The sequence below is a fragment of the Myxine glutinosa genome, chromosome 1 (genome assembly GCF_964187855.1).
Source record: "Myxine glutinosa chromosome 1, kmMyxGlut1.1, whole genome shotgun sequence".
Classification (NCBI taxonomy): domain Eukaryota; kingdom Metazoa; phylum Chordata; class Myxini; order Myxiniformes; family Myxinidae; genus Myxine; species Myxine glutinosa.
In genome coordinates this window covers 239,719,503-240,007,860 of record NC_136261.1, presented here as the reverse complement: position 1 = coordinate 240,007,860, position 288,358 = coordinate 239,719,503, and positions in this window count along the sequence as shown.

The window sequence follows — 288,358 nt, the reverse complement described above, 5'->3', positions numbered from 1 at the left end:
TTTGGCTAGATGGTCAGCCCAGGGGAGGTCATGCTTGAGACATTTTCAAAACATAAAGACACATTGAAAAAAAAAAAATTCCAGAAGCACAGCATCAGCTGGAAATGCATTGTTTTCCTAAAAGATAAAGAAACTCGAAATCAATTCAATTGGTTTGAACCATGTCGACAATTTTTCTCCGAGTTATAGTTTCGAACGACAATATTTTAATGAATTTGGTAAAAACATTTGTTTCTGGTATTCCAATGCAAATTGCCCTAAACTACCCTGGTCACCACCGCAGGGCGTATTAATCACGTGAGTGCCTAGCCAAAGGTGTATATTCTCTTGGGTAATAATATGTTGTAATTGCTACATGTTTGGCAAGTTAATTGATGACTGTGTGAAAAGTGCATAGTTGTTGGCAGGCAAAATGTATGAGGCTTCATCACAATGCTACACAAAAATAATCAAGGCCTAAACCCACCTCATGGGTTTAGGTTTCATCCCATGTACATGCGGCGTACTACGCAAGCGATCGATGCGATCAGTGCTTAGGTAAGGCCAGCTGAAGGTTATGATGTTTTCACAGGAAAAAAATTAATCACATGCTTATGTTTATCCCATGTCTCCAGGTCAGAGTAGCATGATGTCCATGAAACAGCCCCTTCAGAATAACGAGGGATTTATCCTTTTTGTCTTTATTACTTGCAAAATCGAAGATTTTTCAAGTATATTGGTCGGTTGCGTTTGTGGTTCTGTCTGTCTGTTTGTCTCTTTGTTTGTCACCGGCCTACAGGTCACAATTCTAAACCGATCGTCACGAAACTTCACCAAGTTGTATAGGTCGTCCCAATTGAGAAGCTATTGTTTTTGGGGACAAAAGGTCAACATAGGCCAAAGGTCACCAACTTTGCCATATTTCTAAAATCCTCAATTTTCATCTGATTGACTTGAAATTTTTAGAGGACATGCATATCTGGTCACTAAATTCAACCACCAAGCATATTTGAGGTCAGCATAGGCCAAAAGGTCAACTTCGGCCAAATTTCTAAAATCCTCAATTTTCATCCGATTGACGTGAAATTTGAAGAGAACTTGCATATCTGGTCACTGAATTCAACCACCAAGTATATTTGAGGTCAGCATTGGCCAAAAGGTCAACATAGGCCAAATTTCTAAAAATCCTCAATTTTCATCTGATTGATGTGAAATTTGAAGAGAACTTGCATATCTGGTCACTGAATTCAACCACCAAGTATTTTTGAGGTCAACATAGGCCAAGTTTTTATAATCCTAAATTTTCATCCGATTGACTTGAAAATTGAACAGCATTTGCACATTGAGTCACTAAATAGGGAAACTATCTATTTTTGAGGTCAAAAAGTCAAAGGTCAACTCAAGGTCAACCTTACAAAATCATCATTTTTCATCTGAAAAATCGTCACTTTTCTACCTGTTGACCCAAGCTTTGATCAAGGTTGTCAATTTTAATCTTGATGAAATGGACAATTTGCTGTATCAATGGAATTTTTTTTATTGGGGGTGGGGGGCGGATTTTGCAAGTATCGTGCTCCACATGACATCTTCTTGTTTTATTATTATTTTTATTCCCTCATTTTTCCATTGCCTTTTCACCTTTAATACTTGATGAATGGCCAGATGTTTTTATTTATTTACTCTTTTTATTGTTTTTGTATGCACGATCGAGGCTCGGGTAAGAGCTAATATTGATCACAAAAATACAAACTGACACATAAAACATATGATAAAGGGAGCGGGAGAACAAGATGGAGAGCAGGGACATCGACAGATCTGTGGGAGGGAGAGTGCTTGGGGGAAGGAGGCATGGGAAGGGGGTGGGGGGGGGGGGGGGGTGGGAGAGGTAAACACATGGACATTTTACATGTTGTGTGACATTGGCATCTGTTAGTTTGTCCTCAAGTCTGAAGGTGTTGATAAACCAAGAGGAATAAACAACATATCTTTGATCTGATTCCAAACTACAGGAGCTTTCTTGCATCCTGCACCCATTACCCCCCTTTTACCTCTTATCACACACACCGCACATGTAGTCTCCCATTCCATTGGTGCACCATACCTGCCCCATACCCTCTGTCTTCCACCCACCCACACATTTTCTAAGGTTATGTTTCGATACAATTAAAATTGTTGAAATGACGAGGCTTGTTCAAATTACGAGTTAATTAATTTTGATAGATGAGGATGTAAAATCCAACATTCCAGCTCCCATCTTAGTGTAGACAGGCCGGTTTAGTGGTGTATATTTCTTTTTCTTTTTATAAATAGCTCTGCGGATCTGACGTGACAGAGTGCCGCTCCGGCTCCGGGGACAGGAAGTGCTTGAACGGGTGGCAGTTGGACGGTTGATATCCACACTACAGAGATACTACGGTCATTATGCATAGTCTGACCCTCTCTGTCCATCCTGTGTGAATAACGTGCTGGCCGTGGCCACATCATGTAAGTTAGATGTTTATTGTTGTACCATAGCATGTAAAAGTGTTATGGGAGGTCATGAGATTGTTATTATAAATTGTTTCATTAATTATAATTACTCTCTTGAGATGATTATGATCTGTCATTGTGTATCTTTCAGATATCCTTGAAGTAAGCTGGTTAGCCATCGTTTTTCCCATTTGATTTACCTTGCCATTGGCAGAACTCCTCAATAAAGCGTTCATCTGGCCGATGAATGTTGTGCCTACTTGTCTAAGCGAGTCCTGAAAGACTTCATTAGCATGGAGATGGTGCCAGGTGTCTGATTAATGGCTGTGCATAAGTATCTATCTCCTTGTGCAGATTACTTGATGCTAATAGTGTAAGGGCATGGAAATTGCCCAATTTTCGACGAAGCAAGGGATTCAAATTTCGAAAGATGATCAACAAATTTTACCAAAACTCTTCTGATTTTTAATATACTGTTTTAGGAGTTACGGATGACGAGAAGACGAGGCCATTTCGTAGGTGTTCAAAGCTCCTTTATTCGAACAGAAAAACCTCAGCACTGTCATCGTGAACGGAACTCATACAGCTTTTATAAAGCCAAAACCCTCTTTGGAGGGCGTGGCTCCAACAACCGCGCGCACGTCACGCCCACACAATCAAAAGCCTGTGCCCGTGGATTATGTCCCAATAAGGTAACCGCCACATGCGACCCCCCAGAATGCACTCGCACGGGCCGAAACGACTGATGACCTGAGCAGGGGCTGCGAGCGGCCTGGCGGTGGGTGGGCCAACCGGGGACTTACCCGACGGGGGACGGCCCCGCCATGGGGTTGAGCCAACCGAGGGGCTGGTCAAGGCCTCGGGGGAGGCTGCTGAGGTTCCTCGCAGGCCTCCCGAGGTTGCAGAGTAGGAGTAGTAGTTGCGCAAGTTGCAGCTTTCTACACGTGAGCTGTAGCTGTAGTTGTAGAGTTTTCGCGAGTTGTAGTTGTAGTATGTAGTTGCGTGAAGGTGAGGAGCAGCCATGCTGCCCGGGTCAGTGCGCGCGAAGGTGACGAGCAGTGCTCATTGGAGAAGGCTCACCGCTCTGGTCGCAGAGGAGGTGCTTGGCCGTAGTGCGCGCGGAGGCTACGAGCTGCAGCACATGTTGGAGAAGGCTCACCACTCTGGTCGCAGAGGAGTTGCTTGGCCGTAGTGCGCACGAAGGCTACGAGCAGCAGTACTCGGCCTGTGTGCGCGAAGGGTACGAGCAGCAGTGCGTGCGAAGGTGACGAAGCAGCCGTGCCGCCAACGTCAGTGCGCGCGCAGGAGACAAGCAGCAGTGCCACCAACGTCTCGTACTTGCGTCCCTTCGGAGGATCCTGTAGAAGGCTCACCACTCTGGTCACAGAGGAGGAGCCCAGCGCAATGCACGCGAAGGGTACGAGCAGCAGTGTGTGCGGTGACGAAGCAGCCATGCCGCCGTCAGTGCATGCGCAGGAGATGAGCAGCAGTGCCACCAACGTCTCGTAACTGCGTTCCCTCAGAGGATCCTGGAGCAGGCTCGCCCCTCTGGTCGCGGAGGAGGAGCCGGGCGCAGTGCGCGTGAACCAAACGGCCACCCGTCATTCCCAAAACTCCGGCAGTTCGATCGAAACTGCATTTGCCACGTTCGTTTGAAGCCCCCGAATACGTTCAGGAGCAGCCGGGGTCACCAGTTTAGGTGTTGCCATGCTCGTTGGAAGCCCCCGAAAATGTTAGCAAAACTCCGGCAGGTCAATCAAAACTGCGCTTGCTATGTTCGTTTGAAGCCCCCGAATACGTTCGGGAGCAGCCGGGATCACCAGTTTAGGAGTTGCGGATGACGAGAAGACGAGGCCATTTCATAGGTGTTCAAAGCTCCTTTATTCGAACAGAAAGACCTCAGCACTGTCATCGCAAACAGAACTCATAGAGCTTTTATAAAGCCAAAACCCTCTTCGGAGGTGTGGCTTCAACAACAGCGCGCACGTCACGCCCACACAATCAAAAGCCCGTGCCCGTGGATTATGTCCCAATAAGGTAACGCATGGCTTCAACAACCGCGCGCACATCACGCCCACACAATCAAAAGCCCGTGCCCGTGGTTTATGTCCCAATAAGGTAACCGCCACATTGTATTTTTATGCCTCCGCCCCCGAAGGTGGCCAGAGGCATTATGTTTTCGGGTGGTCAGTCCGTCCGTCCGTACGGGCTAACCCTCGTTTTTCTCAGCAACCATAGTCCAATTGAGAAAAGACTTTCAGGGTAGGAGTGACACCCATGCAGAATGCTTTTATGATAATTGTGACGTCATAGGTCACGTGGTATTGCAGTCATCTTGGATTAAAAGCAAATAATTTAAAAAATATTTCTCGGAAACCACTGAATGGAAATATTTGAAACTTGGCACATTGTCAAGTACTCCCAATGGGGAGTAAAAGCATGATAATGATGACATCATAGGTGAAGTGGTATTTGTCAGCCTAAAATGTTTTAATCGAATTCCTTATCCTAAAAATCTGAAATTGCATGCACATGATCTATGACACATTTGTTTTGAAATATTAAATTTATGGCATCATAGGTCACATGGTTTGGCAGCCATATTGGATTTAACCTAAAACCTTAAAAAAGCATCTCCCAAACCACCAAATCGATTGACTCGAAACTTTACGTGTGTCATTGACGAGGCATGGCGATTAAAGGATGATCACGAAAACATCATTGGTCACATAGTGTGGAATGGATATTGGATTGAAGAAAAATATTAAATAATTATATCTCTGAAACTGCTTACCCTATTGATGCGAAATTTTACAAATATCATCTAACAGCACTGTTGCATATAGTTTGAGAATGATGATGTTGTAGGTCACGTGGTTTGGCAGCCATCTTGGATATAAAAACAAATCTTATCCAATCAACACTAAACTTCACAAACGTGATCCCCTACCCATACATATGCAGAGTGCACATTTTTTTAAGGTCATATGTCATGTGGTATGACAACCATATTAGCTTGAAAGCTGATATTTAAAAAAAATCCCTTCTCTGAAATTGCTTCACTGATCGATGTGAAACCTGTGATGGCTGGTGAAAATGTGATACTTGAAAACAGCTGAAGGGATTTAAATCAAACTTGTTTATTTTTAGGACAGTGATCGATGGCATCCAACCGTTGTGGGACTATGTGGAGGCATATTGGCGACAGTCGCATTGTTCTAGTTATTTTTTATGTTGACGGCTCCAGTCATGAACTATATAGTCTTCATCGAGGCCAGGCCTTAAATAAAAGAGCTGCATTGATAGAAAAGTGAAGAAAGAGAATAGTTTAAGAGTTTTTGAGAAAGGTAAAAATAATTAAATAAATAAATAAATAAAAGTATTGTGTTTTTTTTAATGCATATTGAGAAATGGTTCAAATGGAAAAAATGTTTCTGATCGAGTTATGTTGCTAGGAACTGCCCTTTTATATAGTTCTGGTATAATGGAAACAATAATCCATCAGTATCTGGGTTGGGTGATTAATCTGGAGGGCGATACTGGAAGACCGCACGTGTAGTCAGGTTCACTATGTCAATAAATTATATTTCGTTCAAAATCATGGTAGATTAGCAAACCTATACATTTTTGGAAAGGTTATAGCACAAGGAAACTAAAAATCAATGTTTACATTTGGAGAGATACCTGTATGGCGGCCATTTTGGATTTTCAAAATGGCCACTGTAAAATACATATTTTGTTCTATTTCTGCCTCTAATTACCCTAAAAACTTTAAAAAATATACTAAACCTATATTTTCAGGGACAAGGAATCCAATGAAAGTATCAAATTAGTGCTATGGGGAATGGTAAGACACCAATCAAAGGTTTTGAATTGCAAAATACTGTCTTTATATTCGTGATAAGTTGCATAATCAAATACATGTTATCATTTTGTACAGGCAGTTAATAACATCAAAATGTGTCACAATAATTCATATCACCAAACATACACAGGCAGTCAGCAAAATCATATATACACATGCAGTCAGTATAACTTCACATCTACACAGGCAGTCAATGACAAAATATACACAGGCAGTCAATGGCATCAAACATACACGATTACAGAATATGCCATTTATAGTTCGTCATCACTGTCCTGTGTGTCGTATCCGACAATATAGTCCGCATCGTTTTCACAGTCCGTTCCACACAAGCAAAGGTCGGTCAAATTGATTGGCAAATCGAATTGGTCGAATGGTCGATCGAATCGAATTCGATGAATCGAATCGAATCGAATCGATCGAATGGTCGAATGGTCGATCGAAGCGATTGGTCGAATGGGTCGAATTGGTCGAATGGAATTGGTCGATTGGTCGAATTGGTCGAATTGGTCGAATCGAATTGGTCGGAATTGGCAAATGTAAACATTTATTTTCAGATTTTCCATGTAATAACGTTTCCAAAAATGTATAGGTTTGCTAATCTACCATGATTTTGAACGAAAAAACATAGTGAACCTGACTAGTGTCCTGGCGTAGCTTGAGACGGTCGTATGGTTGAAAGCATAAAGATGGACCTAGACCGGAGAAGAGGCGGTGAGAAACGGAAAGTCCATCAACCTGTCTGCAATGTGAGAGCAACATGCCTGATGTTTCTGCCTCATCACAGAAGATGCCAATACTGTTGAGAACTTTAGATTCTACATTTTCCTGGAGACAGATAGCACCAGTCCATAGAGGAGAGCAGTACTCCATCACAGTAGAGACAAAGGCCTTGTAGCCTGTGAGTCGTGCTAGTTTATCAAGGAATGACTGAATGATGGGCAGTTCTCAGTATACAGATGACTTTGGAGGCAAGTTTTGCTGTGTCATCAGCCAGGAGAGGTCATCACTGATGTTGAGGCCAATGGATTTCAGGGGATGACATGAGAAAGAGATTCAAGTTTTGTTAAAAGTGATCACAATGAAAAATTATAAAGTAGTTTAATTCAGGATTTTACATGGAGAATATTTTGAATGTCTTGACATTCAAGTAGCCTTACATGGAAAAGGTTTATAAATAAAGATTTCTGGTCACTTGGACATCAATTGTCTGCAATATGAGGGTATGATGAAGTAAAGTAATGGCTCTGAGCGTGTGCCTTTGCAGATCACACTTTGGCATCAATTACTGGGTTTCTATTATTATTCTTCCATTACATCTCTTTGAACGGTTGGCAATCTCATCTTTAAAGCAGGGCAGGTTCAGGACCGACTCCAAATTGGCCACAGAATCAGTTAAACAATGCAAGTATGTCACAGACGTTTTCTGATTGGACTGGTTGTCGCTCACAGATAATAATGGTGTCTGATCATTGACAGAATTCGAATGCAGAATGCCAAGAACAGTTTTTAATCAGACATCAAAATGCTGGTCATCAGTCAGAATGTTAATTGAAGCACTTCATAAAATATTTGGGCTTGCACTTTATGGCTGTGTGAGAGAGAGGGAGAGAGAGAAAGAGAAACTGACTTTTGTACATTTATTACAAATAAAATAGTCCCAAGTGGGCTGATCGTGATCTCTTGAGGTTGTAGTTTAGACCTCTGCTGATTTGGGGGAACCCGCTTGGGAGCACCTTCATCCTCTGGGAGGCCGGCTGATCTGAAATTAAAAAATCGAAGACTGAGCGATCCTCCAGACCACCGAGTAGGAGCGCTGTATTGGGTTTCAGAGCAATCGTTTGGTAAATAAGGGACGAGTAGGGATCCGAAGTTTGGGGGTAACCATCCTCCCCCTAACCCCCTCCCCCTGCACTCCACTCCCTCCCCATGGGGGCCCCCATGATCCAAATTGAAAATATTTCAAATCGAAAAATCTAAGACTGAGCAATCCTATGGAATATCGAGTAGAAGGCCTGCATCGAGTTTCAGAACAATCAGTTGGTAAATAAGGGACGAGTAGGGATCCGAAGTTTCAGAGGGTAACCCCCTCCCCTCCCCCTCCTAGAAGCCCCCATGATCCTAAATCGGAAAATCAAAGCCTGACGTATTGTGCGGGACATTGAGTCGAAGGACGGTATTGGGTTTCAGAGCAATCGGTTGGTAAATAAGGGACAATCAGGGATCACAAATTTGGGGGTTAACCCCCCCCCCCACCCCCACTTCCACCTCCCCCAGCCTCATGCGAGCCCCATGATCCGAAATCAAGAAAATCTAAGCCTGAGGTTGTGCAGGCTAGTGTCTTGTATTCATGTGTTAAGTTTCAGAACATTCAGACAGGTGATAAGGGGGGGATAGCAAAAATAGCAAAAAGTTCATGGACGGACAGACATCCAGACATCCATCGAGTAAAAGGGCTGTAGAATGTACATCTTAACGACCCATTTTATAAGTTAATCTTTTCGAAAATCGAGATGAGGTGACCTAAAAACTGTACAAAAAAGAGTTAGCTTTTTTTTTTTTTTGTACACAAGCTCGAGGCTCGTGAAAGTGCTAACATTAATCACACAAAAAGTCAAACCGACACATGAAACACAAAATAAGGGGAGCGGTAGACAAGATGGGGAGAGAGGGGGGGAAGGACACAAACACAACATTTGAGAGCAGGGACATCGAGAGATCTGTGGGAGGGAGAGGGCTTGGGGGGAGGTGGGAGAGGTATAAAACATATGGACACTGCAAGGACTTCCAGGAAAGAAGTTGGAATTTCAAAAAAAGTGGATCTGGGGTGAATTACTGGGGGTAGAAAAGATCAAGGTTGTGGATGGGGGGGGGGGGGGGGAGATAAGAGATGGTGGTGAACAGCTGTTTTAAAGACCTGGAGGGAGGAGTGGGATTGACGGGAGTGGGTGAGTTTGTTCCAGAGGCGGGGGAAAAGAGGAATGAAAGAGTGAAGATGAGCAGAGAGCCTAGATTTTGGCAGTTTAACCATAAGAGGGTTGCTGGCAGATCTTGTGCGACCTATAGGAATATTTGGGGGACAGAGCACAGAGAGAGCTGGGGGAGCAAGGCCAGAGAGGAGTCGGCAGAAGACAGAAAGACCACCAACCTGCCTGCGGTGAGTGAGTGAAAGGCCCTCGGAGTTACAGTCACGTAAAAAAGTAAGTAGTTTTGTAAAGTTTTGTTTGTTTTCAACATGTAAAGTGTAAAGTTTTGACTTTTTCAACATATTTCATCTTTTTGATCTTCATTTCAACAATATTGACAGATAAAGGTGATATAATATAACAAATATCATGAAACATTTACATTTTGTAGTCCATTGTATAATTTAAATAAACATAAATGCAAATTTCGCATGTGGAAAAAGTAAGCAAGTCCCCTACATTTATCAATACTTCAAAAACCTAAAATTAGAATCAGGTGCACCAGCTCAGGTGCAAATGATTAGAACATCGTTAGAGAGGATCTTGGAGGAACCTGTCTTATTTAAACGTCAGACATTTCGTTTGGTTTGCTCTTTGTTGTTGAAGTGTGCGGCGTCACCATGCCTAGATCAAAAGAGCTATCTGAGGCCTTCAGAAAGAAGGTTATAGATGCCTACGAGTCTGTGAAGGGATTTAAAAAGATCTCCAAACAATTTGAAATCAATCATTCGACTGTCCGGAAGATCATCTACAAGTGGAGAAGATTCCAAACAACTGCCAACTTGTTCAGGCCAGGCCGCCCCAGCAAGTTCAGCCCGAGAACAGACCGCAAGATGCTGAAATGAGTCTCCAAGAACCCCAGAATGTCATCACGGGACCTACAGGTAGCTCTTGCCACTGTTGATGTCAAAGTGCACGAGTCTACCATGAGAAAGAGGCTGCACAAATTTGAAGTACATGGGAGGTGTGCCAGGAGGAAACCGCTGCTGTCCAGAAAGAACATCAGGGCAAGACTAAAGTTTGCCAATGAACACCGAGGCAAAGTCCAGCACTTCTGGAACAATGTGCTCTGGACAGATGAGTCAAAGGGAGAGCTATTTGGCACAGTACCAGAAGACATGTTTGGCGAAAACCAAAGACAGCATTTGACCACAAGAACCTGATACCAACTGGAAAGCATGGTGGTGGAAATATTATGGTTTGGGGCAGCTTTGCTGCATCAGGACTTGGGCAGCTCACCATCATAGAATCCACTATGAATTCTTCATTGGACAGAGGGTGCTTGAGGATAATGTGAGGCCATCTGTCGGAAAGTTGTAGCTCAACCGAAGGTGGACCTTGCAACATGACAATGACCCTAAACATACCAGTAAATCCACCAAGGAATGTCTGAAAAGAAAGAAATGGAGGGTTCTGGAATGGCCAAGTCAAAGCCCGGATCTAAATCCCATCAAGATGTTGTGGGGGGATTTGAAACGAGCTGTGCATGCAAGAAACCCCTCAAACATCGCACAGCTGAAATAATTCTGCATGGAGGAGTGGGCAAAAATTTCTCCCAGTCGATGTCAGAGACTGGTAGACAGTTAGAAGAAACGCCTACTTGAGGTTGTTTCTGCCAAAGGGGGCAATACCACCTACTAGAGCCAAGGGTGTACTTACTTTTTCCACATGCAAAATTTGTATTTATGTTTATTTAAATTATACAATGGATTACAAAATGTAAATGTTTCATGATATTTGTTATATTATATCACCTTTATCTATCAATATTGTTGAAAAGAGGATCAAATAGCTGTATGTTGAATTATGTTGAAAACGTCAAAACTTTACATGGGGTGTACTTACTTTTTCACGTGACTGTAGCTTCATCGCAGGAGATTCCAATGATTCTGAAAGCTTTGGTTTCAACAGCGTGAAGCCGAGCTAAGTGTGAGGCAGGAGCACCGGCCCAGAGGGGAGAACAGTATTCCATTGAGCTGTGGATGAAAGCCTTATATGTGGTGAGGAGCTCAGGTGTGCCAAGGAAGGACTTCGCATGATGGAGGATGCCCAGTCGGCGACTGGCTTTGGAGGCCAGCTTGGAAATGTGGTTTTCCCAGGAACGACCATGGCAGATAGTGAGACCCAAAAGCTTGAATGACAGAACTTCTTCAAGACGATTGTTGAGAAAGTAAATGCGATGGTTTTCCAGATTGTCTTTACGGAGACACAAAGTGAGAGTGTGAGATTTGTCAGGATTGTAAGACATGTTCCACTTGTTTGACCAGTTTGTGATATTGTCCAAGTCTGCAGAGAGTGAAGAGGCTACTGCCTGCCGATTTGAGGGTTGAGATATGGAGCGGCAGAGTGTGGAGTCATCAGCAAAGAGATATTGAGGATTTTTCACATATCGGTTCTGATATCGGTAGACTCAGCCTTCCTGGTTGCAGCCAATGTTTTCAGGACCAAAAAATCCAAGTAACGCAATTTTGTATTTCCATCCACCATTGTCGTGGATGGCTGCAAATCAAGGATCTTGTGCCACGAGATGGAGGTATCCAGGTTGTTCATTATCAATGTTCTTTTTTTTTCTTTTTTCTTTTTTTGTATACTGAATCGAGGCTCGTGAAAGAGCTAACATTTATTTCACAAACAAATCAACCAGACAAACAAAATATATAAAAAGAGGGAGCGTAAGACAAGATGGGGAGAGAAGGGGAAGCACACAAACACTTGAGAGCACACAACATTTGAGAGCAGGGAGATGAGTGGGAGGGGGAGGGCTTGGGGGGAGGAGGCGTGGGAGGGGGGGGGGGGGTGGGAGAAGTATAAAACACAAGGACACCAAGGACTTCAAGGACAGAAGTTGGTATTTCAAAAAAGTGGAATTGGGGTGAAATTAGCAGGGGTAGAAAAGATCAAGGTTTTGGATGGGGGAAGATAAGAGATGGTGGTGAACAGCTGTTTTAAAGACCTGGAGGGTGGAGTGGGATTGAAGAGAGTGAGGGAGTTTGTTCCAGAGGCGGGAGAAAAGAGGAATGAAGGAGTGAAGGTGAGCAGAGAGTCTTGATTTTGGCAGTTTAACCATAAGAGGGTTGCAGGCAGATCTTGTGCGGCCTGCAGCAATATTTACGGGACAGAGCCCAGAGAGAGCTGGGGGGGCAAGGCCAGAGAGGAGTCGGTAGAAGACGGAAAGACCACCAACCTGCCTGCAGTGAGTGAGTGGAGGCCCTTGGAGTTAGCTTCATCGCAGAATTCCAATGATTCTGAAGACATGTGAGAGATTTGTCAGGATTGAAAGACATGTTCCACTTGTTTGCCCAGTCTGTGAATTTGTCCAGGTCTGCAGAGAGTGAGGAGGCTGCAGACTGCCGATCTGAGGGATGAGGAATGGAGCGACAGAGAGTAGAGTCATCAGCAAAGAGATAGAGAGGATTTTCAAGAGAGCCGGAGAGATCATTGATGAAACCCAGATAAAGCACAGGGCCCAGAACACTGCCTTGGGGAACTCCAGCCTGAACAGGAAGAGGAGATAAGAAAAACCCATTCAGGGCCACACGTTGACTATGACTAGAGAGGAAGTCCGCCAGCCATGCGTGGAGATTTGCATGGATACCAAAGGAGGAGAGTTTGGTGAGCAGAGCGGGGTGCCAGACCATATCGAAGGCACGTGATATGTCAAGGGAGACAGCTCTAATTTCCTGTTTGGCATTGAGGACCTCCATCCATTGTTGAGAAAGCAGAAGCAGCATGTCCAGAGTAGAGTGACCAGGTCTGAAACCAAATTGATGATCAGAGATCAAGCCATTGGAGAAGAGGAAAGATTTCATATCTGAAGCAATGATGGATTCCATGACTTTGCTGAAAATTGGGAGAAGGCTGATTGGTCTGTCGTTGATAGGATCTGTTTTTGCACCTTTTTGTGCAAAGCGGTGATGTTGGCTGATTTCCAAGCAGATGGCAGATGACCTTGAGCAAAAGAGAGGGTGAAGAGAACAGAGAGAGGGAGTGAAAGAGCAGAAGAACGGGATTTTAGGACCCGTGGGCTGATGCCGTCAGGTCTAGTTGCAGAATCAGAGTCGAGGGTTGACAGAAACTTTTCCACCTTGTCAGGAGGAAAGGACACAGAGTCCAGGAGCAGCTGGGTACGACTGGGTACGGTGAGTACAGAGAGAGATGGGTTTGGAACAAAAGATTTAGAGGCAAACACAGAGTTGAGGCATTCAGCTTTTTCACGTGCGGAGTCAGCCATGTAGCCATTTGAGGTGAGGGTGGGGATGGAGGGGTGACAAACACCAAAAACAGATTTGACCAGACGCCTCCAGGATTTGGAAGAGGGAGACAGATAAGAGAGTTCGGTCTTGAGAACGGAGAGATATTGTTTCCTGGCTCTCCTGAGGGTGGACACACACTTGTTTCGGGCTTTGTGAAAGGAAATGAGATTTCCTTCCGTTGGATTTGCTTTCCAGGAGACGAAAGCAAGTTGTTTTTGGGCAACAGCCTCACCACAAGATTCCGTGTACCATGGACGGGAGGAAGGGTATGACAACTGAAGACGAGATGGGATAAATCTGTGCATGAGAGAGAGCAATTTACTTTGGAAGAATTCCCAGGATGAGTTGATGTCAGAGGCGGTAGAGATGGGAGACCAGTCCAGATGATTGATGGCTGCTTGAAGACCGTGCCAGTTGGCCTGAGTGAAATGCCAGACTCGTCGACGCTGAGGAGGCTCTCTGAGAATGGTCAGAGAGATGTCCACTTTGACAAGCACATGATCAGATGAGCCGATTGGAGCAGAAGAAGAGCAGCAGACATTTTCAGGGAAGTTAGTCATAACCAAGTCCAGAAGAGAAGATGCTCCGTTGACTGAGATCCGGGTCAGGAAATTGACAGATTGTGTCAGTCCCAGTGAGTCGCAGAAGTCCTTTGCTGAAGAGCCATGGCTGGTGAGAGAGGTACCCACACCCAGCCAACTGGCATGGTGACAATTTAAATCACAACAAATTGAAATCACCACAAATCACCACAATTGTAATTGAAATCAAATGTTCTGCCTCAATAAGACATTTTGCAGTGTAAGCCAGTTCAATATGTTCAGGCAAGCCTTTTCACTTGAGCCTCACAATATTACCATGGCCAAAGAAAACCCCCAAAGATTTAATCCCATCTTCCTCCAAGTAGTATTTGTGGGGAGAGAAGTGGGGCTTGATGAGCATGGAAGATAGGTCAAAGGTTCAAGCCACAGTCTTTTTGTTTTAGTCCAATTTATTTGAGCCAATGAAGCTTTACGGAAGAGGTCCAAATGATGTGTCATCCCAACAACATCACCTGAATGCTTGATGCAGAATTATATCAGCATAGTCTTTTAGGGTCAGATAGTCCTCTAACTCTAAAGCCAGACAAAGATTTATGAAAAGCATTCAGGAGGGCTTCAAGTGATAGGGTATATAAAGTACCTGAAGATGGACAGCCCTTCTTTAACCCTCGTTCAACACAAAAGGGGGGTACAAAGTACAAGTTCATTGTTGACCTTAAGGAAGCTGGAAATGTTAGAATAACATAAATGTATTCATGATAAAGAGGGGTCTAAACAAAAACTGCAAAACTTCACACATACATGTGTGAGAAACAATCAATAGGCTACTCCTGGTCGAAAAACACAAGGCCTACACTTTTATGGCAAATCTCACATGAATCTGTCAGATCACTAACAACAGAAATATTGTCATGATTGCTGTGATCAGGAATGCAATGGATTTGATCAATATGCAAAATGTCTTTTCATAGGGGTAAAAGAGACAAGGCAATGGCAGTGGAGAACATCTTGTAATTAGTACGCAGAAAAGAGACTGGACCACTACTATTAAATGAGCAAGAGATCACCTTTCTTGGGGAGCAAGGTAATTAAGTACTGCTCTCCCACAGCACAACGGGAGCTCGTCCTTCTCCAGGCTTTCTTGAAAGATAAAAAGCAATTCAGGTCCAATTATGTCCCAAAACAGTTCAAATAACTCTCTTGGCTGTCCGTCAAGGCCAGGTGTTTTTCCCTTAGTCAAGACTCTTAAGGGCAATGAAATGTTCTCTAAGCATTAATGGTTTCTCCAGGCACAAACTTTGCTCTGGAGTTGCGGTACAAATACCATCAAGCAAATAAGACAATTCACATAGACATCCGTTGCTTGATAACACGGAGTAGAAAGTCTGGCTTCCTGCTTGATTCCTTCAGGGCGAGTTATGACAGAGTTGTCGAGGGGTTTCCAAGCAGTAATTTGTGGATTGGGGCAACTTAAATAAGTAATCAGAGAACGATAAAACAGGTTGGCACATCCAAATGCTTGAGGTGCTGAAAACGCAATCTTATTAGCACTCTTTCGGTTTGATTTATTGACTATATCTCAAAGGAAGGCATTCTTCCCTTGTAGTTTGAGCTTTTGTTTGGAGTCAGAATGGGTTTTTTTTAGTTTCTTTGGATATGTTCTTGTGTATGTAGAAAACAATACTATTGACAGAAAGCCCAAATTTGGACCTTTGCGTTGTCCCACCAGAGCCACTAAACTGGGGTTTGCCATTTATGAAGCAGGATCATACACTTTAATAAGCTCCGCTAAAAGAGGGGTTATCTGAAACAGCGACATTAAGTTTCCAAAGCTATCAATGATTTGGAAACAAGTGTAAACTAGAGAGCATCTGAAAATTCAAAGCCTGTCCACGTCCATTTGCAATCAGACGTCTTCTCCTTCTTCTTCCTGATGCTCAAAATAATGAAAACAGTAACAAAAAATACAAAATGAAAGTTGATGATTTTATGCAGCCTTAACCTTTCAGCTTTAGATCGAAAAAAAAGAATCAGCTTCTAGATTTTGATTGGTGAACCAATTCTGTGACCCAATATGCAAATTCTTAATATTCCAGGTCTATTGGTTGAAAATTGATGATTTTGTGCAATCTTGACCTTTGCCCTTTTGATCTAAAAAAAACAATCAGCTTGTAGCTTTTAATTGGTGAACCAATTCTGTGACCCAATATGCAGTCTTTAAATTTCAGGTCAATCGGGTGAAAGTTGGTGATTTTACGCAACCGTGACCTTGGACCTTTTGACCAAATTATTAATTTGACTTCTCCATATTATCATAACAAAGCTTTGCTGAAAATTTGATGACAAAATTGAAATAGTAAATTAAAATTTCAGGTCAATTAGATGAAAATTGATGATTTTATGTGATGCTGACATTTGACATTTTGATCTTTTCACAAAATTATGAATTTGCCTTCTCCGTATCATAATAAAGCTTTGGTGAAAATTTGATGAAAATAGCTCAAATGGTAAAAAAAAGTTATGGCCTGGATAGATAGAGATAGACACACACACACACACGTCATTACAAAACCCCTCTCCTGTTTGGTGTATTTGGTGGGGGGCGGGGGGAAAATTGCCCCACCTGCCTTTTGCCACGGAGGTCAGAGGGCGGAGGGCAGAAAGTGCCTCATCACACAAACGCCCAAAAATGCAGTACACTACCATTCATTGATATGATTGATTTTTCTCAGTATTGTGATGAATTAAAATAATCTTATGGTCATTTTGGGTGTGGTCATTTGGGTGTGGTCATTTTGGGACCTCTGTGTGGTCATTTGGGTGTGGTCATTTTGAGAACTCTGTGTGCGTGAGCAACAGCAGCTGGAGCACTTTCGTTCTATGTTGAATTCATCATGATCTATGTTTAATTCATATGCTGTGTTTAGTTTCATTTTCGACCTTGATTTTTTTACCTTTGCCACCAAAGGTGGGTGGAAGTTATGTTTTGACCCCTGTCTGTCTGTGTCTGTCTGTGAACCCGATATATCAAAAAGTTATGGGCGGATTCAGACGAAATTTGGTGGACAGGCTGGGTATGTGAAATGGCCGAATTGTTTCGATTTTGGTGAAGATGTGAATACAGATCTGAATAAGAAAATAAAAAAATGTAAATTTAGCAATGTAAATTTAACATTTTCATCAAAATATTCCAGCGAGGCTGTGACCAGGAATAATGTTTTCAAAAGAAACTTGTGGCAAACAGGAATGAGGCCATAGCAGAAACGCAACTCCTGCAGTGTGAGAATTTTAAATTGCTAAAGTATTGTTGTCTTCATCCAGCAGTTCCATTCAGCCTGGGATGCTCGAGTAGCATGGGTTTCCTGCAAAAAACGACACCTATTTTTCTGCATTGCAAGGTTAACGACTTGAAGCTTCTATGACTGGCTTCTGTCACCATTAATGTTGAGACTACCAAAAATAACTATGATGGTGTAATTGAGGACTAGCAAAGGTAAATGCATCATCTCCTCCATTCCTCTTTTACATTAACAATATATTTTTACGAAGTCACCGGAGGCATTCTGTTTTTGTGTTGCCTGCAACAAATGCATGTTGTTGTTGTTGTTGTTGTTGTTGCCTGTCCGTCCATCCATCCATGATATGTTTTCATTACCGCGATAAATTTAGAATAGCTGAAGGGATCTAAGTCAAACTTGGTACAAGTATGTATGATGATGAAAAGATAAACTGATTCGATTATGCGGTCAAGAGGTCAAAGGTCAGTCCATTAGGTTAAAAATTCTGTTACTGGCTAACTTGTGAACCAGTGATGAGATTTTGACCAAACTTGGTATAAGTATGTATTATGATGCAAAGATGAACTGATTCGATTTCAGCATCAAGAGGTCAAAGGTCAGAGGTCATGTCAGGTAAAAATGTGATACTTGAGAATTGCTGAAGGGATTAAAATCAAACTTGGTACAAGCATGTATAATGATGTAAAGATGAACTGATTAGGTTTCTGGGAGAAAAGGTCAAAGGTCAGTGGTTATGTTAGCTAAAATCCTTTTACCACAATAACTTGTTAACCTGTGATGGGATTTTGACTAAACTTGATATGTGCATTTTATGATGTAAAGATGAACTGACTGGATTTTAGCATCAAAGTTCAAAGGTCAGAGGTCATGCCAGGTAAAAATGTTACCGGAATAGGGATTTGAACTAAACTAAGTACATGGACCATGATACATATGTACTGATTAGACATTGAAGTCAAATGGTCTTGAGGTTTTAGGTCAAAGATAAAGTAAGCTAAGACTTGATGTGGGTGAAGACATATAGGACGACGTCGCGATGTCAAATTATGTCTAGTTTTAGCCCATTTACTGTGGTTTAGTAAAGTGAAAGTCAACATGGATTTTATTTTTAAAATAACATTGAGAACGTTATCCACATTACATGCAGGAAGTACAATGTACGCGTGTTGCCAAAAAGTATATTACTGTGTGGAGTATATTGCTTACCCTGCTCGTCAAGACAGACCAGAGGCAACATTGTAACCTGAGAAGCCACAGTGCCAAACTGAGATAATTCAGTTATTAGCATCTCATTCTTAACAAATGGCAAGACATTGGAAAGTTATCTTCACGGCTGGTTGTCGAGCGATGAAGCCAAAACAAATTGACCTTTATTAGCAGGCAAACCAGCAGTGACAATTTCATGTAGCCTACTAATTACTCTTCAGCTAAGAAAATTGCTGCATGCTTCATCCATGAAGCTGCTTCATCTATCCCAATAATGTTGCCAAAGACAATTACGAGGTCTTCTACCCAAATCTCAACCAGAGGACCATAAACCATGTTGCGCTTCTGCGTAAGGGCCTCGAAGGCCACTTAACTAGAATGCGTCGGCATTCTAACATATAAGCTTTCCCCAGGCTATGCCTAGCTAGATGAAAACACAGAAAAGAAGAAAGCAAAGGACCAGACTTGGTGGTGCAATGGTTTGAACCGCTGAACTCCCAAACTCAGAGTGGCGCACTCTGAGTCTGGGAGGTCAGCAGTTTTTTGAGGTGACTTTTGACTTCTTTCCTGGAAGTCCTTGGTGTCCTTGCGTTTTTATACCTATCCTGCCTCCCCCCAGGCCCTCTCCCTCCAAAAACATCTTCCGATGTCCCTGCACTCAAATGTTGTGTTTGTGTGCTTCCTCCCCTTCTCTCCCCATCTTGTCGACGGCTCCCCTTTTTATATACTTTGTTTGCTTGTTTGTTTGATTTGTTTGTTTGTTTGATAAATGTTAGCTCTTTCACGAGCCTCGACTCTGTATACAAAAAAAAAAGGAAAAAAAAGTTCAAACCCTGCCCGGGTCCCACCATTAACCCGTAAAATGATATGTACTACTTCCTTGCTTGATGTTCCATATTTAAAAGGATGAGAGTACAGAACAATCCCCATAAGTTGGCACTTGATATTCATGGGGAGAAGGAAATTCCTTACTTTGAAATGCTCAGCTGATGGTGGCGTGAAAGCCATCACCATTTTTATTGCATCGCGCAGGTACCCATTTTGCTCTAGGAAGTGAACGCATTTTGCCCAAGCTCAGTGGCTGTTTGTCTCGTCTAACAGTCCTGTGTTGTGCAGTGTGCATGTATGTGTCAGTGTGTGTGAGCTCTACTATGAGCCTTATAGCCTGTTAAAATAGTACACATTTGGTGAAGCAATGAACAGACCACCCGGAGCACACCAGCATCGAAAACTAACAAATCAAAACACAGCTCGCAACAACGTGATAAAGAAAACACACGGTGACCTGTCAGTGAACTGGTGGAATGCTCACCATTCACCACACGCCATGGGCCCTCTATTAGGCTATGAGCCGAGGGGTCGACCATGCTCAATCAGAGGGAGGATGGCTAACAGTTATTTTTGGCAAGGCCAAGGTCCCTAGTGCTGAAAAAAATGTGATAGCAGTGTGAAACTCTTAGCCGTATCTGTGTTATCATCACATTTGTCAGATCACCCATTTATCGCTTTTCGGGTCATTTTTCCCACTTAAGATTTAGGGGGTGGGGTTAGTTTTTTGGCTCTCAAATAATATCACGTGTATCAGCTAGTGTGGTATATCAGGTAAAAGGTTATTGAATTACCTTTCAAATGATGTATAGAAAGTGCCTGTGTGATCTATAGTAACCTCTTTATAATGATTATTAAAACATAATTATTTCCAGCAACTCTCAAAACTTCATCACAAAATCCCCAATTTTAGGAACAAAAATAGGCAAAAATCAAAAGGTATGTAAAAGGTATGTTTCGATTTGAGACACACATACAGTATAATTAGAGTCAATATCCTCACACATATGATCATGATGTGCTATGAAATTCAATGCAATATGTGTAGACATGCTAATACGAATGTTGTCATCAATGTCAATATTTTCATTATATTTTAGGTGATTTGCAACCATGACAGCGGTGCACGACATCTAATGTATTTCTCTTTGTAGATTTGTTGGTGCAGAATACATTTTTAAGCAACTATAGCAACTGATGCTAATTTGTAGTAGTGGTGGTGGTGGTGGTCTCATTCGATATTATGTGTCTTTCCAGGTGAGACGGTGGTGGTGATATTGGTGGTGGTGAAACAGAGTGTACCGCAGATAGACAATTGAACAAATACTTGCAATGGAGATTGCGATCACTCAGAAAGTTCCCAAGGACGTTTGTATCATTCATAAGCTATCGTTAGATGTCAAACCAGAAGATCCGCTCATAAGCCCTCAAACATTCGATTCGTGGACTACATTGCTGGATGCGGCCAAAATACGGAACCATGCACCCATTCTCGACCTTGCTCAGTCGCTGCCAGAGAAGGAGATTCCCCGAGTATTCTACCACAGGCAGTGCAGGAGCGTGTTCACCATGAAGCGAGATTTGAGCCACTTCCGAAGATCGAGAAGCTCAAGCAAAGAACAGTCTGCATAACAGAAGAAACACTGCCTGTCTACATTGCAGGTGAACGTGTTGGGCCTCATCCACTACAAACATTATCAACAGCTGCAGCGGAAAACAAGATGGCTATGGAAGTTGCTCAAATCAAGAATCTTCTTTGGGTCATTGCCCGTCAGGTGGACCCAGTAACACAAAAAACACCAAGTTGGACAGGATTCAACATCACTGTCAGGGCATCTATCAGCGTCTCTCAGGATATTGTTAGATATATGCCTACAATAAATGCACCAGCTACAGAGATGTCCACAGTCGCAGAAATCTTGAAGCAGTCTGAAAGCGTCCGACAGATCCTACACTTGCAGGACATCGTCGTCGTCATGGATCAGGCCCTGTATGCTAAGGCTGCCGAGATCGTCTGGAAACACACAGACACATATGCTAACATCGTACTTCGCCTCGGCACGTTCCACACAATCTGCAATGTGATGTCGATTCTTGGTGCTCGTTTCCAAGATGCTGGTCTTAGAGACTTTTGCATCGAAACAGGAATCGTCGTAGAAGGCTCACTCAATCGGGTTATGGAGGGGAAGATGTACAACCGAGCAGTCCGTGTACATAAGAGCATCTACGATGCATTCATGAGGCTTGCGTGGATTGAATTTCTCCCTTGGTTGGAAAAGATGCGACCAGAGGCAACACAGACGGTCACTACGTTGTTAGCAGAAGTTGCTGAATTGGGACAAGATGAGAGCCAGTGGAACAACCTGTTGGAAGATCAATCGTGTGAAGAAGTTCAGGCTGTTTGGAAGCAATTCCTGCATCACCTTCGTCATGATAATGGTGAATTGTCGTCATTCTGGATGTCGTACGTGGATATCGTTGAAACGGTCTTGCTTGCTCTACTGCGCGCTTCCCGAGAAGGTAATTGGCCATTACATCTATCTGCTATCCAAGCCATGATTCCTTGGTGCTTCGCATACGACAAAATCAACTATGCACAGTATTTATCAGCATACTACGCACAAATGACAAACCTTCCAACGCAGCACCCTGGCATCTTCCAAGCGTTCTCGGATGGGTACTTCTCAGTTCAAATGTCAAAAAGCAATCCGTTTGGACGCATTCCAGTTGACCAAACTACTGAGGTCACTGTCAACAAAGACACACAGACACCAGGTGGCACTACCAGGTTCAACTTGAAATCTGGAGCAGTGAAGCGCTACTATGTCACATCCGAACACAGGAGTGCGTTTCTCCGCCAGATGAGGGAAATGGTGAATGTGAGCAACACACATGTACAACACGCGGATCTGCAGCAAACACGGATCAAGAAAGATGAGGACGCTGTATCATCACTGATAACTCTGATCCAGAGTTGGGTGAACCCATTCACTATGGCCAGCTCTCTCATCAGTATTTCCACCGCATGCGCAGCCCCTCCAAATATTGCCAAGGATCTGGAGAAAGCATGGGAAGTCGGACACAAGTGCTACACAAACTTCAAGATTGAGCGACTTGAGAGCAACCCACCAATCAAGAAATTCCACGACCCTTTGCAACTGAACAAGCTGAAGACTTTCAGCAACCTCACTAAGAAGAAGGAATGCAGAAGCAATGGCAGGGTAGTAATTCTTCAAGCAGACAGAGCTCTATTTGGTAGAATTATCGTGATGGCACAGGGCCGAGATCTTCACATGGCAGAGGTGCTATCTCATCCTCTAGGTCCCTTGCCATGGGCCCTGGCGACACCCGAAGGCCTTCTACGGAAAACCAACAAAGCTGCCCTAGCCACGGCCTTGCAAAGGACTGTGACCCCGGCTGAAAGGATACCCGACAATTCGGCAACAATTATTGACGGGATGCTCCTTATACAGAAGGTGGCAGGTGATCAAACTACATTTGCCGAAGTGGCCATGATTGTCCTATCCATGGCCCTGAAGGATGGATGCAGTAGCCAGAGGATCGATGTCGTCTTTGACACCTACAAGGAGACTTCCATCAAAAACAGCGAACGGTTAACCAGGGGGGAAGAACTTGGACTTGAGCTGAAAAACATCACGGCATCTCAAATTGTAAGGCAATGGCGCAAGTTTCTCAGCTATGTTGGGAACAAGTCAAGTCTTATCATGTTCCTGGTTGAAGAGTGGAAGAAACCAGAGTACATCAGACGCCTACAGGGAAAGGTTCTCTTTGTAACATGCGATGACAAGTGTTATCAGATCACATCTGATGCTAGCCAAGAAGTAGTGGCCCTGGAAAGCACACACGAGGAAGCAGATGGTCGTCTGTTCTTGCATGCTGCCCATGCTGCCGCACATGGATACCAGTCTGTGCTTATTAGCTCAGATGACACCGACGTACTTGTCATTGGCTTGGCATTTCATACCAAGATTCATGCCAAGTTGTTTCAGAAATGTGGCACCAAAGCAAGGGCTAAAATCCTAGACATAGGGAAAATAGGAAAGTCAGTCGGCACAAATGTATGTCAGGCCCTAATTGGAATGCATGCCTATACCGGATGCGACACAGTCAGCACGTTCGCTGGACGAGGAAAACTGACTGCACTAAAACTCATCAGAACCAACAAAGATGTGCAGGATGCATGTACACAGCTGGGAGAGGACTGGGACATCAGTGAGGAACTGATGGATAAATTGGAGAACTTCACTTGTCTCATGTACGCACCGAAGTCGGGGACAGTGAAGGTGAATGACTTCAGATATCACCTGTTCTGTGCCAAGAGGGGAGAGATCGACAGTCACCAGCTACCTTCGTGCAAAGACTGCTTAACCAAACATGCACAGCGAGCCAACTATCAAGCCGCTATTTGGAAGAGGAGTCTCAAGATGGATCCAGCAGTACCGAGTCCAATCGGGAAAGGATGGCATTGGGATACCCAGGATGGTCGCGTGCAGCTGGCAGTCGACTGGATGCAAGGACAGCCCGCACCACAGGCAGTTCTGGATTTACTGGCATGCACCTGTTCGAAAAGATGCACACTACCCATGTGTGTCTGCATGGCCAGTGGTTTGAAGTGCACAGACATGTGCAAACTCACCACATGTGACAACCAGAGAGTGTATGGTGAGAGTGATGACAGTTCGGCAGAAGACGATGAAGAAGACGACGACGATGACGAGGATAACTTCTGAATTGTAGAACTGTATGGAGAAAGATCATGTACATATGTGTAACAAATATGGTGTACGCTGAATTGATAACTCGTGTACTTTATGGTATGATGTCTATAAATATATGTTGCTTAAATAGAAAGTACATTGTTTTCCTTTGGTTTACTTTATGTATAGCTGGTAATATAAGAGAACCATACAACACTACAAGACTAAAAACGTTTGCATGAATATGATGTAAATTATCTCGCCAAGTTAGGGTACATCAGGATACATACATATACATGGAGTAGGTTAATCATCACATGCATCATACGTCTGTGGTATATTCAAGAACACCACATACAGTTTGGTCATAATGCCTTCATATTTTTAGAATTAGACATTTCTGACACCAATTTCAGTACTTTTTGGCCTATATATGGCTGACATCCCAATATTATATATACTATTTTTAGACCAATAATGGTATACAAACTATATACATGCTGTCGGTCAAAAATCGTAAAATGTAAATCAATATATCATAAGAGCGGAAAGATATACATTTATGGATTTTAGGTCATGGTTACAGCAACGACTGTATATTGGATTTTCTCATCTTTATCAAGGTGTATGAGATTTAAGGCCCAAATTTGACTTTAATCATACTGTGTGTTTCTCAAATTCAAAAATTCATTTAATATCCGCCAAACTGAATTTTTGCCTAATTTTGTTTTCATTGGGGATTTTGTGATAAATTTTTGAGGGTTGGCGGAAATAATTATGTTTTAATGATCATAAAGAGGTTACTATATATCACACAGGCACTTTCTATACATCATGTGAAAGATAATTCAATTACCTTTCACCTGGTATACAACACTAACTGATACATATAGGAGATATTATTTGAAAGCCCCAAAACGAACCCTACCCCCTAAATCTTAGGCGGAAAAATTACCGAAAGCGTTATTGGGGTGGTCTGACAAATGTGATGATAACACAGATACGGCTAAGAGTTTCACACTGCTATCACATTTTTTTCAGCACTAGGGTCCCTGGCCTTGCCAAAAATAACTGTTAGCCATCCTCCCTCTGATTGAGCATAATGTCGAAAATTTGAGGGTCTGGCTCATAGCCTATATTTCTCTCCCCCTCCCTCGGAACATTTTTTTCGTTATGGCAAAAAAGGACATACGTTAGGCACAGAAGAGTTAAACTTCTGGAGTAATGACTGTTGCCAGGGGCTCATGGGTTCGTCTCCAATTGAGATCTCCCGTGCGCCCAAGAGTTGAAAAACTACACAGGCTCTGTCTGTGTGTGTCTCTTTCTCTCATGACATAGGACAAAAAACTAAGTAGTACACCACACACCAAGCTTTAAAAACAAAGGAGACTAGTGAAGAGAGAAAGGGAGGGGAAGAGGAACAGAGACACCCCATGGGCCACAAGAGACCGTGAGCAACAGCACTCCACAAGTGCAAGCATGTGTGAAGCAGCTGGAGAGGGAGAGAAAGAAAGAGAGAGAGAGAATTTTGAATTTGCAACACCATTTATTTCTCAAAAATAAACCAGGTCAAGTCAAGTTTGATCGAGAAGGATCGAGAAAGAAAGAAGGAAAGAGAGAGAGAGAGAGAGAGAGAGAGAGAGAGAGAGAGAGAGAGAGAGAGAGAGAGAGAGAGAGAGAGAGAGAGAGAGAGAGAGAGAGAGAGAGAGAGAGAGAGAGAGAGAGAGAGAGAGACAGAGAGACAGAGGCAGAGAGACAGACAGACAGAGAATTTTGAATTTGCAACACCATTTATTTCACAAAAATAAACCAGGTCAACTCAAGTTTTACAGGAGAGAAAATAGAAGAAAAAAAACAGTTCTTAATGTAGTTATTAGAAAAGAAAGACCAAATTCAATTCATTGACAACACATAAGGCTTCATTAATGCACCATTTGCACTGAGAGTTTGACATTTTCATTTTTTTTTTTTTTTTTTTTTTTTTTTTTTGTATACAAGATCGAGGCTCGTGAAAGAGCGAAAATTATTTGCCACATAATAATCAAACTCTAACCTTATTCTTGCAGACACCAGCCCTTTAAACATAGGAACAACATCAAACCTATGCCCATTATCAATTTTAATTTTCCTTAATTTATATATTGCATATTTTGCTATAGCAACAAAGAAGTTTAGGAGAACACGAGAGTCCTTGCAGGAGGGTCTGAAAGGTACACCAAAAATAAAAGAATGTGAAGTGAAAGGAAAAGACAACTGAACAAAAAGGTGTGTGAGAATCAAGAAAAGAGGTATTAGTCTTTCGCATTTCACATAGGCATGAAAGAGATCCTCCTGTTCACAGAAGGGGCATGCTACCGGTACTGAGCTATCAAGGTGATTAACAAAGGTGTTCGCAGGGAGAGCCCAATGTGCTAATCTCCACTGGATATCCGCTGGGAACCAATAAATAGGTAGTTTGTACATATTAGGCCACAGTGGCGTGGCAGGAGACCCGAGCCTTTCTAACCAACAAGAACAAGAACCTTTCTAACCACAAGGCCACTCTTGTTACTCCGGGGAAGGGTGATGCTTGGTTTTCTCGAAGGAGCTTGTGAATACCCGCCTTTGTTGCCAAATGAAAAGGAGAGACAAGTTCACCATTTGACTGGAGAGCTGGGAGCACCTTAATTTCAGGGAAGGACAGCTGAAAATCCTCGACATTGTTGACACCTTCCCAGCCAATATTTAGCTCCTTAAACTTCCTCTTGACAATGCGTATAATTTGGCTGACAACACGCACAGATCTTAAACCAAGAATGGTCGCCACCCTGCCAGCAGACATCCATTTTGTCCCAGATGTATCCCTCAGGTCACAAACTTTGCCAACTCCTCCTTGAGTAAATTTCCTAATCAAAGTTGGACTGTGAGGAATGCATGGAAAAAACCTGTTATAGAAAATAGGTTCTTGGATAAACATCCGGCAATTATAAGCCTCAAGGCAACGAAGAACCCCAAAGCCTTTCGAAACTTTCAGCAAACCCTGATAAAAAAAATTGGGATTGAAACTAAGCTGACACGGTCAAGGTTCACAATGAACAGGTGCCGATCATAACACAGGCCTCCCGCTTGTTGCAGCAAAAAAAAACGCAAATGGGCACCAGGGCAGCTCTTCAGCATACAACAGACGTTGCACAGACTGTAGGCGAAAAGCCATAAGCCGGGCGGACACATCCACAATTCCATGTCCACCCTCCTTCCGACGATGGTACAGTATGTGAGGCCAAAGCCAGTGGTATCCATTCCAAATCAAAACCCACTGGATGGCCTGAATCAACTCCTTGGGTGGCTGCAAGGCAATTCGTTTATGCCATAATCTTGCTGCTATCAAGTTATTAATGACAAGAGTGCGGCCTTTATAAGAAAGAGATCGCAGCAGTCCTTCCCATCGTTTCAACCAGTGTGTAATTTTGTTCAATCACTCCTTCCCAGTTCTTCATTTCTACTTCCTGGTTACCGAGATAGACACCAAGATATTTGACCCCATCTGTTTTCCACTCTAAATTATGTGGGAGTGACGGTGGCAGTGTTAAAGAAAGATTATCTGAACCGCGCCATAAGGCTACACTCTTGCTCCAATTTACTTCACCGGAAGAGGCCGCAGAGTAATCTTTAAGGCAACGCTGCACTGCAGCAACACTACGTGGGCCTTTAATCAGAACGCAAACATCATCAGCATAAGCTGTGACCACAAATCTTGAACCAACTACGGCTCCCACATCCTGAGTTACTCGTTGCCTGATGGATGCTAAGAGTGGTTCAAGGGCAATTATATACAGAAATCCAGAAAGGGGACAACCTTGACGGATACCCCATCGGAAAGGAAAGGGGGAACATAAACTGTTGTTTACTTTCATCATGCAGAAGGTATTAGTGTATAACAGTTTGACATAGGAAATGAAGGTTTCGCCAAAACCCATCCGCTCCAGAACAGAAAACAAATATGTGTGATCAACTCGATCAAAAGCCTTTGTTTGGTCAAGAAACAACAACCCAAAACTGGCACGCAAGTACTTATTACAAGAAATAAAATCCCTTATGAAAAATATATTATCATAAATTGACCTTCCTGGTACACAGTAGGTCTTGTCAGGGTGCACAATAGAGCTGATCACAGTTCCCAAACGGTTTGCTAAAACCTTCGACAAAATCTTGTAATCCGCGCACAGCAATGAGACAGGCCGCCAGTTCTCGACTAGTTGAGTGTCCCCAGCCTCTGGCAACAGGCACATGACTGCTCTTCTGCAGGACAGGGGAAGCTCTCCAACATGAAGGCATTCATCAAATACCTCAAGCAGGTCAGGTCCCACAAGGTTCCAAAAAGTCTTGTAGAACTCTCCGGGCAAACCATCAATCCCAGAGGCTTTACCATCCTTCAAGCTCCGCATAGCAGTTTCAAGCTCAGCAGCCGAAACTGACATGTTCAGTGTGCGTTGCTGGTCGTCCTCAGGTCTCGGAAGCCCAGTAGTCAGCTCCTGCATGGTCTCATTATTAATGCTCTGGGGGAGGACAAGTTTGTATGGAGGAACGAGAGAGAATGAGAGTAAACGAGAGAGAACGAGAGAGAACGAGAGAGAGAGAAAGAGAGAGAAATAGAGAGAAAGAGAGAGAGAAAGAAAGAGCAAGAGAGAGAAAGAGAGAAAGAAAAGGCCTCTCTTTCTCTTTCTTTCTCTCTCTTTCTCTTTCTCTCTATTTCTCTCTCTCTCGTTCTCTCTCGTTCCTCCATACAAACTTGTCCTCCCCCAGAGCATTAATAATGAGACCCTCTGGGGGACAAGAAGGGACAAAAAACCCTTCAAAACAGACTTAATCTCCGATTGGGAGGTTACTATTGACCCATTAGCAGCACGTAGCTTGTGAATCTGTTGTGATTTCTTGACAGAGTTCTCCAAACTAAAAAAAGTCCTTATTTGGCATATCCAACGTTAAATAACTCATTCTCATGCGTACCAGGGTGCCCATTGCCCGCTGCCCGCTGCCATACCAATTCAGTCAAGATTGCCTTTTTAGTCCATAACAGCCGGTCACCTGTAGTGTCTTTCCCAGTCCTATTGATGTTTTCCTCCAAGGCTGCAATTTCAGCCTTTAAATTTAATGAATCAATTGAGAGATTTTGCAATTTAGTGGCATAAAGGCTATATTGTTGACAGAACAATTTGACCTGACCCTTTGTGAGGTCCCACCACAGTCAAAGGTTAGCATGCTCAAATTTGGAGGACCGAATTCTTTCCCACGTGGCTTGAAAAGCATCTTTGAATTTCATATCATTCAGCAGGTGGGTGTTAAGTGACCAATATGCACTACCACCTGAGGCCAGAGGCAAATTAAAACCCATTGAAACCAGGTAATGGTCTGTGAAACCAGTTGTAGGCCATGGGGCATAGGGCTAAAATGTGCTCAATTTGACAATTTCGTGCAACAACGCAGGGGATTACTTAAAATTGCTATAGATGGGTTGGGGATGTGCTCCTGAACAAGAAACACCATGTCCCCAGACACCAGGGGTGCTCATTAATTTTTAACGCGCGCTTGATGAAAATGCAAGTAAATATATATTCATCAACTATACGTTACTGCATTTTCTTTTATTTCTGGATAGTTTGAGGAGTAAAATGAAAAAAATTGATTGTGATATTGTTTCTAGACCTCCTTTTCACTAAAATACACCAATAAACATGATATTTTTGTATCTAGATAGTCATAGCGATAAGTTGAAAATGAATCCAATCTGAAAATATGGTCCGCCGCAGCTGAAACACATGTTGTGCCGCAAATAAATCATTTTTATTTTACTTTTTTTAAATTAACTTCTCACTTCTACCTTCTATGATCAGTTCATCTTCTTTGATTTGAAGAATGGCAATGAGTGGCAGTTGACGGCTGACTCCTTTTACTTTTTAGAAGATTCATTTTCAACTTATTTATTTAAAACAGTACAACATGTATACATTACGCATGTCATGGAAAGTGCTTGCATGATTAACAGTGTTTAAGAGTACTGTTACTTTTGCTTCGTTTCCATGTTCAATACATAATGTATACATGCCAGGATAAGGCAGACAGACATAAATAATTGAGACAATCAAATTTGTTTATGATATCCATTACATTATAATTTACATCATTGTTCAATTTACAGCTTTCAAGTTTGAGAAATTTGTACTATTAACTATATTCACAGGTATAAGGTCGAAATCATGAACACAGGACTTTCATTTAAAAAATGATTGTACTTAAGAATAAATTAATTTTATTCCTAGGAGGGGCCAGCTTCGCAAATTATGCAGAAGATATTTGTGCACTTGACCTAAAAGACACTTTAAAAATGAAGATTGATAAATTCATATGACCTCAAAAAAAGGAACTTCACCTCAATATTCTTCTTCATCAGAACCAGCTCCTTCCTCTGGCTCAGCAACTGGTTCATCGGATACAATTTCACCATTCTCGCATCCAGTGCATCTACAGAGTTCTGTACATTGCATACCAAGCTCACTGCAGCATGTTACGTCAGCCACTGACTGCACGTCATCTTTGAGTGCACGCTTACATTTTCCCTTCTTGCAGCTACAGTGTACTAGCTCCAGGATGTCATCAGGAGCAGGTGGAAGACTACACCAGTCCACTTCCAGAGAAGGTGTTCCATCAATCTCTTCAACTTTCCATCCTGATTCACTGGGAGCTGGAATTTCTGGCAGCTGTTCTAGGCAACGACGAAATATACCAGCTTGGTAATTAGCACGCATGATGTGTTTGATGAGAGAATCTCTGTTTGGTGGAAGGGATTCTCCAGCATGGACACCAAGTCGAAACTTATCATATCTGGCCTCGTTGACGGTTTCTGCTTTCTCCTGCCCATATACATGGCAAGCAAATCGCTCCAGTCTAGCAATTAGGTCATCTGATGGAGTGAATGACACCCCAAGCTCTTGAAAGGTTTCTTTGTACTTGTCATACTTAATCATTAGCTTGTAAGGTGTGACTTTCCCTTTTCCTCTGAAGGCGCTAACTGAGTCGCAACCAGTAAACGGGTGAAATCCCACAAGCGCAGATGTTACATCAGTTCCCAGCTGGCTCTGTAGAGATGTCATATCAAGAGTTCGTACCTTATCTTTGACACCGGTGTGAAACAGTAGAGGCACAGTAAACTGATGAGCACAACCTAAACTAATTATGAAGACATCAGTGTCCTGGCATTTGATGACAATTGCTGGTGAATGCGTTCTATGCGCTGTGTCAGTTTCTTGTAGCCTTTTCTGTGCATAATCGGCATGCAAGAGGATTCTGGTGTCCGCTTCCTCATGACTGCAACGAAGCTCTGGAATTACTTCTGAGACTACCATGCCATTCTCAATCCCGAGGGCATGACATAGCTCTCCATGTGCGATGTACACCTTCACATTTCTGTAAGAGTCAGGAGGGCACTGTTGCCAAACATGTAGAAGATACTCCACGAATGCTTCCTTGTTCTCACTGGCACTGAGGAACTTCTTCCATTGGATTGGTCGCTTCTGGTTGGTGTTGTCCACCTGGATCCGTATAATCTGAACTCCTGTAGCAGCACGCCGCTTTCTTTCTGCATTCTTGATGCTCATTCTTGGGTAAGTGTCAGTGACAAAATGAATCTCTTTGGAATTCTGACGTACTGCTAGCTTCACCACTTTATCAAACAAATCTTTTGCTAACAGATGAAAGGTAGCTGGTGCAGATGAACGCAATGCCTGTAGCATAGCCATACCATCTATGATCCAAACACTTTCTTGTGGAATGCTGTCCACAATCACTGTTGGCTCAGCAGATTTCTGCAGATGGTGCATGATTGAAGCCTTGTCTGTCTTCACTAAAGTTCCTAGTTCTGTATTTCCAATGTTCCAAAGTTCCAATGTATTTCATTGATATTCAGTTGTTGTTTTTTTACTCAGATCAGTGAGTAAATTTTCTTTTTTGCCTCAATACAATAGTAGGTGACGTTTTGTTTCTTCAAAAAACTTCCATGTCCCCCCCCCCCCCCCCCCCCCAAGAATCTATTGGTGCATCCCTTGTTATACATTTGTACACGCTTTGCTAGTAAAAATATTAATGACCATGACCACCGCGCAAAAAAACAACAAAACAAAAATACAAAATAAAAATAAACTCAACATGTGTTTATTGTTTATAATTATAGAGTTTAAAATTTTGCAAACATCTGTCTTTTTTAGTAACAAATATCAAATCATGGTTTTTTTAACAACTTCTCCGACAAGGTAAACATACTTTTTATTACCATCATTTACAGGACAGTAAGAAGTACCTACCGTACAATTTAGTAAAAATGTGTAGTCTACATGTACAAAATTATTTCTTAATTCTTTGTGGATCCTAAAAACTGTAATGAGGTGTGACATGAGCCTGATGACATAAACCACAATATCCCCACATATCATGATACTATTACTAAAGTAAAAGAGCATGCTTGCAATAGTACGATTTGTATTATAAATTGTAGTCTTGAAATAGATAAACAAAATCATAAAATGTACATTTCATCATGCATGACTTGCTGAGTCTGCTGTACATTTGTCAATTGAATTTGAAGATACTACTCTTCTAAGGCCAACTCCAAATCTTCCGGAACTTGTTACTAACTTGCTTGAATCAAGCATGATGATTTATTTGATCATGATATATGGCAATGTAATGTGAATTCTATCATCACGATCAGATTCTATCATCATGATCATGTCTATGTTTGCAGAACAATTGAAACTTTTGGCTAAACTTAAAGCTTACTAAAAAAATTACTACATAATCATATTAACTTACCATGAGATGTAGATGTTTCGGTCTTTTTCTCCTTCAGCCTGTTCACTTTACTGATGTCACAAAAGCGACGTGAACAATCATAATGGTAGCCAATGTTGGGATTTTCTGGTTTGGCTTCAATGCAGGATTGTGTATCGGCAAAATCAAGCCCCAGCTTTACCGCACAGTCGGCCAGTAAATCGCGTTCTTTACAGTCATAGAGCAACCATTTACTCGCAAATTCAACAAAGCGGGCCCAGTTTTTATCATTGAATTGAATGAAATTGCTTTTTAGTCTAGTAGGAAGACTAGGTCCCCCTGCACCCCCCGGAGATATACTTCTAATCAGTGTTTCTAGATTGGGAAAAATGTGTAGAAAATGACTAGCTATGGCCCCAAGCTGAAAAAATGTCCCACATACCATTTTTATGCAAATTACTGCTGCAAATTTTATGCAAAATTATGCAAATTTTATGCAAATTTTTGATGAGGAGTAGAGTTGAGGGGTCTTTGAGGGCTTCATCGAGGTGCTCTCGGTTGCAAGACTGGGTCATTCTGAGAAGCACAGCAGGGTCAGAGATCATGATGTTCTCCTCCTCAGTGAATCTCTCCATCAACAGCCTCTCCATTGCCTCACACACTGTTTTGAGGCAAAAGAGGGACTTTGCGTAGGCCTTTCCACTGAGAACACCTTTGAGAGATCCACTTGTTACTAGTTGTGCCTCAAAGAGAATCTCTGCATATCCAGAACCACGCATCTTGTGTCCAGTGAGCATCCCGATGTAGTTCATGGATGTGTGGAAGGGTCCAATCGTTACTACATGACTAGCAAATTCATTTGGCCAGCGCCAGATGATGGGAAGGGCTTTCATGCAGACACCCAGATCAAATGTATTCAGGACCCATCTCTGACCCACCTCAGCAGTTGCTGCCTCGGAACGCTTCAGTAGCTCACGAACAACTGCGTTGTCTGTGATCGGTCTGTGCCTGGTGCCTGCATGGCATGGCAATGGCCTGCAGCCTGTGCCTGGGCTAGGGGGTTTCACCTCTGCAACTGGTTCTCCCCCACCCAGCAAATCAACAGTCGACTACTGCACGCCTATCCACCAACCGATCACAGACAACGCAGTTGTTCGTGAGCTACTGAAGCGTTCCGAGGCAGCAACTGCTGAGGTGGGTCAGAGATGGGTCCTGAATACATTTGATCTGGGTGTCTGCATGAAAGCCCTTCCCATCATCTGGCGCTGGCCAAATGAATTTGCTAGTCATGTAGTAACGATTGGACCCTTCCACACATCCATGAACTACATCGGGATGCTCACTGGACACAAGATGCGTGGTTCTGGATATGCAGAGATTCTCTTTGAGGCACAACTAGTAACAAGTGGATCTCTCAAAGGTGTTCTCAGTGGAAAGGCCTACGCAAAGTCCCTCTTTTGCCTCAAAACAGTGTGTGAGGCAATGGAGAGGCTGTTGATGGAGAGATTCACTGAGGAGGAGAACATCATGATCTCTGACCCTGCTGTGCTTCTCAGAATGACCCAGTCTTGCAACCGAGAGCACCTCGATGAAGCCCTCAAAGACCCCTCAACTCTACTCCTCATCAAAAATTTGCATAAAATTTGCATAATTTTGCAGCAGTAATTTGCATAAAAATGGTATGTGGGACATTTTTTCAGCTTGGGGCCATAGCTAGTCATTTTCTACACATTTTTTCCAATCTAGAAACACTGATTAGAAGTATATCTCCGGGGGGTGCAGGGGGACCTAGTCTTCCTACTAGACTAATTGATATTCAGGGATGCGATACATATCTCTCGCATTGCCATTTACAAAGGTAACTCACCCTCCGCCTGCAATTCCTTATTCGCCTTTGTGACCGCTTTCCGAAGATGCTGAAATTGGGCCTCCGAGATTTCCATTGGGTCATTTCTTTGCAGGAGGGGTCTTGCAGCCCCGATGAAAGTTTTTACATCAGGAAAATGGTCTTTGATTACAACATAGCGTTGCCTGAACGTCTCGTTTAAGAAACTGATGACGTTTTCCTTTGTTACTTCCATTTGTTCTTCTTCCTGATGATCGCTCACAGAAACAAGGCTATGAGCTTCCTCATCCAGCTCCATAACCACATCAACGTTGAAACTCCTTTGTTGTGTCAGGTGCTGGCACACCATCTGTGTCATCAACACTGCAGCCTTCCTGTTGCATCTCCTGGGACACTTCTGTGCCACCACTGTTGCCTATTATAGGTCTGTTTAGACCATCATCCTTGGTCGTTACAACCGGATGTGAGCAACAACCATTGTCACTCAGCACCTAAGACTGCTCGTTGTCACAAGGTACAATGGTTCCGTCATCACAACCAATACTGGTGCTTTGGTTTTCTTCAACAAGAGCAAGGGGTGAAGTCCTACTCTCCTCTGTTTCATCACCACCTTGCCCATCTTGTCAAGAATCATCAGGATAGTCTGAGATACTGTTTGCTTGTACGAGTATCACTTTGCTACCTTTGTCTTCGATTTCGGTGCTCAAAAAGCTACGTTTTAAGCTCTTCTTAGCCTCGGTGCCTTTCATCAATACTTCCTGATAGACCATATTACCTTGAGGTTGTAGCCTCTTGTCCACATCGACTGGATGCTCCGCTGCTGCACTAACCTCAGCAACACCGCCACCATTTGCCTACTTTAAAAGTGTGGGAGGTGTTCAACTGTTTCGCTGCGTCTTTTAGTACAACAAAACAAAAACGTCTAAACGATCGTACATGCTTCAATCTGCCGTTTCTCGTACATAGAGGAACCCTAATGATTCTAGAGACGACAGTACCAAACTCACCGAGCTTATGTAGCATTTCCTAATTTCCTAGAAAAGGCGGAACATTGCTCAGAATGACTTTAACTGCCGGCGTGTCCATCGAGATCGACGACACAGGAACAAACAGATCGTCTCCCAAGGGCAAACCGTTCTGCACAACAATATCGGCCAGACTTACTTGCGAGACAAATACCACAATTTTGTGATTCATGCGGGACGCGGCACGAATGTTACTCACGTCGATCAAATCCCCAATCGCGAGCAAAATGTCATCCATTTTAACTCCCTCCGGCGGGACAAGGCACAGCCCGTGCTTACGCGATAAACCCTCATCGGTAACACGATCGGCAGGCCTTTGGCTACTCCTATTAGCCATATCGTCAAAGGAAAAACGAAGCGAACAGTAAATAGTTTTGTATAATCCTAAAGAAGAAGAAAAAAATGAATAGAAAAAAAATATTAAAAAAAACAATAACTAAAGCACGGTTTAAACCACGTTATAGTGGGGCGGCTTAGCCCAAATATTCAAAAGAATTGTGCATTTTGTGATACAAGCACCAAATTTGGCACAAATGTACATTAATATGTTGCGAACATTTTCAGATATTGGGCCACTTGAAATTCCGTAATTTTTGTTTTCAAATTTTTTCAAATTTCGTAATTTCAAATTTTTCGGGTGACACCGTCACAATTTCGGTCTTCGAGGCCGGCCGATAGGCAAAGTGTGACCGGAAGGGACGAGGTTCTCCTGACCACGTGGCCCTCGATCTGGGAAGCGAGAGGCGTTCCATTAGTGGACGCGCCCCTCACGCCCGACTTTTGGGCGGCCCCGGCAGGCCGTTTGTTTTGACGTTCCGTGACAGGCCCCGCACCCCCACCTCCGGGCCGACCGGAAGCTTGTGCTGAGTACATCATACCTGAACAACTCAGTGAGGCAGAACACAGCAGTGCACACCAGGGTGACCCCTTCAGTGCATAAACCAATTAACCTGTCCACTGCAGGGCATATAGAAATGAAGTTATTTTCTGCATATAATAATAATATAAGTTCAGTTCTATATAACAATTTCTGTTATCACCACTACCACTACAACTACCACTACTACAAGCTTTGTCTGGAATTTTGTGGACTAACAGACAAACAGACATACAGACAAGCTGGGATCAAAACATTACCTCCTTCCACCATTGAGTGTAGAGGTAAACATCATGGAAATTATATCATGCCCTAGATTTAATTCATGCTTACCCATGTATTTGCTTCCCTGGTTCACAAGGTCTTTTGCATACATGTAATTCAGACTCTCGTCTTCATTGCTGACCACACAATGTTCGCAACATATTAATGTACATTTGTGCCAAATTTGGTGCTTGTATCACAAAATGCACAATTCTTTTGAATATTTGGGCTAAGCCGCCCCACTATATCGGCCGGCCTCGAAGACCGAAATTGTGACGGTGTCACCCGAAAAATTTGAAATGACGAAATTTGAAAAAATTTGAAAAAAAAAATTACGGAATTTCAAGTGGCCCAATATCTGAAAATGTTCGCAACATATTAATGTACATTTGTGCCAAATTTGGTGCTTGTATCACAAAATGCACAACAGGTTTGCTATGCTGCTACACTATTAGGAAAAACGTGGTTTAAACAAACCCTCACCGTGCTGGCTCTCCCTCTCTCTGTCTCGAAAGAGGGGAAAGAGGGACAGGTGGCAACGAAGAAGGAGAGGTCAACAGACGACATAGGTACAATGGAAAAAAGGGAAAAGGGGAGGTAAAAAGGGAAAAGGGGAGGTAAAAAGGGAAAAGGGGAGGTAAAAAGGGTGGGGGAGAGGTAAAACGGGGGGGGGGAGGTAAAAAAAAAAAGGGGGGGGGGAGGATGAAACCAACACGAGCCAGGAGCTACAACACACGACCACGAGCACACGCCATCTTGCCACGCCCAACACAAACGGCCTGCAGGGGCGATAGATAGAGAGATAGATAGAGATAGAGAGATAGATAGATAGAGATAGATAGAGAGATAGATAGAGAGATAGATAGAGATAGATAGATAGAGAGATAGATAGAGATATATAGATAGAGAGATAGATATAGATAGATAGATAGATAGAGATAGATAGATAGAGATAGATAGATCGAGAGATAGATAGAGAGATAGATATAGATAGATAGATAGATAGAGAGATAGATAGAGATATATAGAGATAGATAGATATAGATAGATAGAGAGTGATAGATAGATAGATAGAGATAGATAGATAGATAGAGATAGATAGATATAGATAGATAGATAGATCGAGATAGATAGATAGAGAGATAGATAGAGATAGATAGATCGAGAGATAGATAGAGAGATATATATAGATAGATAGATAGATAGAGAGATAGATAGATATATAGATAGAGATAGATAGATAGATAGAGATAGATAGATAGATATATAGATAGACATAGATAGATAGATAGAGATAGATAGATATAGATAGATAGATAGAGAGATAGACAGGGAGATAGATGGATGGATAGAGATAGATAGATAGAGATAGATAGATATAGATATATAGATAGAGATAGATAGATAGAGATAGATACAGATAGATATAGATAGATATAGATAGATATAGATAGATAGATAGATAGAGATAGATACATAGAGAGATAGATAGATAGATAGAGAGATGGATAGATAGATAGAGATAGCGAGAGAGACTGACTGTTTCATATTTTATTATAAAAGTACACAACCACACCCAAAAACATCAGAAACACGTGAAAACAAATGACAGAGAAGAATCCGAGACAAGTACAGCTGAAAATTGACAATTTTTACCAATCAAACACTAAATTCCCTCCCATCAAGCAAACTACACAAATAATTCACCACCCACATTTGCTCAAATTCTGTTAACTTACCCTGGTGTTTATAGAAACTAAACTCGAGTTTAATCCTAGTAACCACAAGATTCTTTAAAAGTACCAACAAATTACAATCCCTCTCAGATGAGCCTTCAACTTTCACTTTCCGAGTCTTATAGATTGTCTGTAAAATCGTAATCTCATCTCTTAAATGTTTTTTTTCTGTTGTTTTTTAAAAGTAAAGTAAACTGGTTTGTAATTTATTGACCTATTTATTGAATAATTTCTTGTTATTTGCATGCTTGTGGTTGATTTTGAAATGTTATATATAGAGGATTCTTAATCATTACTGATCATTATGTTTGTTTTTATGTCTTTCAGACCGTGTTCATTGTTGAAGTTGCAATAAACCGCCAACTGGATTAACAAAGAGAACTGGTCTTATTTATGAACACGGTGCAAGTTGACCAAAGCCACGACGCCTGCTGTGGGATGCCCAATCGCCGGATGTGACGACACCACTGAAGACCTCGATCCTGCTATCGTGGCCGCACTCATCACTGCCCACAGTGCCATGCACACCCCTGGACATGCCGCCAAGGTTGAAAAAGTCAAAAGGCCCACAATTGTCGCCGCTGGCTCCAGTGAAAAGTGGGCTTACTTCGAGTCACGATGGTCTGAATACGTCGATGCAACCAAAATCATTGGCCGCGATAAAGTAGTGCAGTTACTAGAGTGCTGTGACGAACCTCTGCGCAAGGATCTAACAAGATCGACAGGTGGTAGCCTTTCAAACAAACCCATCGAGGTGGTAATGGCAGCCATTAAAAAACTTGCTGTTCGCGGAGAGAACACTATGGTTGCCAGAGTATCACGACATAATATTTGTCAAGACCGTGATGAGACATTGCGCAGCTTCGGGGCCCGCCTACGTGGTCAAGCGGGAATATGCAAATTCCTAATCAAATGCCCTACTTGTGATGCTGAAGTTAACTACACAGAAGCGATCGTGCGTGATGTTCTTACACGAGGAATTGTTGACCCTGAAATCCAGCTTGACCTCCTTGGTGACAAGAACCAGGACATGATCCTGGAGGACGTTTTCCAATTCATTGAGGCCAAAGAATCTGGCAAACGTTCAGCATCTACACTACTGGAGACACACTCAGTGGAAGCAGCTAGCAGCACATATCAAAAGGCCAAGCAAGTAACCATCAAGGACAGAAACGACCCATGCTCCTACTGTGGCAAAAAGGGACACGGAAGAGTGCCCCAGCCCACGTTCGCAAAACAGAATGTGCGGCATATGGTCACAGATGTGGGCATTGCAATCGCGATAATCACATGGAGAGTGTATGTCGCAGTAGGAACAAACCCAAACGCATGAGTGTCTCTTCTAATAACAGTGAAAATGCTGTGTTTGATACTTTATGTACTGTCCACGTATCAGAACAACAGTCAAATGAAACTCCGAACTTATCTGGGCATGAATGTAATGAGTGTGATAATGTTATTAATTCGGGTCGATCACGCAGTGAGCGTTCCATCACCCTTGACCACCATGTTTATGACAAACTCTCTAATACATGGATCAGGAAGGGTTCAAAACCTCAACCATTTGTTAGTGTGACTGTCAAAATCATGCGCGAAGACTACGCAGCCCTTGGCTTTGACCTTTCCACTCAGACCATGACTTGCCATTTCCCCGCGATGGCAGACACAGGGTGCCAGAGTTGCCTTGCTGGTAAAAGGTCATCCACCGCCTTGGTTTGCGCAAATCTGACCTCATCCCAGTAACCATGAGAATGCGCACTGCCAACAATGGAGGCATCAATATCCTTGGGGCCACTGTACTCCACTTGTCGGGCAAAGACAAACGGGGTCAGGCTGTTGAAACTAGGCAAATGACCTATGTCACAGAAAGCTCTGACAAGCTCTTCCTCAGCAGAGAAGCCTGTGTCGCACTTGACATCATCCCGGAGAGCTTCCCCAAGATTGGTGTAGACCTGACAGCACAGCAGCCGGACGCAACAGCAGTCTTACAGGAAGACCCCACTACAGCGTGCCGTTGCCCTCAGCGTTGTCGACCCCCACAACCCCCAACAAAGCTGCCGTTCCCCGCAACTGATGCTAATCGCATGAAGCTACAACAGTAGTGTATATATGTTGCTTCTGGGACACTCTCATTTTCCCATTGACTTACATGTTAATTTTTCCCCTCCCTCATTGCCCCTAAACACCTCTATTTCTCTCACCCTGTTCTTTATGAACCTTCTAACCTTTTGACATGTTATCCTTATTCATTAGACCACTTAAACAATGGTCCTTCTGTGTGAACCTGTGATCCTTCTGACCTTATGGACCTTTTAACCTTTTACTCTTAATATCATCTGGTGAATCATCTTTGGCCCACTCAAACAACGACCCTACAAATATTTGTTTATGTGTGGGAAATAATTTAATTCTCCTACAACTCTCCTCACCGTCTAATACATTAACAAAAAATATGTTTGAGTTTGGTTCTTTATTAAGATATTTTAACTGAGCTAAGATAAAATGGTAAACCTCCCTCAATGTTCTTGTTTGAGCGCCTCCAGTGCCACATACCATTTTTAAATTAAAGTATATATTTTCCTGACAACCATCAAAGTTTTCCGTCCACTCAAAAATATTTCCATCTTTTTTACCCAATTCACCGGTATTTAAATTAATTCTCTTATTTGTTTTGTAAATTGTTTTACCAGTTGTCTTTTCAATTATACCTATTTGATATTTTTCACATTCGTTATGTTTACCATTTATATACCAAGGTTGATTACACCTCCACTCTTTAGTCTGGTTGGTACTTGGTTCTATCATTTATATAATAGTAAAAAGGCGGCGGTAGCCCGTTAAAATCCCTAACCCCCTTTTTAACTTATCACTTATATACTTATATAACCATAAGGGAGACTATCAATTCCATTTTCTAAAATAAACCTCTTATCATCAAAAGCCCCCAATGCTTTCTTATTCATCTCTTCTGAATATAATTTATGTTTATAACTTCTTATTCCATTAATCTTTCTAAACTCTTCTTTCTTTGTTGTTAAACAGTTATAATAATCCTTAAAGTTTATTGTTTCTTTAATAACATTTTTCTTTACACCTTTTAACTTCTTATCAGTCTTTTCGACGTTATTCACAATGTATTTATAAGCATAAGCCTTAGACCTCAATCCCACAAATTCACTCATAACATTTCCTCCTAATTCATCCTTGAACTTTCCAATCACCTTTTTATTTTTAGAAGAGAACAACTCACTCTCTGGACTGTAATTACTCGTGTCATAGATATTAATGTCTCTTTTCATGTCTGAATAAACATCGTTGGTATTAATTTTCAAAATAAAACTATCTGTATCCATATAAAGTAGATTAACATCATTTTGATATTTCTTCCTCAAGTTATTATAAAAGTAATCATACATTAATGACTTTGATAAATCAAGAATTGTTGTTCCAATATAAATAGGTTTGTTCATTTCAATACTCTCTTTAATCAAATGGATCGCACAAAAGTTCTCAGTAAAGACCTCAGCTCGAGTAAAACTCGGTCTATTAATTAATTTTGATGCTTGTTCCCAAGATGTTGATAGTCTGATATTTTGTCTTTTCCTCACATTCTCCATAGTCTTACCAAAGACCGCATTATTCATCAATTTATAAAAGTCTTTCTCAAAATCTGTTTTTGACTCTGTTCTTCTTTGTGTATTAAAATCAATGTACCCCTTTAACCAATGACTTTGATTGAACTTTAGAACCCTATGGATCTTCTCTACTCTTAGACCTTTTGATAAATATTGTCGCAAATTTCTTTGGTGTAGAACATAATTTTTCTTGTTATATAATGTAGTAAGTAATTTTTCTGTTGATTCACCTATATCAAACGATCGTTGATAATCACTCAACCATTCTTTCTTTGGACTTTCTTTCTCACAAGCAAATGGGAGATCTTTGTGTAGGTTATGGAGTTCCTCTGGATATTTTAAATCAATTTCAAAATAATAACCAACTTTTTCTTCATCCAATTCTTTTTGTGTAGAGATACATACATCTTGTAAAACGTTTTTGTAGTCTTTTTCCTTTACCCATCTAAGTTTTCCATAAGGAAGAGCCTGAGACATTGCCCAGCCATACAGGTTGTTCGCGTCATAGTACATCAAGTAAGAACTCTCTTTCGTTGGATCATAATTTGGAAGATATTTGTTATTTGCTTTTGCGTATCTACTCGAGCAGACTTGTGAAATTCCACCTCTTTTTGCCTTTTCAATCATCAAAAGCATATCAACATCGGTTATCAAATCCAAATCTTGTTTTGTCATTTTCAACATCGCACTCCAGGCCAATCCAGGTGCTGTGTAGTAGTGAGCAGGATCCAATCCATATCCAGTGCGACAAACAGATCTAAAGGCTTCAAATACATCGGCCAACAAAAGCACATCAGTTTTGAGGTACAAATCGTGATACTCACCAAGATTCTTAATGTTATATTTTTTCCAAACATTTTGTGCGTGTACATAATCTTTATCAGATATATGACTATTATTTAATTTGTTATAGAAATTTTCTTTTAAAGGAAGTTGTGTTTCATTGAATCTCTCAAATGAGTCCATATAGTCATAGGGGTAAATTCCCTTTTGTGTTAGAAAATCTTTATCTAAAAAATACTCTGAAAGACATGGAAACTCTTTTAGATTTTGAACCAAGTTAGCCAATGGACTTGCCATGAATTTAAATGTATCAAGAAATCTGATATGAGTAATAGGAGATGTGTGAATTGTTTTTGTGAATGAAACGTATTTCTGATCCGTGTTTGGAATTGCTGAGATACTTCCAGAAGTCTTTGAGAGTTCCTTGATAAATAGATGTGTATCATAATGAGCGTTGTTATGAAGAAAGACAGGAATGAAAGAGGGGAGTTGATAATTAATATTACAACTTTGATGAGCCGGACCTCTATATTTACCAGTGAGATGACAATGGTCTCTAACCTTTAGACCTTTACCAATTTTCTCCTCACAAATATGACAGACATTGTTTTTTATAAATTCCCTTTTTTCTTTACTTGTTAAGGACATTGGTTTATTGGTTTCTCTCATTATCTTGGTTAATCGAACACAGTCTTTTTCTAGTCGTTTCACAAACTCCTCTGGGGTATTTGAGCCTCTATACATCTCTAACTTGTTATATTTATCACCAACGGATGATTTGATATAATAACAAAAACCACAAGGAGTATGTTTTTGATATTTATTTGTGTATGATTCTTTTGGATCTGGAGAAGCAGTATCAATTTTTTCTAAAATACTTTCAAAATCAGCATATATAACAAATGGATGTTTTATTGTTTTCTTTTCATCTTTGAATGTGATCTTTGAGTCTTTTTTAGGCATGTTGATTACCGTTGATTTATGTTCACCACAATAATTTGAATGTTTATCTAATCTTTCTTGTGTATGGAAGAAGTTAAGACAACGCATACAAATATATATTTTATTTGTTCTTTTACATACTTGTGGTTTTATTAATTTTGTAATATCTTTGATGTATGTATAATGTGAATTTTCGTCTGAATTAAAATATAGAAGATTAATATGAGTTTGTTTACAACTGTCAGAAAGCTTTAAAACCTGAATGTTGTTTGTTTCGGTTAGACCATAAACATTAACTGATAAATTATTCAACTTTTCAAATTTAGGAATATCATTTAAAGTCATCGGAAACTTTAGATCTTTCGTATTTAATGTATTCTCATATTTTTTATAATGAGATACTCTTTCATCATGAAAATGTGGAGGATGTAAGTGTGCTAGAATAGACCAGAGAAAACATTTATTGTCTTTATTTTTGATATTGATAACTGCTTTTCTATTTTTGATAACACTGGGTAAATCAATGTAAGAAGAAGCTTTTAGAGGATCTGATTTAAGAATATGAATGTCTATGTAAATAATTTTTCCTATATTGAATCCACTTCCTACGATTGAATTATCCACATCTTGCTCTTGTTTAATAAGTTCATCATAGACTCCTGATGTTTTAAAATCTTGATATGAAGATATAAAGTGTGGCTCAGTTCTCATGTATGGTGTATCTATAACTCCTTCGTCCTTTGTCATTTCTAATTTTACTCCCATATAAAATTTAAGTGGTTTCATTTCTTTTAGTGTTTTTTCAATCAACGTTTGAACAGCAGGTTTAACTATTTCTACAGCATCAACTATAGACTCTGGTTCAGGAGGTTTGAAGTTAAAGACTTATTTTAATATGTCCTTTGAATGCACCATCAGAGTTTTTAATAGTAAACAATTTTGACAAGTGTTTGTTAGTTTTAAGATGGGCTTTAAACCCCTTCTTGAGGATGGTTGTTTTACAGACCTTACAATGTTTTGTTTTAGGTGGAAGAGGGGAAAGTTTGTTAAGAATGTTGTATGTATGTTTTGCGGTGAGAATATGTTGTTTATAATATTTTACTTCCTTCTCGCAAGTATCACAATAAACCATATTTATAGCGTGAGAAAACGTGGTGTTTTATATATATCACTGTGCTTAAAATAAAACACTTTTGAGCTTTACAGCTCCGTTTTATATATATCACTGTGCTTAAACTAAAACACTTTTTCACTCAGAATCATCTAAGTCATAACTATCACATGAATACTCAGAATCATACTCAGAGTCATCAATAAAGCTACTCTCATAACTATCATTTGAGCGCAAACTATTAGTATCATAACTATCATCTGTGTTCAATGAAATACTATCATCACCATCATCCGAGTTCAATGAAATACTATCATCACTATCGTCCGAGTTCAATGAAATAGTAAAATCTTCACTGCTGTAATGACTCATATTTAATTAGCAGAAAAAACCTTTCCATCTATACCAATATACTTTCTTTCATTAACGGATTCAATCTCTACATTTTTAATATCAAAAGTTATCTTTAAATAATCTCTAACTATCATAGAACGAAATGACATTTCACCAGAAATATTAACATCATTCATTTTACTTAGATCTACACCCTTTGGATTATTAAAGTAAATACAAATTTCTCCACGAGTATTGTTGATGGTCTTATCATTCTTTTTCAAAGTATCGTGGTCAATCACTTTTTCAAGCTTTGAATAAATTGCCAGGAGTAGAGGAGAAACTTTTGTTAGATTTACTTTAATGGATGTCTTTCCAGGTATAGTTAGAGCTCTTCCTTTAAATGAAATAGAGGGGCTCATGTTATTTTCCATAACTGGTTTTACCCAAAAATTTCCATATTTATCTTTGTTCAATTTAACATCTTTGACATATTTTTCTATATCTTTCACTGAAGTAGAAATTGAGTGAAATTTGTCTTTTGTGCTTTGAAACATTGTATTTATTAATGAATAAACTTGCGTTTAGTTTAAGTAAAAATTTACCATATAAATATGATAAGTTCTGAAGGATATTTAGAATTTCCAGACTCTCCATATGATAAATTAGAGAATTGTCCGGCTTGTGATAGAATAGGGCTTAATAATGAGGGTTCATATAAACAATGTATTTTCTGTGATTTAATTTTAATTAATGATAATAAAAAATATAAAAAAATATATAACTCTTTTAAATTAGAACCAAAAATGAATTACTTTACAAGATTAATAAGAGAGATGAATGTTAAGTATTGTGATGATAATACACCATTTCTTTCAAGGGAAGAGACTATTTGTATTGAGGAAATGTATAAGGGTTTAATGATATTTATTATTCAAAATAATTTTAATGGAAATGTTAATACAAGATACTATATAAATAAAATAATGAATTATTTTGAAATTAAACCCGAACTCAGGATAAAATATAGAGTTTCTAAAATAGCTCAAAAAAAGTTAGATGACTTGTTTTCCAAATATATAAATGAATGATTTTTTACCCGTTTGGGAAAATAAGATAAAATTTAATAACCATAAAAACATTCCAAATTCATTGAGATGTCTAATAGTTGGTTCAAGCGGATGTGGAAAAACCTGTTTACTTTTAAAGATGCTCCTTGGTCCTAATTTTTTAGATTATGATAATTTAATAATTTTTACAAAGTCTAGTTTTCAACCCGAGTATCAACTACTCTCACAGGGTTTTAATGCAGGTCTTAAAAAGGAAGACATTATCGGTTTATTTAAACTTCAAAACAAACTAAATGATTATAATATTGAAGATATAATACAATTATTTTGTGATACACAGAAATCAAAATCGAAACCAAAACCCATAACTTGTATTCTCAGTGATAATACGGATGATATACCTTCACCTCAAGATTTAGATAAATCAAAAAAGAACCTCGTCATCTTTGATGATTGTGTTAATGAGAGAAACCAAACAGTAATGGACAGCTACTATACAAGAGGGAGACATTCTTCTTGTAATTGTATTTATCTTAGTCAGTCATATTTTCAACTCCCTCGACGCTCAATAAGAAACAATGCCAATACTTTTATTTTATTTAAGTTAAATTCAATAGATGTAAATAATTTTTGGAGAGATAATTGCTCTACGTTATGTAGTAAAAAAGAATTTGAAAATTATATGAAACACACGATTGGAAAATATAAATATATTGTTGTGAAACAAGATGAGATATTAAAGGATGTATTTTTATTTTAAACATAATTACATATATAAATGACAACAATTATTATTAACCTTGTGGGTAAATCTGCTTCTGGAAAGAACTTTCATAAATCTAAACTCTTGAATAGTAAAAATGAAAAGATTGTAAGTTTTTTTAAAAAACACCCTATGATTCGTTTTGTGAGTACTACAACCAGAGCAAAGCGACCAGGAGAAGTAGAAGGGAAAGATTATTACTACATTTCAATGGAGGAACATATGCGATTGAGGAACGAAGGTCAAATATTTGAGGAGGTCTCTCTTGGTTCTACAAAATATTCACATTGTAAGAGTGAGTTAAATAAAGTAAAATCTAATGGTCTTGGGATTTTAGAAACTAATCCTGAAGGAATGAGACAAATTATTAAACAATTGTGTGGTGATGGAGTTAAGATTTTATCATTCGGTTTTGATATCGATGAGGAGATTCAACGCAAACGTATGAAAAGCAGAGATACAAGTATTAGTGAAGAAGAAATAACAACTCGTATTAATACCAATAAAGAATTTGATGAAATATTTAAAGAAAAAGATTTATTTCAACACATTTACTATAATGATGAAGAAAAGGAAAATTTTCCCATTGACCTTTACAATTCATTAAATGATATTTTTCAATAAATAAATACAGAAAATGAATACCGAAGAAAGAGAAAGAAAGTTTAAGGAACATCAACAATTAGTTTCAAAAGTTGTTAAACAACAGGAAGAGATAAAGAAGAAACGGAGACAGAAACTAACTGGTGAAGAAGCCTTTGAAAGAAAACAAGAGAAATTCTTTAAACCACTTTTGAAAACTCAACAATCACCTACAGTTCCCACGGTAGAATTTACTCCGAAAAAACTTCAAATGCTCAAAGATTTTAGTCAGATAACAAAACAAGAACTTGGTGAATTAGAATATGATGACGAGGGATTATTTCGGAAACTTGAGCAGGTAAATCAACCCCCTAATTATGTTGTGGAAGCTCTTCAAAACAATGAATATTCGGCGGGTTCAAAAACCAGAGCAGGTCTCATTCCAACAGAAGAACCAGCAGTGTTTCATCTTGTGGAAGAAAAGGTATTGATATTTAATGATGAATTGATGTTCTTGAGTTCTACTCAACCAAATGTTAAATTAACTCCAAGATTAATGTTTCTTCTAACAAACCCCGGATTCAGCGGTTCAAAATATTTTGAGGAACCACTTGATATGGAAAGAGAGGAAGATAGGGTATATATTGAGTTGTTAAATGCACTTGATTATGGAGTTTCTGTTGCTGGTAAAAGTAAGAAGAATGAGAAGGAGAAACATATTATTGATGCTTTAAGTAAGCTTGGTTCGGGTGTTAGTTTTCTTCCAAATGACCCATCACAATTAGTTAATAGGCTATTATTGTTGTTAGGTAGTAAGAAGGCTGGAAACAACAATTGTTTTAATGAATCCTCAGCCATTTTAGATCAGTTGATGAATATGAAAATAATTAATAAATGTCAATACAAAGATATTTTATTAGATATTAAATAAGATGAGAAGCACAATTCTTAGTTTTAATTTCACAACGAGCGATTACACAGCTTCATTCCCTTACCCACTACAACTTGACCCCCTTACCTCATATGAGGCATCTTTATTGTCAATGGAAACTTATAATACCTTGTTTAATATCACAGAGAAAAACAACAAGTTTAGTTATAATCCAGGAAGTGGATATAAAACTATAACCGTTTCACCTGGAGCTTACGAGATTTCTCAAATATCTTCAGAAGTCTCTCGCCTTATGAAAGAAAAAGGTGATGAACCAAAAAATATTGTAATAGATATTCAAAAACACACTTCAAAATCAACTATTAAACTTAAAAATAATTATAAAGTTGATTTCACGATTGAAAATTCGTTTAGAGAGCTATTGGGTTTCTCTTCAAAAAAGATTGAAAATAACGGGACGTTTTACAGTGATAATGTTATCCAAATATCCTCCGGTATAAATTCAGTATTAATTCATTGTGATTTGATTGATGGTGCTTATAACGATGGAATAAGAACAAATACAATATTTTCATTCAGTGCATACTCAACCCCGATTGGTTATAAATTTAATATGGAACCAAAAAATCTTGTCTATTTACCTGTGTCAGGAAAAACCATATACAGAGTAAATTTTAGGATAACCGACCAAGATAATCGTATGATATCCTTTAATGATGAAATTATATCCATCAGAATTCACCTACGTGAAGTTTTTCAATAAATAAATAATGGTTATTGTGAGAAAACACGAGTTGGGAAAATATAAAATAATTACAGGGGAGGGCATGTTCCTTTCACCAGACTATACAAGGTATGTGGGTAGAGGATACTATAAACCTAAGAGACAACGAGGTGTAGGTCATCAATTTCGAAATAAAGGAGATGGGATAATTGATACTCTAATGGGTATTGGTTCAACCATCCTTAAACATAAAGACCTAATTGGTTCAACTGCTTCTGCCGTGGGCTCCGTTGCTGGTGCTATAAAGAGTATAAAAGATGCTCAAAAGGAGTCTCATAAATTACAAGCAATCAAAGAAATAGAAAAAGGTAAAACTCAACTATCTTCACAAGAACGACAAAAAATCATTAAAATACTTGGGTCAGGGTTTCAACAATTTTAATGCTATATAAATACAAGTATGGAAGCGATTGATAGTATCTATGATTTGGATGATACGATTATCATTTCAAACTCCACTAAAAAGGAAGACTATTTTAAGGTAAATGCTATAACAGGAACAGACTGGAATTCAAACGGAACAAAAAGTTTTGAAATAAATAATCAACAAACTTACTTGAATATAGCTGATAGTTTCTTGCTGTGTAAATTTAAATTCACTAAGGCTGCGAATAATACTAATGCTACACTCGTAAATGATTTCTTCTGGAAAATGTTTGACAGTGTCCGCCTGTATATTGGAACACAAGAGGTTGAAGCGGTTGATTATGTCTCTGCTACATCTGAAATGATGAAATTTACACTATATTCGTTTAGTGATAGAATGGGTAAGGGAGCTGTTGAAGGTTTTATTCCTGATATGTCAACGGGTACAAACGCAGACCCTGGTTATAGTCAAAGGAAGTCAATGTATAATGATGAAACAAAAGCAGTGAATAGTTTTACCGTAGCAGTACCTCTTAAAGGTATATTTGGATTTTGCGATTATGATAAAGTTTTGTATGGTCTTAAAATTAGATTTCAACTACAAAGGAATGATAATGTAAATAGGTTGCTTTTTGGGGATGAAAATGCTTTTGGAGACAACAATAAATTTGTTATTAATGATTTGTGTTGGTATATCAGTGAATATACTCCTAATCTTAAAACGGAAGAGATGTTAAATAGAAGACTTAACTCAAAGAAACCGCTAAATGTATCATACCTTAAAAGAAGATGTCAACACGTTAAACTGGAACACACTACCTACACTTGGAATTTGGGTGTTCTTCAAGGAAAGCCACGATACCTCTGGCTCATTTTAAAAAAACCAGATGGAGAGGACAGTACTAAAAAGAATAATGCGCTGAGTGATAATGCTAAGGTGAAACAACTTCGGGTTTCTCTTGATGGCACATTTTATCCACGAGATAGATTGGAAATTGATTGGGAAAAAAATGATTATGCGGAAGCCTACAAGTCCTACCAAAAGGTGTGTGAAAGTAATGGTAATAATGATCCTATTTTGGATATGGTTGCGTTTCAAAAACTTTATACAATCTACGCAATTGACCTGAGTTCTCAAAAGGAAACTATAAAGTCTAATCGAGTGGATACTTCTCTATACATTGAAAGAGGGGAGAGTGAAGAGGTTAATGCATATTGTTTGCTTTTGGAGGAAACAGAATTACAGATTAATACAGATAATGGTGTTATGATTAATATCACATAGGTTTTTTCTCATAAATAAATGGTTGGGGTATATGTTAATCAAATCAATCTTAATAAATTAACATCTTGTATTCAAAATCAAAAGCCTTGTATTATTAATGTTAATACAATTCAAAGAAAAGGAGCTGTAAGAATTGATGTTTTACTCAGACACACACAAGTAAAAACACTAAATGATGTTGGATCACTTAAAATTAAAATGACGAAACCTATGTTAAAGAAATATTCAATAGATGAGTCAAGAGGAGGATTTCTCCCGTTTCTAATTCCTTTATTTGCTGGTTTAAGTGCGGCGGGAGCATTGACTGGTGGTATTTCAGCAGCGGTAAAAACTGCTAACGAAAGGAAGGCACAACTAAAAGCTCAAAAAGAATTGGAAAGACATAACAAGGAGTTGGAGAAACAAATTAGTGGAAGTGGTGTAATTGTAGATTTTGCTCAAAAACTTGAAAGTCTACCTGATAAAGCTAGATTGTTGGTTGGAGATATGCTTTCCTCTATCGCTCAAGCGGGTGTTAAACTAACTAAACGGGGTAATGGATTGTATCTTTCTCATAAATAAATGGATAAATGGTTTAAACAATTTGGAAAGAATACAACGTCAAATATAGAACTAGCTAAGTATTGTAAAACACTAAAAATTGATAATGTGGTTATTTGTATGAGAGATGAATTAATACATATAAATAAGAATACAAAGAATATTATTATGAATTTAGACACACAGAATGGTTCTCATTGGGTTTGTATTCATAATAGTCAGGATAAATATTATTTTGATAGTTATGGTATGCCACCACCTGTTGAAGTAATACAATTCTTACAGAATGGTGTTTATCAAACATTCCAAGTTCAAGAAATTAATTCTAAATGTTGTGGCCAATTATGTTTATATGTATTATTTCAACTCAACAATAATGAAAATTTTTATGATATCATTTTTTATCTAATATAAATGACCTATGTTGGAAAAGATGGTTCTATCTTTGGAAAATCCTCTCAGGATATTGATTTATCAAATTATTATACAAAGGCACAGGCTGAACGACAAAAATATAGTGTAAGTAAAAATATTAATATGAAGAATACTTATAAATTAATCAATTATCCAAACCCTACAGATGCGAATGACTTGATTAGATTCAGTGATTTATCACAATATATATCTTTAAAGAAAACAGCACGTTTTGTGAAACAAGTAAAATTTACAACCACAACACCTGGTTATACTGACCATACACCTTTCCTCATTGAATTTAACTACCTGCTTACAATTAAATTTTATAAAGAAGGACATTTAGTTAATATGCGAATTAATAAATGGGGGTATGATATGCCTGATTTAGGGTATAATTGGTCTTTTTCAATAAACATAGAAGACCTACATGATTTAAATCAGTCTCGTAAAGAAGAATATTATCCACTTGGTGAAGATAAGGATTTATGTGGAAGTACAATTAGTAAACAACAAATACGTGATTTTAAGAAAATAAAAATATATGATAGTATAGCGATGGTTCGCATGACAAAGAAGGAAGGTAATGAGATAAGGATAGAAAGCCGAGGAATACAAACCGATTTGGTAGTGGGAAGATGGGGTGGTATTACCTGTCATAATATTAATCTCACATATATTTCTGATACATAAATGGCAGGAAGAAGACTACAAGAGAATTATAATTTTTGTATTCAAGGATACCTACAAGAAAAGGGTGCTCGGTATTACATACCTTATGATTTGGAGCATATACATGGGAATTTTGTCATAAAAAACTGGCCTTATACTGATATTGTTAAACCCACAAATAGGGACTTGTTTAAAATATTAAATAAAAATGAACTTCTCAAAGTTATGAAATATAAAACTCTTTTAGAAATCGTCAACAAATCTTATTGGTATCCTATTATGAGAAAAATAATTATAGATACAAGAATATCTCAAAATCCAGATGAGTATATGTATAATATTCTTTGGGGTTCAAACTCAAGGGTAGCAAGGGATGAGGAAGGAGTTGAAGAAGAGAAGGAGGAAAGAGAGAAAAAGGAGAAGGAGGAAAGGGAGAGGGAGGAGAAGGAGGAGAGGGAGAAAAAGGAGGAGGAGAGGGAGAAAAAGGAGAAGGAGGAAGGAGAGAAAAGGGAGAAGGAGGAAAGAGAGAAAAAGAAGAAGGAGGAGAGGGAGAAAAAGGAGAAGGAGGAGAGGGAGGAAAGGGAGCAAAGAGAGAGGGAGGAAAAATATAAAAAGATGGAAATCAGTGAGATTCGTAAAAGATTGAGTGTATTACAGCAAATAAATCAATCTCAACGCACCGAAGAGGAAATTAAAGAATTAACAACTCTTATGAAGATAATGGTTTCAAAAATAACAACGTCAATGTCTTCAATTTCAGGGAGGAGATTTAAACGAGAAAGTGGTGAAGAAGAAGAAGAAGAAGAAGGAAAAGATTATGTGATTGATGATGTTGGTGTCATTGACTTTAGTTAGTTTTTATTTGTAAATAAATGGAGGAGAGAGTGAAGGCATTCCTTAGGATTCTTTATGTTTTAAAAATAAAGATTGAAATGTATATGTTGAAAACCAAAAAGGTTTTGATACTCTGTCGGAATTTTTCTGATAAATAAATATGAGTTATTGTCTCAAATGTAAAAAGAAAACTAAATCTAAAAATATCTCTTATGTTAAAGCTAAAAATAATAGAGTTTATCAAAAAGGAATATGTCAAGTATGTGGCTCTAAAAAGTGCCAATTCATCTCTCCTAAAAGAGGAGGAGACATACAAAAGTTTCTGTCAGGAAGTAAATTTACAACAACTGGAATTCCAGGGGAATTACACCTTCCAGGGTATTCTTTCTGTGGTCCAGGAACAAACTTGGATAAAAGATTAGATGAGGCTGACAATCCTAAACCTTGGTCTAAACCTACAAATAGGGTTGATGAAGTGTGTATGAAGCATGATATTGCTTATGGGAAAACCACTACGTTGACTGAAAAACATAAAGCCGACAGCGAAATGTTGTATAATTTGTCTTTGATACAAAATCCAACGTTGAGAGAGAAAGTTGATAGGTTTATTGTGAGAAATTTGATAAATGCTAAATTGAAACTTGGTCTTGGTTATTCCTCAAAAAACTATTAGGCTCTAATGATGTCATCAAGACTGAGGAGCTTTTGGCTGAAGAATTACACAAACCTATAATCACAAAGTTTAAAAGAAGGAAGGTTTATTCTAAATACACCGACCACATATGGTCCGCTGATTTAATTGAATTGAATAATGACAGGGGATACAGGTATGCTTTAACCGTTATTGATTTGAGGAGTAGATTTGCCTGGGTTGTCCCTTTAAAAAATAAAAGGGGTGATACTTTAATGTTAGCCTTTAAGCTAATATTTGATTGGGATAAAAGGAAACCAAAGAAGTTATGGACTGATGAGGGAACAGAGTTCTATAACAAAATATTCATGAAATTTCTTAAGGGGAAGGGTATTAAATTATACAGCACCTTTAATGAAGGAAAGGCAGTTGTTATTGAGCGTTTTAATCGTACTTTAAAAGAGAAATTATATAAAAAATTCACACAACTCGGTTCTCAAAAATGGGTGTATTTAATTCAGGATATTGTAGATAATTACAATAATACAGTTCATTCATCAACAAAATCAAAACCATCAGAAACATTTACAAAATTAGAATATGAAAAGGAGATTAATTTGAGAAAGCCCAAGTTTAAAGTTGGTGATATTGTAAGAATATACAAATGGAAAAGTCATTTTGAGAAAGGTTATACACAAAAATGGACTCGTGAATTATTTAAAATCATTGATGTAATGGATACAGTCCCTTGGACCTACAAATTATATGATTTAAATGGAGAAGAAATCTTGGGTTCATTTTACTCGCAAGAATTACAAAAAACACAAGTAAGCAGATAATACCCTTGAAAATAATAAATAAATAAATAAAATGTAATGGGGATACGTTTTTAAATCTGTGAACCCCAAACACAGAATCACACAACTTTTTAGTTGGGGCTTAACTTTTGTGTGTGCATAATGGGGATACGTTTTTAAATCTGTGAACCCCAAACACAGAATCGCACAACTTTTCAGTTGGGGCTTAACTTTTGTGTGTGTATAATGGGGATACGTTTTTAAATCTGTGAACCCCAAACACAGAATCCCACAACTTTTTAGTTGGGGCTTAACTTTTGTGTGTGTATAATGGGGATACGTTTTTAAATCTGTGAACCCCAAACACAGAATCCCACAACTTTTTAGTTGGGGCTTAACTTTTGTGTGTGTATAATGGGGATACGTTTTTAAATCTGTGAACCCCAAACACAGAATCCCACAACTTTTCAGTTGGGGCTTAACTTTTGTGTGTGTATAATGGGGATACGTTTTTAAATCTGTGAACCCCAAACACAGAATCCCTCAACTTTCCCGTTGGGGCTTAACTTTTGTGTATGTGTGAGTGAGTCATAATAATATACAAACCCTAACCCAACCCCATCCCTAACCCAAACCCATCCCTAACCCAAACCCATCCCTAACCCAAACCCATCCCTAACCCAACCCCATCCCTAACCCAACCCATTCCTAACCCAACCCCATCCCTAACCCAACCCAATCCCTAACCCAACCCCATCCCTAACCCAACCCCATCCCTAACCCAACCCCATCCCTAACCCAACCCCATCCCTAACCCTCACATTCAAAATCCCAACCCTAACCCAACCCCATCCCTAACCCAACCCCAACCCATCCCTAACCCTCACATTCAAAATCCCAACCCTAACCCAATCCCATCCCTAACCCAACCCCAACCCTCACATTCAAAATCCCAACCCGAACCCAACCCCATCCCTAACCCAACCCCAACCCTAACCCTCACATTCAAAATCCCAACCCTAACCCAACCCCATCCCTAACCCAACCCCATCCCTAACCCTCACATTCAAAATCCCACCCAAACCCTAACATAATCTTTTTTTTCTTCTTTTTTAAAAATATGTATTTCATTTTTATTTTTTTTCCTCTTCTTCCAATTCTGTCTTTCAAGGCTTTCAAGTTTGAAGAAGTAGAAATGGGAAGAAAGAATTTTCCAGCATTTTCTTCCTCGAACTTTCTTGATATTGCTTAAATCAAGCGTCATTAAACAAAGAACATTGTTCATTGCTTTAGAATCCAAAGAGTCTCCAAGATGGACCCCACAGGTAGAGTCTCCAAAATAAAACCAACTTTCCAAGTTCCCAAGGTATAACCACATTCCTGTTGAGCCTCCAAGATAGGTATCACATTCCGAGTCATCAAAACAAAACCCCCATTCCGAGTCTCCAAAAATATAACCATCTTTCCAAGTCCCCAAGGTAGAACCACAATTTTCAGAAATATTTGGGGTTTCCGTGATAAGTCTCACATAGTATAACTGCGGACCATCAGGGAAAACTTCCCTTTCCCAATTTTTTAGGGTTTCTATGATGTGTCTCACATAGTATAACTGCGGACCATCAGGGAGAACTCTCCTTGCCCAATTTTTTAGGGTTTCTATGATGTGTCTCACATAGTATAACTGCGGACCATCAGGGAGAATTCCCATTTCACAATTTTTTAGGGTTTCTATGATGTGTCTCACATAGTATAACTGCGGACCATCAGGGAGAACTCTCCTTGCCCAATTTTTTAGGGTTTCTATGATGTGTCTCACATAGTATAACTGCGGACCATCAGGGAGAATTCCCATTTCACAATTTTTTAGGGTTTCTATGATGTGTCTCACATAGTATAACTGCGGACCATCAGGGAGAACTCTCCTTGCCCAATTTTTTAGGGTTTCTATGATGTGTCTCACATAGTATAACTGCAGACCATCAGGGAGAACTCCCCTTTCCCAATTTTCAGAAATTTGTGGGTCTCCAATGTATGACTTGTATTCTGGCTCATCAAGGTAGAACTTGTTCAGTGGGTTTTGTTTTGATAACTCACAACAAGTATCATCATGGTAAAACTCTTTTTCAGGATTTTGTGGATCTCCAAGGTATAACTCTTTGGCTGGGTCATCAAGGTAGAACTCGTTCTGGGGGTCTTGGTTGTTCAAAATGTCTTCAAACAAAAAAATAACTTCATCCCAAGTTGTGTTAAAAGCAGAATTTTCATTTCGTATCTCAGATACAATTTCCTGTGAAAGAAAATAACAATGTATTAATTTAATACAATATTTTTTATTTGTATAAATCAAGCTCTATGAATATTAAAATTAACTTTGTTAACTCTTACACGAGTCTCATCTAAAAAAAAATATTAAAATAAATAATTAAATAAATAATTAATTAAATAAATAAATAAATAAATAAACAAACTTACCTCCATTGATAAGAGGTTCGAGTCCAGTTCATCAATCTGAAGGTTGAGTTCTACACAGGTAGTAGGACTCCAAGGAATAGCAAAGTTATCCCATTCCATTTCGGCATAGGAGTCCATTCTCAAGTGAAGCAGAAAGCGTGTTTGAAAAAGCCTGTGTGGTCGGTGCCTTTTATAAGAAGGGCTGGGTGTGTGTCATTTCCTGTGGAAATTCCCTGGGCGTGTCTTAACTGGAAATGATGTGATGGAAATTCCCTGAAAATGATGTAATGTTTTACCTGGAAATGATACAATGCTGAAGAGTTTATAAAGTGGGTGGGACTTAGCAAAAGTGGGCGGAGCTTAGCAAAAGGGGGCGGGACATAGCAAAAAGTGGGCGTGGCTTAACAAAAAGTGGGCGGGGCTTAGTAAAAGGTGGGCGTGGCTTACCAAAAAGTGGGCGGGGTTTTTCCAAAAAGTGGACGGAGCTTAACAAAAGGTGGGCAGAGCCTACCAAAAAGTGTGTGGCACTGGAGGCGCTCAAATAAGAACATTGAGGGAGGTTTACCATTTTATCTTAGCTCAGTTAAAATATCTTAATAAAGAACCAAACTCAAACATATTTTTTGTTAATGTATTAGACGGTGAGGAGAGTTGTAGGAGAATTAAATTATTTCCCACACATAAACAAATATTTGTAGGGTCGTTGTTTGAGTGGGTTATATTCACCAGATGATATTAAGAGTAAAAGGTTAAAAGGTTCATAAGGTCAGAAGGATCACAGGTTCACACAGAAGGACCATTGTTTAAGTGGTCTAATGAATAAGGATAACATGTCAAAAGGTTAGAAGCTTCGTAAAGAACAGGGTGAGAGAAATAGAGGTGTTTAGGGGCAATGAGGGAGGGGAAAAATTAACATGTAAGTCAATGGGAAAATGAGAGTGTCCCAGAAGCAACATATATACACTACTTACAACAGTATCTCCGTGAATACTATAAGTCAAGCACATTTAACACTTGTGAGCATCAAACATTGCCTCTAATGGATGGCCCGCCCATGAAACTGATGGTGGATCCTAATGCTGAACCAGTGGCACACCACACACCGGTACCAGTCCCACTACACTGGCGGGATGTGGTCAAAGTTGGGATAGACCACGATGTACAGTTGGGTGTGCTTGAACCAGTCCTCATTGGTGAACCCGTCACCTGGTGCCATAGAATGGTTGTCTGTGCAAAGAAGGATGGCCAGCCACGCCGCACCGTTGATTTCCAGGCCCTCAACGCCCATGCCACACGGGAAACACATCACACGCCATCAGCCTTTCATCAGGCTAGATCGGTTCCGAACGGAAAGAAGAAGATGGTCTTTGATGCGTGGAACGGTTACCACAGCATGCCCATCTGCAAAGAAGACCGGCACCTGACCACCTTCATCACACCCTGGGGTATATACGGCTATAAAACAGCCCCTCAAGGGTATATTGCGTCTGGCGATGGATATACAAGACGTCATGACGAGATCGTGTCTGACATCCCCAATAAGACCAAATGCATTGATGATGGCTTGCTGTGGTCTGATTCGCTGGCAGACAGTTTCTTCCAGGCTGTTCAGTGGCTTGACACCTGTGGACAGAATAGAATCACCCTGAACCCTGACAAGTTTGTGTTTGGCGAAGATATAGTGGAATTTGCTGGGTTCGAAATAACTCCCAATAGTGTCCGTCCTTGCAGGAAATACCTACGCGCGATCCTCGATTTCCCAACACCCAAGGACATCACAGATGTACGTTCTTGGTTTGGACTTGTCAATCAAGTGTCATACGCTTTCAGTATGGCTGAGAAGATGTTGCCGTTCCGGCAACTACTTAAACCTAGTACACCGTTTAAGTGGGATGAGCACCTCCAAGATGCATTTGAAGAGTCGAAAGCTGTCATTGCCAGTGAGATTGAGGAGGATGTCTGGATATTCGACCCAAGCAAGCCCACGTGCCTCGCTACAGACTGGTCCAAGACTGGCATTGGCTTCTGGCTACTGCAGAAACACTGTACCTGTACCAACATAAAACCCTTCTGTTGTCACACAGGATGGAAAATCACACTCATTGGCAGCAGATTCACCCACCCTGCTGAATCACGTTATGCACCAGTTGAGGGTGAGGCCCTAGCAGTTGCTGATGCCCTAGACAAAGCCAGATAATTTGTTCTGGGATGTGAAGACCTCATAATCGCTGTTGACCACAAACCTCTGCTCAGGATCTTTAATGATCGAAGTCTAGAGGATATTTCTAACGCTCGACTTAGGAACTTGAAGGAGAAGACCCTGCGATACAGGTTCCATATGGTCCATGTGCCGGGGATTAGACATCACGCCACAGACTGCATCTCACGCCACCCTACTGGAGAACCTGTGAAACTGACCCTCACTGACGATATGGCGGCCATTGATTCCACACCCATCATCCTGACGCATTCCAAAACCCTCCTGAGTGGCTTACGTAGATCAGCACCAGAAACCCCCGACGAGTATGTTTCCACGTCTGCTATGTCCTCCCTCGCCTCACTCAGCCTCAAATCTGTAACATGGCACAGGGTTCGAACTGCAATAGCGAGTGACAATAACATGCAGAGCCTTGTTGACCTTATCGAGTCAGGTATCCCTGAATTCCGTCATGAGCTCCCTGGACCCCTCCGCGAATACTTCCAATTTCGAGATAGTCTACACGTAGTTGATGGTGTCATACTCCACGAGGATCGTGTCCTTATACAACCGTCTCTCAGGGATGAGGGTTAGCCACTCTGCACCACTCTGCACGCTGCCACTCTGCACGCTGCCCATCAAGGGGTCACCTCTTTGACTGCGAGAGCCGAGTCTTCCATCTTCTGGCCTGGCATCGCCCCTGTCATTGCGGCCCTTCGTGCTGTGTGCTACCATTGTAATTGGATTGCGCCCTCCAATCCAAGTGCACCACCCACTCCTCTGACACCTCCAGATTATCCATTCCAATGCATGTGTGCCGACTACCTTCACTACAAAGGATGCAACTACTTGGTAGTGGTCGACCGGTATTCTAACTGGCCGATAGTTGAGAGAGCCTCACATGGTGCAGGTAGACTCATCGCTTGCCTAAGACGTACCTTTGTCACATTTGGTATTCCAGAAGAATTAGCTTCCGATGGTGGTCCTGAATTCACAGCTGTCGCTACACGTCAATTCCTCAAGGACTGGGGTGTACATCATCGACTCTCCTCAGTAGCTTATCCACATAGCAACTGCTGTGCTGAAGTTGGTGTCAAGACTGTGAAGCGTCTTCTCATGGACAACACTAGCTCTAATGGAGGCCTTGATACCGATGCATTCCAACGTGCACTGCTCCAGTATAGAAATACTCCAGACAGAGACACAAAACTCTCTCCAGCGATGTGCATTTTTGGCCGCCCAATTTGAGACTTCATCCCAATACCACCTGGCAGATACAAACCTCATAACACCTGGCATGGGACTCTGGAGGCTCGGGAGGAAGCACTTCGCAACCGCCACATGAGAGACGCTGAGCGCTGGTCTGAACATACCAAGAGACTCTTGCCCCTTGTTGTCAGCGACTGTGTTCGCATCCAGAATCAGACTGGGCCACACCCCCTCAAATGGGACAAAACCGGCATCATCATCGAGGTTCGCCAGTTTGATCAATATGTGGTAAGAGTTGACGGTTCGGGAAGGGTTACTCTGCGCAATAGGAAATTCCTGCGAAAGTACATTCCTGTGCTAACGCCCCTACCAAGATTGACGATCGATGGTGATATTGGAGTGCAGAGACCAATGGTTCGGCAGAACATCCCACACCCATGCATTGTGCACACCACAACCCCTGCCAGTCACAAGGAGGCTTGTGGCCCATCCATTACTAGTCCAATGCCACCGCAACATCCCACCATCAACTCTGACAGCACTCCACCGCAGCCACCTGCTACGTTTCCTGTTGAATCACCCAGGGTCAACCGGCGCCCTCCTGGCCGCCATCATCTCTTTGATGATGCTACATCCCCATCTATGGCTAAGTCATCGCAGGTAACTCGGCATATGAGTGCAGCGCCTCCAATGTCACCTCCTCAAGTCATGGAACCCAAACCCAATGCGGTTACCACACGCCCTGCGCTTGACAAACCAGCTGCTGCACCCAGACGGTCCGGCCGAAGCACGAGCAAGCCTGCCTGGCACTCTGACTATGACATGTGATTCTGGCATTGACCATTACTGACATTGTGTTTGGTTTCTGGTTCACCAGTTCTTCAATTAGCTTCAAAGTTAGTTACATATGTTCTTCATATTCTCAATCTTTGTCATGCCAAAAGACACACATACTTGTTATACACTTATATTTTCCATGCCAAAGACTTGGGGGGAGATAGAGGATTCTTAATCATTACTGATCATTATGTTTGTTCTTATGTCTTTCAGACCGTGTTCATTGTTGAAGTTGCAATAAACCGCCAACTGGATTAACAAAGAGAACTGGTCTTATTTAATATACTAGGGCATGCCCGTACTATATATATATCTAAAATTATATCCCCCCCCTCTATTTACATGAAATGGTTTGGTCCAAAGCGAACGGCTTGCGAGTACGGTGACAATCCCCCCCCTCTATTTACATGAAATGGTTTGGTCCAAAGCGAACGGCTTGCGAGTACGGTGACAATCCCCCCCCCTCTATTTACATGAAATGGTTTGGTCCAAAGCGAACGGCTTGCGAGTACGGTGACAATCCCCCCCCTCTATTTACATGAAATGGTTTGGTCCAAAGCGAACGGCTTGCGGAGTTTGGTAAAGAAATCGCCATAGCTCGGTAACTACTTGTCCGATTAATATGAAACCTTGAAAAGGCACATCCTCAGGTCCCCAGCAATATACCTGGCAAGTTTAAAGTATATCGGACCCGTGGTTGTCGAGAAACAGCGGTCACAGACAAACATACAAACATACAAACATACATACATACAAACATACAAACATACACACAGAGATTACTGGAATTATAGATAGACTAGGGCATGCCCGTACTATATATAAGCTAGGACGTGCCCGTACGTGGGTGCCCGTTCCTTGCCAAAAAAAAAAAAAAAAAAAAATTTGTGTAGGGGTGTGTGTGTGTAAACATCCTAGGGCGTGCCCGTACGTGGGTGCAAAAAAACATGCGTGCAAACAACAACAACAAAAAAAAACTTTGAAACCACGTGGCAGTAACGACCACAGAACCCCCCCCCCCCTCTATTTACATGAATGGTTTGGTCCATTCGCAACGACCACAGAACCCCCCCCCCCTCTATTTACATGCAATGGTTTGGTCCATTCGCAACGCCAAAGCGAACGGCGAACGGCTAAATCGCCATAGCTCGGTAAGTACTTGTCCGATTAATATGAAACCTTGAAAAGGCACATCCTCGGGTCCCCAGCAATATACCTGGCAAGTTTAAAGTATATCGGACCCGTGGTTGTCGAGAAACAGCGGTCACAGACAAACATACAAACACACATACACACATACACACATACACACAGAGATTAATGGAATTATTATAGATAGATACTGTAGGTATTTATTTGCCTTTTCATTCATTGTAAATTGATTTTCTCATTTTCGCACACCGCCATTGGACATTTCGCTAATTTACTCCTGGCTCTGGGGGGTTGCTTGTGTACATCTCTCTTCTACGGCCAAACTTTTGATTTTCCTGTTCTATATGTTGAGACCCTTGGAAAAAATCTGGGTAACACTCCCAGATCAAGTACGTTTTTTCTGCACACCCCAATACGTGATTATGACTTGAGGCCAATTAGCCGAAATAGCAAAATTCAGTTTTCATGGAATAATTCAAGAGTAGGCAGCTTTAGATTCAAATGTAACATTTATTTATCATGTTTAGACATAACTAACACATTTTTAGCATGGTTCAATACTATAAACTGTCTTTTTTAGAAAAAAACCCCGTCATTTAGCTTTTTTTTCTCCAAAAATCACTTTCAGTTTGAAAGGCGCTCAAAATCCGATCACCTCTCATACACCCAATTATGTAGATAAAGCAACCAAAATTTGTCAGAAGCTTCCTTATGAAGCCCTTTAATAGGGATAAACATGGGTTTCTTTGTGGCTTATCAGTCTTTCACATTTTATATTTTCAGCATATGGTCCGACCTTGCCGATTTTTACAGCCGTACAAACGTAACTAATATCCTTTTTTTTTTTTCAGGCGTGGCCGCTGACGATGGAGTCTGTTACTCTCTCAGGACCGCCCGAAGACAGTTCGTTTGATGCGACTAACTGCTTCATCTGCCAGAAAAGCGCGGGTGATAAAACTGTGAGCACAACTAATGGTTGCAAAAGGATACGAGAAGCAAGTTACATCCACAATGATCAAGTTTCCAAACGGCTTAAGCTGGTTAAAGGAGATGGGTTTGTTTATCATGTGACCAATGACTGTTACAAAAAATACACCATGACTTCAGTTCTCAATAGGAAAAGGAGGAGTCTCGCTGTATGCCAAGACCTGTCCCATTCTGAGCAGGAAGAAGATAGAAGTACTCGTTCTAAGGCCGTCAGACATCCACCGAATACAGAGACGTCCACAACAGCCTTACGTCAAGTGAAGTGTATTATCTGTGACAGTAAATCACACAAACAACAGTACACGAAATATCGCATTAGTGAATCAGGCCGTGCTTCAGCCTTTCTGGCTGCGACAAACTTCTTTCAAGATGATGTGTTCACCCGAACGTGCGACCTTCAAGATGCGCATTCTGTGTTTGGAGCAGAACTGTACTACCACAGGGACTGCATGACTAAATACTTGTATAAGTATGACTCTCGTGATAAAGCTTCCATATCAAAAGTGTCTGAGAAACAGCTTGCTTGGAATCAGGTTGTTAAAGAGTTAGAGCAAGGCCTAAAAGAAGGGAGGGGTTATGAACTTAGTGCTATCAGAGACTCTTTGAACAATATTGATGACAAATGTAACTTTCGTAATAGAGATGTAAAAGTTTTCTTGTTGAACACTTTTGGTAATGAGATTGATTTTACATATCCCAGTTCGTTCAAAAAATCAATGATGGTATTCAGTGTTCCAAAGAAAGTGTTAGCTGAGCGCATTCGTTCCCTTGATCCTGTTCAGGTATGCGCTGGTGTGATTAGGAAGGCTCTAGATGAGTATGATTTTGGCCTTGATGATAGCTTTTGTGATGCGCATGATCTAAAGCATTCCTTGAGCGAGATGAATATCCCTGAACCTGTACTACGTTTTTTCAGTCATTTGTACAATTTCAATCCTGACACATATGCAAAAGCAGCCGAAGCTGTCATGACATAAAGTGATGAACCAGTTGATGAGGATGAAGAAGATGATGATGACTACGATACCGGTAGCAAGCCATCAGGTAACAGCCTCTCCACACAGCGTTGCAGAAAGATACAATCTGTCTTCCAAGTCATGTACTATATCCATCACTGCGGTAGAAAGAGAACTCCAATGCATATTATGAATGCGGAATCAGTTCATGGTCTTGGGCGTGGTGGCAAAATTGTAACTACAGTTCTAAACCACGGAGGACTAGCAATCAGCTACCCGGAGCTGCGTAGGTACCAACATGACCTTGCCACGTTTATAGCACAGCACAACAACGATCGCGTTTCACTGCCGTCACACTTTGATCCTGGGCAATTCACCTCCGGTGCAATTGACAACTGGGACCATGAGGGGGCAAATGTATCTGAACATGACACTGTGACTGTTCTCTACCAAGACAAACCCCCGTCGTCGACCAGTAAACCAAAGATTTCTGACACGCAGGTCACACATGGTCCACAGTCATTCAGTTTAATATTAAAATGCCAGGTACTGTCTGACTTTCACAAGCCTGCACGCCGTGCTGACATCCCAGCAACTTACAAAGTGGCCGAACTGCCTTACACTTCCTCCGAAGCCGATGCAGCAAAACTGAAGGATATTTCTTGGTCCCTCGCATGCTTGAACGTCATGCATGATGAAGTGTCCATCTACCCCGAGTCACAAACAATGCCATCTTGGAGTGCTAGCAACTCTGTTTGGACGGAGGAGGCCATCCCATTAAAGAATCTTGCATTTGTGCCTGTTCTGCCGCATCCAGTTACAGAGTACGCGACAGTTTATACGGCTATGAAGAACTTTATGGACATTGGTTCTCAGCTGACTCAAAATGAGATACCAATGTATTGTGATGAAGGTGTTTATTGCATCGTCCGTGATATACAACTGCTGAGACCAGAGGAATTCAGGACCCTGGTTCCATGCCTGGGAACGTTTCACTTAGTGAAAACTGTTTTGAAATGTATTGGCAAACTCCTGGATGGAAGTGGCGCGGACATCACATGGTTGCAGGCTGGTGTTTTTGGTCCAACTGTCATCGAGAATTCTGTTCTACATGGAGGTCACTACAGCCGCTGTCTTGAGGGTATGCAGCTCCTTGCTGAAGCCTTTGAACGCCTCCAGTACAAAGAATTCTTCTCCGAGAAAGGCATCGACCAATATACACATGAGCTTGCCATCCTGACGAACCTCCAGTCTAGTGTCAAGGAGAAATGCATCACAGATAGTCAGAAGTATATGGTTCAGTTTGCTGATGCATCAAAAACGTTGGTCGAAGATTTGAACAGATTCATCCAAACACGGTCTGATACCAATGAAAACTTCAAGTTCTGGACTCAGTTCTTGCAAATGATGGATATTGTCCGTGATCTGTTGAGAGCTGATCGTGAAGGGATTTGGGAACTGCATCTTGACGCTGTCCAGCGTGCATTGAACCTGTTTGCGGCATTCGATTCGACCAACTACTTGCGATGGTGTTCTCTCTATCTTGAAGACATGCGACGTCTACCTGAGACTGCACCATCAGTTCATGAACAATTTGCCAAAGGCAATTTTTCAATCAGAGAGATACCCGGCCGATTCACCGCTGTTGGAGGAGACCAGAAATTAGAGCAAAGCATTAACCTTTCATCTAAGTGCAGCGATGGAGTCATTGGACATGCAAAGCAAAAACAGTATGTCGCCCAGTGGGACCTAATATACCATGAAATGATGGCAGTGAAGAACCTACATCGGCAATACAGTGATGTGATTGACAGGACACATGAGACTTACAGCCACCACGAATCATCTCAAGCCACAACGAACTGCAAAGAAGGACATATTCAGGAGATGATGAGATTCATTGAAGAGAAGGGGTCCCCTCTGTCTCTAGACGCTTCCAAAACACTACAAAACTTTGTGACAAAAGAGGTTATGTCCGATGATATAAAAACTGACATGCTCAATGCCTTTTCAAAAGGAAAAGAGAAGTACCTGAAATTCAGAAAGGAAAGGTTTGTCACCAAGACTGAACGAATAAGCAGTACCATTCACCGCACAAACTTGAAGACGATGAAAACTCTTCGAAAGAAGCCACAGAAGACTACCAAGACGACAGTGAAGGAGATGAACATCGCTGAGAGAAACATAGAAATAGCTCGGGAGCGTGGCCTCACCACTGATGATCTCTTAAAGTACGATGTTGTTCCCTCCCCAGTGTTGTTTGATGATGCAGGAATGATGACCAAACCAGCAAAGAGCCAGCTACTGAAGGAGTTGGAGACGCACCTAAAACCGGAAGAATTTACATATAGTCATCGGAAAGACGCATCATTTGTAGTTGACATCATGGCCACAATCCGAAAGGTTAAAATTACGAAACTCTCCAAATTCAATGACCTTCTATCAAATTTCATGTCATTTTCGGCCATATATCATCGGTTTGGGCGGACTGACTATGTCTTTGACATGTATTCTGATGACCCATCAGTGAAGGACAGCGAGAGGAAAAGGCGAAGTGACACTCTACCCATCGAATATACTTCAATAGAGCCATCAACACCACTACCTAAGGATATGAACACATTCTGGCCTTCCAACAACAACAAACTTCTCCTTGAAAAACTGATCTACAGCCATGTTCGTTCAAATATTGCAAATACCGGTCAGTACCCAACTGTACTCGGACAGGTGACCAGAGAGAACGAGGATTGGAAATGTATGAAAATGCACAACGGAGATGAGAGCGCACTGGTACACCTTCAATCCACATTTGAAGAGGCGGATCTTCGCATGCTCCTTCATGTTTTGGACGCGCTCAAAGAAGGACACAAAATATGTGTTGTCATCTCCAATGATACTGATGTAGTTGTTGCCTTGCTCCACCACATGCCTGTCTTTCTCCAACATGACCTAGAGGAGCTGTGGGTACGAGCTGGAGTTGGAGATAGCACTCGGTATGTGCCCCTTCATACCTTGTTCGAGCGCATCGGATGTCAACTCTGTGCTGTTCTTCCTGCCGTACACAGTCTTACAGGATGTGATATCACTAGCAAAGTTGGGACCAAGAAAGCCGCCTTGAATGCCGAGCCAGAAAAGTTATTGAAGCACTTTGGAGGGTTGCCGACCCTTTCTCAGCCTTTGATCAAGAATGCAGAATCCTACTTGGTCAAAGTACTGAAACCAAAAAGCGATGCGAAGAAATTTTCGAACTTGCGTGCGGAGATCTTCCATCATGTCAAAGGGAGTTCTCATCACAACCTGTCACCAACCAGCCAAGGTCTCCTGCCACATATGAAGCGTAGCTTTTTCAATGCCTACAATATCATGCATGCTTTGGAGCTTCATCAAGATTCTGAAAATGTGATCGCACTTAAGCCAGAGGATTGTGGTTATACACATGACAAGGAACAGTTGATACCTGAGACAACGTGGAAAACTCTAGAATCACATTGGACAGTTGTCTGTTCATGCACTAAGTGTGCCAGGTCAACATGCCCCTGTAGGACCGCCATAGTCAAATGTGTAAATTTTTGTCATTGCAAAAAGGCTTCCCCTGATGCCTGCAAGAATCCTGTCGCTTGATAAAGAGTACATGTATTGAAGTTGCACGGGTGGTAAATGGTGGTAATTGACAGCACGCGCTTCCTTGTTATGACAGTTCTATTGGGTTTGTGGACATGTTATGATTTTAATTCATGAATCCTTAAGCTATGTAAGTGTAATAGTTTTGCTTAAGCTGAATTTTGAGCGAAATTTAGTCAACATCATTGCCAGGAGGTGTTTGGCGGCCATTTTGAAATTATGCAAATTAGGTATATTCAAAAGGGGTTGATTATGGTTCCAATGAATAGCTTGCTATCAAAAACCCATACATAGACAGCAAAATCAGCCGAATATCACACTTACTTCTAAAGTTAGACCAATTTAACCAATTTTGGTTTATACCGCTTTTTGGGGTAGGCGTAACCTTTGTTAACATTTGACCCCACTGTCACTATACAATATAATGAATCATAAATATGATGCATGGAATTATTAAAGGGCTTCATAAGGAAGCTTCTGACAAATTTTGGTTGCTTTATCTACATAATTGGGTGTATGAGAGGTGATCGGATTTTGAGCGCCTTTCAAACTGAAAGTGATTTTTGGAGAAAAAGAAGCTAAATGACGTGTTTTTTTTCCTAAAAAAGACAGTTTATAGTATTGAACCATGCTAAAAATGTGTTAGTTATGTCTAAACATGATAAATAAATGTTACATTTGAATCTAAAGCTGCCTACTCTTGAATTATTCCATGAAAACTGAATTTTGCTATTTCGGCTAATTGGCCTCAAGTCATAATCACGTATTGGGGTGTGCAGAAAAAACGTACTTGATCTGGGAGTGTTACCCAGATTTTTTCCAAGGGTCTCAACATATAGAACAGGAAAATCAAAAGTTTTGCCGTAGAAGAGAGATGTACACAAGCAACCCCCCAGAGCCTATACTAGTTCGTAAATGGAATAATCTTTACTTCAGTTCCTCTCAGGATCTTAGCTTTGTCGAGTGCCTTCAACTTCACCCGGGGAAAGCTGCTGTTGTCTGTGGATCTGGCAAAGGTGGTGCCGGAGAGGTGACTTCGATCCAACCCATTGAGTGAAAGGGAGTGTTTCCGTGAATAGAGACAATGTTTAAATCTATATTGTCTCCAACAAACTGAGTGACTGCATTGTTTGTTTCCCCAACCTCCATAAAGACCACCTGATCATTACTTGACAATTCACTTTCACTGGCTGGCACTTTGGCTGGCATCACTGATTGATCCTCAAGCGCAGCATCAACCGAAACCTCATCATTGATCTGTTCATCGGTTTCCTCCACAATGGTGTCAAGAGTGCCAGAAGTATCTGGAACATCATCTCCACTCCTACTATTAAGGAAGCAGTATTTGTAGTTTTGTGTCTCCGTGTAAGACTCAGTGTATCCAAGCCGGTGGAACTTGTTGAGCATCCATTTTGACCCAAATCTTTGATCAAGTTGTATGGAAAGCCCCATTTGGTGTGGCAATACTCCAGACCGTGGTCAACAGGCCTTAATAAAATTCTGCCCCCAAACGGCAACTCTTTCGTCTGTCTTGACAATCGGTCTCAAGAACATCTGAAGGCTTGCAGGAACAAGTGTCAGCTGACTATCGATGTCAGTCATACTGTGTGTGGTGGGGTATGACTTTGGACCTAAATCAATCAAGGCAATATCATTGGATATGAACTTGAGTGCCGTCTTTATGATCTGAGTCTTCTCATCTCCATGGTCAAGATTAGCATGATGCTCTCGCAGAATATTGTCGGTGCCATCTTTGAGACAGAGTACATCTGCCCTTCTTTCCTGTGTTGTGAAATACAAGGTGTCTTCGTATTTCTCTAGAAGTTTTATCTTTAGCCAATGCTTTGAATAAGAAAGGCTCTTCTCTGGTGACTGATCAAACTCCTGCAGCTTTTCATGGACTTGGTCCATGTTCATTACCCCATGCTCTAATTCTGAGTCTAACCATTCGCAGAATTCAATAAAAACTGCCTCTCGCTCCTCATCAATACTCCTCTGTCCTCTCTTCCTTTTTCCTTCCTCATCAGTCTTGGACAAACTGTCACCTCTCGCAAACATAAGTTTGCATCGCAAATGGTACAGTGTTTCTTCTGCTACCAAGTCGTTGATCCCTTCCAGGCGTCCAGTGACTTCAGTGCCCCAGTCATCCCCGCGACGCCGTGCTGTCTTCAGCAAGCTTGCCTTCAGTGTATCTGCAGTCAAATTATCTGGCACTCTGTATTTCTTTCTAGCTTGTGCTGGATTATTTTTGTAGAGCTGGGCTGGTTGGTTGCAAAGAATGCATACATCCTTATACAGGAGGACAACTGACTGTGATCTTCTAGAACTGCAGCCAGTTGATGAACTGAACTCACAAGTAGTGCGTCTTCTCTTCAACTTTGATGACTCTTTCTCTGCCTTTGATGCTTGAGCTGACTTCTTGGTGGTTGCAACAAAGTTGTTGTACAGATCATTTTTACACTTCTGGTGGTACCTCAGTTTTCCTTCCTTTTGAGCCTCCTTCATACGTTCCACAACAGTAACATTTTCGACAGTTTCTGCTTGTTTCAATAAAGTTGAGTATCCCTTTGGAGTTGCCTGTTTGAGCCTTTCAGCTGGTGTATCCGAGCGTGCACAGATGAAGCAATTGAGCACAGGTGGAGTAACGTCTTCATCCATATTGCTAGACTCCATGTCCTGCAAAGTGGAAAATGAGATATATTTAGAAATTATTTTTCCACAAAGGAGTGTCTGTGGTGAAATATAAATGTTAACAATCAACTCAGAATCATGAAAAACACTTATTTGACCCCTCATAAGTTACTTAAGGGCCGATTAAAAAAAATAAAAATTCTCGAAAATAATTTTTCGGTACCCGAATTCAACAGCTTTTTTTCTGGGTTTCCCACGGGAGTTGACCTTCAACATTTTAACACATGTTATTACACACCTTTACAAACATATTGGTGAAGAAATTTTTTGGTAACAATTTAGTTAACAGATTTTCATATGTTTCCCTTACTATTATAGGCCTTACGCTTCATGTCTTCATGTCTTCATCTCTTACCTTCAGGCCGTTTCAGACAAATTATCCCAGGTTTCTTAATATGGTAGTGTAGCGGTTACCGCTGGGTGTACACAATCGCCTTGCACCTGCCAGGACGCGGCCAGGGCGCAATCGCCATGCCGGGCTCGTCCGGACAGGCCCAGACGCGCCTCTCCCGGGCATGCCCGAACTCGCTGTTCCCGGGCTCGCCCGAACCTCCCGGGCACGCCCGGTCTCGTCTTTCCCGGGCATGCCCGCTCTCGCCTTTCCAGGGCTCGTCCAGGACGCCCGGGCATGCCCGCTCTCGACTTGCCAGGCCTCGTCCAGCACGCCCGGGCAGGTCCAGACTCGCCTTTCCAGGACTCGCCCTTGACACCCGGGCATGCCCGGTCTCGCCTTTCCCGGGCAAACGCTCTGGCATAAATGTGTATATATATTGCTGCCCGATAAACGGGCTTTTCAGAGTACCCGAGTTTGATACGTACAATAAAGCAACTCGGACGAATTTCCGTCTTTGGTCGCGTCAATTCTTTCGACTCGCGTTGGAGCACAGCTCCTTCATTGGTGACCCCGAACATGGATACGGCAGTGGCTCTTAAACTGCCTACCTTCTGGGAGGCTCACGCGGCTGTTTGGTTCACCCAGGCGGACTCCCAGTTCGCCCTGCGAGGCATCACCGCCGACGACACCCGCTTGCACCATGTCGTGGCAGCGCTTGGTTCCGCCACCGCGGCCCGCGCCCTGAGCCTCCTCGAGCGCCCGCCAGCTGCTGACAAGTATGACGTGATTAAGACGCTCCTCCTCGACACTTTCGCCCTCTCACCGGCGGCACGCGCACGGCGCCTGCTCGACCTGCCTGAGCTCGGTGACATGCGCCCGTCCGAGCGCATGGACTACATGCTCTCGTTGCTCGGTGAGCACTCTCTGGATTTTCTGTTCCGCGAGCTGTTCCTTCACCAGCTGCCTCACCCGGTACGCCTCGCCCTGGCTGGCACGTCGATCACAGATCCCCGCGCCCTCGCCAGGTAAGCCGACAAAATCTCCTCGGCGGGCCAGCACATCAGAGCGGCTACCTGGAGCCCGCCGCCGTCCGAGGCGACGCCCACGACGCCGAGCGCCCTGCGCAGTCGGAGGCCGAACTGCCGGTGCAACTGGCGGCCGCCACGCCGCGCCGACCGCTTCCAACACGATGGCCGGGGCCTCCACCTGACCAGGCGTGGTGTTATTACCACGCCAGGTTCGGACACAACGCTCGGACATGCCGACCCCCGTGCACTTTCGGCAAGTCGGGAAACGGCCGGGCCGGCGTTCATTACCAGCCATGAGCGCCGGCCACTCGGGCAACTTGCTTTTTATTAAGGACAAAGCGTCCGGGCGGTGTTTCCTTTGTGACACTGGCGCCCAACTGAGCGTCATACCCGCCTCCGAGCAGGACAGGCGGAACGCCGTTTGCGGCCACTCTTTGGTTGCTGCTAATGGATCGGCCATACGCACTTTCGGCCCGCGCGACGTCACCCTCTGCTTCGGCAGCCAGCGCTTTCAGTGGACCTTTGTGACCGCCTGCGTCCCCATGGCTTTGCTGGGCGCCGACTTCCTCTGCGCGCACGGGCTGCTGGTCGACGTCAAACGACGTCGCCTTGTCAACGCCGAGACCTTCAGCTCCCTGGCGTGTACGATGAGCAGCTCCGCGCCAACCGAACTGGCATGCGCCCTCCCGACGGTGAACGAGTTCGCTCGCCTGCTCACGGAATTCCCGGCCCTCACGCGGCCGACGTTTTCGGCCATCGCAGTGCGACATGGGATCGAGCACCACATACCCACTACGGGCCCGCCGGTCTACGCCAGGGCCTGCCGCCTCGACCCGGCCAAGCTTGCCATGGCAAAGGCCGAGTTCGACGCGTTGGAGCGCCTCGGCATCGTGCGGCGCTCCGATAGCGTGTGGGCCTCACCACTGCACATCGTGCCAAAGCCGGGGGCGGATGGCGCCCGTGTGGCGACTACCGCCGCCTCAACAACGCTACCACCCCCGACAGGTATCCGATCCCACATATCCAGGACTTTTCCGCCCGTTTGGCGGGACGGGTCATATTTTCAAAAATTGACCTGATACAGGGATACCACCAGGTACCTGTCTGGCCGGCCGACGTCCCGAAGATGGCCGTCATCACGCCGTTCGGCCTGTTCGAATTTTTGAGGATGCCGTTTGGCCTCAAGAACGTGGCCAAGGCGTTCCAACGCTTGATGGATGGCGTGCTGCGTGACCTGCCATTTCTTTTCGTCTATCTGGACGACATCCTCGTCGCCAGCACGTCCCGTGCCGAGCACCTCCTCCACCTCCGAACAATGTGCGGTCGCCTCAGCGAGCACGGCTTAATTGTCAACCCGGCCAAATGCCACTTCAGCACGACGACCGTTGACTTTTTGGGCCACCGCATCACCAAGACCGGGGCCGTGCCGCTGCCGACCAAGGTCGAGGCCATCACCACGTTCCCGCGTCCCCGCTCCATCAAGGCCCTACAAGAGTTCCTCGGCATGGTGAATTTTTATCACCGATTCGTGCCACGCGCTGCTCAGCTCATGCGGCCCCTTTACGAGGCCCTCCGGGGCAAGCCGGCCAAGCATGACATCGTCTGGTCTGCGGCCATGGACGCGGCATTCGCGAGCGCAAAACGGGCCCTCGCCGACGCAACGCTGCTGGCTCACCCGGTGCTCGACGCGCCCATCGCCCTCACTACGGACGCCTCCAACTACGCGGTGGGTGCCGTCCATGAACAATGGGTGGACGGGGTTTGGCAGCCCTCGCTTTTTTCAGCCGGCAACTCCGACCGAACGAGTTAAAATACAGCACGTTCGACCGCGAGCTCCTCGGTCTATTCCTGGCCGTTCGCCATTTCCGCCACCTCCTGGAGGGCCGCCCGTTCACGGCTTTCGTCGACCACAAGCCATTGGTTTACGCAATGGCCAAAGTCACGGAGCCGTGGTCGGCCTGCCAGCAGCGCCACCTCTCTGCCGTGTCGGAGTTTACCACGGACATCCGGCACGTCGCCGGCAAAGACAACGCCGTGGCCGACTGTCTTTCTCGGGCCAGCGCGAACGCGGTCCACCTCGGCGTGGACTTCGCGCTCATGGCAGCTGACCAGACCACCGACACCTCGGTGCAGGCCCTCCGGGCGGCGGACACGGGCCTCCGTCTGGCCGACATCCCCTTCGCGGACACTGTCCTGCTCTGCGACGTCTCCCAGGGCCGTCCCAGGGCCGCGACGTCTCCCAGGCCCCATCGTGCCCGTTACCTGGCAGCGCCGCATCTTCGCCTCCTTCCACGGCCTTTCTCACCCGGGCCGGAAAGCTTCTCAGAAGCTGGTGTCGGTGCGTTTCGTCTGGCACGGCCTTCGACGGGACGTCTGCGACTGGGCCAACGCCTGCACGGCCTGCCAGCGGGCCAAGGTCCACCGCCACACCCAGGCCCCGCTGGCACCTTTCACCGTGCCTGAACGGCGTTTCGACCACGGCCACGTGGACCTGGTGGGTCCCCTGCCCCCATCGCGGGGGTTCACCCACCTGCTCACCATGGTGGACAGGACCACCAGGTGGCCGGAGGCCGTGCCCCTCACCTCCACCACCACCGCCGACATGGCGCAGGCGTTCATCGCCACCTGGGTCACGCGTTTCGGCGCACCGGCGGACATCTCGTCCGACCGCGGCCCACAGTTCACGTCCGAACTTTGGGGCGCGGTCGCCCGCTCGTTGGGAGTCACTCTGCACCGCACCACGGCCTACCACCCCCAAGCCAACAGGTTGTGCGAGCGGTTTCACCGCTCCATGAAGGCCGCACTCATGGCCGGCCTTCAGGACGACGGTTGGGCCGACCGGCTGCCGTGGGTCCTTTTGGGCCTCCGCACGGCCCCCAAGGAGGACCTCCGGGCATCCGCCGCCGAGCTCGTCTATGGCCAGCCGCTCCGCGTCCCGGGCGAGTTCGTGCCCGACGCTACCAGTCCCTGGTCCGCCGCTCACCAGCGCTCGGACCTCCAGGAGGCCGCCCGGCGGTTTGCCCCCGTGCCAACATCCCGCCACGGTGGCCCCCAGTCCTACGTCCCCCCGGCGCTTCGCACAGCGGGCTACGTCTTTGTGCATCATGACGCGCACCGGGGGCCACTCCGGCCGCCGTACGACGGGCCCTTCCGGGTCCTGCGACGGGGCGACAAATAATTCGTCGTCAACTTCGTCGGCCGGTCGGACCGGATTTCTGTGGACCGCCTCAAACCGGCGCATGTGGACGTCGACCGACCACCACGGTTGGCCCTTCCTCTGCCGCGAGGCCGCCCCCCGTCCACAGTTCCCCCCGCTCGACCACCCACCACCACATCGGACCCCCCCACCCCCCCCCACGTCCCTCCAGGGGTCGCTTCGGCCGGGTCATCCGGACCCCCCTTAAATTGACCCTGCCGGTGCAGGTCGATTCTGGAGGGGCGTGTGTAGCGGTTACCGCTGGGTGTACACAATCGCCTTGCACCTGCCAGGAAGCGGCCAGGGCGCAATCGCCATGCCGGGCTCGTCCGGACGGGCCCAGACGCGCCTCTCCCGGGCATGCCCGCTCTCGCCTTTCCAAGGCTAGCCCAGAACGCCCGGGCATGCCCACTCTCGCCTTTCCAGTGCTTGCCCAGAGCGTCCGGGCATGCCCGCTCTCGCCTTTCCAGGGCTCGCCCAGAACGCCCGGGCATGCCCGCTCTCGCCTTTCGAGGGCTCGTCCAGGACGCCCGGGCATGCCCGCTCTCGACTTGCCAGGCCTCGTCCAGCACGCCCGGGCAGGTCCAGACTCGCCTTTCCAGGACTCGCCCTTGACACCTGGGCATGCCCGGTCTCGCTTTTCCCAGGCAAACGCTCCGGCATAAATGTGTATATATATTGCTGCCCGATAAACGGGATTTTCAGAGTACCCGAGTTTGATACGTACAATAAAGCAACTCGGACGAATTTCCGTCTTTGGTCGCGTCAATTCTTTCGACTCGCGTTGGAGCATAGCTCCTTCAGTAGTATTGTTTTCGTAATAATAATAACAGTGTTAATTCTTACTATAATTCACCAAATATCTGTCTGTCCGTCCGTTCCCAGGTACCGCAAAAATGGCTGAACCGATCGCAACGATATTTTGGGTGGGTAATCCTGGGACCCCCCTGGAGTAAAATAGGGTATATTGTTTTTCCATTTTTTTTCCAATTTTCTAATTTTCAAGTTTTTCCAAACACGATGGAATAATATTTACCGATATGAACAGTGATGTGGCTTTTATCTAAATTCTACAAATACTGTTTAGATTTTGATGATTTGCGTGTGATATGATTTAACGGATGTTTATATAAATCGTTTAAAAATAAAAATAAAAAGCCTTCAATTTCTGATATTTTGCCTTTTCATTTGGGCCTCCCAATTGAAGCCCCGCCCGTGGGGCGGGTACCGTTGCTAGTACTAATAATATAGTAAATATAATCGTAACACTGCAATCCCTTTGTCGTTATTGCAAAGATTCTCGATTGAAGTGGTGTATGGTTGGTTCATTGTTGACTCAAAACATAGAATAAACTAATACCGGGATTATCCAATATTGTGTGTGTGTCTCGTGGTGAAAAGAGTCCTTAAGTTTTGCAGTTTACTTTTTAGTTTATTTTAGTTCATATTTAAATTTAGCAAAGGAGGGAGTTCCAATGCTTCAATATGGATTAATAATGACTGTCCAGACACCTTGAGCTCCCAGTCCCTGTATCGCACGGTTCGGTGCTGGGGCTCTGCCTCTGAGGCCTATGTGGTTCTGCAGTGACCGACCCTCTGAGGGACTCGGTGCCCTACGAGGTTTATCCTCCCTCCCATGCCAGCATGGACTGCGTGCCCCTGTTCGTGGATGTGGCAGTTTTTGTGATGTTCGCGTGCATTACCTTTCGGGCCACTCTTGGAGAGGCCGGGAGGTTCTGGAGGTGGGTTTCCTCGGCGGGGTTTTGAGCAAGGATCGTGATGAAGAATGCCTGAAAACTTGCAAGTCGTGAGTGGTGCCACATTATTGACTGCATTTTGCCTTCGTGCCCGCGCTGTCCTTGGGCTGCTGGCTGGACGGGAACTGCCCTGGATTTCGATGGAATCGGCTCCTGGCTGCACACCTGGCTCTCTGTTGTGCACCTGGCTCTCCATTGCCCACCTGGCTTTCCATTGCCCACCTGGCTCTGTGTTGCACACCTGGCTCTCCATTGCGCACCTGGCTCTCCGTTGCACACCTGGCTCTCCGTTGCACACCTGGCACTCCGTTGCACACCTGGCACTCCGTTGCGCTCCTGGCTCTCTGTTACGCACCTGGCTCCCTTGTGCACCTGGCTCTCCATTGCCCACCTGGCTCTCCATTGCCCACATGGCTCTCGTTTATGCACCTTGCTCTGTGTTGCACACCTGGCTCTGTGTTGCACACCTGGATCTCCGTTGCGCACCTGGCTCTCCGTTGCGCACCTGGCTCTCCGTTGCACACCTGGCTCTCGGTTGCACACCTGGCTCTCCGTTGCGCTCCTGGATCTCCGTTGCGCTCCTGGCTCTCCGTTATGCACCTGGCTCTCCGTTGCACACCTGGATCTCCGTTGCGCTCCTGGCTCTCCGTTACGCACCTGACCCTCCATTGCATGCTTCTCCTTGGTTTTGTGGGCGACGTTTTGGATCTGCCTTGGCATCACAGAGGGGCACTCCCTTCCTGACACAGCTGCCCTCCCTCTGCTCATGACTTGATCTGCTCGCCGTCGGGCCCCCCACCGTGCTCGTTCCTGCACCCCTCTGCCATTCCGCCTGCTGCTTAGTCTGCGTGTGGACCTTGGTGTTCACTGCTGCGTGTGCATGGGACTTCTCCGTGTTTTTCTGCACAAACGCTGTGGGTATTGCCGGAGTTGTGGGATGGAGGTCGGGCAGACTGTCAATGTCGCAGCCTCCATGGCTTCTTCGGTCTGGTTAAACTTTATGGGGAGGCTTGGTACAGCTTTATTTATTTACTTTTTCTCACTACACTTCATGGTGTCGTTGTTGTGCACCACTCTGGGTCTACTCTACCACAACTGATTGTTTTGATTTACTTCGTTATTTTAAATTGCAATACTTTATATTTCATTTCATATTTTCCTTCTGGCCTTTTTGTGTTGAAATAACTTTGTATTGGTTTATGCATTTTATAACTTGCATCTTGTTGCATATTATATTATTATTGTAACTTATTATTGTAATCAAAATGCAGTATTTGTAAATTGACTGTAATTCAGCCTATGGCTGCGAAAGTCTTTTTGGAATAAACCGATTATTGTTATTATATTGTTACTAGCAGAAGTACCCGGCATTGCCGGGCGGGGGAGGGGAGGGGAGGGGGAAGAGGAGGGGAGGGGAACGGGGGGGGAGGGGAGGAGAGGGGGGGAGGGGACGGGGAAGAGGAGGGGAGGGGAACGGGGGGGGAGGGGAGGAGAGGGGGGAGGGGAGAAGAGGGGGGGGAAGTACCTGGCATTCCGTGTATAAACGTGAGGGAGAAGAGGGGGGAGGGGAGGGGGAGGGAGGGAGGGGAGGAGAGGGGGGGAGGGAGAGGAGAGAGGTGGGAGGGGGGAGGGGGAGGAGGAGGGGGAGGGGAGGGGGCAGGGGGGAGAGGGGGGAGGGGAGGGGGGAGGGGGAGGGGGAGGGAAGGGGAGGGCCAGTCAACAATGACGTTGCAGTTCTCATGGTCGGAGAGCAGCACAACAATCGCGACATCGTCCTGAATCTTCGCAACAGCACGAAGCGGCTTTTGGAGACTCACCGATCCTGTGACGCCCTCCAGTACCGGCGTTGCCGGGTGGGGGAAGGGAAACCCGTACATTCCCAACCCATACATTCGCCCTCTCGACTCAAGCTCACTCAGACAAAAGCCTCGCACAAATTACACCGTGAAGGCCCAATGGCCATGTCTATGCCACAAATCAAGTACGTGAGCGAGTCGGGCACACTGAATTGAAAATATATAGAATGCTCATACTCCGTGAAAAGTGAAGCCAACTGGCGGCGGGGATGGAATAACTCACATTATTTCAACCTGAGAGGTGTTTCACCTCGCTCCGGTGGATTTACCTGCCGATGCGCTTATTACTTGGATTTGTCCCAATGGAGCAAGGTGATTAAGAGGTCAAAGGATACCAGAGTCAACGACTCTGAAGTTCAGCTACATCTTAGCTCAGCCACAGCTAAATACAACACAAACTATACATGAATAGGCTAACAACGGCACGTTAACATTTTTTTTTTTTTTACTTTACTTTAAACACTTATCGCAGACTCATGCGGCACACTCAATTGATTGTGCTTATTCGGAACATCACGTGATCGCTCTGAGCGAATCAGCGCGCTGCTCTGCCACCGGTCAGAATCCGTGTATAATATTCCTCGCTGAAAAAAAATCTATGTGAAACATGCTACTATCTATGCTAAATCATGCTAAATCATGCTAAATGCTAATCATGCTAAAATAAAATCTATGCTACTTGCTGGCGGCAAGGAACATCACCTGATCGCGTCACGAGCATCATTCGTGATCACGTCATCACGTGATCGTGATCGTCATCAATGAGCGCGAATGAGCGAATCAGCGCGCTGCTCTGCCACCGATTTAGATTCGTTGAAAAAAAATATGGATGTAAAGATGAAAGAAAAGAAAACCTATGTGGTGTGAATGGCAATGTTCCTTGCTGAAATGTGAAAAAACGCAATCACTTTTCGCTCTGAAATATGTGCGAACGCATAACTGAGTTAATGGCGGCAAGGAACATCACGTGATCGCTCTGAGCGAATCAGTGCGCTGCTCTGCCACCGGTCAGATTCCGGGGCATAATATGCCTCGCTGAAATGCACTGAGGTAAAAATATGGTAAAAAAATATTATGAAATAAATTTTTAGGTCGGCCATGTTCTTCCCAGGCTCAATGGCCATGTCTGTGCCAAATATCAAGTACGTGAGCCTCTCCGTTTAGGAGTTTATTGGTAGCATTACACACACACACACACACAAACACACACACACACAAACTGTGTTTTATATGTATAGATTATTATTATTATTATTATTTTTTTTAAATACAGCAGTATTGTTCAATAATAATGATAATAATCTATCTATAATTCCAGTAATCTCTGTGTGTCTGTGTGTCTGTGTGTTTGTGTGTTTGTCTGTGACCGCTGTTTCTCGACAACCACGGGTCCGATATACTTGAAACTTGCCAGGTATATTGCTGGGGACCCGAGGATGTGCCTTTTCAAGGTTTCATATTAATCGGACAAGTAGTTACCGAGCTATGGCGATTTCTTTACCAAACTCCGCAAGCCGTTCGCTTTGGACCAAACCATTTCATGTAAATAGAGGGGGGGGATTGTCACCGTACTCGCAAGCCGTTCGCTTTGGACCAAACCATTTCATGTAAATAGAGGGGGGGGATTGTCACCGTACTCGCAAGCCGTTCGCTTTGGACCAAACCATTTCATGTAAATAGAGGGGGGGGATTGTCACCGTACTCGCAAGCCGTTCGCTTTGGCTTTGCGAATGGACCAAACCATTTCATGTAAATAGAGGGGGGGGATATAATTTTAGATATATATATAGTACGGGCATGCCCTAGTAATAATAATAGCGTTAATATTAATAATATATTAAATATAATCGTAACACTGCAATCCCTTTCTCATTATTGCAAAGTTTCTATGTTGAAGCGGTGTATGGTTGGTTCATTGTTGACTCAAAACATAGAATAAACCAATGTGTCAATGCAAAATTTTTTTAATACTTACATTATTTGCTAACTGGTATCCCCACCCAGGCCATACTTAGGGTTGCCACCTTCAATGTGGAAAAATAAGGGACACCCCACCGCCCCGGCCCCCCACTAGAACATTTTGAAATTGTTGCCATTTTAAGCCATTTTTCATGCTTTTATGGACATACATATCTCTCTACGTAAAGTGTGAGCAGATGAGTAGGACTAGTTGTACTGTGGATATGAAAGAAACTTCATAGGTTCAGATCCACTGCTTAGGCTGCAGATCAGAAAGATTGCATTTTACTGATGTATAAAACTCATACATTGGCTATGTAGCCCATGCTGTCCCACATTGTTGGCAGATCAATGAAAATAATCAATATCTCAATCAATCAATATCAATCGCAATATATCAATATCAATCGCAATATATCAATATCAATATCAATATCAATCTCAATTAATTGACTGACAAAACAACTTACTATTTTAATTTACAAATTTTTATTTCAATCAGTTGAACTAAACAAAAGTAGACACAGCACAAGTTTTGCCATTAGACCAACTACCCATTGGGTGTACAATTTAAAGAACTTTAATGAAGCCGATTGAACAGGCCTAAAATATTTACATATAAGTATTTAAATATTTACAGTATAGCACCTCAGTGCTCTGAACACCCCTGCCCCCACTCCATCTCCATCTCCATATCTATATATATCTCTATCTCTATCTCTCTCTCTCTCTCTCTCTCTCTCATGTACTTTTTGTCGCTCCTTGCAGCCTGAAACAATGGCTTGTCCTTCAAAATTACAGTCTGGAACTCAGCACAGGACAGGTCGAAGTTGAGTGAGACCAGTAGCTCACTCTTCATGAGCTCCACAGAGCATCTGTTCTGGACGTCCCTCCATTTGTTGGCCATTCTGGAGAATATTCTCTCCACAAACCCTGTTGAGGCTGGTATGCTCAGTAGGTAGGAAATGACTGACAGCATATTTGGGAGATCAGCTGCCTGAAATACAGCCATCCATGGCAGCCACGCCTGTGGTCTTCCATTGATCGCCCTCCTAGAGCTTCTCCACAAGGCTGCTTGCTGTAGTGCACTCATTGTACAGTTCATCCATGTTCAGGCTGGTAATGAGGTTGAGCTTTTCACAGACATTTTCAAGGTCACTGAAGGTAAGCTTGCCATCATGGAGAGATAGAGGCGTAAGACAGTGAAGCCAGTTGCTGTCGGAAAAGTGAAACCATTTTTCAATGTACCTTCGGGCAGTGTCAATGAATGCAGTGAATTCCGCCCTTGCCTTGCCTGCATCAACTGGAGAGAGATGCTGCAGCTTCACTTTTGTGAGGTATCCATAAAACTGGTCATCTCGCCTCTGTGTGAGTTTGGCTGTAAAGGAATGCATGATGGGATAGTGCTATAGACAGGTGGTAGCATTGGCCTCAAGCTTCTTAACAACATCTTCGAACAGGTAGAGAATGTTACCGCGTGTCTGAGTCTCCGTAACTAGGGCAACGGTGACGTCGACACTGAACCTGCCTGCCAATCTCTTCTGCAAATTTTGATTGGGAACATCTACGCTATGTCTTGCGAAACGGTTTTGGTTTTATTAACTATCATGTCATTCTAACCATTGTGAAGACCTAGTGTATAATGAAAGTGTTGGAACCCATCTGTGGATCGGTCCCATCGGCCGATGGGTCTGACCCGTTTGGCGACCCATCTGTGGATGCACGAGAAATGACAATGCAGACCCATCGGCCGATGGGTCTGTGCCATCTGCGGATGTGTTGTTCACCTTGAAGGAATGTGTTGACAGAATGGTGCTCTTCAATCAGGTACACAGTCATTGGAATTACATGTGGTAGGAATTTAACAGAGATGATTTTAAAATGTTTTATTATCTATTTATACCCATCTATTTATACATTTTGTCAATACATTTTGTAATTAACAGATACATGGCAGTTTTAGTAAAGCTTTACATAACATACTCAACATTCATACAAAACATTAGGTGTTCTTCTGATAATGGCGGAGGGGAATGGTGGCAGGGTAGAGAGTGGCAGGTGCTGATGATTAGGGTTAGGGTTAGGGTTAGGGTTGTTAGGGTTAGGGTTGTTAGGGTTAGGGTTAGGGTTGTTAGGGTTAGGGTTAGGTTAGGGTTAGGGTTAGGTTACCTCATCCACCATTGATGCATACACATTCCTTCAAGGTGAACAACACATCCGCAGATGGCGCAGACCCATCGGCCGATGGGTCTGAATTGTCATTTCTCGTGCATCCATAGATGGGTCGCCAAACGGGTCAGACCCATCAGCCGATGGGACCGATCCACAGATGGGTTCCAACAAAAGTATGGTGTGCATGAAAATACGGGACCAATCGCGTCCCGTATTGACTCGATACGGGACACTGCATTTTATTCTCCAATACGGGGCGATCCCGTATTATAAAGGACGGGTGGCAACCCGAGTCATACTATCCTCTTCAACTAAAGTATCAAACAAGGCCGGCTACACCGATGTTACTTTCGGTCTTTTTGATTAATGATAGTTACTGTATATACAAGTACACATTCGCATAAATAAATACAAAACAATTACCAGACATTTGAACACAAATAATAAAACAATTCCGGAAGCGGTCGAAGTTGGTGGTAAGGCTTCTTCTTCTTCCTGAACATCATCATACTTAACTCAGACCCGTGATGAACGGCACATTCACCAGCATACAGTATATTCAACGAAAAGGTAAAATGATGATTTGACATTTGTGAAGGATTCTGATTTGGATGTACATAATTGCTTTCCCATTGTATTTGCCCTCATTTCAAATATGTTAATGTTTCTTTTTCGCTTGAGCAATGCTGGGTACTCCAGATATAAACGCTTATATACTTTACCCAGGGTACAAATACAAATACAACTTTGTCTTGGGGGTAACTTTGGCCTCATGCAGGGTGCCGTGTACTCATGCTATTATATACGCGTTAAGGTTTCAATGGATGCACAGAAATGGAGGAGATTAGAGTTGGCAGCAGAGAAGCAGTTCAATAAAAGATTACAAGGTAAACTCCAGTAATTTAGTTTCCATTAGATATCTCAGAGAGAGAGAGAGAGAGACACAGATAGACATTTGACATTTTGTTTTACTCTTTATTTTAAGGAGGTTCAATATATACATAGTATATATTTTTATACATAGTATATATATATACATAGTATATATATATATACATAGTACCCTCCATAACCTGGCCCCATCCTACCTGGCTGACCTCCTCTCCAGACACACTCCCACCCGCAACCTCCGCTCTGCTGGTACCAACCTCCTGACCCCCCCCCATCCGGACCAAATTTAGATCCTGGGGGGACAGGGCCTTCTCCATCGCTGCTCCCACCCTCTGGAACTTGCTACCTCACACCATCAGAGACTCCTCCTCACTCACCACATTCAAAACATCACTCAAGACCCACCTGTTCAACACTGCATTCAACATTTAACCCACAGCATCTAACCCCTGACTATCTCCTCTCCTTCTCCATCCTTTGTGCTTTGAATATTTCCCTATTGATTCTTCTTTTTTTGCAATTGTTTTTATGTTTTGCTATGCATTATGTTTTGCACTCTGTCAAAGCGTCTTTGGGCTTCCTGAAAAGCGCTATATAAAATAAATGCATTATTATTATTATTATTATTATTATAGTAAAAGAGACATTGACACGAGTTTTGAAAAAAGAAAACCAACCATGAATTGCGAATGGGTAACATAGAAGCAATACATGATTACAATTTATAAATTGATTTTAAGAATTGCACCATCATCCTGGCTATATAGACATGGTTTAAGACAGCACTTCTGTTCGAACGAAGCACAATCATGAGTTTCAAACTCAAGATGGACATGAGATGTCACCATGAGGTTTTGAAAAAGATATTATCATCATCAGCCAAAACGCCAGTGTTTTGCAATTTATATTTTCTTGATAAATAAATTGCAAGTTTTGCCTCAGAGCACAAAAAGTTTGTTAAAAGACATTCATTTTACACTGGGGAGGAATATTAAAACCAAATATAAAATCACAATGTGTAAAAATCAAACGGAACCCCTGAATAACACGTCATAAAATTGTAAAAAGGGAGGTCAACCTCGAGCACTCAACAAAAGCATGAAAAATGGTTTCAGGAGCATCGCAAAGGGGCACAATTCCGTATTATCGCAACAAATGCAATGGGATAAAACATTACAAGGTAAGATGTAGTTTGCCAGCCGCCATTGCAAATCCCCAGAGCACTTGACAATGGGATCCTTCTACATAACATGCCATTTGATTATTGCAGAACGACTAGCTTGAAGAAGCGCTCCCCAATGAGCTTGTCGCTCCACGGGTTTGCCAGGAACGAGGGTTTTAACACTTGCACGATACACCGAGGATTTCTCCATCAAGTCAAAGGAGATAAAACCTCAAAACGAAATTAAAACATTGGAAAAGAGACATTGGGACAGAGGGAGGGAGGGCAGTTTCTATCTGTGGTTTCCATTTCAACTTGGTTTGAGAGAGAGAGAGAGAAAGAGAAAGGATTTTCATGCCATGTTTATACTCCTGGAATTACCCATAAGTAAGGGTACAAGCCAAAAACCATAAAACAACCAGAAGGCACTGTAGTTGCGCAGTTTGATGTGAAATGTCTCATGTCTCTTCTTTGCCTCACAAATCCTTTCTATGATTCTGAAGGAGCTCGGGCTCCCACGTCGATCGGAAGAATGGACGCGACAAAAAGCTGGAATTCGTCCGAGTTGCTTTATTCAAACAAAACACTCAGGTACTCTGAAAAGCCCGTTTATCGGGCAGCAATATATATACACACATTATCCCGGAGCGTTTGCCCAGGAAAGGCGAGAGGGGGCGTGGCCGAGCGTCCTGGCTGCGGCCTGGCAAGTTGAGGGCGGGCCTGCCCGGGCGTCCTGGACGAGCCCGGCATGGTGATCGCTCCGCGTCCTTGATAGGTGCAAGGCGATTGTGAAAACCCAGCGGTAGCCGCTACAATTCCATATTTACTCCAAATAGACATGACTTAATACCCAATAAAACGAGCAACACAGCAACTATTGTTTTGTAGATTCGTTTCTGCTTATTGTTCGTCCCCTACTGCTTTGCAATTAGAACAACAATTATAGTGTACTAAACTGCAAACCTAATTGAAAGGATCCTATTCCTTCAACCTGTCCCATAACTACAAACCTATTAATATTGGTTGAAATAAAACATTCACATTGCTTGCTTGTTTTTTATGGTGCAGTCGTCTTGATCTGGTACTTGGTGGTCAAATATATCCTGAGCCTTGCCTTGCTGGGCAGATACACTCTTTACCTACACCACCGAAGGTGGATGGACTTTAGGTTTTTACCTCTGTATGTTTGTCTGTTTGTTTGTCTGTGAACAGGATATCTCAATAAGTTGTGTACGGATTCGGCCGAAATTTGGTGGACAGGTTGTGTATGTGACATGGACAAAATGATTACATTTTGATGAAGAACCGGATCCGGATCTGGATGTGAAAATTTTAAAGTGATTTTTCACCATTTCACCATTTCACCATTTCACCATTTCACCATTTCACCATTTCACCATTTCTCCATTTCAAACTATATATACTATATAGTGTGATATCTCAAAAAGTTGTGGACTGATTCAGCCGAAGCTATTGATTCCATTTTGGTAAAGATCTGAATCTGGATACGGATACGACAGCTTTTAAAATTCTTAAGTAATTCTTCACCATCGAGTGATTGGGCCAAAAACGATACATAGCATGATATTTAAAAAAGTTGTGGACGACTTATGACAAAAACTTGATGAACGAGTTGGTAGGGTGACAAGAACAAGCCAATTAGATTTTGGTTCAGGTCCGGATCCAGATCCGACCGATCAGTGGGATACAAAACGTAAACTGTCAGCCTGGTGGATGCCTCTATGCCGAGCGCAGTTCTCATAGGTGATGCCTTCATTTTCTATTTAAAAAAATATATATATATACTCGTGTGTGTATATATATATATATATATATATATATATACATACAGTGCATTCAGAAAGTATTCAGACCCCTTCACTTTTTCACATTTTGTTATGTTGCAGCCTTATGCTGAAATCGTTTAAATTCATTTTTTCCCTCATAAATCTCCACTCAATACCCCATAATGACAAAGAGAAAACAGGATTTTAGAAAGTTTTGTAAATTTATTAAAAAGAAAAAACTGAAATATCACATTGACATAAGTATTCATACCCTTTGCTATGACACTTGAAATTTAGCTCAGATGCCTCCCATTTCTCTTGATCATCTTTGAGATGTTTCTACACCTTGATTGAAGTCCACCTGTGGTAAATTGAATTGATTGGACATGATCTGGAAAGGCACACACCTGTCTGTATAAGGTCTCACAGCTGACAATGCATATCAGAGCAAAAACCAAGCCATGAGGTCGAAGGAACTGCCTGCAGAGCTCAGAGACAGGATTGTGTCGAGGCACAGATCTGGGGAAGCCTACAAAAAAATCTCTGCTGCATTGAAGGTTCCCAAGAGCACAGTGGCCTCCATAATTCTTAAATGGAAGAAGTTTGGAACAACCAGGACTCTTCCTGGAGTTGGCCGCCCGGCCAAACTGACCAATCGGCGGAGAAGGGCCTTGTTAAGAGAGGTGACCAATAACCCGATGGTCACTCTGGCTGAGCTCTAGAGTACCTGTGTGGAGATGGGAGAAACTTCCAGAAGGACAACCATCACTGCAACACTCCACCGATCTGGGCTTTATGGCAAAGTGGCCAGACGGAAGCCTCTCCTCAGTGAAAGACACATGAAAGCCCGCTTAGAGTTTGCACAAAAGCACCTTAAGGACTTTCAGACTGTGAGAAACAAGATTCTGTGGTCTGATGAAACCAAAATTGAACTGTTTGGCTTTCGTCTGGCCACTCTGCCATATAGCCCAGATCGGTGTCCCTATATACTGAGGGACTGCCATATAGCCCAGATCATTATATACTGAGGCTCATCCTGTGAGTATAGCAGGTAAAACAACTTACATGCATACACACATATACATACACACACCAACACACACATACACACATGTGAAAGTGGATACATCGAGACCTGTGAGGGCTTCGTTCCACCTACTGAAACCCACATTTGGAGATAACAACCAGCGACACACACACACTGAATTCAGCTCGTGCTTGTAGTGATTGTGAACCCAAATCTAGAGAGATGTATAGTGTGATAAGATGTGGGGGGAACTTCGCGATTCTTCTTCCTTTTCCAACAAACTGTTTCCAATAAAGTCTGAAATCCTTTTTTATCAAGCGTGGGGTAAGGTGTTCTTTGAACTCTCCAATTTACTTTGGCAGGTTGTTTCACACACATTTATAAAAGCCAATAATTTACAATAATAAGCACGTATTAATGATATCATTGATATATTTATTAATTTACCCAAAACAAAAGTATCACTGGCAATAGAATAACTCAAACTTTTGCTCAGTAGTGTGTGCGTGTGGAAATGTATCTATATATTGTTGGCGTTTTTGAATCCCGGGGAGTTACATCCAACACATGAAGGAATTCTGGAGTTTGAAAATATCCATAGTATTTTGTTTAGTTAGATTACCTCTCCCCTCATATCAGAGGAAGGGAAAGATGCATTGTGAATGAAAGAGAGGCACAAACCACCCCTCCCTAGATATAAAGGATCGTTTCTCTGCATGCAGCTTTAACATGAGGACTGAAAATACGTTTCTCAGCTTCAACTGGACGAAATCGGCTGCAAATTTCAGAAGTAAATGCTTTGTACATGGAGGTAATATGTTCCAAATTTCAGCAACGTCTGTTTCCACGTTATTGAGTTTTATTTAGAAAACCCTCGAAATCATGTTGGTGTCTGTCCGCCCGTCTGTCCGTCCGTCTGCCCAAAATGTGTTGGTGCTCATATCTCATGGGCTATACATTGAAACAAGCTGAAACTTCGAATATACATCGGCCAATCGGTATAGTTAATGGCTTTCAAAACAAATTCCACCAAAGTGCCATCGTTTTTGCTTTAAAATCAAATATATATAAATATATAAACATAAATAAATATATAAAAATCTATAAAATATAAAATAAAGAAATATATCAATGACCTAATGGATAAGGCATCAGACTCCAAAGCTGGGGATTGTGGGTTTGAATCCCGTCTGGGTTGAATATTTTTCCCCTTATTTTTTCAAGTTTTATATCGTCTTGAATAAAGTCTTGTACGATGAACAAATGTATTTTGTTTGTATTTAAAAGGTATCTTGTGAAAAATGCCAGGGGCATAGAAAAGGCCCCTTTATATAAGGGTGTGTGCCCTGTGGCAAAGTAGAGAAAAGAAGGGATATTCTATAGCTTGTAGAAAATGTCGAACAATAGAAAAGAAGGGGCATTCAAAAAATATTGTGTGCTTGCTGGACTACCCTTGTGTTCTTAGGAGGAACCAAGTAATGCTCTAGAAAAGTTCATTTAAAGGGGCACCCTACATCTGGCAAGTAAAATACATTTACTTCTTCATGCAGCTGTATGAATCAAATTGGCGCCCCTTTAAATAAACTTTTCTAGAGCATTACTTGGTTCATTACCTCCGCTGCTTCCCCTCAAATCCCACCACCAAATGCAAGTCAAGAACCCTCTCCCTCCTCTCTCTTCCTCCCCTCCCCTCACTCTCCCTCCCCACCTCCTCACTCCGTCCTCTCTCTCTATCAATCCCCCCCTCTCTCCCACTCCTCACTCTCTTCCCCTCTTTCTCTCTCCCTCCCTCTCTTAGTATTACCATCAATGAAGTGATGGGTGGTATTTGCGAATGGTAAATAAATCAAGAAATATAGTAGCGATTTAAAAAACCAGCAATCTCCCACTTGACGAGATATCATTATGCACCATTGCCATTATAATCATCGTTATGTACCATTATCACTGTCATTATATACCATTCCCATTATCATTATCACTGCATTAAGGAGCATTGAACACTTTTGATCGTTTTCTCTGCTGAGAAATAAGCACTTTACATGGAGGGGCCTCCATCTAATCGGCTTTCCCCCTAGCAACCACATTCCCAGAACTCGTCTCCAAGGCAAAAAAAAACCTGTGGTCTCATACTTGCCGAGCTGTGGCTGGACTAATAATGGCTATTTATAGCTTCTCTGACTTTGCCTTTTCACATTGTTATTCAATTGTTAAATATTTTCTCCATTTTCTCATAATAAAGATTTGTTGAAAATTTGATGACAAAAGCTCAAAAGGGTCAAAAACAGTTATGGCCTGGACAGACACTCAGACAGATAGGTAGATCAATGACAAAACATCTGAATTTAATCCATTTTAAATTCTGGCTGTAACACAACAAAATGTGAAAATAGTAAAGGGGAGTGAATATTTTTGAGCGCACTGTATTATGTGCCGACACCGAATACAGTCACGTGAACAAGTAAGTACATTAGTACACCCCATGTAAAGTTTTGACTTTTTCAACATATTTCAACACACAGCTATTTGATCTTCATTTCAACAATATTGATAGATAAAGGTGATACAATATAACAAATATCATGAAACATTTACATTTTGTCGTCCATTGTATAATTTAAATAAACATAAATGCAAATTTCGCATGTGGAAAAAGTAAGTACACCCTTGGCTCTAATAGGTGGTATTGCCCCCTTTGGCAGAAACAACCTCAAGTGGGCGTTTCTTATAACTGTCTACCAGTCTCTGACATCGACTGGGAGAAATTTTTGCCCACTCCTCCATGCAGAATTCTTTCAGCTGTGCAATGTTTGAGGGGTTTCTTGCATGCACAGCTCGTTTCAAATCCCCCCACAACATCTCGATGGGATTTAGATCCAGGCTTTGACTTGGCCATTCCAGAACCCTCCATTTCTTTCTTTTCAGCCATTCCTTGGTGGATTTACTGGTATGTTTCGGGTCATTGTCATGTTGCAAGGTCCACCTTCAGTTGAGCTTCAACTTTCCGACAGATGGCCTCACATTATCCTCAACACCCTCTGGTACAATGAAGAATTCATAGTGGATTCTATGATGGTGAGCTGCCCCGGCCCTGATGCAGCAAAGCTGCCCCAAACAATAATATTTCCACCACCATGCTTTACAGTTGGTATCAGGTTCTTGTGGTCAAATGCTGTCTTTGGTTATCGCCAAACATGTCTTCTGGTACTGTGGCCAAATAGCTCTACCTTTGACTCATCTGTCCAGAGCACATTGTTCCAGAAGTGCTGGTCTTTGCCGAGGTGTTCATTGGCAAACTTTAGTGTTGCCCTGATTTTCTTTCTGGACAGCAAAGGTTTCCTCCTGGTAAACCTCCCACGTAGAAAAAATTTGTGCAGCCTCTTTCTAATGGTAGATTCGTGCACTTTGACATCAACAGTGGCAAGAGCTACCTGTAGGTCCTGTGATGACATTCTGGGGTTCTTAGAGACTTATTTCAGCATATTGCGGTCTGCTCTCGGGCTGAACTTGCTGGGCGGCCTAGCCTGAACAAGTTGGCAGTAGTTTGGAATCTTCTCCACTTGTAAATGATCTTCCAGACAGTCGAATGATTGATTTCAAATTGTTTGGAGATCTTTTTAAATCCCTTCCCAGATTCGTAGGCATCTATAACGTTCTTTCTGAAGGCCTCAGAGAGGTCTTTTGATCTAGGCATGGTGACGCCACACACTTCAACAACAAAGAGCAAACCAAACTAAATGTCTGAGGTTTAAATAAGACAGGTTCCTCCAAGATCCTCTCTAACGATGTTCTAAACATTTGCACCTGAGCTGGTGCACCTGATTCAAATTTTAGGTATTTGAAGTAGTGATAAATGTAGGGGTGTACTTACTTTTTCTACATGCGAAATTTGCATTTATGTTTATTTAAATTATACAATGGACTACAAAATGTAAATGTTTCATGATATTTGTTATATTATATCACCTTTATCTATCAATATTGTTGAAATGAAGATCAAATAGCTGTATGTTGAAATATGTTGAAAAAGTCAAAACTTTACATGGGGTGTACTTACCTTTTCACGTGACTGTATGAGTGTATGTGTTACGAGGTGGTAAATTTTTAAAATCTCACCTCAACATGTGTGTGTGTGTGTGTGTGTGTGTGTGTGTGTGTGTGTGTGTGTGTGTGTGTGTGTCAGCTTGATGCTGTGGAAGCCAAGGCCGTCAAGATTATTGGAATCTCCCATGATAAAGCTGAGTCTATAGGCCTACGCCATCGCAGACAGGTTAGTGGTCTCTCTGTCTTCTACCGCCTCCTTTCTGGTCTTACACTCTTTGCTTTTTCCATGAGTTGACCCCTTCCCCTCCTCCACCCTCCCCTACCCCAGGTTTTTGCAGGGCTCACACGGTCCAGCAGCAACCCCACTCCTAGTAAAACTACCTAAATCCAGGATCACTGCTCACCTCCACTCATTTGTTCCTTTCCACCCCCCCCCCCCCCACCTCTGGAATCAACCTCCACATCCTCTTCAATCTCATTCTTCCCTTCAGGTCCTCAAGGCAGCTGTTCCCCGCCATCTGAGATTGTCCCTAATCCCAAACCATGACCTTTTCCACTTACTCTCATTATCCCAACCAAAATCCCTCCTAATTGTCCTGTTTTTCCTCCTTGGAGTGTCCTTCTCCATGCATGCGTGTTTTGTGTCCTGCTTTTGTCTATTATGTCCTCATCCGTTCAGTGTGTGAAAACTGTAAAAACTCTTCAATGAGCCTCGACTATCTATACAAAAAGGGACTGTTGTGGGGAGTCACAAAAAGAACATTAGGTATTTTGCAATATTGAATGCCAAACATAAACATTTTTTCGACCACATTTCAGATGCATCAAGCCAATCACCAAAATCTCTTTTTTAACCTCGCAGTCCTTTCGTTCAGTATGAGTGACCATTTGAAAATTGAAATGACCCGATATATCACCAGCCAAAGAGCCTTCTGCTGATGATGTTCAGCAGGCTGGACATATAAACAGGACAGAGGAGGGTAAGTCGGAAATCCTGGGGTCAAGGTGATCTGCTTTATTGGATTGCCAGGTCTGCAGTTGAGCTACAGGGTCATTGGCCCTATTTTGGGGAAATAGATTGCTGTTTTGGCGATGGAATACAAATAAATCTAACAAGAAAGTGTTGCCTACTAAAGTTTCAAACAGGTTTACATTTCAGTTTGTACGTTTCAATTGTTCCATAATTTTCTGTTCCTGCAGATATTTTACCCTGGGGTGGCCCTCTTCTACTCTGGCACCGATAGTAATTTCTGACATTTTGATGCATGTAAAAGATGAATAAGCCTGAATTCAAGCCCCTGTCAAGCCGTTGAATTAACACCAGCTAGGTTGACTCAGCCTGTCATCCTTCCGAGGTCGGAAAAATGAGTATCAACTTACTGGGATGAATGAGCCACTCGAGGATCCTGTGTCGGAGTAGCGACCCGTCCAGGATTGTGCCCAATAGTCAAGAAACAGCTTCAGCAGCCCGATATGTATCTGAAGATGCAAAAACGAGTGGCCGGCATCATCAAAAGATAAAGACCAAAGTTCAATACCGGTAACTAAAGTGTAGAATTTGTAGCATTTTATAACCACGGTGATCATCCGACGGAAGTGCCCAAGCCAATTTAAAATTGGAAACATGATATGTAGTCGATGTATGAATAGATAATGATCTACAACCCAAAATTTTGAGTTTATCAGGTAGTCCAGCACAACTACCACTTTCTGTTACGAGCTATCGACAAGTCACAAGCACACTTTCCACAACCAGATATCACCGCAACATTGCAGAACACATTACTTTGTGCCAGAGTTAATACCTGTATTGTTTTGCATCCATGAACAAGGGGAAAATTATCAAAACGAATGAATAGTAAACATATTGAATTTGCAGTTTGACAGTTGTGGAGATCCATTTCAAGGCGATTATTTTTCGATTCCACTTATCTCTGCGATTAATTCCATCAAGATAATGCACAACTCCAAAATATATGTTTCGAGCTTCACCAGAACACAGAACGACTACCTTTTATCAATTTGTGGCACTTTGATTTAATTGGAATGGCCATGGCCATGGCATAGGTCCTCTCTCTATAACCACCTTTAGAGGCCATTTTTCCCCGCAAGCGGGGGTTGGCCTTTTTCGGGGACCGTGGTTGTTGTTGTTTTTTGGTCCCCTTTTTGAAGCAATGTTTTACGGCCGGATGCCCTTCCTGCCGCCAACCCTTTTTGTCGCCTTTTTACGACAAACAGGGAATTACCAGTGAACTGGTACTCAATTTGCCGACCTCGGAAGGATGACAGGCTGAGTCAACCCCCCTGGCGTTAATTCAGCGATCGACCGGGATTCGAACCCAGGATTCTAGGATCCTAAGCCGGCACCCTAGCCGCTAGCCCAACACCAGGGCCGCTAGCCAGGGCCGCTAGCCAGGGCCGCCTGGGCCAGGCCGCTAGCCGCTAGCCCAACATCTCTCTATGCGAAGAGATAATTGGATCAAAGAATAAAATTGAGTTTGTTTTTACGAGTTTCCATTTGGCGTTGTCCTGTCTCTCAGGTGATATTTGTTTGATATACTCGACTTCCTTTTGGCCAGATAAGATTGCAAGCCAAGACTGGTTAGGCTTCCATGTCTGTACCACTGACCTAAGCCCCCAATGCATTACCTTGAAGACAAGGTTGTAATCAATAGTCTTAGATAAAGCACACCACAAACATTGGTCATGGTGTCGAAAAGTAATTGCATTCACATAAATAAAACTAGTCAGGCACTGATGAAAGCATTTTCCGACATCAGAAGAAATTCAATAAAAGATAAACTTTAAGAGAGAAAGTATAGATTGTGTGATGACAATCACGCACAGACTTTCAATATGATGATCTAATCGAATGCAAACACGATTCAAGAAAACAACTCCACTTCAATACAGCAAAGCGCACTGTCTGCCTGCATTCTCCCTCCCATCCTCCTCATTTTATATCCTCATTTATAAGTAGAAAATAATGAAGCTGCTAGTCAGGAAATAGATTATTTGTTCAGAAAATTGTTCAGAATTGCAGGAAAGTGGAATTAGAGATGTAATAAACTGAACATAATTTTTTTATTCCTCACGAGTTTCATTTACCCAATTTTTAAACAATTAATTTAACCCCAAATTACCATCGTAGAGATCACAGCACTTCACGCTACAGGATGACATTGCATTCCACATTTTAGCTGTTTTGTTGAGTTCATTTTCAATCTAACTGCATGGAGGATGTGTGGCAGCACCCCTGAATTGTCAGAAACCCCTAGAGCTAGTGCCGGTATAGCACGGGGGCTCATGGTCATAAAATACAGTTAAGAGGTTGTGTGTGTGTCGATGGTTGTTATCTCCACATGCATGTTTCAGAAGGTGGAACAGAGCCCTCCCAGGTCTCAAGGTATCCACCTCCGTGTGTGTGTGTGTGTGTGTGTGTGTGTGTGTGTGTGTGAGAGTGTTGTTGAATAAGTGTGTATACTGCATGTATAAATAGTGTATAGTGTGTATACTGTATGTATGTATAAATGTGTATACTGTATGTATAAATATTAATGTATAAATACCTATAATTACATATCAATATGTATATTGTATATACCGTGTATATACATACGTACCATGTATGTGTATACTGTATACGTATGTGTATATATATAAATATATATATATATATACTAGCGTCGTCGTCAGTACGTCGATACTGAGGAACGGGCTTATTTTAGCTGAGAATAATGACTGTACCTGAGTTGCTGTGTTGTCTTGATTTTCACCAATCATAATACAAACAATTAGTTTGCACAAATGTATTTGTTGTGTTTGTGATATTACATTTTTATAGGCAATTTAGGTTGAAAATTTAGGTTGAATGTTTTTTTTTTCAAGAAATAACCCTTCAGCACATACTTAGGGTAGGGGTAGGTGCAGACTGGAAGTTTGGGACGATTACACCTCACCACCACGTAATTCAAAACACCTCACCACCACGTAATTCAAAACACCTCACCACCACGTAATTCAAAACACCTCACCACCACGTAATTCAAAACACCTCACCACCACGTAATTCAAAATACCTCACCACCAAGTAATTCAAAACACCTCACCACCAAGTAATTCAAAACACCTCACCACCAAGTAATTCAAAACACCTCACCACCAAGTAATTCAAAACACCGCACCACCAAGTAATTCAAAACACCGCACCACCAAGTAATTCAAAACAGCGCACCACCACGTAATTCAAAACACCTCACCACCACGTAATTCAAAATACCTCACCACCACGTAATTCAAAACACCTCACCACCACATAATTCAAAACACCTCACCACCACGTAATTCAAAACACCGCACCACCAAGTAATTCAAAACACCTCACCACCACGTAATTCAAAACACCTCACCACCACGTAATTCAAAACACCTCACCACCACGTAATTCAAAACACCTCACCACCAAGTAATTCAAAACACCTCACCACCAAGTAATTCAAAACACCTCACCACCAAGTAATTCAAAACACCGCACCACCAAGTAATTCAAAACAGCGCACCACCACGTAATTCAAAACACCTCACCACCACGTAATTCAAAATACCTCACCACCAAGTAATTCAAAACACCTCACCACCAAGTAATTCAAAACACCGCACCACCAAGTAATTCAAAACACCGCACCACCAAGTAATTCAAAATACCTCACCACCACGTAATTCAAAACACCTCACCACCACGTAATTAAAAATACCTCACCACTAAGTAATTCAAAACACCTCACCACCACGAAATTGAAAACACCTCACAGCCATCATGCACGAAATAAAAACACCTCACAGCCATAAAACACGTAATAAAAACACCTCACCACAACGAAATTAAAAACACCTCACAGCCATAAAACACGTAATAAAAACACCTCACCACCACAAAAGTAAAAACACCTCACAGCCATAAAACACGTAATAAAAACACCTCACAGCCATAAAACGCGTAATAAAAACACCTCACCACCCAAAAATTAAAAACACCTCAGCCATAAAACACGTAATAAAAACACCTCACCACCACAAAAGTAAAAACACCTCACAGCCATAAAACACGTAATAAAAACACCTCACAGCCATAAAACGCATAATAAAAACACCTCACCACCCAAAAATTAAAAACACCTCATAGCCATAAAACACGTAATAAAAACATCTCACAGCCATAAAACACGTAATAAAAACACCGCACAGCCATAAAACACGTAATAAAAACACCTCACCACCACGAAATTAAAAACACCTCACAGCCATAAAACACGTAATAAAAACACCTCACCACCGCGAAATTAAAAACACCTCACAGCCATAAAACACGAAATAAAAACACCTCACAGCCATAAAACACGTAATAAAAACACCTCACCACCACAAAATTAAAAACACCTCACAGCCATAAAACACATAATAAAAACACCTCACAGCCACGAAATTAAAAACACCTCACAGCCATAAAACACGTAATAAAAACACCGCACAGCCATAAAACACGTAATAAAAACACCTCACCACCACGAAATTAAAAACACCTCACAGCCATAAAACACGTAATAAAAACACCTCACCACCGCGAAATTAAAAACACCTCACAGCCATAAAACACGTAATAAAAACACCTCACAGCCATAAAACACGTAATAAAAACACCTCACCACCACAAAATTAAAAACACCTCACAGCCATAAAACACGTAATAAAAACACCTCACCACCACAAAATTAAAAACACCTCACAGCCATAAAACACGTAATAAAAACACCTCACAGCCACGAAATTAAAAACACCTCACCACCACGTCATTTAAAAACACCTCACCACCAAGTAATTCAAAACACCTCACCACCACGTAATTCAAAATACCTCACCACCAAGTAATTCAAAACACCTCACCACCAAGTAATTCAAAACACCGCACCACCAAGTAATTCAAAACACCTCACCACCACGAAATTGAAAACACCTCACAGCCATCATGCACGAAATAAAAACACCTCACAGCCATAAAACACGTAATAAAAACACCTCACCACAACGAAATTAAAAACACCTCACAGCCATAAAACACGTAATAAAAACACCTCACCACCACAAAAGTAAAAACACCTCACAGCCATAAAACACGTAATAAAAACACCTCCCAGCCATAAAACGCGTAATAAAAACACCTCACCACCCAAAAATTAAAAACACCTCAGCCATAAAACACGTAATAAAAACACCTCACCACCACAAAAGTAAAAACACCTCACAGCCATAAAACACATAATAAAAACACCTCACAGCCATAAAAAGCATAATAAAAACACCTCACCACCCAAAAATTAAAAACACCTCATAGCCATAAAACACGTAATAAAAACACCTCACAGCCATAAAACACGTAATAAAAACACCTCACCACCACGAAATTAAAAACACCTCACAGCCATAAAACACGTAATAAAAACACCGCACAGCCATAAAACACGTAATAAAAACACCTCACCACCACAAAATTAAAAACACCTCACAGCCATAAAACACGTAATAAAAACACCTCACCACCGCAAAATTAAAAACACCTCACAGCCATAAAACACGAAATAAAAACACCTCACAGCCATAAAACACGTAATAAAAACACCTCACCACCACAAAATTAAAAACACCTCACAGCCATAAAACACGTAATAAAAACACCTCACCACCACAAAATTAAAAACTCCTAACAGCCATAAAACACGTAATAAAAACACCTCACAGCCACGAAATTAAAAACACCTCACAGCCATAAAACACGTAATAAAAACACCGCACAGCCATAAAACACGTAATAAAAACACCCCACAGCCACGAAATTAAAAACACCTCACCACCACGTCATTTAAAAACACCTCACCACCAAGTAATTCAAAACACCTCACCACCACGTAATTCAAAACACCTCATCACCAACTAATTCAAAACACCTCACCACCACATAATTAAAAACACCTCACCACCAAGTAATTATAAATACCTCACCACCACGAAATTAAAAACACCTCACCACCACGTCATTTAAAAACACCTCACCACCAAGTAATTCAAAACACCTCACCACCACGTAATTCAAAACACCTCATCACCAACTAATTCAAAACACCTCACCACCACATAATTAAAAACACCTCACCACCAAGTAATTATAAATACCTCACCACCATGTAATTCAAAACACCTCACCACCATGTGATTTAAAAACACCTCACCACCATGTGATTTAAAAACACCTCACCACCATGTGATTTAAAAACACCTCACCACCACATAATTCAAAATACCTCACCATCCCGTGATTCAAAACCACCACATCGTTATTAAAAACACTTCACAACCACGGAAACAAAAGTTTGAGGGAGTCGTTAAGTGACAACACAGACACTGCCCAGATGTGTAGATATATACAGTAGATAAATGACTGTACCCGAGTGGCCGTTTTGTCATGATTTAAACCAATCATAATTCAAATAATTATTTTGCACAAATGTATTTGTAATATACGTGATATCACATTTTATAAACAATTGAAGTTGAAAAAAAATTCTTCCCCCCCCAAAAAAAAAAAATTGGAATTTTTTTCAAAAGAAATAGCCTTAAGACATACCGACGGGAGAGATATGTGCATACCAGAAGTTTGGTACGATTTCACAAAAGTTTGAGAAAGTAGTTCAGTGACAAGACAACACAAGACAACACAGGACAGGACAGACGCTGCACAGATATATATATAATTCCCAGGATATATATATATATGTACATATATATATATATATATATATATATATTTATATATATATATATACAGTATATATATATATATATGTATATATATATATATTAAAAAAAAATAAAAATAAAAATAAATAAATATATATATATATATGTATATATATATATGTATGTATATATATATATATATATATATATATATATATATATATATATATATATATCTATATATATATATATATATATAGATGTATATATATAGATAGATAGATATATATATATATATATAGATATATATAGATAGATAGATATATATATAGATATATATAGATATATATAGATAGATAGATATATATATATTGTTACAGATCGCGGTTAGATGTTGTAGACCGAGCGGTTGGTGACCGCGACCTAACAAACTTACCCGATTCCACCCGAACTTTGGCCGGATCGCACCACAGCTAGTCAATAGGGAAAAGACAAAGGCGACACGGATGTGAAGAAGAAGAAGCAGAAGCCAAAAGGTTGGAAATACCACTAAATTTATTCCTACTATTTACATGCTCAAAGTAACCAAGGAGAAGGAAAGATAATAAAATAATATACAGAAGGATTAGAGACACAGTGCAATTATTAACTTATACAGCTTAATTAACCCAGGACAGAACAAACAAAAGACACTGACTCACGCGGGGAATTGCAGGAATGGCAGGATGTGGATGGCTGGAGGGAGAGGGAGGTCCAAGGGGGTCCCGCAGCACAACCGGCGCATTTAGCAGCCGCCGTTCAGGCCAGGCCCCACGCTGCTGTTTTGGCTGCTGTTTTGGCTGCTGTTTTGGCTGCTGTTTTGGCTGCTGTTTTGGCTGCTGTTTTCGTTGCGTGCTTTGCCAGGCCTTGTCCCACTCGTCTGGTCCAAACCCTCAACTCTTTCTTGTTTCTCTCACTCCTCACCACCGACTCCTCACCGCAACCAACTGACCACCGACTCCTTACCAACGCAACCACTGACCCTCCTCAGGCAACCGACTCAGACCAACTCCTTGCCTTTCTGTCTTCTGCTCTCCTCTGTCAAAACGCATCCCTCTCTGGACACGCCCTGCCTTGGGTTATATAGGCCCCCGCCCCTCAACCTTTGCGAACCTCCCCGATCGCTCTTCCTCCGCCCTCTCTAGCCAAACCCCTGGCTCATGGTTGGTCGAGTGGGGCTGGCTCACTCCTCCCCTCTATGACGAGGTGGAGACACGCCTTTCTTCCCCAACCCTACCTCGTGGCCAATGGTGGTTGAAGAAAACCGCCCAAAATGCGGAAGGCAATTGGAAGGGAGGTTTTGGGAATGGGAATGGAAGTTTTGGGAGTGGGAATGAAGGGAATCTATCTCTTTCACTGGTGCAATGGAGTGTTTCTATTAATGGGAGACACAGCCTTATCCTAAAACACAGAATAAGATATAACTATCGAACATGGATATTCTATGATTGGCTGACGTGTATGCTTGTGGACTAATTATGGAACGCCCTTTTGATCTTTACACAGCTCCGGAGGCAGGAGGCACAGAATAACAATAACAACAATAATAATAATTCACACCAATTTACCACAATACAACACAATCAAAAAAATATATATACAGTCCTCATATCCGCAACACTGCACCCTCCTCCTCTTAGGCACGTCCCGGGCCTACAACTTTTACTTTTAGTGTGACACGTAGGTGTAGTTCCCTCTACTTTTAACCTGACCCTGAGTGCGACAGTTTTAAAATATAAATAAATGTGTCCCGCTGCTCCATTGCACCCTGCCTAACAGACTTACGCCCACAGTTAACCGAATTGCGGAATGGTCTTCAAACTATACACTGACGGTGGGAAGCATTATTTACAATGACGCTATTTTTATTTACAAAACTAACCCAGGACCTGTGATTGTTCTTTCTGGGGGGGAGACAGTCTGCTCTGCATTGACGCACCATGAACGCACCCAAAAACGCACCAATACACACCCAAGCACCAATCGGTGCAGTCACCATAGTTCATCAGTGTTCCATAAAAATAAAATCAACAACCCCTAACCCTGCAGGTGATCTCTTGCTCTTCGGCTCCCTCTGCTGGTTATTATTATTTGGTCTTCCAGATGTTGTCATTCTTTTGCTTTGCTTACTGGCGGCCTATTTTCAATAAAGTGTGCCCAATGTGTCCTTTTTATTTGCTTTATTTATGGCCCACAGGGCCGACTATGTGTGGTTCACCTGTGGGGCATCGGTGCCCTGTGGCCAAGGTCCGCCAGCAAGATTTCGGGCCCTCATGGCCGGTTCCAGCAGAGGGGCCATGCCCCAACCCATGGGGTCCATAAGTGGTGCTCGGCCACAGGCATGTGGTCCATAATATGGTGCATCGATGCAGACAGCTGGTTCTGGGAATTTCGGGCGCACAATGGCCGACCCACGCACGCTCCCCTCGGCACCCAATGGCGCACAGGTCATGTGGGAGACAAAATGGGAAAGACAATTGAGCGAGGGGTAAGGTCACAAGGGTACACATCAATAAGGCAATGCAAGGCGAAATGCGTACGGAGGGCGAAGTGAGAAAGCTCGTCCCTACCGTACGTCACCCCCCTGTCACCTACCCTACCCTTGCCCTTACCCCATATGTACAAAAATCTACACATTTACAAATTCGTCACTACTGTCACGTCTTCCCCATATTTCCCCTATACCAAATTCGTCTCCACAATCCCTCTATCCAAAATTTGCCATCACCAAATTCATCATCAATCCTCATAAGGAGGAAGAGATGGAACAACAAAACACAATGTCACACCCACGTCATGATGCGTCTCACCATCCAAACATTTGCACAGTAAAAATAACAAAACATGGCATGGTGTGGAGTACCTGTCACCTCAGGTGAGTGGATGCAGATGGTGCGAGGAGACTTCATCCTAACTACTTTCTAAATGACTTTAACACACTTTACACTACCCGGGGTCTCTCCCTGCCAATCCATTGGCCAACTTACACTATGGGTTCTAAAAACCAATTCCCATTGACCAAACTGTGGTGCTTCTCAATTTGGGGTCTCACTCCCCCGATTCATCTCCCGGTGCCCTCGCACAATTTCTGGGCTGCGACGTGTAACTCTCCCAGCAGGTCTACCCACCTGCACACCTCCACCACTGTAGTTGCCACCCGAGCTTACCTAGCTCCTCACCCTAACCTAACTAACTGGGGACAGCCCCTCCTGGCTCTGTCACCCCATGGTGCCCGCTGGCACTGGGCTACCCGGGTCCGTCCTCCGGATCCTCGGGCCCCATCCACAACAACTACTACCGGCTCCCAGAGCCCACCTGCGGCACCTGGCCGACATCCCCACAGTGGTGGAGTGCCCAACCAACTACACACACTAACAGGCTACACGCCCAGCCATTTCCACAACACTAATGCACCCATCCAAAGACCATTCTTTCACCCGCACCACAGATGCCAATATCCAACCACAATTTACCTGTACCCTCTACCTAACACTTACACTACCCGCCCCGGGTATCCGTGATGGGGGTCCACTCTTCCCCCATTCACACCTTCGCACCATCCACTCCACTCCACAATTTCCACCATACTCACTCCACGACCATCCATTCCAATACTCCATACCACATTTATTCCATACACCTGTCTTTCATTCACCTGTCGTTGCACACCTGTGCAATCCTACCTGGTGCCACCTGCACCCTCCTCCTCTTCCTGGACCATTTGGTCAACACAACACGCAATCACCACTACTCCCTCATACACTGCTCCACACACCTGTTCAGTTTCACACCTGTGCAATCACACCTGTTAAATTCTCAAACACACGGCATCATCTCAGCTAACTACTCCCCTCTGAAACTTGCGCTTCCCAGTCGTCCCTTTAAACTATTGCGTTCCCACATCATTATCATCCACACTAAACTACCTGCGTCCCCACTACAGGTATCAGTCACTAACTAATCTTAACGTTACCTAATGTCATCTTCGCTAGATCCCTATCAATATCCTAACCCACCCGGGCTAGTTTTCACTGCCATACACCCCATAAGCTAGTGCGCATTTGCCCCACTTGTGAGGGATGGTGGATTTGCCATCCCACCACATCGGGGGTCTCTCACTATAAATTTTGTTCGTCCAAATTCAATAAACCAAAAATTTGCCATTTACTGCCAATTCTACCCATACCATCATCAAATTTTGCTTTTTTTCTAATTTCGGGGCCAAAACACTATCCTCATCACCCGTCTACTTATTACATCCTCTCGGTGCGCCAATTCACGTCTACAGCCCGGCTTCGTACAGCCGAGCAATGAACGCGGATTCTTTTGTGCCGGCGGCTGGATGCGTCCCGCATTCGGGGCAGGGGCGGGGGCTTACCCGGGCCGAGATCCCACGCACCACCTCGGCGTGGAGCCATCCAATGTCCCGATCTCGACCTGCCGGCACGTCTCAATAGAAAGTGGTCGCCATGACGACCCTTCCTATCGGGCGGCCCGCTCCGCCTAGTGGAGCCCGGATGCGGCCGTTCCACGCGAGGCCCAGCGTGGATCGCGCACGGCGGTCCTTTCGAATCCGCCGTGGCTCGGATCCCCGCTGGTTCTCGCGGCACGCGAAGCCCGGCACGCACCGAGGGCCCGATTCAGCTATAAGTCGCTCTAACCGCTACTCCGTTTACCGTCGATGCCTTACCTGGATGCTTATACCCCGCAGCCCGTTCCTTGCTCACACATCCAGCCGTCTCCATGCTCCTCGTACCTTTCCTTACACACCTCGGTACACTCATTCCACTCCCAGCCTTGGTCACACACCTGACCACCGAACACTTTGGCACACATTCGTTGGTCGCACACCTCACCAACACACCTCTTCGCGCACCCTCCTCGGTCACTTCCTCTGTGACAATCACAGGTGTGCTCTCATTCGCACACCCAACCACGTGCCTCACTACCAACTCAAATGTGCCTTCCCACACACGCTCTACCATTCCAGGTGTGCATCCTTCCATTCCAGGTGTACATCCTCGCTCACCTGTCATAACCAACTCACGCTCCGTTTCACTCTCACTACTCTCACCTCCACTCTCGGTCGCGCACTCACCCTTACTCTTGACAGCACACTCTTTCCTCATGCACCCGTCCGTTACACACCTTTCTCACGCACACTCTTCCGCACATTGTCCCGTTACACCCTCTGTAACACTCACCACAGGCATGCATTCTCCCTTACTCTTGACAGCATGCGCTTTCCCCATGCACCCGTCCGTTACACACCTTTCTCGCGCACACTCTTCCGCACATTGTCCCGTTACACCCTCTGTAACACTCACCACAGGCATGCATTCTCCCTTACTCTTGACAGCATGCGCTTTCCCCATGCACCCGTCCGTTACACACCTTTCTCGCGCATCCTCTTGCGCACACTACTTTTCGTTACTTCCTCCGTAACACTCACCACACCGCGCTTCCCTGTGCTCCCTCGCACACGCGCTTCGACCAACTCGCTCCTGACGGCACACTCACTCCTCGGCGTGCACTTTTTCCTCACACACCCCATGGTCGGACATTCTCGCACACCTCTTTTTTCGCACCCCTGACCTGTCGCACACTTCACCAACGGCCTCTCACGAACACCCGGATCCAAACCAATCCCCAAGCCGACTGAAGCTTTCCTCACATCATATACATTGCCACTCACCTCCGTACATCGTCTCCGCACCTCCTTTGCCACCTGCAAACTCTTTATTCGGTTAGTGAGCATCACATCATGAGTTGAGCACCGACCTTGCACATATTCCATCACCTCCTCCTGGATTTCTCTTTTAGTTTCTGTTCGTCCCTTCTTAATTTCACTCACCTCTTCTTCCACTTCCTCTAATTTTTGTTTAACCTCTTTTATTTCTCGGTGCGTCTCCTCGAGTTCGTCCTCTAAGGCTACCGTGACCATCTCTATGTGCATCCTCACCTGCCGGTCCTTCGTCTCCATTATCTCTGTCACCTCGTCCACCCTCATTTGTCAGTTCCTCACGTACCATCTGACATTGCCTCTGCGTCGGTATTAATTCGTTTTTAATTTCTTTTTGTGTCGCCTTTAACCCTCCGAGTACCGCAGTGTTCTTTTGAACCTGCTCCACTAGTTCTTTTTGTCCCTCCGTCAGCTGTTCCACCTCCTCCGTCAGATCTTCTATTCCCCCTTGTAACCTAGCCGTATTATTCCTCACTTCTTTCTCCATACGCTTCTCACCTCGCTTTACCTCCTCGCGTAGCCCAGAGACCTCCTCACTTAGTTACACCTCGTCGTATCTCCTCCATCTGGTTCCCCATCTGTTCGATTTCCCGGGCGGATTGCTCCCCTATTTCCCGCAATTTGTCTTCCATCCTATTTTCTAACCCCATTAACCCATTTTTCACCCCCTCTAACCCATTGTCTAACCCCTCAAATTTAGCTTCTAGCCGTTCCCCCATTTCTCCCATTTTGCCCCCCAATCGCTCACTATCAGCCCTCGCTCCGTCCCTCATTACCCCCATTTGGCTTCCCATTACCCCCAATTGCTCACTCTGAGCATCCATCCGGTTCCCCATTACCCCCATTTGGCCCCCTATCCTGTTTTCCATCCCTTTGAAATTATCGTGTTTTTACCATAAAGGCCATCATCTGTTTCATAAACAGGTTCAAATCCATTGGCATCTCGGGTTCGACTACCGCGACCATGGGCGTGGCTAAATTTGGTGCCGCTGTAACCACGTGCGCGAGAGCGCCATTTTGAGCACCTGATACTCCCTCAACCGCCTCCTCATTGCTCCCCTCCATTTGATCCTGGGTTACTCCTAAACCCTCTATCTCTCCCACCGGCATCCCGTCGCCTTGACCAGCCATGGCGCGATTTCAAAGTTCAGGTTTTGTAAAACAAAACAGATTTCGGCCGCTCCAAATTTTTGACCAAATTTTTTCTAGATGTTTTTTTTTTTTTTTTTAATTTGGTTCGGGCTCCGAATCTCACTCCCAGACACCAATTGTTACAGATCGCGGTTAGATGTTGTAGACCGAGCGGTTGGTGACCGCGACCTAACAAACTTACCCGATTCCACCAGAACTTTGGCCGGATCGCACCACAGCTAGTCAATAGGGAAAAGACAAAGGCGACACGGATGTGAAGAAGAAGAAGCAGAAGACAAAAAGGTTGGAAATACCACTAAATTTATTCCTACTATTTACATGCTCAAAGTAACCAAGGAGAAGGAAAGATAATAAAATAATATACAGAAGGATTAGAGACACAGTGCAATTATTAACTTATACAGCTTAATTAACCCAGGACAGAACAAACAAAAGACACTGACTCACGCGGGGAATTGCAGGAATGGCAGGATGTGGATGGCTGGAGGGAGAGGGAGGTCCAAGGGGGTCCCGCAGCACAACCGGCGCGTTTAGCAGCCGCCGTTCAGGCCAGGCCCCACGCTGCTGTTTTGGCTGCTGTTTTGGCTGCTGTTTTGGCTGCTGTTTTCGTCGCGTGCTTTGCCAGGCCTTGTCCCACTCGTCTGGTCCAAACCCTCAACTCTTTCTTGTTTCTCTCACTCCTCACCACCGACTCCTCACCGCAACCAACTGACCACCGACTCCTTACCAACGCAACCACTGACCCTCCTCAGGCAACCGACTCAGACCAACTCAGACCAACTCCTTGCCTTTCTGTCTTCTGCTCTCCTCTGTCAAAACGCATCCCTCTCTGGACACGCCCTGCCTTGGGTTATATAGGCCCCCGCCCCTCAACCTTTGCGAACCTCTCCGATCGCTCTTCCTCCGCCCTCTCTAGCCAAACCCCTGGCTCATGGTTGGTCGAGTGGGGCTGGCTCACTCCTCCCCTCTATGACGAGGTGGAGACACGCCTTTCTTCCCCAACCCTACCTCGTGGCCAATGGTGGTTGAAGAAAACCGCCCAAAATGCGGAAGGCAATTGGAAGGGAGGTTTTGGGAATGGGAATGGAAGTTTTGGGAGTGGGAATGAAGGGAATCTATCTCTTTCACTGGTGCAATGGAGTGTTTCTATTAATGGGAGACACAGCCTTATCCTAAAACACAGAATAAGATATAACTATCGAACATGGATATTCTATGATTGGCTGACGTGTATGCTTGTGGACTAATTATGGAAAGCCCTTTTGATCTTTACACAGCTCCGGAGGCAGGAGGCACAGAATAACAATAACAACAATCTATCTATAATTCCAGTAATCTCTGTGTGTTTGTTTGTACGTTTGTACGTTTGTACGTTTGTACGTTTGTTTGTTTGTCTGTGACCGCTGTTTATCGACAACCACGGGTCCGATATACTTTAAACTTGCCAGGTATATTGCTGGGGACCCGAGGATGTGCCTTTTCAAGGTTTGAAATTAATCGGACAAGTACTTACCGAGCTATGGCGATTTAGCCGTTCGCCGTTCGCTTTGGCGTTGCGAATGGACCAAACCATTGCATGTAAATAGAGGGGGGGGGGGGGGTTCTGTGGTCGTTGCGAATGGACCAAACCATTCATGTAAATAGAGGGGGGGGGGTTCTGTGGTCGTTACTGCCACGTGGTTTCAAAGTTTTTTTTTGTTGTTGTTGTTTGCACGCATGTTTTTTTGCACCCACGTACGGGCACGCCCTAGGATGTTTACACACACACACCCCGACACAAATTTTTTTTTTTTTTTTTTTTGGGCAAGGAACGGGCACCCACGTACGGGCACGTCCTAGCTTATATATAGTACGGGCATGCCCTAGTAATAATAATTCACACCAATTTACCACAATACAACACAATCAAAAAAATATATATACAGTCCTCATATCCGCAACAATATATATATATATATATATAGATATATATAGATAGATAGATATATATATAGTGTTGCGGTTCTGAGAATGTACATATAACATCAATAAAGGTTAAAGGTTTGCCCCCATAGTTAGTCCAGAAAAGAAAGAAGTCGGGATTTCAAAAAAAAGTGCATCGAGGGTGAATTAACAGGGGTAGAAGAGATCAAGGTTTTGGATGGGGGAAGATGAGAGATGGTGGTGAACAGCTGTTTTAAAGACCTGGATGGAGGAGTGGGATTGAAGAGAGTGAGGGAGTTTGTTCCAGTGGTGGGAGAAAAGAGGAATGAAGGAGTGAAGGTGAGCAGAGAATCTTGATTTTGTCAATTTCACCAGAAGAGGGTTTCTGGCATATCTTGTGCGATCTGTAGGAATATTTGGGAGACAGAGCACAGATAGAGCTGGGGTAGCTAGGCCAGATAGGAGTCGGTAGAAGACAGAAAGACCACCTACCTGCCTGCAGTGAGTGAGTGAAAGGCCCTCGGAGTTAGCTTCATCGCGAGAGATTCCAATGATTCTGAAAGCTTTGGTTTCAACAGCGTGAAGACGAGCTAGGTGTGAGGCAGGAGCACCAGCCCAGAGGGGAGAGCAGTATTCCATTGAGCTGTGGATGAAAGCCTTCTATATGGTGAGGAGCTCAGGTGTGCCAAGGAAGGACTTTACACGATGGAGGATGCCCAGTCACTGACTGGCTTTGGAGGCCAGCTTGGAAATGTGGTTTTCCCAGGAAAGATCATGACAGATCGTGAGACCCAAAAGCTTGAGTGACAAAACTTATTGGAGAGGATTATTCAGAAAGTAGATGGGAGGGTTGGCCAGTTGCTCTTTTCGGAGAGACAAAGTGAGATTGTGAGATTTGTAAGGATTGAAAGACATGTTCCACTTGTTTAACCAGTCTGTCATTTTGTCCAGGTCTGCAGAGAGTGAAGAGGCTGCAGAATGCCAATCTGAGGGATGAGGTATGGAGTGGTAGAGAGTGTAGTCATCAGCAAAGAGATAGAGAGGATTTTCCAGAGAGTCGGAGAGATCATTGATGAAGACCAGAAAAAGCACAGGGCCCAGAACACTGCCTTGGGAAACTCCAGCCTGAACAGGAAGGGGAGATTAGAGAAATCCATTCAGGGCCACTCGTTGACTACGACCAGAGAGGAAGTCTGGAAGCCATGCGTGGAGATTTCCATGGATACCATTGGAGGATTGAGTTTGGTGAGCATAGCAGGTGTCAGACCATATCGAAGGCATGCGATATTCAAGGGGGACAGCTCTGATTACCTGTTTGGCATTGATGACCTCCACACATTGTTGAGACACCAGAAGCAGCATTTGTCCAGAGTAGAGTGACCAGGTCTGAAACCAATTTGATGATCAGAGATCAAGACATTGGAGAAGAGGAAGGATTTGATATCGGAAGCAATGATTGATTCCATGACTTTGCTGATAATTGGGAGCAGGCTGATCGGTCTGTAGTTGTAAGGATCTGTCTTTGCACCTTTTTTGTGTAAAGCAGTAATGTTGGTTGATTTCCAAGCTGATGGCAGATGACGTTGAGCAAAAGAGAGGGTGAAGAGAACAGAGAGAGGGTGAGATAGAGTGGAAGAGCAGGATTTTCGGACCCGTGGGCTGATGCTGTCTGGTTCAGTTGCAGAATCAGAGTCGAGGATTGACACAAACTTCTCCTCCTTGTCAGAAGAGAAGGACACAGAGTCCAGGAGCAGCTGGGTATGACTGGGTACTGCGAGTACAGAGAGAGACGGGTTTGGGACACAAGCGTTTGAGGCAAACACAGAGTTGAGGCATTCAGCCTTTTCACGATTGGAGTCAGCTGTGCAGCCGTTTGAGGTAAGGGAGGGGATGGATGGGGAACAAACTCCAGAAACACATTTGACTAGACGCCACCAGGATTTGGAATAAGGAGAGAGGTTTGAGAGTTCTTTCTTGAGAGTAGAGAGATAGTGCTTCCTGTCTTTCCTGAGGGTGGACACACACTTGTTCCGAGCTTGGTGGAAGGAAATGAGATTGCTTTCCATTGGATTTGCTTTCCAGGAGGCAAAGGCAAGTTGTTTCAGGGCAACTGCCTCACCACAAGATTTTGTGTACCATGGATGGGAGGAAGTGTATGACAACTGAAGATGAGATGGGATAAATCTGTGCATGACAGAGAGCAATTTACTTTGGAAGAATTCCCATGATGAGTTGATGTCAGAGGCAGTAGAGATGGGAGACCAGTCCAGGTGATTGATGGCTGCTTGCAGACCGTGCCAGTCAGCCTGAGTGAAATGACAGACTCGTTGGCGCTGAGGAGACTCTCTGAGAATGGCCAGAGAGATGTCCACAATAACAAGCACATGATCAGATGAGCCGATTGGAGCAGAAGAAGAGCAGCAGACATTTGCAGGGAAGTTTGTCATAACCACGTCTAGAAGAGAAGATGATCGGTTGACTGAGATCCGGATCAGAAAATTGACAGATTGCGTCACCCCAGTTGGTCACAGAAGTCCTTTGCTGAGGTACCATGGCTGGTGTGAGAGGTACCCACAGTCCCACACCCAGCCAGATGGCATGATGACAGTTGAAATCACCACATATGAGGAAGAGAGAGTTGGGATGAGTAGATTGAAGTTGGTCCATGTTATCAGACAGCAAGATGTAGATGGAGTCATCACTGTTGGGTGGGTGGTACAACACACATATGAACAAAAGGTGGGATCGAAGGGGAGTCCATAGTCAGATGTACTCCTGGGGGTGAGTTGGAGAGAGGGCAGTGCAGGGAGAGTAAGGAAGAGAGTTTTTGATAAAGATAGCAACCCCACCACCAGGACGAGGCTCAGGTCTATCATACTGGAGGAGTGAGTAACCAGGGAGATATATTAAGGAATCAGAGACATCTTGAATGAGGAAAGTTTCTGTGAAGCAGATTAAGTCTGGTTTGTCAGAAGCAACCTGCATGGAGAGATCAGTCAGGTTTGAGCGAAGACCCCAGATGTTTGAGGTCCATACCATTAAAAATGAGGAAGGGGGGGTCATCGGATACAGGACAGGGGAGGGGTACGGTTAGATGAGGAAGAGGAGGAGGAGATAGGGAGAACTGTTGATAGTGTGTCGGAGATTTCAGAAGAGCTAGGAGAAAGGGAAGGATGAGGAGGACAAAAGGTTTGATGGTGAGTGGATGAGGCACAGTGAGGTGTTGTTTGAGAGGGGGGAGAGCGAGGAAGAAGGTTGTCACTGGAGCTGGAGGTAAGAGTTGTAAGGGAGAGGAAGTCGGGAGGGTGCTTTGAAGAGGAGGGGTGAGAGGGAAGAATTGGAGATAAAAGGAGGGTGGGGAGATTTGAAGGGGAGGGGGAGGGTGGAGGGGGGAGTTTTGAAATGGAGGGGTGAGGAGGGAATTTAAGAGGGGAGGTCAAGGTGGGAGTTTAGGAGGGGAGGTGTGAGGGGGGGTTTAGGAGTGGAGGGGTGAGTTTGGATTTTAGAAAGTGTTGGATGATTAATGGAAAACGAACATTTATTGGAAAATGAGTTTCTTGTGATTTTGGAGTCAGAGATCCGTTTAAAACGTTGGAGGAGGGGTGGAATGCAGGTGAATTTAGGGAATGTAGAAAGAAAGAACTGTAAGAAATTGAATTTTTATTTGAATTGAAGAGATTGTTGAGCAAATCGAAAACAACCTTTTAAAGAAGAAGAAGAAAAGTTTGTTATAATATACAACAGAATACAACACTAGAGGGTAAAGTTTAAACATTTTAAAACTAAACCGTGAAAACGATCTGGGGAAATTCCCTAAATGAGGGAATGAAGGATTCCTAAGGGGGATTAAGGAATCCAGAACAGGTTCAGAAGCAGGAACAGAAGAATAGGAGATTGACAGCCAGGAGAGCAGAGAACGAAGGAACAGGGAGGTGTATAAGCAAATGTGTTAGTACGGGAGGAGGGGCCTACTTTTTAAATTCTTTGTTAATATATTTTTTTGAAGGTTAGGTGAAAGTGGATCAGAGGAAGAAGGGGAAAGTTGAAGGAGTATGGAGAAAACTAGGATTGGAAAGGTGTCACCTGGAGAGGATTAAGTTTTGAAGGAAGGAGAGAAAAAAAAAAACGGGTGGGCCAAACACGTGGTTGAAGAATGAACAACATGGGGAGAGAAGGAAATTAGATTTTTTTTTTTTGAGTTTTTTTTTTTTCATTAAGACTTTAAACAAAGGGTAAGATGTTCGTGGGAAGTATGTGGTGAAAAGAAGACAAAGAAAGCCAAAGTAAAAAGCAATACAGTGAGAGAACGAAAGTAAATGGACAACAAACAACCACCGAGAGGACAGGAAAGCCTCGAGGGACCAGGCCTGAAAAAGTCGGGAGGAACAACCAATGATTATACACAGGTATGCACGATTTACACTGAGATCTTACTAGAAACACTCAGTAGACACACACACTGTAAAATAAAAATACAGTTTTGACCAAAATACAAACGGGAAAAATACTTTACTTTGATAGCGTGGATAGCTTGGAAAAACACAACCTCGCCGGCAAAACCGGAGCAGAAGCCCAACATGGTGAGATGTTGAGACCGACCCAAAAATATTATTTGCCCCTAGCCCTGGCAAAGCTTAATCCGGTGTGCGTGTGTGTGTGTGTGTGTGTGTGTGTGTGTGTGTCTTTCTGTCTGTCTGTCTGTCTGTCTGTCTGTGGTCATTAAGCGTATCATATTATTCCCTTTGCTAATTCTTTCTCTCTTTTTCTTCCCTCCTTTGCTAGTCCTCTGCCCTCTCTCTTTTTTTTTATCTCCCTCTCCCACCCCCCACTCTCTGTCTCTCTCCCACCACTCTCTTTGACTCCCCCTCCCCTCTCTTTGATTCCCACCTCCCTTCTCGGTCTCCCCCATCCCTCTCTGTCTCTCCCTCCTCCCCTCTATCTCTCTCCCCCAACCTCTCTGTCCATTCCCACCCCTCTCTGTCCCTCCCCTCTCTGTCTCTCCCCTACACCTGTCCATCTCTACCCCTCCCATCTGTCTTTCCCCCTCCCCACTCTGCCCCCTCCACACCCCTTCTCTCCTTCCCCTCCCTCTCCCCTCCTATTCCCCTCACCTCTGCCTCTCTCCCCTCCCTCTCCTTTCTTTCCCTCCTCTCCCCTATCCCCTTCCCTCTCATTCCACTCCCCCCACTCCTTCCTCATCCTCCTCCCTCTCCCTCCCTCCCCTCCTTCCCCTCCCTCTTCTCCCCTCCCCTTCCCCTTACCACCCTTTGCCTCCCTCCCCCTCCTCCCCTTCCCCTTACCACCCCTTCCCTCCCTCCATCCTCCTCCCTCTCCCATCCCTTCACCTCCTCCTCCCCTCCCACTCCCCTCTCCTCCTCGCTCTCCCCTCTCTTAATATTCACAGCATGAAGCGACTCTGCATTGCTCAGCAACGCCGGGTACTTTTGCTTGTATTCAATATTTTGCATGTATACCACCGTTTAGAGGCCATTTTTCCCCGCAAAGCGGGGGTTGGCCTTTTCGGGGACCGTGGTTGATGTTGTTTTTTTGGTCCCCTTTTTGAAGCAATGTATTACGGCCGGATGCCCTTCCTGACGCATGAATATTTTGAATATTTTGCACCTGAATATTTTGCATGAATATTTTCTGTTGCACTCTATTCTGAAATTAGGCAAATTAAACTTTTTGTTGGCTATTTACATTGTCACATTGAAGTAAAATAGTTATTATTCCGACAAACCCAGTTTTCATGGAGAAAATTCCACAAAACGAGAAAAGTTGGCACAATTCCGTTATTTTTCTGCGCATCATTGTTTACAGATAAAAAACAAAACAATAAAGAAATGTATAAATCGCTCACAGTGTCACTGGATTATGTTTGTATCTGTAGTTTTATGCACAAAATATATTTTCAGAATGTAATACTATTTGAGAATGTTATTCTCATTTCACATACCCTGCCACTAAACTGTATTTCTCAAAAAGATTTCAACACGTTATTTGTTTCGCATTGCTTCATGAAAGAAAGTGATAAAATAGTTGACATGTATAACAAGATGGAAATTCTGTAACCCGGTAATATGGATATCAAAGACTGTTCAGGCTTCCCTTGCAAGGAATATCCGAAATGCCATTCAATCTTCATCAGTATCATCATCTGATTTAAAGTGGTCAAATGTCAGATCCTTATCTGAATCCTGCGAGTTTTCACACAGGTCTTGTGTGCACTTGCAGGCTCCAGCGCAGTTCAGATTATTGTGATGGCAAGAACATTTTCCACCATTACACTTTTGGCATTTGCAACTGGTGCACTCTAAAATAGCCATTGGACCAGGGTCAACGTCCATCAATTTTACGCTAATCTCATTACCATTGACTTCCCAGCCATTGCCATGGGAAGATGGTACATCTGGAGAACTATCCAAGCGTCTTATCCAAATGGCAGCTTGGCAGTTGATGTCCTGGCGATGCTTCTGAGCCATAAACACCCGCAGCACTTCTCCGATCACGTTCAACATCTTTGATCGACACTTCTGGGTATGTATCAACAACCCTGTCAATCCTGCCATCTGGTATGCCTCTGGTGATGCTGTTAAATATCTAAGATGCTAACGAGGAGTATGTGCTGTTGGCTGCCGGTTTTAGAGTATGGAGTATAGCCATGGCATCAAAGATTCAGGTGCAATGAGGAGGAACACTAGTCAACGGGTCCACGTTTCCTTCTAGTATTTTAAAGATTGCAGACTTCACTGTCTTCACAGGACTACCATTTATGTGCAGCATTTGACAGAGGGAGGGATCCCAAAGGATACCCGAGAAGCCTCTTCGGCAGATCGGCAGATCAAGGCTTTGACAACACCAGTTTTCAAAGAGAAAATTGCTCAAAACGAGAAAAATTGGAACAATTTTGTAGACATATCATCCCCGGTGTCTGCCAACATATGGTATTGTGCGCAAAACCTGTAACAGATACATATGCCAAGGTTAGAAGATTTACGACAACATAGACACAGTATTGTCGGTGCAATTTTACAATGTGCCAGAACCAGGCTTCCAAACATTTATCTTGTGGGCTTCAGTATATCTGTCTTAGCTGTGCCTAACCCATGTATTGTTTTATCTTCTCGGATGATGAGCACATCTTCAAGTTGTAGCTGAGGTATGGGTTCATAAAACTCTTTCTTTCCTCCAATTTCAAGCTGATTAGAGGCGAATTTTCTAAAGGAATTAATCCCCTTCTCATATGCAGACAGGATATCTGACTTAATCCTTTATGTTGCAATAAGATGGTGAACGTGAGAGTAAGATGGTGAACGTGTCTAAGTGACGTGGGGTTTTTTCTCATTCTGACAAATGATGCACTTCGACCGATCGCTGGTTGGTGTACTTCATTTAGTCAGTCTACTGCTTTCTGATGACAATCCAGTGTCTGTAGTGGTGGTTCTGTTTTGAGACTTCTCATATCTCTTGATTGTCTTTTCGACAGGATAAGATGCATAACTGTTGTGGTGACGTCTTTCGGCAGAGGTTTGTCACCACTGATGCAGTTCTTCATCTTGTCATATACATCGTCCTTCCAGCATTCAGCATCTCGGCAGAATGTCTCCCCATGACTTTGCGGTGATTTTCTCCAATTGACCAACAGTTGCCAAGGAACCGTGACATAGACAACCTTCCAGTCGATGGAAAGGTGCGGTCGCTTTCCCTCTGGATTATCTCCTGAAGTAGCCAAAGTAAATATAGCTTGTGCTTGGATGTTTTGGGATGATTTGTCAACAGTGTTATCATCCCTGGTGTCTGTCATGTTAATTGGATATTGGATTTTCAAGGCGTCTCGATAATCTTAAGATTACTACTTCACCAACATATTGTCCTGTCCGTGGCGATTAAAATCAGCCTTGGACGAGTAGCCGAGACAGTTTTTACTCCCGAGCCGATCAGCCGAAAATGGCGGTATTTCTACACGCGTAGGAATGACTAGTCAGGGCCCTTAGGGATATTTTGGTTCAAATTATTCCAAAAGCATCAAATTTGGTGCAGATGTTGCACATGCCATACTCTTTCGATTTTTGACGGGTGCCAAGGGTGGTATGATCCGGGTACCATACCGGTCCATCCCGCCATGTCACCTGACCTATGATGTCATAATTAGGATATGCATCCAATCACATGGCGTACTATAAGTGGTCAAAGTTCAAAATGAATCGATCGAAAAATGAAGGCAGGGATCCATTTTTAAGGTTTTCATAAACTCCAATATGGCCGCCAGGTCACATGACCTTTGACGTCATATTTATGACATGTATACAATCATGTATACATGAACCCGGATCATGATCGCACAAAAATTAAACACAAGGATATGGCATACAGTTCATAAAACATCAAAATCCGTACCTTTGTAATTAGACTGATGAACTGAATATGCCTGAAAATTAGGAAATAGACATGTAAATATTTCCTCTAATTGTCAAAAATAAGGTCAGAGTTCGATTACCCAACCCAGAAACATAAAATGGTGAACCTCGCATAAATCTTGACAAAAAACTCAAAAGCCGACATGTTTGACTCAAATGACCTTTAAGATGACCTTGAGGGTTGACCTTGACCTCGAATCATCAAAATAACATCATAATTGGATTCCTCGACCTCGAAAACCCCTGAAAAGTGGTATCATACATGATTCCAACCCTTTTGGTTATTTAACTGATTTTCCTCTAATCCGGGTGGCGGCCATTTAGTATTTCGCCAATATGGGGCCCCGGGGGGGGGGGGGCGCCCGTCTTGGCGCCCGTCAAAAATCGAAAGAGTATGGCATGGGCAACATCTGGGCCAAATTTGGTGCTTTTGGAAGATTTTGAACCAAACGGCCCCAAAAAATCCCTAAGGGCCCTGACTAGACGGGATGCGAGACGTTTACCTGGATGGAACACAGGGTTTATTCCAAAACCACAAAACACGCAAACACCACAGTAAACTCAACAATAATGATTTAATGAAAATAAATGCAGGACGAAAATAAATGTTGAAGTAAAATCTAAATTCACTACTTTGAGGATCCTCACACACAGTCACGAATACGAACACACAGGGGAAAGTAAAATGAAAACAAAATGTCCCTTTAATGTGCCGGCACTTAGCTCGTGTCCCAACTAGTCCTTTATAGCAAGTGGTGGCGATGGTGGTGAAGCTCAGAGTTCGATGTCACTCAGGTGGGAAGCTGCAAATACGGTGCCGACGTCGACCGCTATGCCGAACCCCCCCGGTATGATGGCGTTGGTGGCCCTCCTTCCTTTCTCTGCCGTTTGGGGAAAGATAGCCTGGCCTCCAGCCCCCGAAGAGCCCAGCAGTCAAAGCTCCCTCGCAATGCCACACACAATGCTCTCCACTGTAATTCAAGGGCTGGTGCTGCTACAAAATGTTAGGGATTGATCACAGGGGGAATCACACACTGGAGAAAATTAACCTTAATCCCCACACTAATTATCATGCCTTCACCCCCCCCCCCCCCTTTATCCCTCCCCATCTTCTGTGTGAAGAACATATGAACAAGCAACAACCTTAAGCTACAGTTTCCTACTTATTGTACATCGAGATTTCTCCTGTACGTCCACGGTCCATGCTACTCCCTATACAGTGCTACCTTTCCTTTGGTATGCTTTCACCTACCCCTCCCCCCCCCACCCCCATAAATGTAACAATATGGTATTCAGCGCCAAACATGTAACAGACACATATGCCAGGGTTAGAATATTTACGATAACATCCACACAGTATTTCAATTACTTAATTAATTTTCAAAAAGTTACATATTGGGATGAAGCAGTGGAGGTTTCGGTTTGCTATTAGCCAATTCATTAAGTAATTAATTATTTTACGATTATTATTTATTTATTATAATTACGCAATTAATCAATCAATTGTTGTGCACCGCTCCCTCCCGTTTCCGTATGCTGCACTGCAGCATCGCCGGGCGCCTAAGGTGCTGGAGGATATTATATATATTTATTTGGCATGGGGAGCGGTGCACCTTGAATGTATCTGTACATGTTGTACACCGCTCCTTTCCTATTCCATCTCCAGGCGCTGCAGGATGTCATCACCGGGCATGGGGGCCAGCGATGACGCGATGAAAGGGAGTACTCAGTTTTCACGCGGTTTGGTTGTTTGTCCGGGCGATATCTCAGCCATCCTTTGAGCTAGGAAGCTGAAATTTAGGCACAATCGTGATCACCTGATTTGGCAAAAACGGTATTTCTTATTTTTGGATTAATCAATTAAATGATTGATTATTTAATTATTACCGATTTCTTAAGTACTTATTTATTTCCTTTCTCATCTCAGGAATATCTCAGGTACTTTTTGAGCAAGGAAGCTGATATTTGGACATGACACTGACCAAGTGATTTGGCTGTAAAGGTATTTATGATTTATTGGTTAATCAATTAATTGATGAATTATTTAATTATTCGATTAATTACTTCATTAATTATTTTTTTAAGTTACAGATTTGGATGAAACGGTGGTGGTTTAGGTATGCTATTAGGCAGTTGATTAATAATTTAATTTTGTTACGATTATTATTCACTTAATTATTTTCATTTTTTATCATTTATTTATTTTCTTTCTCATCTGGGCAATATCTCAGGCACCTTTTGAGCTAGGAAGCTGATATTTAGACATGCCAGTCACAAGAGATTTGACTATAAATGGTATTTTTGATTTATTAATTAATCAAATAATACTTTTTTATTTAATGTTGTGATTAAATAATTTTCAAAAAGTTACAGATTCGGATAAAACAGTGGTGGTTTCAGTATGTTATTAGCCAATTGAGTGAGAATTTTTTTTAATGATTATTTATTGCTTATTTATTTTAATTACACAATTAATCAATCAATTATTTTACACTACTCCCTCCCAATTCCATCTCCATGTGCTGCAAGGCGACATCGCTAGGCGCCTTTGATGTCACGTGTTCGTGGATATGCAATTTATTTATTTGGCATGGGGCGGTGTACTTTGAATGTAGCTCTACTTGTTTAATAGCCTCATCGCCCACAAAAACTGTCTCCCTGGCCTCACTGTAACCTATCACCATTGCTGAACCATCACCACTGCCTGCATTTGATACCCTCTCACCACTGCCTACCCTCGCTACCCTCTCACCACTGCCTGCCCCACTCGAGGACAGCCCCGCCTGCCCGTACATGGCATGCCGCTTCCACCGGTCGTTATCTCCACACAGGGTCCCACTAAAGCTCAGTCCCGTATCTCCATATGCGGGTTAAGAAGGTGGAACGGAACGGAGCCCTCCGTGTGTATGTGCGTGTGTGTGCGTCTTTCTTTTTCTTTTTCTTTTTTTTTATGTTGAAGGCTCCAGTCACAGACTATATAATCCTCATCGAGGCCAGGCCTTAAATAAGAAGAAAAGCATATGATGTTTGTTTGCGAGAAAGATAGATTGAAGCTCGCCTGGTAGCTATAGTTTGAGTGAGACAGAAAGTAAGACCATCATTCCTGACACGGAGAGTGTAAGATGGTTCCGGGCACCACTTTATCGCTCCGAAATCAGAACGGTAGTACTACCCTGAGTGGTTGCTGTCTACAACCTACAAACTACTACCTAAAAACCGATCCAACCAGATGGGTATTTTTTTTAGGAGACACCACTTCCTTACAAGATGAACTTTTGTTCCTGAAGGGAGCTCATCCACCCTTCAACAGGTACGGTAATGTTTTTAGTCCTGCATTGTGTCACAGTCACTCCGCGCTGGCAAGCCAGTGAAGGTAGTCGGCTTTTAGTCGCCGACTACCCGACTATACGGCAGGTAGCACTGGGTCTGTGTATGCGTGCGTGAGTCTGTGTGTGTGTGTGTGTGTGTGTGTGTGTGTGTATAAGGGGGGGGGGTGTATATGTGTGTGTGTGTCTGTCTGTGTCTGTCTGTGTGTGTGTGTGTGTGTGTGTGTGTGTGTGTGTGTGTGTGTGTGTTTATGCATGCGTGAGTCTGTGTGTCTGTGTGTGTATATGTGTGTGTGTCTGTGTCTGTCTCTGCCTGTGAGTGTGTGTCTGTCTGTCTGTGTGTGTGTGTGTGTGTGTGTGTCTGTGTGTGTGTGTGTGTGTGTGTGTGTGTGTGTGTGTGTGTGTGTGTGTGTGTGTATGTGTGCGTGTCAAACATTAACTTGTCTGTGGTACACAAAATAGTTCTGGGAGCAGCCGGGATCAATTTAAATTAAAATATGCTCTTTTGGCTAAACAGATACATAAACCTTGCCTATTAGTGATGAGCTGAGCTACAGCACCCTATGATCTGTAGAACTGTAATGCATCCAATAACAGGAAGATAATATAATTACTACCGCCAGGGAGTAATGCATTCACTCGTGTCCGTGTGTGTGTGTGTGTGTGTGTTCGTGTTTGTGAACAAGATATCTGGAAAAGTTCTGAACGGATTTGGATGAAAGTTGGTGGGATGATTGCCCTTGGGATAAGGAAGAATTGCTTAGTTTTTGGTGAAGCTCAGGATATTATTCCCGATCCAGGAATTTTTTTTGGAAATTTTTTTGGGAAGGATTTTTTCTATTTTACTGCATTAAAGCTTTTATTCTTATTCTTAAATGATGTTTTTCTCCTCTAATTCCGAGATATATCAAAATAAATTCTCTGACAGATAGGGCTTACTTTCTTTTTCATTTAATGTTTTGGGGAGAGGGGATGTTAAACAAAACGTATTATTCCAACTAAACCCACGGCGGGAGTATACGCTCTACTGAGTGGCGTTCTAGTTCTCAATTTTACAGCAGCAAGCGTTTCCTATTGGTTAGAATCCATACAGCAATAGCTTGTGTGGCTCTTGCTTCCTGGTAAATTCCTAGAAGGTTCTAAATGGTAATTCTAATAGGTTATAAAGGGAAATTCTAATAGGATCTAAAGGGTAATTCTAAGGGGTTCCTAAGGGTACTTCTAAGGGGTTCTTAAGGGTACTTCTAAGGGGTTATAAAGGGTACTTCTAAGGGGTTATAAAGGGTACTTCTAAGGGGTTATAAACGGTAATTCTAAGGGGTTCTAAAGGGTTTTAAAGGGTAATTCTAAAGGGTTATAAAGTTGTTAGCATCTGGAAGTCCTGTAACTTGCATGGATTGCACACGGACTGCCAAACTGCACCATTTCCTTCGGTCACAGGTGCAATTATTTATTTATATAAAAAAGGCATCCTTCATAAGGAGGAGCAACGAGTCTGAAACACATGGGCATGTATGTTCCATCTCTGGGGTGAAATGGTCTATTAAAATGAGAATTTAATTCTCTTCTTGATATTGACAACTGGCAGGATGGTCGAGATGAACACTCGACTCTTATCTGTCTAGCCTGGGTTTGCATCCTGACGCAGCTATAAACTGTCATCATGGTGTTTCATAGGCAGGATGATTTATTAATGTGTGTGATGTCCCCCTCGGATGGACGATAAACTGGGCGTCCCGTCTGCCGGTATTAGTCGGTGGACATTAAAGAACTCACTGTATCCTTCGCGAAGAGTAGGCGAGTATTCGCCAGCACCCTGAACAAGTTCAAAATTGGAGGAGTGGGGAGAGGGAGGGGGGGGGGGGGGGGAAGGGGAGGTAAGAGCGGAAGGGGGGGGGGGGGTGAGGGGGGAAGATTATTATTATTATTATTTATTTAACTCCAAAAAAACGAACTCTTTTTTTTGCCTGAAACACTCCCAGGCACTCACTGATGAACCTCTGAAAGTTTGATGAAGATCCGTTCAGCCATCTCTGAATAAAACGTGGACACACACACACACACACACACACACACACACACACACACACACACACACACACACACACACAGACAACTCGCGTTTACATATATATGTATGTATGTATATATATATACATGTAGCTCTATGTGTTATACACCAATTGATGCTGTTTTAAACAATCTACCGAGAATTTTGTCCACAGCACTGCTACCATTTCACGCATTAACTGGGTGTGACACCACCTCCTATTTTGTAAATCACACCAAACGAACATCATGGAAAGTCTTCAAAGAGCATCATAAACTGCTGAATAACTTGGGCATTGGTGAACTCACAGAGGAGACAATCAAATCTGCAGAAGCATTCGTCTGCAGAATATATAATGTGCACAGAACAACCTCTGTTGATTCAGCACGACATATGTTGTTCTCCAAGACTGGAAAACCAGAAGCAATGTCACCGACAAGTGATGCTCTTCATTTCCATTTGATGCGAGTGCACTATCAAGCCATGGTATGGAGAAATGCTCATTGTGCCATACCTGACCTTCCTGCACCTGTGGAAATGGGATGGAAACGTGCTGATTCAGGACAAGAGCCTATTCTGATGTAACTGAGTCCAATCCCTCGATGAAAGTTGCCTCGAGATGATTTTGGGTGCATTTTGGGGTAAAAGTTGTAAAGTTAAAGTAAAAGAGCTGCATGTATGTTGTGCATGCCAGAACCAATGCAATACTCGACGCTGCAAATGTCGCTATTCAGAGTTGAGGTGCACATCAATGTGTGCTTGTCAGCAACAGAGTGATGATCAGACCCCTTGTATGAATTTGATGTAGTTTGGCAAAACAACATGTGTGACATTCCTGAATGTTTATGCTTCATGGCCATGTATACTTAATTTTAGAATAAATGGTTGTATAAAACATTGTCTTATTAAAACCATTTACCATTTTATTGTGTCCAATTGCAATATCAGTTTGAATGTCTCTTTCAATTTGTCGCCAACCATGATATAGACGAGACGGATTTATGAAAAAAGGCCATGTATAAGCTTCTAGGTGCATTTTGGGGTAAAAGTTGTAAAGTTAAAGTGAAAGAGCTGCATGTATATACATGATATATAAATGCTTGTTCAAATAAATTGTCCAAAAATGTCAATTTGGCCGCCATTTTGTTTATGGTAATTAGAAGGTCAACAAGTACAAAAAGTTTTAATTAAAACAAAAGCCGCGTCGATGTTACACAATGCCTAGATGCAGCTGTGCCTATAACGTCGATGTTATAGGCACAGGACATTCCTATTGATTCGATTACTTGATGTTATTTTTGTGCAAAGTGAAAATATATCTCGGCAATTTCCCGTGTGTGGCGACGAATTTTTAATATATCTCGGCATTTTCCCGTCTGTTATTTCAGGCGGTGTATGACTGATCATGCCGCGATTTAAAAAATATATATCTCGGCAATTTCCCATGTGTGGCGACACGTGAACGAAGCTATGCTCCTCTCTCCACATTATTGTGACGACGTATAAATTAAATATTTCATCGTGACGATTGTCATCAAATGGACGAATTTTTAATATATCTCGGCATTTTCCCGTCTGTTATTTCAGGCGGTGTATGACTGACCATGCCGCGATTTAAAAAAAATATATCTCGGCAATTTCCCATATGTGGCGACACGTGAACGAAGCTATGCTCCTCTCTCCACATTATTGTGACGACATATAAATTAAATATTTCATCGTGACGATTGTCATCAAATGGACGAATTTTTAATATATCTCGTCATTTTCCCGTCTGTTATTTTGGGCGGTGTATGACTGACCATGCCGTGATTTAAACAAAATATATATATCTCGGCATTTTCCCGTCTCTTATTTCGGGCGGTGTGACTGACCATGCCGCGATTTTAAAAATATATATCTCAATGGACTTGAAGTTACAGGCCTTTGAGAATTCATTTCGTTCTATAAAGGGCAACTTTCATCGGATTTTCTTCCCGTTTTTTTTCGACCGAGTCTAAAACTATGTTAGCGACTGTGAAAAATGAAATGATATATCGAATTTGATTTGAAATAAAACTGTGTGAGAGAGGAAGACACCACGGGCCTACAAAACAGGCCTCAAAGCTATGCGAGTTAATAAAATGGTGGATATTTGTTTATATGAAGGCTCTCCCAGAATGGGTGGAGCTATGGTTCCCAGAATGGGTGGAGCTTTGAGGTTTTGTCTTCTCTGCAAGAACAAGAAGAACAAGAAGAACAACAACAACAACAGCAGAGGGCACTCTATGAGCAGCGTCTGCGACGCGGCTAAAAACTCCAAATTCGGCTTGGGAACCGGGTTAATCGAATTCAGCATACCCTAATTATGTTAAAAAGTGAGGTTCCTAACTTTTACCCAAAAACGCACCTAACATTCACATTTCTCAGAAATCCGTCTCGTCTACACCTGCATTTACACATCATGCCATTGAACTTAATATGTCCAGCGAAAAATGGGCCACATAGCCGCTTAATCATACAAAGTAAGTAATAGTTTCGGGTCTTTCTAAAAACAGCTGATCGCAGTGAGTTGAGTATAACAGCTGATTTATTGAGGATAACTTTTTCTACCTGCCTATTATATGCGCCATCACCAATGGAATATTACACGGTTCTGAAGGCCTGTGCTGACGAGCATCCCACCCACGGGATTATTATGTACATGTGAACATGCAAGCCATGATTGCGATGGGGCTCGTTTTAGCAATGTTTTGAGCATTTTGTTAATAACACTCTATGCAGTCAATGTGGCAGCTGCTAATATCATTCAGCTGCTCTGGAGTTCTCTTAAACTACAGTAATTGTGACACATATTGCACAAGGAAGCAAGTCGAAAGGGGAGGGTTCACAACCAAAAATAAATCTTGCTCTCAAGATTGCCTCAAATTGTGCATCGGAGAGAAAATAACCTTCAGTGATTAGTGAATCGTCAAGGGCAAGGCAGGTATGGATTCCCAAATTCAGTTCAAATAAGAGGAATACCAATTGGCGATGAAGCAGGTGTATTTGCTGATATTGCTATCGGTTGTGTTCACTGGCATTTCAATGATGCTTTTAATGATTTTTACTCAATTGGGAAATTGTGTTGTGGCTTTTTCAGCCTAGAAAATCAAAGACACAATTACCGTACATGTATGTGTACATACTGTACTGTGTGTGAGTGTGGATCGACTATACAAGAGAGAAGTTGGTCTGTGTGTCCCCATTTTTCTCAGAGATGGCTGAACGGATCTTCGTCAAACTTTCAGAGGTTCATCAGTGAGTGCCTGGGAGTGTTTTAGGCAAAAAAGGAAAAATAAAAAGAAAAAATTTTTTTTGGAGTTAAAAAAAATAATCGCTCGATAGTGCCAAAGCCTTTTTATATTAATGACAGTTTAATATACAAGTACACATTCCCATAAATAAATACAAAACAATCACCAGACATTTGAATACAAATAAATCAAACAATTCCGGAAGTGTAAGAAATTGGTAGTATTGCTTCTTTTTATTCCTGATCCGCATCACACTTAACTCAGAAGCGTGATGACAAACCAGCATATATATGAACCCCCTTCCTCTCCTGCCTCCCCCCTCCCATCCTCCCCCCTGTCCCCTCTCCCCCATTCCCTCCCCCTTCCCCCTCTGCCCCGCCACCCCTTCCTCCTCCCCTCCCTTTCCCCCCTTTTTTCCTTTCCTTTTCGGGTACTTCTGCTAATATTATATATAATCAGACAGGAGACACACTGAACATGAAACAGAATCCATTATTGGGCCCGATGTTACAGGAGCAGTCTAGCTTCTGTCTACAGATGCAGTAATGAGGAAATGGATGACTTTATAAGTAAATTATGTTGTGCTTTGAATTTAACAGTGGAGACCTGTGAGGGGAGGGAACCAAAACCTGGCTCGGTGTATTGGATACCGGATTGGGTTGCAACCGCCCACTTCTGGCGGTCGTTGTTGGCCTGCGGTGCTTGCATAGAGCTTGGTAAGCCAGGTTGAGGTCAACATGTCTGTTTATCGACCGATCATCCAACCACCATGTCTCGATAACCTCCTGGCTGGCCTTGGAGCAGACTGTGGCTTCTTTCCATGTGAAGGTGCGGTGCAAGTTGCGGTTGTGTGGTGATGGTGGAGAATTGGGCATTCCATACTTCAGGTGTTCAGCCAACCTACTGGCCGACCATTTCACCGTTTGACCAGTATAATGGGCGGGGCAGTTATGACAGGGGATGTTAAATATGATTTGAGATTGGTCCTGTCTGCTCACCTTGCTTTTGGGTTTTTGCACTCATGTCTGAAGAAGTACGTTGGGTTTATGGGCAATGCGGACATCATTGGGCTGTAGCAGGTGATTGGCAAGTTCAGATACTGTTCTAATGTAGAGGACTATGACTGCATTAGTGGGCTTTGTTGTCAGGACTTGCCTTGACTTTGTCTTTTGATGGCATTTCTTGATGAACTGTCAGGGATCGTGGTTGACTCTCAGAAATTGATGGGCTCTTCGGATTTTGGTGTGCCGGAAAGCACAACTACCACAATGGTGGTGATCTGGGAGGTCACTGGTTCAAACCCTCTCGAAGTCATACCAAAGACTTTACAAATGGTACGTGTTGCTTCCTTACTTGACGTTCAGCGTTTAAAAGGTTGAGAGTATGGACAATCTCCATAGGTTGGCATCCATGTGGAGGTGGAAATACCTAGTTAGGGAATGACCTGCTGAGTGCAGTGAGAAAAGCAGCGCCCACTGGACTTTATTTCTGCCATTACAAAACACACCATTCAAGCTTACCTTGCAACATCCACTCACTATTTCCAGGGGTCACCACAGGGACAACCACAAACCACTTAACCATCTTCCTACACCTCCTACCCACAACAACCACGCCACTGGTCCAGCCTTCTGTAGAAGCCTCTGTTTGGCAGGTAGGGAGAACCACATGTTAAATCGGCAGCGCATGAACGTGGCGTGTCCCAGAGGCAAGTGAGACCATTTTACAAACTGGTCTCGGATGGAAGTGTGACGTCATGGAACGGAGCGGAATGCTGGTGGAGCACCAGAAAATGAGCGGCATGGTCACAGAGCAGAACGCCAGGAGAGAGGTCATTCAGAGAAGAATACCAGACCAACCACACTGCCAAGCAATAGCCAATTCTGCAAAGCGACACTCCTCAAATCTCAATACCCCTTTCTTTACCTTTCCCACAATGGGGATGAGAGCTGCCTCGCGAGTCCTCGCCAGGTGAGGCAAGAACTGTCTCTATCACTCGCCCTTGTCTAACGTTTCCTCGGATGCGAGACTGATTTTTCGCCATGTTTTGCTATCATAAGTAAGGTCATTTAGACAGGTAAGACCAGCACTGTGTCTCTTCTCTCCTGAACATTTTTAAACCACACGATTTCTCCCTTTGTTGATTTTGCCACACCACACAAATAAATGTATGTCTGCTGTACTTTGTAAATAAAAACCCTCTTGTCTTAATGTGCCACATACTTTTCCTCACCTTCCCTTTTGTAAATAATGAACCTCCAACACATGTTCTTCTGATATGCATGTGATGTCTAAAATCTAAAAAACAACAACAATCGACTCCTACCTTTCGATTGATACACGAATTCAGTGACGCGACAAACAAATCTCGATATGATTCACCAAATGTCTGTCCGTCTGTCTGTCCGTCCTTTCCCAGGTACCGCAAAAACGGCTGAACCGATCGCAACGAAATTTTGGGTGGGTAATCCTGGAACCCCCTGGAGTAAAATAGGCTATATTGTTTTACCAATTTTCCAATTTCCACATTTTCCAGTTTTTCCAAACACCATGGAATAATATTTACCGATATGAACAGTGATGTGGCTTTTATTGAAATTTTACAAATACTGTTTAGTTTTTGATGATTTGCGTGTGATATGATTTAACGGATGTTTATATGAATCGTTTAAAATAAAAAAAAGCCTTCAATTTCTGATATTTTACCTTTTAATTTGGTTCCCCCAATTGAAGCGCTGCCCGTAGGGCGGGTACAGTTGCTAGTTCATTTAATTTCAAGTCAATCGCGTGAAAATTGGCGATTTTATGTGAAGCTGACCTTTGACCTTTGATCAAAAAAACAATCAGGTTCTACATTTTGATTAGTGAACCAATTCAGTGATTCAATATGCAGATTCTTTAAATTTCAAGTCAATAGGATGAAAATTGACGATTTTATGTAATGCTGACCTTTGACCTTTTGACCAAATTGATAATTTGCCTTCTCCATATTCTCATAATAAAACTTTGGTGAAAATTTGATGACAAAACTCAAGTGGTAAAACAATTACGCCCCAGACGGACACGCACGTACACAGAAGTGATTGCAAAAACCCCCATCTCCTGCTGTGCAGGGAACAGGCTAAACAAATTGCCGCATGGGAGCTTTGTAGGCCCCATGTGGGTCCAGCATTTCCATGCAGATGAGGAAAATATTACTCTGCAGGGTTTTTTCAGACACGTTAGGCTCCTGTTTTAACTACCCCAATGGCAAGGAAAGAAAGCACTCCCACTACTGCATACATAAGAATTCATAAGATGAGAATAATATTTAAACATAGCAGAGTTAATACAACACAAAATAGTTTATGTTCCTCCTAAGGGTACAATTCCCCATGGGCTCAATCACAAAACATAAAACAACTATAACGGCACCCAGAAGAGAGCATACCTCCGCCTGGTTGGCCATATCACTCAATGGTGAAGAATCACTTTAAAAAATTCTACTAGCCGGATTCGGATCTTCACCAAAATTGAATCGATTCTTCCTTGTCAGACACCCAACCTGTCCAACAAGTTTCGTCCACATCCATCAATAACTTTTTGAGATATCCTGCTATGTATCGTTTTTGGCCCTACCTCCCAATGGTGACGAATCACTTAAAAAATTCTACTAGCCGGATCCGTATCTTCACCAAAATTGAATCGATTCTTCCTTGTCAGACGCCCAACCTGTTCAACAAGTTTCGTCCAAATCCATCCATAACTTTTAGAGATATCCTGCTATATATCGTTTTTGGCCCTACCTCCTAATGGTGAAGAATCACTTTAAAAATTAAATAATTCTCATATCCGAATCCATATTCAGATATTTACCAAAATTGAATCGATTCTTCCTCGTCTCACACACAACCTGTCCAACAAGTTTCGTCCAAATCCATCAATAACTTTTTGAGATATCCTGCTATGTATAGTTTTTGGCCCTACCTCCCAATGGTGACGAATCACTTTAAAAATTCTACTAGCCGGATCCGAATCTTCACCAAAATTGAATCGATTCTTCCTTGTCAGACGCCCAACCTGTCCAACAAGTTTCGTCCAAATCCATCCATAACTTTTAGAGATATCCTGCTATATATCGTTTTTGGCCCTATCTCCCAATGGTGAAGAATCACTTAAAAAATTAAATAATTCTCATATCCCAATCCATATTCAGATCTTTACCAAAATTGAATCGATTCTTTCTCGTCACACACACAACCTGTCCAACAAGTTTCGTCCAAATCCATCAATAACTTTTTGAGATATCCTGCTATGTATCGCTTTTGGCCCTATCTCCCAATGGTGAAGAATCACTCAAAAATTCTAGTAGCCGGATCCGAATCCGGATCTTCACCAAAATCGAATCATTTCGTCATTGTCGCATACGCTACATCTCGGCCAAATTTCGTCCGAATCCGTCTACAACTTTTTGAGATATTTTGTTCACAAACAAAAGACAAAATGGACAAACGGACAGACAGGGGTGAAAACAACCTCCTTTGTTGGAGATAAATATAAAAGCTTCGATTAATCCACTAATCCAAGCCTTATCTCTGCAGAGAAAGCGAGAAATGGAATATGGGAGCAAAGCAAAAAAGGAAATGGCAAAGGAGGGATAATGTAAGTAAGTGGGAGGGATGGAGGTGGATAAAAGTCAGGGGTGACAAGATGGCGAGGTGTGCCCTGCTTGCCGATTGGTGGATCATATGGTGTGCGCAGCTTTCCGGCAAGGCCAGTCGAATGTGAAGGTTTCGTGCCGGCAGGTAATCCCATGAACAGGGTGAAGATGAAAACAAACATCACACCAACTCCATATATTTTTCGACTGATATTCCAACCACAACTCTCAAACATCCCCTTGTGCTGATGAGTCTCTTGCACCCTCTACCCCGAACTGCAAATCCCACTGCAACTGCCTCTTACACCACATCACTCAAGCTGTAACTCAAACAGTCAACTCTCTAACTCCCGAGTTAATGATTCTGCTGCTGATGAGTGTGCCCTCCCCACTCTCCTTAGCTGCGACTTTGAGTGTAATTGCCTGAGCGTCCGAATGTGCAGCCTTTTATCACTGTGCGAATGGCCAGGAATCTGTATCCCTTTGCACAGCATGATTGTCTGAGCCAAAAATGTCGCCCGGGTCCTGATGGAACAGCTTTGCCCAGCATGAATCTCTGAGCCAAAATTCATTGTCTCCTGGGTCCGGATGAAACATGTTGGGCCAGGCCCATACAGCAAAGTAAGTATGGCAGGGGCTAAAGGTGGACATCAGCAAAGAGGAGCAATGTGTGTCTCCCAACTGCCATTGCTGAATACAGTTTTACCAGTCATTTCCAACTGAAAACCCGAAGGTCACATTCAAAATGTCCATCGCTTCCTTTTATGAATACAGCAGATATAGGGCCGCCCCCATTTTCAATGCATGTTATGATATCATTCACTAATAGGATCACTTTTGGGAATCCAGCCATCACAGCAGATAGCATTGCCTGTTTAGGGAATATTACCGGTCAATCTGGACTATTGCAGGTCAGTTTGGTATATTGCGAGTCAGTTTGGAATATTGCGAGTCAGTTTGGAATATTGCTAGTCAGTTTGGTATATTGCGAGACAGTTTGGAATATTGCCAGTCGCTTTGGAATATTGCGAGTCAGTTTGGGATATTGCTAGTCAGTTTGGTATATTGCGAGTTCAGGGAATATTACAGGTCAGTCTGGACTATTGCGGTCAGTTTGTAATATTCCTAGTCAGTTTGGGATATTGCTAGTCAGTTTGGAATATTGCTAGTCAGTTTGGTATATTGCGAGACAGTTTGGAATATTGCCAGTCGCTTTGGAATATTGCGAGTCAGTTTGGTATATTGCGAGTCAGTTTGGAATATTGCGAGTCAGTTTGGAATATTCCTAGTCAGTTTGGAATATTGCGAGTCAGTTTTGAATATTGCTAGTCAGTTTGGTATATTGCGAGACAGTTCGGAATATTGCCAGTCGCTTTGGAATATTGCGAGTCAGTTTGGTATTTTGCGAGTCAGTTTGGAATATTACTGGTTGGTTTGGAATATTGTGGGTCAGTTTGGACTATTACTGGTCGGTTTGGTATATTGCTGGTCGGTTTGGTATATTGCAAGTCAGTTGTGAATATTGCTAGTCGATTTGGAATATTGCTAGTCAGTTTGGAACATTGCCAGCCAGTTTGGGACATTGCTCGTCCGTTTGGAATATTGCCAGTCAGTTTGGAATATTGCTCGTCAGTTTGGAATATTGCGAGTCGGTTTGGAATATTGCTAGTCGGTTTGCTATATTGCGAGTCGGTTTGGTATATTGCTAGTCAGTTTGGAATATTGCTAGTCGGTTTGGTATATTGCTAGTCAGTTTGGAATATTGCTCGTCGGTTTGGAATATTGCTAGTCGGTTTGGTATTTGGCTAGTCGGTTTTGGTATATTGCAAGTCAGTTTAGAATATTGCTAGTCGGTTTGGGATATGGCTAGTCAGTTTGGAATATTGCTAGTCAGTTTGGTATATTGCGAGACAGTTTGGAATATTGCCAGTTGCTTTGGAATATTGCGAGTCAGTTTGGTATATTGCTAGTCAGTTTGGAATATTGCTCGTCAGTTTAGAATATCGCTAGTCCGTTTGGAATAATACTGGTTGGTTTGGAATATTGTGGGTCAGTTTGGAATATTGCGAGTCAGTTTGGAATATTGCTAGTCGGTTTGGAATATTGCTAGTCCGTTTGGAATATTGTGAGTCGGTTTGGTATATTGCGAGTCAGTTTGGACTATTACCGGTCAGATTGGAATATTGTGGGTTAGATTGGAATATTGCTGGTCAGTTTGGAATATTGCTAGTCAGTTTGGAATATTGCGAGTCAGTTTGGAATATTGCTAGTCGGTTTGGAATATTGCTAGTCAGTTTGGAATATTACTTGTCAGTTTGGAATATTGCGAGTCAGTTTGGAATATTGCGAGACGGTTTGGAATATTGCTAGTCGGTTTAGTATATTGCTAGTCAGTTTGGAATATTACCGGTCGGTTTGGAATATTGCGGGTTCGTTCGGAATATTGCTTGTCAGTTTGGATTATTGCTTGTCAGTTTGGAATATTGGTAGTTGGTTTGGAATATTGCCAGTCGGTTTGGTATATTGCGAGTCAGTTTGGAATATTGCGAGTCAGTTTGGAATAATGCGAGTCGGTTTGGAATGTTGCTAGTCGGTTTGGTATATCGCTAATCGGTTTGGTATATAGCTAGTCAGTTTGGCGTATTACCAGTCGGTTTGGAATATTGCGGGTCAGTTTGGAATATTGCGAGCGAGTTTGGAATATTGATAATCGGTTTGGATTATTGCTAGGCGGCTTGGAATATTGCTAGTCAGTTTGGAATATTGCTCGTCAGTTTGGTATATTGCTAGTCAATTTGGACTATTATCGGTCAGTTTGGAATATTGCTAGTCAGTTTGGAATATTGCTCGTCGGTTTGGAATATTGCTAGTCAGTTTGGAATATTGCTGGTCAGTTTGGATTATTGCAAGTCGGTTTGGGATAATGCAAGTCAGTTTGGAATATTGCTTGTCGGTTTGGTATATAGCTAGTCGGTTTGGCATATAGCTAGTCATTTTGGAGTATTACCAGTCAGTTTGGAATATTGCGAGTCGGTTTGGTATGTTGCGAGTCAGTTTGGAATATTGCTAGTTGGTTTGGACTATTGCTAGTTAGTTTGGAATATTGCTAGATGGTTTGGTATATTACGAGTCACTTTGGACTATTACCGGTCGGTTTGGAATATTTTGGGTAAGTTTCGAATATTGCTTGTCAGTTTGGAATATTTCGGGTCAGTTTCGAATATTGCTAGTCGGTTTGGAATATTGCCAGTCAGTATGGAATATTGCTAGTCAGTTTGGTATATTGCGAGACAGTTTGAATATTGCCAGTCGCAGTGGAATATTGTGAGTCAGTTTGGTATATTGCTAGTCAGTTTGGAATATTGCTAGTCAGTTTGGAATATTGCTCGTCAGTTTGGAATATTACTGGTTGGTTTGGAATATTGCGGGTCAGTTTGGACTATTGCTAGTCAGTTTGGAATATTGCTAGTCTGTTTGGTATATTGCTAGTCAGTTTGGAATATTGCTAGTCGATTTGGAATATTGCAAGTCAGTTTGGAATATTGCTAGTCAGTTTGGAACATTGCCAGTCAGGTTGGAACATTGCTAGTCCGTTTGGAATATTGCTAGTCAGTTTGGAATATTGCTAGTCGGTTTGGTATATTGCTCGTCAGTTTGGACTATTACCGGTCAGATTGGAATATTGTGGGATAGTTTGGAATATTGTGAGTCAGTTTGGAATATTGCTAGTCGGTTTGGAATATTGCTAGTCAGTTTGGAATATTGCCAGTCAGTTTGGAATATTGCGAGTCAGTTTGGAATATTACCGGTCGGTTTGGAATATTGTGGGTTCGTTCGGAATATTGCTAGTTAGTTTGGAATATTGCTGGTCAGTTTGGAATATTGCTAGTCGGTTTGGAATATTGCCAGTCGGTTTGGTATATTGCGAGACAGTTTGGAATATTGCGAGTCAGTTTGGAATATTGCAAGTCAGTTTGGAATATTGCTAGTCGGTTTGGTATATAGATAGTCGGTTTGGTATATTGCGAGTCAGTTTGGTATATTGCGAGTTCAGGGAATATTACAGGTCAGTCTGGGCTATTGCGGTCAGTTTGTAATATTCCTAGTCAGTTTGGGATATTGCTAGTCAGTTTGGAATATTGCTAGTCAGTTTGGTATATTGCGAGACAGTTTGGAATATTGCCAGTCGCTTTGGAATATTGCGAGTCAGTTTGGTATATTGCTCGTCAGTTTGGAATATTGCGAGTCAGTTTGGAATATTCCGAGTCAGTTTGGAATATTGCGAGTCAGTTTGAATATTGCTAATCAGTTTGGTATATTGCGAGACAGTTCGGAATATTGCCAGTCGCTTTGGAATATTGCGAGTCAGTTTGGTATATTGCTAGTCAGTTTGGAATATTACTGGTTGGTTTGGAATATTGTGGGTCAGTTTGGACTATTGCTGGTCGGTTTGGTATATTGCTGGTCGGTTTGGTATATTGCAAGTCAGTTGTAAATATTGCTAGTCGATTTGGAATATTGCTAGTCAGTTTGGAACATTGTCAGCCAGTTTGGGACATTGCTCGTCCGTTTGGAATATTGCCAGTCAGTTTGGAATATTGCTCGTCAGTTTGGAATATTGCGAGTCGGTTTGGAATATTGCTAGTCGGTTTGCTATATTGCTAGTCGGTTTGGTATATTGCTAGTCAGTTTGGAATATTGCTAGTCGGTTTGGTATATTGCTAGTCAGTTTGGAATATTGCTCGTCCGTTTGGAATATTGCTAGTCGGTTTGGTATTTGGCTAGTCGGTTTGGTATATTGCAAGTCAGTTTGGAATATTGCTAGTCGGTTTGGGATATGGCTAGTCAGTTTGGAATATTGCTAGTCAGTTTGGTATATTGCGAGACAGTTTGGAATATTGCCAGTTGCTTTGGAATATTGCGAGTCAGTTTGGTATATTGCTAGTCAGTTTGGAATATTGCTCGTCAGTTTGGAATATCGCTAGTCCGTTTGGAAAAATACTGGTTGGTTTGGAATATTGTGGGTCAGTTTGGACTATTGCTAGTCAGTTTGGAATATTGCGAGTCGGTTTGGTATATTGCTAGTCAGTTTGGAATATTGCTAGTCGGTTTGGTATATTGCGAGTCAGTTTGGACTATTACCGGTCAGATTGGAATATTGTGGGTTAGATTGGAATATTGCTTGTCAGTTTGGAATATTGCTAGTCAGTTTGGAATATTGCGAGTCAGTTTGGAATATTGCTAGTCGGTTTGGAATATTGCTAGTCAGTTTGGAATATTGCTTGTCAGTTTGGAATATTGTGAGTCAGTCTGGAATATTGCGAGACGGTTTGGAATATTGCTAGTCGGTTTAGTATATTGCTAGTCAGTTTGGAATATTACCGGTCGGTTTGGAATATTGCGGGTTCGTTCGGAATATTGCTTGTCAGTTTGGATTATTGCAAGTCAGTTTGGAATATTGGTAGTTGGTTTGGAATATTGCCAGTCGGTTTGGTATATTGCGAGTCCGTTTGGAATATTGCGAGTCAGTTTGGAATAATGCGAGTCGGTTTGTAATGTTGCTAGTCGGTTTGGTATATCGCTAATCGGTTTGGTATATAGCTAGTCAGTTTGACGTATTACCAGTCGGTTTGGAATATTGCGAGCGAGTTTGGAATATTGATAATCGGTTTGGATTATTGCTAGGCGGCTTGGAATATTGCTAGTCAGTTTGGAATATTGCTCGTCAGTTTGGTATATTGCTAGTCAATTTGGACTATTATCGGTCAGTTTGGAATATTGCTAGTCAGTTTGGAATATTGCTCGTCGGTTTGGAATATTGCTAGTCAGTTTGGAATATTGCTGGTCAGTTTGGATTATTGCAAGTCGGTTTGGGATAATGCAAGTCAGTTTGGAATATTGCAAGTCAGTTTGGAATATTACTTGCCGGTTTGGTATATAGCTAGTCGGTTTGGCATATAGCTAGTCAGTTTGGAGTCTTACCAGTCAGTTTTGAATATTGCTAGTCGGTTTGGTATATTGCTAGTCAGTTTGGAATATTGCTAGTCGGTTTGGACTATTGCTAGTTAGTTTGGAATATTGCTAGACGGTTTGGTATATTACGAGTCACTTTGGACTATTACCGGTCGGTTTGGAATATTTTGGGTAAGTTTCGAATATTGCTTGTCAGTTTGGAATATTTCGGGTCAGTTTCGAATATTGCTAGTTGGTTTGGAATATTGCCAGTCAGTATGGAATATTGCTAGTCAGTTTGGTATATTGCGAGACAGTTTGAATATTGCCAGTCGCAGTGGAATATTGTGAGTCAGTTTGGTATATTGCTAGTCAGTTTGGAATATTGCTAGTCAGTTTGGAATATTGCTCGTCAGTTTGGAATATTACTGGTTGGTTTGGAATATTGCGGGTCAGTTTGGACTATTGCTAGTCAGTTTGGAATATTGCTAGTCGGTTTGGTATATTGCTAGTCAGTTTGGAATATTGCTAGTCGATTTGGAATATTGCTAGTCAGTTTGGAATATTGCGAGTCAGTTTGGAACATTGCCAGTCAGGTTGGAACATTGCTAGTCCGTTTGGAATATTGCTAGTCAGTTTGGAATATTGCTAGTCGGTTTGGTATATTGCTCGTCAGTTTGGACTATTACCGGTCAGATTGGAATATTGTGGGATAGTTTGGAATATTGTGAGTCAGTTTGGAATATTGCTTGTCGGTTTGGAATATTGCTAGTCAGTTTGGAATATTGCCAGTCAGTTTGGAATATTGCTAGTCGGTTTGGAATATTGCTCGTCTGTTTGGTATATTGGTTGTCCGTTTGGAATATTGCTAGTCGGTTTGGTATATTGCGAGTCAGTTTGGAATATTACCGGTCGGTTTGGAATATTGTGGGTTCGTTCGGAATATTGCTAGTCAGTTTGGAATATTGCTGGTCAGTTTGGAATATTGTTAGTCGGTTTGGAATATTGCCAGGCGGTTTGGTATATTGCGAGACAGTTTGGAATATTGCGAGTCAGTTTGGAATATTGCAAGTCAGTTTGGAATATTGCGAGTCGGTTTGGTATATAGATAGTCGGTTTGGTATATAGCTAGTCGGTTTGGTATATAGCTAGTCAGTTTGGTATATTACCAGTCAGTTTGGAATATTGCGGGTCAGTTTGTAATATTGCTAGCGAGTTTGGAATATTGACAATCGGTTTTGATTATTGCTAGTCGGCTTGAATCTTCCTAGTCAGTTTGGAATATTGCTAGTCAGTTTGGTATATTGCGAGACAGTTTGGAATATTGCCAGTCGCAGTGGAATATTACGAGTCAGTTTGGTATGTTGCAAGTCAGTTTGGAATATTGTGAGTCAGTTTGGAATATTACTGGTTTTTTTGGAATATTGCAGGTCATTTGCACTATTTTTAGTCAGTTTGGAATATTGCTCGTCGGTTTGGTATATTGCCAGTCAGTTTGGAATATTGCTAGTCGATTTGGAATATTGCGAGTCAGTTTGGAATATTGCTAGTCAGTTTGGAACATTGCCAGTCAGTTTGGAACATTGCTAGTCCGTTTGTAATATTGCTAGTCAGTTTGGAATATTGCTAGTTGGTTTGGTACATTGCGAGTCAGTTTGGACTATTACTGGTCAGATTGGAATGTTGTGGGATAGTTTGGAATATTGCAAGTCAGTTTGGAATATTGCTAGTCAGTTTGGAATATTGCGAGTCGGTTTGGAATATTTCTTGTCAGTTTGGAATATTGCTAGTCAGTTTGGAATATTGCCAGTCAGTTTGGAATATTGCTCATCGGTTTGGAATATTGCTAGTCGGTTTGGAATATTGCTAGTCAGTTTGGAACATTACCAGTCGGTTTGGAATATTGTGGGTTCGTTCGGAATATGGCTTGTCAGTTTGGAATATTGCTGGTCAGTTTGGAATATTGCTCATCGGTTTGGAATATTGCTAGTCGGTTTGGTATATTGCTAGTCAGTTTGGAACATTAACAGTCGGTTTGGAATATTGTGGGTTCGTTCGGAATATTGCTTGTCAGTTTGGAATATTGCCAGTCGGTTTGGTATATTGCGAGACAGTTTAGAATATTGCGAGTCAGTTTGGAATATTGCAAGTCAGTTTGGAATATTGCAAGTCAGCTTGGAATATTGCTAGTCAATTTGGTATATAGCTAGTCGGTTTTGTATATAGCTAGTCGGTTTGGTATATAGCTCGTCAGTTTGGTATATAGCTCGTCAGTTTGGCATATTGCCAGTCGGTTTGGAATATTGCAAGTCAGTTTGGAATATTGCAAGTCAGTTTGGAATATTGATAGTCGGTTTGGTATATAGCGAGTCGGTTTGGTATATAGCTAGTCGGTTTGGTATATAGCTAGTCAGTTTGGCATATTACCAGTCGGTTTGGAATATTGCGGGTCAGTTTGGAATATTGTTAGCGAGTTTGGAATATTGATAATCGGTTTTGATTATTGCTAGTCGGCTTGGAATCTTGCTAGTCAGTTTGTAATATTTCTAGTCAGTTTGGTATATTTCGAGACAGTTTGGAATATTGCCAGTCACAGTGGAATATTGCGAGTCAGTTTGGTATATTGCTAGTCATTTTGGAATATTGCTAGTCAGTTTGGTATATTGCAAGTCAGTTTGGAATATTACTGGTTGGTTTGGAATATTGCGGGTCAATTTTGACTATTTTTAGTCAGTTTGGAATATTGCTAGTCGGTTTGGTATATTGCGAGTCAGTTTGGAATATTTCTAGTCGATTTGGAATATTGCTAGTCAGTTTGGAATATTGCTAGTCATTTTGGAACATTGCCAGTCAGTTTGGAACATTGCAAGTCCGTTTGGAATATTGCTTGTCGGTTTGGTATATAGCTAGTCGGTTTGGCATATAGCTAGTCAGTTTGGAGTATTACCAGTCAGTTTGGAATATTGCGAGTCAGTTTGGTATATTGCGAGTCAGTTTGGAATATTGCTAGTCGGTTTGGAATATTGCTAGTTAGTTTGGAATATTGCTAGACGGTTTGGTATATTACGAGTCACTTTGGACTATTACCAGTCGGTTTGGAATATTTCGGGTAAGTTTCGAATATTGCGAGTCGGTTTGGAATATTGCTAGTCAGTTTGGAATATTGCTAGTCGGTTTGGAATATTGCTCGTCGGTTTGGTATATTGCTAGTCGGTTTGGTATATTGCTCGTCAGTTTGGAATATTGCTAGTTGGTTTGGTATATTGCTAGTCAGTTTGGAATATTGCGAATCAGTTTGGAATATTGCGAGACGGTTTGGTATATTGCTAGTCACTTTGGAATATTGCTAGTCAGTTTGGAATATTGCGAATCAGTTTGGAATATTGCTATTCGGTTTGGTATATTGCAAGTCGGTTTGGTATATTGGTAGTCAGTTTGGAATATTGCTAGTCGGTTTGGTATATTGCGAGTCAGTTTGGAATATTACCGGTCGGTTTGGAATATTGCGGGTTCGTTCGGAATATTGCTTGTCAGTTTGGATTATTGCAAGTCAGTTTGGAATATTGCTAGTTGGTTTGGAATATTCCCAGTCGGTTTGGTATATTGCTAGTCAGTTTGGAATATTGGGAGTCAGTTTGGAATAATGCGAGTCGGTTTGGAATATTGCGAGTCGGTTTGGTATATAGCAAGTCGGTTTGGTATATAGCTAATCGGTTTGGTATTAGCTAGTCAGTTTGGCGTATTACCAGTCGGTTTGGAATATTGCGGGTCAGTTTGGAATATTTCGAGCGAGTTTGGAATATTGTCAGTCGGTTTGGTATATTGTTCGTCAGTTTGGACTATTACCAGTCGGTTTGGAATATTGGGGTTGGTTTGGAATATTGCTAGTCTGTTTGGAATATTGCGAGTCAGTTTGGAATATTGCTAGTCAGTTTGGAATATTGCTCATCAGTTTGGAATATTGCTAGTCAGTTTGGAATATTGCGAGTCAGTTTGGAATATTGTAAGTCGGTTTGGAATATGGCTTGTCAGATTGGAAAATTGCTAGTCAGTTTGGAATATTGCTCGTCAGTTTTGAATATTGCTCGTCAGTTTGGTATATTGCTAGTTAGTTTGGAATATTGGTAGTTAGTTTGGAATATTGCTAGTTAGTTTGGAATATTGAAAGACGGTTTGGTATATTGCGAGTCACTTTGGACTATTACCGGTCAGTTTCGAATATTGCGAGTCAGTTTGGAATGTTTTGGGTCAGTTTCGAATATTGCTAGTCGGTTTGGTATATTGCTAGTCATTTTGGAATATTGCTAGTCGGTTTGGAATATTGCTAGTCGGTTTGGTATTTGGCCAGTCGGTTTGGTATATTGCAAGTCAGTTTGGAATATTGCTAGTCGGTTTGGTATATGGCTAGTCAGTTTGGAATATTGCTAGTCAGTTTGGAATATTGCTAGTCCGTTTGGAATATTACTGGTTGGTTTGGAATATTGTGGGTCAGTTGGGACTATTGCTAGTCAGTTTGAAATATTGCTAGTCGGTTTCGTATATTGCTAGTCAGTTTGGAATATTGCAAGTCGATTTGGAACATGGCCAGTCAGTTTGGAACATTGCTAGTCCGTTTGGAATATTGCAAGTCGGTTTGGTATATTGATAGTCAGTTTGGACTATTACTGGTCAGATTGGAATATTGTGGGTTAGTTTGGAACATTGCTAGTCCGTTTGGAATATTGCAAGTCAGTTTGGAATATTGCCAGTCAGTTTGGAATATTGCGAGTCAGTTTGGAATATTGCTCGTTGGTTTGGAATATTGCGAGTTGGTTTGGTATATTGGTAGTCAGTTTGGAATATTGCGAGTCGGTTTGGTATATTGCGAGTCAGTTTGGAATATTACCGGTCGGTTTGGAATATTGCGGGTTCGTTCGGAATATTGCGAGTCAGTTTGGAATATTGCTGGTCAGTTTGGAATATTGCTGGTCGGTTTGGAATATTGCCAGTCAGTATGGAATATTGCTAGTCAGTTTGGTATATTGCTAGACAGTTTGAATATTGCCAGTCGCAGTGGAATATTGCGAGTCAGTTTGGTATATTGCAAGTCAGTTTGGAATATTGCTAGTCAGTTTGGAATATTGCTCGTCAGTTTGGAATATTACTTGTTGGTTTGGAATATTGCAGGTCAGTTTGGACTATTGCTCGTCAGTTTGGAATATTGCAAGTCAGTTTGGAATATTGCGAGTCGGTTTGGTATATAGATAGTCGGTTTGGTATATAGCTAGTCGGTTTGGTATATAGCTAGTCAGTTTGGTATATTACCAGTCGGTTTGGAATATTGCGGGTCAGTTTGTAATATTGCTAGCGAGTTTGGAATATTGACAATCGGTTTTGATTATTGCTAGTCGGCTTGAATCTTCCTAGTCAGTTTGGAATATTGCTAGTCAGTTTGGTATATTGCGAGACAGTTTGGAATATTGCCAGTCGCAGTGGAATATTACAAGTCAGTTTGGTATGTTGCAAGTCAGTTTGGAATATTGTGAGTCAGTTTGGAATATTACTGGTTTTTTTGGAATATTGCAGGTCATTTGCACTATTTTTAGTCAGTTTGGAATATTGCTCGTCGGTTTGGTATATTGCTAGGCAGTTTGGAATATTGCTAGTCGATTTGGAATATTGCAAGTCAGTTTGGAATATTGCTAGTCAGTTTGGAACATTGCCAGTCAGTTTGGAACATTGCTAGTCCGTTTGGAATATTGCTAGTCAGTTTGGAATATTGCTAGTTGGTTTGGTACATTGCGAGTCAGTTTGGACTATTACTGGTCAGATTGGAATGTTGTGGGATAGTTTGGAATATTGCAAGTCAGTTTGGAATATTGCTAGTCAGTTTGGAATATTGCGAGTCGGTTTGGAATATTTCTTGTCAGTTTGGAATATTGCTAGTCAGTTTGGAATATTGCCAGTCAGTTTGGAATATTGCTCATCGGTTTGGAATATTGCTAGTCGGTTTGGTATATTGCTAGTCAGTTTGGAACATTACCAGTCGGTTTGGAATATTGTGGGTTCGTTCGGAATATGGCTTGTCAGTTTGGAATATTGCTGGTCAGTTTGGAATATTGCTCATCGGTTTGGAATATTGCTAGTCGGTTTGGTATATTGCTAGTCAGTTTGGAACATTAACAGTCGGTTTGGAATATTGTGGGTTCGTTCGGAATATTGCTTGTCAGTTTGGAATATTGCCAGTCGGTTTGGTATATTGCGAGACAGTTTAGAATATTGCGAGTCAGTTTGGAATATTGCAAGTCAGTTTGGAATATTGCAAGTCAGCTTGGAATATTGCTAGTCAGTTTGGTATATAGCTAGTCGGTTTTGTATATAGCTAGTCGGTTTGGTATATAGCTCGTCAGTTTGGTATATAGCTCGTCAGTTTGGCATATTGCCAGTCGGTTTGGAATATTGCAAGTCAGTTTGGAATATTGCAAGTCAGTTTGGAATATTGATAGTCGGTTTGGTATATAGCGAGTCGGTTTGGTATATAGCTAGTCGGTTTGGTATATAGCTAGTCAGTTTGGCATATTACCAGTCGGTTTGGAATATTGCGGGTCAGTTTGGAATATTGTTAGCGAGTTTGGAATATTGATAATCGGTTTTGATTATTGCTAGTCGGCTTGGAATCTTGCTAGTCAGTTTGTAATATTTCTGGTCAGTTTGGTATATTTCGAGACAGTTTGGAATATTGCCAGTCACAGTGGAATATTGCGAGTCAGTTTGGTATATTGCTAGTCATTTTGGAATATTGCTAGTCAGTTTGGTATATTGCAAGTCAGTTTGGAATATTACTGGTTGGTTTGGAATATTGCGGGTCAATTTTGACTATTTTTAGTCAGTTTGGAATATTGCTAGTCGGTTTGGTATATTGCGAGTCAGTTTGGAATATTTCTAGTCGATTTGGAATATTGCTAGTCAGTTTGGAATATTGCTAGTCATTTTGGAACATTGCCAGTCAGTTTGGAACATTGCAAGTCCGTTTGGAATATTGCTTGTCGGTTTGGTATATAGCTAGTCGGTTTGGCATATAGCTAGTCAGTTTGGAGTATTACCAGTCAGTTTGGAATATTGCGAGTCAGTTTGGTATATTGCTAGTCAGTTTGGAATATTGCTAGTCGGTTTGGAATATTGCTAGTTAGTTTGGAATATTGCTAGACGGTTTGGTATATTACGAGTCACTTTGGACTATTACCAGTCGGTTTGGAATATTTCGGGTAAGTTTCGAATATTGCGAGTCGGTTTGGAATATTGCTAGTCAGTTTGGAATATTGCTAGTCGGTTTGGAATATTGCTAGTCAGTTTGGAATATTGCTGGTCAGTTTGGATTATTGCAAGTCGGTTTGGGATAATGCAAGTCAGTTTGGAATATTGCAAGTCAGTTTGGAATATTACTTGTCGGTTTGGTATATAGCTAGTCGGTTTGGCATATAGCTAGTCAGTTTGGAGTCTTACCAGTCAGTTTTGAATATTGCTAGTCGGTTTGGTATATTGCTATTCAGTTTGGAATATTGCTAGTCGGTTTGGACTATTGCTAGTTAGTTTGGAATATTTCTAGACGGTTTGGTATATTACGAGTCACTTTGGACTATTACCGGTCGGTTTGGAATATTTTGGGTAAGTTTCGAATATTGCTTGTCAGTTTGGAATATTTCGGGTCAGTTTCGAATATTGCTAGTTGGTTTGGAATATTGCCAGTCAGTATGGAATATTGCTAGTCAGTTTGGTATATTGCGAGACAGTTTGAATATTGCCAGTCGCAGTGGAATATTGTGAGTCAGTTTGGTATATTGCTAGTCAGTTTGGAATATTGCTAGTCAGTTTGGAATATTGCTCGTCAGTTTGGAATATTACTGGTTGGTTTGGAATATTGCGGGTCAGTTTGGACTAATGCTAGTCAGTTTGGAATATTGCTAGTCGGTTTGGTATATTGCTAGTCAGTTTGGAATATTGCTAGTCGATTTGGAATATTGCTAGTCAGTTTGGAATATTGCGAGTCAGTTTGGAACATTGCCAGTCAGGTTGGAACATTGCTAGTCCGTTTGGAATATTGCTAGTCAGTTTGGAATATTGCTAGTCGGTTTGGTATATTGCTCGTCAGTTTGGACTATTACCGGTCAGATTGGAATATTGTGGGATAGTTTGGAATATTGTGAGTCAGTTTGGAATATTGCTTGTCGGTTTGGAATATTGCTAGTCAGTTTGGAATATTGCCAGTCAGTTTGGAATATTGCTAGTCGGTTTGGAATATTGCTCGTCTGTTTGGTATATTGGTTGTCCGTTTGGAATATTGCTAGTCGGTTTGGTATATTGCGAGTCAGTTTGGAATATTACCGGTCGGTTTGGAATATTGTGGGTTCGTTCGGAATATTGCTAGTCAGTTTGGAATATTGCTGGTCAGTTTGGAATATTGCTAGTCGGTTTGGAATATTGCCAGGCGGTTTGGTATATTGCGAGACAGTTTGGAATATTGCGAGTCAGTTTGGAATATTGCAAGTCAGTTTGGAATATTGCGAGTCGGTTTGGTATATAGATAGTCGGTTTGGTATATAGCTAGTCGGTTTGGTATATAGCTAGTCAGTTTGGTATATTACCAGTCGGTTTGGAATATTGCGGGTCAGTTTGTAATATTGCTAGCGAGTTTGGAATATTGACAATCGGTTTTGATTATTGCTAGTCGGCTTGAATCTTCCTAGTCAGTTTGGAATATTGCTAGTCAGTTTGGTATATTGCGAGACAGTTTGGAATATTGCCAGTCGCAGTGGAATATTACGAATCAGTTTGGTATGTTGCAAGTCAGTTTGGAATATTGTGAGTCAGTTTGGAATATTACTGGTTTTTTTGGAATATTGCAGGTCATTTGCACTATTTTTAGTCAGTTTGGAATATTGCTCGTCGGTTTGGTATATTGCCAGTCAGTTTGGAATATTGCTAGTCGATTTGGAATATTGCGAGTCAGTTTGGAATATTGCTAGTCAGTTTGGAACATTGCCAGTCAGTTTGGAACATTGCTAGTCCGTTTGGAATATTGCTAGTCAGTTTGGAATATTGCTAGTTGGTTTGGTACATTGCGAGTCAGTTTGGACTATTACTGGTCAGATTGGAATGTTGTGGGATAGTTTGGAATATTGCAAGTCAGTTTGGAATATTGCTAGTCAGTTTGGAATATTGCGAGTCGGTTTGGAATATTTCTTGTCAGTTTGGAATATTGCTAGTCAGTTTGGAATATTGCCAGTCAGTTTGGAATATTGCTCATCGGTTTGGAATATTGCTAGTCGGTTTGGTATATTGCTAGTCAGTTTGGAACATTACCAGTCGGTTTGGAATATTGTGGGTTCGTTCGGAATATGGCTTGTCAGTTTGGAATATTGCTGGTCAGTTTGGAATATTGCTCATCGGTTTGGAATATTGCTAGTCGGTTTGGTATATTGCTAGTCAGTTTGGAACATTAACAGTCGGTTTGGAATATTGTGGGTTCGTTCGGAATATTGCTTGTCAGTTTGGAATATTGCCAGTCGGTTTGGTATATTGCGAGACAGTTTAGAATATTGCGAGTCAGTTTGGAATATTGCAAGTCAGTTTGGAATATTGCAAGTCAGCTTGGAATATTGCTAGTCAGTTTGGTATATAGCTAGTCGGTTTTGTATATAGCTAGTCGGTTTGGTATATAGCTCGTCAGTTTGGTATATAGCTCGTCAGTTTGGCATATTGCCAGTCGGTTTGGAATATTGCAAGTCAGTTTGGAATATTGCAAGTCAGTTTGGAATATTGATAGTCGGTTTGGTATATAGCGAGTCGGTTTGGTATATAGCTAGTCGGTTTGGTATATAGCTAGTCAGTTTGGCATATTACCAGTCGGTTTGGAATATTGCGGGTCAGTTTGGAATATTGTTAGCGAGTTTGGAATATTGATAATCGGTTTTGATTATTGCTAGTCGGCTTGGAATCTTGCTAGTCAGTTTGTAATATTTCTAGTCAGTTTGGTATATTTCGAGACAGTTTGGAATATTGCCAGTCACAGTGGAATATTGCGAGTCAGTTTGGTATATTGCTAGTCATTTTGGAATATTGCTAGTCAGTTTGGTATATTGCAAGTCAGTTTGGAATATTACTGGTTGGTTTGGAATATTGCGGGTCAATTTTGACTATTTTTAGTCAGTTTGGAATATTGCTAGTCGGTTTGGTATATTGCGAGTCAGTTTGGAATATTTCTAGTCGATTTGGAATATTGCTTGTCAGTTTGGAATATTGCTAGTCAGTTTGGAATATTGCCAGTCAGTTTGGAATATTTCTCATCAGTTTGGAATATTGCAAGTCGGTTTGGTATATTGGTAGTCAGTTTGGAATATTGCAAGTCGGTTTGATATATTGCTAGTCAGTTTGGAACATTACCAGTCGGTTTGGAATATTGTGGGTTCGTTCGGAATATTGCTTGTCAGTTTGGAATATTGCTGGTCAGTTTGGAATATTGCTAGTCGGTTTGGAATATTGCCAGTCGGTTTGGTATATTGCGAGACAGTTTGGAATATTGCGAGTCAGTTTGGAATATTGCAAGTCAGTTTGGAATATTGCAAGTCAGTTTGGAATATTGCTAGTCAGTTTGGAATATTGCTAGTCAGTTTGGTATATTGCAAGTCAGTTTGGAATATTACTGGTTGGTTTGGAATATTGCGGGTCAATTTTGACTATTTTTAGTCAGTTTGGAATATTGCTAGTCGGTTTGGTATATTGCGAGTCAGTTTGGAATATTTCTAGTCGATTTGGAATATTGCTAGTCAGTTTGGAATATTGCTAGTCATTTTGGAACATTGCCAGTCAGTTTGGAACATTGCAAGTCCGTTTGGAATATTGCTTGTCGGTTTGGTATATAGCTAGTCGGTTTGGCATATAGCTAGTCAGTTTGGAGTATTACCAGTCAGTTTGGAATATTGCGAGTCAGTTTGGTATATTGCGAGTCAGTTTGGAATATTGCTAGTCGGTTTGGAATATTGCTAGTTAGTTTGGAATATTGCTAGACGGTTTGGTATATTACGAGTCACTTTGGACTATTACCAGTCGGTTTGGAATATTTCGGGTAAGTTTCGAATATTGCGAGTCGGTTTGGAATATTGCTAGTCAGTTTGGAATATTGCTAGTCGGTTTGGAATATTGCTCGTCGGTTTGGTATATTGCTAGTCGGTTTGGTATATTGCTCGTCAGTTTGGAATATTGCTAGTTGGTTTGGTATATTGCTAGCCAGTTTGGAATATTGCGAATCAGTTTGGAATATTGCGAGACGGTTTGGTATATTGCTAGTCACTTTGGAATATTGCTAGTCAGTTTGGAATATTGCGAATCAGTTTGGAATATTGCTATTCGGTTTGGTATATTGCTCATCAGTTTGGAATATTGCGAATCAGTTTGGAATATTGCTAGACGTTTTGGAATATTGCTAGTCGGTTTGGTATATTGCTAGTCGGTTTGTTATATTGCAAGTCGGTTTGGTATATTGGTAGTCAGTTTGGAATATTGCTAGTCGGTTTGGTATATTGCGAGTCAGTTTGGAATATTACCGGTCGGTTTGGAATATTGCGGGTTCGTTCGGAATATTGCTTGTCAGTTTGGATTATTGCAAGTCAGTTTGGAATATTGCTAGTTGGTTTGGAATATTCCCAGTCGGTTTGGTATATTGCTAGTCAGTTTGGAATATTGGGAGTCAGTTTGGAATAATGCGAGTCGGTTTGGAATATTGCGAGTCGGTTTGGTATATAGCAAGTCGGTTTGGTATATAGCTAATCGGTTTGGTATTAGCTAGTCAGTTTGGCGTATTACCAGTCGGTTTGGAATATTGCGGGTCAGTTTGGAATATTTCGAGCGAGTTTGGAATATTGTCAGTCGGTTTGGTATATTGTTCGTCAGTTTGGACTATTACCAGTCGGTTTGGAATATTGGGGTTGGTTTGGAATATTGCTAGTCTGTTTGGAATATTGCGAGTCAGTTTGGAATATTGCTAGTCAGTTTGGAATATTGCTCATCAGTTTGGAATATTGCTAGTCAGTTTGGAATATTGCGAGTCAGTTTGGAATATTGTAAGTCGGTTTGGAATATGGCTTGTCAGATTGGAAAATTGCTAGTCAGTTTGGAATATTGCTCGTCAGTTTTGAATATTGCTCGTCAGTTTGGTATATTGCTAGTTAGTTTGGAATATTGGTAGTTAGTTTGGAATATTGCTAGTTAGTTTGGAATATTGAAAGACGGTTTGGTATATTGCGAGTCACTTTGGACTATTACCGGTCAGTTTCGAATATTGCGAGTCAGTTTGGAATGTTTTGGGTCAGTTTCGAATATTGCTAGTCGGTTTAGTATATTGCTAGTCATTTTGGAATATTGCTAGTCGGTTTGGAATATTGCTAGTCGGTTTGGTATTTGGCCAGTCGGTTTGGTATATTGCAAGTCAGTTTGGAATATTGCTAGTCGGTTTGGTATATGGCTAGTTAGTTTGGAATATTGCTAGTCAGTTTGGAATATTGCTAGTCCGTTTGGAATATTACTGGTTGGTTTGGAATATTGTGGGTCAGTTGGGACTATTGCTAGTCAGTTTGAAATATTGCTAGTCGGTTTCGTATATTGCTAGTCAGTTTGGAATATTGCAAGTCGATTTGGAACATGGCCAGTCAGTTTGGAACATTGCTAGTCCGTTTGGAATATTGCAAGTCGGTTTGGTATATTGATAGTCAGTTTGGACTATTACTGGTCAGATTGGAATATTGTGGGTTAGTTTGGAACATTGCTAGTCCGTTTGGAATATTGCAAGTCAGTTTGGAATATTGCCAGTCAGTTTGGAATATTGCGAGTCAGTTTGGAATATTGCTCGTTGGTTTGGAATATTGCGAGTTGGTTTGGTATATTGGTAGTCAGTTTGGAATATTGCGAGTCGGTTTGGTATATTGCGAGTCAGTTTGGAATATTACCGGTCGGTTTGGAATATTGCGGGTTCGTTCGGAATATTGCGAGTCAGTTTGGAATATTGCTGGTCAGTTTGGAATATTGCTGGTCGGTTTGGAATATTGCCAGTCAGTATGGAATATTGCTAGTCAGTTTGGTATATTGCTAGACAGTTTGAATATTGCCAGTCGCAGTGGAATATTGCGAGTCAGTTTGGTATATTGCAAGTCAGTTTGGAATATTGCTAGTCAGTTTGGAATATTGCTCGTCAGTTTGGAATATTACTTGTTGGTTTGGAATATTGCAGGTCAGTTTGGACTATTGCTCGTCAGTTTGGAATATTGCTAGTTCGTTTGGTATATTGCTAGTCAGTTTGGTCTATTACCGGTCAGATTGGAATATTGTGGGATAGTTTGGAATATTGCTAGTCAGTTTGGAATATTGCAAGTCAGTTTGGAATATTGCTAGTCGGTTTGGAATATTGCTAGTCAGTTTGGAATATTGCCAGTCAGTTTGGAATATTGCTAGTCGGTTTGGAATATTGCTCGTCTGTTTGGTATATTGTGAGTCAGTTTGGAATATTACCGGTCGGTTTGGAATATTGTGGGTTCGTTCGGAATATTGCAAGTCAGTTTGGAATATTGCTGGTCAGTTTGGAATATTGCTAGTCGGTTTGGAATATTGCCAGTCGGTTTGGTATATTGCGAGCCAGTTTGGAATATTGCGAGTTAGTTTGGAATATTGCAAGTCAGTTTGGAATATTGCGAGTCGGTTTTGTATATAGCTAGTCGGTTTGGTATATAGCTAGTCGGTTTGGTATATAGCTAGTCAGTTTGGTATATTACCAGTCGGTTTGGAATATTGCGGGTCAGTTTGTAATATTGCTAGCGAGTTTGCAATATTGATAATCGGTTTTGATCATTGCTAGTCGGCTTGGAATCTTTCTACTCAGTTTGGAATATTGCGAGTCAGTTTGGTATATTGCGAGACAGTTTGGAATATTGCCAGTCGCAGTGGAATATTGCGAGTCAGTTTGGTATGTTGCTAGTCAGTTTGGAATATTGCTATTCCGTTTGGAATATTGCGAGTCAGTTTGGAATATTACTGGTTGGTTTGGAATATTGCAGGTCATTTGCACTATTTTTAGTCAGTTTGGAATATTGCTAGGCGGTTTGGTATATTGCTAGTCAGTTTGGAATATTGCAAGTCGATTTGGAATATTGCTAGTCAGTTTGGAATATTGCTAGTCAGTTTGGAACATTGCCAGTCAGTTTCGAACATTGCCAGTCCGTTTGGAATATTGCTAGTCAGTTTGGAATATTGCTAGTTGGTTTTGTATATTGCAAGTCAGTTTGGACTATTACTGGTCAGATTGGAATGTTGTGGGATAGTTTGGAATATTGCAAGTCAGTTTCGAATATTGCGAGTCAGTTTGGAATATTACGAGTCGGTTTGGAATATTGCTTGTCAGTTTGGAATATTGCTAGTCAGTTTGGAATATTGCCAGTCAGTTTGGAATATTTCTCATCAGTTTGGAATATTGCAAGTCGGTTTGGTATATTGGTAGTCAGTTTGGAATATTGCAAGTCGGTTTGATATATTGCTAGTCAGTTTGGAACATTACCAGTCGGTTTGGAATATTGTGGGTTCGTTCGGAATATTGCTTGTCAGTTTGGAATATTGCTGGTCAGTTTGGAATATTGCTAGTCGGTTTGGAATATTGCCAGTCGGTTTGGTATATTGCGAGACAGTTTGGAATATTGCGAGTCAGTTTGGAATATTGCAAGTCAGTTTGGAATATTGCAAGTCAGTTTGGAATATTGCTAGTCAGTTTGGTGTATAGCTAGTCGGTTTTGTATATAGCTAGTCGGTTTTGTATATAGCTAGTCAGTTTGGTATATAGCTCGTCAGTTTGGCATATTACCAGTCGGTTTGGAATATTGCAAGTCAGTTTGGAATATTGCAAGTCAGTTTGGAATATTGCTAGTCGGTTTGGTATATAGCGAGTCGGTTTGGTATATAGCTAGTCGGTTTGGTATATAGCTAGTCAGTTTGGCATATTACCAGTCGGTTTGGAATATTGCGGGTCAGTTTGGAATATTGTTAGCGAGTTTGGAATATTGATAATCTGTTTTGATTATTGCTAGTCGGCTTGGAATCTTGCTAGTCAGTTTGAAATATTTCTAATCAGTTTGGTATATTTCGAAACAGTTTGGAATATTGCCAGTCGCAGTGGAATATTGCGAGTCAGTTTGGTATATTGCTAGTCAGTTTGGAATATTGCTAGTCAGTTTGGAATATTGCTCGTCAGTTTGGGATATTACTGGTTGGTTTGGAATATTGCGGCTCAGTTTGGACTATTGCTAGTCAGTTTGGAATATTGCTAGTCGGTTTGGTATATTGCTAGTCAGTTGGATTATTGCTAGTCGATTTGGAATATTGCTAGTCAGTTTGGAATATTGCTAATCGGTTTGGAATATTGCTAGTTAGTTTGGAATATTGCAAGACGGTTTGGTATATTGCGAGTCACTTTTTTTTTTTTCTTTTTTTTTTTTTGTATACAAGATCGAGGCTCGTGAAAGAGCGAACATTAATCACACAGAAAGACAAACAGACACATAAAACAAATAACATCGGGAGTGGTAGACAAGATGGGGAGAGAGGGGGAAGGACACAAACACAACATTTGAGAGCAGGGACCGAGAGACATGGAGACATCGAGAGATCTGTGGGAGGGAGAGGGCTTTGGGGGGAGGCATATGAAGGGGGGGAGGCATGTGAAGGGGGGGGGGGGGTGGGAGAGGTATAAACATATGGACACTGCCAGGATTTCCAGGAAAGAAGTTGGAATTTCAAACAAGGTGGATCTGGGGTGAATTAGTGGGGGTAGAAAAGATCAAGGTTATGGATGGGGGAAGATAAGAGATGGTGGTGAACAGCTGTTTTAAAGACCTGGAGGGAGGAGAGGGATTGAAGGGAGTGTGGGAGTTTGTTCCACAGGCGGGAGAAAAGAGGAATGAAAGAGTGAAGGTGAGCAGAGAGCCGAGATTTCGGCAGTTTAACCATCAGAGGGTTGCTGGCAGATCTTGTGCGACCTGTAGGAACATTTGGGGGACAGAGCACAGAGAGAGCTGGGGGAGCAAGGCCGGAGAGGAGTCGGTAGAAGACAGAAAGGCCACCTACCTGCCTGCGGTGAGTGAGTGAAAGGCCCTCAGAGATAGCTTCATCGCGGGAGATTCCAATGATTTTGAAAGCTTTGGATTCAACAGCGTGAAGCCGAGCCAGGTGTGAGGCAGGAGCACCAGCCCATAGGGGAGAACAGTATTCCATTGAGCTGCGGATGAAAGCCTTGTATGTGGTGAGGAGCTCAGGTGTGCCGAGGAAGGACTTCGCACGACGGAGGATGCCCAGTCGGCGACTGGCTTTGGAGGCCAGCTTGGAAATGTGGTTTTCCCAAGAAAGATCATGGCAGATAGTGAGACCCAAAAGCTTGAGTGACAGAACTTCTTGGAGAGGATTGTTGAGAAAGTAGATGGGAGGGTTGTCCAGTCGATCTTTTCGGAGAGACATAGTAAGAGAGTGAGATTTGTCAGGATTGAAAGACATGTTCCACTTGTTTGACCAGTCTGTGATTTTGTCCAGGTCTTCAGAGAGTGAGGAGGCTGCAGACTGCCGATCTGAGGGAAGAGGAATGGAGCGGCAGAGAGTGGAGTCATCAGCAAAGAGATAGAGAGGATTTTCCAGGGAGTCAGAGAGATCATTGATAAAGACCAGAAAAAGCACAGGGCCCAGCACACTTCCTTGGGGAACTCCAGCCTGAACAGGAAGGGGAGATGAGAGAAATCCATTCAGGGCCACACGTTGACTACGACCAGAGAGGAAGTCCGCAAGCCATGCATGGAGATTTCCATGGATACCATAGGAGGAGAGTTTGGTGAGCAGAGCTGGGTGCCAGACCGTATCAAAGGCCCTGGATATGTCAAGGGAGACAGCTCTGATTTCCTGTTTGGCATTGAGGACCTCCATCCATTGTTGAGACAGTAGAAGCAGCATGTCCAGAGTAGAGTGACCTGGTCTGAAACCAAATTGATGATCAGAGATCAAGCCATTGGAGAAGAGGAAAGATTTCATATCCGAAGCAATGATGGATTCCATGACTTTGCTGATAATTGGGAGCAGGCTGATTGGTCTGTAGTTGCAAGGATCTGTTTTTGCACCTTTTTTGTGTAAAGCGGTAATGTTAGCTGATTTCCAGGATGCTGGCAGATGACCTTGAGCAAAAGATAGGGTGAAAAGAACAGAGAGAGGGTGAGATAGAGTGGCAGAGCAGGATTTTAGGCCCGTGGGCTGATGCCCCGTGGGCTGATATTGCGAGTTTGGACTATTACCGGCCGGTTTGGAATATTTCGGGTCAGTTTCGAATATTGCTAGTCAGTTTGGAATGTTTCGGGTCAGTTTCGAATATTGCACGTCGATTTGGTATATTGCTAGGCAGTTTGGAATATTGCTAGTCGGTTTGGAATATTGCCAGTCAGTTTGGAATATTGCTCTTCGGTTTGGAATATTGCAAGTCAGTTTGGTATATTGGTAGTCAGTTTGGAATATTGCAAGTCGGTTTGATGTATTGCTAGTCAGTTTGGAACATTACCAGTCGGTTTGGAATATTGTGGGTTCGTTTGGAATATTGCTTGTCAGTTTGGAATATTGCTGGTCAGTTTGGAATATTGCTAGTCGGTTTGGAATATTGCCAGTCGGTTTGGTATATTGCGAGACAGTTTGGAATATTGCGAGTCAGTTTGGAATATTGCAATTCAGTTTGGAATATTGCAAGTCAGTTTGGAATATTGCAAGTCAGTTTGGTATATAGCTAGTCGGTTTTGTATATAGCTAGTCGGTTTGGTATATAGCTAGTCAGTTTGGTATATAGCTAGTCGGTTTGGAATATTGCGGGTCAGTTTGGAATATTGCAAGTCAGTTTGGAATATTGCAAGTCAGTTTGGAATATTGCTACTCGGTTTGGTATATAGCGAGTCGGTTTGGTATATACCTAGTCGGTTTGGTATATAGCTAGTCAGTTTGGCATATTACCAGTCGGTTTGGAATATTGCGGGTCAGTTTGGAATATTGTTAGCGAGTTTGGAATATTGATAATCTCTTTTGATTATTGCGAGTCGGCTTGGAATCTTGCTAGTCAGTTTGGTATATTTCGAGACAGTTTGGAATATTGCCAGTCGCAGTGGAATATTGCGAGTCAGTTTGGTATATTGCTAGTCAGTTTGGAATATTGCTCATCAGTTTGGAATATTACTGGTTGGTTTGGAATATTGCGGGTCAGTTTGGACTATTGCTAGTCAGTTTGGAATATTGCTAGTCGGTTTGGTAAATTGCTAGTCAGTTTGGAATATTGCAAGTCGATTTGGAATATTGCTAGTCAGATTGGAATATTGCCAGTCAGTTTGGAACATTGCCAGTCAGTTTGGAACATTGCTAGTCCGTTTGGAATATTGCTAGTCAGTTTGCTATATTGCTAGTCAGTTTGGACTATTACCGGTCAGATTGGAATATTGTGGGATAGTTTGGAATATTGCTAGTCAGTTTGGAATATTGCTAGTCAGTTTGGAATATTGCTAGTCGGTTTGGAATATTGCTAGTCAGTTTGGAATATTACCAGTCAGTTTGGAATATTGCTAGTCGGTTTGGAATATTGCTCGTCTCTTTGGTATATTGGTAGTCAGTGTGGAATATTGCTAGTCGGTTTGGTATATTGCGAGTCAGTTTGGAATATTACCGGTCGGTTTGGAATATTGTGGGTTCGTTCGGAATATTGCTAGTCAGTTTGGAATATTGCCTGTCAGTTTGGAATATTGCTAGTCGGTTTGGAATATTGCCAGTCGGTTTGGTATATTGCGAGACAGTTTGGAATATTGCGAGTCAGTTTGGAATATTGCAAGTCAGTTTGGAATATTTCCAGTCGGTTTGGTATATAGCTAGTCGGTTTGGTATTTAGCTAGTCGGTTTGGTATATAGCTAGTCAGTTTGGTATATTACCAGTCGGTTTGGAATATTGCGGGTCAGTTTGTAATATTGCTAGCGAGTTTGGAATATTGATAATCGGTTTTGATTATTGCTAGTTGGCTTGGAATCTTCCTAGTCAGTTTGGAATATTGCTAGTCAGTTTGGTATATTGCGAGACAGTTTGGAATATTGCTAGTCCGTTTGGAATATTACTGGTTGGTTTGGAATATTGTGGGTCAGTTGGGACTATTGCTAGTCAGTTTGGAATATTGCTTGTCGGTTTCGTATATTGCTAGTCAGTTGGAATATTGCTAGTCGATTTGGAACATGGCCAGTCAGTTTGGAACATTGCTAGTCCGTTTGGAATATTGCGAGTCGGTTTGGTATATTGATAGTCAGTTTGGACTATTACTGGCCAGATTGGAATATTGTGAGTTAGTTTGGAATATTGCTAGTCCGATTGGAATATTGCAAGTCAGTTTGGAATATTGCTAGTCAGTTTGGAATATTGCGAGTCAGTTTGGAATATTGCTCGTTGGTTTGGAATATTGCAAGTTGGTTTGATATATTGGTAGTCAGTTTGGAATATTGTGAGTCGGTTTGGTATATTGCGAGTCAGTTTGGAATATTACCGGTCGGTTTGGAATATTGCGGGTTCGTTCGGAATATTGCGAGTCAGTTTGGAATATTGCTAGTCAGTTTGGAATATTGCTAGTCGGTTTGGAATATTGCCAGTCAGTATGGAATATTGCTAGTCAGTTTGGAATATTGCTAGTCGGTTTAGTATATTGCTAGTCAGTTTGGAATATTGCGAGTCGATTTGGAATATTGTTAGTCAGTTTGGAATATTGCTAGTCAGTTTGGAACATTGCCAGTCAGTTTGGAACATTGCTAGTCCGTTTGGAATATTGCTAGTCGGTTTGGTATATTGCTAGTCAGTTTGGACTCTTACCGGTCAGATTGGAATATTGTGGGATAATTTGGAATATTGCAAGTCAGTTTGGAATATTGCTAGTCAGTTTGGAATATTGCTAGTCGGTTTGGAATATTGCTAGTCAGTTTGGAATATTGCCAGTCGGTTTGGTATATTGCGAGACAGTTTGGAATATTGCGAGTCAGTTTGGTATGTTGCCAGTCAGTTTGGAATATTGCTATTCAGTTTGGAATATTGCGAGTCAGTTTGGAATATTACTGGTTGGTTTGGAATATTGCAGGTCATTTGCACTATTTTTAGTCAGTTTGGAATATTGCTAGTCGGTTTGGTATATTGCTAGTCAGTTTGGAATATTGCGAGTCAGTTTGGAATATTGCAAGTCAGTTTGGAATATTGCAAGTCGGTTTGGTATATAGCTAGTCGGTTTGGTATATAGCTAGGCGGTTTGGTATATAGCTAGTCAGTTTGGTATATTACCAGTCGGTTTGGAATATTGCGGGTCAGTTTGTAATATTGCTAGCAAGTTTGGAATATTGTTAATCGGTTTTGATCATTGCTAGTCGGCTTGGAATCTTCCTAGTCAGTTTGGAATATTGCTAGTCAGTTTGGTATATTGCGAGACAGTTTGGAATATTGCCAGTCGCAGTGGAATATTGCGAGTCAGTTTGGTATGTTGCGAGTCAGTTTGGAATATTGCTATTCAGTTTGGAATATTGCGAGTCAGTTTGGAATATTACTGGTTGGTTTGGAATATTGCAGGTCATTTGCACTATTTTTAGTCAGTTTGGAATATTGCGAGTCAGTTTGGTATATTGCCGGTCAGTTTGGAATATTGCGAGTCGATTTGGAATATTGCTAGTCAGTTTGGAATATTGCTAGTCAGTTTCGAACATTGCCAGTCAGTTTTGAACATTGCCAGTCCGTTTGGAATATTGCTAGTCAGTTTGGAATATTGCTAGTTGGTTTGGTATATTGCTAGTCAATTTGGACTATTACCGGTCAGATTGGAATGTTGTGGGATAGTTTGAAATATTGCAAGTCAGTTTGGAATATTGCTAGTCAGTTTGGAATATTGCGAGTCGGTTTGGAATATTGCTTGTCAGTTTGGAATATTGCTAGTCAGTTTGGAATATTGCCAGTCAGTTTGGAATATTGCTCATCGGTTTGGAATATTGCTAGTCGGTTTGGTATATTGGTAGTCAGTTTGGAATATTGCAAGTCGGTTTGGTATATTGCAAGTCAGTTTGGAACATTACCAGTCGGTTTGGAATATTGTGGGTTCGTTCGGAATATTGCTTGTCAGTTTGGAATATTGCTGGTCAGTTTGGAATATTGCTAGTCGGTTTGGAATATTGCCAGTCGGTTTGGTATATTGCGAGACAGTTTGGAATATTGCGAGTCAGTTTGGAATATTGCAAGTCAGTTTGGAATATTGCAAGTCAGTTTGGAATATTGCGAGTCAGTTTGGTATATAGCTAGTCGGTTTTGTATATAGCGAGTCGGTTTGGTATATAGCTAGTCAGTTTGGTATATAGCTAGTCAGTTTGGCATATTACCAGTCGGTTTGGAATATTGCAAGTCAGTTTGGATTATTGCAAGTCAGTTTGGAATATTGCGAGTCGGTTTGGTATATAGCGAGTCGGTTTGGTATATAGCTAGTTGGTTTGGTATATAGCTAGTCAGTTTGGCATATTACCAGTCGGTTTGGAATATTGCGGGTCAGTTTGGAATATTGTTAGCGAGTTTGGAATATTTATAATCGGTTTTGATTATTGCTAGTCGGCTTGGAATCTTGCTAGTCAGTTTGTAATATTTCTAGTCAGTTTGGTATATTTCGAGACAGGTTGGAATATTGCCAGTCGCAGTGGAATATTGCGAGTCAGTTTGGTATATTGCGAGTCAGTTTTGAATATTGCAAGTCAGTTTGGAATATTGCTTGTCAGTTTGGAATATTACTGGTTGGTTTGGAATATTGCGGGTCAGTTTGGACTATTGCTAGTTAGTTTGGAATATTGCTAGTCGGTTTGGTATATTGCTAGTCAGTTTGGAATATTGCAAGTCGATTTGGAATATTGCTAGTCAGTTTGGAATATTGCTAGTCAGTTTGGAACATTGCCAGTCAGTTTGGAACATTGCTAGTCCGTTTGGAATATTGCTAGTCAGTTTGGAATATTGCTAGTCGATTTGGTATATTGCTAGTCAGTTTGGACTATTACCGGTCAGATTGGAATATTGTGGGATAGTTTGGAATATTGCTAGTCAGTTTGGTATATTGCTAGTCAGTTTGGAATATTGCTAGTCGGTTTGGAATATTGCTAGTCAGTTTGGAATATTGCCAGTCAGTTTGGAATATTGCTCGTCTGTTTGGTATATTGGTAGTCAGTTTGGAATATTGCTAGTCGGTTTGGTATATTGCGAGTCAGTTTGGAATATTACCAGTTGGTTTGGAATATTGTGGGTTCGTTCGGAATATTGCGAGTCAGTTTGGAATATTGCTGGTCAGTTTGGAATATTACTAGTCGGTTTGGAATATTGCCAGTCGGTTTGGTATATTGCGAGACAGTTTGGAATATTGTGAGTCAGTTTGGTATGTTGCTAGTCAGTTTGGAATATTGCTATTCAGTTTGGAATATTGCGAGTCAGTTTGGAATATTACTGGTTGGTTTGGAATATTGCAGGTCATTTGCACTATTTTTAGTCAGTTTGGAATATTGCTAGTCGGTTTGGTATATTGCTAGTCGGTTTGGAATATTGCTAGTCGATTTGGAATATTGCTAGTCAGTTTGGAATATTGCTAGACAGTTTGGAACATTGCCAGTCAGTTTGGAACATTGCTAGTCCGTTTGGAATATTACCGGTCAGATTGGAATGTTGTGGGATAGTTTGGAATATTGCAAGTCAGTTTGGAATATTGCTAGTCAGTTTGGAAAATTGCGAGTCGGTTTGGAATGTTGCTTGTCAGTTTGGAATTTTGCAAGTCAGTTTGGAATATTGCCAGTCAGTTTGGAATATTGCTCATCGGTTTGGAATATTGCTAGTCGGTTTGGTATATTGGTAGTCAGTTTGGAATATTGCAAGTCGGTTTGGTATATTGCGAGTCAGTTTGGAACATTACCAGTCGGTTTGGAATATTGGGGGTTCGTTCGGAATATTGCTTGTCAGTTTGGGATATTGCTGGTCAGTTTGGAATATTGCTAGTCGGTTTGGAATATTGCCAGTCGGTTTGGTATATTGCGAGACAGTTTGGAATATTGCGAGTCAGTTTCGAATATTGCTAGTCGGTTTGGAATATTGCCAGTCAGTATGGAATATTGCTAGTCAGTTTGGTATATTGCGAGACAGTTTGAATATTGCCAGTCGCAGTGGAATATTGCGAGTCAGTTTGGTATATTGCTAGTCAGTTTGGAATATTGCTAGTCAGTTTGGAATATTGCTCATCAGTTTGGAATATTACTGGTTGGTTTGGAATATTGCGGGTCAGTTTGGACTATTCCTCGTCAGTTTGGAATATTGCTAGTCGGTTTGGTATATTGCTAGTCAGTTTAGAATATTGCTAGTCGATTTGGAATATTGCTAGTCAGTTTGGAATATTGCTAGTCGGTTTGGAATATTGCTCGTCTGTTTGGTATATTGGTAGTCGGTTTGGAATATTGCTAGTCGGTTTGGTATATTGCGAGTCAGTTTGGAATATTACTGGTCGGTTTGGAATATTGTGGGTTCGTTCGGAATATTGCGAGTCAGTTTGGAATATTGCTGGTCAGTTTGGAATATTGATAGTCGGTTTGGAATATTGCCAGTCGGTTTGGTATATTGCGAGACAGTTTGGAATATTGCGAGTCAGTTTGGAATATTGCAAGTCAGTTTGGAATATTGCTAGTCGGTTTGGTATATAGCTAGTCGGTTTGGTATATAGCTAGTCGGTTTGGTATATAGCTAGTCAGTTTGGTATATTACCAGTCGGTTTGGAATATTGCAGGTCAGTTTGTAATATTGCTAGCAAGTTTGGAATATTGATAATCGGTTTTGATCATTGCTAGTCGGCTTGGAATCTTACTAGTCAGTTTGGAATATTTCTAGTCAGTTTGGTATATTGCGAGACAGTTTGGAATATTGCCAGTCGCAGTGGAATATTGCGAGTCAGTTTGGTATGTTGCTAGTCAGTTTGGAATATTGCGAGTCAGTTTGGAATATTGCCCGTCAGTTTGGAATATTACTGGTTGGTTTGGAATATTGCAGGTCATTTGCACTATTTTTAGTCAGTTTGGAATATTGCCAGTCGGTTTGGTATATTGCTAGTCGGTTTGGAATATTGCTAGTCGATTTGGAATATTGCGAGTCAGTTTGGAATATTGCTAGTCAGTTTGGAACATTGCCTGTCAGTTTGGAACATTGCTAGTCCGTTTGGAATATTACCGGTCAGATTGGAATGTTGTGGGATAGTTTGGAATATTGCAAGTCAGTTTGGAATATTGCAAGTCAGTTTGGAATATTGCGAGTCGGTTTGGAATGTTGCTTGTCAGTTTGGAATTTTGCAAGTCAGTTTGGAATATTGCCAGTCAGTTTGGAATATTGCTCATCGGTTTGGAATATTGCTAGTCGGTTTGGTATATTGCGAGTCAGTTTGGAACATTGCTAGTCCGTTTGGAATATTACCGGTCAGATTGGAATGTTGTGGGATAGTTTGGAATATTGCAAGTCAGTTTGGAATATTGCAAGTCAGTTTGGAATATTGCGAGTCGGTTTGGAATGTTGCTTGTCAGTTTGGAATTTTGCAAGTCAGTTTGGAATATTGCCAGTCAGTTTGGAATATTGCTCATCGGTTTGGAATATTGCTAGTCGGTTTGGTATATTGGTAGTCAGTTTGGAATATTGCAAGTCGGTTTGGTATATTGCGAGTCAGTTTGGAACATTACCAGTCGGTTTGGAATATTGTGGGTTCGTTCGGAATATTGCTTGTCAGTTTGGAATATTGCTGGTCAGTTTGGAATATTGCTAGTCGGTTTGGAATATTGCCAGTCGGTTTGGTATATTGCGAGACAGTTTGGAATATTGCGAGTCAGTTTCGAATATTGCTAGTCGGTTTGGAATATTGCCAGTCAGTATGGAATATTGCTAGTCAGTTTGGTATATTGCGAGACAGTTTGAATATTGCCAGTCGCAGTGGAATATTGCGAGTCAGTTTGGTATATTGCTAGTCAGTTTGGAATATTGCTAGTCAGTTTGGAATATTGCTCATCAGTTTGGACTATTACTGGTTGGTTTGGAATATTGCGGGTCAGTTTGGACTCTTGCTCGTCAGTTTGGAATATTGCTAGTCGGTTTGGTATATTGCTAGTCAGTTTGGAATATTGCGAGTCGATTTGGAATATTGCTAGTCAGTTTGGAATATTGCTAGTCAGTTTGGCACATTGCCAGTCAGTTTGGAACATTGCTAGTCCGTTTGGAATATTGCGAGTCAGTTTGGAATATTGCTAGTCGGTTTGGTATATTGCTAGTCAGTTTGGACTATTACCGGTCAGATTGGAATATTGTGGGATAGTTTGGAATATTGCTAGTCAGTTTGGAATATTGCTAGTCCGTTTGGAATATTGCTAGTCGGTTTGGAATATTGCTAGTCAGTTTGGAATATTGCCAGTCAGTTTGGAATATTGCTAGTCGGTTTGGAATATTGCTCGTCTGTTTGGTATATTGGTAGTCAGTTTGGAATATTGCGAGTCAGTTTGGAATATTGCAAGTCAGTTTGGAATATTGCAAGTCGGTTTGGTATATAGCTAGTCGGTTTGGTATATAGCTAGGCGGTTTGGTATATAGCTAGTCAGTTTGGTATATTACCAGTCGGTTTGGAATATTGCGGGTCAGTTTGTAATATTGCTAGCAAGTTTGGAATATTGTTAATCGGTTTTGATCATTGCTAGTCGGCTTGGAATCTTCCTAGTCAGTTTGGAATATTGCTAGTCAGTTTGGTATATTGCGAGACAGTTTGGAATATTGCCAGTCGCAGTGGAATATTGCGAGTCAGTTTGGTATGTTGCGAGTCAGTTTGGAATATTGCTATTCAGTTTGGAATATTGCGAGTCAGTTTGGAATATTACTGGTTGGTTTGGAATATTGCAGGTCATTTGCACTATTTTTAGTCAGTTTGGAATATTGCGAGTCAGTTTGGTATATTGCCGGTCAGTTTGGAATATTGCGAGTCGATTTGGAATATTGCTAGTCAGTTTGGAATATTGCTAGTCAGTTTCGAACATTGCCAGTCAGTTTTGAACATTGCCAGTCCGTTTGGAATATTGCTAGTCAGTTTGGAATATTGCTAGTTGGTTTGGTATATTGCTAGTCAATTTGGACTATTACCGGTCAGATTGGAATGTTGTGGGATAGTTTGAAATATTGCAAGTCAGTTTGGAATATTGCTAGTCAGTTTGGAATATTGCGAGTCGGTTTGGAATATTGCTTGTCAGTTTGGAATATTGCTAGTCAGTTTGGAATATTGCCAGTCAGTTTGGAATATTGCTCATCGGTTTGGAATATTGCTAGTCGGTTTGGTATATTGGTAGTCAGTTTGGAATATTGCAAGTCGGTTTGGTATATTGCAAGTCAGTTTGGAACATTACCAGTCGGTTTGGAATATTGTGGGTTCGTTCGGAATATTGCTTGTCAGTTTGGAATATTGCTGGTCAGTTTGGAATATTGCTAGTCGGTTTGGAATATTGCCAGTCGGTTTGGTATATTGCGAGACAGTTTGGAATATTGCGAGTCAGTTTGGAATATTGCAAGTCAGTTTGGAATATTGCAAGTCAGTTTGGAATATTGCGAGTCAGTTTGGTATATAGCTAGTCGGTTTTGTATATAGCGAGTCGGTTTGGTATATAGCTAGTCAGTTTGGTATATAGCTAGTCAGTTTGGCATATTACCAGTCGGTTTGGAATATTGCAAGTCAGTTTGGATTATTGCAAGTCAGTTTGGAATATTGCGAGTCGGTTTGGTATATAGCGAGTCGGTTTGGTATATAGCTAGTTGGTTTGGTATATAGCTAGTCAGTTTGGCATATTACCAGTCGGTTTGGAATATTGCGGGTCAGTTTGGAATATTGTTAGCGAGTTTGGAATATTTATAATCGGTTTTGATTATTGCTAGTCGGCTTGGAATCTTGCTAGTCAGTTTGTAATATTTCTAGTCAGTTTGGTATATTTCGAGACAGGTTGGAATATTGCCAGTCGCAGTGGAATATTGCGAGTCAGTTTGGTATATTGCGAGTCAGTTTTGAATATTGCAAGTCAGTTTGGAATATTGCTTGTCAGTTTGGAATATTACTGGTTGGTTTGGAATATTGCGGGTCAGTTTGGACTATTGCTAGTTAGTTTGGAATATTGCTAGTCGGTTTGGTATATTGCTAGTCAGTTTGGAATATTGCAAGTCGATTTGGAATATTGCTAGTCAGTTTGGAATATTGCTAGTCAGTTTGGAACATTGCCAGTCAGTTTGGAACATTGCTAGTCCGTTTGGAATATTGCTAGTCAGTTTGGAATATTGCTAGTCGATTTGGTATATTGCTAGTCAGTTTGGACTATTACCGGTCAGATTGGAATATTGTGGGATAGTTTGGAATATTGCTAGTCAGTTTGGTATATTGCTAGTCAGTTTGGAATATTGCTAGTCGGTTTGGAATATTGCTAGTCAGTTTGGAATATTGCCAGTCAGTTTGGAATATTGCTCGTCTGTTTGGTATATTGGTAGTCAGTTTGGAATATTGCTAGTCGGTTTGGTATATTGCGAGTCAGTTTGGAATATTACCAGTTGGTTTGGAATATTGTGGGTTCGTTCGGAATATTGCGAGTCAGTTTGGAATATTGCTGGTCAGTTTGGAATATTACTAGTCGGTTTGGAATATTGCCAGTCGGTTTGGTATATTGCGAGACAGTTTGGAATATTGTGAGTCAGTTTGGTATGTTGCTAGTCAGTTTGGAATATTGCTATTCAGTTTGGAATATTGCGAGTCAGTTTGGAATATTACTGGTTGGTTTGGAATATTGCAGGTCATTTGCACTATTTTTAGTCAGTTTGGAATATTGCTAGTCGGTTTGGTATATTGCTAGTCGGTTTGGAATATTGCTAGTCGATTTGGAATATTGCTAGTCAGTTTGGAATATTGCTAGACAGTTTGGAACATTGCCAGTCAGTTTGGAACATTGCTAGTCCGTTTGGAATATTACCGGTCAGATTGGAATGTTGTGGGATAGTTTGGAATATTGCAAGTCAGTTTGGAATATTGCTAGTCAGTTTGGAAAATTGCGAGTCGGTTTGGAATGTTGCTTGTCAGTTTGGAATTTTGCAAGTCAGTTTGGAATATTGCCAGTCAGTTTGGAATATTGCTCATCGGTTTGGAATATTGCTCATCGGTTTGGTATATTGGTAGTCAGTTTGGAATATTGCAAGTCGGTTTGGTATATTGCGAGTCAGTTTGGAACATTACCAGTCGGTTTGGAATATTGGGGGTTCGTTCGGAATATTGCTTGTCAGTTTGGGATATTGCTGGTCAGTTTGGAATATTGCTAGTCGGTTTGGAATATTGCCAGTCGGTTTGGTATATTGCGAGACAGTTTGGAATATTGCGAGTCAGTTTCGAATATTGCTAGTCGGTTTGGAATATTGCCAGTCAGTATGGAATATTGCTAGTCAGTTTGGTATATTGCGAGACAGTTTGAATATTGCCAGTCGCAGTGGAATATTGCGAGTCAGTTTGGTATATTGCTAGTCAGTTTGGAATATTGCTAGTCAGTTTGGAATATTGCTCATCAGTTTGGAATATTACTGGTTGGTTTGGAATATTGCGGGTCAGTTTGGACTATTGCTCGTCAGTTTGGAATATTGCTAGTCGGTTTGGTATATTGCTAGTCAGTTTAGAATATTGCTGGTCGATTTGGAATATTGCTAGTCAGTTTGGAATATTGCTAGTCGGTTTGGAATATTGCTCGTCTGTTTGGTATATTGGTAGTCGGTTTGGAATATTGCTAGTCGGTTTGGTATATTGCGAGTCAGTTTGGAATATTACTGGTCGGTTTGGAATATTGTGGGTTCGTTCGGAATATTGCGAGTCAGTTTGGAATATTGCTGGTCAGTTTGGAATATTGATAGTCGGTTTGGAATATTGCCAGTCGGTTTGGTATATTGCGAGACAGTTTGGAATATTGCGAGTCAGTTTGGAATATTGCAAGTCAGTTTGGAATATTGCTAGTCGGTTTGGTATATAGCTAGTCGGTTTGGTATATAGCTAGTCGGTTTGGTATATAGCTAGTCAGTTTGGTATATTACCAGTCGGTTTGGAATATTGCAGGTCAGTTTGTAATATTGCTAGCAAGTTTGGAATATTGATAATCGGTTTTGATCATTGCTAGTCGGCTTGGAATCTTACTAGTCAGTTTGGAATATTTCTAGTCAGTTTGGTATATTGCGAGACAGTTTGGAATATTGCCAGTCGCAGTGGAATATTGCGAGTCAGTTTGGTATGTTGCTAGTCAGTTTGGAATATTGCGAGTCAGTTTGGAATATTGCCCGTCAGTTTGGAATATTACTGGTTGGTTTGGAATATTGCAGGTCATTTGCACTATTTTTAGTCAGTTTGGAATATTGCCAGTCGGTTTGGTATATTGCTAGTCGGTTTGGAATATTGCTAGTCGATTTGGAATATTGCGAGTCAGTTTGGAATATTGCTAGTCAGTTTGGAACATTGCCAGTCAGTTTGGAACATTGCTAGTCCGTTTGGAATATTACCGGTCAGATTGGAATGTTGTGGGATAGTTTGGAATATTGCAAGTCAGTTTGGAATATTGCAAGTCAGTTTGGAATATTGCGAGTCGGTTTGGAATGTTGCTTGTCAGTTTGGAATTTTGCAAGTCAGTTTGGAATATTGCCAGTCAGTTTGGAATATTGCTCATCGGTTTGGAATATTGCTAGTCGGTTTGGTATATTGGTAGTCAGTTTGGAATATTGCAAGTCGGTTTGGTATATTGCGAGTCAGTTTGGAACATTACCAGTCGGTTTGGAATATTGTGGGTTCGTTCGGAATATTGCTTGTCAGTTTGGAATATTGCTGGTCAGTTTGGAATATTGCTAGTCGGTTTGGAATATTGCCAGTCGGTTTGGTATATTGCGAGACAGTTTGGAATATTGCGAGTCAGTTTCGAATATTGCTAGTCGGTTTGGAATATTGCCAGTCAGTATGGAATATTGCTAGTCAGTTTGGTATATTGCGAGACAGTTTGAATATTGCCAGTCGCAGTGGAATATTGCGAGTCAGTTTGGTATATTGCTAGTCAGTTTGGAATATTGCTAGTCAGTTTGGAATATTGCTCATCAGTTTGGACTATTACTGGTTGGTTTGGAATATTGCGGGTCAGTTTGGACTCTTGCTCGTCAGTTTGGAATATTGCTAGTCGGTTTGGTATATTGCTAGTCAGTTTGGAATATTGCGAGTCGATTTGGAATATTGCTAGTCAGTTTGGAATATTGCTAGTCAGTTTGGCACATTGCCAGTCAGTTTGGAACATTGCTAGTCCGTTTGGAATATTGCGAGTCAGTTTGGAATATTGCTAGTCGGTTTGGTATATTGCTAGTCAGTTTGGACTATTACCGGTCAGATTGGAATATTGTGGGATAGTTTGGAATATTGCTAGTCAGTTTGGAATATTGCTAGTCCGTTTGGAATATTGCTAGTCGGTTTGGAATATTGCTAGTCAGTTTGGAATATTGCCAGTCAGTTTGGAATATTGCTAGTCGGTTTGGAATATTGCTCGTCTGTTTGGTATATTGGTAGTCAGTTTCGAATATTGCTAGTCGGTTTGGTATATTGCGAGTCAGTTTGGAATATTACCGGTCGGTTTGGAATATTGTGGGTTCGTTCGGAATATTGCGAGTCAGTTTGGAATATTGCTGGTCAGTTTGGAATATTGATAGTCGGTTTGGAATATTGCCAGTCGGTTTGGTATATTGCGAGTCGGTTTGGTATATAGCTAGTCGGTTTGGTATATAGCTCGTCGGTTTGGTATATAGCTAGTCAGTTTGGTATATTACCAGTCGGTTTGGAATATTGCGGGTCAGTTTGTAATATTGCCCGCGAGTTTGGAATATTGATAATCGGTTTTGATTATTGCTAGTCGGCTTGGAATCTTCCTAGTCAGTTTGGAATATTGCTCGTCAGTTTGGTATATTGCGAGACAGTTTGGAATATTGCCAGTCGCAGTGGAATATTGCGAGTCAGTTTGGTATGTTGCTAGTCAGTTTGGAATATTGCTATTCAGTTTGGAATATTGCGAGTCAGTTTGGAATATTACTGGTTGGTTTGGAATATTGCAGGTCATTTGCACTATTTTTAGTCAGATTGGAATATTGCTAGTCGGTTTGATATATTGCTAGTCAGTTTGGAATATTGCTAGTCGATTTGGAATAATGCTAGTCAGTTTGGAATATTGCTAGTCAGTTTGGAACATTGCCAGTCAGTTTGGAACATTGCTAGTCCGTTTGGAATATTGCTAGTCAGTTTGGAATATTGCGAGTTGGTTTGGTATATTGCTAGTCAGTTTGGACTATTACCGGTCAGATTGGGATGTTGTGGGATAGTTTGGAATATTGCAAGTCAGTTTGGAATATTGCGAGTCGGTTTGGAACATTGCTTGTCAGTTTGGAATATTGCGAGTCAGTTTGGAATATTGCGAGTCAGTTTGGAAAATTGCTCATCGGTTTGGAATATTGCTAGTCAGTTTGGTATATTGGTAGTCAGTTTGGAATATTGCCAGTCGTTTTGGTATATTGCGAGTCAGTTTGGAATATTACCGGTCGGTTTGGAATATTGCGGGTTCGTTCGGAATATTGCGAGTCAGTTTGGAATATTGCTGGTCAGTTTGGAATATTGCGAGTCGGTTTGGAATATTGCCAGTCAGTATGGAATATTGTGAGTCAGTTTGGTATATTGCGAGACAGTTTGAATATTGCCAGTCGCAGTGGAATATTGTGAGTCAGTTTGGTATATTGCGAGTCAGTTTGGAATATTGCTAGTCAGTTTGGAATATTTCTCGTCAGTTTGGAATATTACTGGTTGGTTTGGAATATTGCGGGTCAGTTTGGACTATTGCTAGTCAGTTTGGAATATTGCTAGTCGGTTTAGTATATTGCTATTCAGTTTGGAATATTGCTAGTCGATTTGGAATATTGCTCGTCAGTTTGGAATATTGCTAGTCAGTTTGGAACATTGCCAGTCAGTTTGGAACATTGCTAGTCCGTTTGGAATATTGCTAGTCAGCTTGGAATATTGCTAGTCGGTTTGGTATATTGCTAGTCAGTTTGGACTATTACCGGTCAGATTGGAATATTGTGGGATAGTTTGGAATATTGCCATTCAGTTTGGAATATTGCTAGTCAGTTTGGAATATTGCTAGTCGGTTTGGAATATTGCGAGTCAGTTTGGAATATTGCCAGTCAGTTTGGAATATTGCGAGTCGGTTTGGAATATTGCTCGTCTGTTTGATATATTGGTAGTCAGTTTGGAATATTGCTAGTTGGTTTGGTATATTGCGAGTCAGTTTGGAATATTACCGGTCGGTTTGGAATATTGTGGGTTCGTTCGGAATATTGCAAGTCAGTTTGGAATATTGCTGGTCAGTTTGGAATATTGCTAGTCGGTTTGGAATATTGCCAGTCGGTTTGGTATATTGCGAGACAGTTTGGAATATTGCGAGTCAGTTGGAATATTGCAAGTCAGTTTGGAATATTGCTAGTCGGTTTGGTCTATAGCTAGTCGGTTTGGTATATCGCTAGTCGGTTTGGTATATAGCTAGTCAGTTTGGTATATTACCAGTCGGTTTGGAATATTGCGGGTCAGTTTGTAATATTGCTAGCGAGTTTGTAATATTGATAATCGGTTTTGATTATTGCTAGTCGGCTTGGAATCTTCCTAGTCAGTTTGGAATATTGCTAGTCAGTTTGGTATATTGCGAGACAGTTTGGAATATTGCCAGTCGCAGTGGAATATTGCGAGTCAGTTTGGTATGTTGCGAGTCAGTTTGGAATATTGCTATTCAGTTTGGAATATTGCGAGTCAGTTTGGACTATTACTGGTTGGTTTGGAATATTGCAGGTCATTTGCACTATTTTTAGTCAGTTTGGAATATTGCTAGTCGGTTTGGTATATTGCGAGTCAGTTTGGAATATTGCGAGTCGGTTTGGTATATAGCGAGTCGGTTTGGTATATAGCTAGTCAGTTTGGCATATTACCAGTCGGTTTGGAATATTGCGGGTCAGTTTGGAATATTGTTAGTGAGTTTGGAATATTTCTTGTCGATTTGGAATTTTGATAGTCAGTTTGGAATATTGCTAGTCATTTTGGAACATTGCCAGTCAGTTTGGAACATTGCGAGTCCGTTTGGAATATTGCTTGTCGGTTTGGTAAATAGCTAGTCGGTTTGGCATATAGCTAGTCAGTTTGGAGTATTACCAGTCAGTTTGGAATATTGCTAGTCGGTTTGGTATATTGCTAGTCAGTTTGGAATATTGCTAGTCGGTTTGAAATATTGCTAGTCAGTTTGGAATATTGCTAGACGGTTTGGTATATAACGAGTCACTTTGGACTATTACCGGTCGGTTTGGAATATTTCGGGTAAGTTTCGAATATTGCTAGTCAGTTTGGAATATTTCGGGTCAGTTTCGAATATTGCTACTCGGTTTGGAATATTGCTAGTCAGTTTGCAATATTGCTAGTCGGTTTGGAATATTGCTCGTCGGTTTGGTATATTGCTAGTCGGTTTGGTATATTGCTAGTCCGTTTGGAATATTGCTAGTCGGTTTGGTATATTGCTATTCAGTTTGGAATATTGCGAATCAGTTTGGAATATTGCTAGACGGTTTGGTATATTGCTAGTCAGTTTGGAATATTGCTAGTCGGTTTGATATATTGCTAGTCAGTTTGGAATATTGTGAATCAGTTTGGAATATTGCAATTCGGTTTGGTATATTGCTAGTCAGTTTGGAATATTGCGAATCAGTTTGGAATATTGCAAGACGGTTTGGAATATTGCTAGTCGGTTTGTTTTCTTGCAAGTCGGTTTGGTATATTGCTCGTCGGTTTGTTATATTACAAGTCGGTTTGGTATATTGGTATTCAGTTTGGAATATTGCTTGTCGGTTTGGTATATTGCTAGTCAGTTTGGAATATTACCGGTCGGTTTGGAATATTGCGGGTTCGTTCGGAATATTGCTTGTCAGTTTGGTCTGTTGCTAGTCAGTTTGGAATATTGCTATTCAGTTTGGAATATTGCTAGTCGATTTGGAATATTGCTAGTCAGTTTGGAACATTGCTAGTCCGTTTGGAATATTGCTAGTCAGTTTGGAATATTGCTATTCAGTTTGGAATATTGCTAGTCAGTTTGGAACATTGCCAGTCAGTTTGGAACATTGCTATTCCGTTTGGAATATTGCTAGTCAGTTTGGAATATTGCTAGTTGGTTTGGTATATTGCGAGTCAGTTTGGACTATTACCGGTCAGATTGGAATGTTGTGGGATAGTTTGGAATATTGCAAGTCAGTTTGGAATATTGCTAGTCAGTTTGGAATATTGCGAGTCGGTTTGGAATATTGCTTGTCAGTTTGGAATATTGCGAGTCAGTTTGGAATATTGCCAGTCGGTTTGGAATATTGCTCATCGGTTTGGAATATTGCTAGTCAGTTTGGTATATTGGTAGTCAGTTTGGAATATTGCAAGTCGGTTTGGTATATTGCTAGTCAGTTTGGAACATTACCAGTCGGTTTGGAATATTGTGGGTTCGTTCGGAATATTGCTTGTCAGTTTGGAATATTGCTGGTCAGTTTGGAATATTGCTCATCGGTTTGGAATATTGCCAGTCGGTTTGGTATATTGCGAGACAGTTTGGAATATTGCGAGTCAGTTTGGAATATTGCAAGTCAGTTTGGAATATTGCAAGTCAGTTTGGAATATTGCTAGTCAGTTTGGTATATAGCTCGTCGGTTTTGTATATAGCTAGTCGGTTTGGTATATAGCTAGTCAGTTTGGTATATAGCTCATCAGTTTGGCATATTACCAGTCGGTTTGGAATATTGCAAGTCAGTTTGGAATATTGCAAGACAGTTTGGAATATTGCGAGTCGGTTTGGTATATAGCGAATCGGTTTGGCATATAGCTAGTCGGTTTGGTATATAGCTAGTCAGTTTGGCATATTACCAGTCGGTTTGGAATATTGCGGGTCAGTTTGGAATATTGTTAGCGAGTTTGGAATATTGATAATCGGTTTTGATTATTGCTAGTCGGCTTGGAATCTTGCTAGTCAGTTTGTAATATTTCTAGTCAGTTTGGTATATTTCGAGACAGTTTGGAATATTGCCAGTCGCAGTGGAATATTGCGAGTCAGTTTGGTATATTGCTAGTCATTTTGGAATATTGCTAGTCAGTTTGGAATATTGTTAGTCAGTTTGGAATATTACTGGTTGGTTTGGAATATTGCGGGTCAATTTTGACTATTTTTAGTCAGTTTGGAATATTGCTAGTCGGTTTGGTATATTGCGAGTCAGTTTGGAATATTTCTAGTCGATTTGGAATATTGCTAGTCAGTTTGGAATATTGCTAGTCATTTTGGAACATTGCCAGTCAGTTTGGAACATTGCGAGTCCGTTTGGAATATTGATAGTCAGTTTGGAATATTGCTAGTCGGTTTGGTATATTGCTAGTCAGTTTGGACTATTACCAGTCAGATTGGAATATTGTGGGATCGTTTGGAATATTGCTAGTCAGTTTGGAATATTGCTAATCAGTATGGAATATTGCTAGTCGGTTTGGAATATTGTTAGTCGGTTTGGAATATTGCTAGTCAGTTTGTAATATTGCCAGTCAGTTTGGAATATTGCTCTTCGGTTTGGAATATTGCTAGTCGGTTTGGTATATTGGTAGTCAGTTTGGAATATTGCTAGTCGGTTTGGAATATTGCTAGTCGGTTTGGTATATTGGTAGTCAGTTTGGAATATTGCAAGTCGGTTTGGTATATTGCGAGTCAGTTTGGAATATTACCGGTCGGTTTGGAATATTGTGGGTTCGTTCGGAATATTGCTCGTCAGTTTGGAATATTGCTAGTCAGTTTGGAATATTGCTAGTCAGTTTGGTATATTGCTTATCAGTATGGAATATTGCTTGTCGGTTTGGAATATTGCTAGTCGGTTTGGAATATTGCTAGTCAGTTTGGAATATTGCTAGTCGGTTTGGAATATTGCTAATCAGTATGGAATATTGCGAGTCGGTTTGGAATATTGCTAGTCGGTTTGGAATATTGCTAGTCAGTTTGTAATATTGCCAGTCAGTTTGGAATATTGCTCGTACGTTTGGAATATTGCTAGTCAGTTTGGTATATTGCGAGTCAGTTTGGAATATTGCTAATCGGTTTGGAATATTGCTAGTTAGTTTGGAATATTTCTAGATGGTTTGGTATATTGCTGGTCACTTTGGAATATTACCGGTCGGTTTGGAATATTATGGGTCGGTTTCGAATATTGCTAGTCGGTTTGTTATATTGCTATTCAGTTTGGAATATTGCTAGTTGGTTTGGAATATTGCTAGTCGGTTTGTTATATTGCTAGTCGGTTTGGTATATTGCTAGTTGGTTTGGAATATTGCCAGTCGGTTTGGTATATTGCGAGACAGTTTGGAATATTGCGAGTCAGTTTGGAATATTGCAAGTCAGTTTGGAATATTGCAAGTCAGTTTGGAATATTGCTCATCGGTTTGGAATATTGCCAGTCGGTTTGGTATATTGCGAGACAGTTTGGAATATTGCGAGTCAGTTTGGAATATTGCAAGTCAGTTTGGAATATTGCAAGTCAGTTTGGAATATTGCTAGTCAGTTTGGTATATAGCTAGGCGGTTTTGTATATAGCTAGTCGGTTTGGTATATAGCTAGTCAGTTTGGTATATAGCTCATCAGTTTGGCATATTACCAGTCGGTTTGGAATATTGCAAGTCAGTTTGGAATATTGCAAGACAGTTTGGAATATTGCGAGTCGGTTTGGTATATAGCGAGTCGGTTTGGCATATAGCTAGTCGGTTTGGTATATAGCTAGTCAGTTTGGCATATTACCAGTCGGTTTGGAATATTGCGGGTCAGTTTGGAATATTGTTAGCGAGTTTGGAATATTGATAATCGGTTTTGATTATTGCTAGTCGGCTTGGAATCTTGCTAGTCAGTTTGTAATATTTCTAGTCAGTTTGGTATATTTCGAGACAGTTTGGAATATTGCCAGTCGCAGTGGAATATTGCGAGTCAGTTTGGTATATTGCTAGTCATTTTGGAATATTGCTAGTCAGTTTGGAATATTGTTAGTCAGTTTGGAATATTACTGGTTGGTTTGGAATATTGCGGGTCAATTTTGACTATTTTTAGTCAGTTTGGAATATTGCTAGTCGGTTTGGTATATTGCGAGTCAGTTTGGAATATTTCTAGTCGATTTGGAATATTGCTAGTCAGTTTGGAATATTGCTAGTCATTTTGGAACATTGCCAGTCAGTTTGGAACATTGCGAGTCCGTTTGGAATATTGATAGTCAGTTTGGAATATTGCTAGTCGGTTTGGTATATTGCTAGTCGGTTTGGAATATTGCTAGTCGATTTGGAATATTGCGAGTCAGTTTGGAATATTGCTAGTCAGTTTGGAACATTGCCAGTCAGTTTGGAACATTGCTAGTCCGTTTGGAATATTACCGGTCAGATTGGAATGTTGTGGGATAGTTTGGAATATTGCAAGTCAGTTTGGAATATTGCAAGTCAGTTTGGAATATTGCGAGTCGGTTTGGAATGTTGCTTGTCAGTTTGGAATTTTGCAAGTCAGTTTGGAATATTGCCAGTCAGTTTGGAATATTGCTCATCGGTTTGGAATATTGCTAGTCGGTTTGGTATATTGGTAGTCAGTTTGGAATATTGCAAGTCGGTTTGGTATATTGCGAGTCAGTTTGGAACATTACCAGTCGGTTTGGAATATTGTGGGTTCGTTCGGAATATTGCTTGTCAGTTTGGAATATTGCTGGTCAGTTTGGAATATTGCTAGTCGGTTTGGAATATTGCCAGTCGGTTTGGTATATTGCGAGACAGTTTGGAATATTGCGAGTCAGTTTCGAATATTGCTAGTCGGTTTGGAATATTGCCAGTCAGTATGGAATATTGCTAGTCAGTTTGGTATATTGCGAGACAGTTTGAATATTGCCAGTCGCAGTGGAATATTGCGAGTCAGTTTGGTATATTGCTAGTCAGTTTGGAATATTGCTAGTCAGTTTGGAATATTGCTCATCAGTTTGGACTATTACTGGTTGGTTTGGAATATTGCGGGTCAGTTTGGACTCTTGCTCGTCAGTTTGGAATATTGCTAGTCGGTTTGGTATATTGCTAGTCAGTTTGGAATATTGCGAGTCGATTTGGAATATTGCTAGTCAGTTTGGAATATTGCTAGTCAGTTTGGCACATTGCCAGTCAGTTTGGAACATTGCTAGTCCGTTTGGAATATTGCGAGTCAGTTTGGAATATTGCTAGTCGGTTTGGTATATTGCTAGTCAGTTTGGACTATTACCGGTCAGATTGGAATATTGTGGGATAGTTTGGAATATTGCTAGTCAGTTTGGAATATTGCTAGTCCGTTTGGAATATTGCTAGTCGGTTTGGAATATTGCTAGTCAGTTTGGAATATTGCCAGTCAGTTTGGAATATTGCTAGTCGGTTTGGAATATTGCTCGTCTGTTTGGTATATTGGTAGTCAGTTTCGAATATTGCTAGTCGGTTTGGTATATTGCGAGTCAGTTTGGAATATTACCGGTCGGTTTGGAATATTGTGGGTTCGTTCGGAATATTGCGAGTCAGTTTGGAATATTGCTGGTCAGTTTGGAATATTGATAGTCGGTTTGGAATATTGCCAGTCGGTTTGGTATATTGCGAGTCGGTTTGGTATATAGCTAGTCGGTTTGGTATATAGCTCGTCGGTTTGGTATATAGCTAGTCAGTTTGGTATATTACCAGTCGGTTTGGAATATTGCGGGTCAGTTTGTAATATTGCCCGCGAGTTTGGAATATTGATAATCGGTTTTGATTATTGCTATTCGGCTTGGAATCTTCCTAGTCAGTTTGGAATATTGCTCGTCAGTTTGGTATATTGCGAGACAGTTTGGAATATTGCCAGTCGCAGTGGAATATTGCGAGTCAGTTTGGTATGTTGCTAGTCAGTTTGGAATATTGCTATTCAGTTTGGAATATTGCGAGTCAGTTTGGAATATTACTGGTTGGTTTGGAATATTGCAGGTCATTTGCACTATTTTTAGTCAGATTGGAATATTGCTAGTCGGTTTGATATATTGCTAGTCAGTTTGGAATATTGCTAGTCGATTTGGAATAATGCTAGTCAGTTTGGAATATTGCTAGTCAGTTTGGAACATTGCCAGTCAGTTTGGAACATTGCTAGTCCGTTTGGAATATTGCTAGTCAGTTTGGAATATTGCGAGTTGGTTTGGTATATTGCTAGTCAGTTTGGACTATTACCGGTCAGATTGGGATGTTGTGGGATAGTTTGGAATATTGCAAGTCAGTTTGGAATATTGCTCATCGGTTTGGAACATTGCTTGTCAGTTTGGAATATTGCGAGTCAGTTTGGAATATTGCGAGTCAGTTTGGAAAATTGCTCATCGGTTTGGAATATTGCTAGTCAGTTTGGTATATTGGTAGTCAGTTTGGAATATTGCCAGTCGTTTTGGTATATTGCGAGTCAGTTTGGAATATTACCGGTCGGTTTGGAATATTGCGGGTTCGTTCGGAATATTGCGAGTCAGTTTGGAATATTGCTGGTCAGTTTGGAATATTGCGAGTCGGTTTGGAATATTGCCAGTCAGTATGGAATATTGTGAGTCAGTTTGGTATATTGCGAGACAGTTTGAATATTGCCAGTCGCAGTGGAATATTGTGAGTCAGTTTGGTATATTGCGAGTCAGTTTGGAATATTGCTAGTCAGTTTGGAATATTTCTCGTCAGTTTGGAATATTACTGGTTGGTTTGGAATATTGCGGGTCAGTTTGGACTATTGCTAGTCAGTTTGGAATATTGCTAGTCGGTTTAGTATATTGCTAGTCAGTTTGTAATATTGCTAGTCGATTTGGAATATTGCTCGTCAGTTTGGAATATTGCTAGTCAGTTTGGAACATTGCCAGTCAGTTTGGAACATTGCTAGTCCGTTTGGAATATTGCTAGTCAGCTTGGAATATTGCTAGTCGGTTTGGTATATTGCTAGTCAGTTTGGACTATTACCGGTCAGATTGGAATATTGTGGGATAGTTTGGAATATTGCCATTCAGTTTGGAATATTGCTAGTCAGTTTGGAATATTGCTAGTCGGTTTGGAATATTGCGAGTCAGTTTGGAATATTGCCAGTCAGTTTGGAATATTGCGAGTCGGTTTGGAATATTGCTCGTCTGTTTGATATATTGGTAGTCAGTTTGGAATATTGCTAGTTGGTTTGGTATATTGCGAGTCAGTTTGGAATATTACCGGTCGGTTTGGAATATTGTGGGTTCGTTCGGAATATTGCAAGTCAGTTTGGAATATTGCTGGTCAGTTTGGAATATTGCTAGTCGGTTTGGAATATTGCCAGTCGGTTTGGTATATTGCGAGACAGTTTGGAATATTGCGAGTCGGTTTGGAATATTGCCAGTCAGTATGGAATATTGTGAGTCAGTTTGGTATATTGCGAGACAGTTTGAATATTGCCAGTCGCAGTGGAATATTGTGAGTCAGTTTGGTATATTGCGAGTCAGTTTGGAATATTGCTAGTCAGTTTGGAATATTTCTCGTCAGTTTGGAATATTACTGGTTGGTTTGGAATATTGCGGGTCAGTTTGGACTATTGCTAGTCAGTTTGGAATATTGCTAGTCGGTTTAGTATATTGCTATTCAGTTTGGAATATTGCTAGTCGATTTGGAATATTGCTCGTCAGTTTGGAATATTGCTAGTCAGTTTGGAACATTGCCAGTCAGTTTGGAACATTGCTAGTCCGTTTGGAATATTGCTAGTCAGCTTGGAATATTGCTAGTCGGTTTGGTATATTGCTAGTCAGTTTGGACTATTACCGGTCAGATTGGAATATTGTGGGATAGTTTGGAATATTGCCATTCAGTTTGGAATATTGCTAGTCAGTTTGGAATATTGCTAGTCGGTTTGGAATATTGCGAGTCAGTTTGGAATATTGCCAGTCAGTTTGGAATATTGCGAGTCGGTTTGGAATATTGCTCGTCTGTTTGATATATTGGTAGTCAGTTTGGAATATTGCTAGTTGGTTTGGTATATTGCGAGTCAGTTTGGAATATTACCGGTCGGTTTGGAATATTGTGGGTTCGTTCGGAATATTGCAAGTCAGTTTGGAATATTGCTGGTCAGTTTGGAATATTGCTAGTCGGTTTGGAATATTGCCAGTCGGTTTGGTATATTGCGAGACAGTTTGGAATATTGCGAGTCAGTTTGGAATATTGCAAGTCAGTTTGGAATATTGCTAGTCGGTTTGGTCTATAGCTAGTCGGTTTGATATATCGCTAGTCGGTTTGGTATATAGCTAGTCAGTTTGGTATATTACCAGTCGGTTTGGAATATTGCGGGTCAGTTTGTAATATTGCTAGCGAGTTTGTAATATTGATAATCGGTTTTGATTATTGCTAGTCGGCTTGGAATCTTCCTAGTCAGTTTGGAATATTGCTAGTCAGTTTGGTATATTGCGAGACAGTTTGGAATATTGCCAGTCGCAGTGGAATATTGCGAGTCAGTTTGGTATGTTGCGAGTCAGTTTGGAATATTGCTATTCAGTTTGGAATATTGCGAGTCAGTTTGGACTATTACTGGTTGGTTTGGAATATTGCAGGTCATTTGCACTATTTTTAGTCAGTTTGGAATATTGCTAGTCGGTTTGGTATATTGCGAGTCAGTTTGGAATATTGCGAGTCGGTTTGGTATATAGCGAGTCGGTTTGGTATATAGCTAGTCAGTTTGGCATATTACCAGTCGGTTTGGAATATTGCGGGTCAGTTTGGAATATTGTTAGTGAGTTTGGAATATTTCTTGTCGATTTGGAATTTTGATAGTCAGTTTGGAATATTGCTAGTCATTTTGGAACATTGCCAGTCAGTTTGGAACATTGCGAGTCCGTTTGGAATATTGCTTGTCGGTTTGGTAAATAGCTAGTCGGTTTGGCATATAGCTAGTCAGTTTGGAGTATTACCAGTCAGTTTGGAATATTGCTAGTCGGTTTGGTATATTGCTAGTCAGTTTGGAATATTGCTAGTCGGTTTGAAATATTGCTAGTCAGTTTGGAATATTGCTAGACGGTTTGGTATATAACGAGTCACTTTGGACTATTACCGGTCGGTTTGGAATATTTCGGGTAAGTTTCGAATATTGCTAGTCAGTTTGGAATATTTCGGGTCAGTTTCGAATATTGCTACTCGGTTTGGAATATTGCTAGTCAGTTTGCAATATTGCTAGTCGGTTTGGAATATTGCTCGTCGGTTTGGTATATTGCTAGTCGGTTTGGTATATTGCTAGTCCGTTTGGAATATTGCTAGTCGGTTTGGTATATTGCTATTCAGTTTGGAATATTGCGAATCAGTTTGGAATATTGCTAGACGGTTTGGTATATTGCTAGTCAGTTTGGAATATTGCTAGTCGGTTTGATATATTGCTAGTCAGTTTGGAATATTGTGAATCAGTTTGGAATATTGCAATTCGGTTTGGTATATTGCTAGTCAGTTTGGAATATTGCGAATCAGTTTGGAATATTGCAAGACGGTTTGGAATATTGCTAGTCGGTTTGTTTTCTTGCAAGTCGGTTTGGTATATTGCTCGTCGGTTTGTTATATTACAAGTCGGTTTGGTATATTGGTATTCAGTTTGGAATATTGCTTGTCGGTTTGGTATATTGCTAGTCAGTTTGGAATATTACCGGTCGGTTTGGAATATTGCGGGTTCGTTCGGAATATTGCTTGTCAGTTTGGTCTGTTGCTAGTCAGTTTGGAATATTGCTATTCAGTTTGGAATATTGCTAGTCGATTTGGAATATTGCTAGTCAGTTTGGAACATTGCTAGTCCGTTTGGAATATTGCTAGTCAGTTTGGAATATTGCTATTCAGTTTGGAATATTGCTAGTCAGTTTGGAACATTGCCAGTCAGTTTGGAACATTGCTATTCCGTTTGGAATATTGCTAGTCAGTTTGGAATATTGCTAGTTGGTTTGGTATATTGCGAGTCAGTTTGGACTATTACCGGTCAGATTGGAATGTTGTGGGATAGTTTGGAATATTGCAAGTCAGTTTGGAATATTGCTAGTCAGTTTGGAATATTGCGAGTCGGTTTGGAATATTGCTTGTCAGTTTGGAATATTGCGAGTCAGTTTGGAATATTGCCAGTCGGTTTGGAATATTGCTCATCGGTTTGGAATATTGCTAGTCAGTTTGGTATATTGGTAGTCAGTTTGGAATATTGCAAGTCGGTTTGGTATATTGCTAGTCAGTTTGGAACATTACCAGTCGGTTTGGAATATTGTGGGTTCGTTCGGAATATTGCTTGTCAGTTTGGAATATTGCTGGTCAGTTTGGAATATTGCTCATCGGTTTGGAATATTGCCAGTCGGTTTGGTATATTGCGAGACAGTTTGGAATATTGCGAGTCAGTTTGGAATATTGCAAGTCAGTTTGGAATATTGCAAGTCAGTTTGGAATATTGCTAGTCAGTTTGGTATATAGCTCGTCGGTTTTGTATATAGCTAGTCGGTTTGGTATATAGCTAGTCAGTTTGGTATATAGCTCATCAGTTTGGCATATTACCAGTCGGTTTGGAATATTGCAAGTCAGTTTGGAATATTGCAAGACAGTTTGGAATATTGCGAGTCGGTTTGGTATATAGCGAATCGGTTTGGCATATAGCTAGTCGGTTTGGTATATAGCTAGTCAGTTTGGCATATTACCAGTCGGTTTGGAATATTGCGGGTCAGTTTGGAATATTGTTAGCGAGTTTGGAATATTGATAATCGGTTTTGATTATTGCTAGTCGGCTTGGAATCTTGCTAGTCAGTTTGTAATATTTCTAGTCAGTTTGGTATATTTCGAGACAGTTTGGAATATTGCCAGTCGCAGTGGAATATTGCGAGTCAGTTTGGTATATTGCTAGTCATTTTGGAATATTGCTAGTCAGTTTGGAATATTGTTAGTCAGTTTGGAATATTACTGGTTGGTTTGGAATATTGCGGGTCAATTTTGACTATTTTTAGTCAGTTTGGAATATTGCTAGTCGGTTTGGTATATTGCGAGTCAGTTTGGAATATTTCTAGTCGATTTGGAATATTGCTAGTCAGTTTGGAATATTGCTAGTCATTTTGGAACATTGCCAGTCAGTTTGGAACATTGCGAGTCCGTTTGGAATATTGATAGTCAGTTTGGAATATTGCTAGTCGGTTTGGTATATTGCTAGTCAGTTTGGACTATTACCAGTCAGATTGGAATATTGTGGGATCGTTTGGAATATTGCTAGTCAGTTTGGAATATTGCTAATCAGTATGGAATATTGCTAGTCGGTTTGGAATATTGTTAGTCGGTTTGGAATATTGCTAGTCAGTTTGTAATATTGCCAGTCAGTTTGGAATATTGCTCTTCGGTTTGGAATATTGCTAGTCGGTTTGGTATATTGGTAGTCAGTTTGGAATATTGCTAGTCGGTTTGGAATATTGCTAGTCGGTTTGGTATATTGGTAGTCAGTTTGGAATATTGCAAGTCGGTTTGGTATATTGCGAGTCAGTTTGGAATATTACCGGTCGGTTTGGAATATTGTGGGTTCGTTCGGAATATTGCTCGTCAGTTTGGAATATTGCTAGTCAGTTTGGAATATTGCTAGTCAGTTTGGTATATTGCTTATCAGTATGGAATATTGCTTGTCGGTTTGGAATATTGCTAGTCGGTTTGGAATATTGCTAGTCAGTTTGGAATATTGCTAGTCGGTTTGGAATATTGCTAATCAGTATGGAATATTGCGAGTCGGTTTGGAATATTGCTAGTCGGTTTGGAATATTGCTAGTCAGTTTGTAATATTGCCAGTCAGTTTGGAATATTGCTCGTACGTTTGGAATATTGCTAGTCAGTTTGGTATATTGCGAGTCAGTTTGGAATATTGCTAATCGGTTTGGAATATTGCTAGTTAGTTTGGAATATTTCTAGATGGTTTGGTATATTGCTGGTCACTTTGGAATATTACCGGTCGGTTTGGAATATTATGGGTCGGTTTCGAATATTGCTAGTCGGTTTGTTATATTGCTATTCAGTTTGGAATATTGCTAGTTGGTTTGGAATATTGCTAGTCGGTTTGTTATATTGCTAGTCGGTTTGGTATATTGCTAGTTGGTTTGGAATATTGCCAGTCGGTTTGGTATATTGCGAGACAGTTTGGAATATTGCGAGTCAGTTTGGAATATTGCAAGTCAGTTTGGAATATTGCAAGTCAGTTTGGAATATTGCTCATCGGTTTGGAATATTGCCAGTCGGTTTGGTATATTGCGAGACAGTTTGGAATATTGCGAGTCAGTTTGGAATATTGCAAGTCAGTTTGGAATATTGCAAGTCAGTTTGGAATATTGCTAGTCAGTTTGGTATATAGCTAGGCGGTTTTGTATATAGCTAGTCGGTTTGGTATATAGCTAGTCAGTTTGGTATATAGCTCATCAGTTTGGCATATTACCAGTCGGTTTGGAATATTGCAAGTCAGTTTGGAATATTGCAAGACAGTTTGGAATATTGCGAGTCGGTTTGGTATATAGCGAGTCGGTTTGGCATATAGCTAGTCGGTTTGGTATATAGCTAGTCAGTTTGGCATATTACCAGTCGGTTTGGAATATTGCGGGTCAGTTTGGAATATTGTTAGCGAGTTTGGAATATTGATAATCGGTTTTGATTATTGCTAGTCGGCTTGGAATCTTGCTAGTCAGTTTGTAATATTTCTAGTCAGTTTGGTATATTTCGAGACAGTTTGGAATATTGCCAGTCGCAGTGGAATATTGCGAGTCAGTTTGGTATATTGCTAGTCATTTTGGAATATTGCTAGTCAGTTTGGAATATTGTTAGTCAGTTTGGAATATTACTGGTTGGTTTGGAATATTGCGGGTCAATTTTGACTATTTTTAGTCAGTTTGGAATATTGCTAGTCGGTTTGGTATATTGCGAGTCAGTTTGGAATATTTCTAGTCGATTTGGAATATTGCTAGTCAGTTTGGAATATTGCTAGTCATTTTGGAACATTGCCAGTCAGTTTGGAACATTGCGAGTCCGTTTGGAATATTGATAGTCAGTTTGGAATATTGCTAGTCGGTTTGGTATATTGCTAGTCGGTTTGGAATATTGCTAGTCGATTTGGAATATTGCGAGTCAGTTTGGAATATTGCTAGTCAGTTTGGAACATTGCCAGTCAGTTTGGAACATTGCTAGTCCGTTTGGAATATTACCGGTCAGATTGGAATGTTGTGGGATAGTTTGGAATATTGCAAGTCAGTTTGGAATATTGCAAGTCAGTTTGGAATATTGCGAGTCGGTTTGGAATGTTGCTTGTCAGTTTGGAATTTTGCAAGTCAGTTTGGAATATTGCCAGTCAGTTTGGAATATTGCTCATCGGTTTGGAATATTGCTAGTCGGTTTGGTATATTGGTAGTCAGTTTGGAATATTGCAAGTCGGTTTGGTATATTGCGAGTCAGTTTGGAACATTACCAGTCGGTTTGGAATATTGTGGGTTCGTTCGGAATATTGCTTGTCAGTTTGGAATATTGCTGGTCAGTTTGGAATATTGCTAGTCGGTTTGGAATATTGCCAGTCGGTTTGGTATATTGCGAGACAGTTTGGAATATTGCGAGTCAGTTTCGAATATTGCTAGTCGGTTTGGAATATTGCCAGTCAGTATGGAATATTGCTAGTCAGTTTGGTATATTGCGAGACAGTTTGAATATTGCCAGTCGCAGTGGAATATTGCGAGTCAGTTTGGTATATTGCTAGTCAGTTTGGAATATTGCTAGTCAGTTTGGAATATTGCTCATCAGTTTGGACTATTACTGGTTGGTTTGGAATATTGCGGGTCAGTTTGGACTCTTGCTCGTCAGTTTGGAATATTGCTAGTCGGTTTGGTATATTGCTAGTCAGTTTGGAATATTGCGAGTCGATTTGGAATATTGCTAGTCAGTTTGGAATATTGCTAGTCAGTTTGGCACATTGCCAGTCAGTTTGGAACATTGCTAGTCCGTTTGGAATATTGCGAGTCAGTTTGGAATATTGCTAGTCGGTTTGGTATATTGCTAGTCAGTTTGGACTATTACCGGTCAGATTGGAATATTGTGGGATAGTTTGGAATATTGCTAGTCAGTTTGGAATATTGCTAGTCCGTTTGGAATATTGCTAGTCGGTTTGGAATATTGCTAGTCAGTTTGGAATATTGCCAGTCAGTTTGGAATATTGCTAGTCGGTTTGGAATATTGCTCGTCTGTTTGGTATATTGGTAGTCAGTTTCGAATATTGCTAGTCGGTTTGGTATATTGCGAGTCAGTTTGGAATATTACCGGTCGGTTTGGAATATTGTGGGTTCGTTCGGAATATTGCGAGTCAGTTTGGAATATTGCTGGTCAGTTTGGAATATTGATAGTCGGTTTGGAATATTGCCAGTCGGTTTGGTATATTGCGAGTCGGTTTGGTATATAGCTAGTCGGTTTGGTATATAGCTCGTCGGTTTGGTATATAGCTAGTCAGTTTGGTATATTACCAGTCGGTTTGGAATATTGCGGGTCAGTTTGTAATATTGCCCGCGAGTTTGGAATATTGATAATCGGTTTTGATTATTGCTATTCGGCTTGGAATCTTCCTAGTCAGTTTGGAATATTGCTCGTCAGTTTGGTATATTGCGAGACAGTTTGGAATATTGCCAGTCGCAGTGGAATATTGCGAGTCAGTTTGGTATGTTGCTAGTCAGTTTGGAATATTGCTATTCAGTTTGGAATATTGCGAGTCAGTTTGGAATATTACTGGTTGGTTTGGAATATTGCAGGTCATTTGCACTATTTTTAGTCAGATTGGAATATTGCTAGTCGGTTTGATATATTGCTAGTCAGTTTGGAATATTGCTAGTCGATTTGGAATAATGCTAGTCAGTTTGGAATATTGCTAGTCAGTTTGGAACATTGCCAGTCAGTTTGGAACATTGCTAGTCCGTTTGGAATATTGCTAGTCAGTTTGGAATATTGCGAGTTGGTTTGGTATATTGCTAGTCAGTTTGGACTATTACCGGTCAGATTGGGATGTTGTGGGATAGTTTGGAATATTGCAAGTCAGTTTGGAATATTGCTCATCGGTTTGGAACATTGCTTGTCAGTTTGGAATATTGCGAGTCAGTTTGGAATATTGCGAGTCAGTTTGGAAAATTGCTCATCGGTTTGGAATATTGCTAGTCAGTTTGGTATATTGGTAGTCAGTTTGGAATATTGCCAGTCGTTTTGGTATATTGCGAGTCAGTTTGGAATATTACCGGTCGGTTTGGAATATTGCGGGTTCGTTCGGAATATTGCGAGTCAGTTTGGAATATTGCTGGTCAGTTTGGAATATTGCGAGTCGGTTTGGAATATTGCCAGTCAGTATGGAATATTGTGAGTCAGTTTGGTATATTGCGAGACAGTTTGAATATTGCCAGTCGCAGTGGAATATTGTGAGTCAGTTTGGTATATTGCGAGTCAGTTTGGAATATTGCTAGTCAGTTTGGAATATTTCTCGTCAGTTTGGAATATTACTGGTTGGTTTGGAATATTGCGGGTCAGTTTGGACTATTGCTAGTCAGTTTGGAATATTGCTAGTCGGTTTAGTATATTGCTAGTCAGTTTGTAATATTGCTAGTCGATTTGGAATATTGCTCGTCAGTTTGGAATATTGCTAGTCAGTTTGGAACATTGCCAGTCAGTTTGGAACATTGCTAGTCCGTTTGGAATATTGCTAGTCAGCTTGGAATATTGCTAGTCGGTTTGGTATATTGCTAGTCAGTTTGGACTATTACCGGTCAGATTGGAATATTGTGGGATAGTTTGGAATATTGCCATTCAGTTTGGAATATTGCTAGTCAGTTTGGAATATTGCTAGTCGGTTTGGAATATTGCGAGTCAGTTTGGAATATTGCCAGTCAGTTTGGAATATTGCGAGTCGGTTTGGAATATTGCTCGTCTGTTTGATATATTGGTAGTCAGTTTGGAATATTGCTAGTTGGTTTGGTATATTGCGAGTCAGTTTGGAATATTACCGGTCGGTTTGGAATATTGTGGGTTCGTTCGGAATATTGCAAGTCAGTTTGGAATATTGCTGGTCAGTTTGGAATATTGCTAGTCGGTTTGGAATATTGCCAGTCGGTTTGGTATATTGCGAGACAGTTTGGAATATTGCGAGTCAGTTTGGAATATTGCAAGTCAGTTTGGAATATTGCTAGTCGGTTTGGTCTATAGCTAGTCGGTTTGGTATATCGCTAGTCGGTTTGGTATATAGCTAGTCAGTTTGGTATATTACCAGTCGGTTTGGAATATTGCGGGTCAGTTTGTAATATTGCTAGCGAGTTTGTAATATTGATAATCGGTTTTGATTATTGCTAGTCGGCTTGGAATCTTCCTAGTCAGTTTGGAATATTGCTAGTCAGTTTGGTATATTGCGAGACAGTTTGGAATATTGCCAGTCGCAGTGGAATATTGCGAGTCAGTTTGGTATGTTGCGAGTCAGTTTGGAATATTGCTATTCAGTTTGGAATATTGCGAGTCAGTTTGGACTATTACTGGTTGGTTTGGAATATTGCAGGTCATTTGCACTATTTTTAGTCAGTTTGGAATATTGCTAGTCGGTTTGGTATATTGCGAGTCAGTTTGGAATATTGCGAGTCGGTTTGGTATATAGCGAGTCGGTTTGGTATATAGCTAGTCAGTTTGGCATATTACCAGTCGGTTTGGAATATTGCGGTTTAGTTTGGAATATTGTTAGTGAGTTTGGAATATTTCTTGTCGATTTGGAATTTTGATAGTCAGTTTGGAATATTGCTAGTCATTTTGGAACATTGCCAGTCAGTTTGGAACATTGCGAGTCCGTTTGGAATATTGCTTGTCGGTTTGGTAAATAGCTAGTCGGTTTGGCATATAGCTAGTCAGTTTGGAGTATTACCAGTCAGTTTGGAATATTGCTAGTCGGTTTGGTATATTGCTAGTCAGTTTGGAATATTGCTAGTCGGTTTGAAATATTGCTAGTCAGTTTGGAATATTGCTAGACGGTTTGGTATATAACGAGTCACTTTGGACTATTACCGGTCGGTTTGGAATATTTCGGGTAAGTTTCGAATATTGCTAGTCAGTTTGGAATATTTCGGGTCAGTTTCGAATATTGCTACTCGGTTTGGAATATTGCTAGTCAGTTTGCAATATTGCTAGTCGGTTTGGAATATTGCTCGTCGGTTTGGTATATTGCTAGTCGGTTTGGTATATTGCTAGTCCGTTTGGAATATTGCTAGTCGGTTTGGTATATTGCTAGTCAGTTTGGAATATTGCGAATCAGTTTGGAATATTGCTAGACGGTTTGGTATATTGCTAGTCAGTTTGGAATATTGCTAGTCGGTTTGATATATTGCTAGTCAGTTTGGAATATTGTGAATCAGTTTGGAATATTGCAATTCGGTTTGGTATATTGCTAGTCAGTTTGGAATATTGCGAATCAGTTTGGAATATTGCAAGACGGTTTGGAATATTGCTAGTCGGTTTGTTTTCTTGCAAGTCGGTTTGGTATATTGCTCGTCGGTTTGTTATATTACAAGTCGGTTTGGTATATTGGTATTCAGTTTGGAATATTGCTTGTCGGTTTGGTATATTGCTAGTCAGTTTGGAATATTACCGGTCGGTTTGGAATATTGCGGGTTCGTTCGGAATATTGCTTGTCAGTTTGGTCTGTTGCTAGTCAGTTTGGAATATTGCTATTCAGTTTGGAATATTGCTAGTCGATTTGGAATATTGCTAGTCAGTTTGGAACATTGCTAGTCCGTTTGGAATATTGCTAGTCAGTTTGGAATATTGCTATTCAGTTTGGAATATTGCTAGTCAGTTTGGAACATTGCCAGTCAGTTTGGAACATTGCTATTCCGTTTGGAATATTGCTAGTCAGTTTGGAATATTGCTAGTTGGTTTGGTATATTGCGAGTCAGTTTGGACTATTACCGGTCAGATTGGAATGTTGTGGGATAGTTTGGAATATTGCAAGTCAGTTTGGAATATTGCTAGTCAGTTTGGAATATTGCGAGTCGGTTTGGAATATTGCTTGTCAGTTTGGAATATTGCGAGTCAGTTTGGAATATTGCCAGTCAGTTTGGAATATTGCTCATCGGTTTGGAATATTGCTAGTCAGTTTGGTATATTGGTAGTCAGTTTGGAATATTGCAAGTCGGTTTGGTATATTGCTAGTCAGTTTGGAACATTACCAGTCGGTTTGGAATATTGTGGGTTCGTTCGGAATATTGCTTGTCAGTTTGGAATATTGCTGGTCAGTTTGGAATATTGCTCATCGGTTTGGAATATTGCCAGTCGGTTTGGTATATTGCGAGACAGTTTGGAATATTGCGAGTCAGTTTGGAATATTGCAAGTCAGTTTGGAATATTGCAAGTCAGTTTGGAAGATTGCTAGTCAGTTTGGTATATAGCTCGTCGGTTTTGTATATAGCTAGTCGGTTTGGTATATAGCTAGTCAGTTTGGTATATAGCTCATCAGTTTGGCATATTACCAGTCGGTTTGGAATATTGCAAGTCAGTTTGGAATATTGCAAGACAGTTTGGAATATTGCGAGTCGGTTTGGTATATAGCGAATCGGTTTGGCATATAGCTAGTCGGTTTGGTATATAGCTAGTCAGTTTGGCATATTACCAGTCGGTTTGGAATATTGCGGGTCAGTTTGGAATATTGTTAGCGAGTTTGGAATATTGATAATCGGTTTTGATTATTGCTAGTCGGCTTGGAATCTTGCTAGTCAGTTTGTAATATTTCTAGTCAGTTTGGTATTTTTCGAGACAGTTTGGAATATTGCCAGTCGCAGTGGAATATTGCGAGTCAGTTTGGTATATTGCTAGTCATTTTGGAATATTGCTAGTCAGTTTGGAATATTGTTAGTCAGTTTGGAATATTACTGGTTGGTTTGGAATATTGCGGGTCAATTTTGACTATTTTTAGTCAGTTTGGAATATTGCTAGTCGGTTTGGTATATTGCGAGTCAGTTTGGAATATTTCTAGTCGATTTGGAATATTGCTAGTCAGTTTGGAATATTGCTAGTCATTTTGGAACATTGCCAGTCAGTTTGGAACATTGCGAGTCCGTTTGGAATATTGATAGTCAGTTTGGAATATTGCTAGTCGGTTTGGTATATTGCTAGTCAGTTTGGACTATTACCAGTCAGATTGGAATATTGTGGGATCGTTTGGAATATTGCTAGTCAGTTTGGAATATTGCTAATCAGTATGGAATATTGCTAGTCGGTTTGGAATATTGTTAGTCGGTTTGGAATATTGCTAGTCAGTTTGTAATATTGCCAGTCAGTTTGGAATATTGCTCTTCGGTTTGGAATATTGCTAGTCGGTTTGGTATATTGGTAGTCAGTTTGGAATATTGCTAGTCGGTTTGGAATATTGCTAGTCGGTTTGGTATATTGGTAGTCAGTTTGGAATATTGCAAGTCGGTTTGGTATATTGCGAGTCAGTTTGGAATATTACCGGTCGGTTTGGAATATTGTGGGTTCGTTCGGAATATTGCTCGTCAGTTTGGAATATTGCTAGTCAGTTTGGAATATTGCTAGTCAGTTTGGTATATTGCTTATCAGTATGGAATATTGCTTGTCGGTTTGGAATATTGCTAGTCGGTTTGGAATATTGCTAGTCAGTTTGGAATATTGCTAGTCGGTTTGGAATATTGCTAATCAGTATGGAATATTGCGAGTCGGTTTGGAATATTGCTAGTCGGTTTGGAATATTGCTAGTCAGTTTGTAATATTGCCAGTCAGTTTGGAATATTGCTCGTACGTTTGGAATATTGCTAGTCAGTTTGGTATATTGCGAGTCAGTTTGGAATATTGCTAATCGGTTTGGAATATTGCTAGTTAGTTTGGAATATTTCTAGATGGTTTGGTATATTGCTGGTCACTTTGGAATATTACCGGTCGGTTTGGAATATTATGGGTCGGTTTCGAATATTGCTAGTCGGTTTGTTATATTGCTATTCAGTTTGGAATATTGCTAGTTGGTTTGGAATATTGCTAGTCGGTTTGTTATATTGCTAGTCGGTTTGGTATATTGCTAGTTGGTTTGGAATATTGCCAGTCGGTTTGGTATATTGCGAGACAGTTTGGAATATTGCGAGTCAGTTTGGAATATTGCAAGTCAGTTTGGAATATTGCAAGTCAGTTTGGAATATTGCTCATCGGTTTGGAATATTGCCAGTCGGTTTGGTATATTGCGAGACAGTTTGGAATATTGCGAGTCAGTTTGGAATATTGCAAGTCAGTTTGGAATATTGCAAGTCAGTTTGGAATATTGCTAGTCAGTTTGGTATATAGCTAGGCGGTTTTGTATATAGCTAGTCGGTTTGGTATATAGCTAGTCAGTTTGGTATATAGCTCATCAGTTTGGCATATTACCAGTCGGTTTGGAATATTGCAAGTCAGTTTGGAATATTGCAAGACAGTTTGGAATATTGCGAGTCGGTTTGGTATATAGCGAGTCGGTTTGGCATATAGCTAGTCGGTTTGGTATATAGCTAGTCAGTTTGGCATATTACCAGTCGGTTTGGAATATTGCGGGTCAGTTTGGAATATTGTTAGCGAGTTTGGAATATTGATAATCGGTTTTGATTATTGCTAGTCGGCTTGGAATCTTGCTAGTCAGTTTGTAATATTTCTAGTCAGTTTGGTATATTTCGAGACAGTTTGGAATATTGCCAGTCGCAGTGGAATATTGCGAGTCAGTTTGGTATATTGCTAGTCATTTTGGAATATTGCTAGTCAGTTTGGAATATTGTTAGTCAGTTTGGAATATTACTGGTTGGTTTGGAATATTGCGGGTCAATTTTGACTATTTTTAGTCAGTTTGGAATATTGCTAGTCGGTTTGGTATATTGCGAGTCAGTTTGGAATATTTCTAGTCGATTTGGAATATTGCTAGTCAGTTTGGAATATTGCTAGTCATTTTGGAACATTGCCAGTCAGTTTGGAACATTGCGAGTCCGTTTGGAATATTGATAGTCAGTTTGGAATATTGCTAGTCGGTTTGGTATATTGCTAGTCAGTTTGGACTATTACCAGTCAGATTGGAATATTGTGGGATCGTTTGGAATATTGCTAGTCAGTTTGGAATATTGCTAATCAGTATGGAATATTGCTAGTCGGTTTGGAATATTGTTAGTCGGTTTGGAATATTGCTAGTCAGTTTGTAATATTGCCAGTCAGTTTGGAATATTGCTCGTCGGTTTGGAATATTGCTAGTCGGTTTGGTATATTGTTAGTCAGTTTGGAATATTGCTAGTCGGTTTGGAATATTGCTAGTTGGTTTGGTATATTGGTAGTCAGTTTGGAATATTGCAAGTCGGTTTGGTATATTGCGAGTCAGTTTGGAATATTACCGGTCGGTTTGGAATATTGTGGGTTCGTTCGGAATATTGCTCGTCAGTTTGGAATATTGCTAGTCAGTTTGGAATATTGCTAGTCAGTTTGGTATATTGCTAATCAGTATGGAATATTGCTAGTCGGTTTGGAATATTGCTAGTCGGTTTGGAATATTGCTAGTCAGTTTGGAATATTGCTAGTCGGTTTGGAATATTGCTAATCAGTATGGAATATTGCTAGTCGGTTTGGAATATTGCTTGTCGGTTTGGAATATTGCTAGTCAGTTTGTAATATTGCCAGTCAGTTTGGAATATTGCTCGTACGTTTGGAATATTGCTAGTCAGTTTGGTATATTGCTAGTCAGTTTGGAATATTGCTAATCGGTTTGGAATATTGTTAGTTAGTTTGGAATATTTCTAGATGGTTTGGTATATTGCTGGTCACTTTGGAATATTACCGGTCGGTTTGGAATATTATGGGTCGGTTTCGAATATTGCTAGTCGGTTTGTTATATTGCTATTCAGTTTGGAATATTGCTAGTTGGTTTGGAATATTGCTAGTCGGTTTGTTATATTGCTAGTCGGTTTGGTTTATTGCTAGTTGGTTTGGAATATTGCGAGTCAGTTTGGAATATTGCCAGTCAGTTTGGAATATTGCTCATCGGTTTGGAATATTGCTAGTCAGTTTGGTATATTGGTAGTCAGTTTGGAATATTGCAAGTCGGTTTGGTATATTGCTAGTCAGTTTGGAACATTACCAGTCGGTTTGGAATATTGTGGGTTCGTTCGGAATATTGCTTGTCAGTTTGGAATATTGCTGGTCAGTTTGGAATATTGCTCATCGGTTTGGAATATTGCCAGTCGGTTTGGTATATTGCGAGACAGTTTGGAATATTGCGAGTCAGTTTGGAATATTGCAAGTCAGTTTGGAATATTGCAAGTCAGTTTGGAATATTGCTAGTCAGTTTGGTATATAGCTAGTCGGTTTTGTATATAGCTAGTCGGTTTGGTATATAGCTAGTCAGTTTGGTATATAGCTCATCAGTTTGGCATATTACCAGTCGGTTTGGAATATTGCAAGTCAGTTTGGAATATTGCAAGACAGTTTGGAATATTGCGAGTCGGTTTGGTATATAGCGAATCGGTTTGGCATATAGCTAGTCGGTTTGGTATATAGCTAGTCAGTTTGGCATATTACCAGTCGGTTTGGAATATTGCGGGTCAGTTTGGAATATTGTTAGCGAGTTTGGAATATTGATAATCGGTTTTGATTATTGCTAGTCGGCTTGGAATCTTGCTAGTCAGTTTGTAATATTTCTAGTCAGTTTGGTATATTTCGAGACAGTTTGGAATATTGCCAGTCGCAGTGGAATATTGCGAGTCAGTTTGGTATATTGCTAGTCATTTTGGAATATTGCTAGTCAGTTTGGAATATTGTTAGTCAGTTTGGAATATTACTGGTTGGTTTGGAATATTGCGGGTCAATTTTGACTATTTTTAGTCAGTTTGGAATATTGCTAGTCGGTTTGGTATATTGCGAGTCAGTTTGGAATATTTCTAGTCGATTTGGAATATTGCTAGTCAGTTTGGAATATTGCTAGTCATTTTGGAACATTGCCAGTCAGTTTGGAACATTGCGAGTCCGTTTGGAATATTGATAGTCAGTTTGGAATATTGCTAGTCGGTTTGGTATATTGCTAGTCAGTCTGGACTATTACCAGTCAGATTGGAATATTGTGGGATCGTTTGGAATATTGCTAGTCAGTTTGGAATATTGCTAATCAGTATGGAATATTGCTAGTCGGTTTGGAATATTGTTAGTCGGTTTGGAATATTGCTAGTCAGTTTGTAATATTGCCAGTCAGTTTGGAATATTGCTCATCGGTTTGGAATATTGCTAGTCGGTTTGGTATATTGGTAGTCAGTTTGGAATATTGCTAGTCGGTTTGGAATATTGCTAGTCGGTTTGGTATATTGGTAGTCAGTTTGGAATATTGCAAGTCGGTTTGGTATATTGCGAGTCAGTTTGGAATATTACCGGTCGGTTTGGAATATTGTGGGTTCGTTCGGAATATTGCTCGTCAGTTTGGAATATTGCTAGTCAGTTTGGAATATTGCTAGTCAGTTTGGTATATTGCTTATCAGTATGGAATATTGCTTGTCGGTTTGGAATATTGCTAGTCGGTTTGGAATATTGCTAGTCAGTTTGGAATATTGCTAGTCGGTTTGGAATATTGCTAATCAGTATGGAATATTGCGAGTCGGTTTGGAATATTGCTAGTCGGTTTGGAATATTGCTAGTCAGTTTGTAATATTGCCAGTCAGTTTGGAATATTGCTCGTACGTTTGGAATATTGCTAGTCAGTTTGCTATATTGCGAGTCAGTTTGGAATATTGCTAATCGGTTTGGAATATTGCTAGTTAGTTTGGAATATTTCTAGATGGTTTGGTATATTGCTGGTCACTTTGGAATATTACCGGTCGGTTTGGAATATTATGGGTCGGTTTCGAATATTGCTAGTCGGTTTGTTATATTGCTATTCAGTTTGGAATATTGCTAGTTGGTTTGGAATATTGCTAGTCGGTTTGAAATATTGCTAGTCGGTTTGGTATATTGCTAGTTGGTTTGGAATATTGCCAGTCGGTTTGGTATATTGCGAGACAGTTTGGAATATTGCGAGTCAGTTTGGAATATTGCAAGTCAGTTTGGAATATTGCAAGTCAGTTTGGAATATTGCTCATCGGTTTGGAATATTGCCAGTCGGTTTGGTATATTGCGAGACAGTTTGGAATATTGCGAGTCAGTTTGGAATATTGCAAGTCAGTTTGGAATATTGCAAGTCAGTTTGGAATATTGCTAGTCAGTTTGGTATATAGCTAGGCGGTTTTGTATATAGCTAGTCGGTTTGGTATATAGCTAGTCAGTTTGGTATATAGCTCATCAGTTTGGCATATTACCAGTCGGTTTGGAATATTGCAAGTCAGTTTGGAATATTGCAAGACAGTTTGGAATATTGCGAGTCGGTTTGGTATATAGCGAGTCGGTTTGGCATATAGCTAGTCGGTTTGGTATATAGCTAGTCAGTTTGGCATATTACCAGTCGGTTTGGAATATTGCGGGTCAGTTTGGAATATTGTTAGCGAGTTTGGAATATTGATAATCGGTTTTGATTATTGCTAGTCGGCTTGGAATCTTGCTAGTCAGTTTGTAATATTTCTAGTCAGTTTGGTATATTTCGAGACAGTTTGGAATATTGCCAGTCGCAGTGGAATATTGCGAGTCAGTTTGGTATATTGCTAGTCATTTTGGAATATTGCTAGTCAGTTTGGAATATTGTTAGTCAGTTTGGAATATTACTGGTTGGTTTGGAATATTGCGGGTCAATTTTGACTATTTTTAGTCAGTTTGGAATATTGCTAGTCGGTTTGGTATATTGCGAGACAGTTTGGAATATTTCTAGTCGATTTGGAATATTGCTAGTCAGTTTGGAATATTGCTAGTCATTTTGGAACATTGCCAGTCAGTTTGGAACATTGCGAGTCCGTTTGGAATATTGATAGTCAGTTTGGAATATTGCTAGTCGGTTTGGTATATTGCTAGTCAGTTTGGACTATTACCAGTCAGATTGGAATATTGTGGGATCGTTTGGAATATTGCTAGTCAGTTTGGAATATTGCTAATCAGTATGGAATATTGCTAGTCGGTTTGGAATATTGCTAGTCAGTTTGGAATATTGCTAGTTGGTTTGGTACATTGCGAGTCAGTTTGGACTATTACTGGTCAGATTGGAATGTTGTGGGATAGTTTGGAATATTGCAAGTCAGTTTGGAATATTGCTAGTCAGTTTGGAATATTGCGAGTCGGTTTGGAATATTTCTTGTCAGTTTGGAATATTGCTAGTCAGTTTGGAATATTGCCAGTCAGTTTGGAATATTGCTCATCGGTTTGGAATATTGCTAGTCGGTTTGGTATATTGCTAGTCAGTTTGGAACATTACCAGTCGGTTTGGAATATTGTGGGTTCGTTCGGAATATGGCTTGTCAGTTTGGAATATTGCTGGTCAGTTTGGAATATTGCTCATCGGTTTGGAATATTGCTAGTCGGTTTGGTATATTGCTAGTTAGTTTGGAACATTAACAGTCGGTTTGGAATATTGTGGGTTCGTTCGGAATATTGCTTGTCAGTTTGGAATATTGCCAGTCGGTTTGGTATATTGCGAGACAGTTTAGAATATTGCGAGTCAGTTTGGAATATTGCAAGTCAGTTTGGAATATTGCAAGTCAGCTTGGAATATTGCTAGTCAGTTTGGTATATAGCTAGTCGGTTTTGTATATAGCTAGTCGGTTTGGTATATAGCTCGTCAGTTTGGTATATAGCTCGTCAGTTTGGCATATTGCCAGTCGGTTTGGAATATTGCAAGTCAGTTTGGAATATTGCAAGTCAGTTTGGAATATTGATAGTCGGTTTGGTATATAGCGAGTCGGTTTGGTATATAGCTAGTCGGTTTGGTATATAGCTAGTCAGTTTGGCATATTACCAGTCGGTTTGGAATATTGCGGGTCAGTTTGGAATATTGTTAGCGAGTTTGGAATATTGATAATCGGTTTTGATTATTGCTAGTCGGCTTGGAATCTTGCTAGTCAGTTTGTAATATTTCTAGTCAGTTTGGTATATTTCGAGACAGTTTGGAATATTGCCAGTCACAGTGGAATATTGCGAGTCAGTTTGGTATATTGCTAGTCATTTTGGAATATTGCTAGTCAGTTTGGTATATTGCAAGTCAGTTTGGAATATTACTGGTTGGTTTGGAATATTGCGGGTCAATTTTGACTATTTTTAGTCAGTTTGGAATATTGCTAGTCGGTTTGGTATATTGCGAGTCAGTTTGGAATATTTCTAGTCGATTTGGAATATTGCTAGTCAGTTTGGAATATTGCTAGTCATTTTGGAACATTGCCAGTCAGTTTGGAACATTGCAAGTCCGTTTGGAATATTGCTAGTCGGTTTGGAATATTGCTAGTCGGTTTGGAATATTGCTAGTTAGTTTGGAATATTGCGAGACGGTTTGGTATATTACGAGTCACTTTGGACTATTACCAGTCGGTTTGGAATATTTCGGGTAAGTTTCGAATATTGCGAGTCGGTTTGGAATATTGCTAGTCAGTTTGGAATATTGCTAGTCGGTTTGGAATATTGCTAGTCAGTTTGGAATATTGCTGGTCAGTTTGGATTATTGCAAGTCGGTTTGGGATAATGCAAGTCAGTTTGGAATATTGCAAGTCAGTTTGGAATATTACTTGTCGGTTTGGTATATAGCTAGTCGGTTTGGCATATAGCTAGTCAGTTTGGAGTCTTACCAGTCAGTTTTGAATATTGCTAGTCGGTTTGGTATATTGCTATTCAGTTTGGAATATTGCTAGTCGGTTTGGACTATTGCTAGTTAGTTTGGAATATTGCTAGACGGTTTGGTATATTACGAGTCACTTTGGACTATTACCGGTCGGTTTGGAATATTTTGGGTAAGTTTCGAATATTGCTTGTCAGTTTGGAATATTTCGGGTCAGTTTCGAATATTGCTAGTTGGTTTGGAATATTGCCAGTCAGTATGGAATATTGCTAGTCAGTTTGGTATATTGCGAGACAGTTTGAATATTGCCAGTCGCAGTGGAATATTGTGAGTCAGTTTGGTATATTGCTAGTCAGTTTGGAATATTGCTAGTCAGTTTGGAATATTGCTCGTCAGTTTGGAATATTACTGGTTGGTTTGGAATATTGCGGGTCAGTTTGGACTAATGCTAGTCAGTTTGGAATATTGCTAGTCGGTTTGGTATATTGCTAGTCATTTTGGAACATTGCCAGTCAGTTTGGAACATTGCAAGTCCGTTTGGAATATTGCTTGTCGGTTTGGTATATAGCTAGTCGGTTTGGCATATAGCTAGTCAGTTTGGAGTATTACCAGTCAGTTTGGAATATTGCGAGTCAGTTTGGTATATTGCTAGTCAGTTTGGAATATTGCTAGTCGGTTTGGAATATTGCTAGTTAGTTTGGAATATTGCTAGACGGTTTGGTATATTACGAGTCACTTTGGACTATTACCAGTCGGTTTGGAATATTTCGGGTAAGTTTCGAATATTGCGAGTCGGTTTGGAATATTGCTAGTCAGTTTGGAATATTGCTAGTCGGTTTGGAATATTGCTAGTCAGTTTGGAATATTGCTGGTCAGTTTGGATTATTGCAAGTCGGTTTGGGATAATGCAAGTCAGTTTGGAATATTGCAAGTCAGTTTGGAATATTACTTGTCGGTTTGGTATCTAGCTAGTCGGTTTGGCATATAGCTAGTCAGTTTGGAGTCTTACCAGTCAGTTTTGAATATTGCTAGTCGGTTTGGTATATTGCTATTCAGTTTGGAATATTGCTAGTCGGTTTGGACTATTGCTAGTTAGTTTGGAATATTGCTAGACGGTTTGGTATATTACGAGTCACTTTGGACTATTACCGGTCGGTTTGGAATATTTTGGGTAAGTTTCGAATATTGCTTGTCAGTTTGGAATATTTCGGGTCAGTTTCGAATATTGCTAGTTGGTTTGGAATATTGCCAGTCAGTATGGAATATTGCTAGTCAGTTTGGTATATTGCGAGACAGTTTGAATATTGCCAGTCGCAGTGGAATATTGTGAGTCAGTTTGGTATATTGCTAGTCAGTTTGGAATATTGCTAGTCAGTTTGGAATATTGCTCGTCAGTTTGGAATATTACTGGTTGGTTTGGAATATTGCGGGTCAGTTTGGACTAATGCTAGTCAGTTTGGAATATTGCTAGTCGGTTTGGTATATTGCTAGTCAGTTTGGAATATTGCTAGTCGATTTGGAATATTGCTAGTCAGTTTGGAATATTGCGAGTCAGTTTGGAACATTGCCAGTCAGGTTGGAACATTGCTAGTCCGTTTGGAATATTGCTAGTCAGTTTGGAATATTGCTAGTCGGTTTGGTATATTGCTCGTCAGTTTGGACTATTACCGGTCAGATTGGAATATTGTGGGATAGTTTGGAATATTGTGAGTCAGTTTGGAATATTGCTTGTCGGTTTGGAATATTGCTAGTCAGTTTGGAATATTGCCAGTCAGTTTGGAATATTGCTAGTCGGTTTGGAATATTGCTCGTCTGTTTGGTATATTGGTTGTCCGTTTGGAATATTGCTAGTCGGTTTGGTATATTGCGAGTCAGTTTGGAATATTACCGGTCGGTTTGGAATATTGTGGGTTCGTTCGGAATATTGCTAGTCAGTTTGGAATATTGCTGGTCAGTTTGGAATATTGTTAGTCGGTTTGGAATATTGCCAGGCGGTTTGGTATATTGCGAGACAGTTTGGAATATTGCGAGTCAGTTTGGAATATTGCAAGTCAGTTTGGAATATTGCGAGTCGGTTTGGTATATAGATAGTCGGTTTGGTATATAGCTAGTCGGTTTGGTATATAGCTAGTCAGTTTGGTATATTACCAGTCGGTTTGGAATATTGCGGGTCAGTTTGTAATATTGCTAGCGAGTTTGGAATATTGACAATCGGTTTTGATTATTGCTAGTCGGCTTGAATCTTCCTAGTCAGTTTGGAATATTGCTAGTCAGTTTGGTATATTGCGAGACAGTTTGGAATATTGCCAGTCGCAGTGGAATATTACGAGTCAGTTTGGTATGTTGCAAGTCAGTTTGGAATATTGTGAGTCAGTTTGGAATATTACTGGTTTTTTTGGAATATTGCAGGTCATTTGCACTATTTTTAGTCAGTTTGGAATATTGCTCGTCGGTTTGGTATATTGCCAGTCAGTTTGGAATATTGCTAGTCGATTTGGAATATTGCGAGTCAGTTTGGAATATTGCTAGTCAGTTTGGAACATTGCCAGTCAGTTTGGAACATTGCTAGTCCGTTTGGAATATTGCTAGTCAGTTTGGAATATTGCTAGTTGGTTTGGTACATTGCGAGTCAGTTTGGACTATTACTGGTCAGATTGGAATGTTGTGGGATAGTTTGGAATATTGCAAGTCAGTTTGGAATATTGCTAGTCAGTTTGGAATATTGCGAGTCGGTTTGGAATATTTCTTGTCAGTTTGGAATATTGCTAGTCAGTTTGGAATATTGCCAGTCAGTTTGGAATATTGCTCATCGGTTTGGAATATTGCTAGTCGGTTTGGTATATTGCTAGTCAGTTTGGAACATTACCAGTCGGTTTGGAATATTGTGAGTTCGTTCGGAATATGGCTTGTCAGTTTGGAATATTGCTGGTCAGTTTGGAATATTGCTCATCGGTTTGGAATATTGCTAGTCGGTTTGGTATATTGCTAGTCAGTTTGGAACATTAACAGTCGGTTTGGAATATTGTGGGTTCGTTCGGAATATTGCTTGTCAGTTTGGAATATTGCCAGTCGGTTTGGTATATTGCGAGACAGTTTAGAATATTGCGAGTCAGTTTGGAATATTGCAAGTCAGTTTGGAATATTGCAAGTCAGCTTGGAATATTGCTAGTCAATTTGGTATATAGCGAGTCGGTTTTGTATATAGCTAGTCGGTTTGGTATATAGCTCGTCAGTTTGGTATATAGCTCGTCAGTTTGGCATATTGCCAGTCGGTTTGGAATATTGCAAGTCAGTTTGGAATATTGCAAGTCAGTTTGGAATATTGATAGTCGGTTTGGTATATAGCGAGTCGGTTTGGTATATAGCTAGTCGGTTTGGTATATAGCTAGTCAGTTTGGCATATTACCAGTCGGTTTGGAATATTGCGGGTCAGTTTGGAATATTGTTAGCGAGTTTGGAATATTGATAATCGGTTTTGATTATTGCTAGTCGGCTTGGAATCTTGCTAGTCAGTTTGTAATATTTCTAGTCAGTTTGGTATATTTCGAGACAGTTTGGAATATTGCCAGTCACAGTGGAATATTGCGAGTCAGTTTGGTATATTGCTAGTCATTTTGGAATATTGCTAGTCAGTTTGGTATATTGCAAGTCAGTTTGGAATATTACTGGTTGGTTTGGAATATTGCGGGTCAATTTTGACTATTTTTAGTCAGTTTGGAATATTGCTAGTCGGTTTGGTATATTGCGAGTCAGTTTGGAATATTTCTAGTCGATTTGGAATATTGCTAGTCAGTTTGGAATATTGCTAGTCATTTTGGAACATTGCCAGTCAGTTTGGAACATTGCAAGTCCGTTTGGAATATTGCTTGTCGGTTTGGTATATAGCTAGTCGGTTTGGCATATAGCTAGTCAGTTTGGAGTATTACCAGTCAGTTTGGAATATTGCGAGTCAGTTTGGTATATTGCGAGTCAGTTTGATATATTGCTAGTCGGTTTGGAATATTGCTAGTTAGTTTGGAATATTGCTAGACGGTTTGGTATATTACGAGTCACTTTGGACTATTACCAGTCGGTTTGGAATATTTCGGGTAAGTTTCGAATATTGCGAGTCGGTTTGGAATATTGCTAGTCAGTTTGGAATATTGCTAGTCGGTTTGGAATATTGCTCGTCGGTTTGGTATATTGCTAGTCGGTTTGGTATATTGCTCGTCAGTTTGGAATATTGCTAGTTGGTTTGGTATATTGCTAGCCAGTTTGGAATATTGCGAATCAGTTTGGAATATTGCGAGACGGTTTGGTATATTGCTAGTCACTTTGGAATATTGCTAGTCAGTTTGGAATATTGCGAATCAGTTTGGAATATTGCTATTCGGTTTGGTATATTGCTCATCAGTTTGGAATATTGCGAATCAGTTTGGAATATTGCTAGACGTTTTGGAATATTGCTAGTCGGTTTGGTATATTGCTAGTCGGTTTGTTATATTGCAAGTCGGTTTGGTATATTGGTAGTCAGTTTGGAATATTGCTAGTCGGTTTGGTATATTGCGAGTCAGTTTGGAATATTACCGGTCGGTTTGGAATATTGCGGGTTCGTTCGGAATATTGCTTGTCAGTTTGGATTATTGCAAGTCAGTTTGGAATATTGCTAGTTGGTTTGGAATATTCCCAGTCGGTTTGGTATATTGCTAGTCAGTTTGGAATATTGGGAGTCAGTTTGGAATAATGCGAGTCGGTTTGGAATATTGCGAGTCGGTTTGGTATATAGCAAGTCGGTTTGGTATATAGCTAATCGGTTTGGTATTAGCTAGTCAGTTTGGCGTATTACCAGTCGGTTTGGAATATTGCGGGTCAGTTTGGAATATTTCGAGCGAGTTTGGAATATTGTCAGTCGGTTTGGTATATTGTTCGTCAGTTTGGACTATTACCAGTCGGTTTGGAATATTGGGGTTGGTTTGGAATATTGCTAGTCTGTTTGGAATATTGCGAGTCAGTTTGGAATATTGCTAGTCAGTTTGGAATATTGCTCATCAGTTTGGAATATTGCTAGTCAGTTTGGAATATTGCGAGTCAGTTTGGAATATTGTAAGTCGGTTTGGAATATGGCTTGTCAGATTGGAAAATTGCTAGTCAGTTTGGAATATTGCTCGTCAGTTTTGAATATTGCTCGTCAGTTTGGTATATTGCTAGTTAGTTTGGAATATTGGTAGTTAGTTTGGAATATTGCTAGTTAGTTTGGAATATTGAAAGACGGTTTGGTATATTGCGAGTCACTTTGGACTATTACCGGTCAGTTTCGAATATTGCGAGTCAGTTTGGAATGTTTTGGGTCAGTTTCGAATATTGCTAGTCGGTTTGGTATATTGCTAGTCATTTTGGAATATTGCTAGTCGGTTTGGAATATTGCTAGTCGGTTTGGTATTTGGCCAGTCGGTTTGGTATATTGCAAGTCAGTTTGGAATATTGCTAGTCGGTTTGGTATATGGCTAGTCAGTTTGGAATATTGCTAGTCAGTTTGGAATATTGCTAGTTCGTTTGGAATATTACTGGTTGGTTTGGAATATTGTGGGTCAGTTGGGACTATTGCTAGTCAGTTTGAAATATTGCTAGTCGGTTTCGTATTTTGCTAGTCAGTTTGGAATATTGCAAGTCGATTTGGAACATGGCCAGTCAGTTTGGAACATTGCTAGTCCGTTTGGAATATTGCAAGTCGGTTTGGTATATTGATAGTCAGTTTGGACTATTACTGGTCAGATTGGAATATTGTGGGTTAGTTTGGAACATTGCTAGTCCGTTTGGAATATTGCAAGTCAGTTTGGAATATTGCCAGTCAGTTTGGAATATTGCGAGTCAGTTTGGAATATTGCTCGTTGGTTTGGAATATTGCGAGTTGGTTTGGTATATTGGTAGTCAGTTTGGAATATTGCGAGTCGGTTTGGTATATTGCGAGTCAGTTTGGAATATTACCGGTCGGTTTGGAATATTGCGGGTTCGTTCGGAATATTGCGAGTCAGTTTGGAATATTGCTGGTCAGTTTGGAATATTGCTGGTCGGTTTGGAATATTGCCAGTCAGTATGGAATATTGCTAGTCAGTTTGGTATATTGCTAGACAGTTTGAATATTGCCAGTCGCAGTGGAATATTGCGAGTCAGTTTGGTATATTGCAAGTCAGTTTGGAATATTGCTAGTCAGTTTGGAATATTGCTCGTCAGTTTGGAATATTACTTGTTGGTTTGGAATATTGCAGGTCAGTTTGGACTATTGCTCGTCAGTTTGGAATATTGCAAGTCAGTTTGGAATATTGCGAGTCGGTTTGGTATATAGATAGTCGGTTTGGTATATAGCTAGGCGGTTTGGTATATAGCTAGTCAGTTTGGTATATTACCAGTCGGTTTGGAATATTGCGGGTCAGTTTGTAATATTGCTAGCGAGTTTGGAATATTGACAATCGGTTTTGATTATTGCTAGTCGGCTTGAATCTTCCTAGTCAGTTTGGAATATTGCTAGTCAGTTTGGTATATTGCGAGACAGTTTGGAATATTGCCAGTCGCAGTGGAATATTACAAGTCAGTTTGGTATGTTGCAAGTCAGTTTGGAATATTGTGAGTCAGTTTGGAATATTACTGGTTTTTTTGGAATATTGCAGGTCATTTGCACTATTTTTAGTCAGTTTGGAATATTGCTCGTCGGTTTGGTATATTGCTAGTCAGTTTGGAATATTGCTAGTCAGTTTGGAACATTGCCAGTCAGTTTGGAACATTGCTAGTCCGTTTGGAATATTGCTAGTCAGTTTGGAATATTGCTAGTTGGTTTGGTACATTGCGAGTCAGTTTGGACTATTACTGGTCAGATTGGAATGTTGTGGGATAGTTTGGAATATTGCAAGTCAGTTTGGAATATTGCTAGTCAGTTTGGAATATTGCGAGTCGGTTTGGAATATTTCTTGTCAGTTTGGAATATTGCTAGTCAGTTTGGAATATTGCCAGTCAGTTTGGAATATTGCTCATCGGTTTGGAATATTGCTAGTCGGTTTGGTATATTGCTAGTCAGTTTGGAACATTACCAGTCGGTTTGGAATATTGTGGGTTCGTTCGGAATATGGCTTGTCAGTTTGGAATATTGCTGGTCAGTTTGGAATATTGCTCATCGGTTTGGAATATTGCTAGTCGGTTTGGTATATTGCTAGTCAGTTTGGAACATTAACAGTCGGTTTGGAATATTGTGGGTTCGTTCGGAATATTGCTTGTCAGTTTGGAATATTGCCAGTCGGTTTGGTATATTGCGAGACAGTTTAGAATATTGCGAGTCAGTTTGGAATATTGCAAGTCAGTTTGGAATATTGCAAGTCAGCTTGGAATATTGCTAGTCAGTTTGGTATATAGCTAGTCGGTTTTGTATATAGCTAGTCGGTTTGGTATATAGCTCGTCAGTTTGGTATATAGCTCGTCAGTTTGGCATATTGCCAGTCGGTTTGGAATATTGCAAGTCAGTTTGGAATATTGCAAGTCAGTTTGGAATATTGATAGTCGGTTTGGTATATAGCGAGTCGGTTTGGTATATAGCTAGTCGGTTTGGTATATAGCTAGTCAGTTTGGCATATTACCAGTCGGTTTGGAATATTGCGGGTCAGTTTGGAATATTGTTAGCGAGTTTGGAATATTGATAATCGGTTTTGATTATTGCTAGTCGGCTTGGAAAATTGCTAGTCAGTTTGTAATATTTCTGGTCAGTTTGGTATATTTCGAGACAGTTTGGAATATTGCCAGTCACAGTGGAATATTGCGAGTCAGTTTGGCATATTGCTAGTCATTTTGGAATATTGCTAGTCAGTTTGGTATATTGCAAGTCAGTTTGGAATATTACTGGTTGGTTTGGAATATTGCGGGTCAATTTTGACTATTTTTAGTCAGTTTGGAATATTGCTAGTCGGTTTGGTATATTGCGAGTCAGTTTGGAATATTTCTAGTCGATTTGGAATATTGCTAGTCAGTTTGGAATATTGCTAGTCATTTTGGAACATTGCCAGTCAGTTTGGAACATTGCAAGTCCGTTTGGAATATTGCTTGTCGGTTTGGTATATAGCTAGTCGGTTTGGCATATAGCTAGTCAGTTTGGAGTATTACCAGTCAGTTTGGAATATTGCGAGTCAGTTTGGTATATTGCTAGTCAGTTTGGAATATTGCTAGTCGGTTTGGAATATTGCTAGTTAGTTTGGAATATTGCTAGACGGTTTGGTATATTACGAGTCACTTTGGACTATTACCAGTCGGTTTGGAATATTTCGGGTAAGTTTCGAATATTGCGAGTCGGTTTGGAATATTGCTAGTCAGTTTGGAATATTGCTAGTCGGTTTGGAATATTGCTAGTCAGTTTGGAATATTGCTGGTCAGTTTGGATTATTGCAAGTCGGTTTGGGATAATGCAAGTCAGTTTGGAATATTGCAAGTCAGTTTGGAATATTACTTGTCGGTTTGGTATATAGCTAGTCGGTTTGGCATATAGCTAGTCAGTTTGGAGTCTTACCAGTCAGTTTTGAATATTGCTAGTCGGTTTGGTATATTGCTATTCAGTTTGGAATATTGCTAGTCGGTTTGGACTATTGCTAGTTAGTTTGGAATATTGCTAGACGGTTTGGTATATTACGAGTCACTTTGGACTATTACCGGTCGGTTTGGAATATTTTGGGTAAGTTTCGAATATTGCTTGTCAGTTTGGAATATTTCGGGTCAGTTTCGAATATTGCTAGTTGGTTTGGAATATTGCCAGTCAGTATGGAATATTGCTCGTCAGTTTGGTATATTGCGAGACAGTTTGAATATTGCCAGTCGCAGTGGAATATTGTGAGTCAGTTTGGTATATTGCTAGTCAGTTTGGAATATTGCTAGTCAGTTTGGAATATTGCTCGTCAGTTTGGAATATTACTGGTTGGTTTGGAATATTGCGGGTCAGTTTGGACTAATGCTAGTCAGTTTGGAATATTGCTAGTCGGTTTGGTATATTGCTAGTCAGTTTGGAATATTGCTAGTCGATTTGGAATATTGCTAGTCAGTTTGGAATATTGCGAGTCAGTTTGGAACATTGCCAGTCAGGTTGGAACATTGCTAGTCCGTTTGGAATATTGCTAGTCAGTTTGGAATATTGCTAGTCGGTTTGGTATATTGCTCGTCAGTTTGGACTATTACCGGTCAGATTGGAATATTGTGGGATAGTTTGGAATATTGTGAGTCAGTTTGGAATATTGCTTGTCGGTTTGGAATATTGCTAGTCAGTTTGGAATATTGCCAGTCAGTTTGGAATATTGCTAGTCGGTTTGGAATATTGCTCGTCTGTTTGGTATATTGGTTGTCCGTTTGGAATATTGCTAGTCGGTTTGGTATATTGCGAGTCAGTTTGGAATATTACCGGTCGGTTTGGAATATTGTGGGTTCGTTCGGAATATTGCTAGTCAGTTTGGAATATTGCTGGTCAGTTTGGAATATTGCTAGTCGGTTTGGAATATTGCCAGGCGGTTTGGTATATTGCGAGACAGTTTGGAATATTGCGAGTCAGTTTGGAATATTGCAAGTCAGTTTGGAATATTGCGAGTCGGTTTGGTATATAGATAGTCGGTTTGGTATATAGCTAGTCGGTTTGGTATATAGCTAGTCAGTTTGGTATATTACCAGTCGGTTTGGAATATTGCGGGTCAGTTTGTAATATTGCTAGCGAGTTTGGAATATTGACAATCGGTTTTGATTATTGCTAGTCGGCTTGAATCTTCCTAGTCAGTTTGGAATATTGCTAGTCAGTTTGGTATATTGCGAGACAGTTTGGAATATTGCCAGTCGCAGTGGAATATTACGAGTCAGTTTGGTATGTTGCAAGTCAGTTTGGAATATTGTGAGTCAGTTTGGAATATTACTGGTTTTTTTGGAATATTGCAGGTCATTTGCACTATTTTTAGTCAGTTTGGAATATTGCTCGTCGGTTTGGTATATTGCCAGTCAGTTTGGAATATTGCTAGTCGATTTGGAATATTGCGAGTCAGTTTGGAATATTGCTAGTCAGTTTGGAACATTGCCAGTCAGTTTGGAACATTGCTAGTCCGTTTGGAATATTGCTAGTCAGTTTGGAATATTGCTAGTTGGTTTGGTACATTGCGAGTCAGTTTGGACTATTACTGGTCAGATTGGAATGTTGTGGGATAGTTTGGAATATTGCAAGTCAGTTTGGAATATTGCTAGTCAGTTTGGAATATTGCGAGTCGGTTTGGAATATTTCTTGTCAGTTTGGAATATTGCTAGTCAGTTTGGAATATTGCCAGTCAGTTTGGAATATTGCTCATCGGTTTGGAATATTGCTAGTCGGTTTGGTATATTGCTAGTCAGTTTGGAACATTACCAGTCGGTTTGGAATATTGTGGGTTCGTTCGGAATATGGCTTGTCAGTTTGGAATATTGCTGGTCAGTTTGGAATATTGCTCATCGGTTTGGAATATTGCTAGTCGGTTTGGTATATTGCTAGTCAGTTTGGAACATTAACAGTCGGTTTGGAATATTGTGGGTTCGTTCGGAATATTGCTTGTCAGTTTGGAATATTGCCAGTCGGTTTGGTATATTGCGAGACAGTTTAGAATATTGCGAGTCAGTTTGGAATATTGCAAGTCAGTTTGGAATATTGCAAGTCAGCTTGGAATATTGCTAGTCAGTTTGGTATATAGCTAGTCGGTTTTGTATATAGCTAGTCGGTTTGGTATATAGCTCGTCAGTTTGGTATATAGCTCGTCAGTTTGGCATATTGCCAGTCGGTTTGGAATATTGCAAGTCAGTTTGGAATATTGCAAGTCAGTTTGGAATATTGATAGTCGGTTTGGTATATAGCGAGTCGGTTTGGTATATAGCTAGTCGGTTTGGTATATAGCTAGTCAGTTTGGCATATTACCAGTCGGTTTGGAATATTGTGGGTCAGTTTGGAATATTGTTAGCGAGTTTGGAATATTGATAATCGGTTTTGATTATTGCTAGTCGGCTTGGAATCTTGCTAGTCAGTTTGTAATATTTCTAGTCAGTTTGGTATATTTCGAGACAGTTTGGAATATTGCCAGTCACAGTGGAATATTGCGAGTCAGTTTGGTATATTGCTAGTCATTTTGGAATATTGCTAGTCAGTTTGGTATATTGCAAGTCAGTTTGGAATATTACTGGTTGGTTTGGAATATTGCGGGTCAATTTTGACTATTTTTAGTCAGTTTGGAATATTGCTAGTCGGTTTGGTATATTGCGAGTCAGTTTGGAATATTTCTAGTCGATTTGGAATATTGCTTGTCAGTTTGGAATATTGCTAGTCAGTTTGGAATATTGCCAGTCAGTTTGGAATATTTCTCATCAGTTTGGAATATTGCAAGTCGGTTTGGTATATTGGTAGTCAGTTTGGAATATTGCAAGTCGGTTTGATATATTGCTAGTCAGTTTGGAACATTACCAGTCGGTTTGGAATATTGTGGGTTCGTTCGGAATATTGCTTGTCAGTTTGGAATATTGCTGGTCAGTTTGGAATATTGCTAGTCGGTTTGGAATATTGCCAGTCGGTTTGGTATATTGCGAGACAGTTTGGAATATTGCGAGTCAGTTTGGAATATTGAAAGTCAGTTTGGAATATTGCAAGTCAGTTTGGAATATTGCTAGTCAGTTTGGAATATTGCTAGTCAGTTTGGTATATTGCAAGTCAGTTTGGAATATTACTGGTTGGTTTGGAATATTGCGGGTCAATTTTGACTATTTTTAGTCAGTTTGGAATATTGCTAGTCGGTTTGGTATATTGCGAGTCAGTTTGGAATATTTCTAGTCGATTTGGAATATTGCTAGTCAGTTTGGAATATTGCTAGTCATTTTGGAACATTGCCAGTCAGTTTGGAACATTGCAAGTCCGTTTGGAATATTGCTTGTCGGTTTGGTATATAGCTAGTCGGTTTGGCATATAGCTAGTCAGTTTGGAGTATTACCAGTCAGTTTGGAATATTGCGAGTCAGTTTGGTATATTGCGAGTCAGTTTGGAATATTGCTAGTCGGTTTGGAATATTGCTAGTTAGTTTGGAATATTGCTAGACGGTTTGGTATATTACGAGTCACTTTGGACTATTACCAGTCGGTTTGGAATATTTCGGGTAAGTTTCGAATATTGCGAGTCGGTTTGGAATATTGCTAGTCAGTTTGGAATATTGCTAGTCGGTTTGGAATATTGCTCGTCGGTTTGGTATATTGCTAGTCGGTTTGGTATATTGCTCGTCAGTTTGGAATATTGCTAGTTGGTTTGGTATATTGCTAGCCAGTTTGGAATATTGCGAATCAGTTTGGAATATTGCGAGACGGTTTGGTATATTGCTAGTCACTTTGGAATATTGCTAGTCAGTTTGGAATATTGCGAATCAGTTTGGAATATTGCTATTCGGTTTGGTATATTGCTCATCAGTTTGGAATATTGCGAATCAGTTTGGAATATTGCTAGACGTTTTGGAATATTGCTAGTCGGTTTGGTATATTGCTAGTCGGTTTGTTATATTGCAAGTCGGTTTGGTATATTGGTAGTCAGTTTGGAATATTGCTAGTCGGTTTGGTATATTGCGAGTCAGTTTGGAATATTACCGGTCGGTTTGGAATATTGCGGGTTCGTTCGGAATATTGCTTGTCAGTTTGGATTATTGCAAGTCAGTTTGGAATATTGCTAGTTGGTTTGGAATATTCCCAGTCGGTTTGGTATATTGCTAGTCAGTTTGGAATATTGGGAGTCAGTTTGGAATAATGCGAGTCGGTTTGGAATATTGCGAGTCGGTTTGGTATATAGCAAGTCGGTTTGGTATATAGCTAATCGGTTTGGTATTAGCTAGTCAGTTTGGCGTATTACCAGTCGGTTTGGAATATTGCGGGTCAGTTTGGAATATTTCGAGCGAGTTTGGAATATTGTCAGTCGGTTTGGTATATTGTTCGTCAGTTTGGACTATTACCAGTCGGTTTGGAATATTGGGGTTGGTTTGGAATATTGCTAGTCTGTTTGGAATATTGCGAGTCAGTTTGGAATATTGCTAGTCAGTTTGGAATATTGCTCATCAGTTTGGAATATTGCTAGTCAGTTTGGAATATTGCGAGTCAGTTTGGAATATTGTAAGTCGGTTTGGAATATGGCTTGTCAGATTGGAAAATTGCTAGTCAGTTTGGAATATTGCTCGTCAGTTTTTAATATTGCTCGTCAGTTTGGTATATTGCTAGTTAGTTTGGAATATTGGTAGTTAGTTTGGAATATTGCGAGTTAGTTTGGAATATTGAAAGACGGTTTGGTATATTGCGAGTCACTTTGGACTATTACCGGTCAGTTTCGAATATTGCGAGTCAGTTTGGAATGTTTTGGGTCAGTTTCGAATATTGCTAGTCGGTTTGGTATATTGCTAGTCATTTTGGAATATTGCTAGTCGGTTTGGAATATTGCTAGTCGGTTTGGTATTTGGCCAGTCGGTTTGGTATATTGCAAGTCAGTTTGGAATATTGCTAGTCGGTTTGGTATATGGCTAGTCAGTTTGGAATATTGCTAGTCAGTTTGGAATATTGCTAGTCCGTTTGGAATATTACTGGTTGGTTTGGAATATTGTGGGTCAGTTGGGACTATTGCTAGTCAGTTTGAAATATTGCTAGTCGATTTCGTATATTGCTAGTCAGTTTGGAATATTGCAAGTCGATTTGGAACATGGCCAGTCAGTTTGGAACATTGCTAGTCCGTTTGGAATATTGCAAGTCGGTTTGGTATATTGATAGTCAGTTTGGACTATTACTGGTCAGATTGGAATATTGTGGGTTAGTTTGGAACATTGCTGGTCCGTTTGGAATATTGCAAGTCAGTTTGGAATATTGCCAGTCAGTTTGGAATATTGCGAGTCAGTTTGGAATATTGCTCGTTGGTTTGGAATATTGCGAGTTGGTTTGGTATATTGGTAGTCAGTTTGGAATATTGCGAGTCGGTTTGGTATATTGCGAGTCAGTTTGGAATATTACCGGTCGGTTTGGAATATTGCGGGTTCGTTCGGAATATTGCGAGTCAGTTTGGAATATTGCTGGTCAGTTTGGAATATTGCTGGTCGGTTTGGAATATTGCCAGTCAGTATGGAATATTGCTAGTCAGTTTGGTATATTGCTAGACAGTTTGAATATTGCCAGTCGCAGTGGAATATTGCGAGTCAGTTTGGTATATTGCAAGTCAGTTTGGAATATTGCTAGTCAGTTTGGAATATTGCTCGTCAGTTTGGAATATTACTTGTTGGTTTGGAATATTGCAGGTCAGTTTGGACTATTGCTCGTCAGTTTGGAATATTGCTAGTTCGTTTGGTATATTGCTAGTCAGTTTGGTCTATTACCGGTCAGATTGGAATATTGTGGGATAGTTTGGAATATTGCTAGTCAGTTTGGAATATTGCAAGTCAGTTTGGAATATTGCTAGTCGGTTTGGAATATTGCTAGTCAGTTTGGAATATTGCCAGTCAGTTTGGAATATTGCTAGTCGGTTTGGAATATTGCTCGTCTGTTTGGTATATTGTGAGTCAGTTTGGAATATTACCGGTCGGTTTGGAATATTGTGGGTTCGTTCGGAATATTGCAAGTCAGTTTGGAATATTGCTGGTCAGTTTGGAATATTGCTAGTCGGTTTGGAATATTGCCAGTCGGTTTGGTATATTGCGAGCCAGTTTGGAATATTGCGAGTTAGTTTGGAATATTGCGAGTCGGTTTTGTATATAGCTAGTCGGTTTGGTATATAGCTAGTCGGTTTGGTATATAGCTAGTCAGTTTGGTATATTACCAGTCGGTTTGGAATATTGCGGGTCAGTTTGTAATATTGCTAGCGAGTTTGCAATATTGATAATCGGTTTTGATCATTGCTAGTCGGCTTGGAATCTTTCTACTCAGTTTGGAATATTGCGAGTCAGTTTGGTATATTGCGAGACAGTTTGGAATATTGCCAGTCGCAGTGGAATATTGCGAGTCAGTTTGGTATGTTGCTAGTCAGTTTGGAATATTGCTATTCCGTTTGGAATATTGCGAGTCAGTTTGGAATATTACTGGTTGGTTTGGAATATTGCAGGTCATTTGCACTATTTTTAGTCAGTTTGGAATATTGCTAGGCGGTTTGGTATATTGCTAGTCAGTTTGGAATATTGCAAGTCGATTTGGAATATTGCTAGTCAGTTTGGAATATTGCTAGTCAGTTTGGAACATTGCCAGTCAGTTTCGAACATTGCCAGTCCGTTTGGAATATTGCTAGTCAGTTTGGAATATTGCTAGTTGGTTTTGTATATTGCAAGTCAGTTTGGACTATTACTGGTCAGATTGGAATGTTGTGGGATAGTTTGGAATATTGCAAGTCAGTTTCGAATATTGCGAGTCAGTTTGGAATATTACGAGTCGGTTTGGAATATTGCTTGTCAGTTTGGAATATTGCTAGTCAGTTTGGAATATTGCCAGTCAGTTTGGAATATTTCTCATCAGTTTGGAATATTGCAAGTCGGTTTGGTATATTGGTAGTCAGTTTGGAATATTGCAAGTCGGTTTGATATATTGCTAGTCAGTTTGGAACATTACCAGTCGGTTTGGAATATTGTGGGTTCGTTCGGAATATTGCTTGTCAGTTTGGAATATTGCTGGTCAGTTTGGAATATTGCTAGTCGGTTTGGAATATTGCCAGTCGGTTTGGTATATTGCGAGACAGTTTGGAATATTGCGAGTCAGTTTGGAATATTGCAAGTCAGTTTGGAATATTGCAAGTCAGTTTGGAATATTGCTAGTCAGTTTGGAATATTGCTAGTCAGTTTGGTATATTGCAAGTCAGTTTGGAATATTACTGGTTGGTTTGGAATATTGCGGGTCAATTTTGACTATTTTTAGTCAGTTTGGAATATTGCTAGTCGGTTTGGTATATTGCGAGTCAGTTTGGAATATTTCTAGTCGATTTGGAATATTGCTAGTCAGTTTGGAATATTGCTAGTCATTTTGGAACATTGCCAGTCAGTTTGGAACATTGCAAGTCCGTTTGGAATATTGCTTGTCGGTTTGGTATATAGCTAGTCGGTTTGGCATATAGCTAGTCAGTTTGGAGTATTACCAGTCAGTTTGGAATATTGCGAGTCAGTTTGGTATATTGCGAGTCAGTTTGGAATATTGCTAGTCGGTTTGGAATATTGCTAGTTAGTTTGGAATATTGCTAGACGGTTTGGTATATTACGAGTCACTTTGGACTATTACCAGTCGGTTTGGAATATTTCGGGTAAGTTTCGAATATTGCGAGTCGGTTTGGAATATTGCTAGTCAGTTTGGAATATTGCTAGTCGGTTTGGAATATTGCTCGTCGGTTTGGTATATTGCTAGTCGGTTTGGTATATTGCTCGTCAGTTTGGAATATTGCTAGTTGGTTTGGTATATTGCTAGCCAGTTTGGAATATTGCGAATCAGTTTGGAATATTGCGAGACGGTTTGGTATATTGCTAGTCACTTTGGAATATTGCTAGTCAGTTTGGAATATTGCGAATCAGTTTGGAATATTGCTATTCGGTTTGGTATATTGCTCATCAGTTTGGAATATTGCGAATCAGTTTGGAATATTGCTAGACGTTTTGGAATATTGCTAGTCGGTTTGGTATATTGCTAGTCGGTTTGTTATATTGCAAGTCGGTTTGGTATATTGGTAGTCAGTTTGGAATATTGCTAGTCGGTTTGGTATATTGCGAGTCAGTTTGGAATATTACCGGTCGGTTTGGAATATTGCGGGTTCGTTCGGAATATTGCTTGTCAGTTTGGATTATTGCAAGTCAGTTTGGAATATTGCTAGTTGGTTTGGAATATTCCCAGTCGGTTTGGTATATTGCTAGTCAGTTTGGAATATTGGGAGTCAGTTTGGAATAATGCGAGTCGGTTTGGAATATTGCGAGTCGGTTTGGTATATAGCAAGTCGGTTTGGTATATAGCTAATCGGTTTGGTATTAGCTAGTCAGTTTGGCGTATTACCAGTCGGTTTGGAATATTGCGGGTCAGTTTGGAATATTTCGAGCGAGTTTGGAATATTGTCAGTCGGTTTGGTATATTGTTCGTCAGTTTGGACTATTACCAGTCGGTTTGGAATATTGGGGTTGGTTTGGAATATTGCTAGTCTGTTTGGAATATTGCGAGTCAGTTTGGAATATTGCTAGTCAGTTTGGAATATTGCTCATCAGTTTGGAATATTGCTAGTCAGTTTGGAATATTGCGAGTCAGTTTGGAATATTGTAAGTCGGTTTGGAATATGGCTTGTCAGATTGGAAAATTGCTAGTCAGTTTGGAATATTGCTCGTCAGTTTTGAATATTGCTCGTCAGTTTGGTATATTGCTAGTTAGTTTGGAATATTGGTAGTTAGTTTGGAATATTGCTAGTTAGTTTGGAATATTGAAAGACGGTTTGGTATATTGCGAGTCACTTTGGACTATTACCGGTCAGTTTCGAATATTGCGAGTCAGTTTGGAATGTTTTGGGTCAGTTTCGAATATTGCTAGTCGGTTTGGTATATTGCTAGTCATTTTGGAATATTGCTAGTCGGTTTGGAATATTGCTAGTCGGTTTGGTATTTGGCCAGTCGGTTTGGTATATTGCAAGTCAGTTTGGAATATTGCTAGTCGGTTTGGTATATGGCTAGTCAGTTTGGAATATTGCTAGTCAGTTTGGAATATTGCTAGTCCGTTTGGAATATTACTGGTTGGTTTGGAATATTGTGGGTCAGTTGGGACTATTGCTAGTCAGTTTGAAATATTGCTAGTCGGTTTCGTATATTGCTAGTCAGTTTGGAATATTGCAAGTCGATTTGGAACATGGCCAGTCAGTTTGGAACATTGCTAGTCCGTTTGGAATATTGCAAGTCGGTTTGGTATATTGATAGTCAGTTTGGACTATTACTGGTCAGATTGGAATATTGTGGGTTAGTTTGGAACATTGCTAGTCCGTTTGGAATATTGCAAGTCAGTTTGGAATATTGCCAGTCAGTTTGGAATATTGCGAGTCAGTTTGGAATATTGCTCGTTGGTTTGGAATATTGCGAGTTGGTTTGGTATATTGGTAGTCAGTTTGGAATATTGCGAGTCGGTTTGGTATATTGCGAGTCAGTTTGGAATATTACCGGTCGGTTTGGAATATTGCGGGTTCGTTCGGAATATTGCGAGTCAGTTTGGAATATTGCTGGTCAGTTTGGAATATTGCTGGTCGGTTTGGAATATTGCCAGTCAGTATGGAATATTGCTAGTCAGTTTGGTATATTGCTAGACAGTTTGAATATTGCCAGTCGCAGTGGAATATTGCGAGTCAGTTTGGTATATTGCAAGTCAGTTTGGAATATTGCTAGTCAGTTTGGAATATTGCTCGTCAGTTTGGAATATTACTTGTTGGTTTGGAATATTGCAGGTCAGTTTGGACTATTGCTCGTCAGTTTGGAATATTGCTAGTTCGTTTGGTATATTGCTAGTCAGTTTGGTCTATTACCGGTCAGATTGGAATATTGTGGGATAGTTTGGAATATTGCTAGTCAGTTTGGAATATTGCAAGTCAGTTTGGAATATTGCTAGTCGGTTTGGAATATTGCTAGTCAGTTTGGAATATTGCCAGTCAGTTTGGAATATTGCTAGTCGGTTTGGAATATTGCTCGTCTGTTTGGTATATTGTGAGTCAGTTTGGAATATTACCGGTCGGTTTGGAATATTGTGGGTTCGTTCGGAATATTGCAAGTCAGTTTGGAATATTGCTGGTCAGTTTGGAATATTGCTAGTCGGTTTGGAATATTGCCAGTCGGTTTGGTATATTGCGAGCCAGTTTGGAATATTGCGAGTTAGTTTGGAATATTGCAAGTCAGTTTGGAATATTGCGAGTCGGTTTTGTATATAGCTAGTCGGTTTGGTATATAGCTAGTCGGTTTGGTATATAGCTAGTCAGTTTGGTATATTACCAGTCGGTTTGGAATATTGCGGGTCAGTTTGTAATATTGCTAGCGAGTTTGCAATATTGATAATCGGTTTTGATCATTGCTAGTCGGCTTGGAATCTTTCTACTCAGTTTGGAATATTGCGAGTCAGTTTGGTATATTGCGAGACAGTTTGGAATATTGCCAGTCGCAGTGGAATATTGCGAGTCAGTTTGGTATGTTGCTAGTCAGTTTGGAATATTGCTATTCCGTTTGGAATATTGCGAGTCAGTTTGGAATATTACTGGTTGGTTTGGAATATTGCAGGTCATTTGCACTATTTTTAGTCAGTTTGGAATATTGCTAGGCGGTTTGGTATATTGCTAGTCAGTTTGGAATATTGCAAGTCGATTTGGAATATTGCTAGTCAGTTTGGAATATTGCTAGTCAGTTTGGAACATTGCCAGTCAGTTTCGAACATTGCCAGTCCGTTTGGAATATTGCTAGTCAGTTTGGAATATTGCTAGTTGGTTTTGTATATTGCAAGTCAGTTTGGACTATTACTGGTCAGATTGGAATGTTGTGGGATAGTTTGGAATATTGCAAGTCAGTTTCGAATATTGCGAGTCAGTTTGGAATATTACGAGTCGGTTTGGAATATTGCTTGTCAGTTTGGAATATTGCTAGTCAGTTTGGAATATTGCCAGTCAGTTTGGAATATTTCTCATCAGTTTGGAATATTGCAAGTCGGTTTGGTATATTGGTAGTCAGTTTGGAATATTGCAAGTCGGTTTGATATATTGCTAGTCAGTTTGGAACATTACCAGTCGGTTTGGAATATTGTGGGTTCGTTCGGAATATTGCTTGTCAGTTTGGAATATTGCTGGTCAGTTTGGAATATTGCTAGTCGGTTTGGAATATTGCCAGTCGGTTTGGTATATTGCGAGACAGTTTGGAATATTGCGAGTCAGTTTGGAATATTGCAAGTCAGTTTGGAATATTGCAAGTCAGTTTGGAATATTGCTAGTCAGTTTGGTGTATAGCTAGTCGGTTTTGTATATAGCTAGTCGGTTTTGTATATAGCTAGTCAGTTTGGTATATAGCTCGTCAGTTTGGCATATTACCAGTCGGTTTGGAATATTGCAAGTCAGTTTGGAATATTGCAAGTCAGTTTGGAATATTGCTAGTCGGTTTGGTATATAGCGAGTCGGTTTGGTATATAGCTAGTCGGTTTGGTATATAGCTAGTCAGTTTGGCATATTACCAGTCGGTTTGGAATATTGCGGGTCAGTTTGGAATATTGTTAGCGAGTTTGGAATATTGATAATCTGTTTTGATTATTGCTAGTCGGCTTGGAATCTTGCTAGTCAGTTTGAAATATTTCTAATCAGTTTGGTATATTTCGAAACAGTTTGGAATATTGCCAGTCGCAGTGGAATATTGCGAGTCAGTTTGGTATATTGCTAGTCAGTTTGGAATATTGCTAGTCAGTTTGGAATATTGCTCGTCAGTTTGGGATATTACTGGTTGGTTTGGAATATTGCGGGTCAGTTTGGACTATTGCTAGTCAGTTTGGAATATTGCTAGTCGGTTTGGTATATTGCTAGTCAGTTTGGATTATTGCTAGTCGATTTGGAATATTGCTAGTCAGTTTGGAATATTGCTAATCGGTTTGGAATATTGCTAGTTAGTTTGGAATATTGCAAGACGGTTTGGTATATTGCGAGTCACTTTTTTTTTTTCTTTTTTTTTTTTTGTATACAAGATCGAGGCTCGTGAAAGAGCGAACATTAATCACACAGAAAGACAAACAGACACATAAAACAAATAACATCGGGAGTGGTAGACAAGATGGGGAGAGAGGGGGAAGGACACAAACACAACATTTGAGAGCAGGGACCGAGAGACATGGAGACATCGAGAGATCTGTGGGAGGGAGAGGGCTTTGGGGGGAGGCATATGAAGGGGGGGAGGCATGTGAAGGGGGGGGGGGGGGGGTGGGAGAGGTATAAACATATGGACACTGCCAGGATTTCCAGGAAAGAAGTTGGAATTTCAAACAAGGTGGATCTGGGGTGAATTAGTGGGGGTAGAAAAGATCAAGGTTATGGATGGGGGAAGATAAGAGATGGTGGTGAACAGCTGTTTTAAAGACCTGGAGGGAGGAGAGGGATTGAAGGGAGTGTGGGAGTTTGTTCCACAGGCGGGAGAAAAGAGGAATGAAAGAGTGAAGGTGAGCAGAGAGCCGAGATTTCGGCAGTTTAACCATCAGAGGGTTGCTGGCAGATCTTGTGCGACCTGTAGGAACATTTGGGGGACAGAGCACAGAGAGAGCTGGGGGAGCAAGGCCGGAGAGGAGTCGGTAGAAGACAGAAAGGCCACCTACCTGCCTGCGGTGAGTGAGTGAAAGGCCCTCAGAGATAGCTTCATCGCGGGAGATTCCAATGATTTTGAAAGCTTTGGATTCAACAGCGTGAAGCCGAGCCAGGTGTGAGGCAGGAGCACCAGCCCATAGGGGAGAACAGTATTCCATTGAGCTGCGGATGAAAGCCTTGTATGTGGTGAGGAGCTCAGGTGTGCCGAGGAAGGACTTCGCACGACGGAGGATGCCCAGTCGGCGACTGGCTTTGGAGGCCAGCTTGGAAATGTGGTTTTCCCAAGAAAGATCATGGCAGATAGTGAGACCCAAAAGCTTGAGTGACAGAACTTCTTGGAGAGGATTGTTGAGAAAGTAGATGGGAGGGTTGTCCAGTCGATCTTTTCGGAGAGACATAGTAAGAGAGTGAGATTTGTCAGGATTGAAAGACATGTTCCACTTGTTTGACCAGTCTGTGATTTTGTCCAGGTCTTCAGAGAGTGAGGAGGCTGCAGACTGCCGATCTGAGGGAAGAGGAATGGAGCGGCAGAGAGTGGAGTCATCAGCAAAGAGATAGAGAGGATTTTCCAGGGAGTCAGAGAGATCATTGATAAAGACCAGAAAAAGCACAGGGCCCAGCACACTTCCTTGGGGAACTCCAGCCTGAACAGGAAGGGGAGATGAGAGAAATCCATTCAGGGCCACACGTTGACTACGACCAGAGAGGAAGTCCGCAAGCCATGCATGGAGATTTCCATGGATACCATAGGAGGAGAGTTTGGTGAGCAGAGCTGGGTGCCAGACCGTATCAAAGGCCCTGGATATGTCAAGGGAGACAGCTCTGATTTCCTGTTTGGCATTGAGGACCTCCATCCATTGTTGAGACAGTAGAAGCAGCATGTCCAGAGTAGAGTGACCTGGTCTGAAACCAAATTGATGATCAGAGATCAAGCCATTGGAGAAGAGGAAAGATTTCATATCCGAAGCAATGATGGATTCCATGACTTTGCTGATAATTGGGAGCAGGCTGATTGGTCTGTAGTTGCAAGGATCTGTTTTTGCACCTTTTTTGTGTAAAGCGGTAATGTTAGCTGATTTCCAGGATGCTGGCAGATGACCTTGAGCAAAAGATAGGGTGAAAAGAACAGAGAGAGGGTGAGATAGAGTGGCAGAGCAGGATTTTAGGCCCGTGGGCTGATGCCCCGTGGGCTGATATTGCGAGTTTGGACTATTACCGGCCGGTTTGGAATATTTCGGGTCAGTTTCGAATATTGCTAGTCAGTTTGGAATGTTTCGGGTCAGTTTCGAATATTGCACGTCGATTTGGTATATTGCTAGGCAGTTTGGAATATTGCTAGTCGGTTTGGAATATTGCCAGTCAGTTTGGAATATTGCTCTTCGGTTTGGAATATTGCTAGTCAGTTTGGTATATTGGTAGTCAGTTTGGAATATTGCAAGTCGGTTTGATGTATTGCTAGTCAGTTTGGAACATTACCAGTCGGTTTGGAATATTGTGGGTTCGTTTGGAATATTGCTTGTCAGTTTGGAATATTGCTGGTCAGTTTGGAATATTGCTAGTCGGTTTGGAATATTGCCAGTCGGTTTGGTATATTGCGAGACAGTTTGGAATATTGCGAGTCAGTTTGGAATATTGCAATTCAGTTTGGAATATTGCAAGTCAGTTTGGAATATTGCAAGTCAGTTTGGTATATAGCTAGTCGGTTTTGTATATAGCTAGTCGGTTTGGTATATAGCTAGTCAGTTTGGTATATAGCTAGTCGGTTTGGAATATTGCGGGTCAGTTTGGAATATTGCAAGTCAGTTTGGAATATTGCAAGTCAGTTTGGAATATTGCTACTCGGTTTGGTATATAGCGAGTCGGTTTGGTATATACCTAGTCGGTTTGGTATATAGCTAGTCAGTTTGGCATATTACCAGTCGGTTTGGAATATTGCGGGTCAGTTTGGAATATTGTTAGCGAGTTTGGAATATTGATAATCTGTTTTGATTATTGCGAGTCGGCTTGGAATCTTGCTAGTCAGTTTGGTATATTTCGAGACAGTTTGGAATATTGCCAGTCGCAGTGGAATATTGCGAGTCAGTTTGGTATATTGCTAGTCAGTTTGGAATATTGCTCATCAGTTTGGAATATTACTGGTTGGTTTGGAATATTGCGGGTCAGTTTGGACTATTGCTAGTCAGTTTGGAATATTGCTAGTCGGTTTGGTAAATTGCTAGTCAGTTTGGAATATTGCAAGTCGATTTGGAATATTGCTAGTCAGATTGGAATATTGCCAGTCAGTTTGGAACATTGCCAGTCAGTTTGGAACATTGCTAGTCCGTTTGGAATATTGCTAGTCAGTTTGCTATATTGCTAGTCAGTTTGGACTATTACCGGTCAGATTGGAATATTGTGGGATAGTTTGGAATATTGCTAGTCAGTTTGGAATATTGCTAGTCAGTTTGGAATATTGCTAGTCGGTTTGGAATATTGCTAGTCAGTTTGGAATATTACCAGTCAGTTTGGAATATTGCTAGTCGGTTTGGAATATTGCTCGTCTCTTTGGTATATTGGTAGTCAGTGTGGAATATTGCTAGTCGGTTTGGTATATTGCGAGTCAGTTTGGAATATTACCGGTCGGTTTGGAATATTGTGGGTTCGTTCGGAATATTGCTAGTCAGTTTGGAATATTGCCTGTCAGTTTGGAATATTGCTAGTCGGTTTGGAATATTGCCAGTCGGTTTGGTATATTGCGAGACAGTTTGGAATATTGCGAGTCAGTTTGGAATATTGCAAGTCAGTTTGGAATATTTCCAGTCGGTTTGGTATATAGCTAGTCGGTTTGGTATTTAGCTAGTCGGTTTGGTATATAGCTAGTCAGTTTGGTATATTACCAGTCGGTTTGGAATATTGCGGGTCAGTTTGTAATATTGCTAGCGAGTTTGGAATATTGATAATCGGTTTTGATTATTGCTAGTTGGCTTGGAATCTTCCTAGTCAGTTTGGAATATTGCTAGTCAGTTTGGTATATTGCGAGACAGTTTGGAATATTGCTAGTCCGTTTGGAATATTACTGGTTGGTTTGGAATATTGTGGGTCAGTTGGGACTATTGCTAGTCAGTTTGGAATATTGCTTGTCGGTTTCGTATATTGCTAGTCAGTTGGAATATTGCTAGTCGATTTGGAACATGGCCAGTCAGTTTGGAACATTGCTAGTCCGTTTGGAATATTGCGAGTCGGTTTGGTATATTGATAGTCAGTTTGGACTATTACTGGCCAGATTGGAATATTGTGAGTTAGTTTGGAATATTGCTAGTCCGATTGGAATATTGCAAGTCAGTTTGGAATATTGCTAGTCAGTTTGGAATATTGCGAGTCAGTTTGGAATATTGCTCGTTGGTTTGGAATATTGCAAGTTGGTTTGGTATATTGGTAGTCAGTTTGGAATATTGTGAGTCGGTTTGGTATATTGCGAGTCAGTTTGGAATATTACCGGTCGGTTTGGAATATTGCGGGTTCGTTCGGAATATTGCGAGTCAGTTTGGAATATTGCTAGTCAGTTTGGAATATTGCTAGTCGGTTTGGAATATTGCCAGTCAGTATGGAATATTGCTAGTCAGTTTGGAATATTGCTAGTCGGTTTAGTATATTGCTAGTCAGTTTGGAATATTGCTAGTCGATTTGGAATATTGTTAGTCAGTTTGGAATATTGCTAGTCAGTTTGGAACATTGCCAGTCAGTTTGGAACATTGCTAGTCCGTTTGGAATATTGCTAGTCGGTTTGGTATATTGCTAGTCAGTTTGGACTCTTACCGGTCAGATTGGAATATTGTGGGATAATTTGGAATATTGCAAGTCAGTTTGGAATATTGCTAGTCAGTTTGGAATATTGCTAGTCGGTTTGGAATATTGCTAGTCAGTTTGGAATATTGCCAGTCGGTTTGGTATATTGCGAGACAGTTTGGAATATTGCGAGTCAGTTTGGTATGTTGCTAGTCAGTTTGGAATATTGCTATTCAGTTTGGAATATTGCGAGTCAGTTTGGAATATTACTGGTTGGTTTGGAATATTGCAGGTCATTTGCACTATTTTTAGTCAGTTTGGAATATTGCTAGTCGGTTTGGTATATTGCTAGACAGTTTGGAATATTGCGAGTCAGTTTGGAATATTGCAAGTCGGTTTGGTATATAGCTAGTCGGTTTGGTATATAGCTAGGCGGTTTGGTATATAGCTAGTCAGTTTGGTATATTACCAGTCGGTTTGGAATATTGCGGGTCAGTTTGTAATATTGCTAGCAAGTTTGGAATATTGTTAATCGGTTTTGATCATTGCTAGTCGGCTTGGAATCTTCCTAGTCAGTTTGGAATATTGCTAGTCAGTTTGGTATATTGCGAGACAGTTTGGAATATTGCCAGTCGCAGTGGAATATTGCGAGTCAGTTTGGTATGTTGCGAGTCAGTTTGGAATATTGCTATTCAGTTTGGAATATTGCGAGTCAGTTTGGAATATTACTGGTTGGTTTGGAATATTGCAGGTCATTTGCACTATTTTTAGTCAGTTTGGAATATTGCGAGTCAGTTTGGTATATTGCCGGTCAGTTTGGAATATTGCGAGTCGATTTGGAATATTGCTAGTCAGTTTGGAATATTGCTAGTCAGTTTCGAACATTGCCAGTCAGTTTTGAACATTGCCAGTCCGTTTGGAATATTGCTAGTCAGTTTGGAATATTGCTAGTTGGTTTGGTATATTGCTAGTCAATTTGGACTATTACCGGTCAGATTGGAATGTTGTGGGATAGTTTGAAATATTGCAAGTCAGTTTGGAATATTGCTAGTCAGTTTGGAATATTGCGAGTCGGTTTGGAATATTGCTTGTCAGTTTGGAATATTGCTAGTCAGTTTGGAATATTGCCAGTCAGTTTGGAATATTGCTCATCGGTTTGGAATATTGCTAGTCGGTTTGGTATATTGGTAGTCAGTTTGGAATATTGCAAGTCGGTTTGGTATATTGCAAGTCAGTTTGGAACATTACCAGTCGGTTTGGAATATTGTGGGTTCGTTCGGAATATTGCTTGTCAGTTTGGAATATTGCTGGTCAGTTTGGAATATTGCTAGTCGGTTTGGAATATTGCCAGTCGGTTTGGTATATTGCGAGACAGTTTGGAATATTGCGAGTCAGTTTGGAATATTGCAAGTCAGTTTGGAATATTGCAAGTCAGTTTGGAATATTGCGAGTCAGTTTGGTATATAGCTAGTCGGTTTTGTATATAGCGAGTCGGTTTGGTATATAGCTAGTCAGTTTGGTATATAGCTAGTCAGTTTGGCATATTACCAGTCGGTTTGGAATATTGCAAGTCAGTTTGGATTATTGCAAGTCAGTTTGGAATATTGCGAGTCGGTTTGGTATATAGCGAGTCGGTTTGGTATATAGCTAGTTGGTTTGGTATATAGCTAGTCAGTTTGGCATATTACCAGTCGGTTTGGAATATTGCGGGTCAGTTTGGAATATTGTTAGCGAGTTTGGAATATTTATAATCGGTTTTGATTATTGCTAGTCGGCTTGGAATCTTGCTAGTCAGTTTGTAATATTTCTAGTCAGTTTGGTATATTTCGAGACAGGTTGGAATATTGCCAGTCGCAGTGGAATATTGCGAGTCAGTTTGGTATATTGCGAGTCAGTTTTGAATATTGCAAGTCAGTTTGGAATATTGCTTGTCAGTTTGGAATATTACTGGTTGGTTTGGAATATTGCGGGTCAGTTTGGACTATTGCTAGTTAGTTTGGAATATTGCTAGTCGGTTTGGTATATTGCTAGTCAGTTTGGAATATTGCAAGTCGATTTGGAATATTGCTAGTCAGTTTGGAATATTGCTAGTCAGTTTGGAACATTGCCAGTCAGTTTGGAACATTGCTAGTCCGTTTGGAATATTGCTAGTCAGTTTGGAATATTGCTAGTCAGTTTGGTATATTGCTAGTCAGTTTGGAATATTGCTAGTCGGTTTGGAATATTGCTAGTCAGTTTGGAATATTGCCAGTCAGTTTGGAATATTGCTCGTCTGTTTGGTATATTGGTAGTCAGTTTGGAATATTGCTAGTCGGTTTGGTATATTGCGAGTCAGTTTGGAATATTACCAGTTGGTTTGGAATATTGTGGGTTCGTTCGGAATATTGCGAGTCAGTTTGGAATATTGCTGGTCAGTTTGGAATATTACTAGTCGGTTTGGAATATTGCCAGTCGGTTTGGTATATTGCGAGACAGTTTGGAATATTGTGAGTCAGTTTGGTATGTTGCTAGTCAGTTTGGAATATTGCTATTCAGTTTGGAATATTGCGAGTCAGTTTGGAATATTACTGGTTGGTTTGGAATATTGCAGGTCATTTGCACTATTTTTAGTCAGTTTGGAATATTGCTAGTCGGTTTGGTATATTGCTAGTCGGTTTGGAATATTGCTAGTCGATTTGGAATATTGCTAGTCAGTTTGGAATATTGCTAGACAGTTTGGAACATTGCCAGTCAGTTTGGAACATTGCTAGTCCGTTTGGAATATTACCGGTCAGATTGGAATGTTGTGGGATAGTTTGGAATATTGCAAGTCAGTTTGGAATATTGCTAGTCAGTTTGGAAAATTGCGAGTCGGTTTGGAATGTTGCTTGTCAGTTTGGAATTTTGCAAGTCAGTTTGGAATATTGCCAGTCAGTTTGGAATATTGCTCATCGGTTTGGAATATTGCTAGTCGGTTTGGTATATTGGTAGTCAGTTTGGAATATTGCAAGTCGGTTTGGTATATTGCGAGTCAGTTTGGAACATTACCAGTCGGTTTGGAATATTGGGGGTTCGTTCGGAATATTGCTTGTCAGTTTGGGATATTGCTGGTCAGTTTGGAATATTGCTAGTCGGTTTGGAATATTGCCAGTCGGTTTGGTATATTGCGAGACAGTTTGGAATATTGCGAGTCAGTTTCGAATATTGCTAGTCGGTTTGGAATATTGCCAGTCAGTATGGAATATTGCTAGTCAGTTTGGTATATTGCGAGACAGTTTGAATATTGCCAGTCGCAGTGGAATATTGCGAGTCAGTTTGGTATATTGCTAGTCAGTTTGGAATATTGCTAGTCAGTTTGGAATATTGCTCATCAGTTTGGAATATTACTGGTTGGTTTGGAATATTGCGGGTCAGTTTGGACTATTGCTCGTCAGTTTGGAATATTGCTAGTCGGTTTGGTATATTGCTAGTCAGTTTAGAATATTGCTAGTCGATTTGGAATATTGCTAGTCAGTTTGGAATATTGCTAGTCGGTTTGGAATATTGCTCGTCTGTTTGGTATATTGGTAGTCGGTTTGGAATATTGCTAGTCGGTTTGGTATATTGCGAGTCAGTTTGGAATATTACTGGTCGGTTTGGAATATTGTGGGTTCGTTCGGAATATTGCGAGTCAGTTTGGAATATTGCTGGTCAGTTTGGAATATTGATAGTCGGTTTGGAATATTGCCAGTCGGTTTGGTATATTGCGAGACAGTTTGGAATATTGCGAGTCAGTTTGGAATATTGCAAGTCAGTTTGGAATATTGCTAGTCGGTTTAGTATATAGCTAGTCGGTTTGGTATATAGCTAGTCGGTTTGGTATATAGCTAGTCAGTTTGGTATATTACCAGTCGGTTTGGAATATTGCAGGTCAGTTTGTAATATTGCTAGCAAGTTTGGAATATTGATAATCGGTTTTGATCATTGCTAGTCGGCTTGGAATCTTACTAGTCAGTTTGGAATATTTCTAGTCAGTTTGGTATATTGCGAGACAGTTTGGAATATTGCCAGTCGCAGTGGAATATTGCGAGTCAGTTTGGTATGTTGCTAGTCAGTTTGGAATATTGCGAGTCAGTTTGGAATATTGCCCGTCAGTTTGGAATATTACTGGTTGGTTTGGAATATTGCAGGTCATTTGCACTATTTTTAGTCAGTTTGGAATATTGCCAGTCGGTTTGGTATATTGCTAGTCGGTTTGGAATATTGCTAGTCGATTTGGAATATTGCGAGTCAGTTTGGAATATTGCTAGTCAGTTTGGAACATTGCCAGTCAGTTTGGAACATTGCTAGTCCGTTTGGAATATTACCGGTCAGATTGGAATGTTGTGGGATAGTTTGGAATATTGCAAGTCAGTTTGGAATATTGCAAGTCAGTTTGGAATATTGCGAGTCGGTTTGGAATGTTGCTTGTCAGTTTGGAATTTTGCAAGTCAGTTTGGAATATTGCCAGTCAGTTTGGAATATTGCTCATCGGTTTGGAATATTGCTAGTCGGTTTGGTATATTGGTAGTCAGTTTGGAATATTGCAAGTCGGTTTGGTATATTGCGAGTCAGTTTGGAACATTACCAGTCGGTTTGGAATATTGTGGGTTCGTTCGGAATATTGCTTGTCAGTTTGGAATATTGCTGGTCAGTTTGGAATATTGCTAGTCGGTTTGGAATATTGCCAGTCGGTTTGGTATATTGCGAGACAGTTTGGAATATTGCGAGTCAGTTTCGAATATTGCTAGTCGGTTTGGAATATTGCCAGTCAGTATGGAATATTGCTAGTCAGTTTGGTATATTGCGAGACAGTTTGAATATTGCCAGTCGCAGTGGAATATTGCGAGTCAGTTTGGTATATTGCTAGTCAGTTTGGAATATTGCTAGTCAGTTTGGAATATTGCTCATCAGTTTGGACTATTACTGGTTGGTTTGGAATATTGCGGGTCAGTTTGGACTCTTGCTCGTCAGTTTGGAATATTGCTAGTCGGTTTGGTATATTGCTAGTCAGTTTGGAATATTGCGAGTCGATTTGGAATATTGCTAGTCAGTTTGGAATATTGCTAGTCAGTTTGGCACATTGCCAGTCAGTTTGGAACATTGCTAGTCCGTTTGGAATATTGCGAGTCAGTTTGGAATATTGCTAGTCGGTTTGGTATATTGCTAGTCAGTTTGGACTATTACCGGTCAGATTGGAATATTGTGGGATAGTTTGGAATATTGCTAGTCAGTTTGGAATATTGCTAGTCCGTTTGGAATATTGCTAGTCGGTTTGGAATATTGCTAGTCAGTTTGGAATATTGCCAGTCAGTTTGGAATATTGCTAGTCGGTTTGGAATATTGCTCGTCTGTTTGGTATATTGGTAGTCAGTTTCGAATATTGCTAGTCGGTTTGGTATATTGCGAGTCAGTTTGGAATATTACCGGTCGGTTTGGAATATTGTGGGTTCGTTCGGAATATTGCGAGTCAGTTTGGAATATTGCTGGTCAGTTTGGAATATTGATAGTCGGTTTGGAATATTGCCAGTCGGTTTGGTATATTGCGAGTCGGTTTGGTATATAGCTAGTCGGTTTGGTATATAGCTCGTCGGTTTGGTATATAGCTAGTCAGTTTGGTATATTACCAGTCGGTTTGGAATATTGCGGGTCAGTTTGTAATATTGCCCGCGAGTTTGGAATATTGATAATCGGTTTTGATTATTGCTAGTCGGCTTGGAATCTTCCTAGTCAGTTTGGAATATTGCTCGTCAGTTTGGTATATTGCGAGACAGTTTGGAATATTGCCAGTCGCAGTGGAATATTGCGAGTCAGTTTGGTATGTTGCTAGTCAGTTTGGAATATTGCTATTCAGTTTGGAATATTGCGAGTCAGTTTGGAATATTACTGGTTGGTTTGGAATATTGCAGGTCATTTGCACTATTTTTAGTCAGATTGGAATATTGCTAGTCGGTTTGATATATTGCTAGTCAGTTTGGAATATTGCTAGTCGATTTGGAATAATGCTAGTCAGTTTGGAATATTGCTAGTCAGTTTGGAACATTGCCAGTCAGTTTGGAACATTGCTAGTCCGTTTGGAATATTGCTAGTCAGTTTGGAATATTGCGAGTTGGTTTGGTATATTGCTAGTCAGTTTGGACTATTACCGGTCAGATTGGGATGTTGTGGGATAGTTTGGAATATTGCAAGTCAGTTTGGAATATTGCGCGTCGGTTTGGAACATTGCTTGTCAGTTTGGAATATTGCGAGTCAGTTTGGAATATTGCGAGTCAGTTTGGAAAATTGCTCATCGGTTTGGAATATTGCTAGTCAGTTTGGTATATTGGTAGTCAGTTTGGAATATTGCCAGTCGTTTTGGTATATTGCGAGTCAGTTTGGAATATTACCGGTCGGTTTGGAATATTGCGGGTTCGTTCGGAATATTGCGAGTCAGTTTGGAATATTGCTGGTCAGTTTGGAATATTGCGAGTCGGTTTGGAATATTGCCAGTCAGTATGGAATATTGTGAGTCAGTTTGGTATATTGCGAGACAGTTTGAATATTGCCAGTCGCAGTGGAATATTGTGAGTCAGTTTGGTATATTGCGAGTCAGTTTGGAATATTGCTAGTCAGTTTGGAATATTTCTCGTCAGTTTGGAATATTACTGGTTGGTTTGGAATATTGCGGGTCAGTTTGGACTATTGCTAGTCAGTTTGGAATATTGCTAGTCGGTTTAGTATATTGCTAGTCAGTTTGGAATATTGCTAGTCGATTTGGAATATTGCTCGTCAGTTTGGAATATTGCTAGTCAGTTTGGAACATTGCCAGTCAGTTTGGAACATTGCTAGTCCGTTTGGAATATTGCTAGTCAGCTTGGAATATTGCTAGTCGGTTTGGTATATTGCTAGTCAGTTTGGACTATTACCGGTCAGATTGGAATATTGTGGGATAGTTTGGAATATTGCCATTCAGTTTGGAATATTGCTAGTCAGTTTGGAATATTGCTAGTCGGTTTGGAATATTGCGAGTCAGTTTGGAATATTGCCAGTCAGTTTGGAATATTGCGAGTCGGTTTGGAATATTGCTCGTCTGTTTGATATATTGGTAGTCAGTTTGGAATATTGCTAGTTGGTTTGGTATATTGCGAGTCAGTTTGGAATATTACCGGTCGGTTTGGAATATTGTGGGTTCGTTCGGAATATTGCAAGTCAGTTTGGAATATTGCTGGTCAGTTTGGAATATTGCTAGTCGGTTTGGAATATTGCCAGTCGGTTTGGTATATTGCGAGACAGTTTGGAATATTGCGAGTCAGTTTGGAATATTGCAAGTCAGTTTGGAATATTGCTAGTCGGTTTGGTATATAGCTAGTCGGTTTGGTATATCGCTAGTCGGTTTGGTATATAGCTAGTCAGTTTGGTATATTACCAGTCGGTTTGGAATATTGCGGGTCAGTTTGTAATATTGCTAGCGAGTTTGTAATATTGATAATCGGTTTTGATTATTGCTAGTCGGCTTGGAATCTTCCTAGTCAGTTTGGAATATTGATAGTCAGTTTGGTATATTGCGAGACAGTTTGGAATATTGCCAGTCGCAGTGGAATATTGCGAGTCAGTTTGGTATGTTGCGAGTCAGTTTGGAATATTGCTATTCAGTTTGGAATATTGCGAGTCAGTTTGGACTATTACTGGTTGGTTTGGAATATTGCAGGTCATTTGCACTATTTTTAGTCAGTTTGGAATATTGCTAGTCGGTTTGGTATATTGCGAGTCAGTTTGGAATATTGCGAGTCGGTTTGGTATATAGCGAGTCGGTTTGGTATATAGCTAGTCAGTTTGGCATATTACCAGTCGGTTTGGAATATTGCGGGTCAGTTTGGAATATTGTTAGTGAGTTTGGAATATTTCTTGTCGATTTGGAATTTTGATAGTCAGTTTGGAATATTGCTAGTCATTTTGGAACATTGCCAGTCAGTTTGGAACATTGCGAGTCCGTTTGGAATATTGCTTGTCGGTTTGGTAAATAGCTAGTCGGTTTGGCATATAGCTAGTCAGTTTGGAGTATTACCAGTCAGTTTGGAATATTGCTAGTCGGTTGGTATATTGCTAGTCAGTTTGGAATATTGCTAGTCGGTTTGAAATATTGCTAGTCAGTTTGGAATATTGCTAGACGGTTTGGTATATAACGAGTCACTTTGGACTATTACCGGTCGGTTTGGAATATTTCGGGTAAGTTTCGAATATTGCTAGTCAGTTTGGAATATTTCGGGTCAGTTTCGAATATTGCTACTCGGTTTGGAATATTGCTAGTCAGTTTGCAATATTGCTAGTCGGTTTGGAATATTGCTCGTCGGTTTGGTATATTGCTAGTCGGTTTGGTATATTGCTAGTCCGTTTGGAATATTGCTAGTCGGTTTGGTATATTGCTAGTCAGTTTGGAATATTGCGAATCAGTTTGGAATATTGCTAGACGGTTTGGTATATTGCTAGTCAGTTTGGAATATTGCTAGTCGGTTTGATATATTGCTAGTCAGTTTGGAATATTGTGAATCAGTTTGGAATATTGCAATTCGGTTTGGTATATTGCTAGTCAGTTTGGAATATTGCGAATCAGTTTGGAATATTGCAAGACGGTTTGGAATATTGCTAGTCGGTTTGTTTTCTTGCAAGTCGGTTTGGTATATTGCTCGTCGGTTTGTTATATTACAAGTCGGTTTGGTATATTGGTATTCAGTTTGGAATATTGCTTGTCGGTTTGGTATATTGCTAGTCAGTTTGGAATATTACCGGTCGGTTTGGAATATTGCGGGTTCGTTCGGAATATTGCTTGTCAGTTTGGTCTGTTGCTAGTCAGTTTGGAATATTGCTATTCAGTTTGGAATATTGCTAGTCGATTTGGAATATTGCTAGTCAGTTTGGAACATTGCTAGTCCGTTTGGAATATTGCTAGTCAGTTTGGAATATTGCTATTCAGTTTGGAATATTGCTAGTCAGTTTGGAACATTGCCAGTCAGTTTGGAACATTGCTATTCCGTTTGGAATATTGCTAGTCAGTTTGGAATATTGCTAGTTGGTTTGGTATATTGCGAGTCAGTTTGGACTATTACCGGTCAGATTGGAATGTTGTGGGATAGTTTGGAATATTGCAAGTCAGTTTGGAATATTGCTAGTCAGTTTGGAATATTGCGAGTCGGTTTGGAATATTGCTTGTCAGTTTGGAATATTGCGAGTCAGTTTGGAATATTGCCAGTCAGTTTGGAATATTGCTCATCGGTTTGGAATATTGCTAGTCAGTTTGGTATATTGGTAGTCAGTTTGGAATATTGCAAGTCGGTTTGGTATATTGCTAGTCAGTTTGGAACATTACCAGTCGGTTTGGAATATTGTGGGTTCGTTCGGAATATTGCTTGTCAGTTTGGAATATTGCTGGTCAGTTTGGAATATTGCTCATCGGTTTGGAATATTGCCAGTCGGTTTGGTATATTGCGAGACAGTTTGGAATATTGCGAGTCAGTTTGGAATATTGCAAGTCAGTTTGGAATATTGCAAGTCAGTTTGGAATATTGCTAGTCAGTTTGGTATATAGCTCGTCGGTTTTGTATATAGCTAGTCGGTTTGGTATATAGCTAGTCAGTTTGGTATATAGCTCATCAGTTTGGCATATTACCAGTCGGTTTGGAATATTGCAAGTCAGTTTGGAATATTGCAAGACAGTTTGGAATATTGCGAGTCGGTTTGGTATATAGCGAATCGGTTTGGCATATAGCTAGTCGGTTTGGTATATAGCTAGTCAGTTTGGCATATTACCAGTCGGTTTGGAATATTGCGGGTCAGTTTGGAATATTGTTAGCGAGTTTGGAATATTGATAATCGGTTTTGATTATTGCTAGTCGGCTTGGAATCTTGCTAGTCAGTTTGTAATATTTCTAGTCAGTTTGGTATATTTCGAGACAGTTTGGAATATTGCCAGTCGCAGTGGAATATTGCGAGTCAGTTTGGTATATTGCTAGTCATTTTGGAATATTGCTAGTCAGTTTGGAATATTGTTAGTCAGTTTGGAATATTACTGGTTGGTTTGGAATATTGCGGGTCAATTTTGACTATTTTTAGTCAGTTTGGAATATTGCTAGTCGGTTTGGTATATTGCGAGTCAGTTTGGAATATTTCTAGTCGATTTGGAATATTGCTAGTCAGTTTGGAATATTGCTAGTCATTTTGGAACATTGCCAGTCAGTTTGGAACATTGCGAGTCCGTTTGGAATATTGATAGTCAGTTTGGAATATTGCTAGTCGGTTTGGTATATTGCTAGTCAGTTTGGACTATTACCAGTCAGATTGGAATATTGTGGGATCGTTTGGAATATTGCTAGTCAGTTTGGAATATTGCTAATCAGTATGGAATATTGCTAGTCGGTTTGGAATATTGTTAGTCGGTTTGGAATATTGCTAGTCAGTTTGTAATATTGCCAGTCAGTTTGGAATATTGCTCTTCGGTTTGGAATATTGCTAGTCGGTTTGGTATATTGGTAGTCAGTTTGGAATATTGCTAGTCGGTTTGGAATATTGCTAGTCGGTTTGGTATATTGGTAGTCAGTTTGGAATATTGCAAGTCGGTTTGGTATATTGCGAGTCAGTTTGGAATATTACCGGTCGGTTTGGAATATTGTGGGTTCGTTCGGAATATTGCTCGTCAGTTTGGAATATTGCTAGTCAGTTTGGAATATTGCTAGTCAGTTTGGTATATTGCTTATCAGTATGGAATATTGCTTGTCGGTTTGGAATATTGCTAGTCGGTTTGGAATATTGCTAGTCAGTTTGGAATATTGCTAGTCGGTTTGGAATATTGCTATTCAGTATGGAATATTGCGAGTCGGTTTGGAATATTGCTAGTCGGTTTGGAATATTGCTAGTCAGTTTGTAATATTGCCAGTCAGTTTGGAATATTGCTCGTACGTTTGGAATATTGCTAGTCAGTTTGGTATATTGCGAGTCAGTTTGGAATATTGCTAATCGGTTTGGAATATTGCTAGTTAGTTTGGAATATTTCTAGATGGTTTGGTATATTGCTGGTCACTTTGGAATATTACCGGTCGGTTTGGAATATTATGGGTCGGTTTCGAATATTGCTAGTCGGTTTGTTATATTGCTATTCAGTTTGGAATATTGCTAGTTGGTTTGGAATATTGCTAGTCGGTTTGTTATATTGCTAGTCGGTTTGGTATATTGCTAGTTGGTTTGGAATATTGCCAGTCGGTTTGGTATATTGCGAGACAGTTTGGAATATTGCGAGTCAGTTTGGAATATTGCAAGTCAGTTTGGAATATTGCAAGTCAGTTTGGAATATTGCTCATCGGTTTGGAATATTGCCAGTCGGTTTGGTATATTGCGAGACAGTTTGGAATATTGCGAGTCAGTTTGGAATATTGCAAGTCAGTTTGGAATATTGCAAGTCAGTTTGGAATATTGCTAGTCAGTTTGGTATATAGCTAGGCGGTTTTGTATATAGCTAGTCGGTTTGGTATATAGCTAGTCAGTTTGGTATATAGCTCATCAGTTTGGCATATTACCAGTCGGTTTGGAATATTGCAAGTCAGTTTGGAATATTGCAAGACAGTTTGGAATATTGCGAGTCGGTTTGGTATATAGCGAGTCGGTTTGGCATATAGCTAGTCGGTTTGGTATATAGCTAGTCAGTTTGGCATATTACCAGTCGGTTTGGAATATTGCGGGTCAGTTTGGAATATTGTTAGCGAGTTTGGAATATTGATAATCGGTTTTGATTATTGCTAGTCGGCTTGGAATCTTGCTAGTCAGTTTGTAATATTTCTAGTCAGTTTGGTATATTTCGAGACAGTTTGGAATATTGCCAGTCGCAGTGGAATATTGCGAGTCAGTTTGGTATATTGCTAGTCATTTTGGAATATTGCTAGTCAGTTTGGAATATTGTTAGTCAGTTTGGAATATTACTGGTTGGTTTGGAATATTGCGGGTCAATTTTGACTATTTTTAGTCAGTTTGGAATATTGCTAGTCGGTTTGGTATATTGCGAGTCAGTTTGGAATATTTCTAGTCGATTTGGAATATTGCTAGTCAGTTTGGAATATTGCTAGTCATTTTGGAACATTGCCAGTCAGTTTGGAACATTGCGAGTCCGTTTGGAATATTGATAGTCAGTTTGGAATATTGCTAGTCGGTTTGGTATATTGCTAGTCAGTTTGGACTATTACCAGTCAGATTGGAATATTGTGGGATCGTTTGGAATATTGCTAGTCAGTTTGGAATATTGCTAATCAGTATGGAATATTGCTAGTCGGTTTGGAATATTGTTAGTCGGTTTGGAATATTGCTAGTCAGTTTGTAATATTGCCAGTCAGTTTGGAATATTGCTCGTCGGTTTGGAATATTGCTAGTCGGTTTGGTATATTGTTAGTCAGTTTGGAATATTGCTAGTCGGTTTGGAATATTGCTAGTCGGTTTGGTATATTGGTAGTCAGTTTGGAATATTGCAAGTCGGTTTGGTATATTGCGAGTCAGTTTGGAATATTACCGGTCGGTTTGGAATATTGTGGGTTCGTTCGGAATATTGCTCGTCAGTTTGGAATATTGCTAGTCAGTTTGGAATATTGCTAGTCAGTTTGGTATATTGCTAATCAGTATGGAATATTGCTAGTCGGTTTGGAATATTGCTAGTCGGTTTGGAATATTGCTAGTCAGTTTGGAATATTGCTAGTCGGTTTGGAATATTGCTAATCAGTATGGAATATTGCTAGTCGGTTTGGAATATTGCTTGTCGGTTTGGAATATTGCTAGTCAGTTTGTAATATTGCCAGTCACTTTGGAATATTGCTCGTACGTTTGGAATATTGCTAGTCAGTTTGGTATATTGCTAGTCAGTTTGGAATATTGCTAATCGGTTTGGAATATTGTTAGTTAGTTTGGAATATTTCTAGATGGTTTGGTATATTGCTGGTCACTTTGGAATATTACCGGTCGGTTTGGAATATTATGGGTCGGTTTCGAATATTGCTAGTCGGTTTGTTATATTGCTATTCAGTTTGGAATATTGCTAGTTGGTTTGGAATATTGCTAGTCGGTTTGTTATATTGCTAGTCGGTTTGGTATATTGCTAGTTGGTTTGGAATATTGCGAGTCAGTTTGGAATATTGCCAGTCAGTTTGGAATATTGCTCATCGGTTTGGAATATTGCTAGTCAGTTTGGTATATTGGTAGTCAGTTTGGAATATTGCAAGTCGGTTTGGTATATTGCTAGTCAGTTTGGAACATTACCAGTCGGTTTGGAATATTGTGGGTTCGTTCGGAATATTGCTTGTCAGTTTGGAATATTGCTGGTCAGTTTGGAATATTGCTCATCGGTTTGGAATATTGCCAGTCGGTTTGGTATATTGCGAGACAGTTTGGAATATTGCGAGTCAGTTTGGAATATTGCAAGTCAGTTTGGAATATTGCAAGTCAGTTTGGAATATTGCTAGTCAGTTTGGTATATAGCTAGTCGGTTTTGTATATAGCTAGTCGGTTTGGTATATAGCTAGTCAGTTTGGTATATAGCTCATCAGTTTGGCATATTACCAGTCGGTTTGGAATATTGCAAGTCAGTTTGGAATATTGCAAGACAGTTTGGAATATTGCGAGTCGGTTTGGTATATAGCGAATCGGTTTGGCATATAGCTAGTCGGTTTGGTATATAGCTAGTCAGTTTGGCATATTACCAGTCGGTTTGGAATATTGCGGGTCAGTTTGGAATATTGTTAGCGAGTTTGGAATATTGATAATCGGTTTTGATTATTGCTAGTCGGCTTGGAATCTTGCTAGTCAGTTTGTAATATTTCTAGTCAGTTTGGTATATTTCGAGACAGTTTGGAATATTGCCAGTCGCAGTGGAATATTGCGAGTCAGTTTGGTATATTGCTAGTCATTTTGGAATATTGCTAGTCAGTTTGGAATATTGTTAGTCAGTTTGGAATATTACTGGTTGGTTTGGAATATTGCGGGTCAATTTTGACTATTTTTAGTCAGTTTGGAATATTGCTAGTCGGTTTGGTATATTGCGAGTCAGTTTGGAATATTTCTAGTCGATTTGGAATATTGCTAGTCAGTTTGGAATATTGCTAGTCATTTTGGAACATTGCCAGTCAGTTTGGAACATTGCGAGTCCGTTTGGAATATTGATAGTCAGTTTGGAATATTGCTAGTCGGTTTGGTATATTGCTAGTCAGTCTGGACTATTACCAGTCAGATTGGAATATTGTGGGATCGTTTGGAATATTGCTAGTCAGTTTGGAATATTGCTAATCAGTATGGAATATTGCTAGTCGGTTTGGAATATTGTTAGTCGGTTTGGAATATTGCTAGTCAGTTTGTAATATTGCCAGTCAGTTTGGAATATTGCTCATCGGTTTGGAATATTGCTAGTCGGTTTGGTATATTGGTAGTCAGTTTGGAATATTGCTAGTCGGTTTGGAATATTGCTAGTCGGTTTGGTATATTGGTAGTCAGTTTGGAATATTGCAAGTCGGTTTGGTATATTGCGAGTCAGTTTGGAATATTACCGGTCGGTTTGGAATATTGTGGGTTCGTTCGGAATATTGCTCGTCAGTTTGGAATATTGCTAGTCAGTTTGGAATATTGCTAGTCAGTTTGGTATATTGCTTATCAGTATGGAATATTGCTTGTCGGTTTGGAATATTGCTAGTCGGTTTGGAATATTGCTAGTCAGTTTGGAATATTGCTAGTCGGTTTGGAATATTGCTAATCAGTATGGAATATTGCGAGTCGGTTTGGAATATTGCTAGTCGGTTTGGAATATTGCTAGTCAGTTTGTAATATTGCCAGTCAGTTTGGAATATTGCTCGTACGTTTGGAATATTGCTAGTCAGTTTGGTATATTGCGAGTCAGTTTGGAATATTGCTAATCGGTTTGGAATATTGCTAGTTAGTTTGGAATATTTCTAGATGGTTTGGTATATTGCTGGTCACTTTGGAATATTACCGGTCGGTTTGGAATATTATGGGTCGGTTTCGAATATTGCTAGTCGGTTTGTTATATTGCTATTCAGTTTGGAATATTGCTAGTTGGTTTGGAATATTGCTAGTCGGTTTATTATATTGCTAGTCGGTTTGGTATATTGCTAGTTGGTTTGGAATATTGCCAGTCGGTTTGGTATATTGCGAGACAGTTTGGAATATTGCGAGTCAGTTTGGAATATTGCAAGTCAGTTTGGAATATTGCAAGTCAGTTTGGAATATTGCTCATCGGTTTGGAATATTGCCAGTCGGTTTGGTATATTGCGAGACAGTTTGGAATATTGCGAGTCAGTTTGGAATATTGCAAGTCAGTTTGGAATATTGCAAGTCAGTTTGGAATATTGCTAGTCAGTTTGGTATATAGCTAGGCGGTTTTGTATATAGCTAGTCGGTTTGGTATATAGCTAGTCAGTTTGGTATATAGCTCATCAGTTTGGCATATTACCAGTCGGTTTGGAATATTGCAAGTCAGTTTGGAATATTGCAAGACAGTTTGGAATATTGCGAGTCGGTTTGGTATATAGCGAGTCGGTTTGGCATATAGCTAGTCGGTTTGGTATATAGCTAGTCAGTTTGGCATATTACCAGTCGGTTTGGAATATTGCGGGTCAGTTTGGAATATTGTTAGCGAGTTTGGAATATTGATAATCGGTTTTGATTATTGCTAGTCGGCTTGGAATCTTGCTAGTCAGTTTGTAATATTTCTAGTCAGTTTGGTATATTTCGAGACAGTTTGGAATATTGCCAGTCGCAGTGGAATATTGCGAGTCAGTTTGGTATATTGCTAGTCATTTTGGAATATTGCTAGTCAGTTTGGAATATTGTTAGTCAGTTTGGAATATTACTGGTTGGTTTGGAATATTGCGGGTCAATTTTGACTATTTTTAGTCAGTTTGGAATATTGCTAGTCGGTTTGGTATATTGCGAGTCAGTTTGGAATATTTCTAGTCGATTTGGAATATTGCTAGTCAGTTTGGAATATTGCTAGTCATTTTGGAACATTGCCAGTCAGTTTGGAACATTGCGAGTCCGTTTGGAATATTGATAGTCAGTTTGGAATATTGCTAGTCGGTTTGGTATATTGCTAGTCAGTTTGGACTATTACCAGTCAGATTGGAATATTGTGGGATCGTTTGGAATATTGCTAGTCAGTTTGGAATATTGCTAATCAGTATGGAATATTGCTAGTCGGTTTGGAATATTGTTAGTCGGTTTGGAATATTGCTAGTCAGTTTGTAATATTGCCAGTCAGTTTGGAATATTGCTCGTCGGTTTGGAATATTGCTAGTCGGTTTGGTATATTGTTAGTCAGTTTGGAATATTGCTAGTCGGTTTGGAATATTGCTAGTCGGTTTGGTATATTGGTAGTCAGTTTGGAATATTGCAAGTCGGTTTGGTATATTGCGAGTCAGTTTGGAATATTACCGGTCGGTTTGGAATATTGTGGGTTCGTTCGGAATATTGCTCGTCAGTTTGGAATATTGCTAGTCAGTTTGGAATATTGCTAGTCAGTTTGGTATATTGCTAATCAGTATGGAATATTGCTAGTCAGTTTGGAATATTGCTAGTCGGTTTGGAATATTGCTAGTCAGTTTGGAATATTGCTAGTCGGTTTGGAATATTGCTAATCAGTATGGAATATTGCTAGTCGGTTTGGAATATTGCTTGTCGGTTTGGAATATTGCTAGTCAGTTTGTAATATTGCCAGACAGTTTGGAATATTGCTCGTACGTTTGGAATATTGCTAGGCAGTTTGGTATATTGCTAGTCAGTTTGGAATATTGCTAATCGGTTTGGAATATTGTTAGTTAGTTTGGAATATTTCTAGATGGTTTGGTATATTGCTGGTCACTTTGGAATATTACCGGTCGGTTTGGAATATTATGGGTCGGTTTCGAATATTGCTAGTCGGTTTGTTATATTGCTATTCAGTTTGGAATATTGCTAGTTGGTTTGGAATATTGCTAGTCGGTTTGTTATATTGCTAGTCGGTTTGGTATATTGCTAGTTGGTTTGGAATATTGCCAGTCGGTTTGGCATATTGCGAGACAGTTTGGAATATTGCGAGTCAGTTTGGAATATTGCAAGTCAGTTTGGAATATTGCAAGTCAGTTTGGAATATTGCTAGTCGGTTTGGGTAATAGCTCGTCAGTTTCGTATATAGATAGTCGGTTTGGTATATAGCTAGTCAGTTTGGCATATTACCAGTCGGTTTGGAATATTGCGGTTCAGTTTGGAATATTGCTAGCGAGTTTGGAATATTTATATTCGGTTTTGATTATTGCTAGTCAGCTTGGAGTCTTGCTAGTCAGTTTGGAATATTGCTAGTCAGTTTGGTATATTGCGAGAAAGTTTGGAATATTGCCAGTCGCAGTGGAATATTGCGAGTCAGTTTGGTATGTTGCGAGTCAGTTTGGAATATTGCTATTCAGTTTGGAATATTGCGAGTCAGTTTGGACTATTACTGGTTGGTTTGGAATATTGCAGGTCATTTGCACTATTTTTAGTCAGTTTGGAATATTGCTAGTCGGTTTGGTATATTGCGAGTCAGTTTGGAATATTGCGAGTCGGTTTGGTATATAGCGAGTCGGTTTGGTATATTACCAGTCGGTTTGGAATATTGCGGGTCAGTTTGGAATATTGTTAGTGAGTTTGGAATATTTCTTGTCGATTTGGAATTTTGATAGTCAGTTTGGAATATTGCTAGTCATTTTGGAACATTGCCAGTCAGTTTGGAACATTGCGAGTCCGTTTGGAATATTGCTTGTCGGTTTGGTAAATAGCTAGTCGGTTTGGCATATAGCTAGTCAGTTTGGAGTATTACCAGTCAGTTTGGAATATTGCTAGTCGGTTTGGTATATTGCTAGTCAGTTTGGAATATTGCTAGTCGGTTTGAAATATTGCTAGTCAGTTTGGAATATTGCTAGACGGTTTGGTATATTACGAGTCACTTTGGACTATTACCGGTCGGTTTGGAATATTTCGGGTAAGTTTCGAATATTGCTAGTCAGTTTGGAATATTTCGGGTCAGTTTCGAATATTGCTAGTCGGTTTGGAATATTGCTAGTCAGTTTGCAATATTGCTAGTCGGTTTGGAATATTGCTCGTCGGTTTGGTATATTGCTAGTCGGTTTGGTATATTGCTAGTCCGTTTGGAATATTGCTAGTCGGTTTGGTATATTGCTAGTCAGTTTGGAATATTGCGAATCAGTTTGGAATATTGCTAGACGGTTTGGTATATTGCTAGTCAGTTTGGAATATTGCTAGTCGGTTTGGAATATTGCTAATCAGTATGGAATATTGCGAGTCGGTTTGGAATATTGCTAGTCGGTTTGGAATATTGCTAGTCAGTTTGTAATATTGCCAGTCAGTTTGGAATATTGCTCGTACGTTTGGAATATTGCTAGTCAGTTTGGTATATTGCGAGTCAGTTTGGAATATTGCTAATCGGTTTGGAATATTGCTAGTTAGTTTGGAATATTTCTAGATGGTTTGGTATATTGCTGGTCACTTTGGAATATTACCGGTCGGTTTGGAATATTATGGGTCGGTTTCGAATATTGCTAGTCGGTTTGTTATATTGCTATTCAGTTTGGAATATTGCTAGTTGGTTTGGAATATTGCTAGTCGGTTTATTATATTGCTAGTCGGTTTGGTATATTGCTAGTTGGTTTGGAATATTGCCAGTCGGTTTGGTATATTGCGAGACAGTTTGGAATATTGCGAGTCAGTTTGGAATATTGCAAGTCAGTTTGGAATATTGCAAGTCAGTTTGGAATATTGCTCATCGGTTTGGAATATTGCCAGTCGGTTTGGTATATTGCGAGACAGTTTGGAATATTGCGAGTCAGTTTGGAATATTGCAAGTCAGTTTGGAATATTGCAAGTCAGTTTGGAATATTGCTAGTCAGTTTGGTATATAGCTAGGCGGTTTTGTATATAGCTAGTCGGTTTGGTATATAGCTAGTCAGTTTGGTATATAGCTCATCAGTTTGGCATATTACCAGTCGGTTTGGAATATTGCAAGTCAGTTTGGAATATTGCAAGACAGTTTGGAATATTGCGAGTCGGTTTGGTATATAGCGAGTCGGTTTGGCATATAGCTAGTCGGTTTGGTATATAGCTAGTCAGTTTGGCATATTACCAGTCGGTTTGGAATATTGCGGGTCAGTTTGGAATATTGTTAGCGAGTTTGGAATATTGATAATCGGTTTTGATTATTGCTAGTCGGCTTGGAATCTTGCTAGTCAGTTTGTAATATTTCTAGTCAGTTTGGTATATTTCGAGACAGTTTGGAATATTGCCAGTCGCAGTGGAATATTGCGAGTCAGTTTGGTATATTGCTAGTCATTTTGGAATATTGCTAGTCAGTTTGGAATATTGTTAGTCAGTTTGGAATATTACTGGTTGGTTTGGAATATTGCGGGTCAATTTTGACTATTTTTAGTCAGTTTGGAATATTGCTAGTCGGTTTGGTATATTGCGAGTCAGTTTGGAATATTTCTAGTCGATTTGGAATATTGCTAGTCAGTTTGGAATATTGCTAGTCATTTTGGAACATTGCCAGTCAGTTTGGAACATTGCGAGTCCGTTTGGAATATTGATAGTCAGTTTGGAATATTGCTAGTCGGTTTGGTATATTGCTAGTCAGTTTGGACTATTACCAGTCAGATTGGAATATTGTGGGATCGTTTGGAATATTGCTAGTCAGTTTGGAATATTGCTAATCAGTATGGAATATTGCTAGTCGGTTTGGAATATTGTTAGTCGGTTTGGAATATTGCTAGTCAGTTTGTAATATTGCCAGTCAGTTTGGAATATTGCTCGTCGGTTTGGAATATTGCTAGTCGGTTTGGTATATTGTTAGTCAGTTTGGAATATTGCTAGTCGGTTTGGAATATTGCTAGTCGGTTTGGTATATTGGTAGTCAGTTTGGAATATTGCAAGTCGGTTTGGTATATTGCGAGTCAGTTTGGAATATTACCGGTCGGTTTGGAATATTGTGGGTTCGTTCGGAATATTGCTCGTCAGTTTGGAATATTGCTAGTCAGTTTGGAATATTGCTAGTCAGTTTGGTATATTGCTAATCAGTATGGAATATTGCTAGTCGGTTTGGAATATTGCTAGTCGGTTTGGAATATTGCTAGTCAGTTTGGAATATTGCTAGTCGGTTTGGAATATTGCTAATCAGTATGGAATATTGCTAGTCGGTTTGGAATATTGCTTGTCGGTTTGGAATATTGCTAGTCAGTTTGTAATATTGCCAGACAGTTTGGAATATTGCTCGTACGTTTGGAATATTGCTAGTCAGTTTGGTATATTGCTAGTCAGTTTGGAATATTGCTAATCGGTTTGGAATATTGTTAGTTAGTTTGGAATATTTCTAGATGGTTTGGTATATTGCTGGTCACTTTGGAATATTACCGGTCGGTTTGGAATATTATGGGTCGGTTTCGAATATTGCTAGTCGGTTTGTTATATTGCTATTCAGTTTGGAATATTGCTAGTTGGTTTGGAATATTGCTAGTCGGTTTGTTATATTGCTAGTCGGTTTGGTATATTGCTAGTTGGTTTGGAATATTGCCAGTCGGTTTGGCATATTGCGAGACAGTTTGGAATATTGCGAGTCAGTTTGGAATATTGCAAGTCAGTTTGGAATATTGCAAGTCAGTTTGGAATATTGCTAGTCGGTTTGGGTAATAGCTCGTCAGTTTCGTATATAGATAGTCGGTTTGGTATATAGCTAGTCAGTTTGGCATATTACCAGTCGGTTTGGAATATTGCGGTTCAGTTTGGAATATTGCTAGCGAGTTTGGAATATTTATATTCGGTTTTGATTATTGCTAGTCAGCTTGGAGTCTTGCTAGTCAGTTTGGAATATTGCTAGTCAGTTTGGTATATTGCGAGAAAGTTTGGAATATTGCCAGTCGCAGTGGAATATTGCGAGTCAGTTTGGTATGTTGCGAGTCAGTTTGGAATATTGCTATTCAGTTTGGAATATTGCGAGTCAGTTTGGACTATTACTGGTTGGTTTGGAATATTGCAGGTCATTTGCACTATTTTTAGTCAGTTTGGAATATTGCTAGTCGGTTTGGTATATTGCGAGTCAGTTTGGAATATTGCGAGTCGGTTTGGTATATAGCGAGTCGGTTTGGTATATTACCAGTCGGTTTGGAATATTGCGGGTCAGTTTGGAATATTGTTAGTGAGTTTGGAATATTTCTTGTCGATTTGGAATTTTGATAGTCAGTTTGGAATATTGCTAGTCATTTTGGAACATTGCCAGTCAGTTTGGAACATTGCGAGTCCGTTTGGAATATTGCTTGTCGGTTTGGTAAATAGCTAGTCGGTTTGGCATATAGCTAGTCAGTTTGGAGTATTACCAGTCAGTTTGGAATATTGCTAGTCGGTTTGGTATATTGCTAGTCAGTTTGGAATATTGCTAGTCGGTTTGAAATATTGCTAGTCAGTTTGGAATATTGCTAGACGGTTTGGTATATTACGAGTCACTTTGGACTATTACCGGTCGGTTTGGAATATTTCGGGTAAGTTTCGAATATTGCTAGTCAGTTTGGAATATTTCGGGTCAGTTTCGAATATTGCTAGTCGGTTTGGAATATTGCTAGTCAGTTTGCAATATTGCTAGTCGGTTTGGAATATTGCTCGTCGGTTTGGTATATTGCTAGTCGGTTTGGTATATTGCTAGTCCGTTTGGAATATTGCTAGTCGGTTTGGTATATTGCTAGTCAGTTTGGAATATTGCGAATCAGTTTGGAATATTGCTAGACGGTTTGGTATATTGCTAGTCAGTTTGGAATATTGCTAGTCGGTTTGGTATATTGCTAGTCAGTTTGGAATATTGTGAATCAGTTTGGAATATTGCAATTCGGTTTGGTATATTGCTAGTCAGTTTGGAATATTGCGAATCAGTTTGGAATATTGCAAGACGGTTTGGAATATTGCTAGTCGGTTTGTTTTCTTGCAAGTCGGTTTGGTATATTGCTCGTCGGTTTGTTATATTACAAGTCGGTTTGGTATATTGGTATTCAGTTTGGAATATTGCTTGTCGGTTTGGTATATTGCTAGTCAGTTTGGAATATTACCGGTCGGTTTGGAATATTGCGGGTTCGTTCGGAATATTGCTTGTCAGTTTGGTCTGTTGCTAGTCAGTTTGGAATATTGCTATTCAGTTTGGAATATTGCTAGTCGATTTGGAATATTGCTAGTCAGTTTGGAACATTGCTAGTCCGTTTGGAATATTGCTAGTCAGTTTGGAATATTGCTATTCAGTTTGGAATATTGCTAGTCAGTTTGGAACATTGCCAGTCAGTTTGGAACATTGCTATTCCGTTTGGAATATTGCTAGTCAGTTTGGAATATTGCTAGTTGGTTTGGTATATTGCGAGTCAGTTTGGACTATTACCGGTCAGATTGGAATGTTGTGGGATAGTTTGGAATATTGCAAGTCAGTTTGGAATATTGCTAGTCAGTTTGGAATATTGCGAGTCGGTTTGGAATATTGCTTGTCAGTTTGGAATATTGCGAGTCAGTTTGGAATATTGCCAGTCAGTTTGGAATATTGCTCATCGGTTTGGAATATTGCTAGTCAGTTTGGTATATTGGTAGTCAGTTTGGAATATTGCAAGTCGGTTTGGTATATTGCTAGTCAGTTTGGAACATTACCAGTCGGTTTGGAATATTGTGGGTTCGTTCGGAATATTGCTTGTCAGTTTGGAATATTGCTGGTCAGTTTGGAATATTGCTCATCGGTTTGGAATATTGCCAGTCGGTTTGGTATATTGCGAGACAGTTTGGAATATTGCGAGTCAGTTTGGAATATTGCAAGTCAGTTTGGAATATTGCAAGTCAGTTTGGAATATTGCTAGTCAGTTTGGTATATAGCTAGTCGGTTTTGTATATAGCTAGTCGGTTTGGTATATAGCTAGTCAGTTTGGTATATAGCTCATCAGTTTGGCATATTACCAGTCGGTTTGGAATATTGCAAGTCAGTTTGGAATATTGCAAGACAGTTTGGAATATTGCGAGTCGGTTTGGTATATAGCGAGTCGGTTTGGCATATAGCTAGTCGGTTTGGTATATAGCTAGTCAGTTTGGCATATTACCAGTCGGTTTGGAATATTGCGGGTCAGTTTGGAATATTGTTAGCGAGTTTGGAATATTGATAATCGGTTTTGATTATTGCTAGTCGGCTTGGAATCTTGCTAGTCAGTTTGTAATATTTCTAGTCAGTTTGGTATATTTCGAGACAGTTTGGAATATTGCCAGTCGCAGTGGAATATTGCGAGTCAGTTTGGTATATTGCTAGTCATTTTGGAATATTGCTAGTCAGTTTGGAATATTGTTAGTCAGTTTGGAATATTACTGGTTGGTTTGGAATATTGCAGGTCAATTTTGACTATTTTTAGTCAGTTTGGAATATTGCTAGTCGGTTTGGTATATTGCGAGTCAGTTTGGAATATTTCTAGTCGATTTGGAATATTGCTAGTCAGTTTGGAATATTGCTAGTCATTTTGGAACATTGCCAGTCAGTTTGGAACATTGCGAGTCCGTTTGGAATATTGATAGTCCGTTTGGAATATTGCTAGTCGGTTTGGTATATTGCTAGTCAGTTTGGAATATTGCGAATCAGTTTGGAATATTGCTAGACGGTTTGGTATATTGCTAGTCAGTTTGGAATATTGCTAGTCGGTTTGGTATATTGCTAGTCAGTTTGGAATATTGTGAATCAGTTTGGAATATTGCCATTCGGTTTGGTATATTGCTAGTCAGTTTGGAATATTGCGAATCAGTTTGGAATATTGCAAGACGGTTTGGAATATTGCTAGTCGGTTTGTTTTCTTGCAAGTCGGTTTGGTATATTGCTCGTCGGTTTGTTATATTACAAGTCGGTTTGGTATATTGGTATTCAGTTTGGAATATTGCTTGTCGGTTTGGTATATTGCTAGTCAGTTTGGAATATTACCGGTCGGTTTGGAATATTGCGGGTTCGTTCGGAATATTGCTTGACAGTTTGGTCTGTTGCTAGTCAGTTTGGAATATTGCTATTCAGTTTGGAATATTGCTAGTCGATTTGGAATATTGCTAGTCAGTTTGGAACATTGCAAGTCCGTTTGGAATATTGCTAGTCAGTTTGGAATATTGCTATTCAGTTTGGAATATTGCTAGTCAGTTTGGAACATTGCCAGTCAGTTTGGAACATTGCTATTCCGTTTGGAATATTGCTAGTCAGTTTGGAATATTGCTAGTTGGTTTGGTATATTGCGAGTCAGTTTGGACTATTACCGGTCAGATTGGAATGTTGTGGGATAGTTTGGAATATTGCAAGTCAGTTTGGAATATTGCTAGTCAGTTTGGAATATTGCGAGTCGGTTTGGAATATTGCTTGTCAGTTTGGAATATTGCGAGTCAGTTTGGAATATTGCCAGTCAGTTTGGAATATTGCTCATCGGTTTGGAATATTGCTAGTCAGTTTGGTATATTGGTAGTCAGTTTGGAATATTGCAAGTCGGTTTGGTATATTGCTAGTCAGTTTGGAACATTACCAGTCGGTTTGGAATATTGTGGGTTCGTTCGGAATATTGCTTGTCAGTTTGGAATATTGCTGGTCAGTTTGGAATATTGCTCATCGGTTTGGAATATTGCCAGTCGGTTTGGTATATTGCGAGACAGTTTGGAATATTGCGAGTCAGTTTGGAATATTGCAAGTCAGTTTGGAATATTGCAAGTCAGTTTGGAATATTGCTAGTCAGTTTGGTATATAGCTAGTCGGTTTGGTATATAGCTAGTCGATTTGGTATATAGCTAGTCAGTTTGGTATATAGCTCATCAGTTTGGCATATTACCAGTCGGTTTGGAATATTGCAAGTCAGTTTGGAATATTGCAAGACAGTTTGGAATATTGCGAGTCGGTTTGGTATATAGCGAGTCGGTTTGGCATATAGCTAGTCGGTTTGGTATATAGCTAGTCAGTTTGGCATATTACCAGTCGGTTTGGAATATTGCGGGTCAGTTTGGAATATTGTTAGCGAGTTTGGAATATTGATAATCGGTTTTGATTATTGCTAGTCGGCTTGGAATCTTGCTAGTCAGTTTGTAATATTTCTAGTCAGTTTGGTATATTTCGAGACAGTTTGGAATATTGCCAGTCGCAGTGGAATATTGCGAGTCAGTTTGGTATATTGCTAGTCATTTTGGAATATTGCTAGTCAGTTTGGAATATTGTTAGTCAGTTTGGAATATTACTGGTTGGTTTGGAATATTGCGGGTCAATTTTGACTATTTTTAGTCAGTTTGGAATATTGCTAGTCGGTTTGGTATATTGCGAGTCAGTTTGGAATATTTCTAGTCGATTTGGAATATTGCTAGTCAGTTTGGAATATTGCTAGTCATTTTGGAACATTGCCAGTCAGTTTGGAACATTGCGAGTCCGTTTGGAATATTGATAGTCAGTTTGGAATATTGCTAGTCGGTTTGGTATATTGCTAGTCAGTTTGGACTATTACCAGTCAGATTGGAATATTGTGGGATCGTTTGGAATATTGCTAGTCAGTTTGGAATATTGCTAATCAGTATGGAATATTGCTAGTCGGTTTGGAATATTGTTAGTCGGTTTGGAATATTGCTAGTCAGTTTGTAATATTGCCAGTCAGTTTGGAATATTGCTCGTCGGTTTGGAATATTGCTAGTCGGTTTGGTATACTGGTAGTCAGTTTGGAATATTGCTAGTCGGTTTGGAATATTGCTAGTCGGTTTGGTATATTGGTAGTCAGTTTGGAATATTGCAAGTCGGTTTGGTATATTGCGAGTCAGTTTGGAATATTACCGGTCGGTTTGGAATATTGTGGGTTCGTTCGGAATATTGCTCGTCAGTTTGGAATATTGCTAGTCAGTTTGGAATATTGCTAGTCAGTTTGGTATATTGCTAATCAGTATGGAATATTGCTAGTCGGTTTGGAATATTGCTAGTCGGTTTGGAATATTGCTAGTCAGTTTGGAATATTGCTAGTCGGTTTGGAATATTGCTAATCAGTATGGAATATTGCTAGTCGGTTTGGAATATTGCTAGTCGGTTTGGAATATTGCTAGTCAGTTTGTAATATTGCCAGTCAGTTTGGAATATTGCTCGTACGTTTGGAATATTGCTAGTCAGTTTGGTATATTGCTAGTCAGTTTGGAATATTGCTAATCGGTTTGGAATATTGCTAGTTAGTTTGGAATATTTCTAGATGGTTTGGTATATTGCTGGTCACTTTGGAATATTACCGGTCGGTTTGGAATATTATGGGTCGGTTTCGAATATTGCTAGTCGGTTTGTTATATTGCTATTCAGTTTGGAATATTGCTAGTTGGTTTGGAATATTGCTAGTCGGTTTGGTATATTGCTAGTCGGTTTGGTATATTGCTAGTTGGTTTGGAATATTGCCAGTCGGTTTGGTATATTGCGAGACAGTTTGGAATATTGCGAGTCAGTTTGGAATATTGCAAGTCAGTTTGGAATATTGCAAGTCAGTTTGGAATATTGCTAGTCGGTTTGGGTAATAGCTAGTCAGTTTCGTATATAGATAGTCGGTTTGGTATATAGCTAGTCAGTTTGGCATATTACCAGTCGGTTTGGAATATTGCGGTTCAGTTTGGAATATTGCTAGCGAGTTTGGAATATTTATATTCGGTTTTGATTATTGCTAGTCAGCTTGGAGTCTTGCTAGTCAGTTTGGAATATTGCTAGTCAGTTTGGTATATTGCGAGAAAGTTTGGAATATTGCCAGTCGCAGTGGAATATTGCGAGTCAGTTTGGTATATTGCTAGTCAGTTTGGAATATTGCTAGTCAGTTTGGAATATTACTGGTTGGTTTGGAATATTGCGGGTCAGTTTGGACTATTGCTAGTCAGTTTTGAATATTGCTAGTCGGTTTGGTATATAGCTAGTCGGTTTGGTATATAGCTAGTCGATTTGGTATATAGCTAGTCAGTTTGGTATATAGCTCATCAGTTTGGCATATTACCAGTCGGTTTGGAATATTGCAAGTCAGTTTGGAATATTGCAAGACAGTTTGGAATATTGCGAGTCGGTTTGGTATATAGCGAGTCGGTTTGGCATAGAGCTAGTCGGTTTGGTATATAGCTAGTCAGTTTGGCATATTACCAGTCGGTTTGGAATATTGCGGGTCAGTTTGGAATATTGTTAGCGAGTTTGGAATATTGATAATCGGTTTTGATTATTGCTAGTCGGCTTGGAATCTTGCTAGTCAGTTTGTAATATTTCTAGTCAGTTTGGTATATTTCGAGACAGTTTGGAATATTGCCAGTCGCAGTGGAATATTGCGAGTCAGTTTGGTATATTGCTAGTCATTTTGGAATATTGCTAGTCAGTTTGGAATATTGTTAGTCAGTTTGGAATATTACTGGTTGGTTTGGAATATTGCGGGTCAATTTTGACTATTTTTAGTCAGTTTGGAATATTGCTAGTCGGTTTGGTATATTGCGAGTCAGTTTGGAATATTTCTAGTCGATTTGGAATATTGCTAGTCAGTTTGGAATATTGCTAGTCATTTTGGAACATTGCCAGTCAGTTTGGAACATTGCGAGTCCGTTTGGAATATTGATAGTCAGTTTGGAATATTGCTAGTCGGTTTGGTATATTGCTAGTCAGTTTGGACTATTACCAGTCAGATTGGAATATTGTGGGATCGTTTGGAATATTGCTAGTCAGTTTGGAATATTGCTAATCAGTATGGAATATTGCTAGTCGGTTTGGAATATTGTTAGTCGGTTTGGAATATTGCTAGTCAGTTTGTAATATTGCCAGTCAGTTTGGAATATTGCTCGTCGGTTTGGAATATTGCTAGTCGGTTTGGTATACTGGTAGTCAGTTTGGAATATTGCTAGTCGGTTTGGAATATTGCTAGTCGGTTTGGTATATTGGTAGTCAGTTTGGAATATTGCAAGTCGGTTTGGTATATTGCGAGTCAGTTTGGAATATTACCGGTCGGTTTGGAATATTGTGGGTTCGTTCGGAATATTGCTCGTCAGTTTGGAATATTGCTAGTCAGTTTGGAATATTGCTAGTCAGTTTGGTATATTGCTAATCAGTATGGAATATTGCTAGTCGGTTTGGAATATTGCTAGTCGGTTTGGAATATTGCTAGTCAGTTTGGAATATTGCTAGTCGGTTTGGAATATTGCTAATCAGTATGGAATATTGCTAGTCGGTTTGGAATATTGCTAGTCGGTTTGGAATATTGCTAGTCAGTTTGTAATATTGCCAGTCAGTTTGGAATATTGCTCGTACGTTTGGAATATTGCTAGTCAGTTTGGTATATTGCTAGTCAGTTTGGAATATTGCTAATCGGTTTGGAATATTGCTAGTTAGTTTGGAATATTTCTAGATGGTTTGGTATATTGCTGGTCACTTTGGAATATTACCGGTCGGTTTGGAATATTATGGGTCGGTTTCGAATATTGCTAGTCGGTTTGTTATATTGCTATTCAGTTTGGAATATTGCTAGTTGGTTTGGAATATTGCTATTCGGTTTGGTATATTGCTAGTCGGTTTGGTATATTGCTAGTTGGTTTGGAATATTGCCAGTCGGTTTGGTATATTGCGAGACAGTTTGGAATATTGCGAGTCAGTTTGGAATATTGCAAGTCAGTTTGGAATATTGCAAGTCAGTTTGGAATATTGCTAGTCGGTTTGGGTAATAGCTAGTCAGTTTCGTATATAGATAGTCGGTTTGGTATATAGCTAGTCAGTTTGGCATATTACCAGTCGGTTTGGAATATTGCGGTTCAGTTTGGAATATTGCTAGCGAGTTTGGAATATTTATATTCGGTTTTGATTATTGCTAGTCAGCTTGGAGTCTTGCTAGTCAGTTTGGAATATTGCTAGTCAGTTTGGTATATTGCGAGAAAGTTTGGAATATTGCCAGTCGCAGTGGAATATTGCGAGTCAGTTTGGTATATTGCTAGTCAGTTTGGAATATTGCTAGTCAGTTTGGAATATTACTGGTTGGTTTGGAATATTGCGGGTCAGTTTGGACTATTGCTAGTCAGTTTTGAATATTGCTAGTCGGTTTGGTATATTGCTAGTCGGTTTGGTATATTGCTAGTTGGTTTGGAATATTGCCAGTCAGTTTGGAATATTGCTCATCGGTTTGGAATATTGCTAGTCAGTTTGGTATATTGGTAGTCAGTTTGGAATATTGCAAGTCGGTTTGGTATATTGCTAGTCAGTTTGGAACATTACCAGTCGGTTTGGAATATTGTGGGTTAGTTCGGAATATTGCTTGTCAGTTTGGAATATTGCTGGTCAGTTTGGAATATTGCTCATCGGTTTGGAATATTGCCAGTCGGTTTGGTATATTGCGAGACAGTTTGGAATATTGCGAGTCAGTTTGGAATATTGCAAGTCAGTTTGGAATATTGCAAGTCAGTTTGGAATATTGCTCGTCAGTTTGGTATATAGCTAGTCGGTTTGGTATATAGCTAGTCGGTTTGGTATATAGCTAGTCAGTTTGGTATATAGCTCATCAGTTTGGCATATTACCAGTCGGTTTGGAATATTGCAAGTCAGTTTGGAATATTGCAAGACAGTTTGGAATATTGCGAGTCGGTTTGGTATATAGCGAGTCGGTTTGGCATATAGCTAGTCGGTTTGGTATATAGCTAGTCAGTTTGGCATATTACCAGTCGGTTTGGAATATTGCGGGTCAGTTTGGAATATTGTTAGCGAGTTTGGAATATTGATAATCGGTTTTGATTATTGCTAGTCGGCTTGGAATCTTGCTAGTCAGTTTGTAATATTTCTAGTCAGTTTGGTATATTTCGAGACAGTTTGGAATATTGCCAGTCGCAGTGGAATATTGCGAGTCAGTTTGGTATATTGCTAGTCATTTTGGAATATTGCTAGTCAGTTTGGAATATTGTTAGTCAGTTTGGAATATTACTGGTTGGTTTGGAATATTGCGGGTCAATTTTGACTATTTTTAGTCAGTTTGGAATATTGCTAGTCGGTTTGGTATATTGCGAGTCAGTTTGGAATATTTCTAGTCGATTTGGAATATTGCTAGTCAGTTTGGAATATTGCTAGTCATTTTGGAACATTGCCAGTCAGTTTGGAACATTGCGAGTCCGTTTGGAATATTGATAGTCAGTTTGGAATATTGCTAGTCGGTTTGGTATATTGCTAGTCAGTTTGGACTATTACCAGTCAGATTGGAATATTGTGGGATCGTTTGGAATATTGCTAGTCAGTTTGGAATATTGCTAATCAGTATGGAATATTGCTAGTCGGTTTGGAATATTGTTAGTCGGTTTGGAATATTGCTAGTCAGTTTGTAATATTGCCAGTCAGTTTGGAATATTGCTCGTCGGTTTGGAATATTGCTAGTCGGTTTGGTATATTGGTAGTCAGTTTGGAATATTGCTAGTCCGTTTGGAATATTGCTAGTCGGTTTGGTATATTGGTAGTCAGTTTGGAATATTGCAAGTCGGTTTGGTATATTGCGAGTCAGTTTGGAATATTACCGGTCGGTTTGGAATATTGTGGGTTCGTTCGGAATATTGCTCGTCAGTTTGGAATATTGCTAGTCAGTTTGGAATATTGCTAGTCAGTTTGGTATATTGCTAATCAGTATGGAATATTGCTAGTCGGTTTGGAATATTGCTAGTCGGTTTGGAATATTGCTAGTCAGTTTGGAATATTGCTAGTCGGTTTGGAATATTGCTAATCAGTATGGAATATTGCTAGTCGGTTTGGAATATTGCTAGTCGGTTTGGAATATTGCTAGTCAGTTTGTAATATTGCCAGTCAGTTTGGAATATTGCTCGTACATTTGGAATATTGCTAGTCAGTTTGGTATATTGCTAGTCAGTTTGGAATATTGCTAATCGGTTTGGAATATTGCTAGTTAGTTTGGAATATTTCTAGATGGTTTGGTATATTGCTGGTCACTTTGGAATATTACCGGTCGGTTTGGAATATTATGGGTCGGTTTCGAATATTGCTAGTCGGTTTGTTATATTGCTATTCAGTTTGGAATATTGCTAGTTGGTTTGGAATATTGCTAGTCGGTTTGGTATATTGCTAGTCGGTTTGGTATATTGCTAGTTGGTTTGGAATATTGCCAGTCGGTTTGGTATATTGCGAGACAGTTTGGAATATTGCGAGTCAGTTTGGAATATTGCAAGTCAGTTTGGAATATTGCAAGTCAGTTTGGAATATTGCTAGTCGGTTTGGGTAATAGCTAGTCAGTTTCGTATATAGATAGTCGGTTTGGTATATAGCTAGTCAGTTTGGCATATTACCAGTCGGTTTGGAATATTGCGGTTCAGTTTGGAATATTGCTAGCGAGTTTGGAATATTTATATTCGGTTTTGATTATTGCTAGTCAGCTTGGAGTCTTGCTAGTCAGTTTGGAATATTGCTAGTCAGTTTGGTATATTGCGAGAAAGTTTGGAATATTGCCAGTCGCAGTGGAATATTGCGAGTCAGTTTGGTATATTGCTAGTCAGTTTGGAATATTGCTAGTCAGTTTGGAATATTACTGGTTGGTTTGGAATATTGCGGGTCAGTTTGGACTATTGCTAGTCAGTTTTGAATATTGCTAGTCGGTTTGGTATATTGCTAGTCAGTTTGGAATATTGCTAGTCGATTTGGAATATTGGTAGTCAGTTTGGAATATTGCTAGTCAGTTTGGAACATTGCCAGTCAGTTTGGAACATTGCTAGTCCGTTTGGAATATTGCTAGTCAGTTTGGAATATTGCTAGTCGTTTGGTATATTGCGAGTCAGTTTGGACTATTACCGGTCAGATTGGAATATTTTGGGATAGTTTGGAATATTGCTAGTCAGTTTGGAATATTGCTAGTCGGTTTGGAATATTGCTAGTCAATTTGGAATATTGCTAGTCAGTTTGGAATATTGCCAGTCAGTTTGGAATATTGCTCGCCTGTTTGGTATATTGGTAGTCAGTTTGGAATATTGCTAGTCGGTTTGGTATATTGCGAGTCAGTTTGGAATATTACCGGTCGGTTTGGAATATTGTGGGTTCTTTCGGAATATTGCGAGTCAGTTTTGAATATTGCTGGTCAGTTTGGAATATTGCTATTCGGTTTGGAATATTGCCAGTCGGTTTGGTATATTGCGAGACAGTTTGGAATATTGCGAGTCAGTTGGAATATTGCAAGTCAGTTTGGAATATTGCAAGTCAGTTTGGAATATTGCTAGTCAGTTTGGTATATAGCTAGTCGGTTTGGTATATAGCTAGTCGGTTTGGTATTTCGCTAGTCAGTTTGGAATATTGCTATTCAGTTTGGAATATTGCTAGTCGATTTGGAATATTGCTAGTCAGTTTGGAACATTGCTAGTCCGTTTGGAATATTGCTAGTCAGTTTGGAATATTGCTATTCAGTTTGGAATATTGCTAGTCAGTTTGGAACATTGCCAGTCAGTTTGGAACATTGCTATTCCGTTTGGAATATTGCTAGTCAGTTTGGAATATTGCTAGTTGGTTTGGTATATTGCGAGTCAGTTTGGACTATTACCGGTCAGATTGGAATGTTGTGGGATAGTTTGGAATATTGCAAGTCAGTTTGGAATATTGCTAGTCAGTTTGGAATATTGCGAGTCGGTTTGGAATATTGCTTGTCAGTTTGGAATATTGCGAGTCAGTTTGGAATATTGCCAGTCAGTTTGGAATATTGCTCATCGGTTTGGAATATTGCTAGTCAGTTTGGTATATTGGTAGTCAGTTTGGAATATTGCAAGTCGGTTTGGTATATTGCTAGTCAGTTTGGAACATTACCAGTCGGTTTGGAATATTGTGGGTTCGTTCGGAATATTGCTTGTCAGTTTGGAATATTGCTGGTCAGTTTGGAATATTGCTCATCGGTTTGGAATATTGCCAGTCGGTTTGGTATATTGCGAGACAGTTTGGAATATTGCGAGTCAGTTTGGAATATTGCAAGTCAGTTTGGAATATTGCAAGTCAGTTTGGAATATTGCTAGTCAGTTTGGTATATAGCTAGTCGGTTTTGTATATAGCTAGTCGGTTTGGTATATAGCTAGTCAGTTTGGTATATAGCTCATCAGTTTGGCATATTACCAGTCGGTTTGGAATATTGCAAGTCAGTTTGGAATATTGCAAGACAGTTTGGAATATTGCGAGTCGGTTTGGTATATAGCGAGTCGGTTTGGCATATAGCTAGTCGGTTTGGTATATAGCTAGTCAGTTTGGCATATTACCAGTCGGTTTGGAATATTGCGGGTCAGTTTGGAATATTGTTAGCGAGTTTGGAATATTGATAATCGGTTTTGATTATTGCTAGTCGGCTTGGAATCTTGCTAGTCAGTTTGTAATATTTCTAGTCAGTTTGGTATATTTCGAGACAGTTTGGAATATTGCCAGTCGCAGTGGAATATTGCGAGTCAGTTTGGTATATTGCTAGTCATTTTGGAATATTGCTAGTCAGTTTGGAATATTGTTAGTCAGTTTGGAATATTACTGGTTGGTTTGGAATATTGCAGGTCAATTTTGACTATTTTTAGTCAGTTTGGAATATTGCTAGTCGGTTTGGTATATTGCGAGTCAGTTTGGAATATTTCTAGTCGATTTGGAATATTGCTAGTCAGTTTGGAATATTGCTAGTCATTTTGGAACATTGCCAGTCAGTTTGGAACATTGCGAGTCCGTTTGGAATATTGATAGTCCGTTTGGAATATTGCTAGTCGGTTTGGTATATTGCTAGTCAGTTTGGAATATTGCGAATCAGTTTGGAATATTGCTAGACGGTTTGGTATATTGCTAGTCAGTTTGGAATATTGCTAGTCGGTTTGGTATATTGCTAGTCAGTTTGGAATATTGTGAATCAGTTTGGAATATTGCCATTCGGTTTGGTATATTGCTAGTCAGTTTGGAATATTGCGAATCAGTTTGGAATATTGCAAGACGGTTTGGAATATTGCTAGTCGGTTTGTTTTCTTGCAAGTCGGTTTGGTATATTGCTCGTCGGTTTGTTATATTACAAGTCGGTTTGGTATATTGGTATTCAGTTTGGAATATTGCTTGTCGGTTTGGTATATTGCTAGTCAGTTTGGAATATTACCGGTCGGTTTGGAATATTGCGGGTTCGTTCGGAATATTGCTTGACAGTTTGGTCTGTTGCTAGTCAGTTTGGAATATTGCTATTCAGTTTGGAATATTGCTAGTCGATTTGGAATATTGCTAGTCAGTTTGGAACATTGCAAGTCCGTTTGGAATATTGCTAGTCAGTTTGGAATATTGCTATTCAGTTTGGAATATTGCTAGTCAGTTTGGAACATTGCCAGTCAGTTTGGAACATTGCTATTCCGTTTGGAATATTGCTAGTCAGTTTGGAATATTGCTAGTTGGTTTGGTATATTGCGAGTCAGTTTGGACTATTACCGGTCAGATTGGAATGTTGTGGGATAGTTTGGAATATTGCAAGTCAGTTTGGAATATTGCTAGTCAGTTTGGAATATTGCGAGTCGGTTTGGAATATTGCTTGTCAGTTTGGAATATTGCGAGTCAGTTTGGAATATTGCCAGTCAGTTTGGAATATTGCTCATCGGTTTGGAATATTGCTAGTCAGTTTGGTATATTGGTAGTCAGTTTGGAATATTGCAAGTCGGTTTGGTATATTGCTAGTCAGTTTGGAACATTACCAGTCGGTTTGGAATATTGTGGGTTCGTTCGGAATATTGCTTGTCAGTTTGGAATATTGCTGGTCAGTTTGGAATATTGCTCATCGGTTTGGAATATTGCCAGTCGGTTTGGTATATTGCGAGACAGTTTGGAATATTGCGAGTCAGTTTGGAATATTGCAAGTCAGTTTGGAATATTGCAAGTCAGTTTGGAATATTGCTAGTCAGTTTGGTATATAGCTAGTCGGTTTGGTATATAGCTAGTCGATTTGGTATATAGCTAGTCAGTTTGGTATATAGCTCATCAGTTTGGCATATTACCAGTCGGTTTGGAATATTGCAAGTCAGTTTGGAATATTGCAAGACAGTTTGGAATATTGCGAGTCGGTTTGGTATATAGCGAGTCGGTTTGGCATATAGCTAGTCGGTTTGGTATATAGCTAGTCAGTTTGGCATATTACCAGTCGGTTTGGAATATTGCGGGTCAGTTTGGAATATTGTTAGCGAGTTTGGAATATTGATAATCGGTTTTGATTATTGCTAGTCGGCTTGGAATCTTGCTAGTCAGTTTGTAATATTTCTAGTCAGTTTGGTATATTTCGAGACAGTTTGGAATATTGCCAGTCGCAGTGGAATATTGCGAGTCAGTTTGGTATATTGCTAGTCATTTTGGAATATTGCTAGTCAGTTTGGAATATTGTTAGTCAGTTTGGAATATTACTGGTTGGTTTGGAATATTGCGGGTCAATTTTGACTATTTTTAGTCAGTTTGGAATATTGCTAGTCGGTTTGGTATATTGCGAGTCAGTTTGGAATATTTCTAGTCGATTTGGAATATTGCTAGTCAGTTTGGAATATTGCTAGTCATTTTGGAACATTGCCAGTCAGTTTGGAACATTGCGAGTCCGTTTGGAATATTGATAGTCAGTTTGGAATATTGCTAGTCGGTTTGGTATATTGCTAGTCAGTTTGGACTATTACCAGTCAGATTGGAATATTGTGGGATCGTTTGGAATATTGCTAGTCAGTTTGGAATATTGCTAATCAGTATGGAATATTGCTAGTCGGTTTGGAATATTGTTAGTCGGTTTGGAATATTGCTAGTCAGTTTGTAATATTGCCAGTCAGTTTGGAATATTGCTCGTCGGTTTGGAATATTGCTAGTCGGTTTGGTATACTGGTAGTCAGTTTGGAATATTGCTAGTCGGTTTGGAATATTGCTAGTCGGTTTGGTATATTGGTAGTCAGTTTGGAATATTGCAAGTCGGTTTGGTATATTGCGAGTCAGTTTGGAATATTACCGGTCGGTTTGGAATATTGTGGGTTCGTTCGGAATATTGCTCGTCAGTTTGGAATATTGCTAGTCAGTTTGGAATATTGCTAGTCAGTTTGGTATATTGCTAATCAGTATGGAATATTGCTAGTCGGTTTGGAATATTGCTAGTCGGTTTGGAATATTGCTAGTCAGTTTGGAATATTGCTAGTCGGTTTGGAATATTGCTAATCAGTATGGAATATTGCTAGTCGGTTTGGAATATTGCTAGTCGGTTTGGAATATTGCTAGTCAGTTTGTAATATTGCCAGTCAGTTTGGAATATTGCTCGTACGTTTGGAATATTGCTAGTCAGTTTGGTATATTGCTAGTCAGTTTGGAATATTGCTAATCGGTTTGGAATATTGCTAGTTAGTTTGGAATATTTCTAGATGGTTTGGTATATTGCTGGTCACTTTGGAATATTACCGGTCGGTTTGGAATATTATGGGTCGGTTTCGAATATTGCTAGTCGGTTTGTTATATTGCTATTCAGTTTGGAATATTGCTAGTTGGTTTGGAATATTGCTAGTCGGTTTGGTATATTGCTAGTCGGTTTGGTATATTGCTAGTTGGTTTGGAATATTGCCAGTCGGTTTGGTATATTGCGAGACAGTTTGGAATATTGCGAGTCAGTTTGGAATATTGCAAGTCAGTTTGGAATATTGCAAGTCAGTTTGGAATATTGCTAGTCGGTTTGGGTAATAGCTAGTCAGTTTCGTATATAGATAGTCGGTTTGGTATATAGCTAGTCAGTTTGGCATATTACCAGTCGGTTTGGAATATTGCGGTTCAGTTTGGAATATTGCTAGCGAGTTTGGAATATTTATATTCGGTTTTGATTATTGCTAGTCAGCTTGGAGTCTTGCTAGTCAGTTTGGAATATTGCTAGTCAGTTTGGTATATTGCGAGAAAGTTTGGAATATTGCCAGTCGCAGTGGAATATTGCGAGTCAGTTTGGTATATTGCTAGTCAGTTTGGAATATTGCTAGTCAGTTTGGAATATTACTGGTTGGTTTGGAATATTGCGGGTCAGTTTGGACTATTGCTAGTCAGTTTTGAATATTGCTAGTCGGTTTGGTATATAGCTAGTCGGTTTGGTATATAGCTAGTCGATTTGGTATATAGCTAGTCAGTTTGGTATATAGCTCATCAGTTTGGCATATTACCAGTCGGTTTGGAATATTGCAAGTCAGTTTGGAATATTGCAAGACAGTTTGGAATATTGCGAGTCGGTTTGGTATATAGCGAGTCGGTTTGGCATAGAGCTAGTCGGTTTGGTATATAGCTAGTCAGTTTGGCATATTACCAGTCGGTTTGGAATATTGCGGGTCAGTTTGGAATATTGTTAGCGAGTTTGGAATATTGATAATCGGTTTTGATTATTGCTAGTCGGCTTGGAATCTTGCTAGTCAGTTTGTAATATTTCTAGTCAGTTTGGTATATTTCGAGACAGTTTGGAATATTGCCAGTCGCAGTGGAATATTGCGAGTCAGTTTGGTATATTGCTAGTCATTTTGGAATATTGCTAGTCAGTTTGGAATATTGTTAGTCAGTTTGGAATATTACTGGTTGGTTTGGAATATTGCGGGTCAATTTTGACTATTTTTAGTCAGTTTGGAATATTGCTAGTCGGTTTGGTATATTGCGAGTCAGTTTGGAATATTTCTAGTCGATTTGGAATATTGCTAGTCAGTTTGGAATATTGCTAGTCATTTTGGAACATTGCCAGTCAGTTTGGAACATTGCGAGTCCGTTTGGAATATTGATAGTCAGTTTGGAATATTGCTAGTCGGTTTGGTATATTGCTAGTCAGTTTGGACTATTACCAGTCAGATTGGAATATTGTGGGATCGTTTGGAATATTGCTAGTCAGTTTGGAATATTGCTAATCAGTATGGAATATTGCTAGTCGGTTTGGAATATTGTTAGTCGGTTTGGAATATTGCTAGTCAGTTTGTAATATTGCCAGTCAGTTTGGAATATTGCTCGTCGGTTTGGAATATTGCTAGTCGGTTTGGTATACTGGTAGTCAGTTTGGAATATTGCTAGTCGGTTTGGAATATTGCTAGTCGGTTTGGTATATTGCGAGTCAGTTTGGAATATTACCGGTCGGTTTGGAATATTGTGGGTTCGTTCGGAATATTGCTCGTCAGTTTGGAATATTGCTAGTCAGTTTGGAATATTGCTAGTCAGTTTGGTATATTGCTAATCAGTATGGAATATTGCTAGTCGGTTTGGAATATTGCTAGTCGGTTTGGAATATTGCTAGTCAGTTTGGAATATTGCTAGTCGGTTTGGAATATTGCTAATCAGTATGGAATATTGCTAGTCGGTTTGGAATATTGCTAGTCGGTTTGGAATATTGCTAGTCAGTTTGTAATATTGCCAGTCAGTTTGGAATATTGCTCGTACGTTTGGAATATTGCTAGTCAGTTTGGTATATTGCTAGTCAGTTTGGAATATTGCTAATCGGTTTGGAATATTGCTAGTTAGTTTGGAATATTTCTAGATGGTTTGGTATATTGCTGGTCACTTTGGAATATTACCGGTCGGTTTGGAATATTATGGGTCGGTTTCGAATATTGCTAGTCGGTTTGTTATATTGCTATTCAGTTTGGAATATTGCTAGTTGGTTTGGAATATTGCTATTCGGTTTGGTATATTGCTAGTCGGTTTGGTATATTGCTAGTTGGTTTGGAATATTGCCAGTCGGTTTGGTATATTGCGAGACAGTTTGGAATATTGCGAGTCAGTTTGGAATATTGCAAGTCAGTTTGGAATATTGCAAGTCAGTTTGGAATATTGCTAGTCGGTTTGGGTAATAGCTAGTCAGTTTCGTATATAGATAGTCGGTTTGGTATATAGCTAGTCAGTTTGGCATATTACCAGTCGGTTTGGAATATTGCGGTTCAGTTTGGAATATTGCTAGCGAGTTTGGAATATTTATATTCGGTTTTGATTATTGCTAGTCAGCTTGGAGTCTTGCTAGTCAGTTTGGAATATTGCTAGTCAGTTTGGTATATTGCGAGAAAGTTTGGAATATTGCCAGTCGCAGTGGAATATTGCGAGTCAGTTTGGTATATTGCTAGTCAGTTTGGAATATTGCTAGTCAGTTTGGAATATTACTGGTTGGTTTGGAATATTGCGGGTCAGTTTGGACTATTGCTAGTCAGTTTTGAATATTGCTAGTCGGTTTGGTATATTGCTAGTCGGTTTGGTATATTGCTAGTTGGTTTGGAATATTGCCAGTCAGTTTGGAATATTGCTCATCGGTTTGGAATATTGCTAGTCAGTTTGGTATATTGGTAGTCAGTTTGGAATATTGCAAGTCGGTTTGGTATATTGCTAGTCAGTTTGGAACATTACCAGTCGGTTTGGAATATTGTGGGTTAGTTCGGAATATTGCTTGTCAGTTTGGAATATTGCTGGTCAGTTTGGAATATTGCTCATCGGTTTGGAATATTGCCAGTCGGTTTGGTATATTGCGAGACAGTTTGGAATATTGCGAGTCAGTTTGGAATATTGCAAGTCAGTTTGGAATATTGCAAGTCAGTTTGGAATATTGCTCGTCAGTTTGGTATATAGCTAGTCGGTTTGGTATATAGCTAGTCGGTTTGGTATATAGCTAGTCAGTTTGGTATATAGCTCATCAGTTTGGCATATTACCAGTCGGTTTGGAATATTGCAAGTCAGTTTGGAATATTGCAAGACAGTTTGGAATATTGCGAGTCGGTTTGGTATATAGCGAGTCGGTTTGGCATATAGCTAGTCGGTTTGGTATATAGCTAGTCAGTTTGGCATATTACCAGTCGGTTTGGAATATTGCGGGTCAGTTTGGAATATTGTTAGCGAGTTTGGAATATTGATAATCGGTTTTGATTATTGCTAGTCGGCTTGGAATCTTGCTAGTCAGTTTGTAATATTTCTAGTCAGTTTGGTATATTTCGAGACAGTTTGGAATATTGCCAGTCGCAGTGGAATATTGCGAGTCAGTTTGGTATATTGCTAGTCATTTTGGAATATTGCTAGTCAGTTTGGAATATTGTTAGTCAGTTTGGAATATTACTGGTTGGTTTGGAATATTGCGGGTCAATTTTGACTATTTTTAGTCAGTTTGGAATATTGCTAGTCGGTTTGGTATATTGCGAGTCAGTTTGGAATATTTCTAGTCGATTTGGAATATTGCTAGTCAGTTTGGAATATTGCTAGTCATTTTGGAACATTGCCAGTCAGTTTGGAACATTGCGAGTCCGTTTGGAATATTGATAGTCAGTTTGGAATATTGCTAGTCGGTTTGGTATATTGCTAGTCAGTTTGGACTATTACCAGTCAGATTGGAATATTGTGGGATCGTTTGGAATATTGCTAGTCAGTTTGGAATATTGCTAATCAGTATGGAATATTGCTAGTCGGTTTGGAATATTGTTAGTCGGTTTGGAATATTGCTAGTCAGTTTGTAATATTGCCAGTCAGTTTGGAATATTGCTCGTCGGTTTGGAATATTGCTAGTCGGTTTGGTATATTGGTAGTCAGTTTGGAATATTGCTAGTCCGTTTGGAATATTGCTAGTCGGTTTGGTATATTGGTAGTCAGTTTGGAATATTGCAAGTCGGTTTGGTATATTGCGAGTCAGTTTGGAATATTACCGGTCGGTTTGGAATATTGTGGGTTCGTTCGGAATATTGCTCGTCAGTTTGGAATATTGCTAGTCAGTTTGGAATATTGCTAGTCAGTTTGGTATATTGCTAATCAGTATGGAATATTGCTAGTCGGTTTGGAATATTGCTAGTCGGTTTGGAATATTGCTAGTCAGTTTGGAATATTGCTAGTCGGTTTGGAATATTGCTAATCAGTATGGAATATTGCTAGTCGGTTTGGAATATTGCTAGTCGGTTTGGAATATTGCTAGTCAGTTTGTAATATTGCCAGTCAGTTTGGAATATTGCTCGTACATTTGGAATATTGCTAGTCAGTTTGGTATATTGCTAGTCAGTTTGGAATATTGCTAATCGGTTTGGAATATTGCTAGTTAGTTTGGAATATTTCTAGATGGTTTGGTATATTGCTGGTCACTTTGGAATATTACCGGTCGGTTTGGAATATTATGGGTCGGTTTCGAATATTGCTAGTCGGTTTGTTATATTGCTATTCAGTTTGGAATATTGCTAGTTGGTTTGGAATATTGCTAGTCGGTTTGGTATATTGCTAGTCGGTTTGGTATATTGCTAGTTGGTTTGGAATATTGCCAGTCGGTTTGGTATATTGCGAGACAGTTTGGAATATTGCGAGTCAGTTTGGAATATTGCAAGTCAGTTTGGAATATTGCAAGTCAGTTTGGAATATTGCTAGTCGGTTTGGGTAATAGCTAGTCAGTTTCGTATATAGATAGTCGGTTTGGTATATAGCTAGTCAGTTTGGCATATTACCAGTCGGTTTGGAATATTGCGGTTCAGTTTGGAATATTGCTAGCGAGTTTGGAATATTTATATTCGGTTTTGATTATTGCTAGTCAGCTTGGAGTCTTGCTAGTCAGTTTGGAATATTGCTAGTCAGTTTGGTATATTGCGAGAAAGTTTGGAATATTGCCAGTCGCAGTGGAATATTGCGAGTCAGTTTGGTATATTGCTAGTCAGTTTGGAATATTGCTAGTCAGTTTGGAATATTACTGGTTGGTTTGGAATATTGCGGGTCAGTTTGGACTATTGCTAGTCAGTTTTGAATATTGCTAGTCGGTTTGGTATATTGCTAGTCAGTTTGGAATATTGCTAGTCGATTTGGAATATTGGTAGTCAGTTTGGAATATTGCTAGTCAGTTTGGAACATTGCCAGTCAGTTTGGAACATTGCTAGTCCGTTTGGAATATTGCTAGTCAGTTTGGAATATTGCTAGTCGTTTGGTATATTGCGAGTCAGTTTGGACTATTACCGGTCAGATTGGAATATTTTGGGATAGTTTGGAATATTGCTAGTCAGTTTGGAATATTGCTAGTCGGTTTGGAATATTGCTAGTCAATTTGGAATATTGCTAGTCAGTTTGGAATATTGCCAGTCAGTTTGGAATATTGCTCGCCTGTTTGGTATATTGGTAGTCAGTTTGGAATATTGCTAGTCGGTTTGGTATATTGCGAGTCAGTTTGGAATATTACCGGTCGGTTTGGAATATTGTGGGTTCTTTCGGAATATTGCGAGTCAGTTTTGAATATTGCTGGTCAGTTTGGAATATTGCTATTCGGTTTGGAATATTGCCAGTCGGTTTGGTATATTGCGAGACAGTTTGGAATATTGCGAGTCAGTTGGAATATTGCAAGTCAGTTTGGAATATTGCAAGTCAGTTTGGAATATTGCTAGTCAGTTTGGTATATAGCTAGTCGGTTTGGTATATAGCTAGTCGGTTTGGTATTTCGCTAGTCAGTTTGGTATATTACCAGTCGGTTTGGAATATTGCCGGTCAGTTTGTAATATTGCTAGCGAGTTTGGAATATTGATAATCGGTTTTGATTATTGCGAGTCGGCTTGGAATCTTGCTAGTCAGTTTGGAATATTGCTAGTCAGTTTGGTATATTGCGAGACAGTTTGGAATATTGCCAGTCGCAGTGGAATATTGCGAGTCAGTTTGGTATGTTGTTAGTCAGTTTGGAATATTGCTATTCAGTTTGGAATATTGCGAGTCAGTTTGGAATATTACTGGTTGTTTTGAAATATTGCAGGTCATTTGCACTATTTTTAGTCAGTTTGGAATATTGCTAGTCGGTTTGGTATATTGCTAGTCAGTTTGGAACATTGCTAGTCAGTTTGGAACATTGCCAGTCAGTTTGGAACATTGCTAGTTGGTTTGGTATATTGCTGGTCAGTTTGGACTATTACCGGTCAGATGGGATTGTTGTGGGATAGTTTGGAATATTGCAAGTCAGTTTGGAATATTGCTAGTCAGTTTGGAATATTGCTAGTCGGTTTGGAATATTGCTTGTCAGTTTGGAATATTGCTAGTCAGTTTGGAACATTGCCAGTAAGTTTGGAATATTGCTCATCGGTTTGGAATATTGCTAGTCGGTTTGGTATATTGGTAGTCAGTTTGGAATATTGCAAGTCGGTTTGGTATATTGCTAGTCAGTTTGGAACATTACCAGTCGGTTTGGAATATTGTGGGTTCGTTCGGAATATTGCTTGTCAGTTTGGAATATTGCTGGTCAGTTTAGAATATTGCTAGTCAGTTTGGTATATTGCGAGACAGTTTGGAATATTGCGAGTCAGTTTGGAATATTGCAAGTCAGTTTGGAATATTGCAAGTCAGTTTGGAATATTGCTCGTCAGTTTGGTATATAGCGAGTCGGTTTTGTATGTAGCTAGTCGGTTTGGTATATAGCTGGTCAGTTTGGTATATAGCTATTCAGTTTGGCATATTACCAGTCGGTTTGGAATATTGCAAGTCAGTTTGGAATATTGCAAGTCAGTTTGGAATATTGCTAGTCGGTTTGGTATATCGCGAGTCGGTTTGGTATATAGCTAGTCGGTTTGGTATATAGCTAGTCAGTTTGGCATATTACCAGTCGGTTTGGAATATTGCGGGTCAGTTTGGAATATTGTTAGCGAGTTTGGAATATTGATAATCGGTTTTGATTATTGCTAGTCGGCTTGGAATCTTGCGAGTCAGTTTGTAATATTTCTAGTCAGTTTGGTATATTTCGAGACAGTTTGGAATATTGTCAGTCGCAGTGGAATATTGCGAGTCAGTTTGGTATATTGCTAGTCATTTTGGAATATTGCTAGTCAGTTTGGAATATTGCGAGTCAGTTTGGAATATTACTGGTTGGTTTGGAATATTGCGGGTCAATTTTGACTATTTTTAGTCAGTTTGGTATATTGCTAGTCGGTTTGGTATATTGCGAGTCAGTTTGGAATATTTCTAGTCGATTTGGAATATTGCTAGTCAGTTTGGAATATTGCTAGTCATTTTGGAACATTGCCAGTTAGTTTGGAACATTGCGAGTCCGTTTGGAATATTGCTAGTCAGTTTGGAATATTGCTAGTCGGTTTGGTATATTGCTAGTCAGTTTGGACTATTACCAGTCAGATTGGAATATTGTGGGATCGTTTGGAATATTGCTAGTCAGTTTGGAATATTGCAAGTCAGTTTGGAATATTGCAAGTCGGTTTGGAATATTGCTAGTCAGTTTGTAATATTGCCAGTCAGTTTGGAATATTGCTAGTCGGTTTGGAATATTGCTAGTCGGTTTGGTATATTGGTAGTCAGTTTGGAATATTGCTAGTCGGTTTGGTATATTGCTAGTCAGTTTGGAATATTACCAGTCGGTTTGGAATATTGTGGGTTCGTTCGGAATATTGCTCGTCAGTTTGGAATATTGCCAGTCGGTTTGTTATATTGCGAGACAGTTTGGAATATTGCGAGTCAGTTTGGAATATTGCAAGTCAGTTTGGAATATTGCAAGTCAGTTTGGAATATTGCAAGTCAGTTTGGGTAATAGCTAGTCGGTTTCGTATATAGATAGTCGGTTTGGTATATAGCTAGTCAGTTTGGCATATTACCAGTCGGTTTGGAATATTGCGGGTCAGTTTGGAATATTGCTAGCGAGTTTGGAATATTTATAATCGGTTTTGATTATTGCTAGTCGGCTTGGAGACTTGCTAGTCAGTTTGGAATATTGCTAGTCAGTTTGGTATATTGCGAGACAGTATGGAATATTGCCAGTCGCAGTGGAATATTGCGAGTCAGTTTGGTATATTGCTAGTCAGTTTGGAATATTGCGAGTCAGTTTGGAATATTACTGGTTGGTTTGGAATATTGCGGGTCAGGTTGGATTATTGCTAGTCAGTTTGGAATATTGCTAGTCGGTTTGGTATATTGCCAGTCAGTTTGGAATATTGCTAGTCGATTTGGAATATTGCTCGTCAGTTTGGAATATTGATCGTCAGTTTGGAACATTGCCAGTCAGTTTGGAACATTGCTCGTCCGTTTGGAATATTGCTAGTCAGTTTGGAATATTGCTAGTTGGTTTGACATATTGCTCGTCAGTTTGGACTATTACCGGTCAGATTGGAATATTGTGGGATAGTTTGGAATATTGCTAGTCAGTTTGGAATATTGCTGGTCAGTTTGGAATATTGCTAATCGGTTTGGAATATTGCTGGTCAGTTTGGATTATTGCTAGTCGGTTTGGTATAATGCAAGTCAGTTTGGAATATTGCAAGTCAGTTTGGAATATTGCTTGTCGGTTTGGCATATAGCTAGTCAGTTTGGAGTATGACCAGTCAGTTTGGAATATTGCGAGTCGATTTGGTATATTGCTCGTCAGTTTGGAATATTGCGAGTCGGTTTGGTATATTGGTAGTCAGTTTGGAATATTGCGAGTCAGTTTGGAATATTGCTAGTCAGTTTGGACTATTACCGGTCAGTTTGGAATATTGTGGGTTGGTTTGGAATATTGCTAGTCAGTTTGGAATATTGCGAGTCAGTTTGGAATATTGCTAGTCAGTTTGGAATATTGCTCGTCAGTTTGGAATATTGCTAGTCAGTTTGGAATATTGCTAGTCAGTTTGGAATATTGCTAGTCGGTTTGGAATATGGCTATTCAGATTTAAATATTGCGAGTCGGTTTGGAATATTGCCAGTCGGTTTGGTATATTGCGAGACAGTTTGGAATATTGCGAGTCAGTTTGGAATATTGCAAGTCAGTTTGGAATATTGCAAGTCAGTTTGGAATATTGCTCATCGGTTTGGAATATTGCCAGTCGGTTTGGTATATTGCGAGACAGTTTGGAATATTGCGAGTCAGTTTGGAATATTGCAAGTCAGTTTGGAATATTGCAAGTCAGTTTGGAATATTGCTAGTCAGTTTGGTATATAGCTAGGCGGTTTTGTATATAGCAAGTCGGTTTGGTATATAGCTAGTCAGTTTGGTATATAGCTCATCAGTTTGGCATATTACCAGTCGGTTTGGAATATTGCAAGTCAGTTTGGAATATTGCAAGACAGTTTGGAATATTGCGAGTCGGTTTGGTATATAGCGAGTCGGTTTGGCATATAGCTAGTCGGTTTGGTATATAGCTAGTCAGTTTGGCATATTACCAGTCGGTTTGGAATATTGCGGGTCAGTTTGGAATATTGTTAGCGAGTTTGGAATATTGATAATCGGTTTTGATTATTGCTAGTCGGCTTGGAATCTTGCTAGTCAGTTTGTAATATTTCTAGTCAGTTTGGTATATTTCGAGACAGTTTGGAATATTGCCAGTCGCAGTGGAATATTGCGAGTCAGTTTGGTATATTGCTAGTCATTTTGGAATATTGCTAGTCAGTTTGGAATATTGTTAGTCAGTTTGGAATATTACTGGTTGGTTTGGAATATTGCGGGTCAATTTTGACTATTTTTAGTCAGTTTGGAATATTGCTAGTCGGTTTGGTATATTGCGAGTCAGTTTGGAATATTTCTAGTCGATTTGGAATATTGCTAGTCAGTTTGGAATATTGCTAGTCATTTTGGAACATTGCCAGTCAGTTTGGAACATTGCGAGTCCGTTTGGAATATTGATAGTCAGTTTGGAATATTGCTAGTCGGTTTGGTATATTGCTAGTCAGTTTGGACTATTACCAGTCAGATTGGAATATTGTGGGATCGTTTGGAATATTGCTAGTCAGTTTGGAATATTGCTAATCAGTATGGAATATTGCTAGTCGGTTTGGAATATTGTTAGTCGGTTTGGAATATTGCTAGTCAGTTTGTAATATTGCCAGTCAGTTTGGAATATTGCTCGTCGGTTTGGAATATTGCTAGTCGGTTTGGTATATTGGTAGTCAGTTTGGAATATTGCTAGTCGGTTTGGAATATTGCTAGTCGGTTTGGTATATTGGTAGTCAGTTTGGAATATTGCAAGTCGGTTTGGTATATTGCGAGTCAGTTTGGAATATTACCGGTCGGTTTGGAATATTGTGGGTTCGTTCGGAATATTGCTCGTCAGTTTGGAATATTGCTAGTCAGTTTGGAATATTGCTAGTCAGTTTGGTATATTGCTAATCAGTATGGAATATTGCTAGTCGGTTTGGAATATTGCTAGTCGGTTTGGAATATTGCTAGTCAGTTTGGAATATTGCTAGTCGGTTTGGAATATTGCTAATCAGTATGGAATATTGCTAGTCGGTTTGGAATATTGCTTGTCGGTTTGGAATATTGCTAGTCAGTTTGTAATATTGCCAGTCAGTTTGGAATATTGCTCGTACGTTTGGAATATTGCTAGTCAATTTGGTATATTGCTAGTCAGTTTGGAATATTGCTAATCGGTTTGGAATATTGTTAGTTAGTTTGGAATATTTCTAGATGGTTTGGTATATTGCTGGTCACTTTGGAATATTACCGGTCGGTTTGGAATATTATGGGTCGGTTTCGAATATTGCTAGTCGGTTTGTTATATTGCTATTCAGTTTGGAATATTGCTAGTTGGTTTGGAATATTGCTAGTCGGTTTGTTATATTGCTAGTCGGTTTGGTATATTGCTAGTTGGTTTGGAATATTGCCAGTCGGTTTGGCATATTGCGAGACAGTTTGGAATATTGCGAGTCAGTTTGGAATATTGCAAGTCAGTTTGGAATATTGCAAGTCAGTTTGGAATATTGCTAGTCGGTTTGGGTAATAGCTCGTCAGTTTCGTATATAGATAGTCGGTTTGGTATATAGCTAGTCAGTTTGGCATATTACCAGTCGGTTTGGAATATTGCGGTTCAGTTTGGAATATTGCTAGCGAGTTTGGAATATTTATATTCGGTTTTGATTATTGCTAGTCAGCTTGGAGTCTTGCTAGTCAGTTTGGAATATTGCGAGAAAGTTTGGAATATTGCCAGTCGCAGTGGAATATTGCGAGTCAGTTTGGTATGTTGCGAGTCAGTTTGGAATATTGCTATTCAGTTTGGAATATTGCGAGTCAGTTTGGACTATTACTGGTTGGTTTGGAATATTGCAGGTCATTTGCACTATTTTTAGTCAGTTTGGAATATTGCTAGTCGGTTTGGTATATTGCGAGTCAGTTTGGAATATTGCGAGTCGGTTTGGTATATAGCGAGTCGGTTTGGTATATAGCTAGTCAGTTTGGCATATTACCAGTCGGTTTGGAATATTGCGGGTCAGTTTGGAATATTGTTAGTGAGTTTGGAATATTTCTTGTCGATTTGGAATTTTGATAGTCAGTTTGGAATATTGCTAGTCATTTTGGAACATTGCCAGTCAGTTTGGAACATTGCGAGTCCGTTTGGAATATTGCTTGTCGGTTTGGTAAATAGCTAGTCGGTTTGGCATATAGCTAGTCAGTTTGGAGTATTACCAGTCAGTTTGGAATATTGCTAGTCGGTTTGGTATATTGCTAGTCAGTTTGGAATATTGCTAGTCGGTTTGAAATATTGCTAGTCAGTTTGGAATATTGCGAGACGGTTTGGTATATTACGAGTCACTTTGGACTATTACCGGTCGGTTTGGAATATTTCGGGTAAGTTTCGAATATTGCGAGTCAGTTTGGAATATTTCGGGTCAGTTTCGAATATTGCTAGTCGGTTTGGAATATTGCTAGTCAGTTTGCAATATTGCTAGTCGGTTTGGAATATTGCTCGTCGGTTTGGTATATTGCTAGTCGGTTTGGTATATTGCTAGTCCGTTTGGAATATTGCTAGTCGGTTTGGTATATTGCTAGTCAGTTTGGAATATTGCGAATCAGTTTGGAATATTGCTAGACGGTTTGATATATTGCTAGTCAGTTTGGAATATTGCTAGTCGGTTTGTATATTGCTAGTCAGTTTGGAATATTGTGAATCAGTTTGGAATATTGCAATTCGGTTTGGTATATTGCTAGTCAGTTTGGAATATTGCGAATCAGTTTGGAATATTGCAAGACGGTTTGGAATATTGCTAGTCGGTTTGTTTTCTTGCAAGTCGGTTTGGTATATTGCTCGTCGGTTTGTTATATTACAAGTCGGTTTGGTATATTGGTATTCAGTTTGGAATATTGCTTGTCGGTTTGGTATATTGCTAGTCAGTTTGGAATATTACCGGTCGGTTTGGAATATTGCGGGTTCGTTCGGAATATTGCTTGTCAGTTTGGTCTGTTGCTAGTCAGTTTGGAATATTGCTATTCAGTTTGGAATATTGCTAGTCGATTTGGAATATTGCTAGTCAGTTTGGAACATTGCTAGTCCGTTTGGAATATTGCTAGTCAGTTTGGAATATTGCTATTCAGTTTGGAATATTGCTAGTCAGTTTGGAACATTGCCAGTCAGTTTGGAACATTGCTATTCCGTTTGGAATATTGCTAGTCAGTTTGGAATATTGCTAGTTGGTTTGGTATATTGCGAGTCAGTTTGGAATATTGCTAGTCAGTTTGGAATATTGCGAGTCGGTTTGGAATATTGCTTGTCAGTTTGGAATATTGCGAGTCAGTTTGGAATATTGCCAGTCAGTTTGGAATATTGCTCATCGGTTTGGAATATTGCTAGTCAGTTTGGTATATTGGTAGTCAGTTTGGAATATTGCAATTCGGTTTGGTATATTGCTAGTCAGTTTGGACTATTACCAGTCAGATTGGAATATTGTGGGATCGTTTGGAATATTGCTAGTCAGTTTGGAATATTGCTAATCAGTATGGAATATTGCTAGTCGGTTTGGAATATTGTTAGTCGGTTTGGAATATTGCTAGTCAGTTTGTAATATTGCCAGTCAGTTTGGAATATTGCTCGTCGGTTTGGAATATTGCTAGTCGGTTTGGTATATTGGTAGTCGGTTTGGAATATTGCTAGTCGGTTTGGAATATTGCTAGTCGGTTTGGTATATTGGTAGTCAGTTTGGAATATTGCAAGTCGGTTTGGTATATTGCGAGTCAGTTTGGAATATTACCGGTCGGTTTGGAATATTGTGGGTTCGTTCGGAATATTGCTCGTCAGTTTGGAATATTGCTAGTCAGTTTGGAATATTGCTAGTCAGTTTGGTATATTGCTAATCAGTATGGAATATTGCTAGTCGGTTTGGAATATTGCTAGTCGGTTTGGAATATTGCTAGTCAGTTTGGAATATTGCTAGTCGGTTTGGAATATTGCTAATCAGTATGGAATATTGCCAGTCGGTTTGGAATATTGCTAGTCGGTTTGGAATATTGCTAGTCAGTTTGTAATATTGCCAGTCAGTTTGGAATATTGCTCGTACGTTTGGAATATTGCTAGTCAGTTTGGTATATTGCGAGTCAGTTTGGAATATTGCTAATCGGTTTGGAATATTGCTAGTTAGTTTGGAATATTTCTAGATGGTTTGGTATATTGCTGGTCACTTTGGAATATTACCGGTCGGTTTGGAATATTATGGGTCGGTTTCGAATATTGCTAGTCGGTTTGTTATATTGCTATTCAGTTTGGAATATTGCTAGTTGGTTTGGAATATTGCTAGTCGGTTTGGTATATTGCTAGTCAATTTGGTATATTGCTAGTTGGTTTGGAATATTGCCAGTCGGTTTGGTATATTGCGAGACAGTTTGGAATATTGCGAGTCAGTTTGGAATATTGCAAGTCAGTTTGGAATATTGCAAGTCAGTTTGGAATATTGCTAGTCGGTTTGGGTAATAGCTAGTCAGTTTCGTATATAGATAGTCGGTTTGGTATATAGCTAGTCAGTTTGGCATATTACCAGTCGGTTTGGAATATTGCGGTTCAGTTTGGAATATTGCTAGCGAGTTTGGAATATTTATATTCGGTTTTGATTATTGCTAGTCAGCTTGGAGTCTTGCTAGTCAGTTTGGAATATTGCTAGTCAGTTTGGTATATTGCGAGAAAGTTTGGAATATTGCCAGTCGCAGTGGAATATTGCGAGTCAGTTTGGTATATTGCTAGTCAGTTTGGAATATTGCGAGTCAGTTTGGAATATTACTGGTTGGTTTGGAATATTGCGGGTCAGTTTGGACTATTGCTAGTCAGTTTTGAATATTGCTAGTCGGTTTGGTATATTGCTAGTCAGTTTGGAATATTGCTAGTCGATTTGGAATATTGGTAGTCAGTTTGGAATATTGCTAGTCAGTTTGGAACATTGCCAGTCAGTTTGGAACATTGCTAGTCCGTTTGGAATATTGCTAGTCAGTTTGGAATATTGCTAGTCGTTTGGTATATTGCGAGTCAGTTTGGACTATTACCGGTCAGATTGGAATATTTTGGGATAGTTTGGAATATTGCTAGTCAGTTTGGAATATTGCTAGTCGGTTTGGAATATTGCTAGTCAATTTGGAATATTGCTAGTCAGTTTGGAATATTGCCAGTCAGTTTGGAATATTGCTCGCCTGTTTGGTATATTGGTAGTCAGTTTGGAATATTGCTAGTCGGTTTGGTATATTGCGAGTCAGTTTGGAATATTACCGGTCGGTTTGGAATATTGTGGGTTCTTTCGGAATATTGCGAGTCAGTTTTGAATATTGCTGGTCAGTTTGGAATATTGCTATTCGGTTTGGAATATTGCCAGTCGGTTTGGTATATTGCGAGACAGTTTGGAATATTGCGAGTCAGTTGGAATATTGCAAGTCAGTTTGGAATATTGCAAGTCAGTTTGGAATATTGCTAGTCGGTTTGGTATATAGCTAGTCGGTTTGGTATATAGCTAGTCGGTTTGGTATTTCGCTAGTCAGTTTGGTATATTACCAGTCGGTTTGGAATATTGCCGGTCAGTTTGTAATATTGCTAGCGAGTTTGGAATATTGATAATCGGTTTTGATTATTGCGAGTCGGCTTGGAATCTTGCTAGTCAGTTTGGAATATTGCTAGTCAGTTTGGTATATTGCGAGACAGTTTGGAATATTGCCAGTCGCAGTGGAATATTGCGAGTCAGTTTGGTATGTTGTTAGTCAGTTTGGAATATTGCTATTCAGTTTGGAATATTGCGAGTCAGTTTGGAATATTACTGGTTGTTTTGAAATATTGCAGGTCATTTGCACTATTTTTAGTCAGTTTGGAATATTGCTAGTCGGTTTGGTATATTGCTAGTCAGTTTGGAATATTGCTAGTCAGTTTGGAACATTGCCAGTCAGTTTGGAACATTGCTAGTTGGTTTGGTATATTGCTGGTCAGTTTGGACTATTACCGGTCAGATGGGATTGTTTTGGGATAGTTTGGAATATTGCAAGTCAGTTTGGAATATTGCTAGTCAGTTTGGAATATTGCTAGTCGGTTTGGAATATTGCTTGTCAGTTTGGAATATTGCTAGTCAGTTTGGAACATTGCCAGTAAGTTTGGAATATTGCTCATCGGTTTGGAATATTGCTAGGCGGTTTGGTATATTGGTAGTCAGTTTGGAATATTGCAAGTCGGTTTGGTATATTGCTAGTCAGTTTGGAACATTACCAGTCGGTTTGGAATATTGTGGGTTCGTTCGGAATATTGCTTGTCAGTTTGGAATATTGCTGGTCAGTTTAGAATATTGCTAGTCAGTTTGGTATATTGCGAGACAGTTTGGAATATTGCGAGTCAGTTTGGAATATTGCAAGTCAGTTTGGAATATTGCAAGTCAGTTTGGAATATTGCTCGTCAGTTTGGTATATAGCGAGTCGGTTTTGTATGTAGCTAGTCGGTTTGGTATATAGCTGGTCAGTTTGGTATATAGCTATTCAGTTTGGCATATTACCAGTCGGTTTGGAATATTGCAAGTCAGTTTGGAATATTGCAAGTCAGTTTGGAATATTGCTAGTCGGTTTGGTATATCGCGAGTCGGTTTGGTATATAGCTAGTCGGTTTGGTATATAGCTAGTCAGTTTGGCATATTACCAGTCGGTTTGGAATATTGCGGGTCAGTTTGGAATATTGTTAGCGAGTTTGGAATATTGATAATCGGTTTTGATTATTGCTAGTCGGCTTGGAATCTTGCGAGTCAGTTTGTAATATTTCTAGTCAGTTTGGTATATTTCGAGACAGTTTGGAATATTGTCAGTCGCAGTGGAATATTGCGAGTCAGTTTGGTATATTGCTAGTCATTTTGGAATATTGCTAGTCAGTTTGGAATATTGCTAGTCAGTTTGGAATATTACTGGTTGGTTTGGAATATTGCGGGTCAATTTTGACTATTTTTAGTCAGTTTGGTATATTGCTAGTCGGTTTGGTATATTGCGAGTCAGTTTGGAATATTTCTAGTCGATTTGGAATATTGCTAGTCAGTTTGGAATATTGCTAGTCATTTTGGAACATTGCCAGTTAGTTTGGAACATTGCGAGTCCGTTTGGAATATTGCTAGTCAGTTTGGAATATTGCTAGTCGGTTTGGTATATTGCTAGTCAGTTTGGACTATTACCAGTCAGATTGGAATATTGTGGGATCGTTTGGAATATTGCTAGTCAGTTTGGAATATTGCAAGTCAGTTTGGAATATTGCAAGTCGGTTTGGAATATTGCTAGTCAGTTTGTAATATTGCCAGTCAGTTTGGAATATTGCTAGTCGGTTTGGAATATTGCTAGTCGGTTTGGTATATTGGTAGTCAGTTTGGAATATTGCTAGTCGGTTTGGTATATTGCTAGTCAGTTTGGAATATTACCAGTCGGTTTGGAATATTGTGGGTTCGTTCGGAATATTGCTCGTCAGTTTGGAATATTGCCAGTCGGTTTGTTATATTGCGAGACAGTTTGGAATATTGCGAGTCAGTTTGGAATATTGCAAGTCAGTTTGGAATATTGCAAGTCAGTTTGGAATATTGCAAGTCAGTTTGGGTAATAGCTAGTCGGTTTCGTATATAGATAGTCGGTTTGGTATATAGCTAGTCAGTTTGGCATATTACCAGTCGGTTTGGAATATTGCGGGTCAGTTTGGAATATTGCTAGCGAGTTTGGAATATTTATAATCGGTTTTGATTATTGCTAGTCGGCTTGGAGACTTGCTAGTCAGTTTGGAATATTGCTAGTCAGTTTGGTATATTGCGAGACAGTATGGAATATTGCCAGTCGCAGTGGAATATTGCGAGTCAGTTTGGTATATTGCTAGTCAGTTTGGAATATTGCGAGTCAGTTTGGAATATTACTGGTTGGTTTGGAATATTGCGGGTCAGGTTGGATTATTGCTAGTCAGTTTGGAATATTGCTAGTCGGTTTGGTATATTGCCAGTCAGTTTGGAATATTGCTAGTCGATTTGGAATATTGCTCGTCAGTTTGGAATATTGATCGTCAGTTTGGAACATTGCCAGTCAGTTTGGAACATTGCTCGTCCGTTTGGAATATTGCTAGTCAGTTTGGAATATTGCTAGTTGGTTTGACATATTGCTCGTCAGTTTGGACTATTACCGGTCAGATTGGAATATTGTGGGATAGTTTGGAATATTGCTAGTCAGTTTGGAATATTGCTGGTCAGTTTGGAATATTGCTAATCGGTTTGGAATATTGCTGGTCAGTTTGGATTATTGCTAGTCGGTTTGGTATAATGCAAGTCAGTTTGGAATATTGCAAGTCAGTTTGGAATATTGCTTGTCGGTTTGGCATATAGCTAGTCAGTTTGGAGTATGACCAGTCAGTTTGGAATATTGCTCGTCGGTTTGGAATATTGCTAGTCGGTTTGGTATATTGGTAGTCAGTTTGGAATATTGCTAGTCGGTTTGGAATATTGCTAGTCGGTTTGGTATATTGGTAGTCAGTTTGGAATATTGCAAGTCGGTTTGGTATATTGCGAGTCAGTTTGGAATATTACCGGTCGGTTTGGAATATTGTGGGTTCGTTCGGAATATTGCTCGTCAGTTTGGAATATTGCTAGTCAGTTTGGAATATTGCTAGTCAGTTTGGTATATTGCTAATCAGTATGGAATATTGCTAGTCGGTTTGGAATATTGCTAGTCGGTTTGGAATATTGCTAGTCAGTTTGGAATATTGCTAGTCGGTTTGGAATATTGCTAATCAGTATGGAATATTGCTAGTCGGTTTGGAATATTGCTTGTCGGTTTGGAATATTGCTAGTCAGTTTGTAATATTGCCAGTCAGTTTGGAATATTGCTCGTACGTTTGGAATATTGCTAGTCAATTTGGTATATTGCTAGTCAGTTTGGAATATTGCTAATCGGTTTGGAATATTGTTAGTTAGTTTGGAATATTTCTAGATGGTTTGGTATATTGCTGGTCACTTTGGAATATTACCGGTCGGTTTCGAATATTGCTAGTCGGTTTGTTATATTGCTATTCAGTTTGGAATATTGCTAGTTGGTTTGGAATATTGCTAGTCGGTTTGTTATATTGCTAGTCGGTTTGGTATATTGCTAGTTGGTTTGGAATATTGCCAGTCGGTTTGGCATATTGCGAGACAGTTTGGAATATTGCGAGTCAGTTTGGAATATTGCAAGTCAGTTTGGAATATTGCAAGTCAGTTTGGAATATTGCTAGTCGGTTTGGGTAATAGCTCGTCAGTTTCGTATATAGATAGTCGGTTTGGTATATAGCTAGTCAGTTTGGCATATTACCAGTCGGTTTGGAATATTGCGGTTCAGTTTGGAATATTGCTAGCGAGTTTGGAATATTTATATTCGGTTTTGATTATTGCTAGTCAGCTTGGAGTCTTGCTAGTCAGTTTGGAATATTGCGAGAAAGTTTGGAATATTGCCAGTCGCAGTGGAATATTGCGAGTCAGTTTGGTATGTTGCGAGTCAGTTTGGAATATTGCTATTCAGTTTGGAATATTGCGAGTCAGTTTGGACTATTACTGGTTGGTTTGGAATATTGCAGGTCATTTGCACTATTTTTAGTCAGTTTGGAATATTGCTAGTCGGTTTGGTATATTGCGAGTCAGTTTGGAATATTGCGAGTCGGTTTGGTATATAGCGAGTCGGTTTGGTATATAGCTAGTCAGTTTGGCATATTACCAGTCGGTTTGGAATATTGCGGGTCAGTTTGGAATATTGTTAGTGAGTTTGGAATATTTCTTGTCGATTTGGAATTTTGATAGTCAGTTTGGAATATTGCTAGTCATTTTGGAACATTGCCAGTCAGTTTGGAACATTGCGAGTCCGTTTGGAATATTGCTTGTCGGTTTGGTAAATAGCTAGTCGGTTTGGCATATAGCTAGTCAGTTTGGAGTATTACCAGTCAGTTTGGAATATTGCTAGTCGGTTTGGTATATTGCTAGTCAGTTTGGAATATTGCTAGTCGGTTTGAAATATTGCTAGTCAGTTTGGAATATTGCGAGACGGTTTGGTATATTACGAGTCACTTTGGACTATTACCGGTCGGTTTGGAATATTTCGGGTAAGTTTCGAATATTGCGAGTCAGTTTGGAATATTTCGGGTCAGTTTCGAATATTGCTAGTCGGTTTGGAATATTGCTAGTCAGTTTGCAATATTGCTAGTCGGTTTGGAATATTGCTCGTCGGTTTGGTATATTGCTAGTCGGTTTGGAATATTGCTAGTCCGTTTGGAATATTGCTAGTCGGTTTGGTATATTGCTAGTCAGTTTGGAATATTGCGAATCAGTTTGGAATATTGCTAGACGGTTTGATATATTGCTAGTCAGTTTGGAATATTGCTAGTCGGTTTGTATATTGCTAGTCAGTTTGGAATATTGTGAATCAGTTTGGAATATTGCAATTCGGTTTGGTATATTGCTAGTCAGTTTGGAATATTGCGAATCAGTTTGGAATATTGCAAGACGGTTTGGAATATTGCTAGTCGGTTTGTTTTCTTGCAAGTCGGTTTGGTATATTGCTCGTCGGTTTGTTATATTACAAGTCGGTTTGGTATATTGGTATTCAGTTTGGAATATTGCTTGTCGGTTTGGTATATTGCTAGTCAGTTTGGAATATTACCGGTCGGTTTGGAATATTGCGGGTTCGTTCGGAATATTGCTTGTCAGTTTGGTCTGTTGCTAGTCAGTTTGGAATATTGCTATTCAGTTTGGAATATTGCTAGTCGATTTGGAATATTGCTAGTCAGTTTGGAACATTGCTAGTCCGTTTGGAATATTGCTAGTCAGTTTGGAATATTGCTATTCAGTTTGGAATATTGCTAGTCAGTTTGGAACATTGCCAGTCAGTTTGGAACATTGCTATTCCGTTTGGAATATTGCTAGTCAGTTTGGAATATTGCTAGTTGGTTTGGTATATTGCGAGTCAGTTTGGAATATTGCTAGTCAGTTTGGAATATTGCGAGTCGGTTTGGAATATTGCTTGTCAGTTTGGAATATTGCGAGTCAGTTTGGAATATTGCCAGTCAGTTTGGAATATTGCTCATCGGTTTGGAATATTGCTAGTCAGTTTGGTATATTGGTAGTCAGTTTGGAATATTGCAATTCGGTTTGGTATATTGCTAGTCAGTTTGGAACATTACCAGTCGGTTTGGAATATTGTGGGTTCGTTCGGAATATTGCTTGTCAGTTTGGAATATTGCTGGTCAGTTTGGAATATTGCTCATCGGTTTGGAATATTGCCAGTCGGTTTGGTATATTGCGAGACAGTTTGGAATATTGCGAGTCAGTTTGGAATATTGCAAGTCAGTTTGGAATATTGCAAGTCAGTTTGGAATATTGCTAGTCAGTTTGGTATATAGCTAGTCGGTTTTGTATATAGCTAGTCGGTTTGGTATATAGCTAGTCAGTTTGGTATATAGCTCATCAGTTTGGCATATTACCAGTCGGTTTGGAATATTGCAAGTCAGTTTGGAATATTGCAAGACAGTTTGGAATATTGCGAGTCGGTTTGGTATATAGCGAGTCGGTTTGGCATATAGCTAGTCGGTTTGGTATATAGCTAGTCAGTTTGGCATATTACCAGTCGGTTTGGAATATTGCGGGTCAGTTTGGAATATTGTTAGCGAGTTTGGAATATTGATAATCGGTTTTGATTATTGCTAGTCGGCTTGGAATCTTGCTAGTCAGTTTGTAATATTTCTAGTCAGTTTGGTATATTTCGAGACAGTTTGGAATATTGCCAGTCGCAGTGGAATATTGCGAGTCAGTTTGGTATATTGCTAGTCATTTTGGAATATTGCTAGTCAGTTTGGAATATTGTTAGTCAGTTTGGAATATTACTGGTTGGTTTGGAATATTGCGGGTCAATTTTGACTATTTTTAGTCAGTTTGGAATATTGCTAGTCGGTTTGGTATATTGCGAGTCAGTTTGGAATATTTCTAGTCGATTTGGAATATTGCTAGTCAGTTTGGAATATTGCTAGTCATTTTGGAACATTGCCAGTCAGTTTGCAACATTGCGAGTCCGTTTGGAATATTGATAGTCCGTTTGGAATATTGCTAGTCGGTTTGGTATATTGCTAGTCAGTTTGGAATATTGCGAATCAGTTTGGAATATTGCTAGACGGTTTGGTATATTGCTAGTCAGTTTGGAATATTGCTAGTCGGTTTGGTATATTGCTAGTTAGTTTGGAATATTGTGAATCAGTTTGGAATATTGCAATTCGGTTTGGTATATTGCTAGTCAGTTTGGAATATTGCGAATCAGTTTGGAATATTGCAAGACGGTTTGGAATATTGCTAGTCGGTTTGTTTTCTTGCAAGTCGGTTTGGTATATTGCTCGTCGGTTTGTTATATTACAAGTCGGTTTGGTATATTGGTATTCAGTTTGGAATATTGCTTGTCGGTTTGGTATATTGCTAGTCAGTTTGGAATATTACCGGTCGGTTTGGAATATTGCGGGTTCGTTCGGAATATTGCTTGTCAGTTTGGTCTGTTGCTAGTCAGTTTGGAATATTGCTATTCAGTTTGGAATATTGCTAGTCGATTTGGAATATTGCTAGTCAGTTTGGAACATTGCTAGTCCGTTTGGAATATTGCTAGTCAGTTTGGAATATTGCTATTCAGTTTGGAATATTGCTAGTCAGTTTGGAACATTGCCAGTCAGTTTGGAACATTGCTATTCCGTTTGGAATATTGCTAGTCAGTTTGGAATATTGCTAGTTGGTTTGGTATATTGCGAGTCAGTTTGGACTATTACCGGTCAGATTGGAATGTTGTGGGATAGTTTGGAATATTGCAAGTCAGTTTGGAATATTGCTAGTCAGTTTGGAATATTGCGAGTCGGTTTGGAATATTGCTTGTCAGTTTGGAATATTGCGAGTCAGTTTGGAATATTGCCAGTCAGTTTGGAATATTGCTCATCGGTTTGGAATATTGCTAGTCAGTTTGGTATATTGGTAGTCAGTTTGGAATATTGCAAGTCGGTTTGGTATATTGCTAGTCAGTTTGGAACATTACCAGTCGGTTTGGAATAAGGTGGGTTCGTTCGGAATATTGCTTGTCAGTTTGGAATATTGCTGGTCAGTTTGGAATATTGCTCATCGGTTTGGAATATTGCCAGTCGGTTTGGTATATTGCGAGACAGTTTGGAATATTGCGAGTCAGTTTGGAATATTGCAAGTCAGTTTGGAATATTGCAAGTCAGTTTGGAATATTGCTAGTCAGTTTGGAATATTGCTAGTTGGTTTGGTATATTGCGAGTCAGTTTGGACTATTACCGGTCAGATTGGAATGTTGTGGGATAGTTTGGAATATTGCAAGTCAGTTTGGAATATTGCTAGTCAGTTTGGAATATTGCGAGTCGGTTTGGAATATTGCTTGTCAGTTTGGAATATTGCGAGTCAGTTTGGAATATTGCCAGTCAGTTTGGAATATTGCTCATCGGTTTGGAATATTGCTAGTCAGTTTGGTATATTGGTAGTCAGTTTGGAATATTGCAAGTCGGTTTGGTATATTGCTAGTCAGTTTGGAACATTACCAGTCGGTTTGGAATATTGTGGGTTCGTTCGGAATATTGCTTGTCAGTTTGGAATATTGCTGGTCAGTTTGGAATATTGCTCATCGGTTTGGAATATTGCCAGTCGGTTTGGTATATTGCGAGACAGTTTGGAATATTGCGAGTCAGTTTGGAATATTGCAAGTCAGTTTGGAATATTGCAAGTCAGTTTGGAATATTGCTAGTCATTTTGGAACATTGCCAGTCAGTTTGGAACATTGCGAGTCCGTTTGGAATATTGATAGTCAGTTTGGAATATTGCTAGTCGGTTTGGTATATTGCTAGTCAGTTTGGAATATTACCAGTCGGTTTGGAATATTGTGGGTTCGTTCGGAATATTGCTCGTCAGTTTGGAATATTGCCAGTCGGTTTGTTATATTGCGAGACAGTTTGGAATATTGCGAGTCAGTTTGGAATATTGCAAGTCAGTTTGGAATATTGCAAGTCAGTTTGGAATATTGCAAGTCAGTTTGGGTAATAGCTAGTCGGTTTCGTATATAGATAGTCGGTTTGGTATATAGCTAGTCAGTTTGGCATATTACCAGTCGGTTTGGAATATTGCGGGTCAGTTTGGAATATTGCTAGCGAGTTTGGAATATTTATAATCGGTTTTGATTATTGCTAGTCGGCTTGGAGACTTGCTAGTCAGTTTGGAATATTGCTAGTCAGTTTGGTATATTGCGAGACAGTATGGAATATTGCCAGTCGCAGTGGAATATTGCGAGTCAGTTTGGTATATTGCTAGTCAGTTTGGAATATTGCGAGTCAGTTTGGAATATTACTGGTTGGTTTGGAATATTGCGGGTCAGGTTGGATTATTGCTAGTCAGTTTGGAATATTGCTAGTCGGTTTGGTATATTGCCAGTCAGTTTGGAATATTGCTAGTCGATTTGGAATATTGCTCGTCAGTTTGGAATATTGATCGTCAGTTTGGAACATTGCCAGTCAGTTTGGAACATTGCTCGTCCGTTTGGAATATTGCTAGTCAGTTTGGAATATTGCTAGTTGGTTTGACATATTGCTCGTCAGTTTGGACTATTACCGGTCAGATTGGAATATTGTGGGATAGTTTGGAATATTGCTAGTCAGTTTGGAATATTGCTGGTCAGTTTGGAATATTGCTAATCGGTTTGGAATATTGCTGGTCAGTTTGGATTATTGCTAGTCGGTTTGGTATAATGCAAGTCAGTTTGGAATATTGCAAGTCAGTTTGGAATATTGCTTGTCGGTTTGGCATATAGCTAGTCAGTTTGGAGTATGACCAGTCAGTTTGGAATATTGCTCGTCGGTTTGGAATATTGCTAGTCGGTTTGGTATATTGGTAGTCAGTTTGGAATATTGCTAGTCGGTTTGGAATATTGCTAGTCGGTTTGGTATATTGGTAGTCAGTTTGGAATATTGCAAGTCGGTTTGGTATATTGCGAGTCAGTTTGGAATATTACCGGTCGGTTTGGAATATTGTGGGTTCGTTCGGAATATTGCTCGTCAGTTTGGAATATTGCTAGTCAGTTTGGAATATTGCTAGTCAGTTTGGTATATTGCTAATCAGTATGGAATATTGCTAGTCGGTTTGGAATATTGCTAGTCGGTTTGGAATATTGCTAGTCAGTTTGGAATATTGCTAGTCGGTTTGGAATATTGCTAATCAGTATGGAATATTGCTAGTCGGTTTGGAATATTGCTTGTCGGTTTGGAATATTGCTAGTCAGTTTGTAATATTGCCAGTCAGTTTGGAATATTGCTCGTACGTTTGGAATATTGCTAGTCAATTTGGTATATTGCTAGTCAGTTTGGAATATTGCTAATCGGTTTGGAATATTGTTAGTTAGTTTGGAATATTTCTAGATGGTTTGGTATATTGCTGGTCACTTTGGAATATTACCGGTCGGTTTCGAATATTGCTAGTCGGTTTGTTATATTGCTATTCAGTTTGGAATATTGCTAGTTGGTTTGGAATATTGCTAGTCGGTTTGTTATATTGCTAGTCGGTTTGGTATATTGCTAGTTGGTTTGGAATATTGCCAGTCGGTTTGGCATATTGCGAGACAGTTTGGAATATTGCGAGTCAGTTTGGAATATTGCAAGTCAGTTTGGAATATTGCAAGTCAGTTTGGAATATTGCTAGTCGGTTTGGGTAATAGCTCGTCAGTTTCGTATATAGATAGTCGGTTTGGTATATAGCTAGTCAGTTTGGCATATTACCAGTCGGTTTGGAATATTGCGGTTCAGTTTGGAATATTGCTAGCGAGTTTGGAATATTTATATTCGGTTTTGATTATTGCTAGTCAGCTTGGAGTCTTGCTAGTCAGTTTGGAATATTGCGAGAAAGTTTGGAATATTGCCAGTCGCAGTGGAATATTGCGAGTCAGTTTGGTATGTTGCGAGTCAGTTTGGAATATTGCTATTCAGTTTGGAATATTGCGAGTCAGTTTGGACTATTACTGGTTGGTTTGGAATATTGCAGGTCATTTGCACTATTTTTAGTCAGTTTGGAATATTGCTAGTCGGTTTGGTATATTGCGAGTCAGTTTGGAATATTGCGAGTCGGTTTGGTATATAGCGAGTCGGTTTGGTATATAGCTAGTCAGTTTGGCATATTACCAGTCGGTTTGGAATATTGCGGGTCAGTTTGGAATATTGTTAGTGAGTTTGGAATATTTCTTGTCGATTTGGAATTTTGATAGTCAGTTTGGAATATTGCTAGTCATTTTGGAACATTGCCAGTCAGTTTGGAACATTGCGAGTCCGTTTGGAATATTGCTTGTCGGTTTGGTAAATAGCTAGTCGGTTTGGCATATAGCTAGTCAGTTTGGAGTATTACCAGTCAGTTTGGAATATTGCTAGTCGGTTTGGTATATTGCTAGTCAGTTTGGAATATTGCTAGTCGGTTTGAAATATTGCTAGTCAGTTTGGAATATTGCGAGACGGTTTGGTATATTACGAGTCACTTTGGACTATTACCGGTCGGTTTGGAATATTTCGGGTAAGTTTCGAATATTGCGAGTCAGTTTGGAATATTTCGGGTCAGTTTCGAATATTGCTAGTCGGTTTGGAATATTGCTAGTCAGTTTGCAATATTGCTAGTCGGTTTGGAATATTGCTCGTCGGTTTGGTATATTGCTAGTCGGTTTGGAATATTGCTAGTCCGTTTGGAATATTGCTAGTCGGTTTGGTATATTGCTAGTCAGTTTGGAATATTGCGAATCAGTTTGGAATATTGCTAGACGGTTTGATATATTGCTAGTCAGTTTGGAATATTGCTAGTCGGTTTGTATATTGCTAGTCAGTTTGGAATATTGTGAATCAGTTTGGAATATTGCAATTCGGTTTGGTATATTGCTAGTCAGTTTGGAATATTGCGAATCAGTTTGGAATATTGCAAGACGGTTTGGAATATTGCTAGTCGGTTTGTTTTCTTGCAAGTCGGTTTGGTATATTGCTCGTCGGTTTGTTATATTACAAGTCGGTTTGGTATATTGGTATTCAGTTTGGAATATTGCTTGTCGGTTTGGTATATTGCTAGTCAGTTTGGAATATTACCGGTCGGTTTGGAATATTGCGGGTTCGTTCGGAATATTGCTTGTCAGTTTGGTCTGTTGCTAGTCAGTTTGGAATATTGCTATTCAGTTTGGAATATTGCTAGTCGATTTGGAATATTGCTAGTCAGTTTGGAACATTGCTAGTCCGTTTGGAATATTGCTAGTCAGTTTGGAATATTGCTATTCAGTTTGGAATATTGCTAGTCAGTTTGGAACATTGCCAGTCAGTTTGGAACATTGCTATTCCGTTTGGAATATTGCTAGTCAGTTTGGAATATTGCTAGTTGGTTTGGTATATTGCGAGTCAGTTTGGAATATTGCTAGTCAGTTTGGAATATTGCGAGTCGGTTTGGAATATTGCTTGTCAGTTTGGAATATTGCGAGTCAGTTTGGAATATTGCCAGTCAGTTTGGAATATTGCTCATCGGTTTGGAATATTGCTAGTCAGTTTGGTATATTGGTAGTCAGTTTGGAATATTGCAATTCGGTTTGGTATATTGCTAGTCAGTTTGGAACATTACCAGTCGGTTTGGAATATTGTGGGTTCGTTCGGAATATTGCTTGTCAGTTTGGAATATTGCTGGTCAGTTTGGAATATTGCTCATCGGTTTGGAATATTGCCAGTCGGTTTGGTATATTGCGAGACAGTTTGGAATATTGCGAGTCAGTTTGGAATATTGCAAGTCAGTTTGGAATATTGCAAGTCAGTTTGGAATATTGCTAGTCAGTTTGGTATATAGCTAGTCGGTTTTGTATATAGCTAGTCGGTTTGGTATATAGCTAGTCAGTTTGGTATATAGCTCATCAGTTTGGCATATTACCAGTCGGTTTGGAATATTGCAAGTCAGTTTGGAATATTGCAAGACAGTTTGGAATATTGCGAGTCGGTTTGGTATATAGCGAGTCGGTTTGGCATATAGCTAGTCGGTTTGGTATATAGCTAGTCAGTTTGGCATATTACCAGTCGGTTTGGAATATTGCGGGTCAGTTTGGAATATTGTTAGCGAGTTTGGAATATTGATAATCGGTTTTGATTATTGCTAGTCGGCTTGGAATCTTGCTAGTCAGTTTGTAATATTTCTAGTCAGTTTGGTATATTTCGAGACAGTTTGGAATATTGCCAGTCGCAGTGGAATATTGCGAGTCAGTTTGGTATATTGCTAGTCATTTTGGAATATTGCTAGTCAGTTTGGAATATTGTTAGTCAGTTTGGAATATTACTGGTTGGTTTGGAATATTGCGGGTCAATTTTGACTATTTTTAGTCAGTTTGGAATATTGCTAGTCGGTTTGGTATATTGCGAGTCAGTTTGGAATATTTCTAGTCGATTTGGAATATTGCTAGTCAGTTTGGAATATTGCTAGTCATTTTGGAACATTGCCAGTCAGTTTGCAACATTGCGAGTCCGTTTGGAATATTGATAGTCCGTTTGGAATATTGCTAGTCGGTTTGGTATATTGCTAGTCAGTTTGGAATATTGCGAATCAGTTTGGAATATTGCTAGACGGTTTGGTATATTGCTAGTCAGTTTGGAATATTGCTAGTCGGTTTGGTATATTGCTAGTTAGTTTGGAATATTGTGAATCAGTTTGGAATATTGCAATTCGGTTTGGTATATTGCTAGTCAGTTTGGAATATTGCGAATCAGTTTGGAATATTGCAAGACGGTTTGGAATATTGCTAGTCGGTTTGTTTTCTTGCAAGTCGGTTTGGTATATTGCTCGTCGGTTTGTTATATTACAAGTCGGTTTGGTATATTGGTATTCAGTTTGGAATATTGCTTGTCGGTTTGGTATATTGCTAGTCAGTTTGGAATATTACCGGTCGGTTTGGAATATTGCGGGTTCGTTCGGAATATTGCTTGTCAGTTTGGTCTGTTGCTAGTCAGTTTGGAATATTGCTATTCAGTTTGGAATATTGCTAGTCGATTTGGAATATTGCTAGTCAGTTTGGAACATTGCTAGTCCGTTTGGAATATTGCTAGTCAGTTTGGAATATTGCTATTCAGTTTGGAATATTGCTAGTCAGTTTGGAACATTGCCAGTCAGTTTGGAACATTGCTATTCCGTTTGGAATATTGCTAGTCAGTTTGGAATATTGCTAGTTGGTTTGGTATATTGCGAGTCAGTTTGGACTATTACCGGTCAGATTGGAATGTTGTGGGATAGTTTGGAATATTGCAAGTCAGTTTGGAATATTGCTAGTCAGTTTGGAATATTGCGAGTCGGTTTGGAATATTGCTTGTCAGTTTGGAATATTGCGAGTCAGTTTGGAATATTGCCAGTCAGTTTGGAATATTGCTCATCGGTTTGGAATATTGCTAGTCAGTTTGGTATATTGGTAGTCAGTTTGGAATATTGCAAGTCGGTTTGGTATATTGCTAGTCAGTTTGGAACATTACCAGTCGGTTTGGAATAAGGTGGGTTCGTTCGGAATATTGCTTGTCAGTTTGGAATATTGCTGGTCAGTTTGGAATATTGCTCATCGGTTTGGAATATTGCCAGTCGGTTTGGTATATTGCGAGACAGTTTGGAATATTGCGAGTCAGTTTGGAATATTGCAAGTCAGTTTGGAATATTGCAAGTCAGTTTGGAATATTGCTAGTCAGTTTGGAATATTGCTAGTTGGTTTGGTATATTGCGAGTCAGTTTGGACTATTACCGGTCAGATTGGAATGTTGTGGGATAGTTTGGAATATTGCAAGTCAGTTTGGAATATTGCTAGTCAGTTTGGAATATTGCGAGTCGGTTTGGAATATTGCTTGTCAGTTTGGAATATTGCGAGTCAGTTTGGAATATTGCCAGTCAGTTTGGAATATTGCTCATCGGTTTGGAATATTGCTAGTCAGTTTGGTATATTGGTAGTCAGTTTGGAATATTGCAAGTCGGTTTGGTATATTGCTAGTCAGTTTGGAACATTACCAGTCGGTTTGGAATATTGTGGGTTCGTTCGGAATATTGCTTGTCAGTTTGGAATATTGCTGGTCAGTTTGGAATATTGCTCATCGGTTTGGAATATTGCCAGTCGGTTTGGTATATTGCGAGACAGTTTGGAATATTGCGAGTCAGTTTGGAATATTGCAAGTCAGTTTGGAATATTGCAAGTCAGTTTGGAATATTGCTAGTCATTTTGGAACATTGCCAGTCAGTTTGGAACATTGCGAGTCCGTTTGGAATATTGATAGTCAGTTTGGAATATTGCTAGTCAGTTTGGACTATTACCAGTCAGATTGGAATATTGTGGGATCGTTTGGAATATTGCTAGTCAGTTTGGAATATTGCTAATCAGTATGGAATATTGCTAGTCGGTTTGGAATATTGTTAGTCGGTTTGGAATATTGC